The sequence below is a fragment of the Cupressus sempervirens genome, chromosome 2, assembly GCF_028749045.1.
Source record: "Cupressus sempervirens isolate cs-2001-9-10 chromosome 2, ASM2874904v1, whole genome shotgun sequence".
Taxonomy (NCBI): Eukaryota; Viridiplantae; Streptophyta; class Pinopsida; order Cupressales; family Cupressaceae; genus Cupressus; species Cupressus sempervirens.
In genome coordinates, this window is record NC_143119.1 from 309,965,987 (window position 1) to 310,210,902 (window position 244,916).

The 244,916-nt window shown below is 34.1% G+C and overlaps 1 protein-coding gene and 2 pseudogenes across 1 annotated transcript; all 3 read left to right on the forward strand.

Annotated features, from left to right (window-relative positions):
* The first annotated feature begins 41,252 nt into the window (after nucleotides 1-41,252).
* On the forward strand, nucleotides 41,253-44,695 carry LOC149572328 (reticulon-like protein B23). Its single transcript, XM_089813531.1, has 4 exons — nucleotides 41,253-41,828; nucleotides 43,227-43,368; nucleotides 43,731-43,800; nucleotides 43,927-44,695. The coding sequence occupies exons 1-4, from the start codon at nucleotides 41,641-41,643 to the stop codon at nucleotides 44,043-44,045; spliced, it is 519 nt and encodes a 172-aa protein (XP_089669657.1). The 5' UTR covers nucleotides 41,253-41,640; the 3' UTR covers nucleotides 44,046-44,695.
* A 955-nt stretch (nucleotides 44,696-45,650) lies between these two features.
* On the forward strand, nucleotides 45,651-144,596 carry LOC149572329 (putative E3 ubiquitin-protein ligase XBAT31; annotated as a pseudogene).
* Nucleotides 144,597-145,324: 728 nt separating this feature from the next.
* On the forward strand, nucleotides 145,325-149,025 carry LOC149572330 (squalene monooxygenase SE1-like; annotated as a pseudogene).
* Nucleotides 149,026-244,916: the final 95,891 nt, after the last annotated feature.

Below are 244,916 nucleotides of genomic sequence, written 5' to 3' on the forward strand. Positions count from 1 at the left end.
GTCTGCTAAAAAAAGAAGATACTTGAAGACTAAGGCAACCAAGTATTTCATCCATGATGATGTTCTATATAAGGAGGCCATAGATGACACTTCTTGAGATGCATAGATAAGGAGCAGTAAGAGAAATGGATAAGAGCATTTCACAATTAGGTATGTGGAGGACATTTTTCATCCCTTAGCACTACATTCAAAATCTTAAGATAATGTTATTACTAGCCTAGCATGTTCTGAGATGCCTATAAATGTGTGGCAAATTGTGAGAAATGTAAGATTTTACTGGAAAACCACAATTAGCTTTTCTTTCCCTCATACCAGTAGTCATAGAAGCCCTATTTCAACAATAGGGACTGGATTTTATAAGCCCCATCAACCCACCATCCAACCAAGGTCACACTTACATCGTGATGAAGACAAATTACTTTAGCAAATGGGTTAAGACCAAGCCAAAAAAGAAGAAATCCTTTGAGGTGGTATGCTAGTTCCCGAAGAAACATATTTTTGTGAGATTTAGTATGCCATTGAAATTAATTATGGACAATGCTTCTTATTTTTCATCCTCAAAGATTGTAGAATTCTATTAGGACAATGACATTCAATTGGGTCACCCATTAGATTACTATACCAAGGAAATAGGTAGGCTTTGTCAAGCAATATGAATCTGGTTAGTATCATGAAGAAGTTAGTCTCAAACAACCAAAGAAGTTGGATGCATTATAGATGGATAGGATTGCACCAAAGTGAGCCATTGGAATTTCACCATTTGAACTAGTCTATGGAGTTGAGGCCAACTTGCCCCTTCCCTTAGAGCTCACCACCTAAAAGCTAAGGATAATGATTAAGGAAAAAACTTTCAGGGATGGACTAGAATAACACATCATGTACTTGAACTGACTGCAAGAGTAAAGAGAAGAGCTCATAGATCAAATCACTCAACACTAGATGTGAGTGAAGAATATATTGACAAGATAACAAGGCCATGAAAATTCATGGAAGCTAACATGGGCTTTCTATGGGATAAGAGGCATGAACCCAAAGGTATGCATTCAAAATTTGAGTCTTTGTGGAAAGGCCCATTTAAGATTGTTCAAGCTAATCAACACAATGCCTTCATGATCCAAGGGATACTTTTGTCAAAATTGAAGTATCTCCAAAACTCCAACAATCAGCATCAGATTAAACTCCTTGAAATTCTGGACCCAATGCAATTTGAACGGACAAAAATGGAGTCCATATGCAAAAGTTATGGTTAGTCAAAGGTTGGTCAAACCAAGAACAAAGGTCATCAAAAGGGTGAAAAAATAATCATCTCCAAAGTGGTCAACGATTTCAAAATAAAGAGCTCGTCGAGAGCTTTCCGATGGTATTTGTTTCATCAAAAACGGAGCCCATACGTGGAAGTTATGCCATTTTGAAGTTCAAGGTAAGAGATGAATATAGTTGATGTCATCATGACGTCAGCAAAGTGGGGAAATAGGGAAAAAAGAGTTCATGGTCCGATTTGAACTCGTGACCATTTACCTTCAAAATTGATGCCTCAACCGTTGCACCAAGCATCAATTTCAAAATTAATGGGCAGCAACTTTGTTTTAAACATTGGCTAGCGCTAATTTTAAACAAAGGAGGCTGCCGGTGGGGTTGGAACCCTCGACCGATGGTCGCCCCAAAATGGCTTTTGCCATTGCACCTTAGCAAATTAAGGTTATTTGTTATTTTCTTACCCCAAAATTGACATGAGCCAAATCTGTTAAAAATGGCTAAAGGTTAATTCGAAGGGAGGAATTAATTGAAGGGTCTAATATTATATCATTTTTTATAGCCTTATTTTGGCTAATTTCATGTATAAAAAGGGGGTTTAGGAGAATCTTATGGGCATTCAAAAAAAGGAGAGAACGTCGAAGTGCTGAGAGTAAGGGAGATTTTTGAAGTGTTTATTCCTATACTTTGAAACAACGTGATGTTGTTGTACTTCAAAGGAATGACTTTGTAAACATTTGTACCTGATTTTTGGAGATAATTGGATCGGTCGCCCTATTGGAGCCAGACTCGAAGACGTAGTCCATACGGATGAACTCCGAGATCAAATTGTTTCCGTCTTCTTTCTCTCATTGTCTCTTTTATCAGCTTAATCTTATTGTTCTCTTATTTCATTTACGTTAATTTGATTTGTTAAAAGTTTTAAATTAATTCTATGTAATAAATTAGCATTCCTCTATAATAGTCCTAGATCCTAATCAGATCAAATTTGGTATCAGAGCCTTTGTTGGACTAGTATTGCAGATTTGAATGCTAACAAGATCCAGGATTGAGAAAGGCGAAGGAAAGCTTGAGGAATACAATCCTGAGATTAAAAAACGAAGGACTAAACCATCATCACAAATGGCAGACGAAGGTGGACAAGCTTTTCAAGATAAGAGTATTCAGAAGACTCTTCAAAATTTGCAGACAATGGTAGAAGTTTTGGTACGAGAAAGAGAAGAGAAGATGCAAAGACGTGCAACTCAAAAGGACAAAGGGAAAAAGAAAGGTGCTGATCGTGATCCACCAAAGACACCTCCTTCTTCTCCTTCTTCTCCCTCTTCTCCTTCTTCCCCCTCTTCTCCTTCTTCTACCCATTCTGAGTCTTCTAATATTTTCAAAGGAGGACATAAACCTCAAATTAAGTTGGATGTAAAGTTTGACTTACCAAAATATTATGGGGAGTTAAATGCTGAGAAACTAGATGACTGGATTCAGCAAGTAGAAGTCTATTGTAGAGTTCAAAACCTTGTAGATGATGTTGACAGAATTCAGTTAGCCACTCTTTGTTTAGGTGGTGTAGCCCTAACTTGGTGGGAGAGTAGGTCTCGGGATGAAACTTCACAACATGGTAAGTTTAGTTTGTCTTGGTCAGAATTTGTTACTGCTTTAAAAAAGCAATTCTACCCCCTAGGCCATATGCAACAGTTAATGATGAACTGGCAACATTTTAGGCAAGGGAAAGGTCAGTCTGTCTAGGATTACACCCATGAATTTCGCAAAAAGGCTATTTCATTAAATGTCCCATTGTATACCCAGGACACCTTACTCAAATATATAGGTGGTCTTCATTCTTACCTAAGGCATTCTATTCTCGTCCTGAATCCTTGTAATTTGGATGAAGTATGTGTCCAGGCAACACATTTAGAATCAAGGGGTAAGGGTAATTTCATTGATAAGTCTGATAAAAAGCCATCTAAGTCTGAGGAAAAGTCCAAAGGAAAAGGAAAGGGTAAAAAGATAGCAATAGTAAAGAAAGAGGGTGAGAAACCCACATGCTCACATTGCAAGAAAGAAGGGCATGATGATTCTAAGTGCTAGAAGTTACATCCTGAAAAGAGGCCAAAGTGATATGGTGGAAACAAAGATAAACAAAAAACTGTTGCTGTAATTCAACAAGATCTTGGATCTGACTCCCGAGATGAGACAAAGATTGTTGCTACTGGGATTTAAGGTAAAGGAAAAGGTATATCTCTTTCATCAGCTCCAAGTTCTTCTAGCATAAGTGCAAGTACAAGTAAAGAATCTTCTCCTAAGAATGATAAGCAAAGGAATGAATTATTTCACATTCGAGTTGTTATCAAGCATAATAAGGTTGATACATTATTTGATACGGGTTCCCAAGTTAATTTGATATCTGAGGAAGTTGTTAAAAAGCTTAACTTGACTACAACATCTCATCCAAAACCATACCCTCTTGGATGGGTTTGCGATGATGCACAGTTACAGGTAACTAAACAATGCAAGTTAAGATTTGCTATCACTGCAAACTTTGTAGGTGAGGTAGAAGCTGATGTAGTCCCTTTAGATATATGTGGTCTCATACTTGGGAGTCCCTATTTTTTTGATCGTCAAGCTATCTTTTATAGGGGAGAAAATAAATATCATTTGTTTAAAGACAAGATTGAATACATTGTACGGGCACATAAGGTTAAGACTAATCTAGCATTAGTCAATGCTAGTCAAATGAAAAGGTTAGTCAACTCTAGTAAGAATTATGTGTTGATGCTTGTAAAAGCCAAAGAAGATGAAACATCTGAGGAATTTAAGGGATGTGATCCAAAACATAAGGCTGAAATAGTCAAAGTTGTTTCCGCTTACGATGACTTGTTTCAGGAACCGAAAGGATTGCCTCCTAAGAGAGAGATACAACATGAGATCCAATTGCAGCAAGATGCACCACTTCCTAATATTGGCATGTACCGTTTATCAGTGTTGCAGAATGAAGAAATCAAGAAGCAAGTTCAAGAGTTGGTCGAGAAAGGAGTTATCCATCCTAGTACTTCTCCTTGTGGTTCTCCTATTATGTTGGTTCCAAAGAAAGATGGGACTTGGAGAATGTGTATTGACTACAGGGCTCTGAACAAGATAACGGTAAAGAACATGTACCCTCTTCCTAGAATTGATGATTTACTTGATCAGTTGAAACATGCAATTTATTTCACTAAGCTAGACTTACGTAGTGGATATCATCAAATAAGAATTGTATAAATTGATATTTGGAAAATTGCTTTTAAGACAAAACAGAGACTTTTTGAGTGGTTGGTCATGCCATTTGGGCTTTGTAATGCACCGGCTACATTCATGAGAGTCATGAATGATGTCTTTCATTCCTTTATTGATGATTTTGTCATAGTCTATTTAGATGATATTCTTGTATTTAGTAAGTCTTGGGATGATCATGTAATTCATGTAAAGAAAGTATTTGAAATACTGAGAAAAGAAAAACTATATGTAAAGATGTCAAAATGCAAATTTGCAAAGACATCCTTAGTGTACTTAGGCTATGTCATAGGGAATGGTCAAATGAAAGTAGACCCTGTGAAGGTTGAATGTATTGTAAAATGGCCTAAGCCAAGTACAATTACATAAATTAGGAGTTTCTGAAGTGCAGTTCAGTACTGGAGGAAGTTCATTGCAAATTTCTCTTTCATTGCATCACTGTTGCATGCATTAACCAGTACCAAGGCAACTTTTCAGTGGGGAGGTTCGCAACAGAAGGCTTTCAACACTTTGAAGGAAAAGTTGAGCACCACACCAGTTCTAGCTCTACCTGATTTACATCAACCATTTGAGATTGAGACAGATGCGAGCGGGTTTGCCATGGGAGCTGTACTCATGCAAGGAGGTAAACCAATCTGCTACCACTCTAAAACTTTTTCAGGAGCAGTAAGTAACTATCCTACATATGATAAAGAACTTTATGCTTTAGTTCAGAGTGTTAAAAAATGGAAGCACTACTTAATGGGAAAGGAAACTGTAATCCACACTGATCACCAACCACTACAATATTTGCACTCACAATCTAAGTTGCAACAAAGTAGGCACTTTAGGTGGATGGGTTTTTTGCAACAGTTTTATTTGGTAATTAAGTATAAGAAGGGTTCCCATAAAAAAGTAGCAGATATGCTCTCTAGGCCTCCTGTTCATAATGCTTTGATAATCCTTCAAAATAGTTCTATGGTTCATGAAAGTTTTCAGGAACAATATGCTAATGACAAGAAATTTAAGGATATCTATGCAGCTTTAATCCAGGGTAAACATGTAGAAGAGAAAGATTACTATGTGCAGGATAATTTGTTGTACCACTTGGGAAAATTATGTATTCCTAGAAATGAACAAGCACATGTAATCTGTGAAGCACACACCTCATTGATTGCAGGACATTTTGGGGTAAGTAAGACATTAGCTCAATTGCAGAAATATTGTTACTGGCCTAGTATGCAGGAAACTGTCACCAAGTATATAAAAGGATGTGTAATGTGTGCAACCAGTAAACCAAGTAATAGGAAATTAGGTTTGTACACACCATTACCTGTACCATCCCGTCCATGGGAAAGTGTATCTATGGACTTTGTGGGAGGTTTACCTATTTCTAGGAAGGGTCATGATTATTTGTATGTAGTAGTTGATCAGTTTAGCAAAATGTGTATTTGAATGCCTTGTAAAAAGCAGGTTACTGTTGAACTAACTGCTCATTTGTACTTTCAAAATGTATGGGTTCATTTTGGGTTACCCACTTCTATTGTATCGGATCGAGATTCTCAATTCTTAGGGGAATTTTGGTCATCTTTATGGGGACTCATGGACACCAAGCTGAAGAAGAGTACAGCCTTCCATCCGCAGACCGACGGACAGACAGAGGTAGTGAACAGGACAATTGTGCATCTACTTAGAGGCTACTACAACAAACATCCTAAGTTGTGGGATGAAAGTCTTCATTATGTGCAACATGCTATCACTTCAAGCTGGCTTACCCCACTAGATAGGTTCTACCATATTGCTACAATGGCCAAGACCTAAAGTTGTATCAAATCTAAAAAGAAAGTAGGTAACTTCTGCATTATACATAGTTAGGTAGGTTTGTGTTTCTTTTCCTATTGTGTGCATTAGCTTAGGTTTCTTTCCCTGCTTTGTTAGCTTAGTTTCATTTTTTCTATGTGTTCTTAGTTTAGTTTGTTTTCTATTTTTTTCTATTCCTTTCATGTGCAAAACCAGAGATGCTAGGCCCCTTTCTTAGGCACTTGCATGCCTAACTCCCTAGTCAAAGCCAACTATTTTTAGACTTTCAATCCCTTGTATTTAAGCTTCTATCTTGGAGTCAAATTAATGCAAATGTATTAAGTCCAAGGCTAGGTTTCCCCCTATGTAGCTCTCTTCTCATCAATTTCCTTAAGATTTCCTTGTGCAAGATTGCGGGAATTCCCTATTTTGCCTTCTCCCCCAACCCTTCATGCAAAATTCATGCAAATCAAGTATGCATTCACCTTTAGTAGTGATAGGTTGGGAGGGATCATTTTAAAGCATATTACCATGATGAGAAGAAAGCTAGTAATAAGTTGGATTATTCAATTTCACCCATGTATACTCAAACTAAAAAGTTACCTATTTAGTTGTTCCTCTGCCGAAAGCAAAGCTCATTCAGTGAGTTTATGAAACACAAACAAAGTTAGCACCTAGAAGTATAGTTTTGGAGGAATGAGAAGAATAAATATTAGAAGAGCATAATTATAAAGAAAAGAGGTCCCTAAAATTACCCATAAATGAAGGAGGACTTAATTTTTTCACTGAGTCATAAATCCACCGTTGTGATTACGCCATCGCTAGAGGAGTAGCCTAGAACCCATCTTTTCGACAGTGGAAATGTTATTCAATTTTTGGTGATGTGAATGAAAAACATTCTTATAGGGATCCTATATAAGGATGATTGAAGGGAGAAAGAGTTATTTAGTGAAGAGATGCTAAGTAGATGAAGTCATTGAAAACAAGCTACTTTAGATGCATCGCAAAGCCGATTCCACCATTTTTTGAAAGCATGGAATTGGGTCTATTCTATGAAGAAAATGGTTTCAATTCACATTTTGAAAGTGTCTAGAAAGATCCTTCACCAAAAAAAAACCATTTATGAAGCACCGAATGCTAAAGTGACAGGTTTTTCCCTTTGTCAAAAAATCACCTCTGTAAGTGCGACTCCGACCAATGGAGCTCCCTAGTAGGCACTTTTTTGAAATTGAAAACATGGTTCATTTTATCAAGTATGCATATGGAGTTTATTTTTCTAAGGATGTTTAAATAAATTTAGAGCAATAAAGAACCTAATATGAGGTGTCTTGAAGGCAGGAAAGATCGGTAAAAAATTTACCATATTCAGTATGCCATGGTTCTTGGACTACCTATTATCTAATTTTCACCTTGTAGGCTTAGTCAAGATAATATGCTACATGATGTTTCATTCAATTAGAAATATAAGTATGCTACTACAAGAAAGCATGAAAATAGTGGAAATGCATCCTGTAGGAGAAAGCGTAATGAAGGCTACTACAGGTAGTAAAGTGTTGTTGTAGGAAGTAAAGTGTTGTTACAGGAAATAAAAATGGACCAATAGGGAAATAAATTCTATAGGAAATGTGAAATCTTAAGTAATGACCATTTCCATCAAAGTGTGTTGCTACAAGAAATCTAAAGTTATATGTTGCTACATGAAGTGTGCAATTTCACTATTACAACCACTTTAAAAATTTGGTACAATCATATATGGACACCTATGACCCTATAAATTGGCAAAGAGTTAGAAATTTGTGTTAGGAATAAAATTTATTCTTTCTAGAAATTTTTTTATGGACGTTTATGGGCTCATATAATTAATTTTCTAAAAATATTCCAGTTAAAATGAATGTTGAAGCATGCTTTTAAATGACCATTTATTTTTGCATTTGTAGTTAATGTATATATTTAAATGGATATTGTCATTATAAATCATTTTATTTACATATTATTTTATAATTCAAAGATTGAAGAAAGGATTAAGTTTGACTATGCCTAAGTAATGGGGGGCCTTGATGATGAGTTTCCAAAGTTATATTCACCTACCAACTGAATTTGGGGAAGATGTCAGATTTTAGATTTCACCATGATTCATGAGGATGACATATTTCAATATTTAGCTAATTTGATGGAAATCATAGATTGGTTTCCAATTTAGGGGATGGTGCATTTGTGGGTTTTGAATCTATTTATACCACCTTCCTTGGAATTTTTCAGCTAGTTCTTACATCCTATCTCATTGTAGAAGGCTTTGTTCTTTCTCCTTGTAGAGTTAGCTTTATTTGTAGCTCAAGTTCTATTTTGTAATGTGGTTTCAAGCATTTTTTTGTCCTTCTAAATAATATGCATGAGTGATCCTCTTTGCTCCTATTTTAAAATTGTTATTGTCTCTTATGCCTTTTCAACTTCAAGTTACTGTATTTTTTATGAACCCTTGGCTTAAGTTTTTGAGAGGCACTTGAGAGATAGTTTTTGAGTTAAGTAAGTATATTTTTTTGTGTAGTATTGGATTAAAAGTTGTGAACAAGTTTCCTTCTTTTAAACCCCATACCTTTTTACATTTGATGCACTTAATGTTAGTAGGATCTTTCTATGACCAAGTTGTTATATTCATTTCTAGTTGTGAGTTTTCCATTCAATGTTGTATTACCCTCATAATTTTTTGTTAATAACCTTCATTTCAAAACAAGTTTATGTTATTTTTTATCTCTCTCCCCTTTTCAAACCAAGTTCAAGTCCAATTTCAAAAGGTGATTCAAGGGAAGCTGACACTCTGTACTATAGGTTGATCCTTAACATGGCATACCCACAAGCCAAGTCTCATCCAATATTTCACTAGATTGCAAAAAGTTAAACTTCAGCACAAGGGTGCAATCTAAGTGACAATAGTTTTTGGCATGCTAGGTGAATCACTTTGGATTGATCCAATCAAAACTTTTCCATAGAATTTTGGTTTTTGGTGTGGAAATCACTATTATAGCCTTTGGAGGCAAGAAAGATACACAATTTATGACTCTAGAATGAATATTTATTGGTTTCAAGTAGGTTTAGTTGTTTTTATAAAAGTAAAGTCTATTTTTTCTCATTTACAAGTGTTCCCATACCTCTATCATTATTTGAGTACTGATTGCCTTCATTTCTACTTATGAGAGCATGGCCTACCATTCCCCATTTCATGAGAATCATGTCCTTCAGCCCCCATACCAACCTCATTAGCAAGTTTCATTTGTTCAAAACCTCCCCTATTAGAATCATTTAGTATAATTGAGGGGTCCCCAGTTGAATCCATTATCCTCAAGTCTAGATGTACCAACTAAACTTTTCATCACTTCAAATACTTCAAATCTAATATTTAGTAACTTGGTCTTTATAGAAAATAATTAGTAACATAAACTTGCAATTCACTATCCTAATAGTAATAAACTTACAGAATGAAAACATTAATAGTAAAACATCTCATATAACATCCACACAAGTATGGCACTAGAATTTAATGTGGAAACACAATTTGGGAAAAACAACCAGTAACTTGTCACCAATTTTTCACTCTTCTGAAGTGAGCTCTGTTAGGAGCCAACCCTGTTAAAGGTGACAAAAGACACTAGTAGATGTGACCTTGTTAAAAGATTTAATCACCCTGTTAGGAGTGACATTGTTAGAGGGCTTAAGAACATTCTATTAGAATTCCACCTTGATTAAATGATTTATATATAACTATTAGGTCAACCTTGATTAAAGGATTTTAATATCGATACAATGGTTAGAAAGTAACAACAGGTTGATTTGACAAATAAAAATTACTTTGCAAATACATATCAACATTCGGTTAAATATTTGAGTCATTGATTGGCCTCCATAACATCTCCATCATTGATTCGCTTGGAAATCCTTCAAGAAATCACTCTTCAGCTCAACACTTCACTATTCAACCTTCTTCTCAAGTTCGTCAATCAAAAGAATCAACAACTATTCCAACCTTGTTAAGGTCTTCACCAGCTCTACTAACCTCTCAAAGTTTAGCCCTTATACCTCCTTAAATAGGTAATTATGATCTTTTTCTACTTAAACATCACTGTAGATCTTAGGGTTTTTCCTGATTCACTAAATCCTTCCATCATTTTATCTCCTCTTTTCTCTTCTAGAAACTTCTCCAAACTTCTCCTTAATTCATGCATAGAAATTCTCAAACATGGTTCTCCTGAATTAAATTCTCCAGGTCATCCATCCTTATCTTCAACACACTTTCCATATTCCAAGAATTTAACTGTGTTAGCTAGAAATCAATATTTCCTCATAATCTATCAAATGTTGTCCCTTAACCGACACTGGGTTTTGACACTTGGTCATCATTGAATTACTCGATTGCTACTAACTATTCAGTCCAACATACTTTATGATACTCGATCAATACTGATTCTCGATTAACATTGTATTTTCTTAGCTTAAACTATCACTCAGTCAACTCTAGCATCACTTGGCATAAACTTCAAATTCCTTAATATTCTACTCTTTTTCTCACTCAAGCCTATGAATTTGGTATTTCATTGATCACTTCTTCTAGGCTCTAGCATAACTATCTCCTCCAGTTATTATTAAACAATCATATTATCTTGTCAAAGTCCAGAAAATCAAGTGCACATTGTAGTTCCTCATAGCTCAACCTTGCCTCTAGGTCCTTTTGATATGCCATTCTTCTTAAACCCTCTTCATCAATCATCTTGATATGGAACTCTACTCAAATAGTAACTGTCTTACCAATAAGGTTTGACATCAATGATAACATAGCAATTGTCTCAATTATAGTTTTCAACATACCCAACCTTGCTCCAGCTACTAGCATAGCTGGCCCAATATTAGATTATTCCCAAGAGCTAAAGGAAATTAAGGAACATAGCCAAAACACTCAAAAAGAATTGCAAAACTTGGTTAATGATCTAGTTAGCATAAAAAACTAGTAGTTTCAACAACCCCATGAGAGCTAGTTCATTTCTAGTTGTCATGACGATTTCTAGAATCATCCCCCCCATTTTTATCAACAACCACAAGAAAATTCACAAAAAAATTCCCAACATGTTCCAAGCACAGCAGAAATCCTTACAAATTTGCAAGAATAGATGAGGGCTTTAGAAAGGGAGCATGAGTATAATATGTGGCTAGAGGAGCTGACTTATCAGACTGACATTCATAAGCAACAATTAGCAACACAAAAAAGATAATATGAGGAAATTCTTGCTAAAATGGAGCATCAATATGAGGTTCAAAAGCAACAATATGAGGTACAAATTAAGAAGTATGAGGAAGATTTTAAAAGAGAGTCAAAAGCCTATGAGGAATTTCATGACAAAGAGCTAGAAGATTAAAAAGTGATAATTAGAAGTCTAGCTACTGCATATAAAAAACTAAAAGAAAGTCAAGTGGATAATGGTACTTCAAATCAGCATATGATGCAAGATGTTTCTAAGCCTAAGATTCCCAGTGTCCTGAGTTATAATCCTTCAAAAGAAGAAAAGAAAAGTATAGTCCCAAATGAGTAGCCAATCTAGCAACCTATGTTCATCCATGAAGAAGACAAATCTGTACTTCATTAGAAACTTCCATATGCAAATCTCATTCTAGAAGCTCAATCATCTCCTAAAATTCCAATGTAGCATGAGAAGGAGGCTAATTATTTTGATTTTCCAAATTTTAAAGGTTTCTTTCCTAAACAACAAGTTGAGACTGAAAAATCTAAATCTCTACAAGAAGACTCTCATTTTGGAAAATCTAACATTTTTCAAAGTTCATTTTCTTTGTTTGATGAGCTTCTTGATTTTGTGAGCGAGGTAGAAGATGAGGTTCATACTAAGAAAAGGGATAACCAAGATATTCTCATGTTGAATTTAGAACAAGAAGTATAAGAGCTCCAAGAGTAGAGCCATCTAAATAAAGAGGAATCAGGTATGCCCTTTGAGCTTCCTGTGTATTTAGAGCATAATGATGAACACACCTCATTGGATGTAGGAGAGAATAATGAGCAAGAAGAGGGGGCCATGGTTTTCTTTAATGAATTACCTTCTTTTTTTGAGAATGATGAGGGAGAGGAGTTTCCAAACACATTATCACAACACCAAAATATTAATGAGATGGTAGCTGACCAAGGCTTGGAAGATTGTTTTGAAAGTATTATAGACGTTTTCTGTGAAAGTCTTTCCATAGAAAATGTAGAGCATATGCCCACCATAGGAGACTCTATTTTGGGAAAATATTCTCCTATTGATTTTAAGCTTGAGTCACTCATTAAGAGTATTCAAAGGGTTGATAGTTGTGATGAACTTCTAGCTACCTTAACAAAAGAAGAGGACCCCCTGACAATGGAGAAAGAACTGACATGGTTGTCAATCATGCAAGATAGCCATGATAAGTCAGAAATAAAAAGAAATACTAAAGAAACCAGCAAAGAAGGCTCTAAGTTTGTGCTTTCTAGAGGCTTCCCAATCAAGTATTTGGCCCAACTCAAGTCATCATTAATACTAGCAACTGAACATGAAGATGTTAATGGAGAGTTTCAAATGTAGTAGATTAATTTAGTCCCAAATGCTGATACATTCAATCAAGAATGTGAAGTAAATCATACCATTTTCATTCCTCAAGAGACGTTGGATGAAATAATTTAGTATTGTTCATTTCTCCATATTATTGTATTTTCCCTTAATCATGTTAATCATGGAAATTTGAAGAAGAAGGGGAGATACTTTAGCCAACTAGTGAATCAATTTATTTAGCATTTGTCTTGTTGCTGGTTAGGCTAGAGTAGGTTAGTTTTCTAGCTTTCCATAAGTGTTGTCAAGCACAATTAGTTTAGCTTCTGTTTTAGTTTTCCAAGTTTCCAATAAGAGTTTCGAGGTCAAAGGCCTCAGTGAGTTACAAGGAAGGGTTATTATGAATCTATATTCAAGTTTCTAGTTTCATTCATAATATTATATTAGACTCCATGCCCAATGGATAGCTAAGAAAACTGGTCATGTGTCTAGAAAAAAAAACACCCATCAGAGGTTGCCCAAATGTTATCTAATTTTTACCTTGCAGGATCAATCAAGATAATATGCTACATGAGGTTTCATTCAATTAGAAATATAAGTATGCTGCTACAAGAAAGCATGAATAAACTAGAAATGCATGTTGTAGGAGAAAGCATGTTTCATTCAATCTCATAAGAGATGGATTCTTACAACCCACTACACATGAAACTTGGGTCAATGAGTTTGAATCAGAAATGACAAATGAATCCTAATCAAAATATCACAATTGGACTTGCTATGAAAAATATCTTTTACGTATCAATTTGGTGAGATGAAGGGTCTTTCTAATGAATGGTTCATAAGGCACACCGCTTGCAAAAGGTTTTGCAAACAAGGTTGCAAGCGAGTGGACTTAACCTTGGAGGAAACTTCATGATTATGATTGCTTATGCTACAATAGTATTGGGATGGGTGACCTCTTGATAATTCTTTATGCTTTAATTATGTGAGCATCACCTAGATGCAATGAGTGCTAAGTGTTCCATTCATTCTCATGAGAGATGAAATCTTGTAAACCACTACTTATAACTTGGTTCAATGACATTGACTCAAAAACTACACAGATGAATCCTGATAGCAATATCAAAAATAAATTTTACTTATATAAATACAAAGATTTTATTTTATTGAAAATATTTTGTAATGAACCTCCATTCTAGTTTTCAAAAATAAGAAAGCCCACATCATATATTGGTGTTACTTCAAATTATATCATGATGGAAATTTGTGCACACAATATCACTCTTAATACATTAAGTCCTCCAAGTATAAAATATATCAGGAGGAGGTTGTGCAAGTGATTTGGATCATTATATAAGTCCTTTATTATGTATACTATGCAAATATCCTTTATTTATTTTTTAAAAGTAATTCTTGACTATTTTTCTTCTTGTTTTCACAATTTTTGTCAATCTAGTTTTTCCTTTTTTTTCCAAAAATCCTACTCCTCTGGTTTGTCAATATATCACAAATGGTTTATGCTTGTATGGTTTAATCATTAAAATTCTTTTTTTTATAGCATACATTCTTCTATATGTATGTATTATTAATGAGTTGACATTCACTCTCTACACTAGTGAAATGAATGCCTTCATTTGTTTTATACAGTAGTCATGATTATCACCATTGACCGAATACCCAAATGTAGGAAACACCATGTTTGTGAAAAATGAAAGGTCACAACAACCAAAATTTTTGAGAGATTCCTGAGATTTTTGGACCCATCAAAAAGACTATTACAAACTTCTAGACTCAATCACTTGATTCTTGTGAATTCTTTATGCATTTATGCTTGTAAGCCAAGTAAAAGAAAGCAACCAAATCCATGGACAAAATAATAATTTAGGGTAACACTCAAATGAAAATTTGGAATGTGCCTTCATTGTTGACACTTTCGACTTTGGCTTTTGTGGTTTCTATTGATTATAGGAAGAGCTACTATCTTTGTTTTGTCTTCTTAGTTTTGGGCTCATATGCTTAAACTTGAACTTGAGTAGTTATATGAAAGAGTAAAAATAGTATTGCAATATAGTTCACCCCCTTAACACACATTCTAATTTCATCCTCTTAAGAAAAATGTTCTAATTTCTTCCCCTTAAGACACATGTCCTAATTAGTTACATATCCTAATTTAAATAATTAGTTGCAAATCACAACTTAATCTTGAGTAGATAAATGAAAGAGTAACAGTTTTATTGCAATATACTTCATCCCCTTAAGACACATCCTAATTTCATCCCCTTAAGACACATGTTCTAATTAGTTACATATCCTAATTCAAATAATTATTTGCAAATCACAATTTGAACTTGTGTAGTTAAACGAAAGAGTAAAAATAGTATTGCAATTTAGTTCACCCCCTTAACACACACATCCTAATTTCAAATAGTTCGACCAAATTTCAAATTGTTCAACCAAATTTCATACATAGTTAAAGAAAACATGTAATATATATTACAAATTGTTTGTCCTATATCAAGTGAGTTTTCTCATTGTTGGATAACATGTAATATTCTCTCATGATCATCAATATCAAGCATCCACTTACGTATTCCAAGTCCTTTGACTAGATTAAAAGATAGAGCAATGAAAATTACATGGTTGCTATAGTGATAAACCTTTTTGTTAGGTTGATAATCAATGAAATGAGTCTCATTTTTAAGTACTCTTCTTTGCTTACAACAATAGAACCTACATACACATTTTAAAAATATCATAGATTAATTAAACTTATTGAATATATGTACACATATCCATGTGCATCAATCATATAAGTCAATAAATTTGAATTCATAAAAAACATAGACGTATGTTCAACTATACTAACCTATGGGAAACATAATTCCATCACTTATTTCAGTCTTTGTAAGCTTCTCTCTTTCCATGGTGCAACATAATAAATAATATATAACACCTTCTACATTCTCAGATTCTGTCATGACTATAAAAATATTTCCTACACAAAGTATATGAAATAAATTTCATGTACATGAGTATAAATATAAATTGAGCAAAATTACAAAATTTTTTTTTATAAGTACATACCAACTTTGACTAATCCTAAAATATGGTCATAATTAGTCTAAATCAATAGAATATCATCAAAAATTTTATCCTATGACCCATTCATATTAATAACATCTAGTGGCACCAAAGTCCATTCATCCACATATCCATTTTTTTTATTAATGCAACCACTATAGTTTTTATCAATGCAATCAGGACAAAAACATGAGTAATCTCTAGTGGACCACACATTACTATCTATACTCACAATTGAGTGCAAAGATCATGCCTGGTCTACCCTCTTGCATGCATGCATTGAGCTTATATCAACACTTGAATGTAAGGTCCACACACACACACACAGTACATATTATATATATATATATATATATATATATATATATATATATATATATATCCAAAATAATTTATTCACCTAACATATTTTATACAAATTTGATTCAATTTATTTTAAATTAATTTAACATGTGCTACATCTATACCAGATACCCCCCAAAACACTTTGAACAGTATAAATTGATCTGCTTGTGATGATGTGTTATCCATATTTTTCATGGTGAAGTGGATTTTGCACCACTCAACTACATCATGAGCATTATAAATGTGATGTCCTTGATAGTCCATTTGATACTTTCTTAAAGTGTGTTTGATACAGGCTTCAGCACCATCATGCTCACCCTTTCATATCCACTCTATAAAAAGTCCAAATGTGTATTGTATTTTGGTATTGGTGATATCCACATAATGCATAAAATGGCTTGGCTAATTTAAATTTTTTTGCACATCCATCTAAACATAAAAAATGTATTTCTACTTTTATGCCTTTATTTTCCAAATATTCAAAAATATCCTAAAACAATGTTCCACAAAATGTGTGTCATGCTCTTTATCATAATTAATGTAAAAGTGGTGCTCTTTTTTAATGAATCATGCTTGATTTATACTTTTCACACTATCCAAATCAATTTGTGCACATTGGTAAGATACATGGACCATAACAGTGACCTGCTTTGTAAAGTACTATTCTGCTTGAAGTTGTTTTTGAGAAATGAAAGAGTAATTCTTTGCAAAGTCAACAACATATTAAAAATTTCCAGGTGGGAAACTTTCTCTTTGTGTTTGAAATTGTTCTGTTTTCCACTTAGAAAAAAAGGCATGACGCATATATGGTTGAATCAAATTATGAAAAAATTGACATAAATTCTCCAACAGGTATCTTGTCCTCTACATATTCTAACCTTGTTGATTCTTTCCTGACTTTTGTTTCAAACTTTATGTACTTATATATCTTACATTTTACCATCCTCATCATATTGGTAGCTTCATGTCTTAAAGGAAATTTAATCAGATTACCAAATGTTTTGTAAGTTACTCTAATGCAATCTATTTCACCTATTGCATGATCATTTTATTTGTCACATATGATTGAATTTATGAATTGGCTTGGTCATTTACAAAAATATTTTTGAGAACCACCACTTTCTTCTATCATCTTTCAAAACCCTTGATAGTACAAATCAAAGTCAACATGATATCGATAACAACAAGTTTCAAAAGATTTATTTATCTTCACAAAATAGGGCTTCAATCTTTTAAACATTATTTGTCCAATCTTTATGTCAAGATTTAAATTACAAAATGAGAGATACAATTCATGTTGTGTCACATCGAACCAATGTTTTTCATGTTGCAAATATTTCTTAGTCCCAATCCTCTACTTGATGATATCTCTTCTATTTGTGAAGGGTGAGTATTATCAATCCAAAATTAAATAACCAAGTTCTTAATTGTTTCCCCAATCCTATTAGATTGAGGAACTCTACACATTGGTGCCTAATTTCCTTTTAATGTACTAATCCAAATTGTTTCTCCTTTTCAAATAATGTGATATTGTCTTCTGACTATACCCGATAGGAGATGAAAGTGAAGAGATCTATCTTTTTGGGGATATTTGCTTATTTAAAATAGATATTAGTATCACTCTTCATGAAATGGATCTATTTGCAAATTTAGTTTTTTTCCCCAATGGAATGCAATCCTTCCTTAACACTTTCAACAATTTCTTTTTGTAGGTTACAAGTCCTCCTTTTCATACTTGTATCTATACTCAATTAATGGCTCTTTTAATTCATCTTTAAGAAGTGAAATTGATAAAAATTGAGTTTTCTCCACTGTATCAAGATTCTCAAACAATGTAATTATTTCCTTAGACTTTATATTCAATCTCCTCTTCAGAGTATGTGTAGGCTGAATATAATATTCTCTCATTTTTTTGACATCTTTCAATTAAATGATCTATGTTTCTATCATTAATTTTTCTCTTCAATCTTTGAGCTAGATTAACATTCTCATTTGTTGCTTCATCTTGGGCTACAAGATTTTCTTTAAAAAGTCTTAAGATACAGTCTTAAGGGGACATATATGTACATACATAACTTGAAATATTATATAATTTTATCTAGATCCCACCATGTACAAATATCATAAATTAAACACTTAATGAACTAAAAAGCTTGATGTACATACTTCTTTGACCTTGTGATGGACCTTCTTCAATATCCATTGCTTCAAAATCAATTTCCTCCTATCCAATAAGGGGAAAGGTCTCTAAGATATTTTCAAGTTATAAAACTTGAATAAATCCAGAGAGAGATTGTACTTGCGAGAGATGTGTACATGTTAGAGCTTGGGATGACCCTTCTTCTACCTTAGGAAGTTGTATTTTTTCAATAAGTTATACACATGTACATGTACATAAGTATTTTAGTCATTAAACCACTTTGAATCTTAACTCTATTTATTAAATTCAACCCTAAACCTAACATGTTTAACCAAATTAGACCCTCACTTAAATTAAATGGACCCCTAACCTTTACTCTAAAATAGTTAAATAACATAAAAGTAAATATACATTTAAAATGCTAAAACCTATCAACTTTAACCCTAATTGATTCCCCAATCCCTAATGTAAATACCTAATCCTAATGCTAATCATAATACAAACCCTATAACATAGAATAACTTTGAGATTTAGCTCTATACTAAATTGAACCCTTGTAGAGACACTAAACAAAACTATATCCTCATGCATACATAAAAAAATATTTAAACTACAACCCTAACTTAAATTTTTTGTTCAAACTTGACATATAAAAAATCGATCCAAACATAAAATTAAAATTATACCTCCAAAATCGTAAACCCTATTACTAATCCTAATTGATGCCCTTTTCCTAAATTTTAATAATTAATCTTAAAATGCTAATGTTATTTATCATGATGCTTATATAAACCCGTACAAAACTAAACTTAATTTCTAATTCTCATCCTAATTGTGAACCATCATCATGTAATCATAAATACAAAACCCTAACTCCAAATGGTGATACCTTTAATAGTAACCGTGATTACTAAACCATATTCCTAATCTAATAAACCCCATATTAGTATAAATTATAAACCCTAGATCCTAGATAGATTAAGTTAAATGATAATCCTAATTTTAAACCCTAAGCTTAAATGGTATACACCCACTAACTTCTAAACCCTAATCCTAACCTTAATTTCTTTAATGTGACCATAAATGATAAACCCTAATCCTAAATATATAAAACTCTAAATAGATTTACTATAAAAAAGAAATTTGCTAGGACAAAGATCGTACACATGTACCTTGCTTCATTCTATAGTATTTTGCTAAACTTTTTTGACAATTTTCTTCTTGTTCCTCCATTGTATTTCATGTAGACTTATCTGCTGTTTTATTTTTTCATCCCATCGTAAATTCTTTTGCAAAATTCAAAAAAAGACAAGATGAATTTATTTCCTCCTAATTGAAGAGTGAATTATCTGATTAACTATGATGTAAAATGAAATAATTGATTATTTATTTTTATGGGAACTACAAAATTGGAAGAAAAAAAACCAAAAAGGCCGACATAGGTTTCAATCAAAAGTACCTAGGTACTTTTGATCGAAAGCGCCCAAGTAACATTTAACCTATAGTTAATTGGGCTAGGAAGTTTTGATCAAAACTACCTAAAACAAGTTTTTATTGAAACTTACAAAATAGTTTTGATAGAAACCTACTTTCTATCAAAACTAGCAAAATAGAGATGCTTTGCAAAGGCCATTAGATTTCAGTTGTTTTCATGACTTTCAGGCTCAATTACTATGTTCATATGGAATACTAAAGCCATTCTATTTTACATGACACAAGTACTTGGAATGAGCTTCCTAATGATTGTGGATTTGATATATTTTAAATTTTTTAGGTATACATTTTTTACATGAATTGAAAAGAGGATCATTATCCAAAATAAACCTCTATATTGGACGCTCATAGAAAAATAGTAAATAAGAGAATACAAAATTGAAATATAACTAATATCTCTGTATTCAAGTTCTATTTTAATTGGAGAATTTTTTTTAAAAATAGGACAAATATATAATAAGTTACATGCATAAAAAATGATGTATGTCAAATTTAGGAGTTAGGTAAACTTTAAACACCAATAAAATATGAAATAGTAAGGTTAAAGACTTTAGACCACCTCCATGGGTTTGGTATGGATGTTAAAAAACTAAATTTGAAAGAATCACATTAATATCTACTATAGAAAAAAGTTACGCGAGTCAAAAACAGTACCACTCTTTAAAAATCAAGTTTTAAAAACATACCAATTTTTGTGGGAAAAAAAAAATTCAATCAAATAAAAATAAATAAATTATATATATATAATCTACACAAAAAATCCTAAAAGACTCTAATTTATATCATCTTCAAATTCCTAACAGTTAAATGACAATTTGCATCTGAAAGTGAAAGTTTTTTTTGAAAATTCATAGTTCAGTGTTAGTTTAGCCAAAAATGTGTAACCCACTATTGTGGGTTCACTTGTTAAGTTCTTCAAAAATATGACAAAAATTTAAATGCATTTCAAAAGCTACTTTTCAAAATGGGATTATTGGTCAATAATTTATATTTGAATGATGCTCAATAATGATCATATAATTAGTGACACTCTAAATAACCATAAAAGGTTGGAATCAAACCAACACGATTTCTTCTAATAGATTTGAAACCTAACATCTATTTGGATTAAAAAAGATTTTGTAATAAGTTTCTAAAAGATGAGTATCTTAGCTTATTTTGAACAAGTATCTTAATTATTATGCTTAGGGCATATGCACTAAGATGGTGTGCAAAAAAGTGGACACCATGGAAAAAATTCAAAACTACACATAACATGACTGTGTTATGTGTACTTCTCATCAAATTTCAAAATGGGGCTTGGCTCGTTAACGACCAAGAAAATAACATTATAACAATTGATCTAATCCATATCGTGTTGTGCTTAACAGAATGTGATCATGTTATGAAAAACTAGAATAATTACATCTAGTTCTCCATAACCCCATCTGGTTATGTAGAACTAGAGGTAATGGGAGAGATTGAGAGTGAGATATAGAGAAAGAGGGGGGGGGGGGGAGATGCAAGGGAGGAGGGAGAGAGAGAGAGAGAGAGAGAGAGAGAGAGAGAGAGAGAGAGAGAGAGAGAGAGAGAGAGAGAGAGAGAGAGAGAGAGAGAGATCACATTTCTCTACAAATAATTCCACAACACTTGTCTCTTCTCTATTTGAAAATTTTGTTCTTGAGTACATGTGCACTAAAGACCTTCTATCACTACTTGAGCTACTAATAGATGATAAGTATTCATCATCATCATCATCATCTAACATTGGCTCACATGCATATCTTACTTCTTTCCTTTTCCACTTTCCCTTCCTAGCTCATCAACTCCTTATTTCTAACTTATGTCATGGGTCCAAGAAGCTCTTCCCGCTCTTTCCCATTAACCACGTGGATTTTATCTCTTAATCCCAAGTAATTCATTAATAGTTTCATTCTTAACAAAATTCATAACCAAATTCTCCATAGCTAGTTTTCTTCTTGATTGCTACAAAATTTTCTCCTCAATTGGACATTTTGTAATCAGTTGATTTTATCTTGGCTAGTCCTTTAAGCTCATGATTGAGCCTATATATCTACAAAGGATTGAAATCTAGATTTAGTGGAAGAATAGTATTAGATCCATCAAGTCTTCCCTAAGGGGTCGTAAGACCCCTTAAGGAACACTTGATGGTTGTAATGTGTTCCAAGGGGTCATAAGGGGTTAGGTAATGTCCCTTTAGAGAAGTTCTAAGACCCCTTATGGTCCCTTTTGACACATTATATCCATCAAGTGTGCCCTAAGGGGTCTTACGACCCCTTAGGACACACTCGATGGGTCTAATACTATTCTTCCACTAGATCTAGATTTCAACCATTTCATGGATCTACAAGCTCAATCACATGCTTACAAGATTGGCTAAGAGAAAATTGTGATTGTATACCAAGTGATTACAAGATGTTCAGTTGAGGAGAAAATATTGCAGTGATCAAGAAGAAAATTGGCTATGAAGAATTTGGTTAAGAACTACTCAAGATTAAGAGACAAAGCCCACCTAGTTAATGTGAAAGAGTGAGAAGAGTTTCTTGGACCCATGCCAATAGTTATAGATAAGGACGTGAAGAGATAGGAAGGGGAAAGTGACAAAGGAAAGAATTCTATCTAGATAAGGAGAATAACATATACAATTGTGGAGGTTGTAGACATGCTCTTATTAGGTGAATCCTTCCAAGTACATTTGTCCACCATAGAATCTCAATAGTTGTCATATTTAACACAAGATGAAAGATGAGACTAAAAGGAATAAATTGTAATTCCTCCATCCCAAGGGCATATAACCAACCTCACCCCAAAGGATTAGAGGATTGAAGAGATCAATCTTAGACAATTCAGAAGAGAAGGTGGCAAAGCATTGACTGTAGTGGGTATCAAACGCTTGTTTAAGTGCGTGGACAAGGATGAGGTTGAGATCGAGGTCCTTAGGAAGAATAATGAGGTACTAAGGAATTTTTTTACCAAGATATTGGGTCACATTAAACTAGCTAATTAATATATTACATTGAAGGTTGTTCTAAAAAAGAGAGCCCCTTCTTCCATTTCATTCAGATTCTTTTTTGGAGGTTTTCTCCCAATAGAGGAAAAGTTTTGTCATTTATGGAGAAGAGTGTATAGGAGAGATAGTGTAGCTACTTTATTCCATTTATTATAATTTGGTAACACTAGAAAATTTAGTTGAAGACCATGAAAACATCTTGGATCAAGCCTGTGATTGGGATGTAAGGACGAGCTTGTAAAAAATAAAGAAGCACAAATAAAAGAAGCTCATGGCTATATAAGATGGTGCAGAACTGGACAAATTTGATGAAAGGATTTAGAGCATCTAGGTTGGAGGAAATAAGCTAATAGAGATATTCTCTTGAATATAAGATGTAAGATAAAAGGCTTCTAATGAAATGGTTGAAGGAGATTTCATTTTCAGTAACGTGGGTCTAGAATTTTACAAAGATGATGGCATATCACAACTATGCCTAGTGGCGATGGTGGTTTGACAATTCTGAGCCTTGTTTGAGACCGTTACCACTAAAGATGACCTCTAAAGGTTATTCTAGAGTGAGGAAATTTTGAAGAATCTTGATCATGAGACTGAGAGTTTTGAGATGGTGAGGAAGGAAGTAAGGGAGTTTCAAATGAAGGTAGAAAAAATACTTTAAAGTATGAACTTGTTGAATCCTTTTGATGTAATGGGGATAGTGGAGAGATTTGGATCAGAGCATCCAGGAGTGCCCTCAGAACCAAAAGCCGAGATACCGACATCCCAATTTTGCAGTTTTGGACACTTAGCTAGTTTTGTAGTTTTGGTTATAAAAATACAGAGATCTGTACTCTACAACTCCAAACTTGTCTTTGCACTCCTCAACTCCAAAGTTATCTCCCTAGCTCTGCAACTACATAACTTGGAAGAAATTTTGAGACCTAGCCTATAGATGCAGAGTCTTTTTCGATGATTTAGTTATCGACATGTTTATGCATTTTCCATTGTTAGATCCTATTTTAGATGGCTTCCTTGTGGGTTTTTGGAGGAGATGAGGTAGTTTGGAGTTGACTATGTGTTTCTCATGGAGATATAATGTTTTTTTTTATCAAAAGTGATCATATTTTTGGAACTAGAGTTTGAACAACACTTTAAAGATTAGTTTCAACTAGAGTTCCATCTTTTTTCTTCTCTTCTCTTCTCTTCTTCTCCTATTTTATTTTCACATAATGATCTCTTGTATGTAATAAAAATATAAAAAAGAGTGCAAGATAGACTAACATCTTATTAGAGATTGATTGATAACATAAAAAGTTAAGTCATATCCTTCATCTGCAATCTTGCCGCCCTTTTGCATTTTGAATTTTGAATGATGGTGGACCCTAAGCCTCTGGATCCGCCACCATGCCTAGACCTACAACTCGTGCTTGCGGTGTGCAAAGACTTGGCCGACTCGCTGAATGGTTGTGGGTCCATTGGTGTGGATGGGCTGTCTTGTGTTGACAATTCTACTTTGGAGGGTGGGCTGTCATGTGTGATGACATTGCTGCTTTGGGGGGTGGAATCTCTACTTGCTGTCAGTTGGGGGGAGGCCAAAAGTTGGATGTTGGTTCTCTATCAGGGTGGAATAATGCACTTGTGGGTACCCCAATGATCAGTCTAAATATAGAGAATCCCAAGATAACTCATGGTCAAGATGGCCCAGTGATTGCACTTCCTGATAGTATTATGGACAATGTGACTTCTGGCCTCAAACTTTGTGTTGCTGGCAGATTTGTTGCTTTCCATCCTACTATTGAAATGGTATGGAAATGGGTGGATCAGAAGTGGAAGGTCAAAGGCAGTGTAAGTGTTTTTGCTATGCCTAGTGGACTATTCTATTTCAAATTTACCGTGGAAGAGGATTTCAATACTGTTCTCTCTAGGACTTGGTATTTTGGGAAGCACTATCTGGCTCTGACTAGATGGCATCCAAGCTTTGATGCTAGCTTGGAGCTAAACAAACTTGCCCCTGTCTGGGTAAGATTACCGGGTCTCCCCCTGGAATTTTGGGATGAAAAGATATTAAGGTGGGTGGGGAATTCTTTCGATCATTTTGTCACTACTGATAAAGTGACAATGCAAAAATCAAGGCTGGTCTATGCTAGATTCTGTGTGAATGTAGCGCTGAATAGAACACTACCTATTGTTGTTACATTGAAGACTAAATGGGGTGAGAGAGTTTAGCCCATAGAGTATGAGAATGCAAGTTTGTACTGCCAAAGATGTGGGCAATTTGGCCACCTTATAGTGGATTGCAAAGCTAAAATACAGAAAGATAAACAGAAGGAGGGCTCACCAAGGATTGTTATTGAAACCTTGGGGGAACCTTCTGAAGTGTCCGAGAAGGTAGTAATGACACCCTCTATGGCTTTCTCCACTATGCTCCCCACTCAGGAAAATGGTTTGATTCCTGGGTGGAGGGTTGCTATGGAGGATAAGGACTCAGATGAATACCCTTTCAAAAGAGATCTGGAGGATCTTCTGGGCTCACCGCAGGTGAGGTCTTCGGAGGAGGCGTTATTGGAAGAAGGGGAAATTAAGGTATCCCACTCTCTCCTGAGTTCCTCAACAACTCAAAAAGGGGACGACCAGTAGGATACTCCTTCCAAGGAAATGGGGGTATCCCACTTTCTCCTAGGCTCCTCAACAACACAGATTGAGGATTGCTAGCTGATAATGCCTTCCAAGGGATGTGAAAATAGGGAGACAGTTTGCACCCCTCTAAGGATGGTTAAAGCTTCTTAGACTGAGACAGCTACGAAAGTACTAACAAGTATTGATAAGATGGATAAGGAGATGAGCCCTTCTTCACCTCAGGAGGAGGATAATGGAGACTGGGAAGTGCAGAAGAAGAAGAGGAGTGGGGGGAGAAAACTAGATATAGGTGCCTCAGGGATAGCTGGAAGACCATCGAGTAGAGTAACCAGGACAGAGAAAACTACAAGGGATGTGGCTAGTGGTAAGCAACTTACACTAGAGATAGTAACAAAAGGTAAAAAATGAAATTCCTTTCCTAGAGTATGAGGGGATTAAATAATCCCCAGAAGCAATATGCTCTCAAACAAATTATTTCTCAGGAAAAAATTTACTATGTGCTAATACAAGAAACAAAAATGTCTAGTGCAAGTTTTGTTAAAATAGCAAGTTATATCTGGCCGGGGGCTAGGTACTTACATATGGATGCAGATGGAGCCTCGGGGGGTATTGCCACCATGTGGAACCTAAACTCCATGAAGGGGTATGAGGTCTAGAAGGAAAAACATTTCATTATCAACTATTTCCAATCTAATAGTCATTGTTGGAGGCTGATCAATATCTATGCCTCTAATAGCAGAATTGGGAGGAAGGAAACATATGATAAGCTGACTAGGATTACTAAAACTATGAAGGAAAAGTAATGGATGTGTATGGGTGATTTCAATACCCCCCTTTACCATTCAGAAAAGCTGGTTGGTAACAGAGAATGTCCAGAGAGCTTGCAAGACCTTAATGAATTCATGAGGAAGTTGGACTTGATGGATGTGGAGTTGCGAGGAAACCCATGTACGTGGACTAACAATAGGAAAGGAGAGGATCTTATCTAGGTTAAGCTAGATAGACTATTAGTGTCAGGGAATTGGAGTAGAATGGGTAATTCCTATCTTGAGAACCTCACCAAAACGGTTTCAGGCCACTCCCCCATTTTATTCCATTGGGAGGATGGTTTTAAAGGGGGACATAAACCTTTCAGATATGAAATAATGTGGGAGTCTCACCCAAAATTTAGAGGAAGAATTCAGTATTGGTGGAACATAAGGATAGATGGTATTGCGTGTAAGGAAACTCAGGTGCGGAAACAGCTTCCTACACTAATCTCATAAGGAAAGTATGATGCAAATCCTATTAAAATCTTCTACACTTACAGATTCAATATCATATAAACAACAATATTGCAGCCAAACATGCATACATAAAATAGACAGAGAAAGGAACACATAACACAAGGATTTTTCGGTGGGGAAAAACCTTTCGGTAAAACAACCCCACCCCTTCAGAACCTGCATAATGTATTATCTTCAACACGAGGTTATAATACACTTGCAATGCAAGTTCAACATCAACAACATAAGACTCCAGTAGCTACTCGCAGTACCAACAATACACCTTTTCGCATCACTTCGCAACCCTAAAAAACACTTATAACATGCGCTTCACTTTAGGGCTACTCCCAAAAGGTAAACCGTATTAGGGTTTTACCATTCTCCGAGAAAATAGGAACCCCAATTTTTTTTTATTGGGGTAGAGTGTACAGTACTCAAATATCTTAGTTGCCACATGTCTTCACTTGTCATTGAATCTTCCTAACATTGCTCTTACGTGTCATAGGAATCCGTCATAACCATTTTACTCATGATCTCCTTACACACAATTCAAGATGTCGACACATCAACATTATTTGCAAGAAATACATTTTACAAAAAAAAAAAAAAAGAGAATAGGAATTATACAAGGTTGAGACACCTTATTCCTAACATTCTCCCACTTGTCGAACACCTTGTAAGAGCAACAAGAACATAACATGAACTAACCGCTATAGGCTGAAAGGCCCATAGAATCTGAACACCATCTAAACTTCTTAGTGCCCACTGGTTTCGTTAATGCATCTGCAAAATTCTTCATAGTATCTACCTTTTCCAAATTTACCTTTCCATCTTCCACCATATCTCTCACAAAGTGATACTGCACATCAATGTGCTTCGTTCTGGCATGGAAAGTTGGATTCTTTGCAAGGCAAATAGCACTCTGACTGTCACACCAAATAGTAATCTATTTAGCATCAACACCAACATCAGAACACAATCTCTTAAGCCAAATGGCTTCCTTACAAGCATAAGTAGCAGCCATGTACTCAGCTTCTGTAGTGGACAAAGCAACCACAGGTTGTTGCTTGCTCATCCAACTGATGGCACCACCAAACATAGTGAATACATAAGCACTGGTGGATCTCCTGCGGTCAATATCACCTGCCCAATCTGAATCCACAAACCCATGAATACAAACTGAATGCAGAGATCTAGAAGAGTTACCATGATAACATATGGAGTAATTTGATGTACCCCTCAAATATCTGAATACTCACTTAACTGCATCCCAATGTATCCATCCAAGATTAGCCATAAATCGACTCAGGACTCCCACTGCTTGGGCAATGTCTGGTCTAGTACAGACCATAGCATACATAAGGCTACCAACTGCACTAGCATAAGGTACACTACTCATGTCCTCCACCTCAGTAGGAGATTTTGGACAATCATCTACATATAACTTTGTTCCCACAGGAATAGGAACACATAGTGGTCTACAATCTGCCATGCTGAACCTGTCCAACATAGACTTCACATACTTACTCTGACTCAACCAAAGTTTTCTGTTAGACCTATCTCTACTGATTTCCATACCCAAGATGTACCTAGCTACCCCAAGATCTTTCATCTCAAACTATGCTGAAAACTGAGATTTAAAATCAAAAATCATACCCTTACCCTTCCCAAACAACAACATATCATCAACATATAATGTAACAATAAGAAGGTGATCATTTTCAATTCTGAAATAAACACAATGATCTAATTTTGATCTTACAAATCCAATTGACAACACAAAGGCATCAAAATTAAGGTACCACATCCTAGGAGATTGCTTCAAACCATATAGAGATTTCTTTAATCTGCAAACTAAGGATTCTTTACCTTTAACAATGTAGTGCTCAGGCTGTGACATATAAATCTCTTCCTCCAAATCACCATGAAGGAAAGCTATCTTCACATCCATCTATTCTATCTCTAAATCATATGATGCAGCAAGAGATAACAGAAATCTAATGGATGTCAACTTTGCAATAGGAGAGAATGTTTCACCATAATCTATTCCCTCTACCTGTGAATACCCCTTTGCAACCAATCTAGCTTTGTACCTTTCAACACTGCCATCTGCACAGAATTTCTTCTTGAACACCCATTTACAACCAATAGATTTTTTCCCTTTAGGAAAAGGTACAAGGTCCCATGTTTTGTTTTTCTCTAATGAAGCCATCTCATCATCCATAGCCTCAATCCAAGAACCTGCATCTTCCATGCCCAAAGCCTCTTTCATAGATCTAGGCTCATCAGTGTTAGTAATCAAAGCAAAAGCACAACTAGAATCTAACATAGAATAACCAAACCTTTCTGGTTGCTTTCTTTCTCTCATGGATCTCCTCAAGGGCTGAGGTTGAGGTTGTTCTTCCTCTTCTTCTGAACTATCAAAGCTGCTAGAGCTCTCCTCATCATTAGACCCAACATGGTCTCTTTGTTCAGTCTTCTCAGGGGTAGGAGGCAACTGAACAACATCTTTTTCCTTTTCTTTTTCATTTGGTTGTAGCACAATAGGAGAAGATGTTAGCTCTCTAAAAATAACATTTCTACTATACAACACCTTACTAGTCACAGGAACCCAAAGCTTGTATCCTTTCACACCAGCACTATACTCGATGAAAATACATTTAACAGCTTTGTTTTCCAACTTAGATCTTTTCTCCATTGGAACATGTGCATAAGCTTCACAACCAAAAACACGAAGATGTCTAATTGAAGGCTTCTTACCAGACCACACCTCCATGGGTGTCTTACCAACAAGGGCTAATGTAGGAGATCTGTTAACTAGATAGCAAGCAATGGCAATAGCTTCGGACCAAAACCTTTGTTCTAAACCAGCTCCACTAAGCATACTCCTAGCCTTCTCCATCAGTGTCCTGTTCATTCTCTCTGCAACTCCATTTTGTTGTGGGGTATACAAAGTTGTCTTATGCCTCTCGATACCTTGTTCTTTACAGAGCTGTTCAAACTCTGTTGAGCAAAACTCACCACCATTGTTAGTTCTCACACACTTAATCTTCTTACTAGTCTGATTCTCTACAAGGGCTTTAAATTCCTTGAATTGACTAAAGACTTGTGTCTTACTTTTAAGGAAATAAATCCATGTCCTTCTACTATAATCATCTATGAAAGATACAAAAAATACAAACTTGGAGGTTGAAGGAACTTTTACAGGACCAAATACATCAGAATGAATAAGATCCAAAACATCAGAAGATTTGTGAGAACTAGAGTAAAACTGAACATGATTTTGTTTACCATATACACAGTGTTCGTAGAAGTCAAAATTGAGATTGCAATCATTTAACCCCTCAATAAGATTTTTATTTTTCAGGGTTCTGAGACCCTTCTCGCCAATGTGACCAAATCTCAAATGCCACAACATTGTCTTTTCTGCAGGAAGCTTTCCTTCCAAAGTGTTTGCACCCTTAGGTACACTTGTTGCACTACCATCAGAACCACTAACCATAGTCTTCTTTACTGCTCGTTCAAATGGTGGGGATGAAGTGATAGCTACTCTCTTCTTTGAAACAGAAGAACTATTACACTGAGAAATGTGCGCATCAAGCTAAAACAAAGTACCTCTCCTAGTACCCTTAGCAAGCACCATAGCTCCTCTCATCATCTTACAATCATCTTTAGAAAAAACAACTTGCACACCTACATCATTCAGCATACTTACAGATAATAGGTTTCATGCCAAACCTAGAATGTGCATAACTCCATTGATTCCCTTTACTCGTCCATCAGGAAATTTGATAGTGACCCTTCCACGTCCAACTATCTTTAGGTGAGAATCATCACCCAAGTACACCTTTCCACCATCAAACTCTTCATATCTTGAGAACCAGTTTCGATGAGAGGTCTTGTGAAAAGATGCACCCGAGTCAACCAACCACACATCATCAGATGCATGGGCTACCAAAGCTACGATGAATGCATCGCCATCTTCTTGAGATTTTTTAGAACCAGAATCTGAGGCTTTCTTCTTCTTCTTAGGCTCTTTACAGTCTTTACGGAAGTGCCCAGTCTTATCACAGTTCCAACATTTTTCCTTGGACTTATTGGAAGTCTTTGACTTCCCACGGGATTTGGATCTACCCTTATTGTCATTTTTCTTCCCTCTTTCTATGGATCTCCCACGAACAGCAAGGGCTTCTTTTTTCGAAATGGAAGCCTTTCTCCGCATCTCCTCTGATAGCAGCGAAGACACCACATCATCCATTTTGAAAGTGACTAATGTGCTTCTAAGAGCCATCACAAGATGGTCCCATGAATCCAGTAAAGAACACAAAAGTGTGTAGCAATGATCCTCCTCCTCTAACTTGACACCAGCTGATGTCAACTGTGTAGCCAACATATTAAATGCATTTAAATGATCCGTTAAGGATCCACCTTCCTCCATTCCCAGAGAATACAACTTCTTCCTCAGGAACAACTTGTTCACCAAAGATTTGGCCTGATACACGGCCCCAAGTCTCTCCCACAAACTATATGCGGTTTTCTCATCTAGAACATTCAGAAAGACTGCATCGGTTAAACAGAGTCTTATGAGACCCTTAGCTTTACGGTCTTTGATATCCCAATCTTCTTGAGCTATAGTTGCTGGTCTTGTAGCACTTGTAGTTACTTCCCATAGGTCACGATCTTCCAACGTGTCTTCCATCTTGAGTTTCCACAACTCGAAATTAGTACCATTAAATTTCTCCACCTCCATTCTTCCATATGATGAACTCGCCATCTCAATCTGCAAATAAGATTCAGGATGTTCTGCACAAGACTCCCACTCAACTTGAGATTAGCTCAAAAACCCTACCCAACAACTAGGATCAAAAGTTGATCAAGCTCTGATACCACTTGTAAGGAAACTCAAGTGCAAAAATAGCTTCCTACACTAATCTCATAAGGAAAGTATGATGCAAATCCTATTAAAATCTTCTACACTTACAGATTCAATATCATGTAAACAACAATATTGCAGCCAAGCATGCATACATAAAATAGACAGAGAAAGGAACACATAACACAAGGATTTTCCGGTGGGGAAAAACCTTTCGGTAAAAAAACCACACCCCTTCAGAACTTGCACAATGTATTATCTTCAACACAAGGTTAGAATACACTTGCAATGCAAGTTCAACATCAACAATAGAAGACTCCAGTAGATACTCGCAGTACCAACAATACACCTTTTCTCATCGCTTCGCAACCCTAAAAAATGCTTATAACATGCGCTTCACTTTAGGGCTACTCCCAAAAGGTAAACCATATTAGGGTTTTACCATTCTTCGAGAAAATAGGAACCCCAAAAATTTTTTCGGGGTGATGCCCCGAACCCCACTATTGGGGTAGAGTGTACAGTACTCAAATATCTTAGTTGCCACATGTCTTCACTTGTCATTGAATCTTCCTAACATAGCTCTTACGTGTCATAGGAATCTGTCATAACCGTTTTAGTCATGATCTCCTTACACAAAATTCAAGATGTCGACACATCAACATTATTTGCAAGAAATATATTTTACAAAACAAATAATAAGAATAGGAATTATACAAGGTTGAGACACCTTATTCCTAACATTGCGATGTACAGGCTTACTCAGAAACTTGATAATATTCGAATGAATGTTAGAGCCTGGGCTAAAAGTTCATTTGGTGACTTATTTAAAATTAAAGGTGAAGTGGAGGAAAAGCTTAAAAAACTCCAAGGTGTCATTGCAGAAGGGAATAATTCAAAGGAGAATATTTAGGAAGAAGGGAGGTATAGAAAGAGGTGGAAAGAGATCCTTCAAAGGGAGGAAATCTTCTGGAAACAAAGATCTAGAATCCAATGGCTAAAGGAAGGGGATAAAAATACTACTTTTTTTCACAGGTCAACATCCAACCACAAAAGAAGAAACACTATATCAAGATTGAATGATGTAGGGGGAAGGGTTTTGAAAGAGCAGGAGGAGATGGGTAAACATGTGGTAGAATACTTTAGTAAAGTGCTTGAGAAAGACAACTTTACTGGGAACTCGGTTATCAGGAGAAGTTTGATTAATTCTATCCCAAGGATTCTTGGAGAAGAGGAAAATAGTTTGATCCTTGGTAATATCACAGAAGAGGAAGTCAAAAGGGTTGTGTTTTCTATGAAAGCCTTTAAGGCCCCAGGACCTGATGGATTCCCTCCTGCATTTTTCTAGCATTTCTGGGAGGTGGTTAAATCAGATGTGATTTGGGCCACTAGGGATTTTTTTAGAACATGTAAACTACTAAGGAGAATAAATAAGACCTTTATTGCCTTAGTTCCAAAAAATTCAAATCCTTTGAGCTTGCTTGACTTTAGACCTATAATTTTATGTAATACTATTTATAAGATCTTTGTCATGGTTTTAGTGAATAAATTAAAGCCTTTCTTGGAAAGAATCATTGGAAGTCCTCAGAAGGGATTTGTGCCAGGAAGACAGATACTGGATGCAGCTATAACCACCCATGAGGTTATCCATTCAATGGAAAAGAATAGGCAACCTGAGATGGCACTCAAGTTGGACATTTCCAAAGCATATGATAAGGTTAATTGGGACTTCCTTCATGATGTGCTAGAAAGAATAGGATTTAGTAATAGGATCATTAACCTGATCATGACGATGGTGGGTTCAGTACAATATTCTGTCCTGCTAAATGGTTCCCCTTGGGGTAACTTGAATGTAGAGAAAGGCTTAAGATAGGGTGACCCACTTTCTCCTTATCTTTTTATTATGATAGCTGAAGTTTTAGGTAGGTCTTTCTTGAAATTAGTTAATACGGGCTATATTAAAGGTGTTAAACCAGCTACTAATGCTGTAATTGAGGTTATACAACAGTTTGTGGGTCATACCTTCCTATTTGGGGAATCTTCACTTATGGAGGCAGAAGCTTGGAAGATGATTTTACACAATTATGAAGAAAGCTCAAGGCAACGGGTGAATTACCATAAGAGTAAGATTTATTTCTTTAACACTGAAGCCTTGCTTCAAAGAAGGATTAGGAAAATCTTGGATTGCCAATCCACTTGCCTCCCAGACACTTATCTAGGTCTTCCCCTTACTACTAAGGAAGTAACTAATGAATTCTGGTACACGATTGTGGAGAGAATTTAGAGGAAGCTTGTAGGTTGGAAAGGGAAGATATTAAGTAATGTTGGAAAATTACAACTGTTCACTGCTGCTCTTCAGGGAATCCCTATCTACTTCTTATTCATTTTCAAAATCAACCAAAACATGGCAGAGAAAATTGAGAGAATTCAAAGGAATTTCCTGTGGTCAAGGACAAAGGAGAAAAATAAATTGAGTCTAGTCAACTGGGAGGAGGTGTGTAAACCAAAATTAAAGGAGGGGTTAGGGGTTAAAAAGGTTGAAGGATCTTAATAAAGCTCTCCTCACAAAAATTGGTTGGAGACTGGCAAAAGGAAATATGGGATGGGGAAATATCATGAAGGCTAAATATTTGTCTAATACCTCCTTTAGGTGGAACCTATATAATAATGACCTCCCTGGAGGTTCAAATATTTGGTAGAATATTGTTAGGAATGGAGGTTTGCTGAGAGAAGGATTGAGGTGGATTGTGGGGAATGGATTCAATATCAGATTTTGGGAAGACAGGTGGATGAATGGGAAACCGTTGGCCTTGAGTAAATATAATGGTTTAATGGAACTTCTTAAAGAGGATATAAGGGGAAAAGTTGGGGACTATATTGATCAAGAGAGGAGGTGGAAGAAGCTTCATAAGGAGGGCTACTCACATGAGGATGTTGTTCTCTTAAAGGAACTGGAAGAATTGATAAAAGAATAGAGACTCCCCTTACTGCTTCAGGAGGATATTATGGCTTGGGACTTGACCCCAAATGGGAACTTCACTGTAAAATATACATATACTTTCATGTTCAGTAAGGATCCTAGCCCAATTCTATGGCGTAAGGTATGGATTACTAACCTTATTCCTAAAATCAATTTCTTTTGGTGGACGACACAACATGGCAAAATTTTAACACTTGACAATTTGAAAAAAAGGGGGTTCTATATAACAAACCGTTGCTGTCTGTGTAAGGAAAAGGAAGAAAGTATTTTCCACCTTTTCATAGAGTGTTAGTTTGCTTTAGGGATCTGGACTAAGGTTTGGGAAAGATTTGGTGTGGCTTGGGTTATGAAGGATAACTTGGGCCAGTTTGTGGAGTGCTGGGATTGCCCCTTTTACCACCCAAGATTAGTTTTTTTATGGAATATTATTCCACCATATGTTTGTTGGCACATATGGAAAGAAAGAAATAACAAGATATTTAGGGAGGAAAGTAAGATAGTGGAAGTGGTTTTTGGAATAATGAATAAATTGTTAAAGGAAAATTTAAGAGTGGCTAAATGTAAAATGCCAAAGGAGGAGCTAGGTAGACTTGAAGGCCTGGTGGCTGAAAATTGGGGTTGTCAAGAGGATTTCTTCCTTTTTGATAACTTAGCTAGGGGGAGGAGACAACAGACAAAATGGAGACCTCCCACCATAACACAGTATAAATTGAACTTTGATGGTGCTGCAAAAAGAGGATTTGGAGCAACTGGAGGTGTGCTATGGGATAGGAATTGTGATGTGTTGTTGGTTTATGCAGGTAAGGTGGGGAATGGTAGCAATAATGTGGTAGAGGCTATGGTGTTATTATGGGTTCTTCAACTCTCTAGGGAAAGATAAATTATGGAGCTAACAATAGAAGGGGACTCCAAATTAGTGATTGATTTGGTTAAGGGGGAGGCTAGATCAGGATGGAAGATTAAAAATATCATCTTGGATATTAAGCAAATCTTGAATGAAATGAAAATGGCCCACCTGCAACACATCTATAGGGAGGGCAATCAGGTGGTAGATGCGGCAATTGCCATGGGGTTTAATGCAATGGCAATCACGTGTTGGGAGAATTTAGCTGATCTCAATGAAGATTTAAGGGTGTTGATATCCAAGGAAAAAGGCAAGATAAATTCAAGATGAAGTCTATAAACTTTAAAAGTAAGGCCAAATTTGGCAAGACAACGATTTTAGTCACTAAATTAAACTATTGTGTTTTGGAAGTAAAGGGAAGACATGGCCATACAACCGACAAGTGCAGTGATTATGAATTAAGAAAAATTCTTTTCTTAATTATGGAAACCCGTTGCGAGTTTCAAATTGCTCTCCAAAGGGAAGTACGAAAGATATTATTAATCGGGGTGTCAAAAATTGTTGCGGTGAGAAAATTATGATTTTTCACCTCCACGAATCCCATAATAACTCGGTATGGGATTTTGGAGCTCATCAAACGCGGGTCTGCACTTTTTATTTTCATCTTTTCAAAAGAGTTAAGAAGGAGAGCAGTTGCAGAAAGATCGAAGCCAAAAAAGTTCAAATGCGTATTTCTGAAGAAGGGGAGTCATAAATTGGAGAAATTGAAATGGGGGGTGGGACCTGAATCGGTTGGAGCCAACAAAAATTGAGAACTGTAAGGACATAATGGATACCTGGTTTTTACTAAAGGAAGGGGTTTTTTTGCCCTACATGATGTCGATGGCTGGATATGATGAGAATTGCGAGCACCAATTTGTGAATAGCTAGAATGATAGGAAGGTTACCATCAATGGTATCACCTTCCAAGTCACAGATGAAGTAATCACCATGGAGAACGACCTCTCCATGAAGGGAAAAAAATGGAGGAAAGTTACCAAAATTACGGATGAGGCCAGCATGAATAACTTTTTCGCGGAGGCTGAGGAGCCGATTCGTTACATAGGTGGGTTTAAAAGAGATAAGTTACCCGCTCCCTGGGATGATGTGTGCTTGGTCCTTATGAGGTATCTAACACTGGAGGGTAGGTTTGGTGTATGCTATTACTACCATTTTCCTCTTTGAATCATTTCAGAAATAGGGACTTCATTTCTATTCCTTTTTTTCTTCTGCACTCTCTTGAAGACATGGTTGCTGATCTTAGGAAAAAAGAGAGTAAAGGTTTAAATTTTACCATAATTCATCAAGGCTTAATTTTCTACCTTTATTAGTTTCACCTCGCCTTGTGTCCCCCCAGAGAGGTGGTTGTGGAAAACCCATGCCATGGTTAGAACTCCCCCCTAAGCTCAAGTACGAGGATGATAATGCACACCCCCAGGCCATCCCCTAGTAAGGAAACTAAGAAAAAGAAAAAAATCAACATAGCCTTAGAACAAAAGGAAAACAAGAAGATTAAAATTGAAAAATTAGTGGAGGTTGTTCGACAAGATTCAGAGGAGAATAATGGGGGTAAACCTAAAATGAGGTCTAATAGGCTTGCCCAATCCCAGGCTAGGTGCAAACATAAGTCCCTTAGATACCCAGTGGAGGAGGTTGAAGAAGATAGCTTTGGAAACAACAATGATAGAAGGGAGGAGGAAGATATTCCCAACTCCAAGAAGGATGATGGTAATGAGGAGGGGGAGAAATTTTTTAACTCTAGGAACAATTCGGTGGATGATACTCAAACCTAGGCGTCTAATGGAAAAATGAGGAAAACTGAGACCACCCATGTGTCTGCCAGCTTCTCCCTCAAACCTATTACCTTTTATGAAGAGAACAACAAGAAGGATAATTCCCCCATAACCATTTCTTCCCCTACTAAGGAGAATTCAAAGGTTTCCTCTAACCCGTGGGTTTTGCAGGATAAATCACAGGTGCAGAAAATGAAGGAGGTTGCTGCAAAGGGAGACACGGGGCCTAAAGATAGGACTGAAGTGATGGACGAGCGATACATGCATCTGGAAAGAAGGGTCAAAGCTTTGGAGGAGGGGTTCTTCACCTTCTCCAAATTTGGCCTTAAAGTTACCCATGTTGCGGTAACAACCCTTCAATTGCTGGCACAGGAAAAGGAGGACGTAGGCTTGGACATGGAGGACCATAAGTTGCTCTTCAAGTTTCTTGCTGATGACTGGGCCCAGATCTTACTACATGCAAAGGGGAAGGGGAAAAAGGAAAACTAAGTTTTTTTATGTTCTTATCAGTTACTACGATCTTTGGATCCAAAGACTTTTAATACTTTACTGGCAGTATTGGTTTTGTTGGTTATCAGCTGTAATTAAGACTTGGGTTGGCTTGGGTACCTTTTTGGACAATGTGGAAATCTAGTAGTTAGTTTGTTTCCTTTTGGGTTTTAGTTTAGTTGTTGGTCTTTGTTCGTGGTTATAGACTTTTGGATCTTTGCTTAGTTAATTTTTTGACTACTAGTGTTTTTGGCTAGTAATGTGCTGGTTACCAGCTTTTTGATTGTATTTGGGCCGACCCCCTTGCTTTTGGTCGCTTTGAATTTCAAAAACATCTTATTAGGGATTAGTTTTTCATAAATTTAGATTAAAATGCATTGTATTCATATTTATTTTGCATGAGACAAACCCTACCTCCAAAAATCACAAAGTTGAGGTTGGTTCTCTATAAAAACATGATTGTATAATGTAATAAGGGTTGGCATTTTATGCAACAAAAGATATGCAATTGTTGCTCCAATGAACTATGTGTGGTTACTCCCACTTGACTATTATGTCTTCATAATTTAATGTTTATGAATGATGAAAGAGTTGGTTTTTATTGCATGTGATGCTTGTTGATTTTAATTTATTGGAGTTTGTCATAATTTTTGTGAATACCTCTGTCATAAAAAAATGCAAGAGGAATCTCTATTAGTGAATTCATAGAAAATTGTCTCCTATTTACATATATCCAATGGATGCACAATTTGATGAAATGTGAAACATTACAACCTTTGAAAAAGTTCATCTGATGATTGCATCTACGAAGTCACGATTGTGTTGCTCCTAGCTACATGGGTTTTCTACCATTCCCTCAAAGAATTAATTCATAGAAGTGTTGCAACAATGACTTATATCCATTAAGGTTTTTGATTTTTGGAAATTTATTTTATCTCTCATTACCCTAATCTCTTTGCATTTTAATATTTGAATATGATTCACTTAGGAAATTCACAATTTAGTTGCACATTAGAATCTACATGCATACAAAAATAAAATAAAATTGGAAGTTGTCATATTTTTAGTCATTTTATAGGCTTCATGATTTTAAAGTTTAGAATCAACAAATGCCTCCTTGTGAACAATCACATTTATCTCCTATTGCACTATCTAGGTGGCTAATAAACAACCCAAATGAAACTTGGAGTTGATTTCCTCAACAGTTCAAGAGAGAAATCCATCTCAAATTCTAAACCCAAATTCTAAACCTAATACTAATCCAAACTCAACATTCCACATCCCATTAATATTATTACTATAACTCTAACCATATTACTAACCTCAACCCTAACCCCTTAGTCTAATCCTAACCCTAAATGTCAAACTGAATATTATGATAATCATATCTGTTGTTAAGAACATGTGTCTCAACCTTGCAATCTTTTTTTGGAAAATTCCAAAATTTGTTTGTGGAAGTTTTCCACTTGTTTATATCTTGGAAAAGAGTGTATAAAATACCAAAAGGTGCCCTGTCCATAGTAGAATATAGGAGGGCCATTTTTAGAGCATAGTTATCTTGTTTTATGACTTTTATGGGGGTCTAAACTAAGAGACAAAATTATGGACGGGATTACTATTATAACCTCGTTGTTTTTCCATCTTGGAAATGTAAATGTCAAAAATGGGTAACATGTGGCATGGTAGTTTTGCCCATGGTTCTATAAAACCACAAGTGGTTTCTAGGTTGTAAAATTACTATAAAAGGAGGGCTTGGGGAGGTGTTTGGGTCATTGAGTTCAGTTTGCAAGACTGGGTGCTAGAAGTAGTCTCTCCGAGTTTGAGTTGTGGTGATGTGCCCCTGTAAGAACTTGCATTGCAAGTGTATTGTAATCATCTTGGTTTGATAATACATTGTGCGGGTTTTGGAGGGTGGGGTTTTTCTCTCAGAAGGGTTTCCCCACGATAATCACTGTGTTATGTGTTCATTGTTATTTTGATTATGTTATTATGCATTTGTTGAGATCTTTGTGATATTTAAGTTGAAATTTTCATAACCATCCTCTCAAGATTAGCATAGGAAGCATTTCTGCACACCTTTGCTACCTTACATCTGTAAACCTAAAATCCTATCCCTAACCATGTCCTTAATCTCATCCTAACCCTAACCCCTCACCCTAAATTTAATTATTATCGTTAACATTATACTACTCATAACTTTAAGCCATTCAAAATTAATAGTAACCATGTCCCTACCATTGACTCTAGGTGAAATGGTAAGGTTAAATGTGATACTAACCCTAATTCTAACTCTAACCTTGACAATACCCTTAAAACTAACTCTAACTATTAACATATTAGTATTCCCAACTCTAACCAATACACCTTAACACCAAACCTAATTTGACCATTCTCCCTATTTGTCATAGTAGCCTTAACCCATATTCTAAACTTAATACTGATCAAAACTCTAGACTCTACATCCCATCACTAATCTTACTATAACCGTGATCATATAACTGCTCCAAAATTTAAATTGTTCCCTTGAATCGTAACCATAACTCCACTATTCACCCCAGGTGAAATGCTAAAGTGAATTGTTATACTATCCCCAATTCTTACCATAACCATAACACTAACCATAATTACTACTTTAAACCTAATTATTAACCTAACTCTAACCTTAACTGTTGCCCTAAAACTAATCTTAATCCTAATAATACCTCTAACACTCACAATACCCTTAAAAGTAATCCAAGCTAATAATAACATTAAGACTAGCCATAACTCTAGTTATAACCGTTAACATAATACTACTACTACTAAGGTTAAATTGTTTAGTTGACAATAATTCTACCATTCATCCTCGGTGAAATGCAAAGTTAGATGTTCAACTAATTGTAATCGTAATATTTTTTAATCATAACTCTATTGCTACTATTTTTTAATTTGATTTTACAACATTGAACTTAATTTTTACCACAACACTAACCCTAACCATAACCGTATCACTAATATTAATTGTAATAAAATCATTAAACTTGACCCTAACGCTTCCTGTAACAATAACTCTTATTGCTATATATTTAAATATTAAAATTCTTAAAATGTCTTACATACTCAATAACAACTACTATTTATATTGAATAACTACTATTAGTAAACACACATATACAGGATTCTAGAGCTTATTTTCATCAACCCTCACTGTGACACACACATTTCACATTGATGGAAACAAGTACCTCGAAAAGAATTATTCTCAACAATTATTTAATAATTTTCTTCGTCTAACTTATCAAGATATAGCCGAAACAGTGTCTCCAATTTGGGGTTAAATTTTCATTGGCATAATTTGAATGACACCTTAATCATGCAAAAATGTCGAAAAAATATCATTCAATTTTAGATTGACCAAATTAAGTGGTGGGAGACTATATTGCACGCTTGCTTACATTCAGATTGGTCATTGGTCACCAGATTTGGAAGCTGGAAGCTGCGACCCATTGAAATCTGATGTGTAACCTGCCACGTAGATGTACATGCACATCCATTATTAGCAATTTGCCTGTTAAGATATTCCAATCGCTAATTTTGGCGTACTGGAAAAACATTATGCAAAAGAAATCCACATCACTTTATTCTTTTTTTCATTCACAAACACAGAGAAGCCAGCGAAGAAAGAAGCGTGGAAGTGTGCGGACCATTTTAAAAGTAGATACCAAACCAAACATCAGACGAAAAATATAGATCTCCAATTTAAGTAATCTCCTGAGAGAAAGCGAGAAAAAAAAATCATAAAGAGGTTTGCATTTATCCTCTGATTAGATGCCATCAAATGGAACACAAAATTGCAGCAACGAGGAAGCCGGGAATGCCTCTGGTGATTCTCATATGCGGAAGTCTGGTGTATTATCACTGCGCTGTAAGGAATTCAAGCATGGTGTCTCTCCTCTGTGATGTTTTGATTGTTCTCTTATGTTCCCTCGCAGTTTTGGGAATGCTCTTCCGTCAGATGAATATTTCGTAAGTATAAATAAAATCTCTATACCCACTTAAAAATATTTGTCCTCTGTAACACCCACGTCTGTTTTTTAACTTCTTAAGTTGGGCTGTCCATCTTTAAGCTGATTGCTAATTCAATGATGCAGACACATTATCTATTTAGTAGCGGTAATACCCACTTATGCATTTTAAGTTTTGTGAAGTGGGTTAATGTCGATTTCAGCTGGCAGCTTTTCTTGCTTCATAGTTACTCTTGAAACTAATGACCCTTAATTAGGGATATTATGAAATATGACGATTGTGGAAACCATATGTCTACAATATGAATACTTTTCAGCCATTTGTGAGACATTTTGGAAACTTTTGAAATGCACGAAGGTTTCAGTGATCATGAGTTACAGTTGGTCGAGCATGTTTCTTGAATCTTACACTGCCCATGATATCGTTGTCGCGCCTACAGTGCCCCGTATTCGGTACTTGATCCAAAATTAAAAACCCTTAGTTTTCTTTCGAGACTTCCCCATGTTGTTATCAATTTGAGGTTCTCCTTCTACAAATCTATTTGTGAAACCGGGAAACCAAGCGATAACGGTAAATATTTGGGCTGAGGCCTTTCTGTCTGCCTGACAAAAATTATGACCTACATTGAGTTTGAAATTAGTTAAGGATTTACCAAAGTAGGTGTGCTTCGAAGCCCATTGATTTATTCTTATTTTTAGATTGAGTTAGTGAGATCAGGGCTTGAAGACGAACCCACACTTATTAGGACATCCAAGTTCAAAGTTCGATTGGGGAAAAACTCTAGCTGGGGATAAACACCTCTCGCCGCAAATAGGCAATCTTGAGACATTAAGATTACACCCAATTGCTGGAGAAATGACTCTAGTGCATACACTCCAGGTGTAGGTGGATTAGCAAGTTATAATGTACTATTTAACTTGGGCACAAGCTCAAAAACTGGAGCACAAAATGGGAACAATATATAAGGTAAATGGAAAACAATGCCCTTGCTCCCACAAGGAGATCTCATATGCCAAATCGATGCCGAACTTGGTGATTTCTTACAAATCTGCCTTTTCCTTTACCTTTGGCCATTTTCTCTTTTGTTAATCCAACATAAATTGGTTGGTTTCTTGTAGTTCCTATATCGGTTTGCCTTTGTGGAGATAAATAAAATCTTATCTATTTATCTATCTATCGCCTCTAGTTCTACCACTTTTAAAAATAAAGTTTGGCCTACTGAATTGGGCATGGGCTCTTATTACAGCTCAAGTTACAGTCAAAATGACCACCTAAAATGAGGAGGGGAACTCCACAAATAAAAATAAAAATTAAGAAGTACATCTAGCGGTGAGAACATTTTTGAAGGTTGTGGCTTATCTTGGATTTCACAGCTCTAATGTCAATGGGTGTTGGCAGAGTTCCCGTGGACCCTTTGGAATGGCAAATTTCACAGGAGACTGCAAATAAAGTTGCTGCATGCATGGCAAATACGGTTGGTGCTACTGAATCTGTTCTTAGAGTTGCTGCAAGTGGTCATGACAAGAAACTATTCCTCAAGGCAAGTACTTTTGTTGAATACTAGTGAGGTTTAGAAATAAGGAAACTTTTTTGGGCATTGAAATAGGGTCAATGATTCTGCTCTGCATAGTTAACTGCCCAAGATTTTTGCTCCTAGATATCTATTGTTGATCTAGGGTATTGCTCTAGAAATTTAAAAATTCTATGCAAGTGATAGTGGCATTTTGTCCATTGGGACTGTGAATTCTGCATGTGCAGAATAACGCTCAACACTGAATACACAATTGCTAATTGCAAACTCTGAATGGTTTCATATAACAGGGTTTATTATTATACAAGTCAGTTGGAAAAATGTATTCTGTCGATTTTCCTGTAATTAAGAATCTAGCATCCTGCTTGCAGGTTGCTGTTGTCCTCTATCTACTTTCTGTTCTGGGAAGAGCAGCTTCAGGTGCCACGGTTGCATATGCAGGTGCTGAATCAATACTTTCTTTTTAAGATGCTTTTGTTTGGTTTAAAGATGATTTTACATATGGATGAAAAATAAGCAAGGTCTTATTCACAAAGCAAACTGATCATATTTTGTCACATTGAACAGCATTATGGATTATTTCATTGATTTTCTGCTCATGCAAGTTGTCACCGGATGCAAGTTGTCAACCTCAATTCCTCAATAGGAAGAGAGATGGAACAAAAGCTGGAGGGCAGGAAATTTGATTGTATCACTTTTCTGGTTTGGGGCAACTTTGCCTGATGGTTATTTTGATTCATTCTCTTGGAATGACTAAAACCTCCACCATTTAAGACAAAAAAAATCATCATATAACTGCTCACTATAACCAATGGCATCATTTTTGCTTCCACTGCTAACTGCTAGGTGATCATTCTATGAGGTGCTAACAAAATTCTATAAACTATGAGCTGTACTGTTCAAGATCTTAAAGATTGTGATTGGCTTATCTGGTTCTTGAAGTTGAAAAGGAGTATGTAGTTTCAGTAACATAAACATCAATCTGGATCTATTGTAGACTTGGGCTGATCACAATTAACTGGAATCTGTAAGATGCTCGTAAAACTTACAACAGTGAACAGCTTTTTGAGTCACCAGTGCCGAATTTCAAGATTACAATAGTATCGTTTTGTAATGGATCTCAGTTAATTCTGATGGTGTTTGCATGTGAGAACATCAGGCATCAGAAGCTTAACTTAAGCTAGTGCCACAATTTCGCTTAAGCCTAACAAAAGTGAACAGCTTCTATAACCTGTTGTTATAACACACAACTCGTTAAAATATAAAGATGTACACGCACCTTTTAATAGACATCTGTATTATTTAATGTATAGTTAAAATGTAGTCATTTGACAAATGCAAGTTGTGTATCATCTTTTGAATCCAAATTTATTCATGCCAATCTTTGCAGTCTAATAATTGCTTGCATAATTAGAGAGAATTCTTGTATTTTGAGACATTATCCTGTTGCCGCGTGCTCACTTATAATTACTAAATATGGTCGTAAACATGCTTTTGATACTAGGTTAAGATTTCTATTTGGTTGATGAAATTTTAACTATTTGGAGTTCCATATTGCTACAGTATGAAATACAAATGACAACCTGATGGGGAAGATAAGAAATGTATACGAAATGTTATTTTTTCATCTTGACCTGCTATTGCTTAACGGTTCCTTCTCCAAAAGAGTATCATCTTTATTGTTGCTTTGTGCTTTCTAAAAAGATGTCTTTATGTCTCCTACTGTAGAAGAATTAATAGTTAGCTGGCGATGGAGGTGCCTTTAATATTGCAGCATATGAGAAAATATGAGTATGGCCATATTTATATATTATGTAAAAGTTAGTCACCAAAACTTGTGGGTACAGGGATTGGAGATATGGTCCTTGGCTGTATACTGGAGGTTCCTGGTAAGTAATTTAATTCAAAAAGTCAAAGTGAATAATATTATAATTTTATTATTGTTGAACTACAACTTTGTGCGGCTTCACCCTTGTATTACTTTCCAGAAACGATTACATTTACAGAGAGTCCATCAGCATCACAGTCCAGCAACTGGGCAAAAACAGCCCCTAGCTTAGGAGTTGACCTCTACCACTTACAACCTACCTGACACTATAGACGATAATAAAAGATAATTTACATTCGAAGCAACCATATAACAACCCAAATTTGGGGCATTCCCCAAGTCAGATACCAACTCTTACATGAGCAACAAACATTAAAATAAAACTATCAGACAATACCTAGCTGATGTAGTGAAAGACATTCTGAATAAAGGAAATCAGCCCTAGGGATTCTTTCCCAGGGACATGGTATCTGCCAATAGGCATTCAGGACTGCACGCGTCTTCGCCATTAGAGCTTGGTAAAGCAAACTGCATGTCTGTAGCCCCAGGAGTGGGCATCACCTCCTCTGCATTGTCCTCATCTGCAATGAAACCCTTCGCAACAAAAAAACTCTGCAACCATCCCAGACCACCATCATCAGACAAATCCGCCAGCTTCTCCAGGAACAGGGATGCCTTTGAGCAATCCTCGAGTCATTCTGATTACTCAATAATCGTGTATTTCGGCACATCCTTGCCCCTTCTTTGACGAACAAGATAGTCCTAAGTGAATAATATTAGGTGGCCTCCCATCATTTTTGTACTAGCGTGAGGGACACACCATTCTTTTGCTGGATTAGCTTGAAAATTATAGATGGTTTAACGGCGAGTGGTTAATATTATCAGATTTCCACAATCCATTTGTTAGCACATTCATTTCTGGATTCAATTGTGTATTTTTTTTAGCATCCAGAAATGAATTTGTTAACGAGTTGTTACATCATCTACAATTTTCAGTGAGATTTGTGATTTTTTTGAAAGACACAAGCAAAAAATGAATGGATTCTTGGGAAAGAGATAGTGATGTCAAGAAGTTTATGACAACTGAAATATGAAATTGCTGTAAGAAAACTGGGCATATCATGACAGAAAGAAGTTTGATAAAGGCCATAAACAGTTCTAAAAGGCCTTCAGTGAAAGACAATAAGGACTGCAACTAGACGATCCAATAGTCCAGGGCTGCAATATAAGACAGTAGGGAGATCACTAACATTCTCACTAAACAGGAAACCCACTACAATGGCTATGCCCAAGCTAAGAACTGAGAAGGAAAATTAGTATTTGCTAAAACAGCTTTTTAAAATCATCAGAGTTGCAATGCCTGAATATTAAGCACTTCTTCTTGAGGAGCAGGGGAATAAATACACCTTTCACCCTTGCTAAGGCAAGTTATAACTAGCGTTTGTACCAAATGAGGTGCAATGGTTTAGCCGATAGTAACATATACTAAGTGTTTGATTAATTAAAAACTTGAATTCGAATTTCATGCAGTCCATTCACATCAGTATTATGAGACTACTTTGGTTACATGACAATAGAATGTTTAGCTGGTAAGCAGTTTTGGGAGAGGTTCCTTATATTTTTCATTGCAGGACCACAGAGATATTGAAAATGTGCATGCACGATTTCTTGAAACAGTACCATATAAGCTTATTTCTGAATCTCTATTGTTGCAGTTTTACTTACTCTGTATAGACTTAGCCCATGTCTTTATGATTGTTATTTGCCTCTGATTGCCTAGTGTATACCAAATTTCAAAGCTCATAGATGGTAGTATGCGGTTTTATCCTAAAACTTAATCATATTATTTTTGAACTGTAGAACTTTATAGATTGAAAAATTTCCAAGGATTATATTTACTCTACAACATGCATATAGAGAAATAAGTGATGGAAATTGAGTAAAAATATATGACGGATTATAAGAGTTGCACGATTAGACAAGAATTTGTTACCAAGTTTGTTATAAATACTTATAATAAGTTAGGATTAAATAGACAATTGAAAGACAGTTTAAAATGCCAGAGTACATGGATAGGAGACTCAAATTCAAAATTGTTCCCACCTACTCGTCAATATGACAGTAGCAAGAGGCTTAAATCAATGACAAATATAAATCTATGACAGAATTGAAACTGATCCAATGTTAGAGGATATGACAAAGCCATGATTATTTGGGAGGAACAAACTTACAGAATGATAAGACATATGTATGATGGTTTACAACAATGGATAGTGCCACAAATGCATGGTGGTTTACAACAATGGATAGTGCCACAAATGCAAGGGGCAACAAAGTTAAGGGAGCCACCAAAAAATTGTGACAAACCATATAGTGACAAGAGGATATACTTGTTGAAAGAAGCTAACACAGCGAGGAAAGGATAATGTAGGTTATAAGGCACAATCAAGTCCTCAAAAGATTTGATGAGGAGGATGTGTCTAGTGATCTACTTTATGTGGAATTGTTGAGAGGAGCATGATGTAGGATGAAAGACTAAGTTGGAGGTCAAACAAGATAGGGGAAAGATGACAACCCCAAGCCAAAAGAAATTTGTATTTTGAAATACATTTATAAGACGAACCTTGCAAGATAGTCATGTAGGCAAAGTGGGTCAAATGCTACACCTAATAGTGATTCCCATTTGAATGAGTATTTTATTGCAACAAAGATTTAAAATAGTGGTGGTAGCCTATTTTTGGAGAGATGTGAAAATGAAGGGACTGTTAAGAAATGTTAAGACGTGTCAATTTCCTTCTTGAAAAACCCTCCTATTCAATCTTCAAGTCATTATCCTATAATCTAGAAATGTGGAAGAGAATTTCATTGTAATATACAGTTTTTGCGTAATGAATGGTTGCAAACATATTGGGATCAATTTGCAAGTTGGACAGTAAGACGAGAATCTAGGCCATTAGTTGAGAGCTGATTTAGGAGCCACAAAGAAGGCATACACCTTTTTCAATGCCCAAAAGTGATGGAATATGTCATTAGAATGTTATACTTATCTTCTTGTAATAACTCTCATGTTACCCGAAGGTGGATTCCCAAGGGATATTTGCCTTTGCGATTGAAATGGATGGATGCCCAGTTGCAGGCTTTCCAATAATTTGGAGATTAAGTGCACTGTATTAGCTTATTGATTTAGTTGTTCCATGTTTACTTCAGTTGATCTGGTCTAAAATCACAAGGTTCTGAATGTCAAACATGATTTACTGGCTGGCTTGGAAATTGGGAACTTGCTAGGGTGATACTCAATTTGCTTATCTCCCTTTCTTTGCTGCACCAACACTTGGCTTTCCCCATGGCATATGTCTTCCAAATTCACTTCATGATTGTGTGATTTGTTTAAATGCTCGGCATGTATTTAACTGTTTGTTTGGCATGAGCTTATTTGTTTTTCAGCAAATCTCCACCAGATCTTATATTTCTGAATCCAGCTTTGGATACAAAATTTGTTCTTCAAAGGCCCTGGCCCTGAATTTAGCTTCAAACTCTTGCCCTGATACTCCTGTCACATATGTAAAATTTGTCATGTGAAATACTCATACCATGCAAACACCTTCATTAACAATTGCATAGCCAAACATATGAAAGGGATATGGTTTAAGAAAATGGATCTAAATTCATCATATACAACAGCAAAACTTGCAAGACTAGAGCTTTTTCCAAGAAAACCCCCTTAAATACTTACATATCCATTAACCTGTCTACAGCTTCATAGACTTTGTCTGCTTGCCATACTCACAAAGGCAAAAGACCAACTTCTTGCTGCCTTTTTGTTATATACTACCTGCAAAACACTTTGTCAGAAAAAAATTCTATGAACCACCACTTTGCACAATAATAACCTAGATTTCAAATAGAAGGCCACAACTCCTTGATCAAAGATTCAAAGTTTAGAAGACCTTCAACAAGCCTCAGGACAGATTTCTACCATATTCCCTCAAATTAACTTACTTTCACAAGATATTTTTATAATTACTATCTGGTTCAGAAGAGCTGGTTTATCCTATCCAACCAATGGATTGGATTTTCAAATCTTGACATTAAGTTCACCACGAATCATTCACAATTGATTTATAATACCCATTGATGAAAAACAACAATTTCAAATAGAAATGATGGGAGATTTATAGAGCATATTGAACAACACATCTCCACCTTGGGGGCATTGCCAGAAGCCTCGAACAGCTTCAACAACTCAGCACTGTCCACACTATACGGAAGGTTGCCCACATAAAATGATGTATCATTTGTGTCTCTTCGTTGGCCCTGTTATGTTTTTTTTCCTCCTCCGCTGCCTCCCATTGCACTAGAGCTATTATTGATGAATTCCTTTTGGGTGGAAAATATTATTCTCTCCATTCTCCTTTGAATATGAAGAGAGAGGCAGCAGAAAAGAGCATCTCTGCAACTGACAGAAAAATGACCTCACCCCTAGAAAAGCTTATTAGCGTTTATGTGTCGTGTGAACTGGAAAAAATGTTTTGACCCAGCGCTACGAAGTGGTGAGGCCACAAATGGAGGACCTCATCTCCAATGTGATGTGAACCTTGATGGCAAGAACAATAACACAACTAACCATCTCAACATACCACTATTGGCCCATTGAGGACATAATCTATTTAAATAGATCCACAACATTTCTGGTGAATGAATGCAACTTCTTTCCCAAAAATGCAAGGTAAATGCAGTGTGAGAATTTTCCTGGTGGTTTTGATGACAGTGTAAGGCAATGGTGGATGTTGGCCGTGGGAATTCAATACAAAGAATTCAACTATCCCAAGAACATATCGGCAATGTAAAATGTTTTTGATTCAATTTCCAATGATAATTTCAAGAGTGTGACTCACTCCAAGTGGACATTAAAGCCTAGGGGAAAGGACCTAGAAACCACTTAGGCTAACTTCGTGTACCTAGATCTCCTAAATTGTAAGTCGAATTGTGCTGATTTTTTCTATGTACCTCTACAAGTGACTCAAGAGCTTAAAACTAAGGTTTTAGTGTTCAGGCATTTATAGATCTCTTTGTGGAGGTCGTGGAGTGCGACGTGGTTGAAAAGTGTCATTTTAAAACTCACTTGATACACCTTATGTTCACCCCCAATTAGTCACTCACCAAAAAAAACTAGTGCTTGTAATAATATGTCCCAATAGTGGTGCACAAATGGGTCAATCACCAACCAAAAAAGCTAAAAAATGATTGACTATTAGTACATGTGTGATCGACTATTGGGGGTATCTAAGACATCTACTATATCATGGTCATTGGACCCCCTAACAACAATTGGGTCTCTTTCCCTATTGGCTAACACTGACTAAAACTTGCCTCTACAACTACTTAGTATTTTTCTTCTTTGCAAAATTAGAAAAGACAATTTGCTTTTTGTTAAGTTCACCAGTTTGACACTAATAGTACAATATTTTTTCTTTTTCCCTCTCCATGTAGAATGCTAGGTAGAGGAAAGCAAGGGTTGTATCCATTGTGGATGTATGTTGATTGTATTGTAGGGCCAAAGGGTTTAGGTGGATCAACCAAGGTTAAATGTAAGGTTTGCCCATTGAGATGGGAAGGTTCTTACATGCAGGTGAAGGTTCATTTCCTTCATATAAGTGGGCAAGTGTCAAACTTTGCAGAAATGGGAAGGAATGATATGATGTTGTGAGGGAGCTCATAAGAAAGTTTCTAATAGGACATGTCATGCTCTAACAACATAGCCTTATTAGAGTCAGAATAGAGATTTAGATTTGGATCACTTATCTATAGATGTAACAACTCAATATACTCACAAGAGACCACATGCTGGCAACTCAAAACTCATTGGATGATTATTTGATGTGTAAGGTTGAGATACAGTTGATGCAACAATTGCACGATTCCTTTATGAAAATGGAATAGCATTTAATGTTGCTCTATCACCTTTCTACACTAAGATGCCCCAAGCTATTTATAATGTTCTACCATAGTATAAACCACTTGGTTGTGAAAAGCTTCACATACTCTAATCGATAAGAAAAATCTCAATTAGATGAACAAACTACACCAATAAAAACAATGTGGGCTATGGAGGGTTGCATTATTGTGATGGATGGGTGGATAGATACTAGAAATCATCCATTTCTTAATATCATGGTAACATACAACAAAGAGCATTTTTTAAGGCAAGAGAAGAATGCAAAATTTCATACCCAACTATGTGAAGCTATTTAGGGGGGTGTGAGCTAGACATGTGTTCCAAGTTGTTACTAATGTTGCCCCTATTTGTAAAGAAATAAACATGTTTGTGCAAAAAAACTGCAAGCATATATTTTGGACACCGTGTTGTGTGCATTCGTTGAATAATGCACTCAAAGACATTGACAAGTTCAATGGATTACAAATCTCATAGAGAAGGAGATGGAAATACAAATGTTCATATGTAATCATCACCACACACAAGCCATTTATTGTAAACTTTCCAAGGTAGAACTACATAAACTTGTTGACACATGTTTTGATTCTTACTACTTTCTTCTTGACTATCTTTGTGAAGTGAAAGGAGCTTTATGTTCCATAGTTGTTAGTTATGGATGGGCATGTTGGAGACAATTTACATGAGATATTATAGTTGAGGTGGTAAGTATGGTTCTTGATGAGTGTTTTCGGGTTGATGTAAAATCTGTTATGGACTTTATTAAGCCCATATGTGAGCTGATTAGATTTATAGATTCAATTAAGGACTATTTGGGAGAAATCTATGAAGCATTAGATTCCATGCATATAAGACTAAAAAAAATAACTAGAGCAAAAGATATTTCTCTAAATCCTTTGATAGATGAGAAGTTAAATGGAATATGGAATATGCCTAACACACCTCTTCATCATGCTTCATATGCTCTTAATCCTAAATGCTATGATATACATGTGACTAGGAAGAGGTTTCCACATCAAAATAGAGAGGTAACGAAAGGATTTTGGAAAAAATCATGGTCGAGGTGAGGATGCTTAAATTTTGAGGAGTCAACGGAATAAGTTTTCATGTGGGAAAAGTGACTTTGGCTCAGTCGAAGTTTTATATGATGTAAAAGTAAAGAAAGGCCCTATAGAGTGGCATTGGAACCATGGAAATGAAGCCTATGAATCACAATAATTTGCAATAATATTGCTCTCACAAGTAGCTAGCTCTTCATCTAGTCAGAGAAATCAGAGCACTCATGAGTTCATTCATTCACTAGAGAGGAACGATTCAGGGTCAAAGAAAGAAGAGAACCTAGTCTATATTAATTTCTCACATTTTCTTCTCTCATGTCTAGATTCTTGGATACAATGAGGGCCCTTCAACAAAATGGGATCAAATTCCACCTAATGGAGAAGTTGTTGCCCTTGTCGTAGGAGAGGTTGAAGTATATGGCCTTACTGACTTACTCCCTTTTATTCTACCAACATAGGAACTCGAACTCGAGAGTGATGACTAAATGAACATTGTCATAGTTGAGGACCTTGATATGGATGATCAAGGTGTAGAATACTAGATGATAGATTAAGATGTCTGATTTTTTCTTTTGTTTTTTGTTTCCATATCAGCTTGTTGTTTATCAATATTCAATATGTAATCAATTTGAAACTTTGATAGAATATTGATTAACATTAAACTACTAAAATTTATCACTATTCAAGTTAGAAGTTTATCATTTGCAATATGTCATTAAATGATTTATAATCATCTTGCTTTTGTTTAAAGTTGGTCTTCTTTGTTATGCATCTAAACATTTAGGATTTAACATTTTTTTCTAACATATTTCAAATTTCAAACTCAAAATAATACACTATACATCTACAAACTTTATCATTGTTCTTGTTTTGAAAACTCAAATGTCATGACTCGTTTTCAAATTTTATATAATATATTTAAATTCAATTAAAAAAATTGATGTACCCACATACCCATGGCCCATGTTTAAAAAAATAGTCATACCTATACCCAAAGTACCTAAGTACCCCCATATCCACACAACTTTGGTAAATAACAAGACTACAAAGTAGAAAAATTCCTACTATGGTTGTTTAAATTTTGCAAAAGAATTTAAAAGTTTATGATGACAATAAATTGCAATAAGAAATTACAACTTTAGATTCTTAGAATGAAATAGTGGAGCAAGGGATACTCATGAATAACATCAAAACATGTGACATAGAGCAAGTGATAATTTCATCAAAAGGTGGACAAAATCCCTATATTTAATGTGAGCATCAAACATATTAATGAAGGGTGCTCCCCTTAATATCACAACAAACAACAAAAACAAAGAACAACAGAAATTGTGAGAACAAAATATGAGCTTCTTATATTGCCGCACATGTGGAATTATAGAATTAGAATATGCAAACCCATATGGGTGCCTTCCTTACAACAATCTGCAATATAGAGCTGTGACTATCACCCAGAACTTCCCAAGACAACCTATGGGCCTTCCTTACATAGGCACTTTTTGCCGCCCAAGAAGTTTCTAGACACTAATCCCTAACCCTTGAGGCCGACCAACCTCATATTATATTATTCCATTAAACTTTATTACATATGATCAACTCAAGACAATTTACAAATTACATTTTTGGATGGGTTCATTTCTGGAGACCATAACTAGCAAATTGTTGACCCAATGGGCTATTATAACCCCATTCTAGAATCCTTGACTACTTATCTACATCAAGCGATTGTGTAAGCATCCATTGATCAAGATCTCGCCTCGTTTCATAGCCATTTAGGCCTTCATCACTAGACCTGGAGTTTAGATAGCCAAAATTCATACTAAAAATTTGCAATAATTGCACCGATACATATGATATGACAATAAAACTCATCCAATAGGTTGATATGTCAAAGATGGACCTCCATATATGAGATTAGAACAATCTGAGCACATAATACCAACTTACTAAAACTAGAAAGCTCCCTCAAATAGCAACTATGTACAAGAATATCCCTTACTAAAAATTGAAAAATTGGAAATAGAAATAGTTTTGGGTGACATGAGATTGCTCTTACACCCCAAAATGCTCCAACATCAAACACCCAAGGAAATTTGAGAAGTGACCTGATCATGTCTCAATCTTAGGCGGTCAAATTAAAACCAATACAGTCAACCTCCTCTTGGGCTAGCCATGATGAATCCTCCACGTGCCTCCTTTTCCATTTGATCAGATACTCCTCATATGTTTTGTTCCTTGTGCTTCTTGCCACGTGATTGTCCAAGATCTCTTGAATCTCCTGTGTAGCTAAAGTAGATGCTAGAATACTCCATTATGCTTCTGCAATTTCATCTCCATCACCTCCCTCATAATATTCTGTCAAAACTGAAATGTTAAACATTGGTGAAATATTCAGTTCAACAGGCAACTCTGCTTCATAAGCATTTCTAGAATCATGTTTTTTCACTATCTTGCACGGGCCAAACTTCTTCATTTTCAGCTTATTAGATGTACCCACTAGAAATCTATCCTTCCTCACATGAACCATGACTTCTTCACCAATCTAAAATTTCTTATACCTCATTTTCACATCAGCCTTTGCCTTATACTATGTGTTCATCTTTGTAATGTGCTTCCTCACCTCCTCATGGATGTTCTCCAAATGTTCAACACTACTTATCTCTCATTTATCCAACTACCTCAATTCATAAGCATTTCTAGGACTGCTCTAATATACAATTTGGAATGGCAATTTACCAATACTCCCATTGGTAGAATTGTTGTATACAAATTTTGCTTGTGGTAAAATCAAATCCCAACCTTTTTCTTTTTCTCCAACCAAGCACGCAACAAATTCCACAAACTTCGATTCACAACTTTGGTTTGTCCATCAATCTGTGGATGATGTGATGAACTAGACTTCAAATCTGTCTTCAATTTCTTCCATAACATATGCCCTAAATATCCAACAAACTTGTTATCTTGTTCAGAAACTATGCTCTTTGGTAAACCATGTAGTCTCACCATTTCTCTTAAAAACAACTCCGCTACATGAACAACATCACTGGTCTTCTTATAGGGGATGAAAAGTGCCATTTTAAAAAATCTGTCAACCATCACAAATATTGATTCATGTCCATAGTGTGTCCTTGGTAAACCAAGAACAAAATCTATGTTGACATCTTCCCATGACTTCAATATAGGTAACGGCTTATACAAATTTTTATTTTGCTTTACTCCTTTTGCCATTTGACATACTCTGCAACACAAAACAAACTTCTTCACATCTTGCTACAATTGTGGCCAATAATAATTCTTAGCAACCAAAGAAATGGTCTTATCTCTACCAAAGTGTCCAACCAATCCTCCACTATGATTCTCCTTGATGGGATTCTCCCTCATAGAACTTCTAGGAATGCACAAATGACTTCCTTTGAACAACATACTATCTTGGATTATAAAATCCAACTACTTCATCTTGTCAAGTGTGACGGGTTATGTATAAGCTTTCCAAACTTCCCCAAAATTAGGATCCTCTAGATACAAATTCTTGAGTTCCTCGAACCCAACCACCTCAATCCGCATTTCTGTCAACAAAACTTGTCTTCTATTGAGAGTATCTACAACTCTGTTAGACTTCTCACTCCTATGTTTCATAACAAACATATAACTCTATAAAAAATCAACCCATTTCAAATGCCTTTGATTCAATTTTCCTTGACTATTCAAATATTGCAAAGCTTGATGATCAATATACAAAACAAACTCCTTAGGAAGAAGATAGTGTCTCCACTTCTTCAATGCATGAACTATAGCATACAATTCTTGATCATAAACATAATACTTTCTTTTGGCACCATTCAATTTCTCACTAAAATAAGCAACATGTCTACATTCTTGGCTCAAATTAGCTCCTATTGTAGTACCTCTAGCATCACAATCTACTTGAAACACCTTATCGAAATATGGAAGTGTTCAAATTGGCTGCTCTATTACTTTATGTTTCAATAGATTAAAACTTTTATCCACTCTTATAGTCCACTTCAATTATTTTCCATCTCCTCTTATTGTTTCAGTAAAAGGTCTATAAATATTGTTAAAACCTATGATAAACTTTCTATAAAAACTAGTCAATCCATAAAAAGATCTTACCTTTGTTGCACTCCTTGGAGTAGGCCATTCAAGGATAACCTTCACTTTCGTAGGGTCCATTTTTAGACCTTCTTTTGAGACTACTATTATCTCTAGAAGTTGCACTTAGACTCAATTCTAACTAAGATAACTTTGAGTAACATGGAAACACTGATAGATAGTGGTAAGTACCAGGGTTAGGAGTGAATCTCCAGGTCATAGGCTAGTTCCTTATGATGTTTCACTGATCTATTTCTTTAGATATAAATTAAATTGGAGAAAGGGATAGGAGGATTATTTGAAAGTAAATGCTGAAAAAGTAAATGGGGTGATGCACAAAACATTAATGCAAGGATATTGCTAGAGTAACACGATGAAACACTCTTGAATAGTTTAAACAAGCATTATATTGATCAATGGGAACCCATACATAAGTATTTCATAAGGAGGAGATCACTTTAGACAAGAGGTCAAGGTGAATGGTAACATTCATAGTTAACTATCTGAGATAAAGTACAGACTGACGACTTATGACCTGCACGAACATATCCCAAAACTCTCCTTGTAAAAAAAATTGAGACACAGACTTAGGGATTCAAAATAAATCACAAAAGTTATATCGAATCAGTAATTCAAGCAGCATAGATACAATAAGGACTCATGAACTATTCCTTTATATAGATTTCAAAGGTAGTTCCACAACATTCCTCCGGATTGACTATAAGCAAAATGTAGGAAAAGCTATGAAGGACTCAAAAGAGATCACAACCATACTTATTTTGCATAAAAGCTTCCAAAAAATGCCAACCCCCTTCTTTCCATATCCTGGAAATCCTTATAAAGAGAAGGATTGCAACAAGCTTTGGATGGGAGGGGCACATGTCAAAAAACTATTGGAAGAATGCAAATATTTTCAAAAAATTACATCTTACATTTACTATTTTTGCATTTGAGTAAAACCAAAAAGATGATCATGATACATCTGGTGATATTTTACTGCAGGAACTTTCCCAACTGATTTTGTTTCCTCCACTTCTCTTAATCATGAAGCTCTTCTAACTATATCAGCTGATAGAGCCATGGTATCTTCAACTACTTGTGCCACATCCATTTCTCATCTCGAGCTATTTGAATATTTGGTTCTTCCTTTCAACCCCTCGGTTATGATTCATCCAAGATCAAGTCTATATTTTTCTATTCTAGCTTTGCAACCTAGTCCTATCATTTTTCCCTAGCTTTGGTCAAACTCTTAGTTGATTGCCTAGCAAGAGGCCACATGTTATAATTTGATAGGCCATGCTTGCCACCTTTCACATCCTCATAACTATATTTTCATGTTTGCTAGGTTGAATTTCACAGGCTTGCAACTTTGACTCAACCTCTAACCCTAGTGAGAATGCGATATATAGGTTTGTCATTCATAGCATCAACCTCAGGTCAAAATTAACCCAGTGTGATCATGCATCAAGTTGCTCCTTACAACTTTTTTAATGAAGGATGTTGAATAAATTCATGCTTCTTTTATTGATGATATTATGAAACTCATTTAGAATGTGACCCTACCATTTTTGTTTGACCTTTCAACCTTCTTGGAGTGTGCCACATGTTGGCCTTTGATTTGTCTGCCTCTACTCTGGCTTCAATATTTGGGCCCACTAGGACACATGTCTCCTCTTTGTAGGTTTGCAATCAAACCCATGAGTTAAACTTTTAACCTTGCAACCATGCGGCCAAAGAGGAATCACATTATTGTAGTCTTAACCATGATTTCCCATTAACTCTATACGACCTTGTGATCAAATGCATTTTTTTTCTTCGTAACTTATCTCTTGAACTCAACATTTAATCTTGTGATCAGGTGACTGGCTGTTAATTTGACTATTTCCTTCATTAGTGCATCATCACAACTTGGAAATTTAACTTGACCATCAACCTTGTGATCAAGCGATACAAGCTTTCGCATCTCCATGATCTAAACCCATGATTATCTTTAACAACCTGTGACTACACAAACAAGACTTTTGCCATTTTGCCATCCACACCCTGAGTTAGTGTTAACTTCTTGCGATTGTGTGAACACAGATTTGACTGGTTTTGTAACACCCCGCCAAGGTATCCAAAAGAATTAACCTAAAGTTTTACTAAGTTTGCCAACTTTTTTTTTTTGAAGTAAGAAAGATAAACCATACACACCGAACACGTAGTAGCGGAAGAAATAACATACAATCAACTACACCATACATAACATGTTACATTCCTTAAGGATCCCATGATGTTGAATTACATATAAATTTAATCTAATACTAAGTCTAACAACTACCACAACCACATGAAAGAATAATGAAAAGTCCAAAGTCCATAATAAACATTTGATCTGAATGCCTCTTGGAAAATTAATTCGGAATGCTCAATCATTCACTGCACAATTCACAAGGTATGAAAGGCTAAAATAATATACATATGAAGAAATATAATTACAACATCTTCCTCGGATCCATGATACAAGTACAATAAAATAAATGAAACCATCCACCATACATGATACATCCATCCATCATAAAACACAACTATCATAAAACACAACCAACTAAGTGTGCGGTTCCTCCCAACCATCAATAACATCATTAGACCATCGTGGGCCCTAGCCATCCCCCGCGCGTAACATCCCAAGCTACTGATCAGATCGTTGGTACTATAGTAATAGGGATGTCACTACTAAACATACTGCAACATAAGCATAAGGAAATCTAAAATACTAGAATGAGCATAAGATGATCCTACAAAGTAGATAACATCATCTAAACATGATAAAAAAGCATCCCAAGAAGCTCCATCCACGGTGATTACAGACGAATCTCAATGGTAAGGGTAAAAAGCACTACCTATTGATCAAATAAATAAGATTGAAAATTGAGTGTCAACACACTTAACCATTTTTACTATATGTGTCAAGTCACAGATAGTGCCGAGAAAACTACAGTTGATGCCAAGAAGAACACATTACAGTATATGTCGAGCTATATAGAATTCAACATGTGCCGAGTAGATCAGAAGACAATGTGTGCCGAGCATTGCAAAGTTAATAGGAGCCAAGTGATTTAGGAATCAGTAGAAGCCGAGAAATGCAAGAAAACTAACAGGAGCCAAGTAACGCAAGAATTATATAGGAGCTGAGTAACGCAGGAAACATAGTGGATGCCAAGAAATCCAGAATAGATGGTGCTGAGCATCAGTATTACTTCATGTGCTGAGCAATGCAGGATTAGCATAAGATTTTGTGCCAATACAAACCAAGATGTAAAACGGTTATGCATGACTCATGATAGGATAAGGAGATAAGATCAAATCCTCCCATCCACCTATGTGATCCTCATGTAGCCAATCAAAAAATTGGAATTGCATGCAGCCAATGGGTGAATTTCAAGGGTTTGAGTGGGAACATTTTATCCAAGGATGCATAATGATCCACTAATCTTTATAAGGGAGTCCTGACGCCATTGAAAAAAAGTTGGAGAGAAGAAGGAAAAGAAGAGCCTTTTATTGAGGTCGTTGCAGAGCATTGGTGACAAAGATTTAGTGGAAAGGACAACATTTACACATCTAGTTGATCAGAATAGAACAAGGAACACAATTAGCAGATCAGATCTAGCAAAGATCAGGGATAGACGAACATATCAAGAGCTTGAGATCAACATTAGAGATTGCATTAGTTCAAGTGTATTATTCTAATACTCTCTCACAATTGTATTAGGAATTTGGAAATCCTATTGAGTTAGGTAGGTTTAACAGCCTTATGTAAATCCTTTAACAGGGTGGCATTCTAAGTTGAATGTTCTTAAGTCCTCTAACAAGGCACACTCCTAACAGGGTGTAGAAATCCTTCAACAGGGTCACATATTAACAGTGTGTTGTAGCCTTTAACAGGGCAAACCATCAGAAGTGGTTGAAATCAATTGCTGCAATAATTTCGTGGGTATCATCCCCACCCCAGTTTTACCTTCTTATTCCTGGAGAGTTTCTGGGTCACCAAAATCTCAAGTATTATGTGGTGATGCATGTTTGTTTCTCATGATTGCTTAATGTTTATATGCATGCATGTTAATTTCAGTTATATGTTATTAAGGGTTTAAAAGTGGTTAAAAGGCCAATACTTCTGATTCACCCCCCCCTCTCAGAAGATCTCTTCCCATTAAGACATTCCAACACTACCACCCGACCACCTGGAACCTAAATGGCACACACCCACCATGCTGAGGAGATAGTATCAAGTCCCAAATAGGATATCAATCTGAATATCAAAATAATCTTAAGGTCTAGGAAATATTAAAAGTATTCTAACTCAAAGGTTCTAATAAAGAATGACATCTAATCCTAGAGGCACACAAGACATGTAGGAAACCTACTATGTAAGCAAGAAAGTGTCGTTGCATGAATCACGTAGGAGTTACCCTGGTAGTTTCTTAGGACTCCAGGGTCCTTAGGGATCCCCATGTGGCCACTAGTATCCTCTCGTACTAACAAGGCATACTAAAAAATGCAAGATCGCAACCAAGTGTTCTCTCTACTGCCATCCTAGTCTGTACTAGCACTCGAGGCATGAGCGAGAACATAAAATTATCTTTTTAGGTTCATTTTAATCCCCATTTAGTGTAATGTTTTCACTTATTAAAACAACTTACAATGGGTTACCCCCAAGACCACTTAGGGTCCTCGGCCCCCATTGCAAGCCACTTCCTGACACTACATATAGATAACCTATCCTAGGCTCATAAAAGCACAAATCAATAATCATATAAAAATCACCTCAGCCCTATACAAGCGACTGAAAAGCATCAAAAGATAATTCACAATATTCACATCAGTTCTCCATGAGCAATTGGAAAGCATCAAATGACAATACATAATATCCATCAGTTCTTAACAAGCAACCAAAAGTATCCCAAAATAAATCACAATACCCATCGATTCTCAACGAGAAACTAGAAAGTATCCCAAAACAATACTGATCGAAGACTCCAAAATGGTTAAGTCAAAACAAGTCACAACATGACATCATCAAGAACAAATCATTCAAAACACCTCAGTCCTCTCAATGCGATTGGAAAGCAACCCAAATATAATTGATTGAGGACTAAAAAATGGTTAAATCAAGTATTTCATATACATACACCTCAACTTCATACAAGAAGACTGGAATGCAATAACAATCAATAATCCACACACATTATAGAGCATGCCATCACATTACCATGGTTGGGTTTTAAAAGGATCAAGACCAAAACATCATAATATCACAATCACACAACCCCCGAGCCTCTGGTAACAACCTAAATTGGTCAACATCTAATCAACCCCAAAATTCCCAAAGCATAGATAGTACATATAAAATAGAGCAGTCTTATAGTTGGGTTTGAAAACACGCAGTTGAGTTAATAGTAAGGTTTAAATTCCAGTTTCATAAATGTTTCAAGTAATAAGTTCTCACAGTTAACCCTTAATTAACCCATTCTTATTTTTAATTATTTTATGCAATTACCCGTATCTGATTTTAAGACATCTTCCTAAAATAATCTAAGGGTACCTTATTTATTTAAATTATTAAAATAATACTTATTGATCTTAGAATAAGATGCTTATAATCAATATTAATTAAATTAAATAAATTTAGAACTTAATTAAATGTCCTTCATTATTAATTAATCTTAATTAAATCATATTTAATTAAATTAATTAATAATTATATAACATATTCATATTTATGCACAATTTACGATTCTAATCTATTTTAATAATAATTTAATTAAGTATTCTAATTAAATATTATTAAATTTTCAATGATCAATTTGTTTCCCCAAAAGTATTTTAATAATAAATAATTTAAGCTTTTAATTAATTATCATTAATAACTTATTATTAAATTACTAATAGAACAACCATTATTTTATTGATTACATAATAATTATAATAACAAATTAATTAATTATATAATAAAATAAAAAATTTACAAAACCTTTATTAAATTTATTAAAATTTAATAATTTTAAATATATATTAAATTATATTTATATTTACAAAAACTATTATAATTTTTTTTTATAAAATATGAATTTTATATATTAAAAAAATAATAATAATAATGCGTTTCAAGCCCGTGCGGCCGTAGACCTGTCTGTTGTCGTGTATAGCAGCAGGCCTATGTACGTCGGCAAGGCATTAGGAGGTGGGGGGGGTGGTGGCCCCACCTCCCCCCATAATATTATATATATATATATATATATATATATATATATATATATATATATATATATATATATATATATATATATATATATATATATATATATATATATATATATATATATATATATATATATATATATATAATTTAAATTTATTAACATTTATAAATCCAACCAATATATGTTACAATATAATTTTTTTTTTTGTATAAACTTTACAAAACAATAATCCCCCTCTTAAAAAAATTTAACATATATACATTTTTAAATTATTTAAAAAATAATAATTTTGTCAATATAGATTTGGTATGAAATTCTGGATCAATCAGTTAAATTTCTACACAATAAAACTCGTTTTTTCTTACCAAACCCGAATTCCCGATTTTCAACATTTAATTATGAAATAGGTTCTTTGATGTGTTTGATTTCATATTCAACCCTATTTGTCACTACATATAATTCTCTACAGTATACTCAACGAGATTTTCTAATTGATCTATAAATCCCTATATACAGATGAAATTGAATAGCACAAGATTTAGAATGAAGAATTGACAGATTCGTATAATGAGATTTGAGAAGACAAATTCTTACAATCACGAAGTAGATAGACATATCAAATTGCATAATTCAATCAGTGATCAAAACACAAGACCCTACCTGAACCTGATGCTAACATGCAACCACCCAAAGATTGTGAGAAGGTTCGCTTCTTTCCAAAACTTTTCTCTAAAAAATTTCCCAAAATTTTCCCTTCCCAAAATTTGCTTCCAAATTTTCTTCCAAAATCATGTCCCTCTAAAAAATGAACCTTCCAATTGTGCTAAAGAGTTCTCTCCTTAAATCGGAGCACTGATTGTGCATTCACTCGAGAGAACTCCTTGCTCACAACCCTTAACTCAATATTAGCTTTTCTTAATCTTTTCTTTTATCTCCTCCATGCACGTTAAATGAATAATTAAATAACTTTATTTAATTTCCACTTGACTTCTTTAAAAAAAAAATAATTTATTGAATTTAATCTCATGCGCACTCTTTATGCAATTAAAATATTTTTATTAAATTTACTTGTTTTATCTTTTAATTAATTTTTTATATTTTAATCTCATGCATAAATCATGCAAACTTAAAATTTTTAATTAAATTAATATATTTTCACTTTTTAATTCATTTTCAAAACTTAATTGATAAAATATTTATTAACTTAAATAATAATAATATTTAGCATTTATTTAAAAATGAGCTCTAAATATATTATTATTAAATTAAATAAATATTATCACATTCTAAAATTATCCTTATAACTTTTACCTTCAAATTTAATTATTTTCATTTAATTAATTTCTCAATTAATTAAATATAATTTAAATATTAAAATATCATAATAATTTTCCATTAAATCAAATCATTAATTTAATCTGTTAATTAGATTTAATTAATAGAAAATTCACCAAAGACTCATAAAACAACATATAAAAACCCATCAAAGAAAAACACATACACAATCAAACTAAAAGGTTATAATCATGAATTAATCTCATTCAATGCATTCAGAGGGTACATGACTCAGATACTTGTCCTAATTATCAATTAGGACAAATGGCTTAAGGGTTTAGGTTTTGGACTTGAGAATTTATCTCCCCTCTCTTACCATTGATATAATGCGATAGGGTACACTCATCCTGGCAATTCAGGGGAGTTGATACCTGGTACCTGCAACTTGCATAAAATCCACACATGTACAAACACAATATTCTAAGCTAAACAGGCAATGACAGGAAGTGGTGCATTGTGTAGATCTCGACTAGCAAGTGACTACGACTCCCTTCCTTAACCACATAAAAAATGCCATACATAAAGAAAACAAACACACACACACCATACACATGCAAGTATTGGGTAAGTATCCATAAGAAAACACATATGATAATCATCATGCATACATGAAATATAGAGTACCAAGTAATCTCATCATATAATCAATTGAATGTAAAATAATATCTAATAATCTCAAACAATCCTACTAGTATTCAAGCATGAAATTGGCCTAAAGAGTTCAACAATGATAACAAAAACACGAACTAGGGGCAAACACTATAGGTTTATATGACTACATCTCATCGTCACCACTATTTTGAGGGTTTAGCCTTAGCCGCTCGTGATCATGCAAACATGAATCTATCAAAAGATCGTGACTTAAACTTTGAGCAAAGCTTGATGGTAAACATAGACATGTGAACTCAAAGAGTTAGAAAACCTAGGGATATAGGAGATAAAACATGACTGGTCCTTTTATGTATCTGTCTCATGCATGCGTGGAATTTAATGACTCAAATATAAGAATGTGAAATATGGTTACCACCCTTAGAGGAAAAGAGGTTGGTCAACTTTTCTACCCATTTTACATAGTGATAAAAAATGGTAACACTTTTGGTGACTTCTATTGAACGGTTGCCTGCTAGACATAAAACCAGTGACCTTGGGTAATCTATTGGGCACAGAGTCAAAAAAAGATATGCAGATGGATGTCAAAACTAGTTGCTTATGCTTAGATGCATGCATTTGGGTCATGAATAGCTATAAAAATGGCTAAGAATGAGAATGCTCCTATATTGGCATGGATGCAACACCTTGCTTGTTAGCCTCTTTGGAACTCAGGAACTTTATTGAAAGCAGGAAAAACTAGAACTAAACACACCTGTGCTAGAAAAACACTTAGGGAAAACAAAAGAAGGAAACTATAGACAAGAAGGAACCTAGAGATCATACCTCAGAACAAAGCTTGAGATGAATCCCATTCACAGTGATTGGCAGAACATCTCCCTCTATGGTTGATAACTAGTAAGCATTATGCTCCTTACATTCTGAAATAAAGAATGGCCTAGCCCACATGTGATCAAACTTATTATGATGGCCTAGTCTTCTTTTCAGAACATTCCAGTGTAGAACTAGATCTCCTTCTTTAAAAAATTTGAGCTTGGATTTCTTATCGAACACCCTCTTCATATGGATCTACTAGTATTCCATTGTTTGCAATGACTTATTTATTTCTTCTTCGAGCTCTAAAAACTTAGCATATCTTAGTTTCAACGGATCATCATCTTCAAAAAGCATTAGATTATCAACCAATTCTAATGAAGGGAACTCTACAGGAATAAGCAGTTTGGCTTGTTTTCCATATACTAGAACATAAGGTGAATTGCCAAGAATCTGTTTGGGAGTGATTCTATCAAGCCATTTAGTGATTCTTGTCCCCACAAATGCCAAGGAATTATCTGATGTAAAGGGGTCAAGACACTAGTACATTTGCACTCAAATTTTGACCAAGATTTTTGACCAAGCCCTAAATGAGCTTCTTCAATACTTTTTTTTTGATTTTTTGCCCGAGTTGGTCAAAATTTTGACCAAATTAGGCCCATAATATAAAAAAGATATGTGTAATTTTTTTATTTGGGCATTGTGTCTTTTTGGCAACCATTTGCAGCAGTGCGGGAGCCATTTTCAGGTTAGTGCAAGATAATCATGTATAAGAAAGGCTTGATCCATTTGACCCACTATAGATGCCTGTTTAAAACTCCACATTTATTGTTTGAATTTCTTTTTTAAATCTCTAACTTTGAAACTTCATGTTTCCACATTAGAATTTGTTAAAACATTGTGGTTCAAGATTAGTCATGTAAATTCTTTGGCATCGACCAATCTCTGGAGGAAAGTTCCCATTGAGATGTTTAATTAAACCAATAATAGATGGGGGACTAGAGTGGAGGGGTGGTTCTTCTCATATCAATGCACATCATGATGACACAATCCCTGTGTATCACTAGATGCATCCCCAATAAGTATCCAATGAAGGCTCAAAGCATACCAAATAGATCCTATTTTTACCGTCCCCACTCATTTCTTCGCTTTCTCCTTTTATTTAAAAAAAAACTACATTGAATCTAGATTTTCAAACCCTTTGGCTTGCTCAATGAAGATGTGCCACCCTAAAATGTTAAGCAAAGCTCTTATATATAAATTAAGCACCATCATGGCCCACAAGGCACATGCAACCCTTGTAAAACTTAGAATTTTGAACCTTTCCCACAAGTGAAGCTTCTCCTCAGAACTATGATGAATACCCAAACTTTCCAAACCAAATGCTAGGGAAGCTAAATTTGACATGTTTTGGATATTTATGAAATGTTGCAACTGTTTTTCAGCAAGCCTGTCTACTTTGCGTTGAGCTTAATCTTCCCTTCCCAATGCCAACATCCTCTTCATCCAATAACTTCAACACTATTCCCTAAGGATCTACATTGGTCCCAATCATGCACACATACGCTCCAAATAAATAATGTTCCTTCTAGATTTCAAAGTGCAAGGCTTCCCAAATCTTTGAGTTATAGTGCTACGAGATTGATGTATAAATCTACTTGAATTAAAACTTCTCAATAGTTCATGAAACAAAAATTCAAGACTATAAATGTTAAGTAAGAAAAACCTCCACTCACACTTGCATTCATGTATTTAAGTTACCAGTTAAACAAATCCCCTTGAATATTGAATTTTAGATTAAAATAGATAACAAAATACAAAATTTAGGTATCTTCTGTCTAGTTTCTATGAAATAACAACTTCTTACAACCATGAATTACTAAGAATGAACTAGGCATGTATTATATATCATAGGCAAGTCTAATATTTTTCATATATACCATTTTAAGAAAATAGAGAACAAAGGTCAAAATTCCTATATATTACAGTTGTATAGAAATATAGTATATACCAATATAACCACTTACTAAAATTTTAGAATAAAAAATCTTAACATATAAAAAACATCAAAAGTAACAAGATAGAAGATAAACAATGAATAGCTAGACATCTAAGAGTATAACCAAATGCAAAATGTAAATAAAACATAATAGCTCTAGCTAAACAAATAGCCTGATAACAAACTTAAATTTGATCAAGCATAGGCATGTGATTAAAGTGCATACAACATACTTGTTATAAAGTCTAGATACATAAATTTTGTCAAGCCTTCAAACAAAAAGAATAGAGAAATGCCCACCTAAAGGTCTAAACATTGCTCCCATTCTAAAGGCAATGGAGGTCTCATCAGGTTCTCCACATCAATACTAAAATTAACACAATTGAATTTCTATAGTTTATGCTCCCATTTATAGCCCATTTTCCTCTTCTTATAATAATTGTCTTCTTCAAAATCCATGAACATTGGTGCCACTATATTAGACCTTGAACCTCCCCTTCTATTATTTATATAAAGGCTAGCTATTTAAGTAGAGGATGAAGATGATAGTGAGGAAGGAGGAGCAAGAAATAGATGTGCATCCATCAATGAGCCTATCTTGTTAGACCACTTCTGTTGCAATAACCCACTTATTATTGGCATCACAACTTACCATTAACTACCAATCAATCCTTGTAGAAATAATTAATTGTAGCCTTGAATAACATGACTCCTATTGGAGTTCAATCTATTTGTCCTCTACCAAACATGTAGGATTCCACATATGTCAGAGGGGAAAATAGTTTCCTATCTACTCCAATCGCCTCCACTTTCACACAAGAATAGAGGCGAACATTACTAAACACTTGCACTATTCTCTATATCATCCCTCTATTGACCCTCCCGCTCCTATAACACTATATTAATGTTATTGGAAGAAGACTTGTATCAATCAATTAAAAATAGATTGTTCCTAAAAGGATTGAATCAATTATAAGTAGTTGTTGCACTATAGATTTTAGCATTGATTGTTGAAGGGTCAGAAAGATGGCTTTTTTTGTTTGCAAGTAGGAATTTGTTTAGGGGTTTTCTTATTGATTTTCTCGTCTGCAAGATGGATTTTCTCTTGCATTGGAAAATTTTGCAATAGGAGTGGGTCATCTTTTCAACATTCATCTTAGAGGAGCTTACCCATTCTTGGAGTAACTATTACATAACCACCTCTTATAGAACTATCCCTTCCAAAATTACCAAACAACCCTAGAGGTTCAAATCATTAAGTAGGGGAGTTAAAAAGATGATGATTTGATCATAACTTTAACAAGGTGAGAGTAACCGCAATGGGAAGTAGTGGAAAATTTTGGTAGCTACTCTTTATAGAGATCACCAAGTCAAGGAAAACTTTGGAAACAAGATAATATTTTAAAAAGTTTCAGAGTCTCTAGATATTTAGAATATTCTTAAGAGCATATCATTGGAAGAAGACAATGATAAAAGTTGATATTTATTATGTTTATGATATGGAGATATATGATTGCAAAGATTAAAAGGTCTGACATTAAGGATAGTAACAATTTACTATGACAAGAGCAATGAAAATTTGAAGTGGTGTGTATAGGGAAGGGAAGCAATGATGAATAGTCATAAATCATCACTCCAAATACACCACACAAGAAGATGCTAGAAATCACTTCAATTGAGAGGAGATTCATTGTGAAGGTTTTATAAAACTTCAAATGTAGATTGCAAATGTCATATAGTCCCAAGCACCTTATTGTTATAGAAGAGCATACACAACATAAAAAAAATGGAAAATAATAAGTAAATTTGCAATACTAGTAGGTTCCTCTATAATTGGGAGGGAACATAATTCTGTTGATTAAATAAGCACAATCTAAATAGAGAGAATCTAATCTTTGGCTCTTCGGGCATAGAATTGGAAAACCCCACTATGTCATTCAATCTCATTATTGCACAACCTTTTACAACCTGATCCCCTTCCATAATATCCACAATAATCTCTATAGAATTTTGTAGCTTGAAAATTGACCTCCTATTTTGATGTCAACAAAGCCTACCTTGCTAAGACTAGTTACTTGAAATTGCCACCTGCCACTGGGCTAATAAAATGACTATATATATTATTGTAATTGGCACCCATATTTTGTAGTGTATCTTGGAGATGTTATCACAAAAAACAATATTCTCATCAAGAATGCAACCAAATACTCCCAAAGAGCAAGCCCCAGAGGTGTTTTCTTTTGTTAGATGTTGCAATGGAAGTAAAAATCTTCATGATTACCCGTTTCTTCAAATCTTTCATGCCTCTTCTAAATCTTGGACCCCTCTTCTCTATCTTGCATGCATAGCTATAAATGATCCAAGAGTGGCAACAAAATTTGGCATTAATATTGACACAACATAGATCCATATATTAGGTTTAGCACTAAAGTTTGAAACCTTCCAAAAAAAAATACACAAACATAAGAGAAACCTTGCAGAAAATGATGGGAAAAGGCAGTAATTAAATTGTCAAAAATGAATGCCATATACCATGCTAATTTATGGTTGCCAGGTGTGAAATCAATTCACCCATCCTTTTCTAACTTTCTCTAAACTTCTATAATTCTTTCATCATGGCATTTGATTGCTTCCTCACAATAGTCATGTTGCTTAACTAAAGTTCAAAACTGCAGTTGAAACTTACACAACAGGTTGGCAAGAAAATCCTCCTTAAATAAACTAACATGCAATCACAACTACTAAGTTGCAAAAATTGATACCGCATATGCCACCACTAAGCATAATCATTCTTTAGTGACTCCCAACATGTAATAATCATTAGAAGGCTAATGTGCGAGCTTTCTTGCGCTTTGAAATAATTGTAATAACAAATGTAATTGTTTGAACAATGATTGGAATCATAGGTTGCTGGTCTATCTTTGTCTATCTTTGTTCTTTTGTATGCTTGGGATATTTTATAAGAATGAGGACATTGACTTTACATGTTGAAGAACTGATATATATACTTTAATTTAAAATTTATATCAAATTAAAAGAATTGTGTACAAACCTATATAAGAAGAATAAGTCTATTGTGGTTTGAATCATAAAAAATAAGACAAAACCCTAACCAATATCACAAGAGGATGTCACATAGCCAAAGTTTAGAGGTCCCAAAACTATATAAGAAAGTACCTTGGCAAAGTAGAGATGAATCTATGCATCCATGATCGGGAATCATCTTGGGGATATCAAATCTTATCCATGTACAAATATAATCAAGATTCTACCAAAGTCACTTGGGAGTGTTAGTGTTGTTAATAATTTGAAGAAACAGTGATATGCTATTGTAATGCCAAAATGCTTTCTAGAATGTATAACTTGGGTAGAAGATTAAAGGTAGATGATATGGATGATTGTAACTTTGACGATACTCTATAAGTTGTTATTTGATTACTAAAGTATGGATACATTATAAGGAAACTTGCTGATATCCTTCATTCCATGTTATGAGTATCTTGTCTATATTATGTTAGTTATTGGGACTTGCTGATTGGTTTCTTGCATGCTCAAACTAGTCTGGTTGAATTCTTGGTATTTTGATCCCTTTCTTTCCCAGTAAATTCTGTCTCTCTTTGCTAACACCTATAAAAAAGGTACCCTCCTTGGAAATTATTACCTCTCAAGTGAGCTACTGGATCCTATCGGTTTTGATGATAAGCTAGAGTAGAAAATCTTTATTGTTGGAAAGTAATGATCTACATAAGACCTAAAGGTGACAAGAAACTAGTCCCAAGGATCAAATATCCTACCAAAAGATCTATGGAATTCCATATGCAGGAATCTATCCATTGGAAGCTAGTTATACAAGTATCCTATGGAATCTAGATATTTGCAAGTGTATATCAATAAATATGTCTTTTCTCTCTCCAAAATGTATGTATCCATGCAAAAAATACCTATCCTATGCTCTGAGATGTTGAAAGTAACCCTCATAACATTTGTTGTAAGTAGAATTCCAATGCTTACCTTTGGTGTGACAACTTGTCTAGTTGTTGGATTGTAGTTTCTTGCCTTGTCCAAGACTAATTCTATCTATTGATGTGTAGGTGGGAAGACCACTGCTCACACAATACCGTTTTTAATTATCTTCTTGGCTTTTTTGGATTTGAGGACTCCATACATTCCGTTCTTGGTGCTGGGGCCCTAGGTCCTAATTAAGGTAGTCAAACACTGAAGAGAAGAGTGTGAAGGTCAATAAGTGTCCAAGTTGACACAAGTTAGTTTAGATTTTCTTTTTGTGCATTTTGACATCTAGATTGCATGATTACTAAGGTTACAAGCAAAGTCAACAAGTGGTCAAACATGAGAGTTTACCAAAAAAATCATCAATATTATGTTGTATAAACATTATTCATATTTTGGTATAATTAGGTGACCTTGGTGAAATTTTTATGTTTTTTTTTTTCGAAAAAATGAAAAATTTGCAAAAATTGCAAAAAAAGTTGTCATGCAACTTTTCTTGCGAAATGTGGAAGCTCAACAGTTAGCTTTAGTTTGGTTTGATTTAGGTAGTTGAAGTTGTAAGGTCAAGATATGAGAAATATATATTATTTTACCTTCTTTTTTGTAAGTAGAAAAGATACCATGTATGGAATGGAAATGAATAAACAAACTTATCTTTGATAGTAGATTTATGCACAATCAGCTATTTTTTTCCTTATTTGACCACTTGGGTGACAATAAGTGTTCAAGTTATTTTGGAAAGTTTTTATCTTTTTTTTTTAAATGAAAGGAGGAGTGGATTGATTCATACCTAATAAGAAACTGTTAATTATGATTTTTTCATTGCTTGTTGTTTACCCTAGACCGTGATAGGGTTTGAATGCTAAATATTATATTTCTCTCAACTCTCATGGTGAGAACTCCTGGTGTTCGGTGGAACGAAAGGTTTTGATAATTGGAAAACTCCCATAGTACTATTTTGTGTGCTTTTTGATTGTTTTGGGTCAAAAAACAACTTTTGGTGTATGTATTCCCTACTGTTACATACTGACAAACTGTGAAATCGAGTTTGGAGACCACATTTTAGGTGCTTGAAGATTGGGATTCAGTGAAAAGTGAAGTGTAATGTTGCCAATAGATAATGTAAAGAAAAATCCAAATGGTCTTATGAGTGAAGCAACCAAAATAACCAAACAATTCTATTAAGCAAGAAAAGCCTAAAAACTAGGGCTCGGTAGGATAGGGTTGTAAACATATGATCTTAACCCAATATTGGAGATTTAGATATGGTTTTATACATGCTAAGAGATTCTATAATTAGTTCTGGTGGTTGTGTATGATGAGCCTATAAAATGTCATATGCATATTCATCTACTATAACACTTTACCCCATGGTTTCAATATATTTCAAAGCCATTTCTATACATTAACTTGATTTATGAAGCATTAACTATGATAAATAATTTATTGATTACCATTTGTATGTGTAGCTAGTTGATGCTAAATTGTGATGATTTATTATGATAAATGGTTATTATTAAATAATAATTATCTCAAGGTTATTAACATTTTGTTTATGAGGTGTTTGAGTTGTTCATATAGCTGGAAAGAAGGAGAAGCAAGTTGACACTTGCCAACATTCAACAATCGCAAGAAATGCATAGAAAGTCAACAGTTAGTTTCAATAAAATAGGCATATCTCTCTCAATTATTAATAAAATTAAAAATGGCTTATGGATTTAGAAAGCTGAAAAGAAGGAGCACAAATATTTTTGAGTGTTTGAGTTGGTTCAAAATAGTTAATGAGCACCATGGATCAAAATTTGACTGAGTAAAAGGTGGCACATTTTCAGGCAGCTGAAAACCACTTTCAGTTAAATGATCATAACTTCCATGTTTCTTAATGGAATTCAGATTTACAAAATGACCTAGAAAGCTAAAAATAAGGGCAATCAACTGGTAAAAGGGCTTGATCTGATTCAAAATAATAAAGGAGAACCATGTGTTTGAGTGGACTACTGAAAATGTGGAATAGAAAATTAGCTCACTTAGTCATTAGTTTTATAATAAATCTCGTCCTTGTTTAAGAAAATGATGAGACACTTGTTAGATGGTTGTTAGAGAGTCAATAATCTTATATATTCTAAATTGTAATCAAGCACTTGAGATAGCTTAGAGAGTTTCATGTGCATATACTTTTTAGACTTGTTTCATGTATACATCCTCAGGTTGATAATTTAAATGATTCTTCTCCATAAGAAAGATAACTACTCATTTTGGATGTCCAATCCATGAGTTGAATTTTTAGAACCAAGTTATTGATCTAATTGGGAAGCCAACAATGTGGAAGTTATGAAGTTTAGTGTAAAGTTGGCAAAACAGGACTACTAGGAATGAGCCCCTTTTAGGCCTCCTAGTACAACTTTTGAATTTAGGATATTGGGAAGTGCTAGACCTATCAGTTGGCCAATAAACCTTGTAGAAAGTGGAGAATGATATGTTAGGGTATATGGAAGCTCAAGAACCTAGAGGATGTAGGTGAAGAGAGGTGTAAGGGTGATTATTATTGGGTGTATGTTCTAGACCACTTGGAAGATAGGGTGAGTTGAGGTTGTGAAGTTGGTGAGGGGAACAAAGGACCATTTCACATCTACCCTAAGCTTGAGTAAGTCTTAGGAAGGATAGTTGGTTATCCTTTAGGGGATCATGATTACTCTTACTTGCATTAGTCCCTTACTAGATTCATGTAAAATGGGACAATATTGGTATTGCCAATGTGCTCGTATTTGGAGGTAAAGGTGGATTCAGGAGTCATATCTTCTTTATCAGATTTCAATTTTGCAAACCTTCATGCTTTATAACTTTCAACATTTTTGGCTCCTTAACCCTTTCTCTATTTGCTCATTTCCTTCATTCTCCCTTGTTGATGGGTCTTTCTTTTACTTGGCTATGGATTTGGATTTTTGCCACCTATTTCCATGATTTCTTGTTGTTTTTTATCAGACTTAAATTAAATTCTAAAGTTAATAGTTACTAGAGTTCTAAAATTAGACTTTAAAACTTTAACAATAGACTTTGAAATTAGAAAATGCAGTACTTTAATGACATGAAAACTTATAAGTTTGATCAATTGAAAATCCTAGAACTCATACCACTTCTCTCTATTGAATTTTATTATGTTGCTAGCAAAGTGTTTGAGTGAGCTCTGAGAAATATAGGTTGTTGCAGAACTATATTGTTCTAAAAATGGTTGTAGATCTCTATCCACAATACCAAAATTTTTGTGAGAAGAACAAAAATTGAAGAATGGGACTAGTTTAATTAAACTCAAGCCTTATATATGTCTAAGATGAATGAAATTAGACCCTAATTTGTTAGTAAATGCTTGTAATTGTAGTCCTCTTGCTAGTAAATGTTGATAGGGATTGAAATTAGAATTTAATTTGTTGATAAGTGGTTTAAATTAGACTCAATTATTGGTAAATGTCCAAGATTTGTCCAACTCTAGAATGAAATCTTGGGGAAAAAACTATGGAGGTTGAACTGCATCATATTGTTTATGCATATATATAATAAAATAGTCAAAAAAAAAAACCAACCTCTGCCCTGCTAGTTTGAACTTCAGATGTGCTTTCAATTAGCTTGATAAAACTTCTTTTGAAGTGTAATAGTGGCCTTTTTTATATAGACATGGTGTCTTGGATCAATTTCTTTCCTTGCGGGGCTACTAAATTTAATATTTACCATCTATATTAAATGACAACCTCATTTCTATCAAACTTGTAGCCTCCTTATTAAATTTTTTCCTTTTTTCTAGTTCAAATTTTGGATTTTTGAAGACCTCCACGTTGGATCAGTTTTCTCCATGTAGGGATCCCTCACTCAAGTTGGGTCTCTAATGGTTTAACTTGAGGCTATGGGGAATCAACTTTGATGCTTTGCAACTTTGCATTTAAAATTGTGAGGTCTTGTATTAAATAAAAATCCACACACCTAATTTGGCCCATTTGTTGTAGTAGAGGCCAGATTTAGTGCCTTATGATTCCTTGTTCCTAGATTAGGGCTCGTGCTTAGAGTTTTAAGGTCTATATCTTGAGTATGTGACCAAATTCAAGGCTAAGGAGTCTGATTTAAATTGAATTGGGCCACATGAATGGATGCAAGACCACATACTACTTTATAGGGACTAATTAAAGTCTTATTTATTTGAATTTAATGTTTGATTTGTAATTCAACATTACATGCCTTGTTATGGGGACATACTAAATCAAACTTTTTGTCCAAATTTTGGTCTTCATTAAAAGCAAGCCCACATGTTATGTATTTAGGTCTTTGTAATTGGCATTTAGGTTAGACTTAAAATTTCAAGGCCATATGTAGAATTTTGGACCTATGTTTGCCAAGATTTAGGGTCTTGCCATCAAACTTTGTGCTGAGCTCTAGGTCCCATTCCATGGGGCCCAAGTTTAGAGGTTTGAATTTGAATTTAGGCCTGAACCTACATTGATTTTAATTCCATGAGATCCATACACTTGATAATACAAAGCTTGGTGTATGCTTTTGGGTCAAGATGTTTGCCATTATAGATCTTATCCGATTCACATTCAGGTTAGACATAACAAATTTGAGCCCACATACCTCATTTAGGGCCTAGCCTTTGGCACATATGCTCATATTTAGGGTTGCATTCATCAATTTTAGGCCTATTGTGCAAATTAAGCCTACAAACTACCTTATCCAAGCTCATGAGTAGAGCTTTGAACAAAAAAGTTTGGATTTGAAGGCTTGATATAGGCATTTTCTTCACATGTTTAGCTATGAAGGTTGCCTTGTTGTATCTGAACTTGGATTTTTGAGTTAGCACATTTTATTTGGGGTCTTCTTATAGATTAGGCTCAAACATTATCCATTTAGGCCTAGGCATTTACATTTAGGGTCCAAGCTTAGGCGTTTCACATTAGGGGGGCTAGATTTATGTCAAACTTAGTGTCTTATTTCATGGAATCTTGGCTTGAACTATATCAGATCAAATCAGCAAATAGGACTATTATTGTAGGAAAAAAGGGAAATAATAATGTCAAGAGTCTAGATTATGCCTTTAAAGAGAAATGCAGGATGAAGATGTTGATCTTAGATTGGTCCTGACAAGTGAGTGTCTATACACTTAAGTCATTTACTTAGTTCATGTCAAGAAAAACATGTACAAGAGAGTGCATGCTGAGTCCACAATGAATTTCTAGTCACTCAAGTGCCAAATAGATAGTGTATGCTAAGTGATATAGGAGTTGAGTAAGCAGTGCATGTCAAGTTATTCATATGCCAAGTCACAGTATAGAAATTAGTATATGCTGAGCATCAGAGACTTTAGATGTGAAGTAAGAAATTTTTGACATAGTTGTTTGTACTGGCACAAACTAGTATGTAAACCATTTTTGAGCCAACTTAAAGATTGAATTATGATAATTTGGAGATAAGGACGAATCTTAAGTTGGAATCCCTATGAATCACATGCAACCAATTAGGAAAAGGGAAGGTTTAAGTGACAAAATGGATGAATCATAGCTGTTGATTCATACCTAACCCTAAGTCACCTAACTTTTCTTAAGGAGGACAAACCCTAAACTTCATATGTGCATGGAAGAAGTGAAGAGAGATGTTTTGCATGCACAAAAAGAGCATTCATGTTGGCTAAGGAATTATGAAGTGAAATTGCATTGTAGAATCAATTAAAAGACAATAAAGGAAGGGAATATATACAATAGATAGACATCTAATCAAGAAGGATCAAGAATACATTAGTTTATAGGTGATTTGTCATCAAGCAACCAAGTGCTAGACACAGGATCAATGTAAGTCATTCTAATAGGTGAATCAATTAAATCTCTTAACAGAGTAGTCCTAACAGGCTGTATTGGAATCCTTTAACAGGGTGCTTTAATTGTGAGTTAAAGTCCTTTAACAAGGCACACTTCTAATAGGGTGTTGAAATCCTTTAGTACGGTAAGACCTAAAAATCTTTGTAAGCTTTTAACAGGGCAAACCTTTCATAGGGTAGATCATATCTCATGATCAAACATTATAACCTTCATTACATACACTTTATTACTGTAGTGAAGATTTGTGAGCATCATCTCCACCCCAATTTTACCTTCTCATTGGAGGGTTTCTGAGTAATCATATCTAGTGTTATATATATGTGAATGTTTACATGTTTACATGATTTAGATGTACATTCTTTACATGGTATTTCAGTTTACTTATTGAATGTATGAGATGGATGTGTGGTGAATGTTTTATGGGTCAAAGTTTAAACTACTAATTCACCTCTCCTCCCACCCCCAAAAGTTTACTTTTCCTATTGTAATTCCAAAAATTGGTATAAGAGCCTAGTTCTCTAAAAGAGAAGCTTTGAAACTTTGAGGAAAGATCTTGAAATGGAATTCTACAAGTTGGAAAAGATCATTGAGAATCAGGGAATTAAACTACAACTCATTCTACATCAACTAAATGAAGCAAGAGAAGAACTAAAGAAATTTTTGAAGAGAAGGAAGGAAATTGTTGGAGAATGACACACAATATAGAGAGATAGACACTACTAAGCTATTTTCTAATGGAGATTCCAATGAATTTGATGTAGTAGTTGTAGATCTAATGGAAAATAATATAGCCCAAGCTGAGGAAATTAGAAATATCAAGTTAGAGCAAGAATAATAAGCCATACTACTATGTGAGATGACTAAATAGAAGAAGAAATCTATGGAACACAAAGCCATGGTTGAAGAAGATAAAAGAGTTTTGACCAAAAAACTAGAAGAAAAATCATCATAGCTAACCAAGATTTCCAACATGCAATTGGATACTCTGAGTCAAATGATGAATGCCAAATATGAATTGAATGTCAAGGACATTGAGATAATAGCATTGAAGTTGTAGAATGAGAAATTGCATAATGACTTGAAAAGGGAAAAGGAATTTGCTGAAAGTTTCAATAAACCAAGTGAAGCCATCAAATACTTTGAGCAATTATTGAGATCCCCTAGATCTAATAATGATACACTTGGACTGGGATACCCAAGTACCAAAGAAGGAGATTCATCCAAAAGTGCTAAAGAAAGGAACAAAAAAGGTAAGAATTCCAAACCTACTTGTCATAATTGTGGCAAGAAAGGACATACTACTAATGTGTGAAGTAGCAAGGCTGTCAATTAGAATGTCAAGCATAAGAACATGATTCATTTCCATAAGTGCAACAAACAAGGTCATCAGGCATATGAATGCAGAACTATGACCATGGACACACAAAGATTTGAAGGATATTTTTATAACTATCAGAAGTATGGACATAGAGCTTTTGAGTACAGATCCACACCCATATGGTCATCAAATAGGCAAACAAGGGTAAGAAATAATGGCAAGTCTTACAACTAGGATTATAATACAAGATATAGTTGTCATTATTGTCAAGAATATGGACATGTTCCTAAGAATTGTATTAGGAAACACTTCAAAAGTGACTACAAAAGGTGGTTGAGTCAAACCACATATTTTAGCTATTTAAAGATTGGTCACATTAGTCGCTATTGTCCAACAAAGTCAATGGCACCAAGTTGTGAGTTCAATAATATTAAAGGAAAAGGTAAGGTAGATGTTGAAAATTTTAGAAATGAAATGAAAAAGACATGGAAGAAAAATGAGGATCATTGCATCACATCAAGTGGAGAAGGATCACTTCACCCAATGGGTCAGGTGATCATACCTCTTCAAACTAAGCAATTGAGAAGTATGTGGGACTGATATTCATAAGTTATATCATACATCAGTTCCAAAAGAATTTAGTACTTAAAAGTCTACATAATCATGAATAAAGATGTAAGATGCTATTAGGAATCAAAGAAAAATCTTTAAGTTTTTCATGCTATTGCCGAGCATAAAAAGTTTCCTATGACTATCGAGTGAAATTCTAGAGGATGACAAGCTAACAGACTGCCTAGTTGATGCTAAGCTCATAATGATTTCTGAACAATAGAAAATGCTAATGGATTTTGAGTGAGCCTAAAATTTTTTGATGCCAAGCTTATAGCTGTGTAAGAACTCAACATTAATTGTAGGTTTTCAAAAGGGTATTTTATCAATTTTTAGCTCATTTTACATCATTTCAAAATCAAGAAAGAGAAAGGAGAGCTAAAGGTGATTAGGAAATTCATTAGAAGCATTTGTAGAAGATTTGAACAACAATTTGACACCACTTTGTCAGATCTTGCAAGGTATTTATTGTGTTCTGAGCTATGGTGTCTCTATTTTCAAAAACCCTAGTTTCACAAAATGACATCTAGTTCAAAGGATGTAGAGGGTAAGGAGGTTTTGAATATTTAACTGGTTAGTAATGAGGTCAAACAATTTATTTTCAAGGCCATACTTGATATTGCATATAAACAAGATCCCTCCAGTGCGTTATCCATGATACCATCAAAAGTTTTAATGGTTCAAGATGTCATAAAATGTTACAACTGTAAGATTGGGAGTATTGGAGACATGGAGATTAGAAAAACATATGATAGACTTTGTAAAAATAGGGTGTTAAGGGAAGAATTCAAAATTGTGGAGAAGAAAGGGTTAACTCGTGCCCTAGATTTCCCAAATGTTTTCAAAATTAAATGGATTAGGATTTTATTAAGCATGATTCATGATAGTTCACTTTGGTTAGACAATGGGCCTATAAAAATAGCCAAATGAATAATCCATAGAGTGACAAGGTATCCAACCCTAAATCGACCTAAGACTTTAAGGAGTGATTCAAAAAAGGATATTGAAAAGAATACAGGATTCGTGTGGAATAAAAGAGGAATGACAATTGACACCATCATAGATCCATTGATATATTTTGTAGTAAGGGTAATTTCACACAAGTTTTACCAATCAAGTAGATTAAATAGTGTGCCCTGTATTACAATAGATGTTGGTTATAAGATTGTCAAGAAAGATCACACATATGATCTTACCAAGCTACGACTACAACAATTGATTGAAAACCTAGGAGCAATAAGGAAAACAAAGAGTGCTTAGTGAAAATTTGGTTCTATCTTGATATATAGTTTGCTTTACGTTCAAAACACATTTCCTACATTTGGCACTATGGCATGGAAAACAAATTGGTCTTTGGTAGTTCAAATTGGCGAGTTCATTAAACAATTGGGTGAAAATTTTGAATATGTAATGAAAATTTTGAATTTTGGAAATTTTGAAAATATTAAGAATTCTAGTATCATTGGTGGAAAAATGCTATGATGATGTTTGTTTCCTAGTTGATGCTGATTATACATATGTTCAAGTAGCAACTCCAAGGGTAAGATGGCTAAGGCCATTAGGATATGAAACCAATGTAGACAAGGCCTCTACAACAATAACTGTATTACTTGTTGAAGATATAGATAAAAATGCTAAAGCATTTGGTAATTATGAGATGGCTAAATCTAAAATTACCATGGAACTAAAGAATGCCTCTGTTATAAAGAAGAATGAGAAGTTGGTGAAGAAATTAAAAGCTAAAATTTGTGAAGGTGCCGAGCAGGAAGAGGATGAAGAAGAAGAGGATGAAGAGGAAGAAGACATGCAGACCCAAGCACCACTTGCATTAACACAAGGAATGAGAGAAGATCAACAAGAGGAAGAGACATAAATTGTAGAAGGTGTTGAGTGAGAAGAAGCTGAGGAAGCACCTACTCCTACTGATCAAAAGAATAGAAAGGCTAAGGCTCAACTACTAACAAGAACCAAGAAGATTGCTAAACCAAGCCAACCCAAACCTACTGCACCCACTACAAGGGCTAGTGCACATGTCACTGCGCAAAAGGAAAAATAGAAGACCAAACCTACAGAGCAGGGAGGAGGATTACAGAAAAGACCAAGGAGAAAATACATTACACAAGCTAAACCAGATGAGGAATGAATAGAATCTAATGATGATAGACAATTCAAATTGGTTAGTCACAACCCATCTTCAAATCTAGAAAACCTATGTGAAAATGTTAAGAATAGTGCAAATTTGTCAGGATTTTCTCATATCAATTTTGATAATCTTGGTAAAGTTGAAAAGAATTAAGTACATGAAGCTATATATGCCATGATAGAAAATTTTACAAAAACCCCACTAGATATTGCTAACTCTATAACTAAAAGCTTATATTAAAGAGTTGCATAGAAATGACATTATTGTTTGAATTTGGAAAGACAAATAAGGGAGACATCACTTGCACAAGTTATGCCTAAACTCTCTAAGGCACAAATTTCTAGATTAGTAAAGAAATATGTTATTAGATTTGTTCCAAAATATAGAGCCTTCAACATATTTCAAAATAATATTGAAGATGTTGTAAAGAAGACAACTCAAATGTGGAAGGTTACATATGGGCCTCCTATAGTAAAAGAAGGAGAATAGGAACCCATTAAGGTAAAAGATGATGTAGAAGATGATAACAATGAAGACACAGTTGAGAGAGGTACATAAATGAATATATATGACAAGGCAACAACTAAGGTAGAGCAATAAGAAGAACAGAATGTACAAGATACACAATTGTCTAATGTCATCCCTCAACGTATAACGAGTATAAATACTAAAAAAATAACTATGAATGATGTTTTTGATCTAACTACTTAGAACATCAACCAATTAATAGAGGAAGATGTAAAAAAGATACTTGATCAATCTACACTGCAAGCAAAATTATGTGATAATCCTATAGTAGTGAGTGTAGATGAGATTCAAAAATCAATAACTGACACTACAAGGAAAGAGGTGAAAACATAGGAACCACCTACCATCACCCCTCAAGTCACTCATGTACAACCTTTAGGTAAAGTCCTAGAAGCTACACCAACAAAGGTTGATACAATTGGAAAGGATACAGTGGAAACCCAAGCCACTACTGAAGAACATAGTCAAACAAGTTAGACAAATCTATCTGCACCTCTAGCACAAGTACAAGGTGCAAGTCAAGGCATTGTGGAAAATAAGGACAAGCCTGAAGAGACCAAGTTGACACCAAAGATGAAGGAGCAAGAATCCATTCAAGCTCTGGTATTTTTACCAAAATTTGACTCCTTCTAGTCACACTCTTTAGAAGCTGAATATAGATGCAACACCATTGCAAATCTTAGTGCCGAGTCCAAGCTCATCAAAGGCAAAAGAGGTAATTGCATATGGAGATGTAAGGCTTGATGAATATTTTTTTTACCTAAGTATGATTATGGCACAATGACAATAGAGTAGATGAGCATACTCCAAGAAACCCTAGCTAGAAAGAAGCATCATAAACTACTTAGAAGGGAGCATAGGTAGAAGCAAGCTTTGCTGGATATCAAAGACATCTTCTTAGATGCATTCAATTTGCCTAATCTAGATGAAACCAAGCCATTGATTGAACAACTGACAAATATAATGGAAAAGGTAAATGATATAGACCTTGATTCAAATGCTAAATTATTAAAATGGTTTGATTTTTTTTTTCAAAGTAAAGTGAATGAGAAAATATTAGGTGACATAGCACTCACGCAAGTTGCATTGGCAACAAAGGTAAAAAGTGTGAAGAAGGTACTTGAGAACATTTTCTTACTATACACCAAATTGTAGAAACCCACACTCTTCACATAGGAAACAAGGAGTCACATTTTGAGTTTGGAAAGTCAAACTAATGCATTAGGTGCAAAATTGCCTATGACTCTAGCACAAAGTGAGAAACATTTAGAAATTAATTCCAAACATAGAGTCAATTAGCAAAATTATCTATCAAAGAAGATATCATAAGGGCTAAACTGATTAGCATCCAAACCACATTGACCCCACACATGGAGATTTTGCACAAGGAGTTAGGCTATGCAAAAACTCTTATGAAGAAAGATCACAATCTTTCTACATTAGACGGACTAGTCCACCTTGTTGCCAAGATGGCTATCCAAATTAAGTCTTTGGATGTAGCATGTAAAAATTGGGATGCAAATCTTAATATTATACTAGAGGTCCATAAATCTTTCTTGGAAAAACACACTATCAATGTATAGCCCATTGACATAAGTATCAAAAAGGGGAAGAAATAAAGCAATAAAGAACAAGGGGAAGAAAAGTAAGCTTTAAAAAAAGGGAGATTGTAAGAAAAATTAAAAAAATACTAAAAATAGAAAGAAAGAGAGTAAGATAAAATATAGTAAGAGCATGGGAAAGCAAGCAAAGAACAACACAAAATAACATGAAGTGAAAGAGTATTAGTTAAGTATATCTACTCAGTAGGAGTACAAAATTTTGAATATAGAACAGACCTATCAACTCAAGGGGAGTTATCAAATTTTGAGGTATACGTTGTTGCAAAATTTTGATAATAAAAGTTGAATAAGAGATATGTTATGCTTGTAGGAATAAGGATATCAATGCATGACCGAGTGTTTTTGACACTTATGTCAAAGGGGGAGATTGTTGATCTCAGATTGGTTTTGACAAGTGAGTGCCTATACACTTAAGTCATTTACTTAGTTCATGCTGAGCACAACATGTATAAGAGAGTGCATGCTGGGTCCATAGTGAGTGCCAAGTCACTCATGTGCCGAGTCACCCAAGTGCTGAATAGATAGTGTATTCTTAGCTGTGTTTTCTGGGTAGACTGTGTTACAATTTTTGCATAGATAGTGTATGCTGAGTGATACAGGAGCTGAGTAAGTAGTGCATGCCAAGTTATTTAGATGTTGAGTCATAGTATAGAAATTAGTATATGCCAAGCATCAAAGACTTCAAATGCCGAGTAAGATAGTTTTGACATAGTTGTTTGTAATGGCACAAACTACTATATAAACTATTTTTGAGCTGACTTAAAGATTGAATTATGATATTTTGGAGATAAGGATGAATCTTAAGTTGGAATCCCTATGAATTGAATGCAACCAATTAGGAAAAGGGAAGGTTTAAGTAGAAAAATGGATGAATGCTCGGTTTAAGCTACTTAAACCTTCCCTTTTGCACCTAAGTCACCTAAGTCTTCTTAAGGACGAAAAACCCTAAACTTCATATGTACATGGAAGAAGCAAAGAGAGAAGTTTTGCATGTGAAAATAGAGCATTCATGGTGGGTAAGGAATTGTGAAGTGAAATTGCATTGCAGAATCAATTAAAAGAGAACAAAGGAAGGGAATATATACAACAGAGAGACATCTGATTAAGAAGGATCAAGAATACATCATTTTAGAGGTGATCTATCATCAAGCAACCAAGTGCTAACCATAGGATCAATGTCGAGTCATTCTAATAGGTGAATCAATTAAATATCTTAACAGAGTAGTCCTGACTGGCTATATTGAAATCCTTTAACAAGGCACACTTCTAACAGGGTGTTGAAATCCTTTAGCAGGGTAAGACCTAATAGTCTTTGTAAGCCTTTAACAAGGCATACCTTTCACAAGGTAGATCATGTCTCATGATCAAGCATTGTAACCTTCATTGGATACACTTTACTATTGTAGTAGTGAAGATTTGTGGGTGTCATCCCCATCCCAGTTTTACCTTCTCATTGGAGGGTTTCTGGGTAATCATATCTAGTGTTATATATGTGTGAATGTTTACTTGTTTGTAGGATTTAGATGTACATGCTTTACATGGTATTTCAATTTACTTATTGAATGTATGAGATGGATGTGTGGTGAATGTTTTATGGGTTAAAATTTAAACTACTGATTCATCCCCCTCTCAGAAGTTTATCTTTCCTAATGTAATTCCAAGTGAAGAGTATGATCCAAACAAAGACCCAAGAAGGGAATGCCACCATTGTAATATTAGTTACATCAGTTTTACAACTGCATATTGCATCATTTATATTTGAGCTAAATTTTTAGGGGAATTAAATACATAGTTAATCAATATTCTAAACCAATGAAGCCATTTAATGGTTTCCCAAAAGTTCAAGTGTTGGCCACAGTAATACATTAAAAAATTATATAACAAAATGATTTCAACCATATTCATTGCACATTTTTGGAGGTTCTTAAATGATGATAAAGAATTTCTTATTGATACATTACCATGAACAAAAAAATGGTGGAATAAACAAGAAAAACTAAGAAGATAAATGGAACTCCAATTGTAGTCATGTAAAGCAATTTACATAAAGGGATAGTCGATGGAACACAAGGGACAAGCACAATGAGAATAGTAGTGTTAGTATGACATCACAAACACACTCAATAGCAAACCTATGCATGTACCAAATATTTCTTTAGCTCATTTTATCCATTTAGTTACACATAGTCAACTATTGAAGATCTCAAATGGACCCCTACTATTTCAGCATAGCTTGCTATTTTTTGATTCAATTTTCTACATACATAGATGGATTTAGTCTACATTGAATTGATCATGGAGTTGAAGGTGATGGATTTGATTATAAGCCATCCTATCCTTACTATACAACCAACATTCTGCTCAACCACTTGCATTACCCACTTTCATGAACATATTAATGCATCACAATTTCAAGAAAACATGATAAATAAAAGGATACATAGGATTATAAAGTAATTCATTCAATTGATGTATACAAGTGTCACATTAGATGATGAAGAAAGAGATTCCATAGGTAAGTCATGCAAGGGAAGTCTATTTAAAATCATTGGTCATGCAAGAAAGTTTGAGATAAACTAGATTACAAAAAAAGTAAATACCAACAAGCTAATTTGAAGAAAGAAGTCACCTCACAATGTTCCCAAAATTTATAAAATACATGTACAAGCAAGCTTGTGTGCATGTTCTTGTTAAACATAAGAAGATTCACATTACTCTATAAGAAAGCAACCTTTTGCACAATCATCTTATAAATATAAGATTCATTATTTAATTATCAATTACAATTCTTAAATCCTATGAAAAGATATTTCTTCCAAATAGTACATCCTCCTACCATAGAAAATGTGTTCTATCCTTGGAATACTTTGCAATACCAAATCAACATGAGAAGATCTTATCATCAAGTATAGACCTCCATTTTCATGCAATTTTTTGTCCTGCATGTAGTCTAAACCAGAGTTATAGGACTCAAACTCACCTCTAACTTGAAAAGTCAAAATCTGACTTAGATTCAACCAAGACTCAACAAGGACTCAAAAAATTAAAAAACCCATGAAATTCAAAGAGTTTTTCATGCATCCTTTAGTCAATTAACATCAAATACACAATAATTGAGATAAGTAGAAGATGCTTAACATTCATACACAATTATGCATAGATCACATAAGTCTAATAGAGAATTTCTAAAGGAAAAAAACTGAATAACATAATATAAAGTTAAACATAGTGTCAATTTGAAATATCTACAATATATGAAATCTATGGAATCAAAATTTGAAAACATATGTCAAAATATCAACTAGTGTAGAAGACTAAGGTAAGTAGTAGCCTATGCCCTCTTAGGAATACACCTAAGATTAGTCATAGAAGACTCAGATATTGAGAAATATGTTTATTGCAACTTATGTGTGCATTGTAGACAACAACAAGGCTCTCAAGTATATCTATCCACTTGCATCAAATATGGATTATAGCTTTCATTCAGATCTTTTTGTTTAGCAGATTCATGTCTCACATCTCTATTGACCCACTTGTTGACTTGCCCAATTCAATATAATTTTCATACTTATATCATTTTCACACTATTTATATATCTTATAATTTGGTTTTATAATGTGGGTAAGTACAAATTTTCAACAATAGTTTATCCTTTGCTCTATTCTAGGTTATACATGATTGAAAAAAACCCTTAATTTAATTTTTGCTCTCATTGCTTATGATTTCTTTCTATTGTCATAGAATCCCTCTTTGGTCTTTAGGGCCTATTTTTCCTAGTTCATGTTGTATTGGATCTTTGCTAGTTGGTGTTGCAATCTCTACTGGGTAAGTACAATTTTTTGATAATCCTTTATCCTTTACTCCATTTTATTGTTTAGGTTATGCAATATAATAGAATTTATATTGAATTTATGCATGAAGTTTGTGAGTTGAAATTTGTCATCATCCTTTGACTTTAGTTACATCATGGTGATTAGTTTTGGATTTTGAAGCCTTGATTTTTCTTTTTGCAACTCAAATGGAGCATTTAAGTTATGCTTAAATTTTCATCTAAGTTGCCAATTTGGGTTCTAGTTTTGGTACATGGGTTCAATAATTTTTTCCCCTTTGGTATAGGTTACTATAAATGATATACCTATTCAAATCTTGTGGAATCAATTTAAGTACCTGCAAAATTTTCTTGTATTATCTCCTATGAGCAATTCCACAACTTCCTTTCTTATCAAACTATGAATCCTCTCTAAAAAATAGTGTCCCCTTTGTAATTGATTAAAGTTATAATTCTTTTTTACACATCAACTTTAGAAGTAACCTCACACCAATTTTTTAATCCTTATACACAATAATAGTCCACTTTAAAATAAATGAAGAATAATAAATAACCCATGGCTATTGACAATTCATGAAATAGAATTAGTTTGAACTAAAATTTACATTACCTCAAAATGTTTTTATTTTTGATTTAAAATGACATACTTCTTCCCAGACCAATAGTTTTCCATGACAAAATTTGAATTCCCTTTCTAGACCATGCTCTTGCTGAGCGCCCTTGAAGTAAAGCTAGTGATATGTTTCTATGCACCAAGTTTTATCAATTGGAACTTTCCCCACATATTATATTACTTTATGATATATTCTAATTCTCTTTAATATCTTGTCTAATATTCTCCCATCCGTTCAATAAGGATTTATAACATTAGATCCAAAAAAAATCATGGAAAAGGATCCAACAATGAGGTCACAAAAGTGCAAATCCTTCCATGAGGAACCTCTACTTGGGACTGCCCTACTAATTTTGTATCTAACCAAAAATTTTCTTGGTTCCATTACTTGTAGTTCCTTGAACCAAATCTTCTTCTTAATCTTCTCTTCAATCAAATCCTTAATGTTTTTTAAATAAAGAAAAATGGTGAAGGGGATGCCATACAACTACCAAAATTAATTAATCATACCGAGCTATTAAAATAAAGAGCCACATCTTTGATATGTACATACTCTACATTGAATATAAACTTGCCCTATTAAATGACTCCAACTCATGACAAGCAAATAATGGAAAGGCTCAATGGAAGTTGTTAAATTTATGTCAACCAAACTTGTTGATATTATAATATGGGTGAATTTGAGTGAGGTGACCAAATTTTTCTTTCAAAACCACATGTGCAGATATAAACATTAAGCACATGTCCAATATTTTTGTAGATATATACATTAGTTACACCAAATTTTTCTTTCAAAACCATATGTGTAGATATAAACATTAAGTAAAACATGTCCAATATTTTTGCAGATATACACATTAGTTACACCAAAATTTTCTTTCAAAACCATATGTGTAGATATAGAAATTAAGTACAACATGTCCAATATTTTTGTAGATATACACATTAGTTGCACCAAATTTTTCTTTCAAAACCATATGTGTAGATATAAACATTAAGTAAAACATGTCCAATATTTTTGTAGATATACACATTAGTTGCACCAATTTTTTCTTTCAAAACCATATGTGTAGATATAAACATTAAGTACAACATGTCCAATATTTTTGTAGATATATTTTCCTATGAAGAAAGACCACGCTTGACAATATGAACCTAGAACAAAATAATGAGACAATGGCTACATTGTGGTCTCAGTTATGAAGAAAAGCTGATAAATCTAATTATCCTTGCAAAAAGTGTAAGGGTTTAAAGAACCAAAGAATTCTAATCACAACAGCCCAGAGTCATTATAGGCAACATGGTCATGTTGAAGGGGTCCACAATTTTTGTCCATTGTTGAATGTGGATTTCCTACTAGAAGAACATGGATGTGTGAATATCCAAGCTGAGGGTAACACTCCCATGGAAGAAGATGATAATGTTCCAAAGGACATGATTAAAGAAGATGGTATTGGTGCAGGTGATAAAGATACTCACAATTATGGTACTATTGTATCTAATAATGATGATGAAGATGGTCTTGATATATATATTCTTGAGAAGGCACATGAGCCCCTATATGAAGGCTCCCAAACAACTCTTCTCTCTTCTATAGCATTGTTGGTGAATTTGAAGGTTATGAATGGTTTATCCAATGTAGTAATGTAACGTATGCTAAGGTATGCCATTTTTGTCATCTTCAATGTTACTATACCATTACTATTCATTTTATTAACAATTCATATGTGTTGTTGTAGGTTGATAGGTGAGTTTTTGTTACCACCATCAAACATTCTACCTCATTCATACAGAGAATTATCTACCATTATGAATCAAATTAGAGTGAAGTATCAAACAATACATGCATGTCCTAATGATCACATTCTATATCATAAACAAAATGAATTTACAATAGAATACCTTGATTGTCCTATTAGTAGATATCAGTTAGATCAAATAAAAAAAAAGTGCCTCACAAGATTCTTTAGTACATTCCCATCATTCCATGTCTTCAACGATTATTCAGGTGCATTAGCTTGGCACAATTTATGAATTACCATGTACGCAATAGAAGTCAAGATGACATTATGTGAATGCCTATAGATGGTTTTACATTTAAAGAAATAGAAAAAATATGGTGACACTTTAAAAAAGAATCTTATAATCTCAAGCTTTCAATCCATTTGGAAATATGAGATCTGTTTACTTAGTGTGACCTATTTTTGTTATTAACAGTAATATACCTCCTTGGATGTCCATAAAGAGGGAGCACATAATGTTGTCAATGATTGTGCCAGGTATTTTTTTCATTTAATAGTTATCTAAATTAATTTATAAATAGTGCATGAAAATGGTCATAATAATTATGTAATGTTTCTATTCATTCAATTACTAGGTAAGTACCAAGTTAAAGATATGAATGTGTATATTGAGCCCTTAATTGATGAGTTTTTGAAGTTATGGAATGGTGTCACTATGTATGACATCTCTAGACCAATAGGACAAAGACAATTTCAATTCCATGCCCCTGGGCTAACTCATTTTTGCAGTATGTTATATTGTTAAGGTCACATATTTTTGGTCTATTATAGTGCTTACACATTATTTTTCTATTCTTAAGTTACACATGATAATTGCACATAATCCAATGGTACATGATCTTTTAGGTCTTTAGACAAAGGAAAAATCCACATGTCTAGTTTGTGGTCTAATGATGAAATCTTGTCATTCAAGAAGTTTATGAAAGTAGGTGTTCGATGAGTTTAAACACTTTATCTACAATAATCATAAGTATCAAATTTATTGAAAACATATTTTTTATGGGAAAGAAGAGATAACATCAAGGCCAAAAATAATGACACCTCATCTATGGAAGTTGGAAGATGATTGACTCAATCACCAAAGTAATGTCCAATCTATAGTTCAAAGTTTGAAATTTATATTTTGATATCATCTTATATTTAGTAATGATGTAATTGATGCTCATAAAGGTCGCCAAGGTATCAAGTACCAAATTTCTAGAGGAATGAAAAGTTATCCTACTCAATTTAGTAGGTTACTGTACTACAAAGATCTCTCAATCATGCATTTGTTTGATGCTATGCATATTGGAAAGAATGTAACAGAGACACTATGGAAAATATTGGATGGAAGGCATGATAGAGAAAAAAATGCCAAAATTTGTACCAACATTCATGAATCTAATCATGCACTAAAAGATTTCATTGAATCAAATAGCAATGGAGACCGCATAAATACGAGTGCCCTTCCTTGGTTATTAACATAGCAATAGAGTGATACATTAAATAAAGTTATAAAAATAAAAATTTTCACAGGATTTGCTGCAAATATAAGCACTCTTGTATCAAAGAAAGGTTATTTTGGGCCATGGTTGAAAACATATGATTGGCATGACTTCAGCAAGGTATGTCATGTTCTCTATTTACAATATAGTGTAAAATTGAATGTACTACCTATTGCATTATTTAATAATATATTGAAATGATCATTTTTTAATGATTATAGTATGCCCTACCTCTATCCCTTCCACACCAGTTTGATAATCGTATTAAACAAGTTATGAATGATCTTGGAAAATACACGAGGTTAGACATTTTTTTTCTTAGATTTGTTACACATATATTATATTTATTACTTGCTTTGGTTTTTATGTAATCTATTGTATAATTTTATCTAAAATCTCATTTATATGTTCTCGTGTGTTGAATCTCTTTAGGTGGTTATCATCTAAAGAAATTGATAAAAAAGATATAAAAAATTGGAAGAGAAAAATTCCATAGCTTATGTGTGAAATGAAAAAGTGTCTACCTTCAACCTTCTTCAATGCCCAAGAATACTACCTGATACATCAAGTTAAGAAGATTGAATTGTGTGGACCTATACAAACTAGGTCAATGTGGATGGTTGAGAGACACTCAAAATTTATGAAGGGCTTGGTTTGACAAATAGCACACCCTGAGGATTCTATGGTAGAGGGATATATGGTATACAAAACCATGGTGTACATTAGTGAGTATCTTCTAAAGTTTGTAGCAAATATCCATGTAGATCTCATTTGGGATCCTAACTCTATTAACAAATTTGAAGGGGAATACCTAACAGGGAAAGGTCAATTGAGGAAAGTGAAAGGTAATTATAAGTTGTTATTTTTTTAGTTAATTAATTCTTATCCATCATCAATATAAGTTATTTCTAACTAGTCTAATTATTTTCTTTATAGCTGGCCATGAGTGATATGCACTACATTTGTATATTGCAAACAATCTTGATTGGATGACGATATGGATTGAACAGTCTCAAGAAAATGGTCGCTCATTAACATGGGATGGTGTTGCATCGTTGGTATCTTGCATAGTCACATGGATCAACAACAATATGTCAATAGACCCTATAGATACAATTTTTTATTTGCATATTTTCTCTTTATAGTCAACATCAATTTTTTTCATAGTGTGTCTCTCATTTTATGGACTGTAGGTATCAACAAATAGGTGTTTGTCTAATCTATCTTCTTCAAGTGAGGAATATTTAGTAATAGGAGACAAAAGTGAGACATTTAGTAGGTCTAAAATAGGAAGATCAACTCGAGGTCAAAAGGCTAGAAGAAAATTCAACTAATGAATACAATTTTTTCTTGCTAAGGGGGGGTCATGTTCTTATGACAATGAGGGTGAAGGTCATAGGGAGGTTCCCTTAAGGTACACACATCTTCAAAAAGAATAGGTACCCAAGGAACTACCTCTAGTTAACACTGAATTTCTATTAATGAAAGCATATATCACATAGCTCCATCTTCATTACATGGTTTGGGATTATTTTTCATGGATGGTATAAAGGTATGTTATAATAAAGTTGTTGAATTGATGAAGTATGTAGGATCTTGTTACAATTACAAAAATTGGATGCAGATTGTGCAATATAAAAAAAGTATGCATAAGTATGCATTGTCACCAAATTATATACAATGCAAAGAAAATGATCAAAGTAAAATGTTCATTATGTATATTGATGAAAGGCCAAAAGAAATAGGGAATATTGCAGGATTTATACATAGTTCTTGACTTGTGTCAACTAATAAGTTGACAAATTGTATATTCAAGGCACGCGAGGGGAATCGTGTTTTTGTATGTGTGATAAAATCAATAAGTGCAGAAGAAGAGCTTTTGATAGATTACAACTTGAATCGTGTAGATACAAAAAAATTCCCTATCATGGGACTAGTAAGTATAACATTTAAACCAATTGCCTCCAATTAATATTAACTCTAATATACAATCTGCTTTATTATTAATTTTTTTTTGGTAAGTCTATTACTTTCATTTTTCTACTAATTGCTAAGAATTACTAATCTTTTTAATAGGGCAACATGGATAGACCACCACCCATAGGCAGGGATGCATCATCTCACACACCTTCTTTAGCGAAGGTAAACCTTGATTATTGTAATTGTTCAAATTATATAGAAACAAATGTAGTATTATTATGTTATTTCTTTATGGCTTTGGAGTTATTTTGATGGAATTTTACTGATATTGTATTTTGTAGATATACACATTTCTTACACCAAATTTTTCTTTGAAAAACATATGTGCCGATATAAACATTAAGTACAACATGTCAAATACTTTCATTTTACTGTTGATTGCTAAGAATTACTAATCTTTTTCACAAGGTGACATGGATAGACCACCACACACAAGCGAGGATGCACCTTCTCACACACCTTCTTTAGTGGAGATAAACCTTAATTATTGTAATTGTTCAAATTATATAGAAACAAATGTTGTATTATAATATTCTTTTCTTTATGACTTTGGAATTATTTTGATGGAATTTTATTGATATTGATGTCACAAATGATAGGGAAAAGCTAAAATGACAATAGATCAAATGTGATCTAAAATATGGATGTCATTTCTACATGATATCACCCTTAGTGCTGACCCTTGTTCATGGCCCTAAAACTTAAATGAAGATACAATGCTGAAATTGTTAACATTATCATCGAGGGTGACACAAGCGAAGAGAAAGAGGCACTAAAAAAATAATTGGGCCGTAGTGTCGATTCTTTGAAGGTAAGTAGTAATTAATCTCAAGAAATAATAGAAGTTCAATAGATGTTTATATTTTATAGTATCTTATGGATCATGATCTAAAATATTATGTATTCTTCTACATAAATATGTGATAGTTGTGACACCATGTGGTGAACATGGTGAGGGTTGTAGCGCACAACCTTCATATAAGTAACACTTTCTTTTTACAACATTACTTATAATTACAATATTTTTACACTGTTGAGTTTATTTAAGGCAATTACTAAGTGTTGAAATAGGACATATAATGTTGAAAGTGAAACTGGTGTAACATTGTTTGTTTTCATCAACATTATAAATTTTTATTTTTGGATGCTTCTAGCTAGTATCCCATTTGATATTTATCCATTGCAAATGTCTTTGCTAACAATATTGTACTCTTTAGCTCATGATAAAGTGTGGATGCCTCCTTCAGTCGATGGTCTGATATTTCCAAATGCATTGTTGGCAATGAGGAGCATGCAAACATCCTCATCTATGCCCACTACAACTAGTAAAACCTTGTTTTGCTATATTTTGTAATGTGCTAATATTGCATTATTTTTTTTGGGTTGATTTTATACTCATGTATCTAATTTGTGCACTAATAGATAGACCTTTAGTTGATAGAGAAATAGAGACTAGTACTACTGAAGCTAATCCATTTCTTGGAGTAGTCTGTATGACTAGTACTAGTTCATTTGTAGGGACATTGTTGCTAAACAAGAAAATTATGTTTCTGTTAAAATTATGAAAGCTTCTAGGTGCTTTAAAATTGTTATTATTTAAAGTTTAATTTTAGTTTACTTATACATAACTCATTTTGGACTGATAATCCCTTTATGTTTTTGTAGGAAATAATGTTTTCTTTGATCATCTTTTTGATATGACATTGAGGCTATTTGGACCCACCATACATAAAAGGTATGTGGTTTCATATCATTGCTATAGTATTTTTCTTTTCTTCCATTTCTTGTACTATGTTAAAGTCATTGATCTAACAATTTTTTTTAAAAAAGGTGGAATGAATAGGGTTCTGAATTTAAAAATCAGTTGATTACATATTTTAAGGACCTATTTGGAAAAAAACATTTTTGATACTGCCCTACTTCTAAAAAGAGCATCAAGATAGATAAAGATTGTGAGGGATCAATATAGAAGGGGTCTAAAGGAGAACCCAAAGTATGATCATCCTCCTATGATTCCACCAATGGAGTGGAATAAAATAATAAAAGATGCGAAGGAGAAAAGGCTACATGATAATAAAGGAAATGAACCATAACAGTGCAAAAGAAGGTATGTCATGATAACATTAAGTAGAATGTAATCATGCACTAATTAGTGATCTTTGTAAATATATAATCTAAAATGTTTCAAACTATTCATAGACTACAAGACACATTAGTGGTTACACAAGCGAGACTAGAAAAGGTTGGCCAACACAAACTTGGCTCTGGTGGCTATATGAATCTCTAGTCTCGACTTATAAGTAGTAGCAATGCAATTTCATATAACTTTTTTTATATAATGTTTCAAACAATTTTGTTTAATCAAACCATACATGCATAAAGGATGATATTAATCAATAATCATAGGGCACAAAATTCAATGTGGAGCTCATGGATGAAGATAGAAAAATTGCCTTGAAGGAAGGCTATAAAGTCATAATTGCATGCCTACACCAAGAATTTGAAAGCTATGTACTCAAGAATCTGGTGCACCAAATGAGACACAAGTAAATTAGTCATATGAAAAGTAAACCAATTGAATAGTCGAGAAATTTCTTTTTTTGGTGTTAGTTTTGAACATAAATTGACTACATAACAATGTGCATAACATTTCACTGCAGCCTTCATATCCTATCATACAACCTGCCCGTGATAAAGGCCATGATGTGCATTATAGTGGTGGAGGTATTAATTTTCTATTGGAAATTAATTATGTAATTATGAATACAATTTAACATCTTCAATTGTAATTTGACATGTAACCTTTTTTTTTGAATATTTTAGAGTATGTTGAACATCATGGTGAAGGAGTGAAGCATGTTCCAAGTGTTCAACATGTTGACATGGTAGTGGATCAAAATGTTAATGTACATGATGTGGCATTTTCAAGTAAGAAAAATTCATGTTATGTTGTACTACTTAACTAAATATTTGTAACAGTTAAAAAAAGAAAAAGAGCATGCCAATTTAACCCATTTGCTTGTTCTTGCAACAAAGCCCTCTGTAGTGCAACAACCTCCTACTCCTCCAAACAAGAGGAAGCATCATAATTTGACATTACATGTTCGAAAAGAGGAGAAGAATGAGGAAGATATTGATGCTCCTATTAGCCTTTTTCTTAATAGAGCTAAGAAAAACAAAAAGAAGAAATGATTTTTAAAAATGCTCTTTGATAAACCTTGTTTGATAAACTTTGTTGGATAATGAAAGAACTTTGTTTTAAGTAATTATCTATGAATATTGCATATCAATATTGATTTTTATTTCATGTTAATAAATATTGTTATGTGTTAATGAAGTCTTGATTAGTATTGTGTATTAATGAATTTTATATCATGTTAATGAATGTTATGTGATTGTATTTATTGAATGTTATAGTTCATAAATGGATGAATGAATGAATGAATAAAGTATGTAATTAGATGATAATGGGTAATTTAGATTGATGTTAGGGGGAGGGTGGTGAGGCCAAATGAGCTTCTACCTTCATGTGGTTGACCTTGTTAAGTAGAGAATATTAAAGTATTCTCGAAACCAAGTGAAACCCAAAGTAACATACCAATGAATCTTAAACCCAATCCATCTACCTCTCATCTTATCATCCTAGTAAGTAATCTTTTTTGCCACTTTTTGCATATTCAATATTCTATAATTCACAATCTTGATAATGACAGCCTCCATCTTGTCGGTAAGTTGTTCCTATCCTATCCTTTTATTTTTAAAAATGTGTCTATTTTTTCTCCTACCATAACTCCCATATGACAATGGATGGTGTTTCAGTCCACAAGCCACCATACAAATAGTCCCTATTTCGAATAGACCAAGGTTGGAACATGCTTAGGATTGACCTTGATATTGCTAAGTTCCATCCAAGTTTGTTATGTCTCTAGCTCCAACATTGGTGAGAGTATTTGTAGGTTAATAATATGTGCCTTCTTGGACCTACATATCATTTTTCTTTGAATGTAACAACTATAAGGATTTTATTTTTTAGTGCTAGCCATGAGAACAATTCTGCTTTAGGTAAGCACCTTTTCATCCCAATACAATCACAATTAGATGTTTATCTTTGGTCTTAGCTATTTTCTAATTAGGTAATTATAGCCCTCCTTAGTGTTCTAGTTTCCAATCTTCAAGCCATCCAAAACCTATTTATCCTACCTTGGATGAAACACGACATTTTTTAGATCCTAAGATTCTGATTAAGTTCTCTTTCTCTCTGTTTGGGATATTGATGTTGTCTAGAGACTTTCATCTCCATACTTTTGCAATGCCCTCATCCACTACCTCAATAGTCTGAGAAAAATAGGTCATGTTCTTCATTATCAATTTTTTTTATCATTGATGTAACAACAAGGCTTGCTTCCTTACTTCCTAGTTCTTTCTAGGTGCTTACTAGATCACTTCTGTGACCTTGATGGTGATTCTTGGCTCACTAACTTAGGATCAATCCAAGAACCTTTTCTTTCACATTTCTACCATCACATGCATACAAAGATTCTAGAGTATCATTACTATAATTATGACATACAAAGATTCATGGAACATCCCACAATTATGACCTTTACTATGTTTGTCTCAAGTTCTACACTAGAGTTAAATTACTAACCTTGCTCCACTTCCCTCTGGCATGGTTAATCTCATTGAGTGATGGAAGATAACACTATTTTGAAATAATAATAACTAACATAACAAAGTTTAATTCTTCAAACTTCTATTTTTCTTCTAATGCATCATCCTCTTATACAAAATCCATTCAATTTAAGCAACAATGTCAAACTCAAAACACAAGTTAGGCTATTGAGTCCTCATTGACAAGTATATCAAGTTGAGTGTCATATTTTCCTTATAATATTCTCTACATACATGAATGATAAATAATTCATATCTATTCTTCTCACAACCGTTGTTTCAAATTTGCAATTACAAGCTATAGCTTAAATAGTATCAACATCAACAAACACATTGGAAATAATGACATTTCCTAGGTGAAGTCTCCAAGGGTTTGACTTAGGATCCCTTTTTAACCTATTTTCATAAAAGATCCTTATTATCTTGGATAGGCCACAACCTCATTCAACACCATGAGGCTTGTTCAACCTTTTATTTCATCTCACTAAGTTAATAAATGTATAGTTTAGTTCTCTAAATACTTGTTGATATTGTAGTTAGCTGCTCTGAGTACTCATTGATATTGCAATTAACTTCATATGTGGGAGAAATAAATTCAGTTCCTCAATCCCTTTTCTTTTCTTAGAATATTTTACTTGTCAAAATCACAATTTAGTCTCTTTGATGAAATCAAGTTAGCTCATAGATTGCTTTAGTAGGTACATATTGAATTGATTATTGTTGATGTGGTAGTAGTGGAAATGATCTAGTAGCACAACATGTTTCAATAGTTGTGATAGTTCAATACACTACTAATGGTTGTGACTATAAAGTAGTAAGTGTTAATCATGTCATAAGTACATTAATACATGTGAATTATTTTTTCAAAGTAGAGGTATGGCAAGAGACAAAGATATTGATATTGCTCTAGGCACCACCTACAACTATGTAGGTGTTTGGCATTTTGATAGAGTTGAAATCATAACAAATGACCAAGGAAATAGAACTACTCCTTCCATTATTGCCTTCACTAAAATTGAGAGACTCTTTAGGGAGGGTGTTGGATGAGGTTTGACAAGCCTCATGGTGTTGGATGAGGTTGATCCTTATTATCTTTTTGCCTCAAGAATGACTTAGGATCCCTTTCTATCCTATTTTGATGGTGTTTGTATGCAAGAAGGAAAAATTGACATTAGGCATTAGTAGGAAGCTTAACTTAAGCTAGTGCCACAATTTTTCTTAAGCCTAACGAAAGTGAACAACTTCTATAACCTATTGTTATAACACAAGAACTTGTTAAAATATAAAGATGTTAACACACATTTTAATTTACATCTATATTATAAAATGTATAATTAAAATGTAGTCATTTGACAGTTTCTTTGAACACCTGACATCCTACATCAACACCTTTTACCTTGACCCCAATAGAAATTTGTAAACCATAGTCGATGAGAATTGCTGGAGCAACCTTCATTACTACATCCAAACCAAGGTAACCCATTTACTTTGTATTTGCATACCATGGAAAGACTTGTAAACTTATATCCATATTCCAATTTTATTAAACTAATTTTTCGTCTTTCCGTTTTGGTGCTCAGAACTGGTATTGCTATTCACAGATGATAGCAGAGAAAACAACATGTGATTATGCGATGTTTGAAAGTAGCCTTCATTTGGTAAAATTTTAAAGTGATTTTAATTTGAACAATGAGCATATTAACCCATAATTGGGTGACAAAAAGTTTACTAATGTTGTTCTTAAAATTATATTTATATGGCACATTTTAGATTTTTATTTGTTTAGTTGATTATGTAAAATTATACTAATAAATAGGTTTTATTAGAGAGACTATTATGATTTCATATGAATCAGTTACACAAATCAACTTAAATTTGTGTAGTGCTAATAGGAACTATTTTTGCCAATCTCACCATTAGAAAATAATGAATATTTTCTAGCATTTGGTCAAGTGTAGGGATTAATCACTTGCATGAAGAGTGAAAGTTTGCCATCATCCACAGAGACATTAAACCTAGAAATATCTTAGTGGACAATGAAATGGAAGCAAAATTATCTAATTTTGGGCTTGTGAGATTAGGTCCATTAGGCAGTGAGTCACATGTGAGAAGCCTTGTTAAAGGGACACCTAGTTATATGGATCTTGACTAGTGTTCAAGTTACCATCTTACATCATTTAGTGATGTCTACAATTTTGGTATCATTCTTTTGCAATTGGTTGCTGCAAGACCAACCATTGATCTTACCAAAAGGCAACCTCACTATAACATCATTGACTAGGTGAGTTATATGTTCATGCCATACACATCATTCTCTTCTCATGGACTAACACTCACTTTTTTTTTCTACTAGCATTGAAATTCAATTATATTTTTCTTTCTTGCTTGTGTTGGTAGGCTAGGCCAAGCCTTGTACAAGGTGATTTAGAGAGCATTTTGGACCTTTTCTTATGATACAAATATATAATAGAGATATGATGTTGTTTATGGGTCAACTTGGGCTAAGGTGTGTTGAAAGAAGTCCTAAAGATAGACCCATCATGAGGTAGATATGTGAGGAGTTAGAATTCCATCTATACTCTCAAATACCACAACCTAGTAGATCCTTAGTTCACAGACAAGGATAAAATGTTAGTGATTAGGGGGATGAGAATGAGAGTTCTATACATAAGCTAAAATAATATCAGTTTTCTTTCTTTAAGACAAAGACAACTATATTTAGTGATTTAGATGTATTTAATATTTTATATAAAATTTTGTAGAGAGTAGATTGTTTGTACATAAAATTTATGATAATGGATATATTAATTATAGACAGATATGATTTTTTCTATCTTAGAAGGTGCAACAAAAACTTTGTTAAGATGAACAATATTATGTGTGATGTGGTTCACTTTTAGTGCATGTTCATATAGAGAGAGATAGTAAGAAACTATTTTAGTAGATAAAGAATTAAGCTATTGAAGTGGGATGAATAAAAAAAACATGATGAAAATAGTAAATATATTTGTCAAGCAATAATACTTCATCAAATCTTCAACATCATCTCTTAAATGGAGGCCATTTTTTTTGCAAAAAAATAGGGCTCCATCACTACTAACTCTTTAATATCCTTCTAAGATAGGTGACATTATATTATTAGTCAACTAAAATTCTAGTCCAAAAAACCATTCTTCGCTACATTTGCCATTCAATGTGTTTGTAAAATGAATGAAAATGAAGATCACATCACATTTTAGGGGTTTATTCACCTTTTACATGTTTGGAAGAGTAGAAAAAGTTCATCATATGTGTGGATGGTCTAAATTTAGATCCAATTTGGAAAAGGCAAAGACGGGAAGCTTTATTTGCATCGGAGGGAATAACTATGGAAAGCATTTTCTAATATATAAAAATTGGTCAAGTTTGTATCTTTAGCAATACACTAATGAAACTGAACTTTCAATCTAAATATTTTTAATGAGCTAAGTGAAGACTTGATTGGTGGGTGAGAAAAGAGTAATAAAAGAGGGAATGAATGTGGATAACATTTCATACTTGGGTTCAGCAAGTAAAACATCTAATTTGGAAACATAGGATACTTGTAGTCTTTTACAAATATTTAGAAATTGCTTGAACTTGGGGCAATATACTTTTGTCCTAAATTGAGCTAAAAGGTAGGAAAAAGGTAAAGAAGGGAAGCTTTATTTGCATTAGAGGGAATAAATATGGAAAGAATTTTCTAATATATAGAAATTGGTCAAGTTTTTGTCTTTGGCAATATACTAATGAAATTGAACTTTCAGTCTGAACATTTTTTAGGAGCTGAGTGAAGACTTGATTGGTGGGTGGGAAACGAGTAATAAAAGAGGGAATGCATGTGGATAATAATTTTTTAATATATAGAAATTGGTCAAGTTTTCAGTTGTATTCCATTTGTCTAATATATTCATTCATATGCATCAATAAATTAATTATAAACTATTTAATATTGTCTATGTCTTGCCTCACCTCTTAATTCCATAGACTTTTATTATTTTTTTCAAGCTTGATGTATAATTGATCAAAATTTGGAAGGTTTTCAAGTTATTGATTAATTTTCACATCAGAACTTATGTTGGTTAAAGTGTATTATACATTAATCCTTGTGTAGCCTTTCTGTTATCCTTAGCTTAAGAAGTTTGAAATGACAATTTTTGTTGTAGCGATTTACATGATCACCACTTCCCACCTATATAGATAAAGGAAATACCTTACTTGCAATGCACTATGTCTATAGTAACAGATTATGAGCCTTCTACCAATTATCTAGACTTGGAAGTGCATTTCTTGATACATTACTCTTCATTCATTTGGAAAATTTCATTCTCTTCTTGATTCGATCATGTGTGTGGAATGTTTTTAAGCTGAATTATCCAACTAAGAATACTTGGTTTGAGAAACCATAAAACTACTTTGTCCAAGCCTTATGAATGGATTGAATTTTTTGAGAAAATGGACAGCCATTCTAGTCTTCTATTGAGTATTGATGATTCTACCTATATTAATCTTGTTTATGATGCCTATAGGTTGGGAAGCATGTTATGATTTTGGAGTTTACTGATCCAAATAATACAAGGCACAGTGCAACATATTTTCTTGAGGTGGCTACATAAGAAGGTGCATGATTATTTATGCTATCATTTATTAATAGTGATTTTAAATTTACATTTAAGTCATAAGATGATATAACATCTATTTTGGCTAATTACAGTATGGATCATGAGATCATATTAACATTACTCATATTAAAAATCAAATCAAGGCAATAGTCAATGTGGAAACCCATAATTACTCATTAGGAATCCACTGAAACATTTGCAAACTACAGTCTCAAGGATTATCATCCTTGTACTATGAGAATATGGATGGTGGGTCTCCTTCCATCCCTTAGATCACCTTGGAGGCTCTCCATCCTTGGTCAAGTTCAAGATTATGGAAGGTTAGTTGGTCCATGAGCATGGAAGGTTTGTTGTCCATTCCATTCCATCTTGGGTTGGTGTCCTCAATAAGAACACGAAGGTCTGTCTTCCTTCACCTCTTGTGAAGGTTGGCTATCCTTTCCATTTGCAATCCACTTTATCTAAATTTAGAATTGATTATCATATGAATCTTCCTTTAAATGTGTGCAATAAAAAAATCATTTAGACTAGACACAAAGATTAATAATTTATGCAAGTATATTTGTGGCATAAACATATAAAATATGCCTATAATTCTACTATAATCATATATTTATCTTTTGGCCTAGTTGCTGCTATAATATAATAAAATTTCCTTCAATCCAAATGCTATGGATATGTCCTACCTACTAGTCATGGTTGATAGAAAGAGAGGAAAATACATTACAAATGCTTACCTCGATCAACATTAACACCTGACAGATAATACACAAACTGCCATTCTCTCCTTCCATCAATCAAAATAATGGGTTTCTATAAGCCATGGTGCAAGGCTAATCACCTATACATATTCCATTTTCATCATTTTAGGATGCATATTTGATGCTATTATTAGAATCTGTCCTTTAAATTGCTCATCCTGTCAAGACTCAATCAGAAACATGAAAATGCCTCTCTTTTTTTATTTATTTATAGAAAGAATTATCCTACATTATAAAAGGCTTGATTGAGTCTTCAAATGATCTCCTATGGAAAAATTGTGTGGTATTACTTGATGTAGAACCCTCAAAGTTAGAATCCAAACTTATAATTGGGTGTTGCATGTTTGTGGACTTGACACTAATAGGTGATAGAGGGTTTCTAGAACTTGTGTTATTGCTTGCACCCTTGCTGATTATTGAGTGTCTTACAAATGAGTCCAAACCACTTATGTATAGGGCCAATATCCTCTACTCTTAGGACATCTTTCATTTAAAGGGACAATTTTCATAGAACCATAAAATACAAATGTCCATTGGTGGTGATTTATTCAACCATTCTTCTCAATTTAAATCATTTAGAGGAGCGTCTTTACCTCCAACATTCCATGTTAATGTAAAAATACCCTAAAACATTGGACAACTAATTTCTCGGGAAAGATTAGTTTCTATTATTCCATGCTTTATTTTCTTAGAAGTTTTCTTCAACCATTTTTTTGTCTTGTCTTTTAGAAAGGAATATGAGTCCTTATTAGAACAACTCCACCTTTATCAGAAAATGCTTCTTCCCTACCTCTTGTTGTGTATCCTTTTCTAATATTATTTGCATGGAATTCATTACCTCTTCTCTTTATATTTAAATATTTTCTAACTAAAGCCCGTGGCAAGGAAAACTTGTTATTCTTCTCATTAGCAGATTTTGTCGTTGAGCTAGTATTTACAAATCCCTTGTTACCACGTGGACTTCAAATTTGAAAAACTTGATGATAATAAATGGAGTACAATCATGCCAAGGAATCTTCTACACTATTCCATTAGAGAAAAGGGCAACCATGCCTACTTTTTCTAGCAGGAACAATAAATAAAGAGAAGGAAACAAAATAAGGGCAATCTAAATCCCCATTTTTGCATAAAGGAGAGCAAGGTATCTATGTGCTCCCTATCTCTATGGTTACCACTTGACCTCTATCCTACTACTAGAAGACAATGACTCCTTTGTTTTGTCAATGTTATCCAATGAAAATCTGGTAGCTTCAGTCGCTAGATGCTATAGAATCCTTAGAATCCTTGATGTCTTTAATTGGTGAAGTGCCCTTCACAAGTTCATTGGAATTGACATTGGTGGGCTTTATCTTTGGAGGCTTAGAGATAATTTGCACAATTTTTCTCATTGTTGGTCCCTCTACACTATAATCCTTAACACAAAGCATTGCCACATAGAACACATGCATCACCTCAGGTACTAGAATACTAGAGAGCCTTGCATCTAAGATATTGAGAAGTCCTTTAGTTGTAGAATTTGTCATCTTTCTCACCCATTGAACAATGTCCATTCCATCACCAAATTTTCCAACATGCCTTCTTCTTGTAACCAGCTCTAAGAGAACCACATCAAAGCTGTATACATGGCTCTTCTCATCCACTTTCAATATGTACGCATACTCTGGATAAAAATATGCATGAATCAACAATTATAGACTGAATCTTAAAAAGGTACATTGTAAATAACTGATTGAGAATTGATATATTAATAGTATTGTACATAAATAATTCATGAACCCAATAGTTAAAAGTGTCATGCATTGAATCCTATAAAAATACATTTGAAAAGAATATGCGAGGAACTATCATGAAACACTAAAAGAAAGTTACTCAATGCAATGTAGCCATAGAAGCCTGCTATTGTAGACATGCATTCAGATACTCGAGAGTCTTGTAGAATTGGAGGTAAATAGAACTTAGAACATTGAAGCCATATGTGTTGATTCTATCACAAAAGAAAGTAAAAGTGATGAATTTGGTATAATGTTGCATCAACCATAGCTGGTAGATTGTTATGTGTAGTAGAAGACATAGCTATGCGGATCACTCCACCACATTCACCCTCATATTTGAAAAATGGGAGTCATTTAATTAATAGAATAATGACTCACTTTAGTGAAGATGATTTCTCCTTGGAATTAAAGATTAAATCCCTTCCAAAAATTTATAGAATTATATAATAGATGGAAACAAGGCAAGCCAATTAGTATAACATCAAATTAAAGATTTGGCTTTATTCTATTTAGTAACTAGATTAAAGAACAACCAAAAGATATTTTCCAAATTTCACAATCATTGCCATGTTGAAAAATGATAGGATTATAGTTCACAATCATGTATTCATGTCAAACCTAATAGTGGGAGAATAAGGACTAGTGGGGGAATATGCTGGAGAAATAGGGTTATATCTAGGAGAACTTAGACTGCAGGATGGTGATGTAGGACTATATCTTGGAGATGTGGGATTGTAGCCTAGAGATATGGGGCCATATCCAAGCAACACAAGACTATATCCTTGAGATGAGGGGCTTAACCTAGGGATGAAGGGCTGTAGCCAGGAGATGAGGATGGTGAGAAGGCCATCCCACCAACATAGGGAGAAAATTGGGCATCTGTAATTGGTGAACCATGGAGATTTGGGCTCAACAAATAGCTAGGTGACATCATTACTTCATGGTGTGGTGTTTCCATTATTGGGGACCAAGATGGTGTCATGCCAAAGTCTACCATTCCTTCTATATAGCTAGGTAGTTGGAGTTCAATTTCTTGTTGTAGCATTTGGTCATTCAAATATAAAGCACAATCATTTGTACCAATCAGGACCAATTAGCCAAGCATGATGTTTACTTAGACAAATAAGGCTCAATAAAATAATTTGAATATTATTTTATGGTAGTTTTCAATGTAATATGTATGAATTTAATCTAATCATGTTGTTTACAATGTGTCATATATTGGAACACAAAAAGTGACCAAATTGTGCAACATAGAAATAATTGTAATGGAAAGTTTCTTGGCCCCACTATATATGTTCATGAAGGTGATGATCTTATCATTGATGTGAACAACAACAGGCCCTATAATGTGACTCTTCGCTAGTAATTATAAAATACTATGCTCAAAATTATACTACCCATGTCCTCATTATTTTATTTTTATGAACATTAGATAGATCTTCTATTGAGATTTAATTATTTGTGATTATTGTAGGCATGGGGTGAAGTAGTTGAAATCATGCTGGGCAGATGGACCTTCGTACATAACACAATGTCCCATTACACTAGGGAACAAGTTTGCATACAACTTTACAATCATAGAAGAAGAAGGGACATTGTGGTGGCATGCACATATTATGTACTTGAGAGCCACAGTGCATGGAGCTTTGGTCATTAAACCCCAACTTCAAAAGGTTTACCCTTTTCCTAAACTGGCTATTGAGTTTCCCATTGCTTTGGTAGGTGTTTCTTTTCATATTGTCTATATAGAGATCAAAATGTGTGCTACCCCATTTTATTGTATTCTCATTTAGATAACGTATTTTTATTTCATTAATGAATATAGAATAAGAAAATTTCATCTCTACATATGCATCCCCCCTTTCTTAAATGTAAACCTCTTTTACATTTTATGTTCTCTATCTAAAAGCTTTACTTTGTTAAAAGTCATATATTTTTGTTATTTGTTTGTTTTGCCAGCATAATAAATGATATACGAGATCTTGTATCATATAATTGTCCCAATCATTTTAGATTGCAATTTTTAACACAGTCTCCTTTGAATATTGGCTTATGAAATAAATTTGGTTGATTTTTAAAGTCCTTATCAATGTTGAATTATAAAGTAAAATTGGTTTATTGTCAAAGTCTCTTATTGAATGTTGAAGTATGGGCTAATTAAAATGGTTTATCTATGATGTCTATAGGGGAATGGTGGAATTCAAATGTAGAAGATGTGATAACAAATGCACTAGCAAGAGGAACCATTCCAAATGACTCCAACACATACACCATCAACAACCAACCAGGAGATTTCTTCCCTTGCTCTACCAATGGTTTGTAGCTAATCAAACCTACTCTAAACTATCATGATAGTCTATATTTAAAAATGATATCTGCTAATGAATGAATGAATAAATGAATGAATTCAATGGGTACAAATACAATAAGTATATTGGTCTAGAAGGGGAAAGACCTACCTGCATATTTTGTAATAGGCTGTTTTGGGTTATTTGTAAAAATAAAATAATATGACATAGATAAAATATTCCATTTTTTAATGTGAGTTATTTAGGTTTATAAAGTAAGTGAGAGATTACTCAATGGACTTGTTTTCATTGTCTTTACTTTTTAGACTGCTATTTGGGGGGCCTTGTTTTATGAGTTATTATCACCTTGGTCAAACTTGTTATCAAAACAATCAAGTAAACACCAATAGTCTACAAACAAGACAACTATATGAAGGCACACATCTTGCAAAAATGTTAGTAAAAAGAGACGTCATAACCTACAAGCTCAATGATTTGATGAAGCTTTGAATTTTGATGAATTTTAAATTTGTTCATGTGATCAAATTTTAAAGGTAGTTATACATAACTTAGTCCATTAATTGATCTATAGTATGAATTTGGGGGCCTCATTGCCCATGATATTATTACCTTAGGCCTACAACCTATGAGAATTTTCTCTTTTCCCATGATATGTATGTTCTTTTTCTCCTAATTTTTTCAGGTTGGTAAGATTTCTAAAGCATTGGAAGTGAGCAAGGAGATGGAAGCCCATGGTACAAGACACAAAAAGAAAACATTTTCAATGCTGATTAATGGTTATATATAGTTAGATGATTGTGCAAATATGTTTTCTATCTTTGAGGATTTTCTGAAAGTGAGTTTTTGGCCTAATGTTGTGACTTATAATATCATTATCAATGCATTTTGTGAGCTTGGTAATTTTGACCCTGCTATTAGAATTCTTGAACGAATGTGCAAGGAAAGGAAAAAGCCATCAGATCAAACATTTACCACCATAATTTATGGGTATGCAAAGTTTAGAGATATGAAGATGGCTTTAAAAATAGTTAAACAAATGAGAGGATGTGGCTACATTCCTACTGGACAAATGTTAAATGTTTTCCTATATGGTTTAGTTCAAAAGAAGTAGGTAAGTTCCCATTCACCTTTGATTATTTGGGATGCATTGGTGTTAGAGTGTAATATAGTCAACCCTTAATTCAAGGTTATAGCAAACAAGTACCTAATATTTACATCATTGAGTATTGATATCTTCTCCTATAATGCAAGAGACAAATGATTCATCTTATATTTAGGAATGCCACAAATTTCCTCTTTTGTTTCAAATAGCCAAGTAATTAAATTGCCTTTGATAGATCATTGAAATTATATTTCAAAGTAGATGGATAATACTCTGAAGATTATTGATGACATCTCATTGGATGAGGTATCTCCAAATGAGCATACATACACCACTATAATGCAAGGTTATGCATTTTTTGGTGAGATTGGTAGAGCTTTTGAGTATCTTACAAAGATGAAGAGTGAGGGTTTGAATCTTGATGAAATACTTTATGGAACCTTGCTTAAGGCATGTTGCAAGGCAAGAAGGATGCAGAGTGCTCTAGAAATAACAAAGGAAATGAATGTGGTTGGAATCAAGAAAATTGCCTATATTTACAATATTTTGATTGATGGGTACTTAATGTTTATTCCTTGTAGTCCTTATTATTTTGAATTTGATTTTGTTAAGTTACTAGAAAGACAATGACATTCAGTTCATGTTGTTCTAGATAGCACTTTATAAACTTCTTAGAACATGATTAGATTTTTTTATATATAATTTTGCGAGGAGGGTATTTTAATGTCAGCTGGGACTCGTTCTTTTGAAGAGGTCTTTCTTGGTGAAAAAGCATTTGAATTATGATAGTATGAGAAAATAACAGATGTTGATAGTATCATTTTTTTTTACTATATTTTTTGGATTTCATTTGTAGCATTCACCTGATATTAGTTGGACATATCTAGTTTAGGAAAGTTTCATTTAATCTTGTTCCAAGTTCTATTGATGTGATTCCATATCAGTTATTTCTATGCTTTTCTAGTAGGAAAGAGTTAAGGTTCTTTTTGGGCCATTTACAATGCCTTAGGAAAACAATTAGGAAGCATTTATGGATAGGAAGAAAATGCCTTATTGTAAATCCTTTTAATGAACTTCTTAAATGTTAGCACGATAAATTATTACCATTTTAATGCACCTTTGTCAACAAGATGAGTTCTTATTGCATTTAAGTGAAAGCCTAAAACTTATGAGCACAATAGTCCCATGAAGGTACATGTCTTACAAATACATTAGTCAAATGAAGACACCTAACCTATGGATGCAATGATCCAATAAGAGTTTTAATTTTGGTGATTGTTACAACAATGACTCCATTTATGCTGAAACCTTTTTGTCATGGAAGATCTTCATGTGCATCCTCGTGGTGGTTGATTTTTTGCAAAAGGGCCTCCCTAAGAATATCAAACTTAATGCTCCTAATGGTTCATGGATTTAGACTCTACTCTTAATTATTTTTATATGGTTACTAATGGTGCTAATAACTCTATTCTTTCTACCCAAGCTTGCACAATAGAAGCTTCCCTACTCGCTTGCACAAACATCCCAAGTGCTAGATGCAAGCTCCGCCCTTAGCATCACTTTCTAGGTCATTATAATGACACAATAGAATTAAAACCACTATCTAACAACACACATGAATTTGTGCCAATGGAATGACAAAGAAAAACATCTTTAGGGAGAAATGCATTGCAAATGGGCTTCCACTTCATTCTACTCTTATAGATCTAATGTCAATGATTTTATTTGGAATCCAGGACTACATTCATCCTTTGCTCACACAATAAATGTCTCCATTCAATCGCCATGGGGAGATTTTGATTAAAAAAGCTCCCTCATTACTTATGATAAGTAGCACAACTACTAGACAACAACTCACCCTTCAGATGACTTTCCAAGAAACCACAACGACATTTTGGATTGACAATTGCTATCGAACCATTCCAAAAATTGTGCTAATGAAGTTGCATAGAGATGACTTTGGGGAGCCCTCATATAACAATCAAGATGCTTCACGACCCTCCAATAGAAAGGATGCTAATGCCAATATTCAAAATCTAGAAAATGTGTCTTTCTTGAACACCAACATTGATTCTATTTGAGGGTCATTGAGAAGTTTCATTATCAAATCTCCCATTAGCCATGATAGGTTCATAAAAAATTGCTAGAATGCCAAGTAGCCACCTAATTCTAGATGAGGGCTCACCATTAGATCAACTTCAAAATCATTGAACATACCTGGTATAGAATGACTACCATTTCCAAGCCTCTTCTAAAATTGCACTAGTTGAGTGATCGAAGAAGATGATCTAAGAGAGAGTCCATGGGTAGGCATTCGTTGGGGGATTCACACACAAAGAAAATTTCTATAGTAGCTATGTAGCATATTGATGGTAATCAATATCCACTACAACCTACTGTATTTTTTAAAAAGAAAATCAGTTTGGTCAAAAATTTGACCAACTCTTCAAGATTTTCCACTTATCTGATTTTTAGGATCTAGACAATTATATGCTAAGTGCAATTGCATAAAGGTGTACAAATACTTAATGTATAAACTATAACTAAAAAGAAATTAAATATTAAAATAACATGATCAATAGAAAGAGAGAGTTATATCACCAGAGATAGAGAATAGAGAAAAGAGAACCAATTTGATTAAAGAGTTCATTTGATCTAAGTGGACTATGTCTCTAGGTCTAGCTCAACTGAGTGATCGATGTATTATTGATGCTCCCAAAGTTGATTTACAACATACTATAGTCCATCCACAAAGTCATTATACAAATCCTGACTCAAACCACCTTGCTTACAAGCCCTCAAAGGTGCAAGACTGGTTTCTAAAGAGAAAGAAGGAATTTGCTTAAAAAAAGGCTTTACTACAAAGACATAACACCATTACATCATCTCGTCCTTCAAGAATTCTTCTTGATTAGAGAAACTCTCACATTCCTCTTAGCATCGACTGAATCAAATGTGAATGCCCCCTGAATGCTTTACATAAACCTCTTTTTATAAATAAAAGTTAGCCAAAATAGGCTAAAACCTCCAAAACCATTAAATCCCTATTTAAAATATATTATCTCATCAATATCTCCTTTACAAATTCTATTTAATTTACCACCATGCAATTTAAAGGGTTGGTTTTAAAACCTATCCTTATTTTACTAAGGATAGGCAAGATAAGGAATAGCTTAAATTAAACTTCCATCAAAGTAGTTTCAAATGCTATTAATAGCATGCTGGTTGGGAGGAAGTTTAGGGAGCATGTGGTCAAGAGTTCAACTCCCAATGACCACATTTACTCCTTTAAATGGTAGATTTTTTGATAAGCTTAAAATGTTGCCCATCTCCTTTAATTAGTAAATGGAGTGTATGGTCTAGCAGTAAAAGTGGAAGATTCAGGATAAGGTGGTTATAAAGTTGAATCCCCTCCAAATTTACATGTCATTCCACTATGCCACATCAGTGTGCTGATGTCATTAGGATAACCTTTTTCTATATCTAAAATTCAAATTGTCATAACTTCCGCACATGAACTCCATTTTCATCGAAATGAATGTCATTGGAAAGCTCTTGACGAGCTCTTCAATTTGAAACCCATTGTTGACCACTTTTGAGCTGGTCAAACTTCCACCTTTTTGATGGCCTCTATACCCAATTTGACCAAAAATTTGACTGTTTATAAATTGAGCAAACAAATCCCTTTCAAACCGATTCAAGTTGAATCAGGTTCATGTTGACGAGTTCTATAATGTGGCACTATTTCTGAGAGACTTCAAAACACTTTACTTTTTAGTGGTAGATCCACCTGGATTATCCATGAATAATTGGTCAAAATTTTGACCAACCCATTGGTCATGAACATGGCATCTTGGTCATGGGATAGACCAGTATTGGTCAAAATTTTGACCAATTCTTGAAAGCTTTCCATAAAGATTTGGTCAAAATGTTGACCAACCCTTTGGTTGTGACCATGGCATCTTCGTTGTAGGATGGGCCACAATTGGTCAAAATTTTGACCAATTCTTGAAAGTTTTCCACCAAGATTTGGTCAAAATTTTGACCAACCCTTTTGGTCATGACCATGGCATCTTGGTCGTGGGATGGTATAGAATTGGTCAAAATTTTGACCAATTCTTGAAAGTTTTCCACCAAGATTTGGTCAAAATTTTGACCAACCCTTTAGTTGTGACCATGGCATCTTGGTTGTGGGATGGACCAGAATTGGTCAAATTTTTGACCAATTCTTGAAATTTTTCCACCGAGATTTGGTCAAAATTTTGACCAACTTGAGGTTTGGTTAAAATTTCAATCAGAAATATTGTGATGTACTACTTGGTCACACTTTTGACGAACATGGGTCAAAATTTTGACCAAAATTCATCAAAAATTGGGCCAAAATTTACCAGTGGGAACTCCAAATCTACAAATCAAATCCTTATAGAAAATTAAAACAATAGTTTCATTGGCCTCCTTTGGAGCTATCACTTTTGTCTAGCATGTAAAATAGTTTATGGCACTTAGGATCCATTTATGGCTAGCACTGGAATTTGGATTTATAGGGACCACAAAATCAATACCCCACTTCATGAATGGCTGGTCAATTAGAATAGGATGCAGAGGTAAGGCTGGCAACTGTTCCTTTCCAGCAAATAATGCACATTGCTTGCACTTTCTTTCCTAGGCATGATCATCCTTAAATAGGTTGGGCCAATAATATCCAACCCTCATGATCTTATAGTCTATTGTCTTTGGAGAGAAGTGACCTCCTTCATAATGGAATTTCTCCACAAACTTAATGGTATGGTCATTTTCAATACACTTGAGGAGTAGTCCATTCATATCTTTCCTAGACAAAAGACCATTGACCAAAATATAAGGTACAAACTACAACCTAAAATACCTTCTCTTGGCTCTATCCAGGGATGGAGGACATTCTCCAATTTGTAGGAAGTGAACCATCTCTTGTAGCCAACTTTCTAATTGGTCTTATTATGGAATAGGTTGATTAGCAAGGACAACTTTTGCTATATCATTAGTGGTCTGAGTCTTCTCTTAAGCCAATTGTTCATAGTGTTTTTTGTAACCTTTAACAGGGTTGGCTCCTAACAGGGCTCACTTCAAAAGAGTAAAAACAATAACTAGTTGCAATTGGTGGTTTTTCCCAAATTGGGTTTCCACATTAAATTCTGGTGTCAAATGTGTTATCTTATTTTATTTTATATGTTTGCAGCTCAGTTAAATTAATGGTAATCAAAGAAAACATCTAAAAGTTTATATGTTAAGCATTTACCAAGCTAATTTAGTTATTACCAAGCTATAGCATTTTATGTGCATTTACCGAGCTTCAACAGTATTCAGTTTTCAATTTATATTTATGTATTGATATCTAAGGGATCTAGAATTTATTTTAGTAGTAATTGATTCACCCCTCCCCTCTTAGTTACTCCTTTTATATTTCCAACAATTGGTATCAGAACTTTTGGTGCTTACAGAGAAGGTCTCAAGGACCTAAGCTAATACATAAGAGAAATTCCCAAGTTGAATAGTGACAATTTTGTAGCATGGCAAGGAATTATGAGGTTACATCTGGCTACCATCAGTGATTCAAGTTGCAAATATCTTGATGTTGAATACAAAACTCCCACTGGAACATTATCAGTTGAAGATATTGCTAAAAAGAAGAATCATAATATCATGATGATTGATATTGCATCTGCTCTTAGTTATGCTGAATTTGATGAGGTAAAGGATTTCCAAACCGCTCATGCAATGTGGACCAAGCTAAAAGATATCTATGGAGGAGATGAAAATGTAAGAAGAGCAAAAGCAAAAAGCCTTAGAGCAAAATTTGACCAAATGAGAATGAGAGAAGATGAAAACATTGCAAAATATTTGGAAAGGATCAAAGCATCTAGAGGAGACATTGAAGAGAAAATAGTTATAAGCAAGGTACTAAGAAATCTCCTTCCTATTTATGCAATTAGAGTATTTTCTATTAAAGAAATGAGATGTGATCCAAATAATAAAATATCTTTGGATGCTCTAGTTGGAAGATTGATAGCTTTTGAGTTAGATAACTTTGATAACTATGTTTCTAGTTCAAAAGTTATTATATCTACTTTTATAGCTAAACTCTCACTCAAAGAAAAGGGTAAGAAATCAAAGTCTAGTAAATCAGGAAGTGAAGAAGAACGAATATCAAAAGAAAGTCTAGACAATGATCTTGAAGTTGTTGAAGCCTTACTTGCAAGGAAGTATTCCAAAGGAAGAGGAAAGTACAAAGGTAAAGTTCCTCTAATCTACTTTTCTTGTGAAGAAGTTGGCCACATTACTCCTAGGTGTCCAACTAAGGAAATCAAGGATGAGAAGAAAAGAAATAAGCATAAAGGCAAGAAGAGCTTCAAGAACTACAAGAACTACAAGGACAAAGGTAAGAAATGTTGTTTTATAGCTAAACATTCTGATAACAGTGAAGATGAAATGGTATATATTGCTGTGAAAGATGAATCTAATGATGAAGGAGATAAGGTAGAACTTATATCTCATATTAGTAAAAATGATATATGGATAACTGACAATGGCTATTCACATCATATGACTGGAGACAAAACAAAATTTGAGCACATGGAATATTATGATGAAGGTAGTATGAGATTTGGAAATAATGAACCTTGTAACATAAAAGGAAAAGGATGTATTTCATTGACTAAATAAATTATATGTGACAATTCTTATTGGGTTGAAGGACTAAAGCATAATCTATTGAGTGTGGCACAGTTGAATAACATTGGATTCAAGATAGAATTAATAAATGGACTGGCCAAACTAGTGGATGGAAAAGGAAATCTAGTTAGATCTGGCAAGAAAACAAAAGGTAATCTATTTTATCTTGATCTTAGTGATTGTTCATGTTTTATTTCTCAAGTAGAAGAAAGCTGGTTATGGCACAAAAGGCTATGTCATGTGAGCTTTGATAATCAGGTTAAGATAAGAAAACATAGAAGAGTAAGAGGTATTCCTAGTTTGAAGAAGCCTAACATGGGTCTATGCAAGAATTTCCAAATTGGTAAGATGGGAAAGACTAGCTTCAAAAGAAAAAACTATTAGTCAGAAGAAGTCTTGGAAATTGTTCATACAGATTAATGTGGACCTATTGGAACATAAATCTATAGTGGAGAAAAGTTTTTCATTCTTTTTGTTGATGACTATTCTAGAATGATGATATTAATGTATCTAAAAGAAAAAGTAGAAGCCTTTCAAAAATTCAAGTGGTATTTGGCAAGACTAGAAAAGGAAACTGGAAAGAGGTTGAAATACTTAAGATCAAACAAAGGTGGTGAATTCATCTCCAATGAATTCAATAATTTTTGCATTGTAAGAGGAATCAAAAGGCGAGTATCAGCCCCTAGTACACGAATGCATAATGGTATAGCTGAAAGAAGAAACAAATCTATTATGGATTGTGCAAGAACACTGATGATTGAAAAGAAGGTTGCTCTCAAATACTAGAAGGAAGCTATCAACACTATAGTTCATACCTTGAATAGAGTATAGTTGAAGAAAGATTCAAACAAAACACCTTGTCAACTATGGTATGGCTAAAAACCTAATGTAAGTTACTTGAAAGTATTTGGCAGAAAATGCTATATATTGAAAGAATCTAGAAAAGGAAAATTTGATGTAAAAGGTGATGAAGGAATACTTCTAGGATACTCCTGCAAAAGTAAAGCATATAGATGTTTGAATTTACCTACTCATAAAATTATAGAAAATGCACATGTTAGAATTGATGAGTTTGTAGAAAAGAGTAAAAAAGAAAGCAACAAGGAACTAGAAGATTTGTTTACAATGAACTTGATACCCTACCAAATCTATCTAAGAGAAAATAAGCTTCAGCTCTCGAGTCCCCAATAGTTACCAAGTTGTAGATAGTGTAACCTGAGTTATAGCTTGAAGGACCTGAGTCATAATTAGATACTACCAAGCTTGTTCAAACTGAGCTTGATGGACCTGAGTCATAGATAGAAGGACCCGAGCTTAAAACTAAAACTCAAGATGAAGATGGTGGAACTCATTCAAAAAAAAAAGAGCTTGCATTAGCAAGATATATCAAAAGGCATCATGCACCTAATCAGATCATTAGAGACAAATCATATGGAATAATGACAAGAAGTAAATTAAAAGGTACATGTTTACTTGGTGAATTTGAACCTAGAAGTGTTAAGGATGCTTTGGAAAATGAAAGTTATATTGAAGCAATGAATGCAGAGATAGAACAAATAGAAAAGAACAAAACTTGGACTCCTATTCCTAGACCCAAGGATAAAAATGTAATTGGTACAAAGTAAATATTTAGAAATAAGTTGAATGAAGATGGAGAAGTTTCAACAAAAAAAGCAAGATTAGTGTGCAAAGTTTATTCTCAAGAAGAAAGTATTGAATATGGTGAGACTTTTGCTCCTATGGCAAGACTAGAAGGTGTTATAACTTTACTAGCATATGTAGCACATAAGGGATTTAAAGTATATCAAATGGATGTTAAATTTTCATTCTTGAATGGAATTCTTGATGAGAAAGTCTACATTGAAAAACCATAAGGTTTTGTAGATCCTAACAAAAGAGACATGGTATGCAAATTACACAAAGCACTATATGGTCTTAAGCAAGCTCCCAAAGCTTGGTTTGAAAGGCTACATAAATATTTAATACAAACTAGTTTTCAAAGAACAAATGATAACAGTAGTCTGTATATCAAGGAAGGACTAGAAAAGAAGATTGTGTTGGAAAAAATATTTGTTGATGATACTTTATTTACAATAAATGATGACTTATTCAAAGCATTTTCAAAAGAAGTGAGTAAATAATTTGAGATGTATATGTTTGGTGAAATAAAATTCTTTGTTGGATTGCAGATACAACAGAACAAAAAAGGTATCTACATCACTCAATCTAAGTATATCACGGAGATACTGAAGAAATTTGAAATGGAATATTCAGGATCAATTGAACCCTTATGTCTACTGGACATAAGCTCTCCAAAAATGATGATTCTAAAGAAGTAGATCAAACCACATACAAATCAATGATTGGAAAATTGAAGTATGTAGTGTACACAAGATTTGATATTGCTCTAATAGTTAGAATAGTGGCAAGATTTTCAAAAAATCACAAGGAAAATCACATGATGGAAATCAAGATAATCATGAGAAATCTGAAAGGTACTGAAGACTATGGTTTATGGTACAAACTTGGAGGCAATCTAGACTTAAAAGTATTTACTGATGCTGATTAGGGAGGAACTATTGATGATAGAAAAAACACTAGTGGTGGAGCATTCTTTCTTGGTAAAAGACTAGTATCTTGGACAAGCAAGAAGTAAAATTGTACATCTCAATCCACATCAGAGGCAGAATATGTGGCAGCAACAGTCAATTGTTCTAACATTGTTTGGTTCAAACAACTATTGGAAGGAATGAAGGTAGAGATCAAACATCTAGTAGTTATATATTGTGATAACACCAATGCAATCAATATATCAAAGAATCTAGTAATTCATTCCAAAACAAAGCACATTGCTATAAAATATCACTTCTTAAGAGAATTAGTGTAGGATAAAGAAGTCAGATTGAAATATGTGAATACAAAAGAATAGATTACAGACATATTCACCAAGCCATTACCTAAGGATGCATTTTTGTATCTAAGAGGTAAGATAGGGGTCATTCCCCTATCTAAAATTCACTAAATGAAGTTTAATGATACATCAACCACAACCTATTAAAGATCAATCAGTTGGTGTAGAATTAGTAAAGGGCATATTGCAAATGAATCAATACTTAAGGTACATTGGTATTTATAGAATTATTGCCTTTGGCATGTATTGTCAAAGAGGGAGAAGTTTACTATCATATCTCTGAGAAATTTTTGGAACTAGAAAAGGAACAAAAGAGGGAGAAGTTTTCCAAAGAAGAAGTTTGTTGAAAGAGAGAGATAGTTTTGAATGAACTTGGTAGTAGTTGTTGCAAATAGAATCTAGTTAAAGGAAGAACTCATATTTATAGAGGGAGTTCACAAGTCTAAATCCAAAATTTCATTGTGCTATGATATGTTGTGTTTCCATCAATTCCAAAGAAGGATATTGTTGGATATAATTGATTCATTGTGCATTGTCTTTGGTGTTACAGAAATGTCATAATCATTATAAGTCAGTATATGCTGAGCTCACTCAAGCAGTGAAGACAATTTTTAGTGTCTACCAAGCACTCTTGTGTTTGCCTAGTTCAGAAGGTAGTTTCTATCGAGTTCACTCAAGCGTCAAAGGAAAAGATGCAGAAAGTGATTGTTAACTAAGCTCACTTAGTTAATGAAGAAAATTTGGATGGAAGCAATGCTAACTGAGCTCACTTCATTGCCAAAGGATTTTCACAAGTTTGTAGTGTTAACCAAGCTTCTATTGGTTAACAAAGGAAATCATTTCAGAGTTAGTTTCTACTGAGCTAGGTTAGCTAATGAAGGATTTTCTTATTTTGGCATAATAAGCTCAATTGATCTATCTATTGATTCTAGCTAACTAAGCTAATGAATATTAATTATTCTAAGTTGTATTTAAGCCAATTTGACAAAATAGAAGATATAAGTATAAGGTCAGGTTGTGATTTCAAAGTGTGTGTGTAATACATGAAGATGTTATTGAAGATTTAGTGATGAGAAGAGGAAGCAAATTTGAAAGATAAGCAAAATATACTTGTGGAGCAACAAACCTATATTTGATTAGGAAGGATCAAGTACAAGCCAAAATAAAGATCTATAATCAAAAAATTAGTTGTATTAAAATTAGGTCATCTCATTGTTACTCTCTAACCATTGTAGTAGTGATCTAAATTTCTTAACAAAGTTGGCTTCACAACTATTTGCAAATCCTCAACAAGTTGGCAGTTCTATTGAATTGTCTCAAGTCCTCTAATAAGGCCAGTCCTACCAGGGTGATTAAATCCTCTAATAGGGGCACACCTAACAGTCTTTTTTATAACCTTTAACAAGGTTGGCTCCTAACAAGGCTCACTACAAAAGAGTGAAAATAATAACTAGTTGCAATCGGTAGTTTTTCCCAAATTGGGTGTCCACATTAAATCCTAGTGTCAAATGTGTTAATATTATTTTCTTTTATATGTTTGTAACTTAGTTAAAGTAATGGTAATCATAGAAAATATCTAAAATTTTATATGTTAAGAATTTACCAATCTAATTCAATTATTACTGAGTTACAACATTTTATGTGTGTTTACTAAGCTTCAACAGTATTTAATTTTCAGTTTGCATTTTTGTACTAACATCTAAGGGATCTGGGATTTATTTTAGTAGTAACTGATTCACCCCTCCCCTCTTAATTACTCCTCTTATATTTCCAATATGATATGTCATATCCCAATAGTTTCCCTTCATGGACAACAAAACCAAATTCTCTACACCTTTCTAGTATTTTCTTAACATTTTCAATGTGATCTTCAGCATGCTTGGAGAAAAATGTGATATCATCCAGATAGATCATAAAAAATTTATATATCAAATTATTGAAAGCCATCTCCATGGCCTTTTGGAAAGTTTCCCTTGTATTAGACAAGCCAAAAGGCATCCTTCTATATGCTATGGTTCCCATTTTGTGGTGAATGTAATTTTGAATTGGTCTTCCTCCTTGACTAGGACTTGATTATAGCTAGAATATCCATTAGTAATTGAAAATTTGTCAGAATCTAAAACTTATTGAAGCATTTGTTCCATAGATGGCAAAGGGTGGTGGTCTTTCAATAACACTCTGTTGAGGTCTCTAAAATCAACACATAATCTTAGCTTCCCATTCCTTTTTCTAATAGGAACCAAATTTGATGCCAAACTATTGTGTTTGATAGGAAATATTATTCTACTCTCAATGAGTTTTAAAACCTCATTCTACATTAAGGGTTCTAACTTTGGATTGACCAACCTTTGCTTATGCCTTATGTGCTTGGAATTGGGCTCTAATTCAATGGTATGTTGAGCAAGGTGTGGATCAAAACCCTTAAGGTCCACATATTCCCAAGCAAAAACATCATTGAATTCTTGAAAAAGCTGGGTGTAAGCTTACCTTTCTTTAGCGGGAATTGCTTTACCAAACTTCAAATTCTTTCTCTCTACAATCCCAAGATCTTTGTAATGATGTTGCTGAACTACGAAGCTAGTTTTGTTCTTCTTGACTTAATCATCTATTTTAAAGATAGATTCTAGGGTGACCAATCCCTTGGGTAGTTCATTGGAACTCAATTGTATAACCTGATTACCATATTGTTCCTTTATTTTATGTTGATTTAAGGCTAAATGCATGTCTTCCTCAAGTACAAAATTCAAAATTTGTTAATCACTATCAAAAAATTTCCAATTGACATCATTATTAGGTATGGAAGGTTGGACCACAACCTTGATATGTCTTTTACCTCCTCTTTGCTAATGTTGCCAATTATAGAAAATTGTGCTCCTACTGCAACCGATCTATTAGCATGCTCATTTAATCTTCTAGGAATAGAAACTATATTGAAAGCATCAAAATATTCAATTATATCCCACACTCTTTGCTTATAGCCTTTCAATTTTTCATTCTTAGTCATGTGCAAAAATATCACCTAGTTGACAACCAACTCACTATCACTAGATAGTTTTATGCATTTGATACCTCTTGTTCTGGCCCATTCCAATCCTTGAATCAGTCCCTCATATTTAGCTATGTTGTTGGTAAATAAAAAATTGAAATGAAAAGTTGTGTAATATTTATCTCCCTGAGGAGAGATCAACATTACCCCCCACTTGAACCATTCTTGCTCCTAGAGCCATCAAAGTATAACTCCCAAACTTGATTTTGCCACTCAAGATGATCAGTTCTATTTTTTACAAGGTTTCGCATTACTAGTCTACCTTCTTGGAAGATATAATTCCCCAGACCAATATCTATAACATCTTAAATGCTAATGCCATTAGTCTCATTTCTTTGGGAGTTTTCTATTGCCCACTCATCTAGCAAGACATGAGGGATACTATCAAGTTGAGTATTTGTATCTTGGGTGACAAGGTCTTATTCTTGATCAAGTGCAATAAAATTAGCATTGATCACACTAGATGTGTAAGGTTCAATGTAGTTTTTTGCAAGCAACTCAGACTTGATTGTTACTTTGGTTCAATATCTAGTCCTAAATAGCATATGAGACCAATCTACTGATAAATAGCCTCCTATCATGGCTATAAATTCTCTTGACAAGAAAAGGGAAAAATATGGGGGCAATCTATCACAAAGATATCTTGAGGAATAAAAAAAGTAGGACATGCATCAAGTGTTAGGCTTGCATTCTTTGTGAAACCTAGTGTGTTGACGCATGAACCATCTAGTTGGACTACACCTTTCTCTAGGGGTTCATATTTTAAACCTAGTTGGTTTGCTATCTTATTGGACATAACAAAGCTTGTAGCCCCACTGTCAACCATGTAATTATGAACCAAATTGTTTCCAATAGTCAATGAAACATAAAATGGTGGGGGTTTCACATCCTTGCATTGGATCTGATTTCCTTTCTTGCTACTATCTTGAGTAACAACTTATTGATTTGTGAATACAACCTTGCTAGGCTCATCAACAACTTGATTCAGAATATCTACTATCAAGGCTTCCTTCAATAAGTCAGCTTATCCTAGAATAGCTAGAGAATCCCACATAGACATGGTGATACTCATCATTTTGATGTTCTCAACAATATTAAATGGCATAGTAGCATGTACCTTGGATTGGATTTTAGGGACAATAGGGTGTACTTGCTGATGTGATTGCTCTTGAGTGACAACAAGAGGATTTCTTTTTTTCTCTTTCTATCCTTGGAATGAGGATGGTTTCTCAGCTAACATGTCCTTACTTGTCCCTACATCACTGTTACCTATTTTTCCCCCCACCAAAATTTGAATTTAAATGCAAGCCTACCCAAATGGTCACCTTCCATTTTTTGAAATCCCCTAGAAATACAAAAAATAAAACATTTAAAACTTATGGCATTTCCAAGTTTGTTTCTATCAGCTTGTAACTTTTCACGCCATCAGATCTTGCCTAGATCCATGGTGGGTGCTTTCCTGCATTCTCCAAATGCACTACCTTTACATAATGTAGGGAAGCCCCTTTGTGACAGGTGGATCAGTGGGTCCTTGTTGTTATTGTGGGCCATAGAGGGGAGAGCTACTGGCTAAGTTGGTGATTCTATTAGCGCCTGCTTTCCCACATTTTGAGTTTTGTCAAACTTCTTGATAATGCAAGGAAGCACTTTTTGGCAGTGTGGCAAGTGGGTCTGTCTTCTTTGAGCTGTCATAGATAGGGTAGACAAGGTGGCAGGGTGAGTTGGTAGTTTGATTGGTGCCCACTTTCCCGCATTGTTTGTTTTGTCAGATATTGCGAGGTGGAAAAAAAAAAAAATCATTGGCCCACATGGTCTATTTTGGTTGCAAGACTTAGTTGACTTGCTGACCCTGTTGATTCATGAGCCAAAAACGAAGGGAGTCAAGTTTTCTTGCATGATATGATCTTCATGATCAATTTCCACCACTCTTCAATGAATGCTAAATGAAAGAGAACACTCCACCATCCTAGTTTATCTATCTACCTAGTCAGAACTATTTAATGGCACCATTTCTATCTTCTCAGGGCCCTGTTTCAACAAAGATCTGATTTCATTGCATCTGGATCTATGCCTAGATTAGATTTTCTCCAGATCTTTTTAGAGACTTAATGGCAGTGGTTGTGAAATAATTTTAGTTGGAAAATATCTCAATTATGCCTAAACTATAAAGGCAAATTTTTTAGATTTTGAAAAGGTCAACTCTTCTCTAGCTTCTCTGATATTGCTCTACAATTTCACTATAAATTTCCTTTGCCTCTAAACCATATGACATTCTTATTTCCTTTAGCCATTGATGTAAAGTGCAAGAACTATTTTCCTCTCATTGGTGTATTGTAGAGATCTGCAATCTTGCATGACTAAATCTCTTTTGGCCTATGAATGGTATATAAGTGAATCCTCTCTTTCCTCGTGTCATTCATTTGGGTTTTATAATCTGCATGTGATCATTAGATTAAAGAAAATCTAGATGGGTATATCTTTTGGTGTCATGATGGTTCAATAGTGCATGTATGCGTAGAGATTGGTTTGAACACTCTATTTTGGTGCATCACCCCCCTTAGGTTAGAGTAGGCAGATTTACTTTCATGCATTCTTTCTCCATGTTCCTCTCCAAGAGTAGCTAGGTGCATCCTAATAGTAAAGGAAGCTAGCCTTCTTCGGAGACTCAACCTCATAGTTCAAGTCCCACAGCTTGGAGGTTGTTTCCATGTTTCACAAGGTTGTCCTTAGGTAAAAAGTTTGGACAAGGGTGCAAACCTCCATGACAACAATTTTTGGCATGCCCGATGGGACAATATTCAAAAAATTTCAAGTCTATTGGTGTCAAAAGGAAGGTTTCAAGATTAATATTGAGGAGATAGTACTGGCTTCAATGTTCAAGCCTTCAAGGGTTTCATTCTTCAAGTACTTGGTGACTCTGAGTTTCAAATACATCTGGTTCTAGACCAAAGTTGTAGTAATACATGCCCAAAGCTGAAACAAGGGCATCTTCTAGAGGTAAGTTTCATTACCAAGAGCTTTCATTTTCAAATCTTAGAAGAAGGAAGGCTAGAGTATCTTTATCACTAGTTAGGAGTGCAATAGTAAAAAATACACCTGCAAGATCCATCTCTACTCCTCCTGCTATTAGATCTCAGCCTAGATTGCCATCAACACATATCAATAGATCACTTGTCTATATGGCACAACCTAGGGCTCATGCTTTTGCCACCTTTAATGGTGGAAGTCCTCTTTTATTGGCCCAAAGACATGACATATGAATAGCTGCACTCAAAAGTATACTAGAATTTACTAGTAAAACTTCTATCTCTCCCTTAGAACACATTCAAGAAGTTGCAAATGTCTGCAATATCCATGGTATTACAGAGGATGATCTTGTAGTCGAGCTTCTAGCCTCATCCTTGAAAGGAAAAGCACTACAATGGTATAGAGGTTTGGCTCATGGTTCTATAGTAGATTGGGATGGATTAGGAGTAGGATTGTGCAAACACTTTGAGGACAAAAGTGACCATTTGTCACTTTTAGAACAATTGACTACTATAAAAAGAGCCCCCCATGAATGTATGACTGATTTCAACTATAGATTTCAAAAGACATGGGATAGAATACGTACTTTAGTAAAACCTACCCCTGGTAATGCCTTCTTGCATTACCTCAGAGCTTTTAATAGTGATATTGCTACTACAATCCAAACTATGGGAGTTGATATCTTTCCTAATTCTTATGACATAGCAATAAAGTTAGAAAACATCCTAATACAAGGAGGTAAGCTAGCTCCAAGGCCTCCTATGCCTTTTTTCCTTGATGTTTCAAATCACCAACCAACAATGGCTCCTCTTCCCACAACTTCCACATCACAATCCCTTGCTCTAGTCCCTCAAGCTTCCACATCTTCAAATGGAATGGATGAAACCAAGGAAATTATGCAATCTATGATGCTAAACATAGATAAAAGATTGTAGGTCCAAGAGAAGAAGTTGGAGGATAGCTTCTCTATGATGCAGAAAGTGAGCAATAAAGTGGTGAATTTAGAGAGACAACAAGCTCAAGGTGGTAAGGCTCATTAATTGCAACATAAAACTCTCAACAGTGGTAGGCCTCCAAATCATAATTATGGGAACAATTCTTTTGATCAGAATAGGTAGAATAGCCATGCTTCAACCTCAAATGTAAACCAAAGTAGGGCCATAGTTCCTCAAAACAACATGGCCCAAGATCAGGATTTTCGTCCCTCCTGTAACTACTCCTATGCCCATTGCATGTGTCAGAAGGCTGAATCTTATTTGGTTGGGACCATCCAAGAGCCTGTAGCAAGACAATTATACAAGGAGGACCAATTCAAAGATGCCTCGTATATGCAAGGACAAGGTGATTGCTCCTTTATGAATCATCAGGTGGAGGAGCATTGTAATGTAAACCAGGATTCCATTGCAATATCAAACTCTCAACAGTGGTAGGCCTCCAAATCATAATTATGGAAATAATTCTTTTGATTAGAATAGGCAGAATAGCCATGCTTCAACCTCAAATGTAAACCAAAGTAGGGCCATAGTTCCTCAAAATAACATGGCCCAAGATCAGGATTTTTGTCCCTCATGTAACTACTCCTATGCCCATTGCATGTGTCAAAAGGCTGAATCTTATTTGGTTGGGACCATCCAAGAGCTTGTAGTAGGACAATTATACAAGGAGGACCAATTCAAAGATGCCTCGTATATGCAAGGACAAGGTGATTTCTCCTTTATGAATCATCAGGAGGAGGAGCATTGTAATGTAAACCAAGATTCCATTGCTCACAACACTAGTAGCAAAAGAAGAGCTATTGAAGACACTACCCCTCCTCCTCCTAATCATGCCTCAATTTAAAATGCAATACCTCATGAGCAAGTAGTAAATGATCAATGAAATACCCTTTAGCAACAAAGGCAAAATAATGGCAAAAAAGATGTAAGCGACCCTCAAGTTGTTCCAACTCAACCTCTTACAAATGCAGGTCCCAAGGCTTCTACCAAGGTACTTACTACACCATTTAGTGTGGTAGGAAAAATGAAGAAGACAAATGTGAATATTTCCATGTGGGATGTTGTTGCTACTATACCCATGCAAAAGAGGTTGCTGCAGCAAGAATTGGAAAGTATTGAACCAAAGGATCAGCCACCTAGCATGGAAAGTGCCACGAGCCTAGTAAAGCCATCAAGGGAGGAAGAAACAAATAAAAATGTTAGACCCCCTCCATTTTATGTTTCTCTAATTATAGGAGATAAACTAGTCCGCAATTGCATGATTGATTCAGGGGCTAGTAGTTCAATGATGCCTAGGTGTGTTGCTGATGCTTTGGAAATGAAATATGAGTCCATTGTTAAGGATGTATTATAGTTGGATGGTAGTACTATCAAGACTATAGGGATCCTTAGGAATATGGAAATGGCCCTACATGCATGCCCTAGTTGTACTGTAACTCAAGATATATCCGTTGTTGAAGTCAAGCCACATTTTTCCATCTATCTGTTAAGAGACTTCACTGCCCAAATAGGTGGTTACGTATCTTCTGACTGGTCATATATGTCTTTTAGAACAAGATATGGGACCAAAGCTTCAATTAGGGCAGAGCCTCTAGTCCTCCATCATATTGAACCCTACACCCCTAATCTCATCAACATGAATTGCACTATCCTTGAAATGGATGTGAATGACATAATGAATGAACCTACTACTTCCCTAGCAGAGATACCTGATTTTATCTTAGATGAATGGGCTAATGCATATCAATTTGATCCTATGAAAAAAGCCCTTGATACAGGCCTTAGTACATATTGTATATTAGAGAAGGATGCTCTAGTCCCCAATCTTGTAGAGACTAAAGAAGATGTGAGTGGGATATGGAGCATGTAATTTGATGGCTCAAGGAATAAGAATGGATCAGGGGCTAGTGTGATGTTGATTTCTCTTGCACAAGTAAGGTACTACTTCTCCTTTAGGCTTCGGTTTAGTTGCACTAATAATGTGGCTGAGTATGAATCCTTGATTTAGGGTCTCCTACTTTCTCAGAAAAGAGGAATTCAAGCTTTAAGTGTATATGGAGATAGTGAGTTGGTGGTTAATCAAGTGAGAAATCAGAATATCACCAAGAATGGTTTGATCAAGTCTTATAAACATAGGGTATGGGATTTTCTTGAGGGTTTTGATGCATTTAATATTCAAAGCATCCCTAGAAGAGAAAATAGACATGCTGATAGACTTGCAACAATAGGTGCATCTCATGATGTGCCAGGGAATATTGAGGAGAAGAAGAAGTAACAAATCAAAATGGTAGTAAGGCCTTCCATCCCTAACAACAACATCCATTGGCAAGTGTTTGAATTTGATGAACAAATTATAAGCTTCTTGTAGAATGAAGCAAAATTTTTAGATAGAAACCAATCAAGACTGTAGGATTAGTATGGTGATCAAATCATTAATCTCAGTTCCAACAAATTGCCTAAGGGTCTCATTACCTTGGAGAGTGTTTTTAATCCAAATGAATAAGCAATAGGCAGAGTCATGAACCTAGCTACTGACGAAGATGACCACATCCCAATCATGGTTGCTAGTGGAAAATCCTTAAACATGGGGAAGGTATGTTATGAGATTGAGCAAGAAAGTTTTTTTCATCTATGTCGAGAATTTAATGATGTGTTTGCCTGGATGTATGATGATTGAAAAGGTTTTGACCCAAGGTTGTTTCAACATACCATAGATTTAATTGATAATGTCAAACCCGTAAGACAAAAATAGAGGCCAGTGAGTCCCAAAATTGAACCCTTAATGAGAAAGGAGCTATCCAAATTGATTGAGGCCAATATAATTTTCCCCATCAAGCACTCATCATGGGTAGCAAACCTTGTCCTAGTTAGGAAGAAGAATGGAGAAATTAGATTGTGTGTGGACTTTAGGGACCTTAACCAAGCTTACCTTAAAGATCACCATCCTCTCCCTTCCATGGAGTAGATTTTGTCCAATGTCAGTGGTTCAAAGAGATTTTCATTTCTTGATGGATTTTCTAGCTACAACCAAGTGCTGGTCAAAGAGTGTGATAGGTACAAAACTGCATTTACTACCAAATGGGGTACCTATGCTTATAGTAAGATGCCATTTGGGCTAACCAATGTAGGTTCTATGTTTCAGAAGGCAATGGAGATGACCTTCAAAAAATGTGATTGGAAAGTTTGTATTAGTTTACCTTGATGATATCATAGTGTATTCAAAGAATGTAGAAGATCATTTTGATCATTTAAGACAAGTGTTCTCAAGGTGTAGAGAGTTTGGGGTATCCCTTAACCCAAGCAAGTGTGTCTTTGCTACCAGTCAAGGAAAATTATTAGGACACATTGTATCTGAGGATGGTTTAACCATTATCCAGAAAGAACAAAAGAAACACTTGCTCTTCCTCTTCCTAAACATAAGAAAGGGTTGCAAAGTTTCCTTGGTAGGATAAATTTTGTGAGGAGATTTATCCCCAATCTTGCTACCATGGTAAAACCCCTTACAACTATGCTCAAGAAAAGTATGGTCTTTGCATGGACCAAGGAAGGGAAGGAAAGTTTTGAAGAGATCAAGGTAGCCATAGCCTCAACCCCTACTCTCATTAATCCAAATTTTGAAAAATATTTTATCCTTTATACCCTTGGTGGTGAGTCAAGCATTTCTATTGTCTTGACTCAAAAAAATGATAAAGATGAAGAGCAACCCATAGTCTTCTTTAGTGAAGGGCTTAAAGAGTATGAAGACAAATACAACTATGTAGAGAAGCAAGCCCTTGTAGTCATCAGAGCATTAAAGAAATTTAGACACCTCCTATGTCATAATAAAATTCATTTGTTAGTACCCCATGCCAGTGTGAAGGATTTCCTTTTGAGCAAGGATATTAGTGAGAAGAGATCTGGTTGGATTATTAAAGTAATGGAATATGATGTTGACATCCAGATCACCAAGCTAGTAAGAGGGAAAGGGTTGTGTAAACAGATGATATCATATCAAGAACCAGATGAGGAAGTTGCTATGATAAAAATAGAGCAACAAGAGACAAGAAATGATGACCCAAGGAATTGGATGGACGATATGAAGAATTTCTTATTAGGCAATGGATACCCTCAAGGATTAGATAAAACTAAAAGGAGATAGAATAGATTATAGTCAATTCCTTATGTTATAGTTGATGGTATCCTTTTCAGGAAATATTTTAATGGAGCCCTATTAAGATGTATTGACATAAACCAAGCTGAAAGAATGATCAAAGAGCTTCATGATGGCCCTAATGGTGGTCACTTCTTAGCAAGGACAATTGCAATGAAAGCCATGAGGGCTGGTTATTACTGGCCATCCCTATTCCATGATTGTCATAAGTATGTAAGGAAATATGAAAAATGTGCCTTTTTCTCTGGTAAACAAAAGCTTGCAGCTCTTCCTCTTCATCCCATTCAGGTGGACCAGCCTTTTTCTCAATGGGGATTGGATTTCATACGGCCTATCGATCCTCCTTCTAGTTCTAGTCACAAATGGATTTTAGCTACTATAGATTACTTCACTAGATGGAAAAAGGCAGTTGCATTGAGGGACACCACAAAATATTCAATTTTTTATTTCCTTGACAAAATTGTGACCAAGTTTTGTACCCCTTCAACAATTATTTCAGATAATGCAAGATCTTTTGTAGGAGCTCAGATTTGTGCATGGAAAATTGACCATAATATCTACTTGAGCACATTCTAAAAGTACTATCCTCAAGGTAATGGTTTGGCTGAGTCGTCCAACAAAAACTTGATTAGGATTATGAAAAGAACTATAAAGGATAACTAGAGGTGTTGGCATGAAAAGTTGAGGACTACACTGTGGGCCAACAGAATAACACCTAAAAGGTCAATAGGAAATTCACCATTTATGTTGGTATATGGTAGAGAAACAAGGCTTTCAATTTCATTAGAATTTCCATCCCTAGAACTAGCTTATCAACTAGAGCTAATTGAAGATGATGCTATGACAGTAAGAATGGCAGAGCTAATGGAGCTAGAAGAGAAAAGAAGTCAGGCCATGCAGACCTTAGAAACACATCAACAACAGGTGAAAAGGAGCTTTGACAAGAAGGCTTAGAACCTTTAGAGAGGGTGATTTAGTTTTGAAATGGGATGCAGACAAGGCAAAACTGGGAAGACATTCAAAATTTGATGCACTATGGAGTGGTCCCTATTTGATTGTTAGTTGCAAGCAGGCCAATGCTTTTCAATTAAGCAAGCCTGGTGGTGAAATTTTTCCTATCCTAGTCAATGGGATCTATCTCAAGCCATGTCTCTGATAGGGATTGAAGTTTCATGTATATGTTAGAGTAGTTTTCTTTCTGTTGGTTTCCTACTTTCCAAGAAGTGCATGAGCACAAGTTTCCCCCTATGAGATAGCCATTTTTTTGAAGTTTTGAAGGTTGCAGAAGGTTTTTTTTGGTCTCTAGTTCTAGTTATAGAGACAGAGGGAAAGTTTTTAGGGTTTTGTTCCCACAGAGGTAGGGTTAGGGTTTCACAGTGCACTAATCCAAATCTTTTGCAACTCTATAGCCCAATGGATGCATAAGGTCATTGGTCACATGCATAGCTGGCTTGCATCCCCTTTGAGTCGCTAGAAATGTTACCTATTTTGCCCCTCGCCAAAATTTGAATTTAAATGCAAGCCTACCCAAACGGTCACCTTCCATTTTTTGAAATCCCCTGGAAATATGAAAAAATAAAACATTTAAAACTTATGGCATTTACAAGTTTGTTTCTCTCGGCCTGCAACTTTTTGTGCCATCAGATCTTGCCTAGATCCACGATGGGTGATTTCCTGCATTCTCCAAATGCATTACCTTTGAGTAATATGGGGAAGCCCCTTTGTGACACATGGATTAGTGGGTCCTTATTATTCTATGGGCCACAGAGGGGAGAGCTACTAGCTAAGCTAGCAATTCTATTGGCGCTCACTTTCTCACATTTTGAGTTTTGTCAAACTTCCTGACAATGTGAGGAAGTGCTTTTTGGTTGCATGGTAGGTGGGTCCATCTTCTTTGAGCTGTCATAGATAGGGTAGACAAGGTGGTAGGGTGAGTTGGCAATTTGATTGGCACCTACTTTCTTGCATTGTTTGTTTTGTCAAACTTCCTAAAAATGCGAGCAAGCACCCTGGTGACACGTAGCAAGGTCGGGCCAAGTTGTTTCAAGGCTACAGGGTGGTGCTAGTTGGATGCTGAGTGTTTTGTGGGCCTAAAATTTTTGAGGGGCAAGCGCAGTATATAAGGATCTTTCACGATCGTTGATCTCATGGAGATCAATGATTGATGCTTTCTCGCATTATGAAGATGTGAGGACTTTAAAAAATGTAGGTAAGCACCTCAAGGACACGTGTCCTTGCATGCCTGGCCAAGGTATTAACAGTTAAGGGAGCAGAGTTGGGACTGGTAGTTATATCGCAGTCACAGTTAAGCTAGGAGATGGCATAGTTGTTTGAAAATATATGGTCAACCGCATGGAGACTTTACGGGGTGACAAAAAAAAAAAAAATCATTGGCCCACGTGGTCTATTCTTGTTGCAGGGCTTAGTTGACTTGCTGACCTTGCTGATTCATGAGCTAAAAACGAAGGGAGTCAAGTTTTCTTGCACAATATGATCTTCATGATCAATTTCAACCACTCTCAAATGAATGTTGAATGAAAGAGAATAGTCCACCACCCTAGTTTATCTATCTACTTGGTTAGAACTATTTAATGGCATCATTTTTGTCTTCTCAGGGCCCTGTTTCAACAAAGATCATATTTCATTGCATCTAGATTTGTGCCCAAATCAAATTTTCTCCAGATCTTTTTAGAGACTTAATGGCAGTGGTTGTAGAATAATTTCAGTTGGAAAATATCTCAATTATGCCTAAACTATAAAGGAAAATTTTGTAGATTTTTAAAAGGTCAACTCTTCTCTGACTTCTTTGATATTGCTCTGTAATTTCACTGTAAATTCCCTTTACCTCTGAACCATATGACATTCTTATTTCCTTAAGCTGTTGATGTAAAGTGCAAGAACTATTTGCCTCTCATTGATGTATTGTAGAGATCTGCAATCTTGCATGACTGTATCTCTTTTGGCCTATGAATGGTATATAAGTGAATCCTCTCTTTCCTTATGTTATTCATTTGGGTTTTTTGATCTGCATGTGATTGTTGGATTAAAGAAAGTCTAGATGGGTATATCTTTTGGTGTCATGATGGTTCAATAGTGCATGTATGGGCAGAGATTGGTTTGAACACTCTATTTTGGTGCATCACCCCCTTAGGTTAGAGTAGGTAGATTTTCTTTCATGCATTCTTTCTCCCTTTTCCTCTCCAAGAGTAGCTAGGTGCATCTTGATAGTAAAGGAAGTCGGCCTTCTCCAGAGACTCAACCTCACAGTTCAAGTCCCATAGCTTGGAGGTTGTTTCCATGTTTCACAAGCTTGTCCTTAGGTAAAAACTTTGGACAAGGGTGCAAACCTCTGTGACAAAAGTCACCATCTAGGGCTCTTTTCTTTGATCTAGTGTAGACACCACTTGTGGTACTATCTCTATTCACATCATAATGTTTCTCTTCTTACTAGTTCATAAATGTAGCATCTATAGGAGGAACCTTTGGCTACCTCTCAGCATCAACATAAGATGTATGTTGTGCAATAGAAGCACCTTGAACCATTAATGCTTGATTCATTGTCCCATTAGAGCATGTAGCCTGATTGTGTTGCTGATTACAAGGGTAGCACCAATCATAGTCTACTGCTAGGTTATTTTGAGTAGGAACATGCCTCTAACATTGTTTGGAGGAGGAGCAATATTCAAAGGATTAAGATTATAAGGCCTAAAAGGTCTTTGGTTATAATTTTTCCTATTATATTGGTATTGGCCTTGAAACTACTATTGAGCAGGTTGATTTGAAGTTTGATTCTATGGTTGGGATGGTTTCCTATCTTGATATCCTCCTTTCTTAATGTTTACTAGCTCATTGGTAAGGTTTTTACATGAGGCTTTCCATCATTTTTTGGCCATCTCTTAGGTCTTGTAGCTCTGATGAAGGGCCTATAACTACTATTTCCTGACTTTGGATGACTGGTAATGGGTTAAAAGGTGGTATAGCTAGAGGCATGTTAGGTTGAATATCTAAATATATAGGCATTGGAGGCCTAGGAGCAATTTTAGCTGCTTGAATAAGACTATTTTGAACTCTTATAGAAATTTCATAACCTTCATAGATTGGATCATAAAAAAGATATCACTATTTAGGCTTCTTAAATAATATAGAAAAGCATGCTCTGTTGAAGGCCTAACCTGCATTGGTATTCTACTCCATGTTCTTTGAAATCTATAATTGAAATCTATCATCTACTCATGAGGAGCACATTTTATGGTTGTGAGCTACTCAACAAGAGACAAAAAATCTGACTTGTCTTCAAAATGCCTTGTCAAGATGTCTCCCAATGCATCCCAAGAATTGATTTAGCCCACAAAAAGGCTTAGAAACAATTGTAGAGTCTTTTCTTTAAATGAAGCTCCAAGGAGCTTCACAACAACATCTTCCTCAGTGACATGATGCATGTTGCATAATGTGGCAAAATCTCTAATATGCTTGAATGTTGTTGTCTAGCCTTCTCTAATGAAGTCTAGTAAAATCTTCAAAGAAACTAAAGGGATATCATGATGTTGAGAAAAAAGTAGTGGACTCCCTTGATTGAAAGGGATGAAAGCGAATTGCCGAACAACTCTTCTCATTGGAGCAGTGACTTGCTTTTCAACAATGATAGGAGATTTTGGTGGAGGAGTAGATTTGGCACTTCTAGTATGAATGAGGGTATCCTAGATTATTTTAGCTATTCTACTTCTCCTTCTAGGTGGGGAAAATTCTCTATATTTAAAACTTTTAGAATTACTTCTTGTTTGCATGCTTCTCATAAATCATATGCACTCATCTTTTCATAATTAGAGTCACTAGATGTGTATATTATTTACCTCTAAGTAGGTTGATTCAATTTTGTACACATCAACAAAAATGAGAACTAGACTAGATTCTAATTTAGTCAACTTCGAGTAACATGGAAACACTCATAGGTAGTGGGAAGTACTAGGGTTACGAGTGAATCTCTAGGTCATAGGCTGGTTCCTTATGATGTTTCATTGATTTACTTCTTTAGACATAAATTAAAGTGGAGAGGGAAAGGGATAGGAGGATTATTTGAAAGTAGATGCTGAAAAAGTAAATGGGGTGATGCACCAAACATCAATGCGAGGATAATACTGGAATAACACAATAATACTCTTGAATAGCTAAAACAAGCATAATATTGACCAATGGGAGCCCATAAATAAGTATATCATAAGGAGTAGAGCACTTTAGATAAGAGGTTGAGGAATGGTAACATTCATAGTTAACTATTTGAGATAAAGTATAGATTCACGACTTATGACCCGCATGAACATATCCCAAAACTCTCCTTGCAAAAAAAATTAAGACATAGACTCAGAGATTCAGAATAAATCACAAAATTTATATCAAATTAGTAATTCAAGCAGCAACGATATAATAAGGACTCATGAACTATTCCTTTATTCAGATTTCAAAGGTAGTTCCACAACATTTCTTCAGACTGACTGCAAGAAAAATGCAGGAAAAGATATGAAGGACTCAAAAGAGGTATCAACCACACTTATTTTGCATAAAAGCTTCCAAAAAATGCCAACCCCCTTGTTTCCACATGCTATAAATCCTTATAAAGAGAAGTATTGCAACAAGCTTCGAATAGGAGGGGCACATGTGAAAAAACTATTAGAAGAGTACATATATTCTCAGAAAGTTACATCTTACATTTACTATTTTTGTATTCAGGTAAAACTAGAAAGATGATCATGATACATTTGGTGATATTTTGCTATAGGAACTTTCCCAACTGATCCTATTTCCTCTACTTCTCTTAATCATGAAGCTCTTCTAACTGTATCAGCTAATAGAGCCATGGTATATTAAACTACTTGTGCCACTTTCATTTCTCGTCTAGAGCCATTTGAAATATCTAGTTCTTCCTTTCAATCCCTTGGCTCTGATTCATCCAGGATCAACTCTTTATTTTTTTATTCTAGCTCTACAACCTGGTACTATCATTTTTTGCCACCTTTGGTCAAAATCTTAGCCAAATGCCTAGCAAGAGCCACGTGTTATAATTTGATAGGCCAGGGTCACCACCTTTCACATCCTCATAGCTATATTTTCATGTTGGCTAGGTTGACTTTCACAGGCTCGCAACTTAAACTTTGACTCAACCTCTAACCCTAGAAACAATGCAATATACAGTTTTTCCATTTCATTGCATCAACCTTAGGTCAACATTAGCCTAGTGCGATCATGTGACAAGATGCTCTTTATTTCTTTTTTGAAAGAAGAATTTTGAATAAATTCATGCTTCTTCTATCGATGATATTATGAAACTCATTCAAAATGTGACCCTATCATTTCTATTTGACCTTTCAACCCTCTTGGAGTGTGCTACATGTTGGCCTTTGATTTGTCTCCCTCTACTCTAGCTTCAATAGTTGGGCCACTAGGACATGTGTCTCCTCTTTGTAGCTTCACAATCAAACCCAGGGGTCAAGCTTTTAACCTCACAACCATGCAACCAAAGAGGAATCACATTATTGCAATCTTAACCATGATTTCCCATTAACTCTGCGTGACCTTGAAATCAAAGGCATTTCACTACTTCATAACTTATCTCTTGAACTTAGAATTTAATCTTTTGACCAAGTGTTTGAACATGGATTTGACCTTTTTTGTATGACTGTGTCACACTGTCACCACTATTTTGAGGGTTAACCCATAGCTGCTCATGATCATGTAGACATGAATCTATCACAAGATCATGACCTAAACTTTGAGCAAGGCTTGATGGCAAACATAAGACATGCTAACTCAAATAGTTATAAAACCTAGGGATATAGGAGATAAAACATGATTGGTACTTTTACACATCCCTCTCATGTATGCATGGCATTTAATGAGTCAAATATAAGAATTTGAAATATGGTTACCACCCATAGATGAAAAGAGATTGGTCAACTTTTCTACCCATTTTGCATAGTGATAAAAATGGTAACAACTACAAATCCCAAGTTTGTTGACTCCTTCTTTAGAAAATTGCACTTCTTCAAATTTATTAGCAACTTTTCCTCTCTCAACTTATCAAACACCTTACAAATATTCATCAAATTCTTCTCTAATGTCTTACTAAAGATCAAAATATCATGTAGGTAAACAATGCCAAATTTAACCATAAATTCCTTTAGTACCTCATTCATGAGCCTCATAAAAATTCACAATGCATTGGTTAGCCCAAAAGGCATGACTAACCAATCGTACAATCCTTCTCTTGTCTTGAAGAGAGTCTTATACTCATCTCCTTCTTTGGATTTGATGGTACCCACTCTTCAAATCTATCTTTGCAAAATACATACCTCCAATCAAACAGTCCATAATATCATCCATCCACAACAATGTAAATCTATACCTAATTGTGATCTTGTTGATAACCCAAAATTTATGCATGTCCTCCATTCTCCATTCTTCTTTGATCCTAATACTACTGGTACAACACATGGACTTGGGCTCTCCAAAATCAACACCTTCTACAATCACTCATGCACTTGTCTATTCAACTCCTTACTTTTTTTTGGTGTCTTTTTGTGTGTTTTCTTATTTGGAGAACTGACTCTTGGAATCAAGTCCATCTGGTGACTAATTTTCCTCACTAAGGTTAATCCATCATGTACATTATCTGACATAATATCTAGAGATTCTTTCAAAAAATATGCTACTTCTATAGGTACCTCCTCTACTTCTTCCTTACCTTCATTTGGAATTACAACAAAACATATATACTCATGCCAAATATCCTTGAGAAACTCCTTCCTATAAAAAAGACATATTTTGGCAAAACTACATATCTTTCCTTCCTTCTCCTTCAATGACTTCAACTTATGTTTCACTCCATCCTTTGTCAAAGTGTAGGTATTTGCATGCCACTTCAATTTAACTATCATCTGGTCCCATCTTGTGATTTTGTCCTTCCTTCTTCTATTTCTCTCCAACTGAATCTCCTGTCACTAGATCTTTACATGACCTTTTAGTTTTTACTTTACAAATTTGACCCTATGAATCTCCTACCACCAGATCTTTGCATGACCCTTCAGTTTGGCCTTTGCAAATTTGACCCTATCCGAGTCTTCAATATCTTCATGCTCAAAGTATTCCTCCAATTCATTGATCCAATTGATCAATTCCTCTGAGTTAAGATTTCCCAAAAACGTGGGAGCCTCAAACTTTGGGTCTTTTTCCAATCTTAGAAATGACCCTAAAAAAACCTATCTTCTTCTAGGTTCAAAATGGTCACTTCTTTAACATTTGCTTCTTCTTCTTCTTCTTCACCCTCACTTTCATCTCTTACGACAATATTCATTCCTCTGCTCATTTGTTCTTCCAATGATTGCATCTATCTTTGTAGGGCTCTAAAACCCTTAGGAATAACACATGTGACTCTTCCACCATACTATCATCCTGGAGGAATTTTCACGCTTCTGCTAAAAACCTAGTCCAAAATTCCTCACAATCGGCAATCTATCCACATGCTCAGCCCAAACCACAATCCTAGTGCAAATTTCCTCCCAATTGATGATTTCTTCAAACACTTAGGAACTCCCACTCTGATACCACTTGATGAAGGGTGCTCCCTCTAATACCACAAAAAATAACACAAATTGTGAGAATAAAATATGAGCTTCTTATTATCCTCACAAATGTAGAGTTAGAGAATTAGAATATGCAAACCCACATGGGTGCCTTGCTTACAATAGCCTACAATACAGAGCTACGACTATCACCCAGAACTGCCCTAGACAACCTAAAGGCCTTCCTTATATAGGCACTTTTTTCCACTTGGGAAGGTTCTAGACACTAAGTTCTAACCCTTGAGGTTGGCCAACCTCATATTATATTATTTCATTACACTTTATTAAATATGATCGAGTCAAGACAATTTACAAATAACATTTTTAGATGGGTCCACTTGTGGAGACCATAACTAGAAAACTATTGACCCAATGTTCTATTATCACCCCATTTTGGAATCCTCAATTAGCAATCTACAACCCACAAATGCACAAGCATTCATCGATCAAGATTTTTCCTTGTTTTAGAGGCATTTAGCCCTTCATCACTAGACCTAAAGTTTAGATAGCCAAAATTCATACTAAAAATATTCAATAAGTGGACCAATACATATGATATGATGATAAAACTCATCCAACATGCGGATATGTCAAAGATGAACCTCCATATATGAGATTAGAATAGTTTGAGCACATAATACCAACTTACTAAAACTAGAAAGCTCCCTCAAATAACAACTATGTATAGGAATAACCCTTATTAAAAGCACAAAAATTGGAAAACTAGAAATAGAAATATTTTTGGGTGATTCAAGATTGCCCTTATACCCAGTATGCTCCTACATCACATATGACATTGATTATTGCCTCATGAAATGAAGAATTGAAATTTGCTTTAGAAGGTTTGTTAAATCTTTAATATTGCGTTGCTTGATTGCAAGGTAAATTTAAGTTCAATGTTATCAATTTCCACAATTTATAAAGAAATTTCTTGAAAGTCTTCATGATTAGATTATGGGTGAATTTTTAACATCAATGTTTTGAATCACACTCTATGATATGTAAGAAGAAGTTGCAGAAAAGAACTATATAAAGGAGTTGAGAGGAAGTGGATATATATAAGAAGCATGAAAACCAAAGAAACTCAATGATCATGCAAAAGAAAAAAAGAACAAAAATAAGAAATAAAATAATAAGATACATAACATAACAATAATTATCGAAGAAAGGCATAAGCAAAAATTACAAAGAAATGCAATAGAATACAAAAAACCAATATAAAAAATAATTAAACATAAACATGAAAGTCAAAATATTTCTAGATATGTCTAAGAAAATTTTAATGATTATTTATATATTATTTAATTGCATACAATATATTATTTCCTAAATACAAATTAATGATTTACAAAATTAGATATATTTATAGAAATAAAAATACATAATGTATAAAAGTTATATTTATTAATTATTGTTCAAGGTTTTTAATTAAATTACCATAAGAATCGTATAAAAACTTATTACAATAAGTTCAGCTAAAACTATTCAACATAGAGTAACTTTCAGAGTAAAATACTTTAAAGTCTAGGATCACCACTAGACATTACTTACAAAGTAGTAAACCCATTTAATCAACTTGGGAATGTAGCTAGAGAGATATGATATTTACAATGCTATCAAACCAAAATGTATGGAAAATTATCAATTTCAAAACATGCTATTCATTTGTGATTGGGGCCCATCCATCATTGGAATCCATTGATTGTAAGAAGGCTGAATCAAATAGTTCATCATTCCATCCTGCTAAAAGATAATCATTATTCAACTTATTATCATTACTAGCATTGATAATTGGAGTAGAATGATCATTCTTTCAATTTGCCTAATATCATTTGGGTCGATCACATCTTTGAACTAATTGAGATACTAGAATGCTTTGACCTCATCTTTATGGATAAGCAATATACCATCTTGGACCAGCATCATAAAATGAACCATAGAGATTTCTTGAGAAAGTGACACCTGAGACATAATAAATAAATGTGTAAGTTTACGAGTAAACGAAGTAAGCCCTCTATCTTTCTCCTAAAAGACCTCTTCATTTCTTCCTTTCCAAAGTAACCATAAGATCTCATAGGTAAGAATAGACCAAAAAGAGTTAAGTTTAGAGTCAAAAGCTTCAACATACCTAGCTAAAATTTCACTCTAGGAGAGACCTGATTTTGAATTCCATACAATAGGATTACCTTAAAAATTTGACTAGATCATGATACCAAAATCACAGTGAAAAAAAACATGTTCAAAAGATTCAATTGAATCACAAACCTTGCAATGTATAGGAATACGACCTAAGGACTCCATATTAGATCATAAAGCAAGTATTTAAAGTAACAATAACCATCTAAAACATATTTTTTTGGCCAAAAATACTCCAAAGAGAAAGACCACTCAGAAAATGGGGAACATAATCCTCACCCTTGGATCACTCTTTGATAGATTTCTAAATTAGAGACAAGAATATTATATATTTGCTTTGAAGTTACTTCATTAATCATCATTCCATCACACCACATCAATTGTTTGAGAAAACTATTAGAATCAATAACTTTTGATAAACTACATATGCCAATTTCCTTGCAAATTAGTGTATAAGTTTTTTTTCAAAGTTTGTGTGATGCCATGTCTAGTTCTAATTTCATCCCATGTGCCCATCTAGTTGTCAATCATTAGATCACTAATTAAAGACACACCCAAAACATTCCAATGCTTGTCTAAGAAACTCTATGTAAGTGCCAAAGGTTTTCCATTTAGGTATAGTCCCACCAAATTGATCTATTTGAAACAACATAAGATGGAGAAGAGCCAAAAACCATTCTAGCTAGTAGAAATATCCTTGAATCCTTCGACAGGGTAGCAAATACATTAGATCCATAAACCTTGATTTGAAAATCACCTAATAATATTTCACAGAATGGAATATTTCTCCATCTTTTACCTTTGGAAATGATAGAGCATTGAATGTTATGTCTAATTAGAACTTTCCAAGGCTCATTGCCATATATAACCTTTAGAATCCACTTAGAAACAAGAATAATAACATGAATTTTTAGATCCTTCAATCCCAATCCAACATATTGTTTAGTTTTACAACACCACTACGAATTCACACAATGTCTTTTTTTGTTACCCATCCCATCAGACCACAAAAAATCTCTTAGTACCTTTTCAATCTTATCCATTTGGTGATTTTTCATCAACCAAGTAGAAGCAAAGTAGAGGTAATGAGATGACAAAACTTTCTGCACAACTTGAACCATTCCCACTAAGGAGAGATAGTGGGTTTTCAATTTAGTATGCTTCTTATGTATTTTATCAAAAACCCACTCCCACATATCTTTAATTGAAGAATTTATAACAAAAGGGATACCAAGGTACCTTAAAATCTTATTAGGGCCTTTCGATTTCCAACACATCGACTGTAACCAATTAGGAGGAGAGTCAAACCAACCTATACCTGATGATTTATGTGGAGCAACTTTGGCACATGAGGCTAAATAGAAAAAATGAAGTCTATCCAAGGTTTTACAAAAATTTACCTCCTCAAGTTCTAGGAAGAATGTAGTGTCATCGACAAACTGGGAATTTAGTAAAGTATCTTCATTAGAGAGGAGGAGACCTTTAATAGGAGGACCAAGGGAAGTGTTGAGCTATTATTTTACATGATGCTTAATGGCAGGAATCCTTTTGAACTCCTCTCTTGAAAAGCTAATCTGGGATCAAATCCAAGGTTTTGGGTGATTTTGCAACCTATTGGAATCCACTCAATAGAAGATAAATGTGAGTACATGAGGAGGCCTTTGCTGGTTCGACCAATTTTGGATAAGATGCTAAGTCTACTTCCTATCTCAAAAGAAAAGGTATCCACAAAAGGAAATATATTTTTGTATTTTTTTGTTTATAATGAATGTTGTTTTAACTATGCAACTATATGAATTCCTAAATTAACCAAGTATTTATAAAAGAAAATAATGAAGTTAGGGAAATAAGAAGCTTAAGAAAAAAACTTGAAAAGTAAATCCCTGATGAACATAAGCTACAATACATCTATGAGTTAAGCCTCTGAAAAGATTGGTAGGTAACCAGTGGAAATAGGAGCAACACTTCCTTAATTCCACTGATGCAATTGTTAATGGGAATTTAGTAACCATAAGATGTTTCACTTTTCGTTAGATCACAAGGCTATGAAAAGTGTGCTCATGTGAGACAAAAAGCTATGCAGGAAAAATATGTGATCTCTTCTCCAACTAAGTACATCAACAAAATTTGTAAACACATGGCAAACACCAAAATTAAAAGATCACTCAATCAAACTAAAATAATAAAATAATTGGCTCCATTATACCCCATGAACATACATTCACAAAACATAACACACTCCAACAAGAATAACTACACTTAGAATGAGAGCACCAATAACATATATTATTGCATTAGAATAATAGCCCAGAATACATATTTAATTCCTCAATTTATAGGCAATATTCTCCTCAATTTGTGTTGAGAGTTAGATATTCCTTCATGCAAATACATGCCTAAAACATAATAAAAAAATCTAAATATATATAAACTAAGTCTCTAGGAGGTGCTAAGTAGGACTCCACCCTTGTTTATATCATTTAATGGGTGCATAAGCCTTTACATGTCTTAAAACAAAGAAAGAAGAAGTAGAAAAGAAGAAGGAAGCAATCAGATGATGTAGGAGTCTCTGGAGATGCCAAAAATAGAAGCTCAACCTTCTCTGGATGATTTTAGGAGTTGAATTGCCATCAAAATGCATTTTCGGTGCATGGAAATCTCTAAATTTGGAACTGGCAGTTAACTGTTGGCGCACCTCTAACTCACTAGAACATTTGCACTTGTTTTTCTACCAAATTTTTTGACCAAAGCTATTATTTCTCTTTTTTTTAAGTTTTCATCCCCGAGTTGGTAAAACATGTCCTAAGTTTTCCCAAGTTGGTCAAAATTCTGACCAACTCAATCACATAACAAATAAATCGCAAGTTGGTCAAAAATGTTATAACAAAGAAAATATGAATGAAATTATTATTATACCGAGCTTCATTCCCACGTAGGTTGAAAATCATGGGTAATAGGCTTGCAATCTACCTTCCCCTCCTTCTTGACCCTAATATACTTTTATTCTTCCATGTTGTCTCTGCCATGATTATTGATGGTAGGGGAGCCAATGTCCATGATTGTAAACCAATAGGAAATGTCATGGTGAGGAATTCCATAACTCATTACAAATACAAAATAATTAGTGATGGTGATGGGGTTTCTATATTTGGGGGAAGTCATATTTGGGTCAATCATTGCTCATTATCTGGTTGCGCAGATGGACTCATTGACGTCGTTAAAGGCTCCACTGCCATTACCATCTCCAACAATTTTATGAATCACCATGATAAGGTTTGAAATTTTCAATCTCCATTCACCCATGTTAGGTCTTGTTTTGGGATCCTTTCTGAAAATGAACAACACATTTTTAAGTTTTAACACATGGAAAATTTAGAGAACATTGTAGTTGTAACAAATTATAAGTGTCATAATGGATGATGAGTGTTAAGTTTCTTACATAAAAAGTATCCAAGTTTGCAATTATATTTCCTATCTTGCATGATGCCTATCTTATAGGATATTTTCTGACCAACCAATCTTGAATGTTTTCCTTATAGGTGGCCCGGGAGCACTCCTCTGCACTTTATTGCTAGAGGAGGCAACTTGGATTGTATACAAGAATTGTTAGCTTGGGGTACAGAACATATCCAACGAGATTCGTTAAGATAAGATCTTGGTTTATTTTATTGAAAATAATAAATAAAATGTTTTACCTACATACTCTCAAATTTATTATATTTTTTTTTTGTATTTGATTAGAAAAATGTACAACAATCTAGTGATATGTAAGGGTGCTATGATGTATTTATTATTGTTTCTTTCTTGGTATACCTTATGTAGTAGCACTAAATTTTTAGCATAGAACGTGTGCAACATTACTAAATCTGAGTGCAATAGAGCCGTTAGTTTGGCCTTCTCCATGGAAACTTATAAGATAACTCAATCTTGAGGCAAAACACTTTTTGGAAAAGGCCTTGATGGAGGCAAATTGAGCAAGAGAGAAAAACATATTGTTTGGGTCTGTCTCTTGAGCATCTTCATACACATCAAGAAGATAATATCGATGATTGTCTTTCTGATGCAGGTTCATCCTTATCATTTCTTTATGACTTCTGGCTTGGAGTTGGATGGAGTTAGGCCAATATTTGGAGATATAGGATTATTCAATAGAATTGTGCCAAAATTGAAGTTAAAATTATGTTTTTTAATTTTAAATGCCAATAATGGATACTAAAACAGATCATGTGTTATGAAAATCTGTAGGATAGTGATAGTGGGGTTTGTTGCATTTTCTTTGATCAACTATGTACCATTGAAGTTAAGGATTGTGGCCAATGAATGTGTGCTATTTACACATTGACATTGTGCTATCACAATAAACAAAATCCTACCATAGCAACTTCTTCTTCTCCCATCTGCCCTTTCTATCATAGCAGTATCATGCAACTGGTGGTTGTCCCTAAAAAGGAGTCCAATGTGGACACAGAATCTTCCAAGATGCACAAACCAAGATAGTCAAAGTGTTTCAACAAAGGAAGTAGTAGCTTCAAAGGTCTGTTAGCAAAGGGATCTTTTGGAAAGTTAAAGGGATAGGGATCTAGAAATTTTTTTGATTGTAGTGATTGGATGGACAAAGCCTTGATATCTAAGTTTGGTGAACAACAATTACACCCTTGAATGGCAACATATCATACCAATCTTTGTCCCTGACCTGGTTCATCATGCTCATTCTCCTTGCACAAATTTTGGAGAGCATTCAACAATCCTACCATATACATATACATTGAAAACATGTTGGTGAGATTCACAGGCCTCTTTCCCTAGTCAAACATCTCCCAAACTGAACCCATAAAGAGATGTCCTTCTTCCTCTCTCACACTCTTAAATGACTCGATCCTTTTGGCTTTCAACAATCGTATCACACATAGTTTCCTCATGTGTCTCCAATAAGGCTCATATGGAGCCATTGCCACATCCTTGAAATTATAGGTGAGGTATTTCCCTATAGCCATTGCAAGTCTACTAGAGAACACCATTTCATGGGTTTTCAACAACTCTTTTTCCATAGTAGAAGAAGAAACCACAACTCATAATGGAAAAGAACCAAATTTCAACATCATAATGGAACCATATTTCTTAGCCAGTTCACAAAGGTCACAATGAGGAAACTTTTTTAGTTGATTTAGATTTCCAATGATGGGCTTTGCATCAACCCATGGTGGCATGGATGGAAAGAACCAAAATCCAGAGCTAAGCCATAGGTTATGGATCCAAATACAAGCTAGAGTGTTACTTTCAAAATAAGGGTAGGATTGATGCTTCTACTTGCTCTACCATTGCATTTCTCTCTTTTCTATAAGTGCTACTTTTTTTTGGTCAACTAGGTTTTCAACGTGCCTTTGCTTATGTCTGTTCTTGGTTTGGACTTGCTCAGTGGGTTGGACTTGCTTGGTGGGTTGGCTTTTCTCAGTTCAGGTGAATCTGACCTCCCCATCTCCGTTCTTGGGTTGGACTTACTCTATGGCTTGGCTTACTTTTTTACTGGGTTGGACTTGCTCAATTTAGGTGAATCTGACCTCACCGTATCCTTTCTTGGTTCCCTTGTTTGTGAAGGGAATTTTCTATATTTTACTATATTTTAAGTATTTTTGTGGGTATGTTAAACATTTTTCATTTTTGTCAACATTCTTACACCAAAATCTTTGGCATTCACATCTATCCTCATATTGTAGTCTTCATACGGTCTTGGAACTAGGTGTGCTTGATTGATTTTAGTGCAAGTCACATATCTTGTGGTGTGTCCAAAACAATAAGCATCAAACTTACCAACTCTAATTTAGTGTCTTTGCCACATAGTGGGCATGCAATAAACAACAATGTAGTTTAATATCATTTCAATTTCACTTGTTCATGCAAAAAATTGTCTTCCTTTAATTACTATAGTAAATATTGGAATAGGTAGAACCACATATGGTAGCATGCTCCTCTCCATTTAATTCTGAGGAAAGAAACACTCACAAACAAAAGTACCAATAGTTCCAAGCTCAACAATAGGAAGACATGAGACAATATATTAATAAATTTCCAATGCAACTTTCATTGTATCCAAATCTCTAGGAATAAATTCCTCTCTATAATGCTTTGCTAGTATGCAATATTCTTGCTAAATACTAGGAAACCCTTTCATCATATGCTTCTTCTATAGTGAATTTGGTCCACCAAAATGGAAATCTCCATGCCATAAATGATATAGCTAGGACTCATCTAAAATGTTTCACTGAGCTTCTTCTTGGATACTTATCAATGATTGTAAATACTAGCTTGTTCTTTAAGAACAGTTTACACATTTTCTCTATCTTCCATCACTTGATAGCAAAATGACCATACTTTTGCAATAAAAACATTGTAAATTTGTCTTATCAAACCTTTAGTTTCCTTGCTAGATAGCATTCCCCTAGCAATCAATTGGATCCCCATTTATCAAATTGATCAAATGTATGTGATCAAGTGAAAATTCATATTTTTGAGTGACATTTGAAGTAAATATACTAAATTTAACCATTTTGGGTTGATAGAATAGTTGGAAGATCTCAAAAGTTGTCGAGTGACTTAGTAACTTTTGTTGACAACTTTTCACCAATGGCTAATTTTAGCTAAAAATTTGGTTGAGAGTTGTTGGGAAGGCTTAGATTGTATTTAAAAAATCATGTACATGCCCAAAAAGATGGTGTGGAAGGATCTGGGTTGTAAGACAACAAGTCCGATAATGCAAGATTTTCTCTGCAAATTGGTGGTTGCAAATCTTATTTCTAATTGAAATTGTATTGGACATAATATAATATTATTCTAACATTCATTTGGTATGGTTTGAAGTTCATTTAAACCATTATTTTCAATTCGCCTTAACTATTCCTATAGACTATTATATGTGACACTTTCTTTGCAGTTTGAGAGTTATCATGTGGATATGACGCATTCCACTTTATGTGGCATCATTCCTTGTGGAATGCATTTGGAATGGTGTCTTATAGGATTTTATAACACTATAAGTGTAGAGGAGATCATGGACATTACATGTTAATACCCTACGGTAAAGGGTTAAAAGGGAAACTATGCATTCTCAGTGCCATGTATTGGTCTAAGTGAGATCATTGAATGAGAGGGTAATTTTATGAATGATTATGTTTATGCAAATGAAAACAAGGTGTTTGATTGATTGGTAGTATCTTGATGTGTTTGGAGCCATGAGATTTAGAAAGCCCTAGTTTTGTAATCTTAAAAGGGAGGGTTTTGTGGTTAGGTGTGAAGATGGGCATGACACCACTCAATACCTAGGAAGTTTAAGGTTTGGCATTGTCACAAGATTTTTTGTGGGTGTAGAGATTTAGAGACAAGTATTAAGAGGATTCACTTTGTAAAAATGGCCTATTTGGGCTAGTTGTAAAGGCTACAAGGAATTGGTTATGGGGGATGGTTCAAAGTACCTATATTTGAGTTCTAGATATATTCAATATCTCTAAAAAGGGTATTTGAAATTGTAGTTTGTTTGCCAAGTTTTTTGTAAGGTTTGTGAGTGGCTGAAATACCTATTTAGGAGTTCTAGTAGGGATTAAGGTTATTAGGGATTGGCTGAAACATTTGGTATAATATTGATTCTAGGATTATTCTTTCTAACATCAAAGGGAGGGAGGGAGGGAGGGAGAGTTTCAAAAAACTAGTTGAATATTAGAGTTGCATCCTATGTATATGACTATGTTGTTCTCAATTAAAAGTTTCCATATAGTTACAAGAAGTAAAGCCTTATTTTATAATGAGAACTTCTGCTTGATATACGACAATTTAAGATTTTTTTCCTTTTGGTAAAAAGTAAGCCTTTCTTTTGTGTTGAGCTTTATACCATGCACTTATTATAGCCAATATTTTCACTATATTTATATGTAGGTAGATGTTCCTTCATGTTTTGTTGGTGTGTAGATCCTTCTCCTATTTTGTTCTATCCTATTAGCAACACAGAGGTTCATTACTTAGTTGATGTACCAGGGCAAAAGGTTCCATCTATTGTCAGTGGAGAAATGTATAAATATTTACAAACTATGGTGGCTTTTTAGGTATTGGATAGAAGTTGGACACAATTCCTTGTCCATCAAGATTGGCTTTGTATTTATTTGGACATGAATTTATTTGGATATACTGGATATTAAAATGGACAAAATAATTTACAGGACCTATTTTTATTAACTATTCTTTCTTAAAGATGGTGAGATTTGTTGCATTAGAATTCTCTAAATTTATTATGCAATGTATTAGCTACCCAAGCAACTACAAACACCATTCATAACTGCTATTGAGAGTGGTAATATACGAACCATGTCAAACAAGATCATGCTAGCCTCACCATTGCCTAGGCTTGGAGCACTTCTATTGGGGGATGCTTTCAATATGAAGCATCCATTAACTAGTGGAGGAATGAGTCTTGCATTATTTGACATTGTCATTCTTAAAAGGATTTTTTAAACCTCTTCATAATCTTCACAATGCCTCAGTGCTCTGTCAATATGTCGAATCATTTTACACTCTTCACAAGGTATTTACTTGTAATAGCTAGAGTAATTTTGTCCATTCAAATAGTAAGAACAATTAGTCTTGCAATAAAATGTTGTTGCAATTTCATAAATACTGAAAAATTGTTAGTCTAATTGTATCATTTAAGGCTATGAGATTTTAATTAAGCCACTCCTGCATCTAGATTTATTCTCTATGTAAATATCCTATTTTAGCTATGTTCTTTATATAAATATCCTTTCTTTTTGTCATTTGTTACTAATTTTAGAAAATTCTCATTACATTTATTTAGCTTGTTGCATCAACTATAAATACATTGGTAGTTGCACTATATAAGGTCTTTTGTGCTTCACCTAATCAAGCAATGAAAGAGATGCAACAAGCTTGTTCTAACTATTTAAGTTTGGGAGGCATGTTTTCAACTGGACCTATGACCCTGCTGTCTGGCCTCAATCCATGACCACTAAGCTTGGTTGTACATTTCTTTTTGGTGGTTGTATATGGTGTTGGCCGACTACTATTACCTTTTCCTTCAGCAAAATAATTTTGGCTTTGGAGCCTGCCTAATTTTTGTAAGTGCATGATTATTCTGTCATGATTTTATGAACTCATTAATGCTTACCTTTTAAGCATGCATTCTCTGATCAAAAAAAGGTTATTCAAATTTCTTTGTTTAAGATTCTTAAAATTGAGTTCCCTTCTTAAAAGATACAAACTAGAAATCTAGCTAATAATTAATTATGATTTTCTATTCAGCCATTTTTTGATTGGATATGAAATGTTACATGTCTGTAATTCCCCCAAAAAACCAATGGCATTTCCTAGAAGAGCTTCTTGTGAATATTATCTACTACTGTATATTTTCTTGGATAAATACATAATTTGCCTATTATGTTTAAAGTCTAACACTTGATTTTTCTTATTATCTTTCCTTCTTGACTAGCAGACCTTTCAAAGAAGCATTTTTCAATTTAGTGCAACCTTTCTTTCATCCTTCTTTAAAATACCCCTTCAATACCATTTCAAAATTAAATAAATACTAATAAATGCAATTTTGAACTAAAAAGCACTTAGAGAATAGATAAAATACATTGGCAAGAAACACAAATGACTGTTGTGCACAATTTGACTACAATAGGTTCATAAGCATAAGAAGATGCAAGCATTAGCCAATTTTAGTGCGAAAGATTTGGAGCTGCAAATTATTTGTTGAACTCTTGAAATGGAAACTAAGGCTTTGGAGGAGGCATAAGTAAAGTAGCAGGTGGGCTAGGACAATGATATCCACTTGTAATATTCAAAAGTTTAAGGAAAAATGTTGATGACATTTGTTGGTTGCTCTAATGTTGTTCCTATGTGGTGATGGTGATTGAGTTTACTACAATGATGCTTGAGACTTTCTTGTTGGAGTAACTATTTATACAAAGATTATGTGATGAGAGAGCCATAAGACTTGCGAGTTGGCATGAATGACTCTCCTATGTTAACTCTTGAATAAAGGAATACAAGCCCATATGATCTCTTTAATGAATCAAGTGAAACAGACAATAGTTTAATCAACTCAAATTAGTGATCCATGCATCTTGGGGATGATCATCATCTTGAAATTGGAGTTAAAGTGATAAATTTGATATTTGAAGAGTGTTCTTTGGATAATGTAAAATGTGTAGTTGATTTTTGCTGAACCTATTTGATAGATGATTACTATTTTACTTACTAAATTGGTCAAGTCAATCCTAAGTTTGATCCTAAGGCTACAAGCAGAATACAATCTTTTGACAAAATGCAGACATCTTGAAGAACTTTTTTAGCACTGGAGGAAATAGAGCAATTGCCAAACAAAACTTTTGAACTTCCCAATTTCCTTGTTGTAGACTCATATCACCTGGAAACTTGAATATGGCCACTTTTATCATCTATACACATATTGTTAGAAGTGCAAGTCAATATCTATATATGCAAAGAAAATAGAGAAGATGCAGATATATACTATGTAATCTATTGGAGTTCATGATTTTTTATTAGCACTTGTAATTGGTTGCTGTCATATGCAAGCCCTAGTGTAAATTTTAATTATTTATCTTGATTTTGAAGGTGAAATTGGAGCTTGTATCCTCATGTAGGGTCACCTACCTCATCGACCTAGTCTTCACAAACTTTGAAAGAAAACCTTTTAAAGGTTTGCAGTGTACCTATTTCTTGCACATATTTCTTTTTAGGACTGCTTTCATTTCCTCTTAGCAATATAATCATGCTTTATGCATACTAACCTTGTTCTCCACATTTATGGTGACCAAATGAGATATCAAGACAACTCTTTTGGCATCAATAAATCCATTTTCTATAAGGCTTTGTTTGATATCTTGAAACTCAACTAAGCCAAGAAATCTGCTCTAGTTGTATGCTTACTTCTTTCACCAAAATTCCTACACTCTATTCACTCCCAACACTACTTTTTCCAGAGTTGCTAGGTACTAGCCATCAAAAGTTTCTTTAAGGCAATGACTGAGATTGAACAAAGAGAAATGGCTCCCAAGAGCCTTCTTACAGCTCTGGACCGTTCCAACCATTTGCAACAACCAATGGAATATCAACACTATATAGAGAAACATTTAACTAAACACATGCACTAAACAATAGCTAATACACTATCATTCTTTCTGCAAGTTTGAACTTGTTTTATAGATCAAAAGCATTTTTTGTATAGTTTGCAACAATATAACAACTTTGTAGTTAGGTTTTAAATTTGGTGTCTCTATGTTTAAGCTTTGGTAGTTTTTGTGTCATTAATCTTCTTGGACTAGGCCCTTTAGTTCTATTGAAGTCACTTACAATGCCTTGCAAAGTATAAATAGATTAAAGCTTTGGACTGTAAACTTTTTCCTATTTTTTTAATTTTACTTTTCCTTAGACATTGGATTATTTGGTATTAGTTATTCACATTGCAGATTTTTCAAGGGAATCCCTTTTCATTTGTAATAATTTGAAGATTTTTTTCAAAAGAAAAGTTTGCAAGGGATAAGTTGGTTACATCTTGACTCGTTGAATCTTTCTCAAGTTCCAATCACTTGACTTTAGCCAGTTGTACACTAAGATCATTGAAATGTTGTGGTCAATGCTCTTGCTTTGCATTCTGTTACCTATATGAAATTATGGTATCAAAATTGATATTTAAATAGAAATTAATATATGATGTACAAGGAGCAAGTTAGTAAATGTGCATGTTAGTTACACCATTTATTATAGCATAAAATTTCTAGTGCATGGTTATTTGTTTATTGATAGGTGTGTTTTTCTTATAGAAAACTGGGCTTCTACATTATGTTAAAGCACAGTTGTATAGATTTGTTTCAACTCAATTACCATTTCTTGCTGTCTCGTGTGGAACAATATAATAATTTTATAAAAATCATCCTATTATTATCCAAAATGAGCACATCATAAAGTTAGTTAGTCCAATGATGACATAGTGATAATGATTTGAGAAAGATCTTAATGTAAGGGTTTTGTTGGGTATCTAACATGCTCTGAGGGGAATTAATTAGGTTTCTACAATAATGTTGAATTGACAATTTCTATTTCTCATGTTCTCATGGTGATGTACATAGTATCTTTCAAGCATATTTAATAACCATATCTTTTTGTTGAGCTTTTGTCTATTTTTGAAATAAGTAAATTGACAAAATATTCATAATTAGAAGTGTCAATAACTCAAGAATGATTTCCCTAGAAGGTGAATGAGATATTGTTCTTGCTAAGAAACTGGCTTTGTTATTCACTAGTATGTTTTGTTAGCTATACATGAAGTTTCTTGTTTATTTGGCCTAAACAATTTGACTAGTTCTAAATTTAAAAATGTGTTTCTTACATGGGTTCCTATGGAATCTATAAATGTAATCTATTTTATTACTTTTGTTAATTATTTGTATCCTTATTCTCACACTTATATCCAATATAGAATTGAGAACTTAACTGAATTTTGGTCAAGGATAGATCTACATTGTGTTATTTTATGTGTTGCATTTTTTCATTTTCATTTTTTGCTCCTGGAGTAGGTTTCAAGTCTAAACCTGTCTTATTGTTCTACCTATTTCTTACTAGAAACTTGCCTTGCAAAGAAAGTAGTACCACAAGTGATGTGATCCTAACATCTCTTTAAGAATCTATTTCTATGAAGTTAAAACACAATTTTCTTTGCACAACAACATCTAGTTTTAGATGCTCATTATTGATTGTACTTTGCTTCTATATTATTTGTTGAATAGAATTTTCTTTTTTACTCAAAACTTTAAATTTTTAATGCATTAAAGGGTTGATGATCCTCCTGCCTGATTTTTTTTTAAAAATATATCACTATATCAACATTGTAGAAGATTAAAGCATTGTGCACATAGGTTGATGCTTCCTATATTTGGTTGTATTGATTATATATGAGCATATTCATTTTACCCAATTAGGATTATCACATAGTATCGTGCATACCTACTACTTGGAAGTTCACTTATTTGTTTCCTAATGATCATCTTTGGCTCTTTTTTTCACTTCCAAGATAAATAGGTAAACACAACTGGTGATACAATGAATGCAGCTAATCTTATGCATTCCAAAAATATTCATGGTCCTAAATCATTTAGAATTCAAGTAGCAACAAATTTTGATGGGGACTCTTTAAGATTAGTATCAATGAACTTGATACACATTCTAGGATTGCAACCTAAACAAACACAATGCAATGAACAAAAGTAGAAATCACCCAAGGAAAGGAGAGGGGTACTTCAGGATGAGCCTACATTATAGCCAACTACAAGAAATGTAGAAATGAGAAGGAAATTAATTGAAAGACAACTTTTTCTACTTTATTTTTATCATTCTAGTAAATGTTCAACTCCTGAATGTGAATGTTGGAATGGTGCATAGATTGTCAAATACAAACTATGGGCACACATAGTTGCATTCCATGAAATCCAATGTAGTTATCCACATTGCAATACATCCAAGACTCTTATTTGACATCATAAAAAATAAATGTTATCTTTTCTGTGGTCCTATACGTACTAAATTATTCTCTAGTAGATACACTCAATCATCAAACCTTGGAGCATCAAAATCTATAACTATTGGGCTAGTTTCCTCTATTATCAACAGTTGTGTTAGATTTAACATAAATTCAGTGGAAAATTATAGAGCTTCTATGTTGGATACAACACTGGATGAGCAACCTCCAGTTAAATGGATGACTAAACTTGCCTCTTCAAACTATTCACAACAAGAAGTAAGAAGATCATGGGCATCTGCTAAAATTCCATGTTAGATGAAACAGATCACCCGAACAAAATCTCAATTAAGTGAGTAGGAATCACATATTTTGAAACCTGGTCCATTGAAGTCCATCTTGGCCCCTTCTACATGTGACAATTTACATGATAAACCAACTCCAACAAAATGGAGGAAGATTGGACCCACTTTGAGCTGTGCTCAGTGGGAAGTTGACTCTAGGATGATGAAGTTTGGTTGATTGAAAACTATAAGTGTAAAGCCTATATCACCAATTGTAGAACAACCATTAATATAAAATCAGTCATCAACCCTTGGAGCAACAAAGTTTATAAATAGTGTGCCACTTTCTTCAAATAGCAATAGTTCTGTGGGATTTAACATAAATTTAGTGGATAGGTATAGAGCTTATGTGCTTGATACAATGTAGGATCAAAAAAAATTTCTATGTTATATCAAGCAATTGTTTCTTATCCAAGCCATTTAATTTGCAACCTTTTAAATCTCTGCAAAGATAAATTTGGAGCAGGAGAATTTTTCTTCTCAAAGGTGTCCTCTAATTGTAAAGCATCCACTCCATTATCTATTGAACTAGATATGTCTTTTTTGTTGAATAGATAATGGAATGGATGTTTTACAATTAGAGGACACCTTTGAGAAGAAATTTTTTCTTGGTCCAACTTTATCTTTGCAGAGATTTAAAAGGTTACAAATTAAATGGCTTGGATAAGAAACAATTGCTTGATATAGCATAAAAAAAATAAAAATTTGACCAAATAGTGGTGGAAATTTTAACCAATTCTTGATAGTTTTCTACCAAGAATTGGTCAAAATTTCCACCAATTACTAAAATTATTGACCAAACATTGGTGGAAATTTTGACCAATTCTTGATAGTATTCTACCAAACTTGGTCAAAATTTCCACCAATTATAAAAACTTTTGACCAAACATTGGTGGAAATTTTGACCAATTCTTGATAGTTTTCTACCAAGAATTGGTCAAAATTTTCACCAATTCTATTTTTTTTTTCACCAAACATTGGTGGAAATTTTGACCAACAATGACAAATTAGAGCTACCAAAAATTAATTTTTTTTTATGAATGTATTGGTCAAAATGTAGACCAACTTGTAGGTAGGTTGAAATTTCGATGAGAAAATTTACCATGAATTGCTTGGTCAAAATATTGACCAAAATTCATCAAAAACTGAGTTCAAATTTACTAATGACTTCTTCAAAAACTTCTTGTGCACCTTTGGAGAGGCACACCTTGCACACCTTGGAGAAGCACACCTTGTACACATTGGGAGATAGGTCCAAAAAATGCAAAATTTTCCCAAGTGTCAAAACTGAAATTCTAGCTTCTAGGTTTTAGTCCTCTTCATACCAGAGCTATGTTTGTATTTTTTCTCTCAAATTTCTCTATGATTTTTATCACTTGAGCTACATCTAGTAAATCCAAAGCATCATACTTATCCTTTACAATTTTTAATCAGTTTCCCATTTCTATGTGAATCTCCACAAAGTCTTCAAGCTTTACATCCAACTCTAGCAATGCCTCCTCTGTCTTAAATGCTTGTCTAATGTCTTCATCTATTGAAGCTTCTTTAAAGATCTTTCAAAACTGTTTGACGATTGTTTGCATCGATAGGAATTTATCTCTTGACTCATCTTCAAAAATGTCAAGGCACACATCACTATAATACTTCTTTGCTTCCAAAATTTGCTCTTGAGTTTGATCCTTGAGCCTATGAATACCCACATGTAATGTCTCCATTAATTTATTACCAACCACAATCTTCTCAATCCAATCATCTATCTTATCTAACTCATCCCCTATATATACATCCATCATCATATGATACCTCTAACCTTTTATTGATTGCAACACTCGAAGGTCTTTTCCCTAGGTATGTACCTCGTCCATCAATCCAAAATCCTAGTTCAAAATAATAACTAGTTTTTCTGCATTATTCTACATATGGTGCAATAGCTTAAGGTTCCCCTTTATTATTTGCACACCCTTTTCCTCAAAACTTTCTCAACATAAGTGAAAAGCCTTTAAAAATGGATCCACCTATATAAGTTCCTTCTCTTTATCTTTCCTCTCTAGAGCTACTTCAAGAGTGGCCTCTAGATTATCTGGGTCAATAGGACCAACTAACTCATGCAGAATCCCCTCATGATTTCATTTTTCTTTCTCAACTTGACCAATTCAGCCTTATCTTTTTCTAAGTGGTTAAACACTTCTTTAATTCCTATAGTGACCATCAATTTAGCTATGTCCATAGTTGGCTTCCCTAGAAAAACTTCTTTGATTTGATAATCATTTGTGGTTAGATCTTTAGTATCTACATGTAGAGGAGGGATAGCAATGTGAGTGTACAAGTTTTGATTTTGGTTCCTCAAAATGAAGGCCAATGTACACACATCACCCTTAGGTAACTCATGGTTCCTGAGAGCTTCAACTAATTCTCTTGTTCCCTCTTCCTTAGTACAATATAATTGCCTTTTATGCCTAACCATCACCTCTTTTCTCAACCATCTTGGAGTAGTTTCCATCAGAGACTTAAATGAAGAGAGGGTTTGTTTTGCTAGACCCTTTCCCTTATCGCTCCTCTTTGGAGTCCTTTATTTCTATGAGGGATCTATATTAGACACCCCTGTTTCTATTGAGTCCATCATCCATACCTCTATATCTTGAGAAGTTTTTTGGGGTTCTTCATATATTTACGCCTCCTCTAATACTTCATTGATGGGTTTGTGTTGTGGCTCTTCTTCTTGCACTAGTTGTACCTATTCTTCATTGACTAGAGGGAGAGGAGTGGCTTAACCTTTATACAAGAATGATAAATATTGACTTGGTGATCGTGGGGCACCTTGATTTCTTTGTGGTTGAGGTAGTGATTGAGTCCAATCCCCTTCCAAAGGATGATTTTTTGGTGTATGCCTTATCTTATTGCTAACATGTTTAGTGCTTATAGGCATGAAGTAAAAATATAGCATATTAAATTCATCATTTCCTTTATTCTCTTGCTCTTCAATTCATTGTTATAGCTCATCCTCTAAAGAAGTAACCTGAATAAGTTGTGTGAGAATGGATAGTGGTGTTATAATGGAACTCCTTCTTCATTATACCTTAGTAGCCCTAGCTAGATGAGTCCTCTAGCTCAAGGGAAGGTTATCCTCTTCATCTTCTTCAAGAATGGTTTATGGGACTAAAGGAATAGGAATAACCTTACTTTGCACTTTCTATCTCCTAGTCCTTTTAATTGGAGTTTTAGTCTTTTTTATCTTAGGAGTTGAAAGAGAGGCTTCTTCTTCTTGAACATATGAGGACACCTCTTGTGCTTCCTCTTTAGGTCCCTATCCTAGTGGTGGCACTTGTAGATTATCTTGAGTTGGATTGGATTCTTGGGCTTGAGTTGCCTTTTGGGGTTGAGCCCCTTCAACTTTGGGCTTAGCTCACTACGGAGAAACTCTTTTCCTTTTATTCTTGCCTTGAAGTACCCAACCTCCCTATTGTGCTAATACACAATCTTTGTCCTAATCAGAGATTGAGCTATAAATGTTGTTACTATAACCTTCATCCCTCTTCCCTTCACTAGGAAAGTTGTGGCCTACAAGACTTCTATTTGAGGAACTGGGTCCAATTTGAATGGTCTCTTAATCCATTCTTTGGTCAACTGGATGATATGACTTGCCTTATGATTGATCTCCACATTTTCTTCTCTATCAATTTTGGCATTCATGATTGGTTGATTGCATATCTTATCTCAATTATATAGGGGATCCAAGACATCTAAAGTGTCCTATTGAAAAACCTTCAATGGGACCTTTATTTTCAAGGCACTATCTGCCAAATAAAGAGTCATCCTACAATAATCCCTTATCTAGATATCATAGTCATCTACTACATTCATCCAATGATCCTCTATGGCATCTTCCTATTTAAATTATTTTCCTACCAAGTATTGGACTCTGACAATATTATCAAAACATGGACAAGGGGAGTTATAATCCTCCAAGGGATATTGATCCCATTCTGACTCAAAAGTTATGATATCTTTCTTCTTCTTGACACCAAATGGACCTATGGTGATGGGTCATACCCAAGCCTTCTTACGTTGTTTCCTTACTCTATCATATGTAGACAAGAGTTATCGTGCAATCTATAGAAAAATGAGTCTATTATAGGGATACCTAGGGAGCTTCTTAGGATTTATAGTAGTACCCACTACCCTTAAGTAGGCGAATGTCTTGAATTGGATGTAGTGAGAGCCTATTTCTACAATTCTTATTGCTACCTCTTCTAACATCCTTTTTGCATATTCTCCCTCAATGAACTGGATGATTGCAAAAATGAAAGCATCATTCACTATTTTGTATTCTTTGCTATGATCCAAGAGCTTTTTCTTCACTAGCTAGGGGTATACCACATAAGGCCATGCATCAACATCTTGCAAGTTTCCCCTCTTAAACAACCCTAGGTAGTTAGTAGTCCTTGCTACTAATAGATACAACAAATAAGATGTCATATAAAACCTTAGACTATTTTTGACCTCCACCAATAGTTCATCTAAATTCTCACTAATAATTGTGGCCCAATCAATTGGCATCTTTACCATTCTGATGGTTTCAATGAAGTGTACCATCCATATGTTTAAGTGTCCCAGTGTTAGTAATCCTATGATCCTAATTAGGAGCACTATGGGATGTCCTATATCATCCTTCATGTAACCTCTTGTCATATCTACTTTCCCTGCTCTTCCCCCAAGATGTGTTCTATCAATGAGATATAAAGATTAAATAATTTATGTAGCTTCTTGTTCATGATCTTTATACCACCTTTCTACTTGATGATAAGTCAACTTGATGTACTGATCTACCCTTGGAAGATGGAATACTTTCTTGATGTTCTTTGGTCTCAAATGAAGAATGATCTCTCCTGTTATACTTTTGACCACCCTCAATTCTAAAACATAATTCTCGACCAAAGCCATGATCAACTTGGAAGATTGTACTAAAATAGGGTGTGAAGCTACATTTACTAATCCCGATCTTTGAGTGCAGAAACTATTAGGGGCCTCTGATTTGGTTTGTTGTAGAGAACTAGGAATACATTCAAGTCGATATGACCCATCTCTGTGTCTCTGATTTCTAAATGTGCATCCTAGAAATGTGATTTGGATGGTACACCCTAAAACTTGAAAATAATTGGCTTAGGAGCAATCTTTTCTGCAAGTGAGGACGTAGAAGAAGCCATTATATCTATATAAAAATAAAAGGCTATTAGTCTAGAAGGTGAAAAAATCAATTTTAAAAAAATGCCAATTGCTAAGAAAACTGATCCAAAAAACCCTAAATCTTCTTAAAACACCTAAAAACCTCTTTAAGACCCTGTTATGCAAGTTTTTGCTGCAAATTGTGCACCTTGAAGGTGTGCTAGGTGTGCCCTCTTCCATTCCAAAGGGCCTTAGGATATGGTGTGAAACTAGGTGTACATATGTGCACCTTGTGGGGTGTAATCTTTTGAAGATGACCTTTGTAAACCCAAAAATGGTGTGTAATTGTGCATCTTGGAAAGGTGCACAAATGCGCACCATTCTTATGTTGATCTTTGCTTTAGGTGTGTTTTAGTGTACAAAGGTGTGAACCTTGCACACCTTAGATAGGTGCACAAAGTTTACACCTTCCATCTTAGGGTACAATGCTTAGTTTTTTTTTTAAAAAAATTCTTAGTGAAATAAAAGTGTGCACCTTTATGCCTTTTAAGTTAGTGCTTGTGTGTGTAGGTTAAGGGTTATAGTGCACCTTGCAAGGTGTGAAGGTGCATTTCTAGGGTAGTTGAAAGCAAGAAATGAGTGTGGAAAGGAGAGGGGTCCCAAATTTATATAGGTTAGAGATGGAGCACACCTCTTAGAGGTGTGCACCTGTGCATGTGTGCAGATGCACACTTCCAAGAGGAAGTGTTCTGCTCTAGTGCACCTTGAAGGGTGTGCTAAGTATGCTAGTGTGCCCCTTAACATTAAAATCACACTTTTCTCTAGAATTTTGAATTTTTGGGATCTGGGTTTCTTAGGCAAAGAACCAGGGTTGACTCAAACACCAAATAAAACCCTAAATGAGACTCAGACCCTAGACTAGGGGTCTAGAAAAACAAAAATTGAACTAGGGGTTCCCCATTTCTTGGGAGAAATGGGGCATGGATTGTGAAACCACAATAGGAGGCAGCTCTAATCAAATCAAATAAAGCATCAACTACAATCACAAAGAGGGAAGGGGCAATGGGACAACCTTGTCTAATTGATCTCTCAAGAGCAATAAGATTGGTAAGATTTCCATTTACATCTATGACTATGGAAGAGTCTTTAAACAACACCTTTATCAACCTATAAAAATATTTAGGAAATCCAAAATCTTTCAACATTCTAGTAACAAAAGGCCACACAATTCTATCATAGGCTTTTTCAAAATCAAGTAGGATCATAGCCACATTTTGGTTGTTCTTCTTAGCCTAATGCATTTCTTCCCAACTTATTATTAGATTCTCTAATATATATCTACCCTTAATGAAACCTATCTATGTGACTAAGATTAAACTATTGGGAAAATCCTCAATTCTCTTAGCTAACAAATTTGCAATGATCTTATAAGAGATATTCAACAATGTTATTGGCTTCTAGTTCTTGATTTTAGATTTGTCACCATTCTTTGGGATCAACTTGATCATGCCTTTATTGATGTTCCTACCTAAGGATCCTCTAATGTATGAGTCTTCATAGAGTGCCAACAGATCTCTAGAAATCCAATCTATATTAACTTTGTAAAATTCAACAAGAAGACCATCAATTCCTAGAGATTTATTATTGACTAAAGAGTTAATAGCCCATTTAATTTCCTCTAGAGTAAAAGGGATACTTAGCATGATATTTTATTCATCTAGAACTTTCTTAGAAATCAGTTAAAGACACTTGTCAACGGCCTCATAGTTAACATTAGACATCTCATAAGAAAAAAGATGAGAATAATATTCAAAGAAATTTGATTTCATTATATCTAGGTTCAAAGAATTTTCACCATTGATGAGAATATGCTCAAGGAATTCCTTTTACTTTTTATCCTTGATAGTATTAAAGAAATATTTAGACCCCCTATCTCCTTCAAGATTCCAATTTAGTTTGGATCTAGCTCTCTGACCTTGGATCTTATAATTTTAAATCTTCCTTAGGGAGTTTTTAGTTTTAATCAAAGTAGATTCAGCTCCTAATCTTGGATTTTGAAATGAAGATCCTTCTCTAGCATATTAAAGTTAGCATGTGCCCTAGTTCCTTCCAAATTCATATCCATACTTTTTTTCTTTTCAATGATCTAAAAGAGTTTCTGCTAAGATTCAACTAGTCCTTCCCATATTTCTCTTGGTTTAATATTACCACTAACCAACTTATATAGAGAAGTGACCTACTGAAGTGCAACAATTGTATTTGAGTCTTTGAGGAGAGAAAGATTTAGTTTAAAGGACTTGTAAGTGATCAACCTAGGAGTTGGTAACTCATCTTGCAAACCAATCCTTGTAGAAATGGGGGAATGATATGAAAGAAAAGTAGGATTAAGTAAAATAGGTGAGTGTCCAAGTTCAAAATGACAATGGAAGAAAGTAGAATCTGCATAAATCCTATTGAGTCTACAATAAAATCTTTGAGATCCTTTCTCATTACTACACCAAGTGTGTCAAATGTATTGAAATTTAGATTTTCAATTTTCTAAAGGATCTAGGACATTAAACTTCCTCTTAAGTTTATTCCAAAAGAATACTTCATTACCTATCTAGCTGAAGAAGTTGCCTCCTATTTTATCCTCCCAATATTCAACCATATTAAAATCTCCAATAAAGATCCAATGGGTATTGGGAAAATTAGATGTGGCCCAATCCCATAGTGTTGTTTTGTCTCTATAATCATTAGGTGCATAGAAGTTACCAATCCAAAAATTCTAGCCATCTTTACTAAATACAATCCACAATGTCCTATGGCAAGGAGAGACTCCTCTGTTTACAATATGATCAGCCCAGTTAGGTCCCATAAGGATAGCAAATCCCCCTCTTCATCTTTCATGGTTGGAGTAAAATTTAGTGGCTTGATCCCAAAGCACTTTTAGGATAGTGTGCGCCTGAAATCCAACCACTTTAATATCTTGTAAACATATGAAATCCTTTTGCATAATCTTATTGCACCATCTTCTTATATTATATTTTCTATCATTCATTTCCAAGCCTCTAACATCCTAGCTATGGATGTTGATCATGTTCATGATTTTTTGAGGTGTTTTTTCCATTATTATAAAGTCTATTAAAGCAATCACAGATATCCCACTATTTCCTTTTATAACCATTAGAATTGGTTAAACTTTATTTATCATTTCCTTTTCTTTTCTTACTCCTTTTATTGATGAGTTTAACAAAAGGGGGCTCAATTTTTTTTTCCAAAGACATTTCCATCCTTGAATGCTTCCATCTATTCAATTGCATATGCTTACTAGTCAAAGACTGATTGACAATCTTAACCAATTCCGTCATCTTAGCTAGAGAATTTAAGAGCAAGTTATTGGGCATTAAGTTTGGTGGGGGTTTCAACCAAAGGCACTCGATCTACATTTTATTTTTGACAAATAATGGATTTTATCCAATTAGGAATAGTTGGGATGAACTTAGAACTAGGTATGACATCATTAGTAGGAGTTACCTCAAAATCAAATAGTGGGTTGGCAATTGTATTGAATTCTTCTTCTATAAAAGAGTGAGAAACCTTATTTTTATTAGTCTCCTTAGGCTTTCTCGACCTAGGATTACTTTTAGAGTTATCCCAAGATGCTATGAAGATTTTCCTTTTTCAAAACTAGATGCTTTATTAAAAATTCCTTTAGTATCTAGATAGATCTAGACAATCTTTTCTTGCATGTCCATTCCTTTTACAATGAAAAAAAAACACCTAAGTTACCAATTCGGGAGACTTTCCATGAAAAAATTTAGAGTCATTAGTAAATGAAATATTATCAAGGAATATAATTATAGGTTCAAGAGAAACAAAAACACTAGCATTTAAATGCAAAAGAGTAGTGTTAAATTTTTCAATCTACAAAATCGAGCCAATAGGCTTCAATAACTGATGAATAAATGGCCAAAATTCAACATTCAAATTATTAATTTCCACCCAATTAGGTGAAGCCCTAGTAGAGAATTCTTCTACATTCCTAGTCAGAGACCATGGAAAGGCTGAAAAAAGAGATTTACTCACATTCCAAAATTTATTATTTTAAGGATTATTTCTTGCAATTGTGTGTCTTAACAAATAGAAAAAAAATCCCTTTTTGAATCATTCTACAAATTGTAACATGAATCCCAAGTTTCTTACCCCATACATTAACAATCCATTCATCAAAAAAATTTCAAGAAGGTAAGAACTCTTTATCCACACAAGCAAAGAAAACTAAAATATTTTTTAACCATGTTTATTCTACCCTAAGAGCTCTTATCATATCCTCATTTAATGAGAGAGAAAGGGTCCTCAGTTCATGGGATGAAGGCTTACCTTCCCCTTTTCTTACACTGACACTAGACGTGGTATTTCCTCCATCCTCAAGTCTATCTTCATTGGTTGGGGGTTTAGCATTTCAGTTCCCATATGCAACAATTTTGTAGATATTTCCAAAAAAAAAAGGTTGACGGTGGGGAGGATGTTGTAAGTTCCTCAACAACTTCCTTGTAAGATAGTTTCTCATGCATATCCTTTTCTTTATTCTACAAAATAACTTGGACATGAGTATTGCTTATACCCTCATTTTCTTTCAACATTTCTTTAGATCAATCTCCTCCACTGTCATTCATGATTGTATCTCTTTGTTCTCTCATGAGTGATCCAGGGTGAGGAAATAATGATGGGGTAAGGTTTGTCTACACACAAAAAAAAAGCCCAGACACACAAGAAAAATTAGCAATACCCCACAAAAACCACAAAAAAAGAGGAAAAAGCTTCAAACCCAAGGTAAACAAAGGACATGATGAGAAAAGGAAGAAGACAAAAAGGTTGCAAGTGTGTGTGTGTGTGTGTGTGTGTGTGTGTGTGTGTGTGTGTGTGTGAGATAAGTATTGAATTAAATTAAATTAGAGCTACAAATATATTTCTTTAATAAATAAAAATGGGCTATTTTAGATTTTAAACTTTACACCTTTATTTAACTTTAGCTTTATATATACTAAAATAAAAATAAAAATAAATTTTATAGGTATGTAGGTATAAATTAAAATATATTTGATGTCAGAATGTGCCTACCTATTGTGCTAAGAATCTACTAACATTTTTTCGATAGTTCAATGCCAACTTATCCTACCAAGTTTTGTTTCAAAACAAACTTTTGAGTATAAAGGTTGTTGGGTTAATATATGATGAATTAACATTGTGTTTTGCAACTAAAAGGATAGCTCAAGTATTTTTAATTCATACACAATTTAGAAGCATCTTAAATTAATTGTATGATGTGGTAAGGGCTCGAAAGACACACTAGCGCTTGTGCCTTTGAGGGGTGCAAGGGTTATGCTGATAGTGAAATATTTATCAAAAGATTATATTGAGACATATTAATGTTTCTTTGTATATCCATATGTCCCTTTTAACTCATAATTTCTCTACCTACCTCCCTATCTTTCTTACATACACATAGATACTCATTTTCCCTCCCCATCTCTATCTTTACCATCTCTTTTCCTTTAGCCTCTCCATATCTATATTCCATTTTCTCTATTTCTATTTGATCTATATGTATATCTATCACCTTATAATCTTTATCATTCTATCTCTTCATCTCCACATCCTCTCTCCCCTTCCTATTTCACTCCCTTCATAATTATCCCCTACTTTGATATTTGATTATGATTCATTTATCTACATTCTCTCTTTTTCCCTCCCTATTTTTATCTCTATCAATATTTTTACATTTATATATCTATTATATCTCTCTTATTCATCTTACTCACTATCTCCTCCTCTCCCTACTTCTCCCTATTACTCTAATGATGGTTTCCAATATGAAACTAAAAACTTAGCCTTTTTGAAATAAAAAATTCAAAATCGGCTTTATTTCACCATCTCTACCTCTTTCTTTCCATACTACTACATGATTTTAAATTTTTTTCTCTTCCTCTCCATCTCTCTTTTTGATGTCTATATCTTGCTATCTTTACCTTTCCCTTTATTGATTTTTCTCTCTCTTCCTCACTCCCTTTCTCTCTCTATTGCCTCTTTCTCCCCCCATATGCATACATCTCTCTCCCCCTTGTCCCTCTCTCTGAAAACAACCAATAATTAGAACCATCCACGTTTTTCCATATATTTGCTTAATGTCACATTGGTGGTCTTGAATCTTGTTTAGTTATTTTTACACGATTATTTTCTAGAACATTTTATTTCATTTGCAATTTTCAAAGGAAACATTTGGGTCAAGCATACCACATGTCACATTCATTTTCATAATAGATATGTTTAATAAATATGATGCTTTCCTAGTACATTATTGTATCAGGATAACAATTAATTAATCAATAAAAATTTTATACTTTTAAATGTTTTAGTATGTTTTACCATTCTACTGAGAAAAAATTAATGTGATGAACTATTAGTATTACCTTTTTATCTTTTATTAGGTACCATAGTTTGTGTCCTTCATTGATCCATAATCAAGAATTTAATTAAATAAAATAAAATTGAAGTTAATTGATAGCATTAAGTATTAAGAAGGAACTGAGCATTCTTATTGATTATCGAATTTATAATTTTTTTTTGTAGATTCTAATGCACTTGAAAGAATGTAAATTCTATGAATCTTTTAATCTAATAAAAGCAATCAATAAATTTAAAAATTAAAGAAATAACTATGATATAACATGAGTTATGTACCCTAGTTGTTGTTTACTATCTTTCCCCTAGTTTTTTGGATGTCTATTATTTGTTAATCACCAAGACTAACTTAATAAAGTTGAGACTTTGATTTTGAGTTAATGGTTAAAGGTGAATCTATGACCAAAGAATTAGCTTAGCATTAGATATAACAATTCAATCATGACAATTACATATTATGTTTTTGTGATCAATTATTGATGAACTTGTATATTTTCACAAATAGATAGATCTATGCAACATGTTCACTTTCAATATATCATATATGTGTTTATTCACTAGAATAAGATAAAATAAGGTAAATTGAATATGCTTTTGATGAACATAATAAGACATTCTCTCATGTGCTCTTTTTAGATTGAAAGAATAAATAATACTATATATATATATATATATATATATATATATATATATATAATGGATCAATTAATTTCCAAATAATAAAAACATAAAGAATGAACAAGATAAATTAAATTTTATAAGTTAACAAGTTTTTTCAAATGAGAATCAAAGTTATTCGCCTAATATATCTCATGTCACAAGATTCAAATTTTATAATTTAAGTATATTTTAATAAAAAATGATATAATGATAATTAAATTTAAAAATAATATATTAAATTTTTAAAAATACTAAAATAAAAAATAAAATTTTAAACGTTGTACATAAATATTTGTTCTTAAATATTCTTAAAATATAATATCAAGATTTATTTTACACATGCATTCTTATAAAATTATGTCTACACTTGTCAAGCTCTAATTCTTCCATGGAAACTAAGTCAAATAAATGAGGACAAGCTAATCTCCATCTAAATTGCACTAAAGACAAAACAAAGTCAAAAAAAATTTTTTTTTACCAAATTCATGTGAAGTAATGATTTTTTTTCAATTTTTTTGTTGTTTTTTACTACAAACTATATAGATCATGAATATCAAACACTGAAATTTTCAAAAAAAATCCATAATGTTTTTTATTTTTAAAAATTGGTCAACTATACAGTTTGGATGGAAGATAGCCATGTCCAAATAAGTGTGTTGGGTTCATGACTATAAAATAGAAATAGGTATGTTAGCTATTTGTGAGAATGTGGATTGATTCACTAAATACTAATTAATCTACATAAGAAATCAAATTTCTTTGGGGCCAAATAAGCTTGGTATTCTAGAACTAAATTTTACTAAAAAAAGAAGCCTCTTATGCAACAAAGCCCTTTTACAATTTGATCACAACCTTTAAATAAATGAATACAATCTTTGCTACAAGGGAGGATGAAGAAGAAGCCATTATATCTACACAAAAATAAAAGGTTATTAGTCTGAAAGGTGAAAAAATCAATTTAAAATAAAGCTTAATTGCTAAGAAAACTAACCCAAACCCTAAATCTTCTTAAAATACCTAAAACCTCTTTAAGAGCATGTTATGTAAGTTTTTGGTGCACCTTGAAGGTGTGCTAGGTGCACCCTCTTTCATTGAAAAGGACCTTAGGACATGGTGTGAAACCAGGTGTGCATATGTGCACCTTGTGGGGTGTGCACTAATCTTTTGAAGATGACCTTTGTAAACCCAAAAATGGTGTGCAATTGTGCACCTTCGAAAAGCGTAGAACTATGCACCATTCTTATGTTGATCTTCACTTTAGGTTTGTTTTAGTGTATAAAGGTTTGCACCTTACGCATCTTGGATGGGTGTGCACCTTTCATCTTAGGGTACAATGCTTAGTTTTTAAAGTTTTTTCTACTTAATCAAATAAAGGTGCACACCTTTATTCTTTTTAAGTTAGTGCTTGTCTGTACAAGTTAAGGGTTATAGCGCACCTTGAAAGGTGTGAAGGTACATTTTCAAGGTAGTTGAAAGCAAGAAATGAGTATGGAAAGGAGAGGGGTCCTAGGCTTATATAGGTCCAGGATGGAGCACACCTCTTGGAGGTTTGCACTTACACATGTACACAGGTGCACACTTCCAAGAGGAAGTGTTTTGCAATAGTGCACCTTGAAGGGTGTGCTAGGTACCCCTTAACATTAAAATCACACTTTTCTCCAAAAAATTTAATTTATGGGATCTGGGTTTCTTAGGCAGAGGGCTAGGGTTGACTCAAACACTAAATAAAACCCTAAGAAAGACTCAAAACCTAGACTAGGGGTCTAGAAAAACAAAAATTGAACTAGGGTGTCCACATTTATTAGGAGAAATGGGGCATGTGTTGTGAAACCGCAACAAGAAGGAGCTCTAATCAAATAAAATAAAGCATTAGTTGCAATCACAAAGAGGGAAGGGGCAATGGGACAACCCTATCTAATTGATCTCCCAAGAGGAATAGGACTGGTAAGATTGCCATTCACATCTATGAATGTGGAAGAGTCTTTAAACAACACCTTTAGTAACTTATAAAAATATTTAGGAAATCCAAAATATTTCAACACTCTAATAACAAAAGGCCACTCAATTCTATCATAGGCTTTTTCAAAATCAAGTAGGATTACAACCACATTTTGGTTGTTCTTCTTAGGCCAATGCATTGCTTCCCAACTTGTTATTAGATTCTCCAATATATATCTGCCCTTAATGAAACCTATCTGTGTGACTAAGATAAACCTATTAAGAAAATCCTCAATTCTCTTAGCTAACAAATTTGCAATGATCTTACAAGAGATATTCAACAATGTTATTGGCCTCTAGTTCGTGATTTCAGATTTGTCACTATTCTTTGGGATCAACTTGATCATGCCTTTATTGATGTTCCTACCTAAGGATCCTCTAATGTATGAGTCTTCATAGAGTGCCAATAGATCTATGGAAATCCAATCTATATTGATTTTGTAAAACTCAATAGGAAGACCATCAATTCCTAGAGATTTATTATTAGCTAAAGAGTTAATAGCCCATTTAATTTCTTCCAAAGTAATAGGGATGCTTAGCGTGACATTTTCTTCATTTGGAACTTTCTTAGGAATTAGTTAAAGGCACCTATCAAGGGCCTCATAGTTAACATTAGACATCTTAGAAGAAAAAAGATGAGAATAATATTCAAAGAGAGATGATTTCATTATATCTAGGTTCAAAGAATTTTCACCATTGATGAAAATATGCTCAATGAATTCCTTTTATTTTTTTGCCTTGACAATATTAGAGAAATATTTAGACCCCCTATCTCCTTCAAGACTCCAATTTAGTTTGGATCTAGCTCTCTGACCTTGGATCTTATAATTTTTAATCTTCCTTAGGTAGTTTTTAGTTTTAATCAAAGTAGTTTTAGCTCCAAATCTTGGATTCTGACATGAAGGTCCTTCTCTAGCATATTAAGGTTAGCATGTGCTCTAGTTTCTTCCAAATTCATATCCATACTTTTTTTCTTGCCAATGATTTGAAAGAGTTTCTATTAAGATTCAACTAGTCCTTCTCATATTTCTCTTGGTTTAATATTACCACTAACAAACTTATACAGAGAAGTGACATGCTGAAGTGCACCAATTGTATTTGGGTCTTTGAGGAGAGAAATAATTAGTTTAAAGGACTTGTTAGTCATCACCCTATGAGCTGGTATCACATCTTGCAAACCAATCCTTGTAGAAATAGGGAAATGATTTGGAAGAAAAGTAGGATTAACTGAAATAGGTGAGTGTCCAAGTTTAAAATGACAATAGAAGAAAGTAGAATCTGCATAGATCCTATTGAGTCTACAATAAACTCTTTGAGATCCTTTCTCATTATTACACCAAGTGTACCAAATGTCTTGAAATTTAGATTTTCAATTTTCTAAAGGATCTAGGATATTGCTTCCCAACTTGTTATTAGATTCTCCAATATATATCTACCCTTAATGAAATTTGCCTATGTGACTGAGATAAACCTATTAAGAAAATCCTCAATTCTCTTAGCTAACAAATTTGCAATGATCGTATAAGAGATATTCAACAATGTTATTGGCCTCTAGTTCTTGATTTCAAATTTGTCACCATTCTTTGGGATCAACTTGATCATGCCTTTATTGATGTTCCTATCTGAGAATCCGCTAATGAATGAGTCTTCATAGAGTGCCAACAGATCTCTGGAAATCCAATCTATAATGACTTTGTAAAACTCAGTAGGAAGACCATCAATTCCTAGAGATTTATTATTGGCTAAAGAGTTAATAGCCCATTTAATTTCCTCTAGAGTAATAGGGATACTTAGCATGATATTTTCTTCGTCTGGAACTTTCTTAGGAATCAGTTAAAGACACTTGTCAAGGGCCTCATAGTTAACATCAAACATCTTAGAAGAAAAAAGATGAGAATAATATTCAAAGAAAGTTGATTTCTTTATATCTGGGTTCAAAGAATTTTCACCATTGATAAGAATATGCTCAATCAATTCCCTTTTATCTTTTTTCCTTGATAATTTATTAAAGAAATATTTAGACCCCCTATCTCCTTCAAGACTCCAATTTAGTTTAGATCTAGCTCTCTGACCTTGGATCTTATAATTTTGAATCTTTCTTACGGAGTTTTTAGTTTTAATCAAAGCAGTTTTAGCTCCAAATCTTGGATTTTGACATGAAGGTCCTTCTTTAGCATATTAAGGTTAGCATGCACCCTAGTTTCTTCCAAATTCATATCCATACTTTTTTCTTGCCAATGATCTAGAAGAGTTTCTGTCAAGATTCAACTAGTCCTTCCCATATTTCTCTTGGTTGAATATTACCACTAACTAACTTATATAGAGAAGTGACCTGTTGAAGTGCACAAATTGTATCTAGGTCTTTGGGGAGAGAAAGATTTAGTTTAAAGGACTTGTTAGTAATCACCTTAGGAGCTGGTATCTCATCTTGCAAATAAATCCTTGAAAAAATGGGGGAATGATTTGAAAGAGAAGCAAAATTAACAAAAATATGTGAGTGTCCAAGTTCATATGACAACAGAAGATAGTAGAATCTGCATAAATCCTACCGAGTCTACAATAAACTCTTTGAAATCCTTTCTCATTATTACATCAAGTGTACCAAATGTCTTGAAATTTAGATTTTCTTCTTTCTAAAGGATCTAGGATGTTAAACTTCCTCTTAAGTTTGTTCCAAAAGAATATTCATTACCTTTCTCATTGAAGGAGTTACCTCCTATTTTATCCTCCATATATTCAACCATATTAAAACCTCCAATAAATATCCAATAGGTATTGGGAAATTTAGATGTGGCCCAATCCCATAGTGTCATTCTGTCTTTATAATCATTAGGTGCATAAGAAGTTACAAATCCCAAAATTCTGGCCATCTTTACTAAATACAATCCATAATGCCCTATAACAAGGAGAGACTCCTCTATTTACAATATGATCAGCCCAATTAGATCCCACAAGGAAAGCAACTCCCTCTCTCCCTCTTTCATTGTTTGATTAAAATGTAGTGGCTTGATTCTAAAGCACTTTTAAGATAGTTTGGGCATGGAATCCAACTACTTTAATATTTTGTAAACATATGAAATCCTTTTGCATAATCTTATTGCACCATCTTCTTACAATGTATTTTTTGTCATTCATTTCCAAGCCTCTAACTTCCTAGCTATGGCTCTTGGTCATGTTCATGGCTTTTTGAGGTGTTTTTTCCATTATTATAAAGTCTATTAAAGCAATTAGAGATATTCCCCTGTTTACTTTTAGAACCATTAGAATTGATTAAACTCTTATTATCATTTCATTTTATTTTCTTACTCCTTTTATTGATGACTTCAACAAAAGGAGGCTCAATTTTTTCTCCACAGATATTTTCATCCCTAAAGGTTTTGATCCATTCAATTGCATATTCTTACTAGTCAAAGATTGATTGGCAATCTTAACCAATTCTTCTCTCTCAACTATTAAGAGATGGTTGTTTGGCATTAAATTTGGTGGGGGTTTCAACCAAAGGTGCTAGATCTACATTTTCTTTTTGAAAAATAATTGATTTTATCTAGTTAGGAATAGTTGGGATGACCTTAGAACTAGGGATGACATCATTAGTAGGAGTTGCCTCAAAATCAAATAGGGGGTTGGTAATTGTATCAAATTATTCTTCTATAAAAGAGTGAGAAACCTTATTTTTATCAATCTCCTTAGGATTACCTGATCCAGGATTAATTTTGGAGTTATCAGAAGATTGCTATGAAGATTTTCCTTTTTCAAAACTAGATGCTTTATGAGAAATATCTTTAGTATCTCAAATTTAGTTATTTGTGCTCTAGATAGATCTAGAAAATCTTTTCTTGTGTGTCTATTCCTTTTACAATGAAAACAAGCACCTAAGCTACCAAGTCAAAAGACTTTCCATCAAAAAAATTTAGAGTCACAATAAGATAAATATTATCAAGGAATATAATTCTAGGTTCAAGAGCAAACAAAACCCTAGCATTTAAATGTGGAAGAGTAGTGTTAGATTGTTCAATCTACAAAATCGAGCCAATAGGCTTCAATCACTGATGAATAAATGGCCAAAATTCAACATTCAAATTCTTAATTTCCACCCAATTAGGTGAAGCCCTAGTAGAGAATTTTTCTACATTCCCATTCAGAGACCATGGGAAGGCTTGAAAAAGAGATTTTCCCACATTCCAAAATTTCTTATTTTAAGGATTCTTTCTTGTAATTGTGGGTCTTAACAAATAGAAAAAAAAAAAACCCTTTTTGAATCATTCTATAGAATGTAACATGAATCCCAAGTTTCTTACCCCATACATTAACAATCCATTCATCAAAAAACTTTTGGGAAGGTAAGTTAACTCTTTATCCAAACAAGCAAAGAAAACTGCAATATTTTTTAACCATGTTTGTTCTAGCCTAATAGCTCTTACCATATCCTCATTCGATGAGAGAGAAAGGATCCTTGGTTCATGGGATGAAGTCTTACCTTCCTCCTTTCTTGCACCAACACCAGACATGGTATTTCCTCTATCCTCAAGTCTATCTCCATTGGTTGGGGATTCGTTGTTTCAGTTCCCATATGCAACAATTTTGCAAATCTTTCCAAAAAAAAAGGTTGACTATGGGAAGGATGTTGTAATTTCCTCAAAAACTTCCTTATAAGATGGTTTCTCATCCAAATCCTTTTCTTTATTCTATGAAATACCTTTGACGTGAGTATTTCTTATACCCTCATTTTCTTTCATCATTTCTTTAGATACATCTCCTCCACTATCATTCATGATTGTATCTCTCTATTCTCTCACGAGTGATCTAGGGTGAGGAAATAATGGTGGGGCAAGGTTTTTATACACACAGAGAAGAAGCCCAATTGACACACAAGAAATCACAAGAAAAATTAGTAATAAACCACACAAGCCACAAAAAAAATGAAAAAGCTTCAAACCCAAGGTAAACAAAAGGATGAGATAAGGGAGAAGAGAAAAAGGCTGCAAGGTGTGTGTGTGTGTGTAATTTCAATTTATATGATAAGTATTGAATTAAATTAAATTATATCTACAAATTTATTTTTTTAATTATTAATAAAAATAGGCTATTTTAGATTTTATACTTTACACCTTTGTTTAACTTTAGCTTTACATATGCTAAAATAAAAATAAAAATAAATTATATAGGTATATAGGTATAAATTAACATATATTTGATGTTAGAATGTGCCTACCTATCATGCTAAACATCTACTAACATTTTTTCAATAATTCAATGCCAACTTATCCTACCAACTTTTGTTTCAGAACAAAACTTTTGAGTATAAAGGTTGTTGGGTTAATATATGATGAATTAATATTGTGTTTTAAAACTAAAAGGCTCGCTGAAGTATCTGTAAATCATACATAATTTAGAAGCATCTTAGATTAATTGTATGATGTGGTAAGGGCTCGAAAGACACACTAGCGCTTGCGCCTTTGAAGGGTGAAAGGGTTATGCTGATAGTGAAATAATTATCAAAAGATTATATTGAGACATATAAATGTTCCTTTGTATATCCAAATGTCCCTTTTAACTCATAATTTTTCTACCTACCTCCCTATCTTTCTTACATACATATAGATACCCATTTCTCCCTCCCCATCTCTATCTTTATCATCTCTTTTCCTTTAGCCTCTTTATATCTATATTCCATTTTGTCTATTTCTTTTTTATCTATATGTATATCTATCACCTTATAATCTTTATCATTCTATCTCTTCATCTCCCCATCCTCTCTCCCCTTCCTATTTCACTCCATAATTATTCCCTACTTTGATATTTGATTATGATTCATTTATCTACACTCTCTCTTTTGCCCTCCCTATTTTTGTTTCTATCAATATTTTTACATTTATATATCTATTATATCTTTCTCACTATCTCCTCCTCTCCCTACTTCTCCCTATTACTCTAATGATGGTTTCCAATATGAAACTAAAAACTTAGCCTTTTTAAAACTAAAAATTCAAAATCTTCTTTATTTCACCATCTCTACCTCTTTCTTTCCATCCTACTACACAATTTTAACTTTTTTTCTCTTCCTCTCCATCTCTCTTTTTGATGTCTATATCTTGCTATCTTTACCTATCCCTTTACCAATTTTCCTCTCTCTTCCTCACCCACTTTCCCTCTCTCTATTGACTCTTTCTCCCTCCATATGCATACATCTCTCCCCCCTCCCCGCCCCTCTCTCTGAAAACAACCAATAATTAGAACCATCCACATTTTTCCATATATTTTCTTAGTGTCACTTTGGTACTCTTGAATCTTGTTTAGTTATTTTTATATGTTTATTTTCTAGAACATTTCATTTCATTTGTAATTTTCAAAGGAAACATTTGGGTCAAGCATACCATATGTCACATTCATTTTCGTAATAGATATGTTTAATAAATGTGATACTTTCTAAGTACATTATTGTATCAAGATAAAAATTAATTAATTAATCAATATTTTATACTTTTAAATGTATTAGTATATTTTACTATTCTACTCAGAAAAATTAATGCGATGAACTATAAGTGTTACCTTTTATTTTTTATTAGGTACCATAGTTTTTAAGAGCTTTAAGAAGGTCTAGATAATTTGGACGCAATCAATAGTTTTTAAATTAGTATATTTTCTAAGTTTTATGTATTTTTTGTTCAAGTAATTTATAGGATTTGAATAGAGAGCAAGAATCAATCTTACATATCTCCAACTCTATTTATTTTTTCTCCATTTGCATTCGGTATTTAGATCTATGTCTCTGTGCCACTTTTGGAGATTTTAGTTTTCTACTTAGACTTAGAGCTATTATATTTTCAAATTTTAGGATTTCTAAAATAGATTGTTATGATTATGGGCATTTTTTTTTCAACTATTGATTTTTTAGTGTCCAAGATGTTAGGATTAATTTCAGAAAGAAATAACAATTACATGCAAATATAAACAATAGTAGCGCACAGAAGAGAACACAAGACACTAAGATTTAACGTGGTTTACCCAAACCTTGGGCTACATCCACCTAACAACAAGTCCAATATTATTATGATCTAGTGATTATAACTTGATTATAATCTATAATCCCTTACAACTCAATACTGCCGCAAGAAAAAATTTTTGCATCATACATAGTGAAAACCCCTAACCCTAAGCTCTTTTATACAAGTATTTTTACCAATTTAGGGTTATAATTAATTATTACATGTTGGACCAAAATCCTGAGCCCCAAAGAGTTATGAAGTATGTACAGTACTTCCTTGATCATAAACCACAAGCTAACAAGATACATGATTGGAGATGAAGGAAAAACTTGATGAAAACCACTATATTTTAATGAACAAAAGTATAATGTTTGGCAAAGAATATGAAGATCATTATAATTGCTAATAATTTGTGAGAATTTATATTCAATGGATTTGTGGATATGACTAACCCATCTCAATTTTCTCCCCTGACAAACAATAAAAAGACTCAATTGAAGGAGACACAGATGAAAGATGCTAAGGTAAATTGAGTTTGATAGAGGTAATATTTCCTATAATAATATTTTTTATGCCAAAGAAGCTTTTGAAATTCTCCAAACGAGTTATAAGGGAGCTACTAAAGTTAGATTGGTGAAGCTCTTGATGCTTTGTAGAGATGAAGAGATTCTTTTTGAAATGAAGAACAATGAATCTATTTCATATTCTTCATTAAGAGTCTCTATTTTGTTTAACCAAATAAAAACAAATTGAAAAAAAATGGGGAAGAGGCTAGTGAAGAAAAGTCTTCTTAGTTTGCCTTTAAGGTTTAACAAAATAGTGATTATTGTTGAAGAGGTGAAAGATCTCTCCACATTTATTGTGGATGAATTAATGGATTCCTTGAAAATCTATGAGAAACACCTAAATAGGTCCACAACCTATTCCCAAGAGAAAAATTTCAAAGCTCAAGACAGTACAAGAACCAGGGGAGAGGTAGAAATAGCCTAGAATAAAGCTCAAGAGATGGAGGTCATGCCACTACAAATTAAGAAATGTTGGAGGAGAAAGCTTAGGATGGACATACAACCACGAGAGAGAAAACAATTCTATAAAAAATATCTTAGAAAGGTAAGAAGAACAACAATTTGAATCAAAAGTCTAAGAAGAGTAATGTGAAATGTTATTATTACCATACATTTGGACAAGTCTGTGCAAGTAAATGTTGGAAAAAGAAAAATGACTAGTCCAAGAAAAGTGGCCGATATGAATGTGGTTCAAGAGAAGCAAACTACAACCCTTGTCATGTGAAATATTAGTGAAGAAGACAACCCTAAGGTTTGGTATTTGTAGAAAGGTTATAGTAACCATATGAGTGGTAACTAAAGTATTTTTATTTTAGTGACAAAAATGTAAAGATTAAAATCAAATGAGGAACAATGGTATTGTTCCAATTGTTATAAAATTTTCTATTAATATAACATCACAAACCTTACACTAGAGTCACATTAGAAAATACCAAACTTCAATTAGGCTCTTAATATTCACTTAATGTGACTACAAATAGTTAAGTTGATAAAAGGATCTTGACTAGCTAGTGAGGATGCTCAAATTTTTCATTTATATAAAATCAATTCCTCTGTATGTTTTTAAAGCCCCACATGCCTCAAGCATAAGAAATCTCATAGATGCATGATTATCACAAAGTAGTAGATGATGGATCTACATCCTAACAAAATATGATTGTTTTTTTATCAATTCAACAACTTAACAAGGGGGTTGATCCATACATAACCATAACCAAAAGGAATCAAGAGATCAATGACACATAAAAAGAGGTGTTAGCTATTACAAGTGAGGGATTATCAACAAGATAAAAAGTAGATCATTAACAACACACTAGCAACACAAGTAACCCACATAAAGAGTGGGAAGTTAATTCACTCACAACTAGGGGAGCCAAATGAGAGGTAGCATGATTCTTCCTTCCTTGACAAAAAACCATCCAAGAAATGCAATCACTAGGATCACCATGACATTATAGTGAAGCCCCCATTGTAGGATTCTTAACACCAAGAACAAAGTGTTAGCATCATTTGCTAAAGGCTGAAGGATATCAATAGTAGCACTCAAAGAAGGGTCTTTCCTATACATAACCACAACCAAAAGGCACCAATAGATCAATAGCACACAAACAGAGGTGTTGGCTATTACAAGTAAGGGTTTAATAACAAGTTAAAAAATAGATGATTAACAACACACTAGAAACCCACATAAAGAGTGGGAAGTTAACTCACTTATAATGGCAGAAGCCGAATGAGAGATGGCATGATTCTTCCTTCATTGACAAAAAACTATCTAAGAAATATAATCACTAGGGTCATCACCACATGATAGTGAAGCCACCATTGTGAGACTATTAACACCAAGAATAGAATGTTAGCATCAATTGGCAAAGGCTGAAGCATATCAAGAGAAGCAATCAATGAAGGGTTTGTTCCATACATAACCACAACCAAAAGGTATCAATAGATCAATAATACATAAATAGAGTCTATTACAAGTGAAGGATTAACAAGAAGATTAAAAAATAGATCATTAAAAACACACAAGCAACCCACATAAAGAGTGGGAAGTTAACTCACTCACAATGGGGGGGAGCCGAATGAGAGGTAGCATGATTCTTCCTTCATTGACATAAAAACATCCAAAAAATGCAATCACTAGGGTCATCACCACATGATAGCAAAGGCTCCATTTTGGGACTGTTAACAACAAGAATATAGCATTAGCATTAATTGTCAAAGGCTAAAGCATGTTAAGAGTAACAATCAAAGAAGGGTCTTTTCCATACATAACTAAAACCAAAAGGCATGAATAGATCAATAGCACATAAATAGAGTTGTTGGCTATTATGAGTGAGGGATTAATAATGAGATAAAAAATAGATCTTTAACAACACACCAACAACATAAGCAACCCACATAAAGAGTCAGAAGTTAACACACTCACAATGGGGGAGCCAAACGAGAGGTAGCATGATTCTTCCTTCATTGAGAAAAAACCATCCAAGAAATGAAATCACTAGGGTGCCACCACATGATAGTGAAGCTCTCATTATGGGACTGTTAACACCAAGAACAAAGTGTTAGCATCAATTGTCAAAGGCCAAAGAATATGAAGAGTAGCAATCAAAGAAGGGTCTTTGAAAATAGATTTGACCACACCTATGAGGAGAGCTGGGATCAAATCTAGCATGTAAGAGGAGACTAAATTAATAAGGGCCCATTTGGTTGCTGGAATAGGAATAGAAAATTTGGAATATGTTTTATATTTTCCATTTGGTTCATCAATTGGAATAGGGAATAGGAATACATATTCACATTTTACCTCTAAAAAGAGCTTATACCCATTCCAAAAAATAGTTGTTATTGGAATAGTTATTCCTATTCCCAATATTGCATTCCTATTCTCCATTCCTATGCCTACAACCAAATGGGTCCTAAGGGATCATCAACATTGGGTTGTAAGGAGTCTTTAGAGGAAGAATCAAAAGGAGAACTAAATTCCTAGACAATTAAATGGTCATTATTTGCATCCTTCCACCTAGTAGCATCATCTTTATTATGCAAAAGAAAACAACCTATAGCCAAATAACTAGTATAGAAGCACCACTAACATTGAAAGAAGGTGTCATCTTAATCCAATGATTGAGTCCAAGTCTATCTCCAACCATGAGTACCACATCCCTTGACAATGGTGTGGATATATCTATCTCAACCAAAAATGCAAGAAAAAGTAGAAAGACCTAGTCAAATAGCCTCATCCACCTTAAGAAATGGCCAATAGAGTTTTTGATGGCCTCAAAGAAATAAATTTACCAAAAATGAAGTGGAAGAGTGGGTAGAAAAAATTACACTGAGTGTACACTTAGAAATTTATTAAGTGGGTTAGACAAGATTTTCTAGGGTTTTGATGAAAGACAATGATTGCCCCAAACCCAAAAAATTCTTATCACCAAATCACAATGTTCAGATGAAGAAAATGCAATAATAATAAAAACCTTTGCATAAGGAAAAAAAATGAAAGCCTTCTGGCTTCCATTCTTCAAGACCTTCCACATGACTATGGTTTGTGTTGTTATTTTTAAAATATTTACTTTTATTTTCCCATTATTCTGAGGTGAGTATTATTTGTCTCAATCCTAGAGTCTTGTATTTTTAATTTTACCTCTACATAGGGGTTTAATATTTGTTTAGTGCTAGTATTTTATACTTCTAGAAGTTCTGGCTCCCAATAATTCAATCAATTTGTCTCTATGATGTCACACTTGATTTTTTGCTCTTGTCTATAGATATCTTTGGTCTTGTCTCTTTTATGCTCTTGATCTACTAGTTGTCTTTTTTCTTTCTTGTTGATTGGTTGATTCTATATTTTTTAATAGATTCAAACAAGTTGTTTAAATATTCCCTTTTCCTAATCGATTCACAACCTTTATTTGTGGTAAATATGCCATTTGGGTGACATGTTTAAAGCTTTATCAGTTACCTCAATGACTATACGTATAAAACATTTCCTTTTTGGTCATAACTTCTTTGTTGTCAATGGGTGTGGTTCGATCCACAACCTTGTGCTACTTTGATTTTTTTGATGGGAGATAATGTTAGAAAGAAAAGCCCACCAAGCTAACTGGATGCGATGGGGGGAGGGGGGGTTGAATCAGTTATCTACTTAAAATAACTATCAATATATTTATTAATTCTAAGACATGTAAATAGTAGATGTAACAACCATAGAAAGATAGCCATACACAATAACACCAGATATGTTAACTAGGCAGACCCTTGATCATAGGGAAAACCTCAGTGGTATACACAAAAAGATGTGCTAATATAAAATTTCCTTGTTAGAGGATTGACCCTATTAGGAGTTAGTGAAATAAAATCAGTACATATGAGTCCCTATCAGGAGACTTTGAATCCCTTTTAGGAGATTCCAACCTTGTTAGGAGTTGATAAGAGGACAACTAAATCCACTGTCCAAATAGCCTCAATCATATTCCTTCTCAATAATACAAGTATGAAACAATTGTCCAACTAGAAACTTGTTTTTCTAAATATAATTCCTTGTAAGCTCATTTTACCTCAATCACACCAAACTCTCTCTTATCTTCAAAAATTTTCATATCAAGATCGCACAATGCATATTAAAAAGATATGATCACATACCATACCATACATCCAAGGAAAACATATTTTCTTTATACCAAGTGCTAAAACATGTTATTGATTCACCCTTCAGTATTTCCAATTTAAAATAATAACATAGGACCATCTTAAGATATTATAATACATGTTACAATACAATTTTACACTTTATCCAAGATTACAAGCAAACTGTCAGCTAAAAATCTTCATAACTTTTCACTCGATGATCTTCTAATTATGCCCTCTTAACTAAGGCATATCTAGCATGTATTCAACCTATATCTCAATCTTCTTAAGCCAATTCCATTCCTATGAGGAGATAGAATCAAAACAATAGTACTCTCTTTCCAGAAATACTGTCTAAAAGTTGCCTTCACTATAATTCTTGTAACTTTGTCCAATCTTCATATTTTTGTGTGTAATCTTAATTGTATCATCTAGACATATTGGAGAACATAACCTCAAGTGCACATAAGATGATCTTCAATAATCAAACCATGTCAAATGCTTGTACCTCTCTAACTCTACGATTCTTCATAGCATAACAAATATTTTTACATCAATGACAAAATTTATCATGAACACAACACATAACCACTAAATCATGCCTTCAAAAACTCTAAAATACTCTCCCATAGGAACATAATTAAAATTCATGCTAACAATCTCCCCCTTTGGTATTGATGTAAAAATAGATGAAAAACATATAAGTTCCAAGAATACCAAATATACGTCTTCCTCATCTACCTTTTCTCCCCCATTCATGTTGCTCATGAATGTAAAGATTCATCCCATTCTCAGACAAGTTGTAAAGAGTTTTTCATGTTCAAATCACAACTAATAGTAATCAACAATCAATATCAGTAACCAAGATCTACCCCATACATAACCATTTCTCCTTCATATTCACATCTCTCCCTCAAAGGATGTATCGAGTGTAATGTTTTTCATGTACTTATCTCTCCCCCATTGAAATTAATGCCAAAGGTATCATTATGTCAATTCTTGAAGTTCAATCATTTTCAAAATAATCTATTCGAGCTCCAGTGTCCAAGAAACTATTGAATACCAATACCAAGAGTTCTCAATCACTCAGCACAAACAAAAATATTCCCCCATTGGAAAAAAATTCAAGCATCCAATCTAGATAATAATAGTTGTCTACTATCAACTAGATTGATGTGATCTCTGCATCAACTACTCAAAAGTAGGTAGGGGCATAACCCCAACCATACCTCTCAAATACTTAAATGTCTTTCTAGCCAAAGGTTTTCTGGATATATTTGCTATCTTCTCCTTTGTTATAACATATTCCAATTTGATTTTTTTCTGCAACTCTCGCTCAAAAAGTGATAGTTAATACATACATTCTTTGTCTTTGAATGTAACAAAGGATTATTTGACATACTTAGAGTACTTGTGTTATCACAATGTATTATAACAAGCTCATTGAATTCTATTCCAATGTCTATCAACATCTTCTTCATTCAAATAATCTAATTATAATTATTTTTTGCTACTACATACTTTGTCCTCCCAAGAAGAATTCTCTTCCACTGGTGTTCTTTCTATCATCTATACTTCATGTCCAATCAACATCAATGTATGCATGTAAAGTAAAATCATGTGATCTGTCATACCATAATTCATAATCTGGTGTGTCTTCCAAATATCTAAAAATTATTTTTACTGCTACATAATATCTCTTTAGGATCCGCTTGAAATCTTGCCACAATCCCAAACACATTAGCTATATTAGGTCTAGTATGTGTCAAATACTGTAATTCACCAATCATAGATATGTTTTTTATATTTAGTAGTAGGGGATTCATCTTTGCTAGATAACTTACATCTAGTTACCATAGGTGTTCCAACATGTTTAGAACTTTCCAATCCAAATCTTTTCTACAGATATTTAAGATACATCGTTTGTGATATAAAAATGCCATCTTTGATCTGTACAATCTGCAATCTTACTAAGTATTTCATCTCTCCAATCATACTCATCTCAAATTCTTTCTTCATTTTTTTTCTTTTGAAAATGCCTCACTTGCATTAGCATTACCTCCAAAAATAATGTCATCTACAAATACTACTATAATTAGTATGCCTTTATCATTCTTTCTTAGATACGAGTTACTATCAGAATTACCTTTTGTAAATCCAAAATTTGTCAATTGCTTATCCAATCATGCATACCAGGCCCTAGGTGCTTCTTTCAATCCATATAATGTCTTTTTCAATTTGCAAATCATATCCTCTTTATTGTCAAAGGAAAACTATTAGGTTGTTCAATGTATACCTCTTCTTCTAGTTCTCCATTTAGAAAAAAAATTTTGACATCCATTTGATAAAATTTAAATTTTTGTTAGCTACATATGCCAAAAACATTCTTATTGCTTCTAATCTAGCAACATGTAAAAATATTTCTTCAAAATTAATTCCCTCTTGCTGTGAATATCCTTTACATACCAATCTTGCTTTGTTTCTCACAATTTTACCTTGTTCATTCATATTATTTCTAAATACCCATTTAGTTCTAGTTACATTATTATTCCTATTTTTGTCCAATATAATAGATCATTTTCCTCTTATGTGACATGTTGCATTATTTCCAACTTTAACTATTTCATGGTCATAACTATTGAACTCAACAAATTTATTCATGTCTCATGTCATATGATGAGAATAACCACTATTTAAAATCCAATTAGACTTTTTATTTTCAACTTGTGATACTAATTCTCTTTCTTCTTTTATTTCTTATTTTTTAGGGCTCTCTTTTTTAATAATGCTAAATCCAATTTCATCATCCTCCTCACCACTATCATTCATGAATTCTACCTATTTGAAACTAAATTCACCATTCTCATTAACATAAAAGAATTCCTTAGGTTATCTTGATTCATAGGGCTTTCTAGGTTTAAACGTTTTCTATTTAAAGATATTTAGAAGAATAATGACCAAATTCTTTACATGTCCAACAAACAAGAATTTTGTTACCTTTAGGTTCTCTCTTCAAAAATAGGGAATTTCTTTCTTCAATCTTCTTATCTTATTCATCTTTTATTCGTGTAATTCTAGCATACTCTCCAATTGTACTTGCACTTCTTGTCAGCATAGGTTTGTCTCTTAGTACACTAAAAGTAGTTTCTACTATAGGAAAATCTCCACTTTATTTCATCCACATTTTTGATGTATGCAATCTCACAAGAAGAGTGTCTCTAATAAAGTTAGGTGTGCAAGGAATAACATGTTCAATTATATCTGTTGTCTTTTTATAAGAAGGTGTCAAGGTCTTCAATATTTTTCATACAACTTCATCTTTTAACTTTTCTCCTCCATAATTCTTTATTCCTATAACAATCTATGATATTTTCACAAAATACCCTCTTATAGTTTCATCTTCCAACATCTTAGCATCTTGAAATAAACATATCCAACTTTGTAATATATCCTTCTTATCATGTTTATCACCCTCAAATGTACTTTGTAAAGCATTCTAAATCTCATTAGCAAGTCCTAAATATTTTGCCTCCCCATATTTAGTTTCAGGAAGAGCTGACAGCAATGCTTCTCTAGCAATCATATTCTACATGAATAGAGTTTTCTTCGTTTCCTCACAGCCCTCAAGCTTGTCTTCTTCAATTACACCTTTAGTCTTCATAGTAATCAATCAAAATTTTGGACCCATGCATAGAGACGTGTCTTCATATTTTATTTCCATATATCATAGTTAACTCCATCAAACTTCAAACTATCATTCCTGAAATATTCCATACATCTCCTTAAGCTATTAAGATTTTCATTCAACGAATTGATGCTCTAATACCAATTTTTATAAATAAAATTCCACCAAGATAAGTAGAGAGGGGGGAAGGGAGGGGGTTGGGGTGAATACATTATCTACTTTAAACAACTTTCAATATCTTTATTATTTTTGAAGCATGTAAACAATAAATGTAACAACCATAGAAAGATAATTGTTGTCACAAAATTTTGCACTCTTGCCTAAAGTTTTTACCTAAAGATAACCTTGTGAAACATGGAAACAACCTCCAAGTTGTGGGACTTGAACAATGAGCTTGAGTCTCTAGAGAAGTTTGGCTTCATTACTATCATGATGCACCTAACTATTTCTTGAGTGGAAAGGGGAGAAAGAATGCATGAAGGAAATTACCTAATCTAAGAGGTGGTGATACACCAAATAGTATGTTCGACCTTATCTCTGCCCAAGAATGCACAATTCATCAATATAACCTCAAAGTATACAAATTCAATCCTTGCTTAATCCAACAACTATATGTAGATCATAAACTAAAAGAATGCTATAAGGAAGAGGCTTCACTTTATATCATTCAAAAGCTAAGTATATACAATCATACAGTCGAGAAATGAAGACAATACATTAACACAAAGGAAAGAAGGTATTGCACAATATATTAATGGAAGGAAGAGATACAATAGAGGAATATATTAACTCAAAGGCAAAATAAATTATAGTAGTAGAGCATAGACATACAACACTACACAATTAGAGAAAAGAATGACCCTTGGAAAGGGCATAAAACTTATTTTTATAGTTCAAGAATAACTTAGACACTTCTACTGAAAGCCAAAATCAACTAGCCACTAACATTAAGGTTGCAAAGAAAAATCACTGCAAATCTAAAAAGATCTGATTAGGTGTGCACCCATATGCAGAGGTTTGATCCCTATGCACATTTTCAACTCTGGAAGGGATAGAAATGGTATCCATAAATACAATATTGGGTAGATAGATAACCCCGTACAGTAGAAGGACATAAGAAACATTCACCAAGCATGGGGAATGCAAAATAGTAGTTATAGGAAATCAAGAAGATCAATCTGGTCAGTAAAGAGCCATTAGTCATGTGTTTTTTATCATTGCCAGATCAGATATGTTCGCAAGTCAAGAAAAATAACATGTCCAACTTGCCATGTGGACCAATGACATTAAAACATTTCACCACCTCACCCTAGCATTCAAACTTATGTTGACCCATGTCTTGTCTCAGTCACAGCTTCACCAGTTCCATCTTAATTAACCCTTTTAGCCTTGCAAATCTGCAACACCATCAAACTAACTATTAATCATAATTTTGTAGTTTAACATCACATTATCTCTTTAACTATCACGACCTTGTGACTGAGCAATTTTAACCCTTTGCACCATTGTCATGGTTTAGGCTTAACAACCTTCTAACCATGTGATGATGTGAGATTAGTCAAATGCCTTGGTCGTAGCCTTGCAACCCAAAGTTTACATAACATAAAATGCATGTGACCTCATGAAATATGGATTTGACTGTTTACTAGATGGTACCACAACATCACAACTTTTAACTTAACTTCATCACTTAACCATGTGATTATGCACTTCCATGTAAATTTCTTCTTCACCACTTGATTCCTTAACTAGTTGTAAACCCTAGTAATCATGTGATGAAGGCATTCACAACCTTGCAACCTAAACCATTGGTAAGACTTTAACTCCAACAACCAAGAAATGAAGGAATCCTGACCCACCATTCTACATGTCATAATGGCATTATCCCACTTTGTGTAAAGATCTTTCATCTTCAAAACTCATGCATATGCTCACTACTGATTAAACATGATCAAACAATTGAGATTTGAACTGAAACTATCCTTTTTTTTCATGTCATCATGACTTGAGCCACTGAAACCTTTTTGAAAGAATCTATTAGATGAATATATTTGCATTCATTTGATGAATGATTCCTTCAAAAATAGACTAACCATTAACATTTTATGCCTTGCAACAATGCGACCATTGACACTTTGAAACACTTTAGACAACATACGCATCGTCACCACCTTAACCTAGAGTTGGAAACTTAACCCTACAAACTAGTGAACAAAGGTATTCGTTGTTTTGCAGCCTTAACCATGGTTACCCCTTAATCCATTCTTACTATGGGATCCAAAGGATTATCGCAACATCACCACTTAAGCATCTTAGCTCCATTGAGACAAATATGTCAAATGACAGCATTTTAGTTTTATCAATGAAAATATGAAATTCATTAAAAAATAGGTCCTACCATTTCCTGTTGAGCTTCAGTCCTACTTGGAAGCTGCCACATGTCAACCCCTAATTTTTCCTTCTTCTATTCTATCTCCACCATTTGGGTCCCTAAGGACACATGTCACACTATCATTTCCCCACAATGGCTATACATCTTGGACTTTTTGAAAGCGTGCATACACCAGCTGTTGATCGAATAGGATCTAATAGTTGAAAAAAGCCAACCAAAAGATGCACATGCCTCTCACAAATAGTTACTGGTAGCTAGCATGAAATATTTTGAAGATGCACTAACCATGGATTTGACCATTTCACACCATCATGGCTTGCCTAAGTGTTAAGTGTTAATAGCTTGTGACTGGGCAATGAAAGAGACTTCACATAGTTGCAACTTAAAATGCTAGAAGATATAACATGAAAATCAAAAGGTAAGGTTTAGACTTAGGAATATAAGGCCCAAAGCATATGCATCCATTTGACCTCATGAAAATTCAAATTTGAATAGTCAATATGATTGTTAGACATGTTTTCCATTTCAAATTCAAATTTTGGCGAGTGGGCAAAAATGGCTAATAGTAACCATACACAATAACACCTGATATGTTAACTAAGGAAAACTTTGATTAGAGGGAAAACCCCATTGGGGATCATACCCAAAAAATGATGTACTAATATTAAAGTCCCTTTTTAGAGAATATACCCTTTTAGGAGTTGTTCAACAGTTGTTTTGCACAATGCTAATGGAAGAAATTATCACGAATCTCTCTCTTAAAAATATGATTAATGACCAACTCCAAGGTTTTAGATGCTTGTTTTAAAACCTTCCTAGTAACTCAATTGAAGATAAATATGCATGTTCACAAGGAGGCCTTTGCTGGTATCCACCAATTTTGCACAACTTTGATGAAACGTAACCACAAAACAAACATATTTTTTGTATTTTCCATTTTATGATGAATGCAATTTCTTATCAATGCAACTATATGAATTCCTATTTTAACCACACATTTGAAAAGACAATAATGAAGATAGAATAAAGAGAGGTTTAAAGGAAATTACTCAAATTCCTAATGGACATAAGCCAAAGAAACAACATATCTGCAAATTAAATTGTCAAAAGGAGGTAGGAAACTAATGAAATTAGGAGCAACACTTCCTCAACTCAATTGATGCAATCGTCAACGGGAATTTTAAGGAAAATCGAAAGATGTTTTACGATTCATCAAACCATGCAGTCGTGGAAAGTGTGCACACATGAGACAAAATGCTATGCAAGAACAATAGTGATCCTTTTGATGGGTATGTAAATGTGCTTTGTTTTTATACATTTTTTCCTTGTCTTAAGCCTATTCTAACCCCTGTTATGTCATTAATTACTAAAGAATATAATGCATTTAATAAAGTCTTAAGGTTTGAAATATTTCTTGAAGAGTGGATGTTTAATGCATAAATATTGATACATTTTGATTCATTCTGCTACAGGAACTAAGGATGTGAGAATATGGAGTCAACCATTTAGTTGGAGGAATAGTTTGAAAGTTGTAATTTTTTAATATTATTTTGGGCAAATAGTTCTGACTATTTAACAAATTAGTTTTGGGTTGTATATGACCTTGGCCAAGTTGTTTTGTAATCTATTATGTGTGTCCAATGGCCAAAACAAATTAGTATCTATATTTAGGGAGTAGGCCATCGACCATTCTAGCTTAGTTATTAATCTGGTTAAACATTTTAAGTCTATATAAGAAAATGTTAAACGAAAGACATGATATGATATGATATATGAGCATATTCTATTTATATTATTTCTGAAGTCTGTGATGTTAAAATTGTGAATTTTTTTGTAGTAGCTAGTTTTAACACATCTCTCACCTTGCAAACCAAAGGAGGGCCCCCTCTTAGGAAACTTGGTGAGATTATCTTAGTTTTTTTTGTAAGTATTTCAATTGATTTTGTGTGTTCTTTATAGATTGAATTGACTGTGTGCATTTATAAGGAGTTTATCATATATATGTTTGTTAATTAAATCTGTATAGTGCTTGCTAATTGAGAATTCAATTGTCTAATAAAGTAAATGGTTACGACACTCTTATGAAGTAAATTTTCTAATATATATCATTATTTTGTTGCCGTATAAATCTATTATAGAATATTGTCTGTTGCATTCCTTGTATTGCATCCATCTATGTATCAAACTACTTCCTGTCGCTATCCATAATATTCTCTGCCACCATTTATCATACTTTTTGTCGCACTCTATATTTAGAACTAGTTTGTTAACAACCTCTTGCTGCCACTAAATTTCTTGTCGCAATCTAAGTATATTTCAACTTTTAATCAAACAAAACTTTGTAATAGCATTCATAAAGACATTTTGATTAATTTTTTAGAGGTGTGTTAATAGCATTCATAAAGATATTGTGTTTAATTGTTTAGAGGTGTGAACTTTAGATTATAATCCATTTGCAGAAGTAATCTTAGATGTGTGGTAAATTTGGACAATTCAATTTATTAGCAAGTAGTAATTTGCATTCATAAACCTATTGATTTATTATATTCACCTCTTGTGCAAATAGCCATTATATCTCTCATGAGTTTATGAATCCCAAATTGACATTTTTAGGGGATTGTTACCTTAGTTTTACCCAACATTTTTGGCATCGTTGCCGAGGAAAGATATTAAAGGTGTGAAACTATAATAAGTCAAGATAGGAACAGTGAGCCCTTGAGAAGTTTTGAGCAATTGTTGACCTCTCTTAGGATAGTACCTTTGGTTTCCACTACATTAAATTATTTAGGTGCATGAATAAGCTTAGAGATAGTCAAGGTAGATTTGTTAAGAAGGAATCTGTAGATAGTTCAAAAATTCAAAAACCACAAAAAGAGAAAAATCCATCAACTATTGATATCAAATTGAGTGGCAAAGTTAAAATCAAGCCATCTTCTCAATTCACCTCTCCTACTACACCTTCTAAAATTGCTGAATAGTTTGCAAAGTCATACAAAATTAGGTGTAGTAAGCCTCCAAAACCTCAAGAACAACCCTTTAAAACTTATTTTAAACCTTGGGCAACCAAAGTTTTGGAAGAAGTCATGGCTGAAAATGTTGAAAACAACAATGTAGGAGGAAATAATGCTGGAAACAATAGGAATGAAATTGTTCAACACAATACAATTTTTGAGTTCCCTATTCAGCCTCTTGCAGATGATGCCCCTATAAAAAATATCCCTCACTCCGCACTTCCCATATTTAGAGGGTCAACCTCTAAGGATCTTGATATGTTCCTATTTTAATTTGATGTCCTTTGTAATAGCTATGATTATCAAAGTGGTGCACAAAAACTAAAGCTCTTTCCAGCTACCTTGAAATATGCTGCATTACGATGGTTTATGAGTCTTAGGGACATTAAAACATGGAACCAAATGAAAGATGTTTTTCTATCAAAATATCAGGAGTATTGTAAGACCAAGGAAGTATGGGATGAAATCTTTCACATGACTCAATGAGAAGAAGAGTCAGTTGAAGATTTCTTGGAACACTTTGCCTTTAGCTTACAACATTCAAGACATCCTGATTTAAATTTAGAAACTATCAAGATGCTTTTCTTAAGAGGAATTCGTGATGAAACCATGGATGCCTAAATTTTGATTGGAAAAGGTGATATTTCTAAAATGTTTTTTGAAGATATTTGTGATATATGCAGGAACTATTCGTGGTCTCATCGATCTACTCATGGGAATTCAAGTTTTCCACTATGGGTAATACTTTAGGTATCTCTAAGCGTGAAATTGGTAATTTACTTGAAGATCTTAAAATTGAATTATTAAATCATATGGGAAAAAAATTTGACACATTGTATTCTCACAAGAAATATGAGGAAGTTGAAAAGGCCTTGGCAGTATATTGTCCAACTTGTCGTAAGAAACATGGACTGGAAGATTGCCCTTATGATCAAACTCATGTAGCATCACTGGAGAAAGCTAGTAAGAATTCAACACTATGACCTCTTCCTGAAGGGATGATTCCTATGGAATATACTAAAGAACCAGTTTATTATATGGCTCCAAGATGCCAATTTTTACCTATGGGGTTCTCTAATGAATATTTTTCCATACCACCTCAGCAATTCCCTAACCAAGGTCCATGGTATGGAGGTTATCAACAACCTCAACCTTATCTGCAATGGCCCCAAAATTTTCAACCTAGTACACAACCATGGCATCAAACATGGAGGTTGCAACCTTCATATCTACCTTCACAACCTTATACACAACCCTATATTCCACAATAGTCCTTTCCTCTGCCACCATTAATAAGCCCCTATCAACAACCTCAACAATTTCTTCCTCCCATACCTCCATCTTCTTTGAATCTACCTTCAAATCCATCACAACTACCTAAACCCACATCCATGCCAAGTCAACCAAATCCAAACCCTAATAATAAGCCTCCTCAACCACTCTATCATAGTGAGGTGACTAATTTTTGCACCTATCCTGTTAACATAGTTGAGTTGGATGGTGTACACCTCAGACCTAGGAAAGCTCTTAAAGGACCTAATATCATAGAGCTCCCTAATAAACCTGAAGAGGAGTCTGAAAAAGAACCTCCCTTTCTTGGTCAATTCATTCATAAGCCAGAGCTTAAAGAACCAACACATTCTGAGTTTGACATTTTAAATGAATTGCGCAATGTTAACATTAGAATTCCTCTTTTTTAGGCTCTTAAGGATGTGCTAGTATACAACAAGATGATATGAGAATTATGTACTTGATGCCAGAAAAAGAAGGATTCAAAAACTATTCAAGTTATTGGACAACTAGCAGAATTAATATTGGGAAATATCAGCATTCAAAAATATGCAGATCCTGGTAGTTTTGTCATCTAGGTAAGTATCAATACTTGTTATTACTAATATACTTGTGGATTTAGGTGCTACTATAAATGTAATGACAAATGAAAAAAAAAAAATTTATCCTTAGAGGGACTTAGACCTACTCCTGCAATGCTTCAAATGGCTAATCAATCCTTAGTCAAACCAGAAGGGGTTATAGAAGATGTCATTCTTTCCATTGATAGTTGGGATTGTTCGACCAATTTTATGATCCTTAAGCCCAAAGCTAAGTTGGGGGGATATCCTATCATTCTTGGAAGACCTTGGTTAGCAGCAACCAATGCCCACATTAATTGTCGATTAGGTAACATGATTATTTCTAATGGTGAGAAAACAAAAGAGTTGACCTTATATCCTCCTGCTCAACCATTATTGGATACCAAGGACCCAACATGGGTTGGCAGTGATTCAAACAACTATGTTCCAGTCCTTACTCTTGTAGGGAAGCAATTCTTCTACTTCTTGGATGGATTCAATGGGTACAATTAGATCCACATTGCCCCAGAAGATCAGGACAAAACTACCTTTACTTGTCCATTGGGAACCTTTGCATATAATGTTCTTCCTTTTGGGTTATGTAATGCCCTTATGACATTCCAACGTGCAGTATTAAGCATCTTTTTTGATCTATTTAATGATTGTGTAGAAGTTTATATGGATGATTTTACTATCCATGGAAATACCTTTGATGAAGCTAAAGATAACTTAGAGAAAGTGCCTAAGTGATGTATCAACACTAATTTGTCTTTAAGCCATGAGAAATGTCATATGTTGATAATAGAGGGAATTGTTTTAGGTCATTTAGTTTCATCCAAAGGTATACAAGTTGATCCTAAAAAGATCCAAATAATTTAAGACCTTCCCACACTTTTGACACAAAAAGATGTTTGGAGTTTCCTTGGTCATGTCGGATATTACAGGAGATTTATTCAAAACTTCAGTAAGATTGCTTCTCCTTTGTTTGCTTTGTTAGCTAAAGATGTTGTTTTCACTTGGACCCCTAAATGTCAAGAAGCCTTTGAAACCATTAAGATGAAGCTGGTAATGACTCTTGTTCTTAGAGGTCCTAATTGGGAATTATCGTTCCATATTCACACTAATGCTTCTGACTTCTCAATGGGGGGAAGTACTTGGACAAAAGGACAACCTCTTTTATTCAATCTACTACATCAGCAAGAATTTCACTAGTGTCGAGGTAAACTACACAGTAACTGAAAAATAATTTTTAGTTGTTGGTTATGCTATTAATAAGTTTTGACACTATATTACTAGTTATAAGGTGTTTGTTCATACTGATCACTCAGCAATTTGGTTTTTGATGAATAAACCTATAGTAACTAGTAGGGTTATTAGGTGGATTCTTTTATTACAAGAATTTGATGTCACTATACTTGATAAGCCTGGTCAAGAAAATGTGGTTGCAGATTTCTTGTCCAGGTTACAGTAGTTTGACAATGAAGTTGTTCCTATTGATGACTCATTCCCGGATGAACACCTCTTTGCAATTTCTACCAAAATTCCATGGTATGTCGACATTGCCAACTATTTGGTTACATGCAAGTTTCCACCACACTTCTCTCTCAAGAGTGTCATAAGTTGGTGGGCCTTAGAAAACAATATACTGGGATCAATGGTCTCCTATTTTGTACCAGCATTGATAACATCATGCGTCGATGTATTCTTGAGGAAGATGTCTTTGATATTCTTCATGTATATCATACTGAACCTTGTGGTGGACACTTTGTAGCTCAATGAACTACTCAAAATATTCTAACCATAGGATATTACTAGCCTATGCTCCATAAGGACTGCAAGCAATATGTTCAACATTGTGACCAGTGCCAGTGCATGGGTCATCCTACATGATAAGATGAAATGCCACTTCACCCTTAGCTCTCTATCAAACCCTTTGAAAAATGGGGTCTTTATTTCATCAAATCTATCAACCCACCTTCCAAAATAAGGAATATATTCTTGTTTGTACAGACTATATCACAAAGTGGGTTGAGGTGGTTGCACTTACGCATGTTCGAGATACCAAAGTTTATGAATTCCTATATTTTGATATCTTCACTCGCTTTGGTGTTCCACGTGAGATCACTACCAATCAAGGACCTTAGTTCACTCAAACCTCATTATTGCATTAATCAAAGAATATGAGATTCGCCATAGGAAATTGTCACCTCATCATCCTCAAGTGAATGGACATGTTGAGGTAACTAATCAGGAACTAGAGAATATTCTTACCAAAACTGTTGCACTTCATAAGTGTGATTGGGTAGGAAGTTGTGTGGGCCTATTGTACTACATGGAAGACCACCACTAGTTTGACCCCTTATGAATTGGTTTATGGTAAGAAGGTTGTACTTCCCATTGAGTTTGAGATTAAGACTCTCTGAACTACACTGCAACTCAAATTGAGTCTCTTTGATGATCAAAAGGAACACCTAACACAACTCCACTCCCTTGATGAATTATTCCAAGAAGCACTTCTTCATACTAACTTGTTCAAAATCAATGAGCATTGTGGCATGACAAACACACTCATCAGTGTTCTTTCTAGCCTAGCAATTGGGCACTTCTATACGACTCCCAATTCTAGGATTTTAAAGGTAAATTTCATACAAGATGGCTTGGACCTTACAAAATTGAGCATTTGTATGGTGTAGTTTAGCTCTACACTATGAACTCTGAATGTCACAAGCTCCTCATTAATGGTCATCGATTGAAGCTATATAAGAAGCCTCTCTCGAAGGAAGCTTTCTTTTTGGAGGTTGCCAAGGAAGTCACCATGGCTCCCTTTGGTCTCCATATATATATATATATATATATATATATATATATATATATATATATATATATATATATATATATATATATATATATATATATATATAGATAAAGATCCAAAAATGAAAACCATTTCTCTAGCATTGTTGGCCAACTACTTGTTTAAAACTAGGTAAACTAGCAACTTGTAGTTGTCAAACTTCCTAGTAGTGAAAACTAGTCTGCTAGCGCTTCTAGGAAACACTTGATTGAAAACTGATTTCTTGGGGGTCTAGTGTCATACATAAATAAATAATAATAATAATAATAGAAATAAGAGAGCTTAGCAAAAAAACTTCCACCAATTCATTCTGATGGTTGTGACAGGAGGTCTCTTTGTTCCTGTTGCCAGCATCCCTTCCTCGTGAACCTCCTATCGCTCTAAGCCTTTCAGTGGCCTACACTACCATGTGTCTATTTTCTTTGGTGACCATTTATTTGCAAATCTTTTTTCAGAAAATTTTATTTACTCCTCACGTGCCTGTTGTCTCTCTCCTTGGGGTTGGCAGCACTTTCCTTAATGAGACGATCTCCTTGGATTCACTGATGACTTCAAATCTTCCTTCCTTGTTGTCACCACATCAGGAAGTATTCTCTTACTTGGCATGATTGAGATAGATCATCTGCTTAAGTTGGTGGGGTTCTATACCAGATCATCATTTCCACGTAAGTCCTTATTGGGTCATCATTTCCACACCATTATTTACATGCTCCTTTCCATTATTAAGCATTTGTGGGTTCTATGCTAGGTCACTTCTACACGAGCCCTCTTACCCTTAAAAAAATTTATGCTTACCACTATTACTACTTTTGATGATATCATCCTCATTTCTATGTTGGTAAAATCATTTCATACTTCCTGTCATTTTCACCATTGCTTTTTGCTTGTTTCCTACTATGTTAAACTTGTTAAAATTTTGTCACTTGTCATCATGGGGGAAAAACATCTTCGCTTTGAACTAGAGTCCTTGGATAAGTTAAAAGCCAATGAGGAAGCCTTGAACTTTTTTTCTCATGTTGGGTGGATGAATTTCTTTGAATGATTGTGTGGATTTGATGCAACCATAGTCGCAAAATTTGCTATGGGATTTGAAGGAACCCATGCTACAGTTCAGGGACTATAGTTTCCTGTGAATTTGTAGACTATTGCAAAGGTAACTGGTCTACCCCAAATTGGTGACCATTTCTTTTCTAATCCACCCTCAAGGGTTATACATTTAAAGCTCCACAAAAAGAAATTTCCTCAACAAGGAGAATTGGTTGAGAATGTCCAAGGGCAAGGGGTAGCACGAAAATCACTTCCAAAACCATGGGATGTTGTTGAAAAGTTTTTAATTCATTATATCACCTACAAAGGATGCTACAAGTATGTATTTTCCCACCATTTCCCCCTCATGTTACATTTATGATATGGTGTTCTCGTTAATCTTCCATATTACCTCTTTTGCTCCTTGAACCAGTCTTGTGACCAGTATAATCGGGGTCATGTTCATTCCTTGGCTCACCATGGGCTAATCATGCTCATTATTGACCATAATATTTGTTTGGCTAAACCTGTTCTAGAATGGGATGCATTTGTTAACCAAACCCATATTGAAGACCCTCAACTTCCTGCCACTAATAATACCCTCAAAGTTGGCCCTTCTAAGAAGCAGCATTTGAAACTTCTCAGCCTACTAAAAGAAAAATCCCTAAAACCCAAAAAGAAAATGGGCAGTGAAACCCAAAAACCTAGCCTACATCCTATGGTTACTCAATAGAATCAGCATACCCCTGATAGACTGCAGGGATTAGCAAAAACAACAAGGTCTATATGTGACATGGAAATTTTGGGTACAAAAGAACCATATATAAAGAATGCCTAGCTTTTAAGGAGGTTGAGAAGCCAACAGTGTAGGAACAAAAAGAAAAAACAACAAAAAGAAGACCTTACTAATTATTTAATTCTAGAAGAAGAAGAAACCCCTGAAAAAAGAGATGAGGAGGAAATGGAAGACCATCGAATTACTCAATTGGGTGAGGAAATTGGTGAGGAAACTAGTGAATAAATTGGGGAAGAGACTCCACCATGTAACATGAATATTCAAATTAATGAAGAAGAGGACATTACAGGAAATCAGGAAGATAATCTTGAAAACTTATAGGAAGATGTTCATCAAATAACTAAAGAGGTATGCCTTGTTTCTCATGAGGGAAGTATTCAAAAAAATAAGGATGTAATGAAGGAACAACCAACCACTAGTACTGATATGGTTCTTTTCCAAGATACACAAAGTGAGCATCTTCTTCATGAATCTACCCTTGCAATGGTTAATGTTAGTAGTGATACACCTCCTGTCGCTCTTACAGTTTAGAGTGACTACAATCCAATTGCTATGGGAATGGGTGGACTTCATGGAGTTCCTACTATAGAATAGGGTATGCCACTTTTTTCTAATGCACAATTATGGTAGATTGTCACTCAACTCCAACAATCCAATCAGTAGCTACAGTTGCAATTGCAAGCACTTGTTTCTCAGGAAAAAGGAGCTACTGATACAACTAGAGTTGAAAAGAATACAGAGAAACTAAATTTCAAACCTATTGGATCCAACCAATCACCTCATTTGCATGAGGACATGCAAAACCTTTAAGCTAGGGGGAATGATGGGAGTGCAAATGTGCTTTGTTTTTGTACATTCTTTATACATTTTTGCCTTGTCTTAAGCCTGTCCTAACCCCTATTGTGCCACAAATTACTAAAGAATATAATGCATTTAATAAATTCTTAAGGTTTGAAATATTTCTTGAAGAGTAGATGTTTAATGCATAAATATTGATACATTTTGATTCATTCTACTACATGAACTAAGGATGTGAGAAGATGGAGTCAGCCATTTAGTTGGAGGAATAGTTTGAAAGTTGTAATTTTGTTATATTATTTTGGGCAAATAGTTTTGACTGTTTAACATATCAGTTTTGGGCCATATATGACCTTGGTCAAGTTTTTTTGTAATCTGTTACATGTGGCTAGTAGCCAAACAAAATTATTATCTATATTTAGGGAGCATACCATCGGTCATTCTAGCTTAGTTATTAATATGGTTAAACATTTTAAGTCTATATAAGCAAATGTTAAACAAAAGACATGATATGATATGATATATGAACATATTTTTTTATATTATCTCTGAAGTCTGTGCTATTAAAAGCATGGAGTTTTTGTAGTAGTCGATTTTAAAACATCTCTCACCTTGTCAACTAGAGGAGGGACCCCTCTTGGGAAACTTGGTGAGATTATCTTAGTTCTTTTCGTAAGTATTTCAATTGATTTTGTGTGTTCTTTACAAATTGAATTGACTATGTGCATTTATAAGGAGTTTATCGTATATATCTTTGTTAATTAAATCTGTATAGTGCTTGCTGATTGAGAATTCAATTGTCTGATAAAGTAAATGGTTGTAACACTCTTATGAAGTAAATTTTTTGATATATATCATTATTTTTTTTTTGTATAAATCTATTACAAATTATTGTCTGTTGCATTCTTTCTACCACATCCATCTATGTATCAAACTACTTCCTGTCGCTATCCATAATATTCTCTACCACCATTTATCATACTTCTTGTCACACTTATCATACTTCCTGCCATACTTTGTATTTAGAACTAGTTTGTTAACAACCTCCTACTAGCACTAAATTTCTTGTCGCAACCTAAGTATATTTCAACTTTTAATCAAACCAACTTTTAATAAAAAAAAACTTTGTAATAACATTCATAAAGACATTGTGAATAATTGTTTAGAGGTGTTTTAATAGCATTCATAGCATTCATAAAGACATTGTGTTTAATTGTTTAGAGGTGTGAACTTTAGATTATAATCCATTTGCAAAAATAATCTTAGATGTGTGGTAATTTGGACAGATCAATTTATTAGCAAGTAGTAATTTGTATTCATAAACCTCTTGATTTATTATCTTCACCCCTTGTGCAAATAGTCGTTATATCTCTCACAAGTTTACAAATCCTGGATTGACATTTCTAGGGTATTGTTGATTCAATCATATACTATCCAGTTGAACCTCAGTTTTACCCAACACCTTTCTCCAATTCATCACAACAATGGAATTTGTTAACATAAGGAAAATAACAAAACTAAAATATTGCACAATTATCACAACATAATAAAATCATTAGCTCCATTATTATTCATGAATGTAAATTCACAAAAAAAAAACACAACCCAACAAGATTTACTACACTTAGAATGAGAGCATCAATATCATTTATTATTGCATCAAAATATTGGCCTCGAGTATCTATTACATCCATGTATTTATAATAATCCCTCTTCTTTTTTTGTGTTAGGAGTGAGAGCTCTTCTAATGTAAACACTATACTAAAAACTAATAGAATAAAGATAAGTATATACAAACTAACTCTCTAAATGGTGCTAATTAGGTCTCCACCTTTGTTTATATCAATTAATGGATGCACGAGCCTTTACATGACTTTGAAAAAAATAACAATAAGAAGGTAAGTAGATAATAAGATAGAATCCATAAGATGATCTAGGAGTTATTGAGATTTCTAAAAATGCAAACTTGGCCTTCTCTAGATGTTTTTGGGAGTTGAACTATCATCAAAATGCATTTCAGGCACATGGACTACTCAAAAATAGTAATTGACAATTAATTGTCCATGCACTACTTCATCTTCAAAAATTTCAGTACATCTCTTGATTTGGTGCACCTTTTGAAAAGCACACATCTTAAAAAAATCCTCCTGAAAAGTGCACCTTTGAGAGATAAGATCAAAATTGGTAGAATTTTTCTAATTGTCAAAACTCAATTTCCAACATCTTTTTTTTCTTCCCTCTAGGCCAAAATGATGTTTGGATGTGCTATTCTGAATTTTTGGATTGTGGTCATAATTTTTTGAGTTTTCAAAAAATCCAAGGACTCATACTTATTCCATACCACTTAGCGGTAATTACTAATCTTCAACCTAGTATCTGCAAAATCTTCCAACCTAGAATCTAACTTCAGTAATTCTTCTTCCATTTTGAAGATATTTCTAATATCATTTTCGAAGGAAGGTACCTCAAATAATGCACTGAACTATTGTACTACTATTTCTACTAAAGAAAGTTGAGTTCTCAACTCTTCCTTAAAAATCTCTAGGTTAGCAACATTATGGTACTTATTTGCTTCCAAAAAATGTCTTTGAGCCTTATTATTTATTTCTTGAATGTCTTCATACAATCTTTCCATAACTCTATTGTCGATTAATACTTTCTCTATACAATCATCTATTTTATCTAATTCCTGTACCGTATATACCTCCATCATCATCTGATACCTTTGACCTTTGATATTCTTCAATGCTTCTAAATCATGTATGTACTTCATCCATCAACCCAAAATCTTAGTTTATTACTATGACCAATTTTTCAACATTATTTTGGATGTTTTGTAGAAGGTTCAAATCACCCTCAATTATCTTTACCCATCTATCTTCAAAATTGTGATGCCACCTTTTGCAAGAATCCAAAAATGAATCATTTTCTTATGTACCTTGTCCTCACTCTTTCTTCTCTAGAGAAGCCCCTAGAGAAACCTCTGGATGGTTGGGTTTAATCAGTCCTACTATTTCATTTACATATCCCCTTAGAAACTCATTTTTCTTTCTTAATCCCAAAATGTATGACTCACCCTGATCCAACTATGTAAACACTTACTTGAGGCTCGTGGTGATCATAACCTTTTTTGCATCAACCGTGGGCCTTCCCAAAATTATCTCCTTCATCTAATAGTCCCTTGGAGATATATCTCTAGTATTAGTGTGGGGAGGTGGGATGGAAATATGTACCAGTAGATCTTCATTCTATTTTTTTATAATAAAGGGCAGTATTTTAGCATGATGTTTAATAGGTTCTAGTACCTGAACTACCTTGATCAACTTTTTCACACCCTTCTCCTCCATGTATTCCATATATCTCCTTTTCCAAGTTAAAAATTTCTTTTTCAACCACACTAGAGTAGTTCCCATAGGAGAAATGTATTGAGTGGATGTCGTAGGTTATGAAACTTGCCCTTTCTATTTATTACCTCATTTTGGAGTCTTCTCTTTTTACAGGAGGACTACTGATAGAGATTTTTCTTTAGCCTATATCGAGGACCTAGTCTCTACTCTAGGAGGAACCTATTCTCTTTCTTCGACAATTTGTCCATATGATACTTTATCTGTTTGTAACTAGAAATACTCACCTCCCTCCATGGTTTGGCTTTCTAGCTCAATTTTAGGAGGAGGTATAGCAACTAATTCTTGTTCTTATTGAGGAGGTATAGATGGAAGGTCTTATGATGGTGGGGGAGGTATACCAAGTGGTCCTTTAGGTAAGGGAGGAAACAACTCCCAATCCTCTCCTAGTGACTCATTCTGAGGGATATCATGTATCATTTCCCCTAACATCTATGTGCCCATTAACATTAAGTCAAAGTCTAAAATGTCAAAGAAATGAGTCCCTTCTTCTCCCATCTCTTCAATCCATATTTCATGTTTTTTATCCAAGACTTAAATTTGAATAGGGCATTCCAAGATGGAAGGCAGTGTTTGGGTTAAACTTTTCCTCCTTTCCTCTTATGTGACTCTTCTTGACTAGTTTCTCCTATTGAGTGGTATATACTTAATTTCCTCCCCCTTTTTCCTCATTTTGAGTTGTAGGTATCATCTCTGGAACCTTAGCGGATTGAGTCTTAGTTTGAGCTCTCTTTGGTACTGACAGGGTGGCCTCCGCTTAGGCTCTTGGGGCTTCTTCTGTTAGAGCCTCTTCTTCCTAGGTTAGTTCTATCTTACCCTATTCTTTTTGGGTTTCTTTATGTTGGGTTCTTTCTTGAGTAACCCTTTTCCTCTTTTTACTCTTTACCCTCTTAATCTAGAAGTACTCCACTTTCCATTCATGTTGATGTATTATCTTAGGCCTTACTAGTGACTTCATGGGATATTTAGGTACTATAACTTTCATTCCTTTACCCTTATTTGGTCATTGGATCCAAGTGGAAAGGTTTCATGACCCACTCCCTGGTTGATTGCATAACATGTCGAGCCCTATGATGGATATCATCGTTCTCCTCTCGATCGATCTCTACATTCATAATGGGTTTCTCGTAGATCTTGTCCCTATTGTATAGTGAGTCTATCACATCAGGATTATCCTTGTTCCACACCTTTAGGAGAACCTTCAAATTAAGTATCTTTTCTACCAATTTTTGACTCATCCTACAATAGTCCCTAATCTATACATAGTAGTCATCTACACAGTTCATCCAGTGATCTTCAATTACCATATCTAGTACAGACATTTTTCCTACAAGATGTTGCACCATCCCAATATTTTCCAGACATTTTTCCTACAAGATGTTTCACCATCCCAATATTTTCAAAGTAGGGGTGATGTGTTGGATAATCAAGGGGATAAGGATGCCATTAAGAATCAAAAGTGGCTATGTCCAATTTTTGCTTGACTTTGAAGGCTATAACGGTGATCACCCAGACCCATGTCTCCTTGTGTTGTTTTTGCACTCTATCATAAGTTGAGGCTAGTTGCCTTGCTATCTCCAATAGTAATAGTCCAATGGAGCTTTCTTAGGCATAAGAGGGTACCAATTACCTGAATATAAGTGAATTTTTTGAACTATATAAAATAAGCTCCTACTTGTGATATTCAAGTAGCTACTTCTACTAATATTATCTTAGCACAATATCCTTCTACAAATTGAATAATAGAAAAGATGAATCCATCATTTAACAATGTATTCAAGGCTTTTAAAAGGAAGCTTCTTTTTCATGAGTTGGGGGTAGACTACTTATGGCCATGCATTTGCATCTTGCATACTTCCTCTCTTAACCAAACTAGGATAATTTGTTGGTCTTGTGAATAAGAGGTACATGACATAGGAGGTCAAGTAGAATCATGGGTCATTCTTCACTGAGATGAGTTTCTAATCCAAGTTGTCACTAAGGATTGTAACCCAATCAATTTTTATCCTACCTGTTATGATGGTTTTTATGAAATTTACCATCTAGGTCTTTAGGTGGATTGCTATTGGGAGGCCCATGGCTCTACTCAAAAGGACTATAAAGTAGCCAATATTGTTGATCATGTATCCTCAAGTCATGTCTACCTTCCCACCTCTTTGGTTCAATGTTGACCTAGTGATGAGGTACTTTCCCTGGACCATCTCCCTTGCTTATGACTCATTTTTCTTATACCATTAGTTTGCCATGTCATATAAGTAATATGCAAATATTGATCCACCCTTGGTAGATGGAAGACCTTCTCAATATTTCATGACCTTATGTCCACCGCAATTTCTCTCATTACACTTTTGAATACCTTATTTGCTAGTATGTAATGGTGTGCTAGTTATTACCAGTTCAAATGACTAGATGGATACCTAATGGGAAGCCGCATTCACTAGCTTACTCCTAGTCAATGCTGACACCATTTTTTATCATTCCTTGGGTTTGTTACACAGCAGTAGAAATGCATTCCAATCAATGAGCCTTAACTCGATATCTTGGATCTCTGAGTGTTTATCTCTAAATTTTGACTTCTTTGGTGTTCCTTGATATTTGAAAGCTACCAATTTGGGTGTGATCTTTGTAGCCATAGAAGATGAAGATGACACTATTTTATCTACAAAAAAGGAAAATATTAGTATATCATTAATGAGAAACCCAAAGACACTCTTACAAACATGACTAGACTTGAAAAACTAACCAAACTAGAATAAAAGGCATATAGTGTCTGAAATGGGTACATACGCACCTTGTGCACAAGGCACACTTGTACATGTGTGCAAGGTGTGCATTTTATGCCTTTAGTCTCCTACCTTATTTTGAAAAGAACAATTTTAGGCATATTGTGCACCTTGCACACATGTGCAGGTGTGCCTTGTATGCATCTATCATTCACCTTGTATTTGTAGAAAATTGGAGGATGGGACTCAGAAGTGCAGACATATGGACATCAACAAGGTGTGTAGGTGTGGTGTTGGAGAGCTCTGGGATGTAAAGGTAAACAATAAGAGAGGGTCTCTTAGTATTTATAGCTGTGGGGGTCTCTTGGGGTGTGTCTAGCTCACCTCCAAAGGTGCACATGTGCACACTTTGGTGTTTCAAGTACTTTGGGTACACATTGTGCGCCTAGGATGGGCGCCTAAGTGTGCAAGGTGTGTATATGTGCACTTTTGACTGAATTTGGGATGGATTTTCCCTCTTGACCACTTGGTCTTGTTCGGGATTGATTGACTAGACATCCTAGACTGACCTAGACTCAAAGGGAGACCTTATTCATCAAGATGTCTAATTTGGTGCCTTGTTCTGGAGAATGGGATCCATTTCCCTAAAAGAAAAGGGTGGGGTTCCCATTTTGGACTCAAAATGGGGTGTGTGTTTATCAAGCTACAACAAGAGTCAATGAACTAATATCGGTCCCTATTATAACACTTTGAAACCTTGTTAGGAGATTCCAAACCTATTAGGAGTTGATAAGAGGACAACTGAACCCATTGTCCAAATAGCCTTAGTACTATTTCTTCTTAACAATACAAGTATGAAAGAATTGTCCAACCAACAACTTGTCTTACCAAATATATTTTCTTGTAAGATTTCCATGCCTCAATTCAACCAAAATCTTCTCTTTTCTTCACAATTTTTCATATCAAGCTCACATAATGCATATTACAAAGATATGACCACATACCATGCCATACATCCAAGGAAAACATCTTTCCTTTATACCAAGTCCTAAAACAAGTTATTGGATTGTCCTTGAATCTTTCCCAATTTACAATAATAATATAGGACCAACTTAATATATCACAATTCATGTTACATTATAATTTTACACTTCATCCATGATTATAAGCAAATTGTTTGCTCACAGTCTTCATAAATTTTTACTCGATGATCCTGTAATTATATCCTCTTAACCATGACATCTTTAGCATGTCTTCCATCTCTATCTTATTTTTCTTAAACCAATTCCATGCTTATGAGGAGATATAATCAAAACAACTATACTCACTTTGTAAAAATGTTGCCTAAAAGCTAACTTCACTATAATTCTCATAACTTTGTCCAATCTTCATATTTTTGTGTACGCTCTTATTGTAGCATCTAGACATATTGTATAACATAACCTCAAGTGTGGATAAGATTATCTTCAATCCTAAAATCATGTCAAACACTTCTACCTCTATAACTTTGTAAGTCTTTACAAAATAACCAGTATGTTGACATTAATGATAAACTCTATCATGAATGCAACACATAATCACCGAATCGTGTCTCCAAAAATACTAACATACTCCCCCATAGGAATATCATTATCATTCATGCTAATAGATAATGCATATATTCACATAATTGGGAAGGGATATATTGATATTAGGAGGAAACTTTTAATGATGTGTTCTATGCATCTCATTCTTCCAAAAAAAGAAAAATTTTATTTATCAAATTGCTTATGGTAGAGGATGTTATTATATGGACCTTAATAAAATATAGAGGCAAAATTTTCCCTACTTTTCTTGACATGGTTCCAACCTCCCCTTGCCCTCCAAAAAATGATTCAATGGCAGTTTAGGGATAATTCTGTTTCTAAAGTCTAAAGGCATCAAGAGTTAATTTCCTTTTGGTTGACATATTGGAACCCTCTTTTTGTAACTAACATAAGTCTTAATAAAATGGCTTAGGGTTAAAGTGTCTTTTCATATGAAAATTGCATAGCATTTTGTAGCAGTATTGAGTTGCAATGGTTTTTTTATTGTCATTGGTTTGAATCGTTGGATAATAATATTAGACTCTCTCTTTGGTGGATATGTCTCAAGATTGGGTGAACCACATTAAGATCTTCATGCCATCTTGTTTCTTTTTTAATGTGTTTTATTCCTCTATTTTATTGATTGAATCTATATTTAACTACTAGATATATGAATTCTAGCCCTAAAAGATAAGGTAAGATTATGGAATTTACACCTAATTCAGTTATCTTTAGAGACTTTGAGAGTAGAGATATTATTGCTATTGGAGTGGTAGATCATGCATCTCAATTCTAGTTTTTTATATAAAAAATCTCTCCGTGATGGCTTTTAACCTTTGGATATTGATTACACTTCTAGTCTACAGCATGGTTTTAAGGAAACTTTTGGCTACTTGAAATTGAGTATTCTCAAATTTGATCTAATTATTGAGATACATATTTTATTCCCTCCATCTACTATTGCATCTAGTAATGCTTGTGTTATTTAGGTATTCACCCTTACAAGACCAGTAAAAAAGGCTTCTTATAATTGTTCCTAAATAAACCAGAGAGAACAAAGGCCAAAGCAAACCACTTATAGCACAATAGTTGAAACAATAGTAACCTACACAAAGAGTAGATAGAATGGGTAAGAGTTAAGGAAGAGGAGGAATAATTATATTTCCTCCTCTAATGGATAATAGTCTAGGAAATATTGTCATTCAAAACACCATCACCAAAGAGAGCAAGTTGGGAACTCCTCATAAGGGGACTGTCAACATAAGATGTAGGGTGTTGATGAGGCAAGAATTCATCTAGCCAAGGTTGGAGTGAAATTAGAGAGATGTGTGGAGAAGTGTCTACCCTTCCAAAGGGGCCTACACCAATAGAAAGAGGTGGAGTAGGATCCACAGGGCTAGAGGAGGTCATACTAGCAAGACATGGAAAAATATCATCTTGGGATGAATCATCATCATCCTTTGAAGATTCTTTAGAGGAGGAATAGGGAGCCAAGATAGTTACATGATCAACATTAGTGTCCTTCCACCAAGTGACAAAACCTTTACTATGAAAGAGAGAAACATTTGAGTCCAAATGGCCAGTCGAGAAGCATTGATCACATCAAATGAGGATACCCTTATAACCTCACAAATAAGGTCTTGGTCTATTCTCGACCATGAGAACCACATGAATAGGAAGAGATATGGATATGTCACTTTTTGACAATATGTGTGCAAAAATAAAGAGACCCATGGAGGTAGTGGTATCCCCCAGCTTTAAAAAATGACTGATAGAGTTGTCAATGGACTCAAAACAAGAATTCTCTCAAAAAATGAAGGGGGATATTAGGAAGATGAGACCACACTAGAAATACATTGAGTGGTTTAGTAAGAGGGTTGAAGGAGACTGTTCAACATTTGATCAAAAGAGAGCAAACATTTAGTATTGATCATCGAAGGAAACAAAAGAAATAATAAAGAAACCCTTAGCATAAGGGAAGAGCTCAATGTTACCAAAAACTAACTACGTCCAATAATCTATCCCCTGTCAATGGAGATCCAATAAAGAAGGCCTAAGAGTAGAAAATTTGCACACCAATCCACAACATTGGTAGAAATCCCCATTATCGACTACATCATTGTTAGAGAAAAATGTTAATTTCATTTCATTTATTAAATTACCTTTTCTCCCTTCTTAAGATTTAAATTTATGCAACCTTCACATTCTCATTTAATAATATTTAGTAATTATTAAATAGCATTTACCTTTTAGGTTACCCTTTTCAAGTTTTGATCTCCTACTATAAGGATAGATCATTTGTAATTATATTACGTCTTTTTCATTTCGAAGAATACAATTTTCATATTTTCATAGCAAACCCTCACCTCTTCTTGTCTTTTTCTTCTCTGTGACGGGTTCTTTGTATTGTGTATTGCTCAAATCCTTCACGATATTAGAGTTAGATCTATTATATCTTGTTCGTTATTTGGCAAAAAAGGAGAACAAGGGTTTGACAAAATAGATCTAGAGTTTTTCAAATATTTCTTGTGAAAATAGGGGGTCTCTAATTTTTTGAGTACTTTGAGGCCAAACAAACCTCACAGATGGATTCAAAAGGCACCAAAACCCCCATTTTCATATAAAGTTTGTCAATTTTGATCCACCATCTCCACTATCAGAGACTCGCTCTTTTTTTTTACATGGGTCTACTATGGTGAAGTCAAGTTGCTTGAACTTAAGTGTTGTTTCTGAGACTAGTGTTGTGATTTCTACACCTCCACCTCCTATTCAGATTCCATCTCTTGCACAAGATTACTCTTCAGCATTTCCTACTATTGTAGCTCCAGTCATCGAGCCACCTACTATATTTGTTGAGGATATATCAAAGGACACACATCTCCATGATAGATTGAACACACCTATTATTTCACCTCCATTGGAGATTCCATTTCAGGATTCTCATGCTTTCTCCTTTGAGCATTAGTTAGGACTTCTAGTTTCACCTTACATACATGGGTTTTATCATCCTTGTCCACTACCTTCGTTTCCTTCATATTGGAGCCACATTGGTATGTTCATCGACATAATATTTCTACCATTCCGGGGGGATTATGAAGTCTCAAACTTCTATCATGGAGGCTTTCATTGTACTTATGGTCTTGAGAGATTCTCTTGAGATGTTTCATTTGTGCATCCTTTTTCTATCTCTTTTTGGAGTAGAGTTTTTCCCATTGGGTTTTCTCTATTTCTTTCTTTCATAGAGATTTGATTTTGATTGGGTACCTTATCAAGCCTTGTTTTTAGGACCAAAGTTTTCTTTCAACATTGCATTGTAGTTTCCTTACTCTTTCTATATTGTTTGTAGCTACATTGTTTCTCATTTTAATTTAATTTAATTTATTAAATTACTTTTTCCCCCTTATTATGATTTCACTTTATGCACCTTTTGCATTATCATTTAATAATGATTTAGTAATTATTAAATAGAATTTACCTTTTAGGTTACCCTTTTCGGGTTTTGATATCCTACTATAAGGATAGATTGTTTGTAATTATCTTACATCTTTTTCATTTTTGATAATACAATTTGCATATTTTTAGAGCAAACCCTTGCCTCTTCTTGTCTTTTTCTTGTCTGTGACAAGTTTTTACATGCACATATTCAAGGGCTTATGGATTTATATTTCATATTGCTCAAATCCTTCAATCATGACTACTAGCCACAACAAGGAAGGTCTTAGTACAAGAAAAATATTATGTTTCACATTGAGAGGAAGATAAGAAATAATAGATCTAGAGCATAGGTAAATCTTCACCTATTAAAAATGGAAAGAGGCTTTGGAGGGGGGATTCCAACATTCACAATAGAGACCCCCTCACCAATAGTAACATCAATACAAAATCCTAAGACAATCACTTCTACAAAAATAGGAATCTCAAAAAACCCAAAACCACCCACATCAATAGTAGAACCTGTAGAAGTTATTGATCCAACTTTATCAAGCCAAGATCTCCTAGAAGAAAAATAACCTATCACTGGGAAGAATGGAATAACAAAGAAAGGGTTTGGGCTTTGAAAATATGAAATATTGTATTATTAGATCAAATGAATGAATAAATTATACAATGATCAATCCTAATTTAGAATTTGGTAACTTAAAATAAGAAACTCTAAAAAGTAATCAATTAATAATTAATAGAATGATTAAATGTCACTAATGCATAAAGTGTTATCTTAAGAGAGAACTAAAGGTAACTTAACAATCAAGTTAAGATGACTTAATAATTAAGTCATTACTTTATTGTAACACCCCCCTTAAGATGAGTGACAATACAACTAAGAACAATGCATGAAAAGAAACATAAATTACAATGCAAAAAATAAACTTGGGGCTTGGCAACAAGGCCTGATGAGGCACCCAATCATAACCAAATCTGTATAAAGCAGAGAAATAGAGAAAATGACATGGGAAAAACTCTACTCCAAGAAGAGATGGGAAGAAAGTTGAAAGAACTATTGAAGGACTACAAAAGCCTCCAAACTAGATAATATCTCAAAAAATAGGAACAAAAGAATGATCATGAAGAATGCCACTAAATCATAATGAATTTTCATAGCTTTGTAAAAAAAGTAACTGCTCATTTGAAGAACTTCCACTAAAAATACAACTTGACCAAATAGAGAAGACTATAATATATGCATGAGTGTAATCAATCAACGCTGCTCAAATCAAGAGGCAAACAAAGGTAAATAATTGAACTCGAAGATACAGATACAGAAGATGTAAAAAACCAAATCCTAAAGAGTTGATCAATCAAACATCGAAGGTTGCATCCAATCAAATATGGTAAATGATCCATCTCATCAAAATACATCGATAGCCAACCACTACATTTATTTAGTACATAGGAGAAAATATTGTATACACAGCTCACTCCACCAAACCAAATAACCATAAGAACCAATATGAAAAATCCCCCAATGCAGACAAGGGTGAGGTGACGAGAAAATAAAAAAGTGGGCCAATAAGAACTACATGTCAAGGAACCATGATCAAGATGCATAAAAAAATACATAATATTGTCATGAGGTGGTCAATCTTAGACATGTCATTAGACTAATATTGCAGGAGGGAAACTCACTAGACAAAGGTAGATGGAAAACAAAGGCAAACATCAGCATCCCCCATATCACTTAATTTGAGCAGTGCATGTATAATAAGGCACAAGATATGATAGATTCTAAGAAGACAGTAATCTGTATGAGTGCCCTCTAAAAACACTGCTTGAATCAGAAGGTAAAACAATTGAAGCAAAAATATAGATGAAAATATAGCACTTTATCTTAGTGCATTTGCAAAAATAATTAGAATAGATGTCAACAAAGATCAGAAGAGACATAAGGCTAGTACAACAACAATTATAGCAAAAGACAAGTCCTCCCAAGAAATAAAAAATGATCCCCAAATCTAAAACATCCAAGATATCCACTAGAGTGAAAACATGCAAAAAAATTGAATAGAATGTACTCAGAGAAGAATTTTGAAGAAAAACCAATATCACTAGAAAGAGAACAGAAAAAGATTTTCAATAATATTTTTTTTTTTGAAAAATAGAGTATGGATACTCAAGATATGTCTCCTAGAGTGCAAAATAGAACCCCTATCTTTGACTGCATAAACAAGAAACCAAAAAACCCCAAAATCCAAAATAACCTACATCATCATGAGAGTTGTAGAATCAACTTTCCAATGATATCTCATTTGTGAAAACTAGAGTCTGTATGAGCAAGTTACAAAAAATAAACCACATGTAGGTCAAATAGGGTTAGAAGGGCATGAAAGTGCTCATGCAGTGATGATGCTAGCATGTCCCTACATTAAAATTGGGGGCCATATAGCCATTAGAGGAAAAAAAGGACTTTTCCACATGATGTTGACTGGGTGATGATATGGCACGTTTTGGATGTTGACTCAACATAGACTAAATGATGACATGGCACTAACTGGATGTTTACTAAGCACTGCCTAGTTTTGATTGTACTACTGAGGTGGCAACGATGATGTGTTTTCTTATGTGTCATTTGTGTTGACCTTTGATTGTGCATCTTCCAAGACTTGTGTGTACGAAGGTCTACATATCTTCCAAGCCCTACACATACAAGTACATAGGTACTTTTCTCAAAAAGTGTCCATGTACAAGTACATGGATAATTTAAGAAAAAGTGATGCGGTTGGTTTTGTAAAAATTAAGTGGTGCACTTTTTATTAAAAGTGCAAACACTTTAATAAAAAAATGTCTTTGTTTTATTTGATGAAAAACTATTTGCCAAATATTTTATTCTTTTTTTCAGAAAAATGTTTTGTCTCATGTAGTGCCTGCCCCTAAGTCGCATTTCTGTTATCATTGCCAAACTCTTTTAGGCCAATTTATGTTTGATGATTAGTATTATTATTTTAGAGATTATCAGATGTTGGTTTACACTCAATTTATTATATGATGAGATTACTTGGTACTCTATATTTCATGCATGTATGATGATTATTCAATGTTTTCAGTTATCGATGATGATTAGTTAGATGGTTTATTATCACACGTGCTTTCTTATGGACACTTACCCCATACTACATGTGTATGGTGTGCGTGTTTATTTTTATTTATGTATGGTGTTCTGATGTGGTTAAGGAAGGGAGTCGTAGTCACCTGCTAGTCGAGATCTACACGATGCACCACTTCCTGCCATTGTCTGTTTAGCTTAGAATATTGTGTTTGTACATGCGTGGATTTTATGCAGGTTGCAGGTACCAGGTATCGACTTCCCTGAATTGCCAGGATGAGCGTACCCTATCGCATTGTCCCAATGGTAAGAGAGGGGAGATAAACTCTTAAGTCCAATTCCTAAACCCTTTAGCCAATTGTTCTAATTGATAATTAGGACAAGTATCTGAGTTAAGTACCCTCTGAATTCATCAAATGATGTAATTTTGTGATTATAACCCTTTTTTTTTTTTTTAGTATATGCTTTTCTATGTAGGGTTTTCGTATGTTGTTATATGAGTCCTTGATGTGTTTTCTATTAATTAAGTCTAACTAAAAGATTAATTAATGATTTAATTTAATAGAGAATTATTATGATATCTTTAATATTTAATTAATTGAGAAATTAATTAAATAAAAGAACTAAATTTGGAGATTAAAGTTCAAAGATAAATTTAGAACAGGATAATATTTATTTAATTTAATAATAATATATTGGAGTTCATTTTTAAATAAATGCTAAATATTATTGTTAATTAAATTAATTAAATATGTTATCAATTAAGTTTCTAAAAGTAATTTAAAAAGTTGAAAGACATTAAATTATTAAAGGATTTTAGATCGCATGATCTAAGCATGAGTTTAAATTTGAGTAATAAATTAAAAGATTAAATAATAGAAATTAATAATGTTATTTTAATTTCATGAAGTGCACATGAGATTAAAGTAATTAATTAATTTAAAATAGAAGTCAAGTGGAATATTAAATAAAGTTATTTTATAATTCAACTTAATGTGCATGAAAGATGAATGCAAAATAAAAGAAAAGATAATAAAGGTTAATTGGGGAGTTAACTGAGTTATGCAATGAGTCTTCTCGAGTGAACGGACAATTAGTGCCTCGATTTGAGGAGAATTTGCTTATCACAACTTTGGGGGTTCATTTTTGAGGGACACGAATTGGGACAAGGAATTTGGGGAGACAGAAATTTTGGGAGACACTTTTGGAAGCAAATTTCAGAAGGCGAATTCTAAAGAAGATTCTCGAAAAAAGGTTATTGAAGAGGAGCGAATTCTCTTATAGTTCCTGGGGATTGCATAATAGCATCAGGTTCAAGTAGGGTTTTATGTTTTGATCATCGATTAAATACATAATTATCCTTTCCTGTCTTCTTCGTGTCTGTGGATTGTATATCCAAATTCTTTATGATGAAAGCTCAAATTATTCAATATTTTAAATCATTAAATGCTTGTCAATATATTTGGTATACGTAAAAATTAGAAGAGTGATCAGAAATTCTTATTTGATAGATTAATGAAATCTGAATTTAATCGGGGAAGGGTTAAATTCTAAACTTATAAATGAAAATTGTAGATTGAAATTTTGAATGGTTAATATTATTATTTTTTATCAGAGTATAATTGTGAATGTTTAAAAAATAATAATAATAATAATAATAATAATTAATAAAATAAAAGTTAAATACATTATATCCTGGTTAGAAGAGAATTGTTTTAAAACATATAATAAAATTCTTAAATAAATTATTTTAAAACATATTTGATAACTCTTAAGTGAATTATTAAAAAAAAAATAAAAATTATATAATAAAATATATGGTGGGGAGGGGGTTGATCCCATCCCCACATACCTTTTTTGGGTTGCCGGCAGTCTGTTCGCAGGCTGTACTGCGATTACGCAGTGTACCTGCATTTAAAAGCAGGGCTGCACGGCTTGTAAGCTTGCGGCATCCTTTGTTTTAAAGGGGCCACAAGGCTTTATTTGGCCGGCGGGCCCTAAACGTATGGTGTGTATGTTTTTTTTTTAAAAAATTATTTTATTATTAAATTTAATAAAAATTACATTATGTTATATTAAAATAAATTTATTAATATTGTTTTTAATAATACTTATTTAAATAAGTGTTAAATTAATTAATATTAACAAATTTTAATATAGTTTATTTTAATTTAGTTATTAATAATTCTTATTAAATAGTAAGTTAATTATTAAGTAATTAATAATTCATAAAATATTAATATAGTTGTAGGTTATGATTAAATTTATTAAAATATTTAAATTATAATGATTAATTAAATGTTAATCATCTAGTTATTTTATAGATAACTAATCATTAGCCTTATTAAATTAGATTCAGTTGACTTTAAATATAAATGGGGTAAATTTATATGTTATTTAAAAAGAAGAATGGGTTAATTGAAAGGGTGAATTACGAGACTCATTTACTTGTAACATACATTTAACTAGAAGCTGGAACCTTACCTTTAATTCAACTGTATACTTTCATATCAAATTTAGACTTTGAACTGTACTATTTAGTTTGTACTATCTATACTTTGGGAGTTTTGGGTGGTTCTAGAGTGTTGACTAGTCCTAGGTTGTTACCAGAGGCTCGGGGATTATGTGAATGTGATGTTATGTTGTTTTGATCTCGATCTTTTAAACTCAACCATGGTGATGTGTGATATGCTCTATGATGGATGTTTTTTTTTTACTGGTTGTTATTGCTTTCTAGTTTCCTTGCGTGAAGCTAAATTGTATGTATTTGAGATACCGAACTTAACCATTTTTGAGTCTCGATCAGTTATATTTGATAACCATTTTTGAGTCTCGATCGGTTATACTTGGGTTACTTCCAGTCGCTTTGAGAGGACTGAAGTGTTTGATTTGATCTTGATGATGTCATGTTGTGACATGTTTTGACTTTACCATTTTGGAGTCTTCGATCAGTAGTGTAATTTACTATTGGGATACTTTCTGGTTGCTCATTGGAGAACCATTGGATTTTTTGATTTATCATTGATGCCTTCAGTTGCTGATAGAGAACTGTCGTGATCATATGATTATTATTTGATGCTTATCTGTTGCTCATGAAGAACTGATGTAATTTTGTGGTTTATCTTTTATGATGTTTTTTCAGTTGCTTGTATAGGACTGAGGTGATTTTATTATGATTCTTGATTTGTGATTTCATGAGCCTAGGGTAGGTTATCTATGTGTAGAGTCGGGAAGTGGCTTGCAATGGGGATCGGGGCCCTAAGAGGCTGCCTGGAGTAACCCATTGTAAGTTGTTTTAATAAGTGAAAACATTTACACTAAATGAGGGAAAATGAACCTAACAAGATAATTGTATGTTCTCTCCCATGCCTTGAGTGCTAGTACAGACTAGGATGGGGTAGAGAGAACGCTTGGTTACGACCTTGCACTCCATAGTATGCCTCGTCAGTACGAGAGGATACTAGTGGCCACAGGGATTAGTAGGGACCCGGGATTCCTAAGGGATTGCTCGGGTAACTTCTACGTGACTTTTGCGATGACACTTTCCCGCTTGCATATTAGGTTTCCTACGTGTCTTGTGGTACCTCTGGGATTTAGATGTCGATCTTTTTAGGAACCCTTGAGTTAGCATACTTATAGGATTTCCTGGACTTAGAGAGTATTTATGATTATAGGCTTTGTTATCCTATTTGGGACTTGAGACTATCTCCTCAGCGCAGTGGGAGTGGACCATTTAGGTTCCATGCGGTCGGGTGGTAGTGCTTTTACTCTTACCATTGAGATCCGTTCTGTGGTCACCGTGGCTGGAGTTTTCGTGATTGGCATTTACCTTCACTATGTTCTTGGATTATTATGATGGATAGTTAGATTTTATGATAGATGTTTTATCATTATGGATGTATGGATGTATCATGTATAGTGAATAGTTTCATATATTTTTACTGTACTTTGTATCATGGATTCGTGGAGGTTGATGCATTTCTATTTTTACATATGTATATTCTTTTAAGCTTTTCATACCCTGTGACTTGTACAGTGGATGATTGAGCATTCTGAATTAATTTGCCAAGAGGCATTTGGATCAAATGTATATTATGGACATGGGACTTTCTGATTATTCTTTCATATGTATTTGATAGTTGTTAGACTTAGAATTAATTAAATTTAAACGTGACTCAACATCTTGGGATCTTTAAGAAATGTAACTTACAATTTATGTTTGTCGATGATTACATGTCATTGCTTCCGCTACTATGTGTTTGATGTGTATGTTATACATTCTTACTTTAAAAAAAAAATGTTTAGCAAACTTAGTGAAACTTTAGGTTAATTCTTTTGGATCCCTTGGCGGGGCATTACATCTCACCCGTCAACTACGCCCAAATTAGATGTATTTATTATGGAAATGAGGGTTTTTAGGCACTACAAATTCAACAATGAGGTCTGTTTGGGCTCAAAATACACCCAAAAAAGTGACTCCCTATTTCATTAAAATCTAATTAAAATTGTGATACGTCCGAGCTAACCCTTGTTACTCAAAAAATTCCTCAAGACCAAAACAAACTGTAGTAGGTCAACACTCTAATACCATGTAGAAGTTGTTGATCCAACTTCATAAAGCCAAGATCACTTGCATGCAAAATAACTTGTCACTGGGAAGAATAGAATAACAAAGCAAGGGGTTGGGCTCTAAAAATATGAAAGACTATATTATCATATCAAACGAAGGAACAAATTATACAATTATCAATCTTAATATAGAAGATCTGGTAACCTAAAACAAGAAAACACTAAAAAGTAATCATTTATTAATTAATATAATTAATAAATGCCACTAATGCATAAGGTGCTACCTTAAGAGAGAAATAAAGGTAACTTAATAATCAAGTCAAGATGACTTAATAATTAAGTTATTACTTTATTCTAACAAAACCAACCATTAGGGGAGGGAGAAAAGATTCCACAACATTTAAGATAACACCTAGAAACATTCCAATACTAAAGGCTCTAACAACACCTACATGGTTCAAATACCTAAGGAGAAAGACCCAACAGGTTTGGGCAATACTGATTTCAAATCTATTGGGTAGAAGGGCATAACAACAATAGTCATTACAAAAGTAGAATCAGACAAAATTATATGTTAGAAGATACCATATCGTAATCTTTGTGTTGTGACAATAATGGTGTTTATTTTTAATTATAAAATAAACAAAACAAGTGTGTGACCCTATACAAAGACATTCCAAATGGCCACATACAACTAGTTAAGAACGTACCTATCATACCCAAAAATTAGGGCAAAAACACACCAACAAATATTTTTTTGTTAAGGTTAATAAAAAATATGTTAGAAACATACTAATATTGAATACATTGAAGAAATATGATGACAAGATAAGTGAGTGAAGGCACAAGGCTTTAGTAATATATGAGTTTCTAATTTCATTTCATAAGGATGCAGAGTCAGTATCCAACAAATTGTATTGGTTCAAAACCTATGAATTGAGTACTATAGGAACACTCGGTTAAGGTTGGTTAAGGTTGTTCGATTGAATCATTATTAAAGTATGACATCATGTTCAAGAATCATTAAGGAAGTTTTAAGTTTATAAGTTGAATTTGAGTTTGATAGGTTTAGTTTAGGTAAGGTTTGGTTCACAAGTTTTCACTTCCGTCATGAAGATGGGAGAATACCACAGCATTGATACATTTGGGTTTTAATCATAATAAAGGGTAAACCAACCCCACTTAGTTAAATTTCATTCCAAAATATTTCATATCATCAATAAGATAGTTATATTAAGTTGGTATGATACCTTATATTCATTTCTATATGCCAGTTCAATCCCCTTGGTGAACTAATTTTGCAACTTTAAGAAGTTGACCTATCACCTTAATACTTGATCTCGATAACAATCATAACCTATTTAAAACTGATTAAAATATTAAATATTCATCATTAAATCATTTACAACATTCACTTCATCTTTAAAACATAATCTTATACCACTATTAATTCATCTAGTCAATCTGATCCATAACACCTTCAAACATTAAAAAGAACACTTACTAACCTGAGTACATCCTCTAACTAGAACATTAATTTTTAAAATATGTTAAATTCTCTATCAAATAAATCATTTAACAAGAGTAATATTAGATTTGAAAGTAATTATTTACCATGATTTTATACATAGATTACAAAATTTGACAATCTATTCTTACCCTAAGTATATTTGTCAATGACTTATACCTAATACTAACTACTAAATAACATCTTTATTAATTAAAAATTCCTCAATATACTATAGATACACACAAAATTTAATTCATTTTACTAAGTTCTAAATCACATAAATAAATTACTAACAACTATTACTAACCCTAACTATCTCCTAATCTTTATTACTAACCCATCATTCTAATTATTCTTTAGTCAACTCACTTTTTAAGCCCATGAACCAATTAACATATTAAATCATTATTATGAATTTCCTAAACTCCTTTTTAAATTACTAATCAACATTATAAACTACTAAAATAATCCTAAGTACCATAGAACCCTACCTACTTACCTAAAATTCCACCTAACTCCTATCCCACAAAGCCACTCAACTTCTCCTCTTCCCAAGGCCCATGTGGGTGTGCTATACAAAAAGCAGGTGCTGCCAAAGAGTGCTTTCATGTCCATTCCATATAGTACTCTTGAGGGTGGCCGTAGAATTCAAGGAGGGAGGATTAATAGAGGAAAGTGGAAGTAAGGTTTATAAAGGATGTACATGATAAATGTTGACCTCCCTTTTTGGTCATGATAAAACCTATGCCCATTTTTTATGAGTGAAGGTGTGAGGTGGGGGTGAACCCCATGGGGTGTCCTATCCTCCCCTCCATCATATGTATTTTTAATATGCTATTTAAATTGTTAAATTCTTCCCACATGGAAAGGGTTTAATGGGGAGTAAATGAATAAAGTTTTATTGGTGGATTTTCTTTTGGACAAGGGTGAATTAGTATATTAGAAAATTAAAAAATTGTGGGAAAAGAGGAGGGAATCTAGGAATATTCTATGTTACCATATAGGGAATCTAAAGGTTTCCTGTGTGTTAGACACCATCCTGTAGGTGTTCTTTTTACCCTTTTTTTCAATGCATTTTTTTTAGAACTTTAGAGAGGGGTTTAATTGGGTATTTGTTCCAACTTCCGATAGTGATATTAGAGGCATTTTCAATGTGTTTAGGAGTATATTAGTGGGGTGATAATCATGTGCCCATTTTAATTTGAATATTTATTGATTATTTCATTATGTTTATTTAACAAATTTGAGATGCAACTATAGCACTATATCAATTGAACATGAAATTTGATTTTTAATAACATAAGTAAATCTACACATAATCTAATTTGAATTTCTTCATGAAACAAAATATCTATAATATAATCAATCATCTTGTATTCAAAATTTAAATCCAGGGTTACAAGTGTTTGAATTGTGAAACAACTAGGTTTTTGCATTCATGTCATTCCAAGCAATTACAGGTGATTTGTAATGAAATATTTTTTTACATATTCTCATTTTGCCATAAAATTTATACGTAAGGATCATAATTATTCTTATTACAATAACATCTACATCATGAAATATAATCTAGAAGGTCTTAATAGATATACAAGCTCCCTTTTTAAACAAGATTACAAGATACAATAAAAGGTCATCACAAGGAGAAGTCTTCATCATATGAATCAAGGCTACCAAGGCTCCAAAACTGGACTGCTCCATCATAAGAACCTATGCAAGAAATCTGAAAAAAAACACTTGAAACAACTATGGAGAGCTCACCTCCCATCCTATGCCTTGAAAGGCCACCCATCGAGCTAGGAGAAACTGTAATCAACTAGGTGACAACCAAATCAAATATCACATCTTGAAACACAACATAAGAACACCCTTCCAAGGCTTGTACAATTGGGTTTAGATCGAACCCATAACTTAGGAGTGAAGGTGGAATACCCAGTAGGAGATTGCTCAATGTAAAAACATATAATATACATTCCCTTTGAAGGGTATAAAATTCACATAAACTTGCATACTTTCTCCTACTTGTCCCCCAAAAGTAAGATCAATGTTATTGACATGCAAGGGCCCATTCACCTTGAATTTTTTCCCTCTCCTCACCATGAGAAGAGTCTCTACAAAATATTGGTGTCCAACTAACCCCTTCCCCCATACATGACCACTTCTACCTTATCTGAGGGTGAGTAATGCCAACACTCCCTTCATAGTTTTCCCAACAAAGCAAGGAAAAGAACATGAAAAGGAAACAAGTAAAAACCCACAATACCCATCCCTCACATGATAAAAACACAAACACAACTCCAAGCATGCAATATATTTACATGCAAACTTAAGCAATGTGTAATGACCCTACTCAAATTTGACCTTAAAATGCTGATTGAAGGCTCAAAGAATTTTGTCAAACACTTCACATACAAGGGTCATATGACTGATATAACATTTCAGTTTTCTTTAATGACTATTTTCTTCAATTAGCAACAATGAGAATGTTTACGAATGACTCTAAATTGACTAAACAATGACCTAACATGAATATGCAATTTATTTTGACAATATTCAATGCATATATGTGACTAAAACTGCTTGCAATATGTAGCTACAGCAAATAGTAATCATTACAAACACTTTGGATGCAACCTAAGATGACATTTATGCACTTACAACCAAGTGGTATTTTAACAAACAGTTGGTATGCATAATTATAACATTATTTATGTTGAAAAGAGAACCTACAATGACATGACATTTTGAAAAACAATTGGCATGCAAACTAATAAGTTGATCATGAATGGCAATAACATATTCAATAGTAGTTGACCAACATTGACCAACAACTTATTTCTACTTCTTTGCAATAAATTGTCTGCTACAATGATACTATCAATTGGTCAAGACTCTTGGCTTACAATTGTTTGACAATAGTGCCAAATTTCATTTTCAGAGTATTCACTTATAGCTACAATTAAAATGCCTATGATGAAAATTTAAACTAATAAGTGAATGCAAGAAGAACCTGGTAATGATGATGGCCAATGTTGTTGATGAAGAAACAATAAAAATCCAATGTGATAGGCACCTGCCAAGCTCAAATTGAAATACTCAAGTTGTTGCCCCTATTCTTGCCTGGAAAAAGTTTAGATAATTAATTGTAGCACCAAACGCCTTCCAATTTGCCCCTAAAATGATTGTCTTGATGATAGGAATTGAATGCAACAATACCCAGAATGATTGGCCTCCTTAATCAAAAGGTATGAGCAAAAACATGAGACTCACATAGGCTGATCAACCTCCATGACAACAAATTATGAAGGTTTGTAATGATCCTTCTCAATAACATAATCAATCTCAACAATACATTAGCTGCTAAAGTAACTTCTCCATCAAATGCAACAATAAATCAGCTATTGCAAGTACAATAATACACCAACTATTGTACTCAAATAATCTCCACCCTGAAGCACAAGATTGGACTTTTGAAGTAAAGCCCACAATCAGCAATAATTCAGATGGTATCTCACAGCCTCAAAATTGCGTAACCAATGAGGGTTTTTGTCCCTAAAGATCCTCCAATGGCTGAAACTCTAGCTGGCTTCTCCACCAAATAATCACATCAAACAATCATCAATTCCTAGATGATGAGAATGAGGCCCATGATGTCTATTTATACTTTTTCCTCAAGAGGTTGGCCCAAAATCTAGAAGCTTCCAGAAATTATTTTATTTTTATTAAGTGACTTTATGATATATTATTTTATTTAAGTCACTTTATTAAATTAATTAAATATAAAGTTATCTTTTAATATTTATTTATTTGATAACTTTATAAATAATTAACTTAATACCACTTATTTATTTAATTAAAATAATTAATTAGTCATCCTCATAAAATATTCATTATTTTGCACAACTTAATTAATTTAATTAATTAAATAAAATTTCCTCCAAAACGGGGACATTACACAATGAACAAAATGAACATATCTGTGGGAATGGAGAAACCTACCTTCACAAAGTTTATGGAAAGAATGATTTTTGAGATGAGCTTAATCCTTTCCTACTTCCAATTCCAAAGCTTGACTTCTCTGATTTTTGAGATGAGCTTAATCCTTTCCTACTTCCAATTCCAAAGCTTGACTTCTCTGTAAGTAGAGAGTGGCTAAACACCCTCTAACTCTTTAAAGGGACTCTAAATAGCCTCAAAACTCACCCACCCAAAATAGCAATAACTCCAATCTTGACTCTAAGCCTCCTTTGGTCTCTCCACTTGCTCCTACCATAAAGGCAACCTCTTAGCAAGAGTGTAAACTTGGGTGACCTCATGGAGACAATCCATTTTAGCAACAAAGGAAAATTGGAATATAGTAGGGGTTATAAATATTTCTAGGAAGTTCTAGAAGGGTAAAAAAAGGTTCCTAACCTACATCCCTACCACTTGGGCACTTGGATTACATTAAATTTGACTTCTAAGATCAATTCATGACCTATACAAGTGGCTTGAAGTATGTGATCTCCAAAATCCTAAGGATGTAACCTTTCCACTAAACCCTAATCAAGGGGAATTAATTTAGGCTACTAACTAAATTAGTCTTAGGTTAATAGGTTACATTCCCAACCCTAATTGACATGTCAATACGCATATCCATATAATGAGTGTCAAGTGACACCATAAGATTTACTTTCACATAACATTTGACACATCACAAAATATATAATGATACACATACATTCTGATCATGGTAAAAATTAAACACTTGACAATGAGGTTCAAATCACTTTATTAAATTCCAACATTGGTCTTATAGTTTTCACTTAGGGTCAGTTACTATTTCTTCAATTAATTCAATGGTTAAATTTCCTACACACTCAATGCAAATATCAGCAGTTTGATAAAAATGACATTTATATATAAACCAAATTTATGTAATCAAATTGATCAAAACATTATAAATTTCATTTAAATAAATTTGTCCCATTTATGGACATAGATTAACATCACTAATCTCATAATTAAATCATCATAACATATTCATCAGTTCGAATTAAAATATTGAAATAATCATCATAATGCATTCACATACCTAAACATCATAAACATCATCAATAGAGCATACTAAACTATCTGAATGCATATAGCCTAATCATCAAGTTACCATATATAACATCATCATCATCATAAGATGAAATACCTCATAAGATCATTATTACAAATCAATATTTTAATCAATCAAAAAAAGTAGTAAGTCTTGAATCACAAAGTATCAAAACATGAACATATCAACTAATCTCAATTTCTATTAGGACACCTAAACCAAAAAACCTTAATTCATATCCATCATCATAATCATCTAAGTCCATAACTTTCTATCACCTGGTTATGCAGATGTATCCCTAGAAAACATGCGCAATGTTTATGATTTAAACCATAATTTTGAGTAATCAAATAACTCATCCCAATACAAAAGTACAACCTTAACACATCGTAGTGTAATTATCATATTAAAAATTAAGCTACTTAAGGGTACTTCTAGTGAGTTAATAATCTTTTTCTTTGAATTACTAATGATGAAAAAGTGGGTAAGTATTAATTTATGTTATTGCAACAATTGCCAAGTCATTATAAGTGAGATGGCCATAATTATGATAATGTCCTCTACATGGTTTCTAGCAAGGACAACAACATTCCCCCATACCATTTCCTTGTCATGCCCATATATCCATTCAAATCTCCTATAAATAATTTAACAAAGAAATTCATATTTAAATAAGTACATATGAGGAGGGTTCTTACATCCTCCCCCACTAGCCTTTGACTTCCTCCTAGAAGTCACACAACTAAGATGTTCATCCCATGCTAGACCTTGTCTAGACATATTCCAAAATTTAATCTAGTAGAAAACAAATAATATATAATTCACATATACACTCTAAGATGATAACATATTTACCTAATTACCTTTACTAAATGTGAAGTTCAACTCATAACTCTGACATGGGTATGCTTCTTAGGGTCAAACACTTCTTAAAACATGCAGGTCACATATATGAAATATTCTAGACTGGTATGAATATACTTATAGAGTCTCTCATAAGATCATTATTACAAATCAATATTTTAATCAATCAAAAAAAGTAGTAAGTCTTGAATCACAAAGTACCAAAACATGAACATATCAACTAATCTCAATTTCTATTAGGACACCTAAACCAAAAAACCTTAATTCATATCCATCATCATAATCATCTAAGTCCATAACTTTCTATCACCTGGTTATGCAGATGTATCCCTAGAAAACATGCGCAATGTTTATGATTTAAACCATAATTTTGAGTAATCAAATAACTCATCCCAATACAAAAGTACAACCTTAACACATCGTAGTGTAATTATCATATTAAAAATTAAGCTACTTAAGGGTACTTCTAGTGAGTTAATAATCTTTTTCTTTGAATTACTAATGATGAAAAAGTGGGTAAGTATTAATTTATGTTATTGCAACAATTGCCAAGTCATTATAAGTGAGATGGCCATAATTATGATAATGTCCTCTACATGGTTTCTAGCAAGGACAACAACATTCCCCCATACCATTTCCTTGTCATGCCCATATATCCATTCAAATCTCCTATAAATAATTTAACAAAGAAATTCATATTTAAATAAGTACATATGAGGAGGGTTCTTACATCCTCCCCCACTAGCCTTTGACTTCCTCCTAGAAGTCACACAACTAAGATGTTCATCCCATGCTAGACCTTGTCTAGACATATTCCAAAATTTAATCTAGTAGAAAACAAATAATATATAATTCACATATACACTCTAAGATGATAACATATTTACCTAATTACCTTTACTAAATGTGAAGTTCAACTCATAACTCTGACATGGGTATGCTTCTTAGGGTCAAACACTTCTTAAAACATGCAGGTCACATATATGAAATATTCTAGACTGGTATGAATATACTTATAGAGTCTCTCATAATAATAATATCATAAGGTGTTATGAATTTCCAAATACTCACTCATCGAGGTAACAATTGTACGAGACTCCCTCAAATAGGGTTTCCTTAAGATGCAACTTGGATTTTTACTAAAGGTTAATCACTATTACTTTAGTTATATACCTCCACTTGATCATTAGGAATCCCTTTGGTAGGCCTAGTATATGTCACTTTGCCAACATAGTTCACAAGAAGGTGCCTCAAGACTTAAGTTCAAAAATCAAAGATGAAATATTCAACGTAAAAGTATGAAACAAAAGAAATCAAGAGTGGCCATAGTAGTAAACTTTTAATCAAGAAATAAAGGCATGTTCTAGAGGAAAAATAGAATCATCAATAATAAATTTGGCTAAGAAGCCCCACGTCACATTGTTGGCAAGAAGAAAAGAATATTAAAATACTAAAATTTGAAATTAGACAAATAAGGAAATAAATCCAATTTCTTACAAAATTACATTACAAACATAATATGGCTATACCAGGATTACTGCAAGAAAGGAGGAATGTTAGGTCTTCTAGGTACATTGTAAGGATCTTGCAATGAAATAAGATAGTTATCTATAGACCATATTGCTAAAATTATGATTGATTCTATGTACTAAAAAAATATCTATCTTCATTGATATTGTCCAACAGTTAGGGTTTATGTACTAAGGGATTTGTCCATACTAGAAACCCCATTATAGTGTATAAATGCAAGCATAACCAAAATGAGTTTCCTTCCATCCTTTTTGTTGTTATAGGGGTCTCTTTTCAAAAAATCTAAACATGTGGGGACATCATTTTTAGTAGAGTTGTACTCTAAGTTACAGTTACAATACCAAATATCTTATCTCAATTCACTATAATTACATACTAGGGCATCTACCAACAATATTTCTTAGGTCGAATTCACCACAATATACAAGTTGAAGTTGTGGTATCAAATTCACCAAAGTTTGTATGATCCTATATACTTATAGATCATTTTCCTATATTACTTCCTTGGTTACACAAATTCTAATTATCATCAGAGAATCCATTGAGTGTTGCTTCTCTTACCTATAATCTGTATTTCATGTACCCTAGTCATAAACAACTTATGAGTTCATACTTAGGTTGTAGTTTTGCAACTAGGTGGGTATAAAACCATTAAAATGATGTTCCCAGTGTTTACTTATCCACTCTTACAACTATCTCCTTACCAAGGTATAGGTCGTCATCACTTTTCCTATCATGCCTTGTGGCTTGAATCCTCGTATCACTTAATTCTGAAACTTGAAACTTTATTTCATATTAGGTTGATAATCTCATTGTGACTTTACTTTCTCTATATTGTAGGGTTATAATTGATCCAAAAAAATTAATACTAGGATCTAAGAGTATATACTTGATAGTTATAATTTAGTATCGCACATGCTTATACAGTAAGCCTGCTAACATAAACATATGTAGATAACCCTAACTTAGAAGTTTGTATTTTCTATTTTACCAGTTCAATACTATATGTTACATACTTCTTAACATTTAGTTATGTTCTTACCATCATATCCAAATAGATATATTACTAAATTAGGGTCATATTCCTTGTAGTAGACTAAGATACTCCTATTCTTGAGTGTTCCTAGCTAACTTACTTGTTGAATTATCTTCTTAGATTATTTTCTATTGCTCGAGGTTCCCAAAGGTTACCTGCAAATGTAAATTGAGCTCTTGTTCACCTTCCAAAGATTACTAGAACAATACATTTTAACTAGTAATAGGTCAGAGGTATCCCAATAGCTTGATAATATTGTATATCTTTAAAGTGATCCTTCCTAATCACTCACCATTTTATTTTATGTATACAATATTTTGATCCTAAGGGACAAAATTAAATTACAAAAATCATAGGTTTCCTATGCTTATGTTGTAATGTCTACATCAATGTTTCCAATAGTGACATGGTCAAGCAAAATCTGACTTCTACTAAAGATGATGCTAAACAATTTCTCTCTAATCACTAGGTTATTTACTCATTTCCACTCACATGTTTGAAAGATGCTTTTAGGGTTCTTAGCTTAGTTTTCCCCAAGGTGATAGTGTTCAATATAATTTTTGAATAATTTATGAGATCATAATCTCCCTTAATAAAAATATAATTGTTATCAAAATTTCATTACCTATGAAATTTTGTTTTAACATTCATTACTGTTTACCAATTGCATTCAATTGCCAATGTTTTCAGAAACGGAAAAAGTACATTGCATTGATAAAATGAGAAAATTCTTTATTTGTGTTAAACGATGACAATTTTTATTTTAGAGTTTATACATTAAAGGATTAAAGAACATGTACTGAATAAAAAAAGTGATCAAAATCTCTCACACAAGACCGTGAGAGTAACCTATTCATTATTCTTGTGCAAATTAGGAACATGTAGAAATCGGAATAAATGATACAAATGAACATGCAAGAGTAGAAAAGAAGGAACTAGCCATTGCCTGGGGGTATATGGTTGGTCTGAGTCCGCTTTCCCGAAGTTGCCTTGCTGAAATTCAGTTCTCCCTGGTTCCCTAAGCTTCCAATTCCTGCAAAAAAGTCAAAGAAAGGTACAGGTTAGATCCATATGGATCTAAGCAATTTCTAGTTCTATAAAACATACATATACATTTGTACCATTTACCCTTGATCCTGATTTGAACAAGAATAGCGAATTCAATTAATCATGGAATAGCAATATCAGAGTCTGAAAATCAAAACAATGCATACAAGAGATTTTATTATTAACATGTTTGTGCCATGTGTAGAAAGAAGAGACATTAAAATGAACAATAACAAGTTCAACTGCTGATGAAGTTGTTTATAGGTGTCACGAGCCCGTGCTCGAACTCTATAAGTCAACTTAATCAACAATTTTTATCCAGATGCAGATAAAAGAAACAATGCAACCAACATTCTAGTAATGATTTTCCTTTTTCAGCCAATTGCAATGAGGTTAACTTTGCTATTAAAAGTTCAAGCACAGAGTTTGCAAAGAAAAATGGAAATTTTAGAAGATCAACATCCAAGAAAAAATGCACATAAAATGCTATTACAGCAGCTTCGTTATTGGAAATATGCAAATCCAATAATGAAACATAGCAACAGAAGCATAAAATACGAAGTTGGGATTCAAGGGGATCAGATCAGAATTGTTGCACAAATAAATAATGCAAAAAAGGGAAAAACAAGATGAAGAAGCTACTATAGAAACATTTTGATACTCTTCCAGTACATGGCTTGGATAAATTTCATTCTACAAACTAGTGGAAGGCACTTGGAGACCAACTAATTAGTCTTATGTGAACCTCATATCGGTTGACAAAATGCAACTTCACCTGTGAAGGGAGTGTACTCCACAACAAAGTTACCTTATAAATTCTACATTCCCAATCAGACAGCAAGAATGCAAAGTACTTTCCTTATGCTTCAAAGAGTTGTGGGCCAAATAATAGGGGAAGCTAACTGTTTGACACAATTTTTTAACAATGTTGATGTCATCGTGTGATCGATGTGAATGTAAATGCGGTGTCATTAGTGACTTGATCTATCATTCTTCAACTGCAGGATAAGAGCATTGCTGAGATTTGAGTATGAATGTGAATGTTGACAGTCATGTGTAGATGTTCGAGTAACTTGAGAGTAAGGATCTAAGCATTACATGCTAAATCAATTAACTCCATCATTATATTCCTTGTCAAAATGTGCTATGATTGACAACTGGCCAATCAAAGCATGGAGGCACAAAGTAGTTAGCATATGAATTATTTGACTAAGTGTGGAGAAATGATGAAACATATGTCTTGCAGGACTCAAGAGGAAAGTGATGCAAAATATTTGTATGAGAAAACATCTACAGTCATATCTATACTTTAAAAAATTTCAAGTAAATGCACTTGGCAGATGTAACATAAGTTCTGTAAATCTTGGTTTGTATCCTCATAGCCTATTGAAAAACAGGAACATTGCAACAAGTTATATCTTTGAGTCAATGAATAACACTGTTATCAAATATACTCTTCATAATGCAAGGTTACCACAGAGGCAATTTAATCCTTTGTTTCTCCTTTCGGATAGTGTGTTTTCAACTTGTACTCTTCTCTTTCACATGGATGAATGAAGAGTATATATAGAACTCATTGGCTCTAAAAAGAAAACAGAAAGAAAACTTGGAGCCAAATTCTGATCCTAAATCTTCATTGACTAAAGATTTCAACTTTCAAAAGGATAATGATATTAAAGACTGAACTTGCAGAGACAAAAATGGCTCTAAATGCGGTTATCTCCACAAGCGCAGCTCCAACAAATGTATTTGGGAGAAGAAGAAAGGAGAAAGCCGTGTTGTTGTATTTGAAAATAGAAAACATAACACCCTGAGAGGAATGGTTTTCATGGAAAATCAGTTCACATACAAAGAACTTATTCCATCGAAGTTGCAGCAGTGAATCCAGTTTCAACAATTTTTTTTATAAAAAAGAAAAAGCGGCAGAAAATAAACCATTCTTGGGTTTTAAAAGTATTCATAACAGCGACTTTAATATCTTGTAGGCAGCCAGTGAGAATCTACATACGGAATCCATCTGAGTTTTTCTTTCAAAAACGTTCTTCCTGTCACACATTTATATCTACAGCAGTGTCTTGTTTTAACAAAAAATGAATCTCTAGCATAAGAACAGCAACAGTGAAACAAAGACTGAAATTAAGTTCTTACCTTCAATTACATCTGCAATGGAAGATACAACAAATGCCAACAATTGATCAAGATCAAATGATGTGAAGAAGAGCCACGGGGCCAGTGCAAGAACCATCAAATTTCCATCAAAAAATGATGATGAAACCCTCACTCCTTCTTCCATTTCGAAAATCCCAGAATGAGAAAACAATAACTTATGTTTTCTTTAACATATTTTGCCCTTTATCATTTTGAAGGATCTTTTGAAGTCCATGGGTATTTGATAGGGTTTTTTATGTTTTTTAAAAACTTTTTGTTTTGTTTGAAGAGAAGGGAAAGATTTTATTCAATACCTTATAGGTATTTATTTTGTTTCTTTTCTATCTTGCATATATATGTCACATTGTAAAGAAGATATATTTGAATGACAATCTTATAAGTCATTAAATATATATTCTTCTATTTTAAATGCAAAAAGAGAGGAATGGAATTAATTCCATATTATGGTCTTGATTGAAAAGGTTAAAGCCAGAAACATAAGGAATCTTTTTAGGAGAAGGTGTGGAGGTCAGATTTGACTTTGCCCTATTGGTTTATGGCTCTTTATGACTTGTTAGAGCATTTTTTGGGTGGTTTTGATGAGTCATGGGGTGTAGTTGTGAGTTAATGAAGTCTTAGACTTTATTGGATTTCATTTTGGAAGTTTCTAAGCCCTATTTTGGAGGCTAACATTCTGCATATGACCCAAGAGGTTGGGTTTTGTACTTAATGAGTTTTAGAGCTCATTAGAAGCCAGTTCTGAGTTATGCAAAATAGTATTGAGTGATATTTTATCCTGAGTACTGTTATGTGTTTTTCTGTAACTATTTTGAAGAAAAGTTGAATATATGACAAGCATTTTACAGGTTCATTTTGGAAAGGATTTTCAAGCCTCAATCTTTTTCAGTGGTATTGTGTAGTTTTTCTAATTTGATAAGGTTAGTCTGTGAATCCAAGGGTTCGTTGTTAATCTGTCTCAGTTTATACCTTGTCACTGAAGTGTATTTGTCTGCAGGTCACCTTTTGTGTTTGTTTAATTTTCATCTTATTAAGTTAAAAATTTCTATTTTTCTTAATGAGTACGAATCAAAACCTTAATGTGAAACACTGTTGCAGGCCAATATAAAGTTTGAGTGCTTATTAGTGTTTTTCCTGCATTTTGATGGTGAAATGGTTGTTATTAGTTGAAACCTTTCTTTAAACTTTTTTTGGTGCATCACCTTTTAGGAAGTAGTTTACTTTTTTTAAAAAAAATTTGCAATCTTCCTTAACCCTTTCCTCAGCAAGAAAGTAGTGTTAGAAAAATCAATCAGGTGATTTCCCATAAAGGAGTCAGCCTAGAATCCGGAGGTTGAGCCATTGATAGGTTACCCACAGCCTTTGGTTGTTCCAATGTTGGCCTAAATTATCAAATTTCTATTGTAATTTGATAGGGTGCAAATTTAGGTGACAACAATAACATTTTTGCATCTAATCATTCTTTTGAAGTTATTAAGATTGGGTTGTCTGTTATGGTTGACCATTTACAATTTTTGATACCAATTTCAAATTTTACTTAGGTTTACTCACGAGTGACACAATTTAGAAAGAATACATGAGCTTATTAAAATTTGACAAAGAAAAATTCCTACTTCATATATTAACATTTAAACTTCTACACTCAACATGGACCCATTGTTTCCCAAGTGTTATGAAACTTGACTCTGATACCAAAATGTTATGCCAAAAAATTGGGATGAAAATACACCAACATTTTTTTTGTTAAGGTTAATAAAAACTATGTTAAACACCTACTAGCATCAAATACATTTTGAAAATATAATGACAAGATAAGTTTAGTTAAGGCACAAGGTTTAGGTAACATTTGAGTTTCTAATTTCATTTCATAAGGATGCAGAGTCGGTATCCAATAAACTATATTGGTTCAAAACCTATGAGTTAAGTACTACATAAACACTCAGTTCAGGTTGATTATGGTCAATTGGTCAAATCATAATCGAAGTATGACATCATGTTCTAGAAGAATTATAGATATTTTAAGTTTCTAAGTTTAATTTGAGTTAGATAGGTTTAGTTTAGGTGAGGTTTGGTTCGCAAGTTTTTACTTTTGTCATGAAGATAGGAGAACACCACAACTTTGGTACATTCAAGTTTTAATCATAATTAATGGGTAAACCAACCCTACTTAGTTACATTGCATTTACAACATTTCATATGATCAATAACATAGTTCTATTAGGTTGGTATGATACCTTATATTCATTTATATATGTCAGTTCAATCTCCTAAGTGAACTAGTTTTGCATCTTTAAGAAGTTAACATATCACCTTAATACTTAATCTCGATAATAATCATAACCTATTTAAAGCTAATTAAATTATTAAATATTTATCATTAAATCATTTATCACATTCATTCCATCTTTAAAATAAAATCCTATACCAGTATCAATTCATCTAGTCAATCTAATCTATAACACCTTCAAACATTAACAAGAACACTTCCTAACCCAAGTACATCCTCTAACCAGAACATTAATATTTAAAATATGTTAAATTCACTATGGAATAAATAATTTAGCAAAAAAAAATATTAGATTTGAAAATAATTTTCTACCATGATTTCATATATAGATTACAAAATTTGACAATCTATTCTTACCCTAAGTATATTTGCTAATAATTTATACCTAATACTAACTACTAAATAACATCTTTATTAATTAAAATTTCCTCAATATACTAGAGATACACAAAAAAAATTAATTTAGTTTACTAAATTCTAATTCACATAAATAAATTACTTAAAAAATTACTAACTATTACTAACTCTAACTATCTCGTAATCCTGCTTACCAGCCCATCAATCTAATTATTTGTTAGTCAACTCACCTTTTTAGCCCATGAACCAATTAAAATATTAAATTATTATTACTAATTTCCTAAACTCCTTTATTAACTACTAATCAACATTATCAACTATTAAAATAATCCAAAGTACCCTACAACCCTACCTACTTACCTAAAGTTCCTGCTAACTCCTATCCCACAAAGCCACTTGGCGTCTTCTCTTCTCAAGGTCCATGTGGGTGCGCTTTACAAAGAGTGGGCGTTATCCAAGATGATTGTCACATCCATGCCATATGGTACTCTTAAGGGTGGTCGTATAAGTCAAGGAGGGAGGATTATGGAGGGTGGAAGTAAGGTTTATAAACAATGTAGATTATAAATGTTGACCTCCCTATTTGCTCATGATATGACCTGGGCCCATTTTTTATGAGCGGAAGTGTGAAGTGAGGGTGGGCCCCACGGGGTTTCCCATCCTCTCCTCCATCATATATTTTTTAATATGCTATTTAAATTGTTAAAGTCTTCCCATGTGGAAAGGGTTTAATGGGGAGTAAATGAATAAAATTTTATTGGTGGATTTTCATTTAGACAAGGGTTAATTAGTATATTAGAAAATAAAATTTATGCCAGAAAAGAGGAGGGAATCTAGGAATATTCTTTGTTACCATATTGGGAATTTAAGGTTTCCCACGTATTAGAAAGCATCCTATAGGTGCTCTTTTTACTCTCTCTTTTTTAATGCATTCTTTTTGGAAACTTTAGAAAAGGGTTTAATGGACATTGTTTTCCAGGAACCCTACCAAGGCTCCAAAATCAAGTTACTCCATCATAAGAAACTTTCCAAGAAATCTGCAAAAACACTTAGAACAACCATGGAGAGCTCACCTCTCATCCTAGGCCTCAAAAGGCCACCCACCAATCTAGGAGAAATTGTAACTATCTAGGTGACAACCAAATCAAATCTCGCATCTTGAAACACAACATAAGAACACCCTTCCAAGGCTTGTACAATTGAGTTCACATCGAATACATTACTCAAGTAGGATATTGCTTAATGTTAAAAATACAATATACATGCCCTTTTGAGGCTAGAAAATTCACATAAACTTGTATACGTTCTCCTCCTTATCCCACCCAAAGTAACATCAATGTCATTGACATGCAATGACCCATACACCTTGTATTTCTTCCCTCTCGTTAGGATGAGAAGAGACTCTACACAATCTTGGTGTCCAACTAACCCCTTCCCCCATACATTGCCACTTCTTCCCTATCCAAGGGTGAGTAATGCCAACACGCCCTTCACAATAAATCCAATAAAAAAAGGAAAAGAATGTGAAAAGGAAACATGTAAAAACCCACAATACTCATCCCTCACATGATAACAACAAAAATACAATACCAAACATGTAAGATATGTACACACATACTTAATCAATGAACAAAATGAACATATCCATGGTAATAGAGAAATCCAACTTCACAAAGGTTATGGCAAGAATGAGTTTTGAGATGGGCTTAGTCATTTCCTCCTTCTAATTCCAAAGCTTGACTTCTCTAAAAATAGAGAGTGGGTGAACACCCTCCAACTCCTCAAAGAGACTCTAAATAGCCTCTAAACTCACCCACCCAAAATAGCAATAACTCCAATCTTGACTCGAAGCCTCCTTTGGTCTCCCCACTTGCCCCTACCATAAAGGAAACCTCTTAGCAAGAGTGTAAACTTGGGTCACGTCATGGAGATGATCCATTTTCGCAACAAAGGAAAACTAGGATATTTTAGGGGTCATAAACATTGCTAGGAAGTTCTAGAAGGGTGGAAAAAGGTTCCTAACCCATACCCCTACCACTTGGGCACTTGGATTACATTAGATTTGGCTTCTAGGATCAACTCATGACTATACAAGTGGCTTGAAATATTTGATCTCCAAAATCCTAAGAATGTAAACTTTCCACTAAACTCTAATCAAGGGGAATTAATTTAGGTTACTATTTAAATCAATCTTAGGTTAACGGGTTACATTTCCAACCCTAATTGACATGTCAGTACACATATGCATGTAATGAGTGTGAAGTGACACCATAAGATTTACTTTTACATGACATTCGACACGTGACAAAATACAAAATCATACACATGCATTCAAATCACAATACAAATTAAACACTTGACAAATAGGTTTGAATCATTTTTTTGGATTCAACCTTGGTCTTACAATTTGCACATAGTGTTAGTTACAATTTCTCTGATTAATTCTATGGTTAAATTTCTTGCACACTCAATGCGAATATCAGTAGTTTGATATAAATTACATTTATATATTAACCAAATTTACATAATCAAATTGATCAATTCAACATTATAACTTTCATTTAAATAAACTTTTCCTATTTATGCACATAGATTAACATCACTAATCTCATAATTGAATCATCATAAAATATTCATCAGTTCGAATTAAAATATTGAAATAATTGTCATAATGCATTCATATACCTAAACATCATCAATAGAGCATACTAAACTATGTAAATGCATATAGCCTGATTATCAAGTTACGATAAATAACATCATCATCATAAGGTGAAACTCCTCATAGCATCGTTAGTACAAATCAATGTTTTAATCAATCAAACAAAGTAGTAAGTCTTGAAGCACAGGGTATCAAAACATGAGCATATCAACTTATCTTAATTTTCATTAGGACAACTAAACCATAAAACCTTAAATAATATCCATCACCATAATCGTATAAGTTCATCACTTGCTATCACCTAGTTGTGAAGATGTATCCTTAGAAAACACACACAATGTTTATGATTTAAACCATAATTTTGAGAAACCAACTCTTCCCAATACAAATGAACAACCTATTGTACTTGATACCCTAACAACCTTAACAGATTGTAATGTAATTATAATATTTAAATTAAGCTACTTAAGGGCACTTCTAGTGAGTTGATAATCTTTTTCTTTGAATTACTAGTGATTAAAAAATGGGTAAGTATTAATTTATATTATTGCAACAATTGTCAAGTCATTATACATGAGATAGCCATAATTATCATAATCTCCTCTACACGGTTTTTAGCAAGGACAACAACATTCTCTCATACCATTTCCTAGTCAAGCTCCTATATCCTTTCAAATCTCCTATAAAGGATTTAAAAGAGAAATTCATATTTAAATAAGTACATATGAGGAGGGGTCTTACATCCTCCCCCACTAGCCTTTGACTTCCTCCTAGAAGTCACACAACTAAGATGTTCATCTCATGCTAGACGTTGTCTAGACTTATTCCAAAAATTAGTCTGATACAAAACAAAAGATTTATAATTCACATATACACTCTAAGATGATAACATATTTACCTAATTACCCTTACTAAAAGAAAAGTTCAATCCATAACTCTGACATAGGTATATTTCCCAAGGTTGAACACTTCTTAAAACATAAAAGTCACATATATAAAACATTCTAGACTGATATGAATATACTTATAGAGTCTCTCATAATAATAATATCATAAGGTGTTATGAATTTCCAAATGCTCACTCAATTGAGGTAACAAATGTACGAGAATCCCTCAAATATAGTTTCCTTGAAATACAACTTAGATCTTTATCAAATGTTAATCATTATTACTCTAATGCTATACCTCCACTTGATCATTAGGAATCCATTTGCTAGGCCTAGCATATGTCATAACACAATTCACAAAAAGGTGCCTCAAAACTTAATTCAAAAATCAAACATGAAATATTCAACGCAAAAGCATGAAATAAAAGAAATCAAGAGTGGCCACGATAGTAAACTTTTAATCAAAAAATAAAGGCATGTCCTAGAGGCAAAATATAATCAATAATAATAAATTTGGCTAAGCAGCCTCACATCACATTGTTGGCAAGAAGAAAAGAATATTAAAATACTAAAATTTGAAATCAAGCAAATAAGGAAACAAATCTAGTTGCTTACAAAATTTACATTATTGACATAATGTGGCCATACTAGGGTCACTAAGGGAAAGGAGGAATCTTAGGTCTTCAATGTACATTGTAAGGATCTTGCATTGAAATCATATGGTTATCTATAGACCATGTAGCTAAAATTATGATTGATCTCGTGTACTAAAAACATAGCTATCTTCATTGACATCACCTAATAGTTAGGGTTTATTGTACTAAGGGGTGTGTCTAGACTAGAAACCCCATTATGTGATGAACCTCCTTATAGCAATATCGTGAGAATGCTCGAAATAACAGAATACAAGGTGATAGCAGAACTCAGAATGAATCTACTGATCGCAGGCCACTTCGAGGGGGTAACCTCCTTTGAGCAAGCTCAATACAATAAATTCGTCCGTGTCCATCAAGGGCCTCAACCTATTCTTATATACTGAGTACGATCTAGAAAAGTAATACTACCTATGCATGTGGGATAATAAAATATACTCACGGGACGACTTACAAAGCATATGCGTCCAACAACACTACTCTAACAAAATAAACAGAAGGAACACACAGGTTCCTAACATCCCCTCTCCCTTAGAAAAAAGCTTTGTCCTCAAAGCTTAAGGTGTGGAAATTGTTGTTGAATCTGAAGAAGGGGTTCCCAGGTAGCATCCTCTGGTTGCATGCCATGCCACTGAATCAAGACCTCAGAGATGGAGCGAGAGCGAAGCTGGCGAGTGCGCTGGTCAATGATTGCCACCGGCTCCAGGATAATGGATCCTTCCGTATCCATTTCAGGGAGAGTAGTTTGTGCTCTGACAGTGGTACCCAGAACTTTCTTTAGACAAGAAACATGAAAGACTGGATGAATGCGGGAAGAAGGAGGAAGTTCCAGTTTATAAGCAACTGAACCAATCTTCTGCAGAACCTTATAAGGCCCATAAAATTTTGGGGCCAGCTTATGACGCCCTTTCAGCTTTAGGGAGGATTGTTTGTATGGCTGTAGACGAAGAAAAACCATATCCCCAACTTGAAATGAGCGCTCAGAACGGTGTTGATCTGCTTGCTGTTTCATCCGATTACGGGCCATGTGAAGATTATCCTGTAAGGTACGAAGAATCTGATCCCTGCTGCGGAGAACTATGTCAACTGCCTGGACTGGTGAGCTGTTGGGAGTGTAGGGAAGGAGCACTGGAGGTGCCTGACCATAGACTGCTTCATATGGAGTCATTTTAGAGGCAGTGTGGTAAGAGGTATTGTACCACCATTCAGCTAAAGGGAGCCACTTGGCCCACTGATGTTGCTGTTCGGAAGTGAAGCAACGAAGATAAGTTTCCAAGCATTTATTGACAATTTCAGTTTGACCATAAGTTTGTGGGTGATAGCCCGAACTCATCTTCAGTTTGGTGCCAGTTTTCTGAAACAGTTCAGTCCAAAAATGACTGGTAAAAGTTGCATCACGATCAGAGACAATGGAAGAAGGGAGTCCATGAAGACGAAATATCTGGTCCATGAAGATTTGTGCAACAGAGGAGGCAGTATAGGGGTGGCTGAGGGCACAAAAATGACTATATTTCGAGAGACGATCAACCACAACCAAGATCACTGTCTTGCCACCGGATTTAGGAAGCCCTTCAATGAAATCCATAGAAATATCAGTCCAAATCCGTGTAGGGATGGGCAATGGTTCGAGCAAGCCAGGAAGGAGGGTCGTTTCACCCTTGTGGCGTTGGCAAGTATCACATTCAGCCACCATCTGTTGAATCGTCTGTTTCATCCCTTTCCAAAAGAAGTTTCTTCGTGCTCGCTCATAAGTTTTGAGGAAGCCTGAGTGCCCTGCTGAAGGAGAAGCATGGAGTTCATAAAAAATAGCCTGATGTAGAGCTGGGTTCTGAGGAAGCACTAGCCGACACTTGTATCGAAGAGAAGCACCATCCCAAGAGTAATGTGGTATAGCAGAAGGATTATTGGCTAGCTGGTGAATGATTTGAGATAAAGAAGAGTCACTGTCATAGCCCTACTGAACAGACGCTAACCAATTGGGAATGGGCATAGAAATAGCGGAAAGGGAAGCTTGATTATCAAATGTGCGAGAAAGAGCATCTGCCACAATATTCTCCTTACCCTTCTTGTAGGTGATCTCATAATCATACCCCATGAGTTTGCTGACCCATTTCTGTTGTGTAGGAGAGGATACCCGTTGTTCCAGGAAGTATTTCAGACTTTGGTGATCGGTTCTGATGCAAAAATGACTCCCTAAGAGGTATGGCCGCCACTTCTGTACAGCATGCAAAATAGCCATCATTTCTTTTTCATAAGTAGAGAGGGCTAGATTCTTACCAGAGAGGGCTTTGCTAGTGAACGCAATAGGATGGTCATCTTGCAGGAGAACAGCACCCAATCCATTGCCGCAAGCATCACTCTCAATAGTGAAGGGTTTGGAAAAATCTGGCATTGCGAGAACAGGTGTACTGCACATAGCCTGTTTCAGTTGTTCAAATGCAGTCTCAGCAACAGGGGTCCAGGAGAAGGCATCCTTTTTTAACAGAGCTGTCAATGGTGCTGCAATTTTCCCGTAATCTTTGACAAACTTGCGGTAGTAGCCAGTCAACCCCAAAAAACCCCGAAGGCTCTTGAGAGTTTTAGGATGCGGCCAAGTTTTCATGGCATCTATTTTTGTAGGATCCACCCGCACTCCATGGTGTGCAACAATATGCCCGAGATACTCCACTTCCTCCTGGCCAAACACACATTTAGATAGTTTTGCACAGAGTTGATGATTAGAGAGAAGTTGCAAGACAAGCTCCAGATGATGGAGATGCTCAGCCCAAGTTTTGCTATATATGAGGATATCATCAAAGAAGACCAGAATGAATTTCCGGAGGTATGGTCGAAATATGTTATTCATCACTGCCTGAAATGTTGAAGGAGCATTCGTGAGGCCAAAGGGCATGACTAAAAATTCATAGTGACCATCATGTGTGCGGAAGGCAGTTTTAGGTATATCCTCCTCATTAACCCGAATTTGATGATACCCAGAACGAAGATCTAACTTGGAGAAAAAATGAGCCCCATGAAGTTCATCAAGAAGTTCATCAACAACTGGAATGGGAAACTTGTCCTTTATAGTGAGATGATTAAGTGCTCGGAAATCAATGCAGAGTCGCCATGACCCATCTTTTTTGCGAACAAGCAGAACTGGAGAAGAAAAGGAACTGGTACTAGGGCGAATAATACCTTGCTTCAGTAAGTCACGGACAAGTATCTCGATTTCGGTCTTCTGATGAAATGGGTAGCGGTAGGGCCTGATGTTGGGCGGAACACTGCCAAGAAGGAGCTGAATACGGTGGTCCTCTGGACGAGAAGGAGGTAATCCCACAGGTTCAGCAAATACACCAGAATACTTGTCCAAAATGTGTTGGAGATCGGCAGGAGTGCTAGAGACTGCTGATGGCTGCATCTGAATGGAATGGAGCTGAGCGATGACACCATGTGAATTCTTCTTAAGAAGTTTTTCCATACGGTGTGAACTGATGATGCTGAGAGACCCTGGTTGTAAGCCTTTCAAAGTGTGTTGATGCCCCTCGGCTGAAAACTGCATCCAAAGTTCAGCAAAATCCCAGAGAATGGGGCCAAGAGTGCGTAACCATTGGGCACCCAAAACCACATCACAGCCACCTAAGGGTAAGGCAAACATGTCAGAGCGCATGTTATAATCTCCAATAGAGAGACGCACATTGCGACATTTCCCTTTACAAGGTAAAGTGCCCCCATTGGCAATCATGACTTCAAAGCTAGAGCAGGGATGGATAAAGCAATCAGCCTGTTTGGCTATTCGTGGATCAATGAAGTTATGAGTGCTACCAGAATCAATGAGTATAGTAAGAGGGATCTTCTTGAAGAAACCCTGGACCCACATGGTTTGTGGAGTAGTGACTCCTGCCAAAGCATGGACAGATATCTCTGGTGGAGCTTCTGGTGAAGGAGGTTCAGGCTGGTGAGGCTCAACCTCATCATCCACTGTTTCCTGAGCATCTACATATTCTTCCAGTTCCGGTGGAGAATCCACATCCAAGAGATAGAGCTTTTGCTGAACACATCTATGGCCCCGAGACCATTTCTCATCACAATTATAACAAAGCCCTTTGTCTCGCCTGACTCGCATCTCTGTTTCAGACAAGTGCTTGATCGGAGTAGTTCTGGGAGCTGGTATGACTGGAGGGTTGTGAGAACCTGTATTTCTGAATGGAACAAAATTAGATCTGGAGCGTTGTAGAGCACTAATCTTGTCTTCCGCTAACTTAGCCAACCCAAGGGCTTCCATCATTGTAGTAGGTCGAAACATTTTGACTTCTGAGCGAAGTGCATCCTTCAGACCACTGACAAAACAACTACGGAAGAATTCATCAGACAAGCCCTCTGTGTAATTAGCTAATTTTTCAAACTCTGTCTGGTATTCTCTTACAGTGCCTGTTTGACGCAGTTTAGTGAGTGCTCCTGTGAAATCATCAAAGGAACTAGGGCCAAAGCGCTCCAAAATGAGGGTGCACAAGTCTCTCCATGTTGGGCCTACATTAGCCTTGATGTACCAACGGAACCATTGAAGAGCTTCATGTTCCAAATGAAAAGATGCAAGGGGGACTTTGTGGTTATCCAAAGTATTATGCAAGCTGAAATACTGCTCTGCCCTATAGATCCATCCAGTCGGATCAGAACCATCGAAGCGTGGAAAATCAAGCTTTGGTCCACGGAAATTGCCAGAAGAGGACCCAGTATCTCCTGAATGGTTTCGGCTCATGGCTGACTGCTGAAAGTTAAGACCCAGAATTTTGTCATCCAGATCTTGAAGTTTGGTTTTGAGGGATGCCATTTCTTCTTCCATGATTTTTGCTCCTGTACGCGTAACAACCATAAAGCAAGGTTTTTTTTTTTTTTTTTTTTTTTTTTTTTTTTTTTTTTTTTTTTTTTGGAATGGGTAGAAGATGAGAAACAAAAACTTTTTTAGTTACGGCAAACTTGGATTTGGGTAAAACTCAGATAGGAAATGGGTGTTCGACGGGTGGTGGGAGACTATCTGGGGACAAGGGAAACAGAAAAATGAGGGTTTCAAGGGTAGGGAGGCGAAATGAGGCGAACAGTCCAAGAGGGATAAGGGAGCAAAATGAGGAATTGAATCTTGTGGCTCAGTTTGGTGGCGATTGGATGAGAGGTGAAAAAGATAGGGCAAACCCTAAAATTAGATAAATGAGGGATTTAGGGCTTTGATATGTAAAATTTGGGGTTGGGTCGCCAAGGAAGGAAGTATGCGAAATGATATTGCAGACGTTCTGCGGAAGTATGAGCAGAAACAGAAAGCAAACAAGGAAGCTACGACTAAAAAACAGAAAAATTTTTACTCTTTTTTTTTTTTTTTGAACAGTCGACTTAGAAAAATTCACTCACAGACAGAACAACTGAAAAAAAATTTGATGTAATTTCCACCCAGCGAGCCCAAGAGAGTGCTCTGATACCAGATGTGATGAACCTCCTTATAGCAATATCGTGAGAATGCTCGAAATAACAGAATACAAGGTGATAGCAGAACTCAGAATGAATCTACTGATCGCAGGCCACTTCGAGGGGGTAACCTCCTTTGAGCAAGCTCAATACAATAAATTCGTCCGTGTCCATCAAGGGCCTCAACCTATTCTTATATACTGAGTACGATCTAGAAAAGTAATACTACCTATGCATGTGGGATAATAAAATATACTCACGGGACGACTTACAAAGCATATGCGTCCAACAACACTACTCTAACAAAATAAACAGAAGGAACACACAGGTTCCTAACACATTATAGCATGCAAATGCGAGGATAACCAAAACAAGTTTCCTTTCATCCTCTTTATTGTTATAGGGCCAGGAGGGCATGATCAACCAAGGGAAGAAGAGAGATAGTAAAGTTGTGGATGGAGGGGAGGAAAGAAGCAACAATGAGGATAAAAAATCAACCACGATCACACCCTCACTATGAGCTCAACACGTAAAAAGCTCAAAACTTGGGAAGAAAGAGAGGTCATTTAGAATCACCAAGTTAGAGGACTCATAGAGCTGAAGAAGGTGGTGACCATAGCAAGAGAGAGGTCCACTATGATCCTCAGACAATCGTTGAAGCCTCATACTAGTAGGATCCCCCTTTGTAGTACAAATCAAGTCAAACTGACGATTATACTGGGGGGTCTAGAGATCTCTAGTCCGTGCATTAAAATCTCCTAAGATGATGATGTCACTCATAGCCTCAAACATGGAGGTGCTCTCATATAGGTATGTAAAAGGGTTCCCATCCTCAACACTATGCATTGCGTAAGGTGAGGAAGTTGACGGAAAGTAACATACAGCAATAAAGATATCTCTATGACGGTGGCTGGTGCCTCCAACCCAAATCCACATAAATCTAGCATAAGTGTCAAAAAGAACCAATGTGGTAGTACTTAATAGATCATCTCTAATCAAACATGCAACCCCACCAAAACCACGCACACCACCTAAAGCACGCACCTCCTCTCTGCAAATTGAGGGCCACTAATACCCTATGTAACCTGGAAGGGGTTGTGCAAGACTCTCATGACTCTTGGTAACAACCAACAAATCAGTAGACCCAACTGCATCATGAAGTAAGCCCAACAAAGACCACAGCAAGCCATTGCCATTCCAATAGTTGACAAGCAGAGAGCTAATGGGGGGCTTAGACCTACCCAACTATTGGTGCTTAGACTATCATTTGGCTTGGGTATGTCTCGCATCCCAACCATTGGGAGGTGAGTCACGAATAACTGCTTTTAGATTCCTTATTACTGCCCATTTCTCATTACTCCTTGCCTCTACCACGAGACTCCTAGAGTGCTTTAGTTCAACTACCTGTGATTTTGTGAGGTCCTCGTCAAGAAATATCTTTGTGGGAAGAAGGAAGAGCTTCTTCTTTTCCTTGAGATCTTATCATAACATATTCATCAATTCAAATTAAAATACTAAAATAATTGTCATAATGTCTTCATATATCTAAACATCGTAAACATCATCAATAGAGCATATTGAACTGTCTGAATGCATATAGCCTAATCATCAAGGTAACATAAATAGCATCATCATCATAAGGTGAAACATCTCATAGCATCATTGGTACAAATCAATGTTGTAATCAATCAAACAAAGTAGTAAGTCTCGAATCACAGGGTATCAAAACATGAACGTACCAACTTATCTCAATTTCCATTAGGACACCTAAACCATAAAACCTTAATTCATATGCATCACCATAATCATCTAAGTCCATAACTTTCTATCACCTAGTTATGCAGATGTATCCTTAGAAAACACGTGCAATGTTTATGATTTAAACCATAATTTTGAGCAACCAAATAACTCATCCCAATACAGAAGTACATCCTCTTGTACCTAATACCCTAACAACCTTGACACATCATAATGTAATAATCATATTTGAAATTAAGCTACTTAGAGCACTTCTAGCAAGTTGATAATCTTTGTCTTTGAATTACTAATGATTAAAAAGTGGATAAGTATTAATTTATGTTATTGCAACAATTGTCAAGTCATTGTATGTGAGATAACCATAATTATCATAATGTCATCTACATGGTTTCTAGCAAGGACAAAAACATTCTCCTATACCATTGCCTTGTCGTGCTCATTATCCATTCAAATCTCCTATAAAGGATTTAACAAAGAAATTCATATTTAAATAAGTACATACAAGGGGTCTTATAATACTGCACATAATAAAAGGCCAATAAAGACTACTTTAGCAGACTAGCAAAACAACTGGTAACCCACATTAGGGATGGGTAGAGATTTCATCTTCAAATCAAGGAAGAGTTAGGGAAGAAGAACAATCTTTCTTCCATTGACAAATAATAGTCCAAGGAATACTATCATTAGGAACACCATCACAAGAGAGAGCATGTGGGGAAGTTTCCTTAGTGAGATTTTCAACAAAAGGAGCAAAGTGTTGAAGAGAACACATCATCCACCAAAGGTTGGAGAAAAATAGGAGTAATAGGTGAAGGGTCTACACGACCAAAATGAGCCACACCAACAAGAAGAGGTGGAATAGAATCCATGGGGCATGAAGATGCCATACCAATAGAAGGCAAAAAATCATCTTGGAAAGAATCATCATCAACCTGTGAAGAGTCATTAGAGGAAGAATTGAAAGCTAGGATGGTCAAGCATACTTGTCATTCAATGCAATAAGCTATATATTGTCTTTCAGATATATTAAGTTGGAATGACTACTTGATAGTCATTGTAGGTTATTTTGTGGAGTCTCACATTTCCGATTTGAGAAACACCATTTTACATATTCTTCTTCTCTTTAACAAAGGTTACTCTTCTTAAATTGTTGTGAGGGAACACGTTGACCCTCTTGTTCATTCTCTACATAATTGGAATATTTTGAGAAGCAGTTTAAAGAGACATCTTTATCTTCAATGTTGAGACTTGTATCTTTGGATATTGTTTTACATATATCTCCACTAAAATCTTAATTGTTGTTTTCATCAATGTGACCTAAATAGTTGCTTTGAAAGGGGCAACTTTCAACATTGAAATTAATACCTTTTAGTTGTTCCTAAGACTTCGTACATCTTCAATTTTTTGTGTATATGTACGAAGTCTTAGGAACAACTAAAAGGTATTAATTTCAATGTTGAAAGTTGGCCCTTTCAAAGCAACTATTTAGGTCACACTGATGAAAACAATAATTAAGATTATATATATAATTTTAGAAGCTGAATATTTGTATTTATATGTTTAAAAATTAGTCATCATTTGTACTTAGGATTGGTGTGTTGGTATTAACTAATACATAGTTTATCTTGTGCTCATTAGCTTTATTTTTTAAGGTGAAAACCTTTTCTTGTAACTTAAGTAATCCATAGGGTGTAGAGAACATATAAAGAGATGTTCAAATTTCACGAGCTTGGTTGGTATTCTAAATTTTATTTTATTTTTAATTCTTACATTGGTTTTCACCCAAATAATATGACATTCTTAGAATGTATAGAATCTTGTTATTTAACAACTATATACCTATATAATCTTAATAGCATTTTCAAATAGATTAATTAAATTTGTAAAAAAAAAATCTATTATTTTATATCCATCTTTGTATAGATATTTAAATGGTATTTTTTTTTATTGCATAATAATTATAAATACTAAAATGTACCTAATGAAATACTATAGAATATAGCTAATGAAATATAAATCAATGAAAATTTAATGAGAAATAGTAATCTTATCACAGAAACCTATGTTTCAACTAATTGATTGATGGTTAAGCAAAAGAAGTTGTTGAACTTTGTAACATTACTTCGTTGCATCCAAGCATATTGCTTCTTCACAATGAATTTTATAAA

Coding starts and splice junctions, on each gene's coding strand:
- LOC149572328 (XM_089813531.1), top strand. CDS start 41,641: ATGGAACACAAAATTGCAGCAACGAGGAAGCCGGGAATGCCTCTGGTG. Junction 41,829..43,226: donor TTCCGTCAGATGAATATTTC/GTAAGTATAAAT, acceptor GGGTGTTGGCAG/AGTTCCCGTGGACCCTTTGG. Junction 43,369..43,730: donor ACAAGAAACTATTCCTCAAG/GCAAGTACTTTT, acceptor TCCTGCTTGCAG/GTTGCTGTTGTCCTCTATCT.